We start from the raw sequence: 244,724 nt of genomic DNA, 5'->3' as shown, positions 1-244,724 counted from the left end.
CCTTCATTAGCCACTAACAGGTCTTCATTCGTTTTATGGGAAACGGCTTGAATGCAACTCTTTTATGTGGTGTAGAAAGCATTAAGCCTCCACCTTAGTCTCTGAGGTTTATATCCCCTTTAATGTTAACTGTCAACACTGATGTTTTGATTATTATTATTATTATTAGGAATAAAGTGAAGTATTTATTGATGCTGTGGGCAAAGAAAGGAGAGTTAGTTTTTTGGCATGAATGCATTTTTTTTAAACCCATTTGGCCTTGGTATTGCTACTTTTGGCATGTTTTAGTTTGTGTTTTAGTCTGTACTTGACTGAAAGTTACTTGTTTCTGTGTAGCCTTCTAAACAATGCAGAAAGCCCATTTTTTAGTGCCACTATAAACAACTTTGATACAGCATTGTTTCAGACCCGTGGCTGCAAAGTGTTTACAAAACGATACTGCTACGGGCAGGTGAGGTAAGCTACAGTTAAACAGTACTGATCTTTCTCTGACCTTGTTCAGTATTTCTGTAGTCATTTTGTCTTTTTGGATGTAAGATTTAGAGTAACTTTTCAAGAGAGACTATTGTTATGAGTGCAATCAGAATAGTTAAGGAACAGTACTTTTTTCTATTATTTTAGGTGCATGTTAAGGGGTTAATATTGTAAACCCAGAGCATTTGTCTGAGTTACTTTAATAAAAGAAAAAAAGAATCTCACACATATAACATAATCACATGTGTTTTGATGCACATCTAGATCCAAACACTTATGTTATTAATAACAAATTTACTTCTCAGGATGTACTAATGTCCCACATTTAAGTTCCACCTACCTTGTCTTAACTTGCCCTGTGTGCACTCAGCTATTTCATATAAGCACCTGTAGTGAATGTTCACTGTTAAAGGCTGTAAGGTTACTGTATGTGAAATTACTGCATAAAAGCAGTTTTATCTCTGTTCATGTGTAGGCTGGGCCAATGTAGGTGTTCAGCAGTCCTTTAAGGTTGAAAGGATGAAAAAAGGTGGTGGTGACTGACTGCTCTGTCCACTCACAGGTCTTTTGGGGGGAAAGTCGGAGAAAGCCCAGAGGAGACATAATGGGGGTCTGTGGGGGACACGCAGCCGACAGATAGTTCAGCGGGTCCTCGGAGCAGTTAAGTAGTCCCCATGCAGACCAGACAGAGGGTTCACAGCTATTGACCTGCAAGAACAGCGCTTCCACTGAGCCTCCCCACCTTGAATGGCCTTGTTGAAAAGCAGAGCCATAAATTGGTGGATAAGCAGCAGGGGAGGCAGAATCTCTCTCCCCCGCCTCCTGCCTCCATCTCTCTCTCTTTCTCCACTCACTCTCCCACATACTATCTTTTTCTTTCCTTTACCAAGTAGTGGTTTCCATCTCACCAAACCCCTTTCCCCTGAATGTTTAAAAAGATGAAAGGATAAGGAAAAGAATGGAGACAAAAGAAGGGAGGGTTGTGTTACAACCCTGCCCCTGAGAGACTGCTCATGAAAGAGTTTGGGGATGGGAGAGATAGGGTCCGAAGAGGAGACACAGAAAGAGAATGGAGATCATGAAAAGAGGTTTTTCAAACTTTAAGCCGCTAAAACGGGTCACTTCTGTATAGAGAGGCAGACTAAAATGCAGCCTTCACTCAGAGACAGAGACATTTAACGCTGTCAATGCTCTTGGACAGCAGGAAGCGTTGATATGCTTGCATTCATCGACTGATTGCGCAAACGCACACATATACACACTCTGTCTTTCTCAATTCTTTGTTTTTCTCAACCAACCTACCGTGCAGTACCGGCACTAAAATTGGATTTCAGAAAATCTACCACCAGATCATTTTTACCATTAACTTGCCCAACACATAAACACACACACTCCCTGGTGTCTCCCTTGCGGCATTCCTCCCTCTTGGCATTTACTGTCAGTCACTGGAAATCCTTGCAACCCTCCCACCATTCTCTCTATCTCCTTCGTTGTCTGAACTTGCCCTGCATACACTTTGCTATTTCCGCCTTAGGGCGCATCAGTGAGAGTTGGAGAGAGAGAGAGGGAAGGAGAGCAAGAGAAAGTTGTTAGCTAAGTGTGGATAGGAGTGATGGTCAAACATGGATGACGACTGAAAAGATGTGGACGTGGGAAATGTCCTTTTCTTAGCCTCTTTCCCTCCCTTAAATTGTCTCCCTCTCAGTCAGACACACATTCAGGCATGCAGAAGAAACCTCAAAATTTCATAAATAAGGAGATATAGAGGTTTATTTAAAACAGGCATTTACAGACCAAGTTTTCCTTCATGTGGTCACATGAACGTGTCACATTAAAAGATTTCCTAAATCCCCCAAACAGCAAAAGTTAAGTCAAAATATATGGCAGGCAAATAGCACAGTTCTCTACAGCGGCTTTCTGTTTTTCCTTTGGGGATTTGTGTTTTTGACAAAACAGATTTCCATAACTATAAAAACAACACTGATCCTTTTTATGGTTCAGTCCTGTCTTGTACATGGGGAACTCGCAAAGCCTTCGGCAACATCACACACTGTGCTGTGATATCAGTTTCACTCGAATAATTTTACTCTGTTTATGGTCCACCTTTTTGGATCCTGACATCTTCAATCGCTTCTCATTTTACAACAGAAAACACACAGCAGAGTTGTGACCTTTCCAGATGTCACTTTTCCTTTGACTCCTCTGTTGAAATCCTTCTCCACGCAGCGCCATCAGACAATTAACTTATTGCTTTCACGTTGGATATCCTCCTTTATTTGAAACACGGATCTGAGTGTAATTGGAAGGTAGCTATTATGGCAATTATTGCAAATAGCTGAGCTGAGATGTCAGGGCGAGCCTAACAGTCTGTCTGTCCATAACCAAGACATCAAGTCAGACATCAGACCACAATTACACATCCAAGACCTCCCCCAAGGTAGCTGGTGTCAGTCCTTTAGCATCTCCTCTTCAATTCCCTTTGTCTCCTTGTTTTCTTATTACCGGACTTGTGCATTTTCATTCTTTCATCCTGTCATTCACCTCACCTACTAAAGTCCACTTCCTCCTTCTTGCCCTTGTTTTTAAATCTCTCTCCAATGAGAGCAGCAGAACCAACACCACCACACACACACACACACACACACACACTGAGGTATAGTTGCATATGTTTCCAATTTCAGGCATAATGCGTCTCTCTCCGCAATCTGACCCAATTATCCGGAGCCTTCTGGAAATGCCCCAGTCGGCCGCCATGGTGGCAGAGAGGTAAAGGGTCAAAGGTGAGGTCATTTACAGGGGGGTCAGACTCTGATGAATGCATCACCTCCTGTCTGTGTGTCTCACAGTCTGTCTTAAACGTCCCTGGCTGCAGCACTTTAGCTGCTGTCCAACTTCCCCATGGACATGTTTGACACAGGTGTAGGATTGTGCAGAAAAAGCCACCCAAGCCTGAAATGAAATTTCACAGCTTACTAAAGGTCAAAGAGGATGAGTGACAGGGTCTGGAGCCAGACCCCACGCAAATACACAAGCAACACACATGCATATTAAGCAAAGTATGCGCACACGCACACACACACACACACAAACCCATGCACACATGCCTGTAACGACACATTGCCACTCTGACAAACAAACAACACATGCGCCCACAAGTCTTTCCTGCATGAAACTGAAATTAGTGTATGGAATGTTCACCTTCAGGAAGACGGTTTGGGAGGGAGAGGGAATACGAGAGCATCAGAGCTGCAAATTCCTCATTAGGGGAATGGAACTAAGTTTGGTAATTCTCTTTAATGCTTAATGAGAAACAGGTTGGAATGGGTGCAAACTGCAGACTGGCGCTGAGTTGCACTACCTGGCAGTCTGCCCTGCTCCAAGTCTGTCTGTTTAGATTCTGTGTTATGTGCAATGTTCGTGTAGAAGCTGGGTCATTGTCAGTTTATGAAAAGGCTTCAGACGCCGCCATACAGCTGTCGCCGCATGCACACACTCTGCTCGTCTTGTTTACATCGTCTGCACCGCCGATCCCTCTCCTCTTACAGCACCTCTCTCACTCACTCTCTCTCTCTTTCTCTCTCTCTCTCTCTCTCTCTCTATCTCGCTCTTGCTCTCTCCCCCCAGATAACCTCTCAATCACTCCTCCTCATCTCCTTATCTGTCCCTGCCTAGTGTCTCCTTACAGAGCTCAATCCACCTACAGCGGGTACACTTTCATAAACTTGCCACAGATTCACTGCAGTCTGGTTGCCCCCCGCACCCCCTCCAGATTGGACATGCAGCCTAAATAGTGAGCGATCTATTTACAGTTGCGTCTTCCTTCTCACCAACCCAGTCCAAACCGTCTGCCGTGTTCCTCTGCATTTTTGCTCTTGTCCACTCCAGCATCCCCTCTCCGCTGCCCCAGATCCCCTCGCCTCCTCTTCTATAAGCCATGGTTTGGCCCCTTTTCTTTGCCAGGGGAAAAATGTTACACATTGTAAACTTTACTCACTGTACAACACCCCACAGGATTGGATTTCAGAGGCAGACTTTGTGTTTGAACTGCTATGGCAATTAGCAGAGGATAGACTTACACTGCACCTACTGCACAATGGAGGCACCAGCCCAGTTGTACAAGCCCCTGTTCTTGTCCTGCCCCTCTCCATCTGTCGCTCCTTTGGGACTGTGTGTGTGCATGTAAATTTGTTAATTTGTCACTACTGCATAAGAAACTGAACTGAGTAAATGGTAGAACTTTAAACCCCAATTTTTAGCATTTATAATCACTGTATATAAACATTTAAAATTGTTTCAATACACTATCATGCAGTTATAAAAGTATAAGAATGTGTAAGAGTTTAAACTATAACTCACAAGTGAAGGCTGCAGTGTAAACAGACAATATAGTAAAACATTAATAGAAAAGTAGTAATAGAAAATATGTTTTCACAGGAAATGTTATAATTGGAGAAAAACACTTTACATTAGTGATTTGTTTTGACCTATAACTACATGTGTGTGATCATACTTATTGTTTATAAATGTTTAAAAGTGGGACTTTTCTGATTGACCTGAGTATTTGAGAACACGAGAGCATCAGAGCTGCAAATTCCTCATTAGGGAATGCATTGTCTCCATCCTATGTAACTTTTCAGATGTCTATAATGATTTTACAACAAATTTTAGGATGTGTCGCCCAGTGCTATTTTGCATGTGTATCACTGCCATGCAGGTAAGGCAAAAGCTGTGCAGATTTTATACCACAGCAAGGAATGTTTGCCTATTCATGTCTGCAAAGTCCCATCGTTAATCAACATTGTATTTGATAGCTGAGAAGCTCCAGTCATAAATCAGTCCACCACCCCCTTCCCCCCATAAAACTCATAAAGTCATAGCCCAACATTCTTCATGACACAGAGTAGTGTCCCTGGTATGACAAGCCTGAAACTCCTCGGCTTCTTTATCGCTTTATTTCTAAATCTGTGTATTGATAAAGTGTCATGGTGCATGGAAAAAGCTAGGTCCTTGTATGTGCAGCATGTGGCAGCTCCACCCATGGGCCTCCGTGCATTTTCAGAACTCACTAACTGACACTGATATCTGTTAAAGGATCCCTCAGTGGGAAGCTACTGTGCAGATTTCTCTGCTCAGTGCAGGGTCATAGCGCCCTCCTGTGGAAGGGAGGGTAATCACGATGCCCCCTCTATATCCACTATCCCTCCCCTTTCTGAGATGACACTTTTCTCATAGAGCTTCTACATTTCTTCAGTAATTCGAAAATGACTGTCTGTTTCTCTGTGATGTAACAGTTTCAATGAGGTAATAGAAAGAGACCTGTGATGGAGAAGGAAGTGAGTGAATGAGGCAGGAAGAAGGGAGGGTGGGGAGGAGGGTGAGATGGGGCGGATGAAGGGGAGGGGGGCTTTTCAGAGCACCAGGCTGTTGTATTAATCTGTAAATTTTCTCAGATGACGCAAGGATTGTGACTTTGCCTTCCGTCCCCTCTGCCTCTTCATCACTGCATCCCTCCTCTGTCCGTGTCTCTCCCCCGATGCCTCGCTCTTGTTGGACCGGAGACAGTGACACAAAGCAGGTAAGTCCAGTCGCCTCATTGCTGTCTTGTTTTTTCCTATTCATTGACTGCAGGCACACCCGACTGGTTTGCACCATTTGTCACTTTTCAGAGGCTTATTCTGATATATTTGGCTTTTGTTTGATTGTCTGGGACTCATTCGTGTTCATTGGCTTGCTGTGTATTTATTTGTCAATAGGGGAAAAGATAAAGTGGTGTATTAGTCCTTCAGAGAACTTTTGCCTGTTTCAATTTTGTTTGCGATGATTTCGAATAAGCAATAGGTTAATGATGCCTGTCTTTTCAAAGCTAGCTGTAACATCTGTAATATCTTAGCAGTTATGAGCATTGTTATAATACACTGTCTTCTGTCAGAGAGAAAAGGATCAGAGAGATTTAAGGCTGGAATAAGGAGTTTCCAAGACGTCTGTTGACCAAATGAGAAGATGGATTTACTGCACGGAGAGGATGAGTTGTGTAAAATTCGGTCCTGCTGGGGTGGGGAGCGATAGAGAAATTGCGATGACAGATCAAAAAGGGAAAAAGGGAAGAATGAAAGGCAGCAAGAGGAGAAAGAGAAAGTTTATAAATAGCAGAGCTTTACAAGGGTGAAGAGAGCAGATGTGAGAGACAGTCTGTGCTTAAGGAGTTCAAACAACAGATTAATACACGCAGATTATCATCTGAGTGAGAGAGACGCAGAGGGAAGGGGAGGGGGTGTGTGCACAGTAAATCACAAAGACACACGTGAAACTCATCACAGTGTTTTCTCTCTAACACCATCTACCAAATCTAAAATTCTGACTATCTCTCACACACAGAAAAAAATGATATTCATGAAAGTTTATAACTGTAACTTTTTGTTGTTTGTTTTCTTTTTGTCAAAGCATCAATTAGTTGAGGTTTTGATAAATTATTCATTATTTCAAGTCATTTGTCAACCAGTATTACCAAACACTTAAGGTTTCCAGTATCTCACATGGGAGGATTTGCTGTTTTTCTCAAAAACATTATAAGTTGGCTCTCACATTAGGGTCTGGGACATCGTTGGCATTCTTTTTTTTTTTTTTTTTGACTTTAACAGTATATGATTAAAACTATTTCAGACCTTACTCACTGTGCATGTCCACTAAATATCAAATGCTGACACACACATACACATGCATATATAAATCCTTTCCCTCAAAAGTTTGTGGCTCCTCTCTTGCTTATTTTGTTTCCAAATACACATTTTATGCTGAATATTTAGTTTTTTAATTGATTAGCTGAAAGGTATGAATTATTTTGATAATTTATGAATGGTTTCAATCACTTATCAAGTAAATAATTAAATTAAATGTATCCATAAAGACAGGCAACTAGTGTAGTGACACTGGGAGCAGAGTTATATGAGCTCTTTTTCCTTGGTTTTATTCAATAGTCAGGCAGCGAATATCTCATAAGGCATTAAATCAAGTCAAGTGAGGAATCAGTTTTGACCCATGTGCAGTCACGTCCAACCAGTGTCGGTCAGTGCGGCATTCAGATCTGATTGACAGTGACCTTTGCTGAGAGGGTTAATACGCGCCGTTTAACCCTGCTGCTCTAGCAATCTGTCAGAGCCATTCACCAGACACGTGTTTGATGGCAGTTGTGCATTGGTTGAAGGAATTTGGTGCCGCTCTGCCTTGAACAGCACGGATCTTCTTGTGTGTGTGAAACAGGGGGGCTACATTTTCCTCTGCAATTATGGATATCTAGAATATTTTTGTCTGCAGGGCAAGATGTTTTTTAGAGTGTAAAGGTAATTTGAAAGAATTGAACTCTTAACATTCCTCTAAAGACTTTATACTTACAGATATCAGTGAAAAGTTTGGTCACATCTTAAAAATTTTATATTTTTTCTTTGTAATTTCATCTAAACTAAGAAATGCAGTCATGTGCAAAGGTTTAAGATCCCCCCATGAAAACCCAGAATTTAGATCCTTGCTTTTTTGAAATATTTTCATCTGTTTTGAATGTATCGCATGAATAGATTTACTATAACATGCATACCACTATGACATTAAAAATGTATAACCATTGGTGATATAATTTGCTTATATTCGTGGGTGGTCTTAAACTTTTGCAGAAAACTGTAAAAAATTAAATGTCATAAGCAAAAGATAAAAAAATTTTAAAAATTATAAAAAAAAGGCCAATCCTATCTAAATTTTAGATTTCCTTTGCTTTGGACACGTGTACTGTCAACCATCTTCATGTCACCTGGATGTTTTTCTTGAAGAAGTTCCCACATATGCTGAGCATGTGGCTGCCATTCCTTCACTCTGTGCTCCAACTCTTCCCAAACCATCTCAGTTGAGTTTAGGTCAGGTTATCGTGGAGACCAGGGGCACACCTCGATTTCCTTTATTTGATAGTTTCTCATTCCTCGTTGTCCACCGTCTTTAAAACTGTCCCAAAGCTCTTATTTCTGCACTCAGGAGCAAGGAGGCTGCCTGCAGGAGATCAGAGCGAGGACCATCCTTTGTGGATGTTTTTGTCTGCCACACCTCTTCATCAGAAATCAGTTGAGGACTGGACATATAAGATGAAGGCTTATAGGCATCTTTTTAAACATGTTTCCTCAATTCCTTTCTCCTTGCATTTTTTTTTCCTTGCATATTTCCCTTTCATCTTACATGGGTGGGACTAAGACAAAGAAAAGATGTAATGAGGGAAATGAGGATCCAGTTAAGTGGAATGGGATTTACCCAAGGTCTGAGCTCCAAATTCTCTACTTCCTATTGGTCTCCCCAAGTTGTAAAAATGTCTAACATATGAAACATGTTTTGCTTTGTTTACACCTTTTTGCTTCCTACATAATAACTTCGGTGTCTTCATTATTAATTTAAATTGGAAAGTAATTGGAAACCAATTACATGGACTAAGACCACTCAGGTTTTGCCAAAGAGAGATTGCATTTTTGCCATCTAATTTCTACATAAGTGCTTGTTGAATTAAAAAAAGAAACTCAAAACTGTGATGTTTAGTCAGTTAGTTGGTTTCAGGGTTTATGGTTTTGGATTGTTTATTGTATAAAACAGAACATTTGATTTCTTTTTTCACTGAAGAATATATTTTGAAAATAATCATAATTGATTGTTAAAATTGTTGAAGCTCCTTATTATTTCTTTTTTTGGTAAATTGGAACAATAGATATTGACACAACAACAGCTGGATGTGTTACATCTTTACATCTATATCACAGTAGATGGTAAAAAAAATGAAAGTAATCATCGATTCGTAGTTAAGTTATTTAACTAATTCTAACTTGGACTGAACTGATTGGTAGACTGAAGAATAAATTAATTGGTGTCTATTTTGATAGTGGACTTAAGTAATTTTTCACAGTAAAATAGTAAAAATTCTCTGGTTCCACCTTCTTAAATGAAATTATTTCCTCTTTTCACCTTTAGTTTTTGAAGTGGACAAGAAATTTGTTTGTTTACACTATTCACTGACGTTTTATAGACATTTATATAGGATATTTATTTATAGAAATTATTAATTAAGAAATTTGCCTGTGCAAATAATTGTTTTCTCAAACCGTAATTTTAACAATGATTTCCTTTTGTAGTACATTTATCTGGAAGCAATATACCTAATATATTTCTACTCCCATGTTTATGGTGTAATGGCTTCAGTGGAAGTGTGAAAAACCAAACTAAGGTAAACATGAAAAATTCAGTTATATTCACGATCCAAAAATATCCCAAAAAAAGTTTTGGCAAGCAATAAAAAAAAGTCCTGGTAGTAAGTGCGAGTGATGAACAGTGCTGAGATTATATGTTTCTTTCTGTTCTTCAGCTCTCAAATTGAAATCTCAGGCTGCAGTATAGTTGCCATAAAGTTGCACCGTACACTGCATGAGTTTCATGATACTGCACGGTGACACTGACTTGTGGGTAAAATAAATTTCCATATTTATTAATTCCTGGCCAGATGTGTCTTTGATACCGGTGTATTACGTTGTGTGTTGTAGTGCGGCCGTGGCCATTCTGAGCTCCCTCTGCTCAATAGGGAGAGGATGGAGCGGCGGGGTGAGGATTACATCTCGATCCCCTTGCAAAGCTCACACCAAACAATCAACCACTGGAAGTAATCCTCTGACACACACAGACATCCACACTGCTGTAAGCACACACACACACGAATGCCTGTGTCTTAATATATTACAATACCCATTTGTACAAGCCGCTCACATGTAGATTCACAGAAAATGTACTCATAAAGGAAATTGTTTTATCTCTTCGGTGAGAAGTTTACAAATGATCTGTAAATACAAATAACCAGGTGAATATTTTGTACGTAATTATCTGGATCATGATTTACCTCACAGCATATACTCTGTACAGAAAACCGCAAAGTGGGATTTAATAGGGTCTAGGTCCATTTTATTGGTTCTTGAGTGAAAGCATTTGGATGTAAATTAAAAGTTCCCCTGATTACATATTATTATGATTGCTTGATTGCTTGGCTGGAGACTTGTTTGCATCATTAATGTGGAGGACTTTAACTGCCTGTGAGGAAAGGGGGGGGGGGTTAACATTACCATCTGGACTTGAAATCATAGTTTGACATAGTTTTTCATGTCCTGCTCTGATGGTATGTGCACCTTTATCTAGGGCAGCTTGAGCTCATTTACATTAATCAAAGACTGCTCTTCTGGGAGATTCACTCGTCCTCTCATTGAGGTCCGTCTTTCTGGAAGCCACGAAAGAAGATGTGTTGTTTGTACATAACTGCATGTGGAGACTGATTTTGATGGTTATCACACGCTTCGCAGGCCATCATCACATATCTGATGGACTACCACAGTATTTACATTAAGAACCCTCATGTTTATCCAGTCGCCATTCATTTCAAAGTCAACCTATCCTGTGGCCATTTTCAGACCTCATGAGGGCGTGTAAACAGTAACGCCATCACTACCATACCAGCAGGGGTTGCTTGCCTGTTTCTTTACTCTGAGCCTTTGCTGAACTCACTTTGAACTCCCTCTACCATCCTGTGCTTCAGCTCTCATCATTAACATATGTTTCTAAAGCTCTCACAAAGACTAGTCTTCCCTTCAAAGGGGAATGCCTCCTGGTCTGTAACCTACCTGGCAGAGTAGTAATACCTGTGTCCTGTTGCTGTGAAATCCAGGATTTACTCTAAGCTGCCTGACCAAACAATCTGAACTTGCTGACTTGAATCGCTGCATTTTATTAGGGATACTAAGCTGTAATATGATGTAACAGCTGTGTCTGCACAGATAGTCATTCCTCTCCTGGCTGAGCTGTGATACTCACCATCTGTTTCTTGTGTTTCTATAAACTACTTTTCTTAACTTCACAGGAAAGACATTAGAAACTTCACGTTCCACCCCACAAGGTTGTAAATGGTTTCTGTTTTCCTCAGTAGACCAGAACCACCGGGACAGCACAGTGAGAGCTGGTTCCTAGAGGCCAGCTAGGTTTCATCTCGAGGCAGCTCTGACATTTCCTGGAGCAGGAACATAATCTGTTAGAGAATGAAGACAGATTTGCAGCACCGCTTCAGGTCTTTGAGTAGGTCCTTGCAGCTTATGTTCCTGAGTGCCGCCGCTCAGGACACATGCTGTTGCTTCATTATTTCAGGGCCTTCATCTGACCTGCTTACGGAGCAAATGTTTAGTATCCAGCTTGATGACAGACACCTCCATCACCACTGTATTATTCTATAACACATGCAACAGAAGTTAAAATGACTTTCCATTTTATGCATTTTGGAAAGTTCTTGACCTTTTCTTGAAGAACATACCACCACAGAATTACCTGCATCTCCAAAATGTCAGTTTTGTCACAAGCTAAGTTGATCCTCTTTAATCACCCCTCAATTTTAAATTTATCCACCAGGTTTTATTGGATCTTATGTGACTCTCATTATTAAGGTCAGATCTTTCTAACACTTTATCCATGTTTGAATTTCAAGAAAAAAATATTGTGGGAATGTCTTTCTCCCACTCTCCTCAGTCAACCTGTGTAAAACCAAACAGCACCGACGTCACCGAACAATGTTCATGCTAAGGATGACATAAGGATTGAGAAGAGGATTTGCGAAGACTATAACAGTGGAACCCCCTCCCCCTCCCCTCCTCGCTACTCACTGAGGATTATATCTCTGCAATTGAAACTTGGCAGGACATTCTCCGCCCCCAAAATATACCATTTCGGATCACACAGGAAAACTGACTTTGTGCCTGGACTGGCAACTGTTGCAGAGACTAGAACGGGGGAAACGATACTGTATGGCTGGAGGGCACAGGAGATGAGGGGGTGCAGGTGAAAGTGTGACAGCAGTTGAAATAGTAGGTAACATTTTTCTTGCTCACACATGTCTACTGTACTATTGGTGAATATGCGGCTGTATCGACTGCTGCAGGAAATGCCATTCATTCAACTGATGAATTGTAATCATGTCTGATTGCAGTTGAGTCAGACTGTTTGTAAATGTGACATTCACACGTCTGACAAGGATTTGGCATTGCTGCACTGCTCTCCAGATGTGTATATATACGATTAATGTTTAGAGATGGAGGTGATGGGGGTCTCTGTTGACTGGATATGTTTTGTGTTATTGGACAGTGGACACATTCTTACCCACTGACTCTTCCACTAAGTTGAAGGTGATAATTTTGAATTAGATTTTATAACAATCATGTTGATTCACAGGAGCTCAAATAGACTTTGAGTGATAACTGCTAACAGTTCACAGATGTTTATTGGATAGCTTTCTCACACAAGTGATATCAATTCAAGGTGGGTTTCATGCTAGTTTCAATTCCCGTCAACATTTCAGTTCCTTCAATACTTTGGTTACTACAGAACTATCTACATTGATCCCAGCTTTTCTTTGCTTTTCTTTCTAATGCTAACTAGCAAACTTTAATATTGGTTGCAAGTATAAAGTGTGTGAGCTGGTGTGGTGCCATATTAACAAATTTGTAAATTAAACATTATTTTCTTATGTTTTTACTGTAATCAACTGCAGTTACGTTAATATCAGCCAATCGAAATCCTATTTTTTCTGTTGCTGGTTAGAAATACAAAATTTAAATAGTCTGTATTTCTTGAATATAAAATCAATCCCATCAAGTCTCAAAAAGCTGCAGGACTTTGTGGAGAACTTTGTTATTGAAGTTTGAATGAGAATGAGCTGTTTAAATTCACAGCCAAAAGCAAATGTGTCTCTACCTGTTCTACATACAAATATTAATTGGAAGCAAATTTCCCTGCAGCTTCAGTCTTGTTCAGTCTCGTATGCTTCCAATATGGATTTAGTCATTAAGTAACTTCCACTCAAGCCCATGTTTAGGTCCTTTAGACTTGTCAATCACAGATGGACAGCCATGGGCCACATCTCTCGGTTCCTAGCTGACTTATTGTTTGCATCAGCTATAGCTGCTCTTTTATCAGCAACTCCGCATTGTGTTGTACTTAGGTAGTTTCTGCCTTTCCCATTTAGAGGCTGATGCACAGATTGCATCTTTTCAGGTGTGTGTCTGTTTAGCCATTTTCTGCTGTGTTTGGACTGCCTGCAGTCATGCTTCTTCACTTCCCCCAGGGACCTATACCAAATCCTTCGAAGGACTTTCCTGTTCTGTGAGTGAGTGGTAGATTAAGAGCAGTCATCACAGTCGCAGAGAAAACAATGTGAGTCGCCACCAGCCACGTGAGAAGAATGCCTTGTTAAGAGACTCTGTAAACAGTTCAGGCTCCTCACATTTGACAAATCAGTTAAAGAGCATTAACCAGTGCTGCATGCTGTGCAGGCCAGCACATGCTGAAGTATGTTGACACATGAAATCTCCAAGCAGTAAACCCATCTCTGCCACTCTCTTCACAGGCAAGATGACAAACCAGCCAACAGCCAACCAGTCCAATACAAAAACAGAGAAGGCAAAAGAAGAAAATCTGAGAGATGACAACACAGATGTTGTGTATAAAGATGCTGGCTACTGCAGCCGCAATACCCACAACCTGCTGCTGGGACTCACTGTTATGGGTATGCATGCTCAGGCTATGTCCTGATGTGGTTGCATTTACTACAGTACAGTACTGTACAACAGCTTATGTACTTTAAAATTAAATGCACTTGGAATAAACAAAGTATTGAGTAACTTCAAGCCTTACATTGTGCTAATGGTTAACATAATTCAACATCATAGATTAGCACTTTATGATTGTACACAAGGGGATAGTTTTACTAATAATAATACAATAATATTAACAAGAAGAATACTAAACCTGCAGACTCCATGACCATGTTCCCATGAGTCACATTATGTTTAATTGCAGCTGTGGGAAAAAAATCCCTGCAAAGTGTGTTATTTTAGTTTGTCACTTGTCACCTGCCTTTAAACCTCAAGTTATTTCCATTCACATTACAGTAGATGATTCTCATTAGTCAGAGAACCTCTTATATATTAGATGTAAAAGTGTACCAATAAATACCATATAAATTGTCAACATAAAGTTTCTGAAAGCTAATACCAGTAGAGGGATTTACGTATGTGTGTGAGATTTGTATTTACAAATTTTCATTACCTTGACACCTAAAATTTATGTTTTCCATGATTTTTGACTTTTTAAGAATCTAAACCAATATTTATTCCGTCATGGGACTTGACTTCAATCGTTTGGGAAACTAACATGGACCTAATTTGAAAAAGTGTTTCTCCTCAAAAACAAACTGTGCATCTATCTATCCCTACACTAAAAAAAATCAAATCCCAAAACATTCACAGATGATTTTACACTTTACTTTCCTTAGGTGTTGTCATGGGAGCTGTGTTTGGGATGCTGCTGCGGTACATGAAGGTGACGGACAGTGCCGCCCTCACTATGGTTTCCTTCCCAGGAGAAATCCTCATGAGGATGCTGAAGATGCTCATCCTGCCTCTAATCATCTCCAGCCTTATCACAGGTGTGCTATTCCACATAACATAAGAACATAATAACAAATGTAGTGCATACATATATTAAACACAGGCAAATGTGGGTGTTGTTTTGGATGAAGCTGACATATAACTGATATTTTGATTAAACCAGTATTAATGTCAATTGGTCGGTAAGAGCGATATTTAGTGTATATTAACTCCCAAAATAAACTTTTGGCTTTTTCATTAGACATCACAAGTCAAATTTCCATCTTTACATCTCTTTTGTTTCGGATTCTGTTCCTACTTCAAGAGTCATGCAAACAATGTTCACTAATTGCTGACATCCCGTAAGTTTATTAATGTAAGATGCTAAACATTAGTATGTTACGATGCTGAGCATACATAACAGTTAGTATTGATCCAAATGCTAAATATTACAAGCTAATGGCATGACAGCATGTTAACATGCTAACTGGGTCTTCACATTCGCATATTGGTATTTTGATAGTAATTTGACTAGGATATATTTACTTTTCTGCACCGTTCAGGATGACATGTCAAATTAAAGTTGCGCAATCATCCCGTTTAACTGTCATGTCACCTGAATTTCCCTTCAGGGATGAATGATCTCATTTCTAAAGTTAGTGTTAAACAAATCCCTAATATTACAGTATTTCTTTGTGAGTATTGCTAATATTGTATGCTAAACACACTAAGTAATTTTACACTAATAAGCTGAACATTAATTAACTGTATAGCAAATTATACATAATATAATTATTATATATATAATTTAAATACTAATGGTTAACTACAAGCTAAATAACATGTTACCATGCTTACTGTAATGTTTATTAGTATGTTCACTGTGGCTAACCAGCCAGTTGTACATCCACATTATTTCTGTAAATCCTCTTGTAAACTTCCACCCAACAACATACTTCAAAAATGAGAGACCAAATTTCTGTCAGCCTTAGCTGTTCTTTCATCGTAAAGCTAAATGCTAAATGCTAATATACAGTATGAGGGACCTTTAAGGAAATAAATCAGCAGTTGTGCACATATATGCCAGTAAAACACTCACACACACCTGTGAAATATTCTTAGAGTTAAATATAAAACATACTTGCAAACATGAAATATGTATATGAGAATTTGAAATATTCTTACATACAGTATGTCTGTAAAACATCCTGGACTTGCACATGTAGTTGTGACGCAGTCCAGGATACATACAGTCATACTCTTGTGTATATCTGTGAAACATTCTCACAGTTGTATGTGAAACACTCACATAGTTTGATCTAGGTTCCCACAGTCATAATCTTGAGGCACTTGAAGTGATCGGTATGACTACTGCACATTTGTGACGCTAAAATATTTTCCATGGTGTGTGCATCAATGGAAAGGTATTGAGTGTAAGCATTTCAGTTATGTGTAATGAGTCTCAGTATATCCTGAAGGCATTTATCTCTTAGCAGGAGAACTAGACCAGTTATGCTGAAACACCTTTCTTGTGGTTGTGTAAATCAGGGTCGAGTTTTTCACATATGACTTTAAGAACGTGTCATAGGTATGTACGAGTACATCATATCTGTGTAGGAGCATTTGAGAACTTTTCTTATGTAACTTTAAGAATATTTTGCAGATTCATGTGTGGGTACATGTAAACATCCTTTTAATATATTATCTCTTAATCTAATGTCCATATTCCTGTCAGCCCCACCTGTAGCATTAGACCAACGTTAGCGTGTCACATTAATGGTGGTAAATGTTAAATACTAAATGTCTGCGTATTAATATTCTTACTTTGACATGTAAAAAACTATTTTGACCTCAGGTGTTTGTGTTCAGTTGTTAAAGGGGGCAGCGTGTGAATCAGAGCCAGGATCTTACCAGGGCTTTTTCTTCTATGGGAAAAAATGCATTTCTCTGAACCTGGCAACATGCCTGATTTGTACGCTTATACTTCATGAAACCTTTTGTGGATATGTGTTAAATAAACAGATTACAGTACTGCCAGTGTCAGTGTTTCACTTTCATTTGCCCTGCGGACATTTACAAGTATTGTTTAGACTCTCTGTTAATGCAAACACTGACGTTGTCTTTCTTTTTCAGGACTGGCTGGTCTAGACGCCCGCTCCAGTGGTAGGATGGGTAGTCGAGCCATGGTGTACTACATGTCCACCACTGTAATCGCTGCCATTCTTGGGGTTATCCTGGTACTGGGGATCCACCCGGGGAACCCTAAACTGAGGGGAGGCACAAGCGGCACAGCAGCAGCAAAGAACCAGGAGGTCAGCAGTTTGGACGCCTTCCTCGACCTCATCCGAAACCTGTTTCCTGAGAACCTGGTGCAGGCCTGCTTTCAACAGGTACCGATCACTGTTTGTACCATATCTGTAGTACCTGTGATATCACTTCTGCATCAAAATACATATGAACCATGTACTGTACAAAACAAGAGGCTTAGAAAGGACAAGAAGTTAGGTATAAACACGGTTAAAATCTGATGATTGAATTTGTGGTGTTTTATCACAGTGTTTCATCTCTGCACACATCTCAAATTATATGTGACACCTTTTGATGAATGCAAGCAGATGTTGCTTTGTGTTAATGGTTGACGAGCCAGAAAGATTGAGAACCACCTATCTAAAGCTCTTTAATACATATAAGTAGACCTTGAGGTGAGACTGTTTTCCCAACAACAGCAAAATCCAAATGATATATGAATATTTTAAAGTAGCATAAGATATTGGAATTGCCTGTTTATGTTCACTGGAAAAGACCAAAGTTGAGCAGTCTGACAGAATGAAAGAATTACAGGATGGTTAACAACTGGTTATTCTCTTGAAAGTACAGTTGTCCTTGAAAGCTCATAGACAATGTTTTCTACATGTGTTAACCGGGTGGGTGAAAACATGATTTGACTTTTGCTACTAAAGACCAAGGCTACCTTGTGTGCATCGATGGTCCCGGAGGTGTAACCTAGGATGTATAAAAATCCAGTTTTGTGAATCCTAATTTTGTGACTGAGGGACATTGGCACAAACATACTACTGGCAAAGGCACAATATATTGAAAATAATCTATATGAACAAAACCTTGTCTTTGAAAAACAGCTAAAAAAAAAATTTGAATGTTTGGAAAATTTGAATGTGAATGTCTTTCTGAATAGTCACTTATGGTAAGGGTCAGCTGGCTAATGGTGGTCACAGCAGGAGGACTTGGGGGACGGCTACTGTTTATCCAAGCTGAACATTTTCAAACAATAATCCAAGTCATTATGTGACAGTTGCCTTATTCTGTTCAAAACCATTTTTTCCCCCTCTTCTTTTTGCCATGTGTGTCTGTATGATTAGAAGAGGCTGACTGTGTTTGAGGGCCCTTCTGCTACTGCTATTCTTTTAAAATCTGTAATGGACCAGTATATCCCTTTTTCCCCAGTAAGGCATCTCCTGGTGAACAGGAAGCCCTGCTGAGCACGAGCTGATAGACTCCTGCTCTCTCTTGTCTTCTCCCAGTGGTACTCTTTTTTTTTGTTGTTGATTTTCTTCAGGCCATTTTAAACATCTCCTTCTTTTACTGTCAGAATCTCTGTTTTACTGCTTCTTTTGTTTGTACTCATCAGGGATTCACTTAAGTCATAAAAGGCATAATTGCTTTTGCAGGAAGGAATCCTTCCCTTTTCAATCTTTCAAACTTGTGTTTCTTTGCTTCCCCTTTGTTGTCTTTATGTGAGAATCTCTTGTTCTCTGTTTAGCCTTCTCTGTAAACACACATCTTAACTTATTGTGCTGCTGCCAAGCATTTGTTTGCTCACAGACGAGTTACAAAATGAATGATTGTGAATGAATGAAGTGGATTGGCATCGTTCAATTCGGTTACAGTCTGAATGTTTGATTGATGTGAATGTTGTTGTCTTCACTTTAGGTTCAGACGGTGCTGAAGAAGGTGCCAGTCATAGCACCAAACCAAACTGAGCCCATTTTAGTGAACAGGAAGAAGTTGGAATACAAATGGGGCATGAATGTTCTCGGTGAGTTGATGACAATGCATATACTTAATTTCAGTTTTCCTGGTGTGGTGCTGCTTTGAGTTGAGAGCTATTTTTACTTTAGTACATGTTTCTATAATCACGCTGATTTATGTCTTTGTCAAGGTTTGATTGGCTTCTTCATTACATTTGGGATCTGCATGGGCAGGATGGGCGAACGAGGGAAGGTCATGTGCGACTTCTTCAACATCCTCAATGAGATTATCATGACGATGGTGTCCATGATCATGTGGTCAGTGTCTTGTTTTCCCTGTGTGTTCTGCTCTTATCTGTGTGCCTGCAAGCACAGACAACATGTGTCTCTGTCTTTGCAAATGTGGGCCAACTGCTGCATTGCTTTGACATTCTGGAGATACCGCACACATGGGTCAGTGACAGTGATGGATAAGCAAAGATTGTGTATATGAGACAAATTGTGGGAGCAAGCAACAGGGTTGTACAAAGACTGAAAAGGAGATAAAGGAAGAGAAAGCAAGCATGTAAGTGAAGGACACAGACAGATGGATGGGGAGAGAGAGAGAGGGCTTCCCTGGGACATGCTGGAGTCTGTGGTATGCTGGGGAGTAGCAGGAACCGGGGCCCGGAACAATGTTGTGGGCTCCCAAGGGAGCCGGAGTGGAACATCTCCAAGATGTAATGGATCCACAGACGGCAGAGGAGCCACTTGGCAGCAGAGCAGAAAGCAGATGTGGGCGGGAGGGACAGCGGGACATGGAAAGATACGTGTGAGAGCATGCCTTCAGAGAAAAGTGCACGACTTGAGGCTTCACAGGACCCCAGCTAGCTGCACACTGAGCGAGACTGTAGTGGCACTCAGAGCAGAGATGGGAAGGAAAGGGAAAGAGGGAGCAGGGTAGGCGGTTGGAAGAAAAACACCAGGATGCTTGTCTTGGAGCTTTCCTAGGCCATCTACATGTGCAGCTGGACACTAAAGGAATTGTGTCCTTGTTCGTATCACTCACACAGTATAAACAGATTACTCATGGGCGTATGGAGATAGCCAAACACAGAGTCCAGTGTATACAAATACACGCATCATACAAGGAGCACATCCATGAAATCATATACGCAGCATGCTCCACCTAACAACTGTTATGAATGCCTGCTTTAGGGTTCAGCACACAGCTGACCTGAGAGTGTAGGCCGCTGTCACAAGGGGACCTGCTTTGATTCGGACTAGCAAGGGCTTAAAGGGGAAGACCACTTTAATTCATATATCCCACAGCGGTTTGTAATCATGAACAACTGCACTCTAAAGCTGGAAACCATAGATCCAAGAATGTGCCCTGTCTTTGCACAGAGAAGTATTCTTTTGACAGTACATAAAGACTCATTAGCTGACATTACTGGTAACACTGAAATAAAAAATACTTTTTTGATGCTTTAGCTTTAAGGTTTTAGTTAATAAATGCACTGATGTACTAGCTCTAAAAAACAAGTACAGCGTCTAAAATGAAAGTGATGTGAATTCTGCAGAAAGAAGCAGCAAGGATGCAAAGGTAACATCTTTGGCAGAGCAAACAACAGTATGCAGAGGAAAGGCACTGACACGTTTAAAGCACTATCTAGGACTTTCTTCAGACAGAGATATGATTGTCCGATTACATAGGATTAGTTGTGAAACACATTATACCTACAATGCTAGTGAGTTCTTTGATTCATTGATCAACAAGTTTTGATAATAAAAGTTGCTGCTTTTTTGTCTTATAGTAAATTGAATATCTTTCTTTTTGAAGACATTTGGCAGCATCATATTGGGCTCTGTGAAACGGGGATGAATGATGTTTTATAGACTGAACAATCAATAAAAAAAGAAAATAAACCAGAGATCAATCACGTTTTTTTCCCTTAAGAGTCATCCAAGTCACGCACTTTATATAAAGCAAAAACTGCATCACATCAGCAGGTTCAAAGTGCTTTACATAAACAAAGGGGTTTAAAAAGATTTTAAACTAAACTAAAACTACAATGTAAAATACAATACAATACAAAAAGACACCAAAATGTACTTAGGAATTAACCACTGTCAATCCCACCTCAGTAATTCAGCTCCTATTTTTTGTCACTCTGCTCAGGTACTCTCCTGTTGGTATTGCCTCTCTGATTGCTGGGAAGATTGCAGCAATCGGAGACCTGGAGGTGGTGGCCAGGCAGCTGGGCATGTACATGGTGACTGTCATCGTGGGCCTGGTAATCCACGGTGGCTTGATCCTACCTGCTATATTCTTCGCAATCACCAGAAAAAGCCCCTTTGCTTTCTACTCTGGAATCTTCCAGGCTTGGATCACTGCTTTGGGTACTGCTAGCAGGTATGACAGCCTACACGAACTGTGTGTGTGGAAGTTCACTGTTTGGGCATGTGTTAACATATGTGCGTCACATGTTTCTTTTACAACATCTATTCCTCAAACAGCTGCTGTAGTGATTGATCGGCATAGCCTGCTACTCGCTCACAGCTATTTGGGTTACATTTAAAAGGACTAACAGCAAAGTGCAGCATTTAGGCAAGTGAACCGAAAAATCAGGACAGCAGAGCCAAACACGTGTGTGAGCGCAGGCTATCATATACAAGTCCATGTCAGACAGATCCTCTGTTGTAAATGTCTAAGCCGCCGGATTAGTCGTCACCCGCCAAACTGGCCCTGCTGTAGCCTGCCTGGCTTGGCTTGGCTCAGCCAGCCTGGCGTTCTGCATTGCTGCTAAAACCAACTGTCATTTTGGCACATTACTGAGGCTTTTGTGAATAGGAGTAATCCTATTAACATACTCTCTAATTATATTATGACCTGTACTTAGCAAAGCTGGGAATCAAATTCCTTTAATTCACTTGATGGAGAATTGCAGCAGCGGCCTACACCAGCTGTTAGAGGAGTATGTCAGCCCACTCAAATTTCTATTGCTTTTTTTTTCTCTCTAACCCTTCATCTTCCTCCTCATCTCTGCACTTTTGTCTCTCACCACCTAACTCTTTACATCCTTCAGCACACGTTGCTCCTGCTCTTTGTACATCTGCACCTATTTATTCTAAATTCCCATCTTGTGGGCCTTAATTTTCTCAGTGCGGGGACATTACCTGTCACCTTCCGCTGCCTGGAGGAAAATCTGAAGGTTGATAAGCGTGTGACTCGCTTCGTGCTGCCCATAGGAGCCACCATTAACATGGATGGCACTGCCCTGTATGAGGCCGTGGCAGCCATCTTTATTGCCCAAATGAATGACATCACTCTCGACGGTGGGCAGATTGTCACTGTCAGGTAAAGTGCATCGTGATATTTTCATGTTTCATGCCTCAATGATGCTTCTGCTGGGCAAGTTCCCAGTTTTCATAGCAGTGCAGTGTCTTCCACAAGAACAGAACAGAAAAACGTGCCCAGTTATCCATATATTTGATTGATTATTACATTTCCCCTTTCTGCATGATACCTGCCTGCACCGCACTTTTTAATATACTGCAGCTATAAACACAGTTGCTGTCCAATGTGGTTATCGTACTAGCTAAACAGCCTTTCTAAAATTATCTAATTGTTACACTTTGAAAAGCAGAAATCTCACTTAATTCTGACCATGTAAGTCCACTGCTCAGTTACCCTTTGTTATGATCTGAAACAACTTACATGTGACACATAATAAAATTAACATATCATTTAAAACATCTTATGTGTTTACTTGTTACTAAACAATTATACACATTAACACAATGAAGCTGATCATGGGGACTTCTTTTAGTGGATCCGCGCCACAAGCTATCTGGTGTTCGTTTTTTGTTGTTTACACCATCAGCTGATCATAGTAGGTAAGATGATGTACAAGTAATACACAACTGGAAGTCACATGACATTAAAATAAACATTTTGAGTGGTTGTTGCATCAGTGTGGCTGCGACCGTGCATATAGTTTTAAGTTGAAATGATGTTGATTCCTGGGGCCACACATGCATAGAAACATTGTACACTGTCCACACTGTAAATACATAGCCAAAGTAAGAAGTAAGACAATATAATGAGATTTTTGTTTCCCATTTCTGAGGTTTAAGAAAAACATTTAAATCTGATTAGAACCAGCCAGCTTGGATCAGACTCTTCGTGTGGCCGCGGGTAACAAATGACGCTCAGCACTTTGAAGATGTTTATTGTATATCTTTCATCGACGGCTGTTTACCATCAAATTGCAAAATCTAATTTGCAAAGGTTCTTTATGACTGTTATATCATGTGTGGTGAAATTGTTCTGAAATAATATCCACATGTAGTGTGTAAATCTCTTCGATGCCTCACTGAGTCTTCTAGTCCCGACGGGGTGATAATTAGCGCTACAGTTTGTCAGGAATGATTGAGATGTAAAGCAGAGACTCAGATCAGATGAGTAACATCATGCAGTAAATATTGCGGCTGAGAACAGTGTCCAAACTGGCCTGCAGTCGCATCTGGGGCCAACATGAACTGATAATTCCTCTAATTGCAGTCATGTCACGACAAGCAACATTCTTTTGAGCATTAAGATTTAAGTTAAGGAACACAAAGATTTTTTGTAATAGTCTGAAGCACTGAACTGACATTTCTCCTTGTTCCTTTCACATGTACAAGGTGGAAAAATTAACACATGTAAATACCAGCTCGTTGTCAGGTTGTTGTTACTGTCAAATGCAATACCCCACTTCATCTTCTCCTTTGAGACAGAGATAGGTGTAGTGTCTACAATAATGTTAAAGTAATCCTGTGATGACCCTCGAGAAATAATCAAGTTATCAAACAAACTCACGCTCACCCCGTCAGCATTTACACACCAAGTTTATTGGGCCTTATGGCGGCTGACTAAGCAACAGTGAAGGCACTCACTATTATGTGGTTTCAGCTCTGCCTTTTCTGGAAGCGCCGTGGAAGTTGTGCTGACAGTTTCCTTTAACCAAAACCTAAATTTTGTCAAGGTCACATCTTTTATCACTGTCACCTCTTTCACATTGAATAAATTTGTTTATTTTTACATCTGAACAGCCTTTGCTGCTTTGTTTCTCAGTGGGCAAGCAGTTGTTCTACGAGATGAGTCTGTTTGTTTGGATTACACATGTGAAACCACTTTTATTTGTTGAAAAGTCTGGATTCAAGAGAGCAAATGCTTTCACAATTGTTAAACACAAGTGCAAAGAAAACTCAAAACCTTCAGTTTGAATTTATACTTTTTATCAAGCAGATTCTCAATTGTATTCCAGGTGTAAAAAAAAGCCATTTCTCCAGCACACAGAACTTGTTCACACTCTGGCAGCTGTAGTGTTTGTTAGAGTGCAAGTACAGAAGGTAATATGGGGTCATGTGCACTGTCTTTATTTATTATCTTTTGCTCCCTGAGGTTGCCCTGGTGTGTGAGCTTTTAACCATCACAACCATTTCAAGTACTTGTCTTTTCTCTCCTCCCCAGTATGACTGCCACCCTGGCTAGTGTTGGTGCTGCCAGTATTCCCAGTGCTGGACTGGTAACCATGCTGCTGATCCTCACAGCTGTCGGCTTGCCCACCCAGGACATCAGTCTTCTCATCGCTGTCGACTGGCTGCTGTGAGTCAGGTGTCTAATCGGGAGAGGGCATATTAGTGAGGAGTAGCAGAGGAAAAAGGAATCATGGCTCTTTTTTTTCTGTTTTAAGAGTAACAATTGTGAAATGTGTTGTAAAAATATTGGTGTTATTCATTTCTTGGTGGGTCACTGCCCTCGCTGACAATGATACTGTCTGTCCATTCAGTGACAGAATGCGTACCTCCATCAATGTGGTGGGTGACTCATTTGGTGCAGGCATTGTGGACCACTTGTCCAGAATGGAGCTCGCAGAACTTGACGCAGCTGAAATGCAAATGATCCCACCAGAGGAGGAGCTCGATTTCATCCCACCGCCCCCGATTCTCACAGATATGGACCTGGTGGACCCCCTCAAACCGCCCGAGCTGCCACCTCGCTCCCCTCGGCCACCCAAGCAAAACCACCATGGGCACGTTCTCACCCAGTCCCACTCCATCACTTATTCACCATCCCGTTCTATCCGTTCTATCCGTTCTCCATCACCTCGCTCTATCCGTTCTCCCTCTCCACGTTCCGTCCGCTCTCATTCTCCCCGACCTTTCCGTACTCATTCACCGCGCCTCCTTCACAGAACGGAGCCGGGCTACTGTGCCCTGCCCAGCCATGATAACCAGGTAGCTACACAGCTGTGACTTTTATTTTTTAAAGCTAAATGTTTCTCTATGGTAGAATGTCACTCTAATTTTACTTGGAAAAGATACACCAGTTTTTTATCTGTAATAAAAACATACAATGGAGACCTAAAACTGTAAATGCTGGTAATCCATTAAGAAATGCTCAGAGTTTTATCAACCATTTAGTTAAAATGTTAAAGGGATTCTGGGACCCCATTTCCAAAAACCCACAGGTCCAGTGAGTCAGGGATTTTATATTACCTTGCAACCCAAAAGTTGTTCTTATTTATGACTTTTAACTGATCTAGTTATGAGATGTATGAAGGATTTCTTAGCATTGATAAAGTCATTGTTTGAATTAATTATGAGTAAAATGTGTTAAAATAGAAGAAAACAAAGATATAATACTAGCAGTGGCCTACCTGGTCTGATTCTGCTCACTTTGCTCCTCAGATGCCCACACTGTCTCGCTCCTACAGAGAGAGAGACAGGGAACGGGAGCGCCTGAGGCGAGAAAGTGAAACGGAAGAGGAGGAGGAGAGAGAGAGGGTGTTGGGTGAAGTAAGCGATGGCGAGGAGAGTGATGACACTGCTTATGACAGGAGGCACGCTATCCCACCAAGCGACCTGCCATGATGATTGGATTTTTATTTTACCACCACAAAGTTTCTTCAGTGATTTGTTTTTTTTTTTTTGTTTGTTTTTTCTTTTTTTGTGCAACAGCTTTTCCCACTTTAGTGCACCGTTCTGCTTTTTAGCATGATTCCAGTGGAGGTCCACAGTGGACTGGTTACACTGCTATTGCTTACATATATTTTGACTTCACTGATCTTGAGTACTGAGCAGTAAGTTTACTTTCAGCGTAAAAGTCATAGATATTAAAATGCACTGTAAAATTCCTGGCACAAGCCCTTAAAGAACCAGCCCTGCTTAAATGAAGAGTGTAGTCCGATCATGTAATTTCCTTTTAAGTCCATGATTTATCATTTATCATGACCAAATTCAAAATCCTGAACTTCCTTAAATATGCCTGATACCAGAGAACTTTGAGTCTGCTCTTGATGAGAAATGTGTTTTTAGCAGCCTTATAATGCTCAGCCATCAGTTATTAGTTTCTCCTTCACCTTCCTTAATTCCTTTTCTTCTGCTTTTACTCTACTGGCACTATTATATAATATATATTATGTAATTATTTGAGTCACAGGATTATTTGCTCTGTTGCAGTTAGATGATGACACCGATACCACCCTCATGTCCTTACCCAGCATATGAACCTGGAGTCAGCAGCTTGTTAGCTTAAGTTAGCTCAAAGACTGACCAGTTACCCTGGTTTGGTCCGAAGTTAACAAAATCCGCTTACCAGCAACTCTAAAGCTCACTAATTAACACGCTTGTTTGTTTAATCCCAATGCAAGTCATCAGTTCGCTCATTTATGGGTCCCAGCCAAGAAATAATCAAACCTGAATGTCCAAAAAAAACACAGCTTTTCTTTTTTACACTGATTTTTGTGCAAATGTTTATTTAGTGAGCTTCAGAGGGGGACTTTTTACTGGACTAACCAACAAATTTACTGTAGCTTCTCATTTACTGTACAGATATGAGCATTTCATTCTTATCTAATTCTTGGTTAGAAAGTGAACATGTGACCAATTTCCTGAAATTTGAACTACTCCTTTAAATGATATCAACATAACCAGTAGGATCATGTAAATGAAAGAAATATACAAACAGCAGACATTATTTTTCTATAATTCTCATACCTTTTCATCCTCTGTGCTCTTCTTGAACATCACCTCATTTTCCCCTGAGTCAGCATTGATGTTAATATTGTCTATATTGTTTGTATTTTCTTGTTGTGGTCTGGTGTCTGAAATGACAAATATACTGTTTTAATTTTGTTGTATGTCTAATTTGACTTCTTAACTTTTGTATATAACCAGTCTCCTGTGTCCCACTGGATGGCCTTTGTTTGAAATATTAGTTCATCAGCTGTCACCCTGCATCCTTAACTCAGAATCACAGGTCCAGGTTGTGTGTAAATTGTATGTAATAAAATGTTAGAGATTTATTTAAAATAACGTCAGTTATCCTGTGTTTTCTCTGCTGCTTAAGTCACTTTTACAATCTGCACAGGGATTTGCAGGCAAAAGGGGGCATGCGTCAGTGTTTGGTGACTAAAGTCACTGGGAAAATCCTGCAGACATAGATATTACTGGATGGAAAAGTTGCAACAGACACACAAACAAAAGTGCACAAGTTACACATTGATGAGACAAAGACACACAGAGATACACACTTAATCCTCTCAAAGAGTTACAGAGTTAGAGATGGTCGCGGCAGGAGAGAGTGAGGGATGGGAGAGGAATTGGAGGGTGGCAGATGGCCAGAAAGACGTCAGTCCTTTTCATTCTTCCCAGACAGCATAAGGGCATTGTGGGTAATTGCAAACAGAACTGACGTTAGCCCTGGGTCCCCGCACGTCAGAGAAGATAGCCGAATGAGATGGAGGGAAAAGGTCAGATGCAGCAGGTCAGCGCTCAAAAGGAATTTTAAAACCTGAAAATGTGTGGAGGTTTGTCAGCAAATATGTGAAATTCAAATTCGTGATGATTGACTGGACGTCAAGATTGTGTCGGTTGAATGAAGCACTAATCCATGAGGTTTGGGACTTAATTTAAGGGTTTTGTTGCAAGCAGGCAGGAGGTGTGTATTTACAGTCTGGTCAAAAGATTAAAAACTGTAGGCTATCTATGAGGTTTTCCTCATAAATACACAGTGTTAATTACAGATGTTTTACAAACCAACAGAAGTATCAATTTACATTTATTCTTCTTTCTTCATTCAGGTTCCTAAAGATTAAGCGAGCACATCAATTCAAAAGTAATCGAAAAGATTTTGGTAAGTCAGTTTCTAGGATGATGTGAATTTTATTCACACAGAGGGCCAACTGTAAAATATAGGAAAATGATATGCATCTTTCTTCCCACAAGATCTTCAGCAGTCAGTCTGACTTGAATAAAACTTTTTCTTTTCTTTTTTGAGCAAAGGTACAAAAAAACAAAAACAAAACCAAATAACATTCATCCAGCTAAATTCTCTCCAGAAAGGAGCGCTTGTTCTCTGCAGTTGTCTAAATATCCTCCCATTTCTTTTAAGTAAACCTCTGTTTCCTATTTTGTTTTAACATTTTATGTATTTTCTTTATTAAATTGCTGAAAGCTCCAGTAAAGTAAGGTCCTCTTCATTTGCAATTTTATTCTCTACTAGCACATTACTTTGCTCCAATTTCTAATTTGTATTTTAAAAAGGTCTTGATTCTGTACAAACCGTGTCAAAATTGTAGCTGCCTTAGTCTCTTGTTCAGTGTACTAAATAATGCAGTGTATCCAAAGTCACAGAGATTTTAGTAGTATATGTTTTAACATATGTATTCCCTGAGACTCAAAACATCTGCTGCCATCTGCGTGGTGTAATAAGTCTATAATAATTCTGGTTACTCATTGGATTTATGGTAATCTGTTCAGAAATCTGTATCAATTTTTTTTTTCCTGCCCCAAAAAATCAAGACATGTCTTCATTCAGAGACCCCTGGAATGAAAATAGCATAACTTAGTTCATCTGGATCATATGGAATAAATGAGTGAAGGGTTTGTGCAGCGCTGCTGTTTTAAAACACAGTCTGACATCTAGAGGAAGGATTGCTCATCACACGAAGCAGAGTGGAACAGACACCTCACACTGAAATGTACTCACTCAAGTCACTCGCCCATTTTAACGCTTTTCTGCAACTTAATGAACCCTCTGTAAATACACTGTACGTGCCTTGTGATGCTTTTTTAAAAAGTTGTTTAGGTTTGAGCAAACATCCTCACATTCTCCTAGAGTCACTGCACCGGGAGTCATGTGGAAGGAATTCAGAAATCCATGAGACGAGAGATAAAATATGATCTTTATTAAATAAAGTCAATGAGATATATATACATGTAGCCTACATAACGTAGATACGTCCGTCGTCGGAGTATACAGGACACAGGTCACACTGCATCCACACATTCAAAATGACTTGGAAAAGGATCATATAAAGTATCTCATATTCTGCTACTTTTTTAAAAGTTAAACACCATAGATCTTTTAAATAAACATGCACCTTAAACATGCAGCTACAGTGGATTCCAGGTGCGACAGGTATTCACAAAAAAATCTCTCAAACCACTTTTCTTAATCTGTTTATTTAGTTTAATTTCTGTAGTTTTTTCTGTTAATTGGTTGCTTTAAAACAATTAGTGAGTTTAATTACTAGGTTTTATTAGAGACATATGCTAATAACCTAAACCTTTGAGAGAGTCTAGAACGAACTCAGCTGAACTGTGACTTTATTAAATCTATGCTCCATTATTACAGTGGCCATTACAACAATGATGCAAGGACAAATCTGTGCTCTGCGAAAAATCTGTGATACTTAAACTACAGCTACTGTAGTTGTAGTTTACAGTAGTAATTGGTGTCTCTCTGGGAGTGACGAGGATGGATAGGATCAGGAATGAGAACATCAGAGGGACAGCTCATGTTGGATGTTTTGGAGAAAAAGCCAGGGGAGCCAGACTGAGATGGTTTGGACATGTTCAGAGGAGGGACAGTGAATACATTGGTAAAAGGATGCTGAGGTCAGAGCTGCCAGGAAGGAGGCCTAGAGGAAGACCAAAGAGGAGGTTCTTGGATGTAGTGAAGGAGGACATGAGGATAGTTGGTGTGGGTGAGGAGGATACAGAGGATAGGGTTAAACGGAGGCAGATGATTCGCTGTGGCGACCCCTGAAGGGAGCAGCCGAAAGGAAAAGAAGAAGAAGAAGATTGGTGTCTCAGACCATAAGAGTAAGTGTTGCATTAGCCAGCAATCACTGTAGGCCCTGTAGCTACACTGACCTGAGAACAGTTTTCTCCATACAGCTGCCAGGCTGCATCCATTACACTGTGTAATGAACAGACCAGGTTCTGGACCAACTATGTGAAGTCAGTCTGCACCACCTCCACCCAATAAGCGAGTTCTTTGCCGACTTTATCAGCATGTTGCCATACCTCTGACAAACCTACTGGGCATCAGCACCCACATCACTCACTGTGTGATTACTGACATGAAACAGCAAACAGTCTTCAGAGGGATTATGCCAATGTTGGATTTCTCTGGAATATCTGTCTGTATATGTAGGATCAGCAGTTCTGTTTGCAGTATATATTGAGTTTTGGTGTCAGTGTGGACTCTCATGTCATCATCCTTTTCAGATTTAAGACATGATTTTTCAAGTGAAAGAGCTCAAATTTGTTTTTGTTATAGATGCCAACTTTCAAAGTTGTAACTCAGTTATTTAGATGGTGGCTGAAAGTCACTGCCATGTAGCACATCAATAAATTTCAAAATTGGTAAAGCTTTATTTTAAGGATAATTCTGAATAATTTCTTAATAAATTTCTGGGACATTTTTAGGAAGGACTGTGTGTCATGATGTGGATTCTTCAGTTCCGGTTTTGGACTTTTATTTTGGTTAGTTTCCTGTTTTCTCCTGTGTGATCTTGGGTAGCTTTGTGTTCATTAGTTTGATCAGTTTCCCCTGTGTTAAATTAGTTCTGTCCCAAAGATATTTGTATCTCCTGTTTTCCTTTGTTCAGCGTTGGAGCATTAACATTTGTGTCTCTTATTGTCGAGGAGAGTTTTTTGCCTGGTCTTAGTTTTGTTTTCCACCGAGTGGCGGAGATATTTAGTGTGTTTGTCTGAGCCTGGTCGATGCAGGTTTAATAAAGTTCGTGTCCTGCACTTGGGTCCTCTCCTCTCCTCCTTCACCACCTGGGTATGTTTTGTCCCGCTTGGCGTATTGAGAAAAGCTGATTCTTACTGTGTTGTGTATCCATGAGTCAAATACAAACATGCAAAACCTCAAATATAAAAACCATGGTCACACAGGGAGCACAATTTGTGGACTTGTGTCAGCACAAATCTTTTTGTACATATTGTTTTTGTATGTTTTCTCCTGTGTCACTGCAACACTTTAACATTTTAATCATACCTGTCCATGCTGGCTAAACCCTTTTAGTTATGTAAGGCAACTTTTTGAGTGTAAATCTGAAAAGACACAGTTTGCACTTTGTCTCCTCAGACCTGAGTGATCAGAGGTTCTTTGAGGTAGAAGTTTATTCCTCTCTGATCACCAACCATCTGCCCTGCACAAAGCCCTGTCAGAAGAGTCCCATTGAGAGGAGGGCAGATACCCCTGTTGTTCTGCCCATACAGGGGTGTGTAATCTCCCATGTATTCAGCCCGCTCGTCCATTCCATCCTGATCTTCCTCTTCTTCATCGTCCTCTCTGTCCTTTTCCCAGAGCGACGTGGGGACGTGATGGTACTCTGTAGTGTCCTCACACTCCATATCTCGATGGTAGAAGTAACTGAAGTTGGACACGATAACAGGCACAGGAAGAGAGATGGTGAGCACGCCGGCGATGGCACACATGGAGCCCACTAGCTTTCCTCCGACCGTCTCCGGGTACATGTCCCCATAGCCAACCGTCGTCATGGTCACCACAGCCCACCAGAAAGCCTCAGGGATGCTGGTGAATGCTGTGTTAGCGCTGTCCACCTCTGCAAAGTAGACAGCGCTAGAGAAGAGTATGACACCAATGAAGAGGAAGAAGATGAGCAGGGCAAGCTCTCTGAGACTGGCCTTCAGTGTCTGGCCCAGGATCTGGAGGCCCTTGGAGTGACGAGAGAGCTTAAAGATCCTGAAGACCCTCACCAGCCTGATTACCCTGATGAGGGCCAGAGACACGGAGGGCTGGGCACCTTTGTCCTTGGCCAGCTCCGTGCCAAGTGTGACGAAATAGGGAATGATGGCAAAAAAATCGATGGTGTTCATGACGTCTTTGAAAAAGTACATCTTGCTCGGGGCACAGGTGAAGCGCACGATGAGTTCAAAGGAGAACCAGCAGATGCAGATTGTCTCTACGATGAAGAAAGGGTCCTGGAAAGGAGTGAAGCCAGGTGGGATCAAGATGGTTTCATTCTCAATAGTGGGATGAGGTATGGTGGTGTATTGCTGTAAATCAGAGGAAAAGTGATTACGGTTAAAAAAAAAAAAATCTAAACATATGATCTGCTCTGCCCTACAGATACCATTTATATTCTATCATCTGTTGTTTATCAAACATGAGTTAGAGAAATATGAGAATAAAGGGGAAAGGTAGAGCAATCATAAACAGCTCCATGGAGGCCAGAGTAAACAGACAGAAAACAAGGATGAAGTAAATGGCAAGTACAGATGATAAGTGAGAAGAAGCAATTATTCTGAACGTTGGTCTTCAGCACATTTGGAGCATGACATCTGTTATCAGGATCTGACTGAGCCTGTGAGATCTGTGATACTGTGCTAACTTTTGTCCCCTCTCGGTTTTCATTCCCCTGGCTTTATTTTTCCTAGCAGACTTTTATATAAATCAGTTTCTCTATATTTAAACACACAAAAAACATTACGTTCATGTGACTCTGGGTTGCATTACCCTCTAGACTACAGCACGACCAAAGCATTGGATACTTTGTTTAACAGAACTGATTTTTTTTCTGGGAAGTAAGTCCAGCTTTGACATGACTGGGCATTAGTGTCCTTAAACACGTTAGGCAGGGCTACTCTAAGCGTTTGCTGGCCCTGGGGCACATAGTGTCCCTGACACTGTTTATATGTTTTTTTATCTTTCTGTCTGACCATCTGACTCATTTCTGTTTTTATATACAACGCGAACTGCTCTCAAACCTTACAAAATGTTTTTTAAGATATAGCTCAGATTAGGGTGTCCTTGTATCTTAAGAGGTTGGCTCACTCATATCACAGATGAGTTTGCATTGTTGTCAAGCACACAACTTTAGGTTTTTTTATGGGAGGTTTTTCAACTCAGAGATTTCTGCTGGTTGTCTAGAGGCTAAAGGATAATTTCAGATTTTAAGTATGTGTTAAAACAGCTCTGTCCTGCACTTTGCATGTGTTGGAACAGTTTTTGGACACTGATGACTAGGATTGTGCATACTAACTCTGAAGAGATAGTAAATGGGTTTAAATGACTCATATAATATACATTTTTATACAGACTGAGTACTGTGGAGTTTATCACCATCTCTTACATTGCATTTGAATTAGGAGGGAATCTTTGGACAAGAGGAACTCTAAGAGGGGCAACATTTTTACTACAGCCCATGTGTACATGGGAGTGTTGATTTAAGACACACAAAAAAATGTGCATCTGTCTAATGTGCCAAACATGAACCACAGCATACTTGAGTCTGGGCAGGAACCTTGTTTTGTCTGGTTTTCTTAACTTATTGTCCACTCCTAAAACAGAAAAATGCTCAAAACAAAATTGTTACACTGAAAACTGTTGCCAGTAGAGAAAGGGTCCTAAAAGGGAGTGAAATCTTGAAAACCTATCTGGAATTATCTGTATATCTTTGCAGATTTGTACATTTTTAAAATCATTTTGTGGCCAGAAACAACATTCAGTTCATCTCTACTGTGTTGGGGTGCAGAAGTTTAGAAACTGAGCTATTTTGCAGTTTGTTTGAACTTGCTCATTGAACATAATGCAAAAAACTACGAGTTGTATAAATCAATTTGTTTAACACTTCACTTTAACACCTCTATTTAATATTTATAACCATTACATAAATGTTTATAAATTGTTGTAGCACAATATAATGCTGCTGTAAGAAGATATCATGATATTTCTGAAATGTGCAGCACTTTTCAACACTTAACACGGACCTTATGAAAGCAAATTAGTATTTAATTACACTGTCATTCGGTATACACCACCTGTGCACAGAGAGAGTTATAGTAAAGATATAGTGAAAAAATGTAAACATACATGCATATATATTTTTACAACTACGTTACGAGTGAGACACTGCTGCAAAATGAAATTAGCTTTGCGTGGGTAGGGGGGTAGGGGGACTTGAAATGTTTTTTGTTTTTTTTCATACAGAAGCAATAACATGCATACATCAGGACCTAAGAGAACAATTTTGTCTGTTCCCCACCATGTGCAGAGTGAGTGATTGCCTATGGAAGGTTGGGGTTATGTTTGCGTAGCGCCTAAAAGCATCAAAAGCTGAGATCATGTGAACCTATCTATCTATGTATGGGAGTAACGGGGCAGTGCTGGGGAATGTAAATGCAGCGATTGCTGTGTGTCACTTAACCTGGCTGAACCTTCAGAATCAGCTTCATCTCCAGGTTACCAGAGAGCGTGCAAAGCTAATTTCATTTCGCAGCCGTCAACAGAAAAGTTGATCTGCAAGCGTCTTTTCCATGCCGTTACCAGTGTGTCACCATGAGTCACAGTGTTTATTAATACAGACCTTCATTTATGTGTTGATGTGCCCCTAGGGTTGTCCTCTATATTTAGTCTCTTAGATCTCCAAGGGGTAACGTGAGACATGCTCACCTCATTCCGCTGCCTTCACTCTTCTCTCTGTACCTCTAAACTCCTATCACTGTCCCTCTCTCTTCTCAGCACTTCTCCATCTAAAAGCATTTGTTGGCTCGGGCAGTCATCTCTGAGTGGCTGACAAGACATAGCATCGTGACAATGTATCCCTACTCTAACAGTAAACCTCCATCCAACCTGCTCTGTCTCCATCTCCTCTTTCTTTACTTCTTTCCACCAACAATTCAACTGCTCTCCTCATCTTTTGATGCCTCTTCCCCTCAACCTGAGCGGATCAGGTTTTATGACGAGTCCAAAATAATGTCAGGAAAACCTCTGGCTTGCCTTCTCTTCCCTGTCTGCTATTTTTTGTAGTCGCCTTTGTCAGCACGTTATCCCTGTGTGGTTAACCTCTGGTTTCTTTGCTCCCTGTCTGCTACCTGCACTTCCTTCCACTTGTCTGGTTGTTTCTTTCCTTAACATGAATTTCCACTAATTTAAACTACACCTGAAGCCTTGTGAGTCTTCTCTGCTCCTCCCTATCACTCATCCATGGCTCTTGTATGTGTCCACACCATGTAACCCATCCTCACCTCCCTGTGTTCCTTCTCACTCCTGAACTCAGGCAGAGTCTCCAGGCAGAAGATGAGAATGGAGATCACAATGACCATGACGCTGATGATGGCGATGATCCGAGCACCACTGGACGACTCTGGATACTCAAACAGCATCCAGAGGCGGCGCTGCAACTTGTTGGTGGGTAAGGGTCTCACCTCCTCCTTGGGGAAACCTTCGTCTTCCTTGAAGCGATCGATGATCTCTTCTCCAAGTTCATAGAACCTCAGCTCCTCCAGGAAAATGTCCAAGGGGATGTTGGCAGGCCTTCGCAGCCTCCCTCCTGACTGGTAGAAGTAGAGGATGGCATCAAAGCAGATGCGGCTCCTGTCAAGGAAGAGTTCATTCCTGATGGGGTCAAAGTAGCGAAGTCGACGTTCGGGGTCGCCCAGCAGAGAGTTGGGGAACTGAGCGAGAGTGCGGAGCTGGGTCTCGTAACGCATCCCTGACACATTGATGACCAGGCGTTCACTCAGAGCCCAGCCGCTCCTCCACTGACAGCGACGGTTCTCCCTTCTGGCTTCTCTGCCTGGCCCTTTCTCACTTTTGTGCTTTTCCAGCTTGTTGTGTTTGTCTTTGGTCCCCTTGTCTTCATCACCCACTTCCTCAGCTTTCTGTTTTTCTGGCTTCCCTCCTCCTCCCTTGTCTTGATTATCCATCTGTCAGGCTTTGTTTCTTTCTTCGTTCTCTTACTTTTCTTGCCTCTTTGCTCTGAAAAAAAAATTACACAACAAATGGAGCTGAAATAATAATAATAACACATCATTTTTATTCTAGCATATTTATGTGCTATACACGTCTTATATGTTAAATATCCACACAGTTGCTAGTTTTATTGAGTAGACCCAACTAAAGCTAATACCACCCAATACAACAGTCCTCCAATTAATTCTCCCTTAGTGAATATATTTTTTGACACTGTTTTTAAGAGATGTTGATTCAACTGTAGAGTGTTTCCATTATTTTGAGCAGCCCATTTGTATACAGTTCAGCGGCAGCACAGATTCCATCCTGCATAACGATTGTTGTGTTGGATCAACACCTCTGCAAATCAGTTGTAGCAAAAACTGAACACTTTATAGGACTGTGTTAGTTTTAGCCAGATGTCCAGAATAAACAGCCAACTAAAGTATAAAAAGATCAAGATCTCACCTCAAGTTTTTATTCAGCTGATCATCTGGGCACTAGAAAGATATTTCATTTACATTACTGAGGATAAGGCTATATAGACATATGTTAGATTGAACATGATTAAAATGCTGAACATTGTCAAGACATGCAGAATGTATATACAAATTTCTGTTTTAGCAGGTTTTTCACAAAACTTTTAACTTCTACCACCATTTTCGTCTGTATTTTACATTGTATTATAAAGACCCTCCATGCAAAAATCTCCATGCATGCAATCAGTGTCATGCTCATCACTAGTTTATCACCATGTCCAGTTCACCCTGTGGAAACCAAACTCAGACTGACCGTTCTCCAGCCTCCCTCCCAGAACTGCTAATTCCACCTAATAACACCTCCATGACTCTCCCACTGTGCCGCCACCTCAGGGTGCGTTTTGGGTTCACCCTTCCCTCTTTCTGAGACCGTTTGTGCATCAGTTCCCTCGTTAAGATGTCTAGACAACCCCTCCTCCTGCTTCATAGCCCCCAGCTTCATGTGTCACGTTTGGGAGGGGAGAGGGGCAAAGCACAGGGAGCAGCATGGCTCCTTCAGGAGCTGCTGTGGTGTTAATCTGAAGCCTCGGTGAAGTTAAGACAGTTAAGCTTGTTTGTAGGTCACACGGTGTCGCTATTTGCTCCCTTGTCAAGCTCAGTCTGCTCACAGGGAATGCTGTTGGGCTGAAATTCAATCTGTAACGTCCTCATCCAACAGCACCACTGCCGCTTCTCTCCCTTTTTCTGCTCCCAACAGACCTCACTCATTTAATCATTCTGTACATCTTTGCATGCATGCAAAACTAAACTATGATGTAAAAAAAGAAACATCTAAGAAAGTCAAGGTTTTTGTATTGTGATCAGTGACTTGCACTCTGTGATGAGACAGACAATATGTGGTCTAACTCCTTTAATGGCTTTGATGTTATCATCTGTTTTCAAATGAACATACATTTAACGTTGGCTTGGTTTTTGCAGATTTCTATGCAAATTTAAACCCTATCAAATAAAACAGCAAGACAACTTGACATGCCAGACCGGACTTTGTTATATATTCAGAATAAATCTGGATAGACACATCTTGAAGTCTGTAGTCAAGCATCTCTATGTGGTACTGTGTTTGTGAGCTGTAAAACCACAATACCCATAACAGGCACACTGACACTTTGCACAAAGTTGCTTTCAAATACTGCAACTAAGCTTTCTCTCTCTCTATGTGTGTGTGTGTGTGTGTGTGTGTGTGTGTGTGTGTTTGTGTCCAGGGGGACACAGCTGCAGTCCTGTTACAGATGTATTTTTCAGCAGCCATAAAAGTTTGGACGTGACTTAACTAGGCTTTCTTAATAGTGTGTTAATTTCCTGTAAAATTTTTAAAAAGAACTTGTGATTCCCAATTTTCCCCGCCTGCACTTGAAGGCAGCAGTGCAAACCTCGGATATTTTTGGCGGAACTTTGAACTTTACACTCAAAATCTCGCTGATATTTGCGATAATTTGACAAAGTGTAAGAGACAGTGAACAGGAAGAGACTTAGGTCTGCGGTGAAACTTTAAAACGCAGGCAGTAAAAACAAAGAATCCGACCTTGTGTGCAGCAAACAGAAAGACTGTGCGTCGTTTTACGAGCTGGTTCATAGTTTCAGCGGAAATGTTACGCTACCACAACAAAGTGGTCGTAGTCACTGGAGGATCGAAAGGGATTGGCAGAGGGATTGTCAAAGTGTTTGGTATGGTGGTTTATTTCATTTTGCTGGACATGTGGCTGTAATGAAAGCAGGACACTAAACATCTTGGCATCTCTTTTTAGTGGAGAATGGTGCCACTGTGGTGTTTTGTGCAAGAGGAGGTTAGTATTATTATTTTTCATTCTGCTTGACTGTACCATTTAAACTTTAAATGTGACTACAATCTGGGTATATGTCACTATAATCACTATAGATATATTATATTATGTATACTATTACAGGTGATGCAGGTCAGGCTCTGGAGGCGGAGCTAAACAACACAGGGCCAGGCTCATGCAAATTTATCACATGTGACATCTCCAAAGAAGAGGACATCAAGGTAAAGTCCAACTTCAGTGCTGCTGCTCAGGACCTGCTGTGCATAGACTTACAGCTCCCTGATGAAGTGGACAGTCACAAGACCTGAGGTGTTTATCACCTGACTGCACCTCAAGGCCAGGCATGATTTTCAGCTGTGAGAGCAATGCTCTCAATGATTTAAACATAATGCTGGTAAAATGCTGAACAGTTACAGGGAAATTAAAGTAAATCAGTAATAATGCAGATCTTTTTGGTGTCTTGTTTTTCTGGCCTGCTGCTTCTTCTAACACAGCTTGTCTTATTGTGCAGAGATTGATTGCAGTCACCGTGGAGCGTCATGGACACATCGACTGCCTGGTCAACAACGCAGGGTGGCGTGAGTCTCGCTCTTGTTTTTGTTCCCCTTGTAACAGAAGTGATGATGGGGTCATTAGGATGCTTCTGCTGCCTGATTCTTTTTGAACTGTTTCCCCCCAGACCCGCCTCAGAAACTTACTGATGTCACCACAGCAGAGGAGTTCAGAGAGCTGCTGAATCTGAATCTCATAAGCTACTTCTTGGCTTCTAAAGTAATGTTTCCACTTTGTGTTTGCACTTGACCCAAACTTTCTATAGAGGCACAGAACTTTGACGTTTAACACTGAACATTTTGACTTGCAATCACTGATCACACACATGTAGACACACGAGTGCACACACAGGATCTTTGAACTGATTACAGGCCTCACACTCTCTGCAGTATGCGTTGCCATATTTGCGACAGCGTCAAGGGAACATCATTAATGTTTCCAGTCTTGTGGGCACCATCGGGCAGAAGGATGCTGCACCGTACGTCGCAACCAAGGTGCATTAATTATCAATGCAGCATGCTCACATTCAATCAGTCAAGTCTTAGCTGAAGAGAAAATACATTCCTGTAATGTGGTATTTTCTCCACAAGGGGGCGATCATTTCCATGACAAAGGCGATGGCTGTGGATGAAAGTCGTTATAATGTGAGAGTCAACTGGTGAGCCCCAACTGGTTTCTTTGTACAAGCTGCTTTATTCAGATTTCTGTCTTCCAGTTTTATTTTGCCATTTCATTCAATACAAACCACCCCAAGGATACAATACATAAAAGATACTTAAATTAATTTAAGTATATATAAAACAAACAAAAAAAAAAAAACATTAACTGTTACAATAATAACATTAAATGTACTACTATATTTTACATGGCCTACTCACTGGGTCAAAATTAAAAGTATTTATTCTGTAGTAAAATCTCCTCTGTGGCTGATATATTATTATTCCTGACAGTATTAGAGTGTGAATCCTGTTGCATTAATGTTTCAACAGCATTTTACTGTAACAGCTGCTCGAGGTGGAGCTAGTTTTACCTGCTTTATATCCAATTAGCTAGTTTAGTCCGGTGGTTTTCCTTCCCAGAGACCAACCCCCCTCCCTGCTAAAGGCTCAACAAAGAAGTGATGAAACATCTCACCATAGATCACACGACAGAAAAATAAACAAAGAACAAAGTTCTGCTTGAAAATATATATTAAAAAAATGTTCTGCCATCTTTGCTTTATGTGAAATATTGGATAGTTGTTCAGTTTTCCTGAAGAATCAATTTAAATTAAATCATCTGAGCGGTTTGTTGGAGAAAAGAGGCCTCATGTATATTTAAGAGATCCCAAGCCATGTAGATAGATAGATAGATAGATAGATAGATAGATAGATAGATAGATAGATAGATTGGTTAAATAAATGTACTTATAGATGCTGTCCACTGATGCCTAATGAGACCCAAAATGAGAGACCCAGATCTATGTCCTACAGTGTGTGTACTGTGTGTGACACATTGTACCAAACATGACATAAAGCAGAACACTAAGTCAAAGTAAAGAACCTGTAGCCTATAGGTGTTTGGCATTTTTGTAAAACTTTCTGACTTATAAACATTGATTATTGGAATTGTCACTGATGAATTTGACATATTTATTGTTAAATAACAAAATAACACAAAATTATATAAACACATAAGAGTTGAGTTACTGCAAAAAGTACAGAGGCCTGGTTCTAGTTTTGAATAAATCCTTTTGAGATTGCCTTTCCGTATACATTTACATGAATGATATAAAGTATTATTCACTTGTTAAGTCTGCAGGTCTAATAGTACGGTTTGTTGCTTGATAACACTGTGCACGTTGTGTTTGCAGCATTTCTCCAGGTAATGTGCTGACACCTTTGTGGGAAGAATTGGCAGGACAGACGCCAGATGCTGCAGCAGCCATTAAAATGGGAGAAAATGCTCAGGCAAGTTCTTAAACAGAAAAATGGGAGTGTCAAAGAGATAGGTCGGTGTGTTTAACAGTACACCTACTGTTATGCAGCAAAGGCTTTCAGTAATAATGACATTTATGCAATAATCTTGTAAAATACAAGGTGTGGCATCAGGTTAGATGTTAGTGGTTTTGTTTCTTTGCAACATTTATCAGATAAATTCTGAGTGAAGAAGCAAAATTACTTGGGTTTCTTAGTTTCTACTCAGTGTTTGCAGCAGACAAACTGGGACGCCACTGCAGCTCCTGCAATGCTGTTGTGTCAATGATTCAGACTGCAGTGTTGTAAATGTTAACACCTTCATTCTTGGACCTAGACAGGAGAGTTTCTACAACACTGGTTTGTTTTGCCACGTAAATTAGAGCTTTTCTTTCCCCCCAGTCAGAAAAACAGACAGTGATACAATGAGGAGGAGAAACGAGACTGTGGTGCCAAAGAGCCTGAGCTTGTTTTTTTTTGTTTTTTTAATTGGCAAATAATTCAGAGCCAAACTGCATTCTAGAGTTTAATAGCAGTGTAACAGCATTTGTGTGAACAGCTGCAGAAGTATAGAAACACACTTAAACACAAGTAAGTTGCACAGCACAAACATAAAGCTGTGGCGCTGAGAAACGAAGCAGCATGGGAAATGACATGTGTCTTGTCTAACAGCTGATGGGTCGCATGGGGACTGAGGTGGAGTGTGGGCTCGCCGCCCTGTATCTGGCTGCCGATGCCACTTTCTGCACCGGAATAGACCTGCTGCTCAGCGGAGGGGCTGAACTCAACTACGGCTTCAAGAGCCAGATCCCATCCTGAACCTCTTGACCTCCACAGTCCTGTCTTCAAGGTTGTGGGTCGGCCGGTTAAAGAGATTGTTGATTCATTCTTGTTTCAATGTGCTGGTTACATTACTACGATCGATGCCTAACACTTCTAACACAAGAGGATTTCCACTCACTGAAATAAAGTTCCAGTTTTTTCACCTTGTTCTACAAATTTCCTACTTGAGGTTCACTGGGCATCCTGACCTCCGGTGTAACATGACCTGGTCCACTCCCCACTGATCCACCAATCAGCACCATCCTCTGTGACCTCTAATAACCTCCACTCTGAGCGTGCTGGCGACGACCAATGAGGTGTTACGCTCCTGTCACGCCTCCATTGACATTTTGAATAAGGTTTCATCGGTTAGGAAAAAGTCACTATAACAAGACAACTGTTTTATTTCATTGATTCTGTCGGTCTGTTATCTAATATTATTTATATAGAGCAGTCAGTGTAACTTTAGATTTTTAACACAATAAAAGTAGTCACAAGTTGTCATAAACATAGACCAGCTGGGTTGCGTGTTTAGGTTAAAAGATTTAGATCCCGAAGTTCGTAATTTGTCTGTGAGTTTTTTGTCTTGAGTTGCACAGTGTCTCGGGGGTTTCAAAGCGGAACTTTGACTCTGAGTGTTTGTTTCCACACGAACAAGTAATTCGTTTATCGTCGTTACGTAGCGGGGATGGCAGCCCTCCGGACGGTGAGTTCACTGACCAGTGTCTGTGTATTATTTGTTTACAAAGGGCTGTTGGGGTAAATGATTCACCCAAATATGTGATGTGTAATCCTGTAATGACCGAGTGCGATAACAGCGGCGGCTTTACACGGACAGATGTGTCTGTCCCGCCGCCCGGAGCGGCCAAACATTGCATCATAACAGGAATTTACAATGAACCAAACCTCATTCAGAAATATGGGAACTAAAAACTCTTCATTGTCAGCAACTGTTCGTCTTGCAAATCAAGTATTTTGTAAATCTTTAAGAAGTGATAACAATTTCGGCTGACGTCCAGTCCAACAAATTATATATAGTTTTATATATATATGTCTTACTTTTTCTTCGACCCAACTTTACACAGCTTACCTTTTCCGATTTTGGTGGATAGTGATAGTTCAGTTAGGTCATTATGATTTAATACGGACATTTGGTAGATTATTTGTATACCGAATTGGAAAACATAACCTACTGGTTATGAAGTAGCTATGAGATCATTTCTGTTATGGGAGTATGCTACGCGATTAGAAGATATTCCTAAAAACCCCGAAACTTTACATTGAGTTTGGCGTGCGTCCGTGTCTTAAGATACATGGATCAAGTGAACAAAAACAGGATAGTTTCATGCAGGCATTTAATGCATTATCGCAACGTCACAGCAAATATATGTACTTCAATATACATGTGATTGCAATCCAAGCAAAACTGGCATTATTCATTCAAAATGCACACACTCCTGTAGCAGAGTAGCTGTGCAGCTTTTTGTAGGAACTAAGGCACCAATTATACAGCTCTCTATACCACTGCTTGAGAATGGCTGTGGCTGCATCTGTGTTGACAAAAATATGACTGACACATAACATAGCATGGCATACAGGATAACATCAGTAGGGTTAGGGTTACTCATTCACTGTTTATTATGTTTACTCGCGTTTACTATTTATTATCAAGAGCCCTACCGGTTTTACAGGTGTTAAATTGCCTGGATAAAGTGTCCATATGCAGATTAAACAGCAATTAAAAGAACATCCCATCCTGACAAACCCCACATTAAACTGAATAGATAAGAATTTATCTATGACCATGTTAACTTAACCTTGACGGGACATGACGGGAAATACTAACATCATAAATTCAGGGGGTATGCACAGTCCAGAAAGCCAGTGAAACCAGTTACACTTGCTCAGGCTGTTTTCTTTGCTGCTGTGGTTTCGGAAGAGATACAGTTTTTCATTCAGCTTGTTCCTGCTATGTTTTTAACATTTTATAAGCCACATATGATGTTTTAAAAAGTAGATTGCTGCGTGCGTACACTATGTGTCTTGTTGTATTTGGGGCACAGCACTTATCACTGGCTGTCTCCTATAAGTATGTGTGACTACCTACATACTGTGATCTGCAGACAAAACAGCTGACACAGGCCTGGTGTTTGTGTGTATTCTCCAGGCTGGATACAATGTAATCACCTGAAAAGCAGACAGGGCATGTGTAGTGTTGTGTTAACATGCTGCCTGGTAAACCACTAGTACTGTACACTCAGTTATAACAGACGTTTCTACGACTTACCCTAGCTTCACTGATAAAAAAAATGTGGTGGACAAAATAGAAACAGAATATTGCAATCCAGTTTAACAGTAACATTTTTTAAACAATCAGTTTCCACCAAATCTGAATATTATCACCTTCATGAAGAGAGGATTTGTTATGTGTATAAACTTTCCACAGTGAATGTGGTGTTTTGTAAAGAGCGTGGTGATGTTTCTCATGCAGGTACTTCATGGACGACTGGTCCAGGCCCTCTCCTTTTCCTGTGGGTCACTGCGGTTTGCCAGCTCCTTTAAGGTAATAGGGAAAATGTTAATATTTTCTGGTGGTTTTGCCTCCATGGACAAGGTGTTTATAGCTGAGTATGAAAAGAAAGAAATTACATTTTATTAAAAGAGGGATTTGTTTGTTCAAAGTCAACTTGAGCAAGTTGCCCAGAATTTAAAATTTAATTTGCCCTTGTCTTTCCCTCACTGTCTGCCTGCTGTAATTATTAAATCAGTTTAACTGAAATGAATTAATTGTGCATAATTGACCAGATATGTCAGCACTTCGACTGACTCTGTATAACACTTCACTAAATGTCCCCTTAAAGCATGCTCTGTTAATAACCATGATTTAAAATCAATCGCTGTATTCGTCGCTTGCTCTGCTTTTTTTCTGTCCACTTCCGTGTGTCCACCCGTCTCTGGCTTGCTTGTCTGTCTCCGTCTCAGGCAGCAGACCTCACTATCGAACACAACAAAGCATGCAACCCGAAGCCCGACCCCTCCACCCTGGTGTTCGGCAAACACTTCTCTGACCACATGCTGATCATCAACTGGTCGCAGGAAAACGGTTGGGAGACTCCTCAGATCAAACCTTTCCAGAACCTGTCACTGCACCCTGCCAGCTCCGCCCTGCACTACTCCATAGAGGTCAGAAAACAATGCACCATTGCACTTTTTAAATGAACAACTGAATTTAGTTAAACATTAAGTCACATGATTACATAAAATACCATCCCTTCAAGGAGCAGCCTCCATAATAGAAACAGCAAATAGGGATGGTCTAATATGTAGCATTCAGTGAAGTACAATTACTGGTTCCATATATTAGTGTAGTTGTGAATTTGCGTGTTCTTGTCCATCCTGTCTCCAGCTGTTCGAAGGCATGAAGGCATTTCGTGGAGTCGACAGCCACATCCGTCTGTTCAGACCCATGCTGAACATGGAGAGGATGCACCGGAGTGCTGCCAGAAGCTGCCTTCCTGTGAGTCTGTAACCCCACCCACTGTAATTAGATTGTCTTTCTACTCTTATCTCCTGATCATAGGGATGAAGGATGAAAATAGTGACTTTGGTAAATCCTAACTCATAATACCATAATCCTCAGTGCAGTGTTTTGGCCACTTATAAGCTAAAATCATTGAACTGTTACTCACACTGTCCTTTCTGGATCATATTTCTTTACAGTTTAAATGAACTGAGCAGTAGTTGAACAGCAGATACATATAAGTGTAGCTTTGTGCAAATTTACACGTGTTGTTACAAACTTCTCACGGATCTACAATCCAGGCTCAAAACCACTGTGAGTGGTGAGTGAGTAAGTCTTCAAACTAGACTTTTTTGATTCATGTGTCGCATCCAAACCCACACAGCCCCTCACTATTGTAACTATTGTCCCACTGGAAATGTGTCTTAAAGTTTCAGGGTGAGGCAAATTGACGCCCTGAGGCTTTTTAGCTGCTGTGATCTTACGTAACTTCTTGGCAACAAGCAGTTTTCTGGCTGTGTATAGAAACATTAGCCAGGCACAAGAGTTAATCATTTATTTTGGCAATGACAGTGGCATAATGGAAATTACCAAAACAAATGGTGAACCTCAGTCAGATGTTCAGAATCCATTCATTGCAATGAAGGAAAGCATTTTTAAATACAGAGAAATTTCTGTATATGTATGTGTATAAAATATAATAATAAAGTGACTGAATTGTCAGTTTTGTCTTTAGTCCAACTATCTCAGAGTCAGAATAGGTGCTAAAGAGGGCAAAGGAAGCAGAGCAGTGAAGAAGTGTGACCTTGTGTTTGTTCTTTGTAGTTGTTTGACAAAGGTGAGCTGCTGGAGTGCATCAGGAAGCTGGTGGAGGTGGACAGGGAGTGGGTTCCCTACTCCCAGGACGCCAGCCTCTACATCAGACCCACCTTTATAGGAACTGAGGTGAGCTTTATCATCAAAGACCAAAATCAGTTTTAACAAATAATGTTCATTGACATCCCTTGCAAGTGCTGCTTTTTGTAATTAATAGTAATGTTTTAGTATCAAAATAGTACCAAGCTGTCATATCTAAATAATTTTAAAGTTAAATAGACCTGGGAGGTATTTACAAAACTCTTGATTTTGGTGAACACCGTGGAAACCCCGTAATTCGATCAAGCTGTGAGTTACATGTGGTTGTAAAACACTCCTGTTTTCTCTGGTTACTGTCACACAAATTGACTTGCTGCTCCTGTTTGCTTGTCTTCTCCCCCCGTGTCCTGCAGCCGTCCCTTGGTGTGTCTCGGGCAGGAAAAGCTATGCTCTTCGTCATCATCGGCCCTGTGGGGCCATATTTTGCCACAGGGTCCTTCAACCCAGTGTCTCTGCTTGCAGACCCTTCATTTGTCAGAGCTTGGAAAGGAGGTGTTGGGGCCTATAAGATGGGAGGGTGAGTTTGATACTTTTCCTTTTGAACTCCAATAAAACTGCACTATAAAGAAACCAGAAACTGTAATAAGTAATGTGATCTTTGAGATTAAAAGCACTCCACCCATAGACCTGGCAGACCATGTGGTAAACTCACTGGCCCTCCTCCAAGACGATCTTTCTTTCTTATGCTAAACCTCTGAGCAAACTCTGGAAACTGCACAAACCTGTTTATTCCAGCCTGCTCATGAGGAGGTGCATTTCTGTGACATTTGATCTTTAGCCTAAGCTACTATGCTGATTTTTGTTTGTTTTTTTTTGCCTGCAAATCAGTTTGAGACTTTATCATACACATCATGGGTTTCATGGGATATTTTAAAATAATAACAAATGCAGAGCAATTTAACAAAATATTTTATCACATTTAAAGCCTCCATAATTCCTCCAATAAAATTCTAAAGTAATGGCTTTGTCAGGCTGGATGACACGTCTGTGAAGGGCTTCACACCACAGCTGTGTTTTCATTCAGCAGTGGATCTGGACAAAGTACAGTCTGGGGTTTCTGCTGTTAAAGCCTGGTGGGGCAGCCTCGGTGCTGGCTAGTGTCAGGGTCAGATCAGTGCCAAAAAAAGACAGCAAGTGGAACAAGGGAGCTTTTTCAGAACAGACATTCTGTCTCAGCAGGAGACTGAGAGGTTATTAAATGTTTCAGGCGCCTGAAAGAACTGCTGCATGATTGATTGTGAGGCTTATGGTGTTGTTCTCCTTGTGCTAGAGATATGGCAACATAAGTCAAAATGTCGAGGATAATGGAACAGAGCTAGCAAAGTTACTACACCTGTGCAGACGTCAAACTGTCTCCTGTCAAACACGTTTGGAGGACATGAGGTTAAACAAGTGCAAAAAAACACTGAAAATGTATCAGGAGCCATGAAATTATTTCACAACAGGCGACACTTTTTCTTCATACATAAAATATTCCTGCTATAACAGAGAAGGTTATCAAAGTGTGGATCCCTCCAGTTTTGGCATTACAGATGTTGTCAGTGTAATCTCCTCATTCCACTCAGCCTGTAATCACAGGCCTGCCTCCACATGACCCTGCTATCCTAAAGCAGCACCTGCTCAGCTCCACTGTGATTACATAACGTCACTGACTCCCCCCCCCCCCCGACTCACTAAGCCAACAAATTCTGCTCTCTTCCCAACAAACAGCGCGGATATGCTGGAACTCTAAAGCCTGATTTAGCACCAGGAGTCACGGGACTCCGCAGTTGTAATTCACACCAGTTCTCAGATTCTCAGATCACTACACTGGCTTCCCGTTAGTCAAAGGATAGATTTTAAAATCGTATTGCTAGTTTATAAAGCACTAAATGGTTGTGGACCAAAATATATTCAAGATGTATTAGTTCCCTATGAGGTTTCCAGACCCCTCAGGTCATCTGGGACAGGTCTACTGTGTGTTCCCAGAACCAGAACCAAACAAAGTGAAGCAGCATTCAGTCACTATGCTCCTCACTTGTGGAACAAACTTCCTGAACACCTGAGGTCTGCTCAAGCTGTCAGCTCATTCAGATCAGGACTGAAAACACTGTTGTTTACTGCTGCCTTCAAATAATTGTTCATCCTTGTTTTCTTAATGTGCTTTTACATCTTATTTTAATTTACTTGATTTGATTTAAATTTATTTCATGTTAAATGTCTTTGTTTTTAGATGCTCTTTTCAATGCTTTTAATGTAATTATATGCCTTGCAAAGCACTTTGAATTGTGTAGTGCATGAATGGTGCTATACAAATAAATTTGCCTTGCCTTGCCTCTCTCCAGTAACTACGGGCCTACGATAGCGGTGCAGAACGAGGCGTTGGAACGAGGCTGCCAGCAGGTCCTGTGGCTGTATGGGGACGACGAGCAGATCACTGAGGTCGGCACCATGAACCTCTTCATCTACTGGACCAATGAGAAAGGAGGTTAGACTCTTCTCTGTCTTCTTTCTCATGTTCCTGTGTTGTCTCTACTGCTGATCTGTCAGAATATACAAACACTCTGTTACTGGATAAGGTGAAAATATGTATGTGATGTGTGTGTTTATGCAGAGAGAGAGTTGGTGACTCCTCCTCTGGATGGTATCATTCTCCCAGGAGTCACCAGACAATCGCTGCTGGACCTGGCCAGAGCCTGGGTAAGACAGCCAGAGACCAGGATATATTATATTTAAAGCAGCTATAACTGCCTCCACCAGCTTCCTTATTTCAAATGACAGGGTGAACAAAATATGATGGTGTAAAAAGAGTCGCTTGCAGCAGTGGACCGACAGAGAATTATCGCCTGAATGTGCAGCTCCTGCAGAGATTCATAGCAGGTTTCAGCTCATTGTTTAGTTGTTCTGACCACAGTTTTTTTTCACTGAGCTCTCAGGCCTGGTAGAGATCAAAAACCGAGCTAAAAGACACTGAATGTTGGACCTAACATTCATCAGATCAGCACAAACACTACTCCATCTAAGAATAATGTTTCCGCTGCCCCCAAGTGGCCAAAACACCAAGAATGATCTGCCTCTCTGCCATTTAGTTAATAAGAAAAATGTCCAAAAGAAATGAAAAAATAGAAATGAGCACTTTTTACTTCGTTCTTGTATTCAAGTTCTTTACTGTGCTGCACCTTTAGTGCAATAACACACACTTACATTGTGTAGCAATGTCAAAAATCCTGTAGTTACATTGATCAACCTGATTTTCTCAAAGGCAGATCATGAAATACGTGTCTCATCTGGACGCTCATTGCTTTCTGTTTCAGGGTGAGTTTAAGGTGACGGAGCGTACGATGGGCATGAAGGAGCTGCTCGGGGCTCTGGACGCTGGAAGGATCCTGGAAGTGTTTGGAGCAGGGACAGCCTGTGTGGTCTGTCCTGTCGGCAGCCTCCTATACAAAGGAAAGGTGGGATATCGCCGTTCGTTCATGTTTCTTAATAATTGGTTTGAATGATTAGATTATTAGATTTTTTGTTTTCATGTCGTCCTTGAAGAGCTGATGATACTCCTCTGTACACTGATTGCAGCAGCCATAGGTCTTTTACATGGCATTCAAATGATCAGCCTACTGGAAAAAAGCCACTGTAATCCCGTTATTTCAGCACATGTAGATGGAAATCAGTCTGGTTTACAGCACAGTCAGAAGTCATTGTTTGCATTTTTTTTTTTTTTTTTTTTTGTTCTCTCAGACATACCAGATCCCCACCATGAAGAACGGCCCAGACCTGGCCAAGAGGTTCTTCAAAGATCTTACTGATATTCAGGTAAGTGCACCTCAGCGTTGCTTTACACTTAGATGAAACTGATACATTATACAAACTATTGGTTCAACTATATTGTCCACTGCATATATATCTAGGGAAAGTAACAGAAGCGCCTCTGTATAATGCAGTACAGTTCAACAACTGCTTCAGCCTCCCTCTGTGAACATTCTCATCTTCATGGAGGAGAGCTGTGAATTAGAGAGTGTAATATAACTTTCTTTAAAGGATAAGCTGGTAATTCTATAATATACTGTGGCCAACACTGGTACTGTATTTTAAAACACACCCACCTGCATTTTTTTTTTTTTTTTTTACACTCCCAAAGCAACAAAATAATTTTCTCCATTTACATGTAATTTTCCTTTCCTTTCTTTCCTTTTTTGCTGTTTGGCTTCACCCAGTACGGACGCACGCCAAGTGAATGGGCACCACTGGTCATTTAAAAGGCCATTTTGCACAAGCCAATCGTATCAACAGTTAATCTCATAATTTCATTCTGGACGACCAGCAGCCCCCTCTTTCCTTTCCTCTCTCAACCCACTAATGCACTCCAGCTTACCCTCCCAACCTGAGGAGACGGGTGCTTCTCTCCACCCTTTACGGACGCTCCTTCCTGTGCTGACTCTCATGAGAAAACGGTTGGTGGGTCGAGCGTGACCACCTGCTTTCAAAAGCAATATCAACAATATGCAATGTTTTAAATTGACGTGACCCTCGAGCTTGAGGTGTGTAACCACTAAAACTGTCGTCAGAAGAGAGGTTGAAAAAAAAAAACAAAAAAAAACAAATGCACAACAATCAGATTATAAAAGTTGCTTAAAATATAAAGAGGAGACATACTCAGCTGTGATATCTGTCACACTAACACATTCAGATCTTTCCAACACAAAGTGTCTCCATTCTAGTTTAAATGACAGTGCTTATTAGTAATAGGACAAATATTTATTTTCATGAGATTGAACTCATATTTTAAGTGTAGGTGAAATATCTGCAGTACTAAAGCAGCAATGTATTTGATGTGTAGAACTTAACACAGGACAGCATTATGTACTGTAAATACAGTTCCAACTGATGTTTTAAACAATAGCAAAACACGTATCTATATCCTGCCCTACTTGCAGCAACGACCTGTGGCGTTTTCTCCAAAACCTCTAGAGGTTACATGTGACTAGTTGAAATTGGAAACTGTGTATGTGTCGGTGTGTTACAGAATGTGTTTTGTTACTGCCGTGCGCGTCATGACTGTAAAGTGTATTGCCGTAGATGTCACGGGGCCATGTCACTTTGACACCAGAGTTTGCACTTGTCCTTGGTTAACGTCAGGTCATGTGACTGAGCGCGACTCAGCTTTTCAGAGAGGAAACGCAAGCGGTTTTTACGTTTGTCGGTTTGGTGTGCGATGAACGCGACTGCACAAAAAAAAAAAAAAAACTAAACGTTGAGATTAAAAAGCCGAGGTCTGAGTGAACTCCAGCACGCACAAAAAGGTGGGACGACAGAAAGGAACTGTTAGATGCTGGCAGTCACTCCTGCACAAGTTACTGTGTATTCACGAAAACAATGTGTGGCGACAAATCGATGATGTTATTACTTTAGAGGTTTTTAAATGATATTTTACCTTACTCTGTGAAATTAGGTTGACTGTCTTCCAAAGTGTCACCAGTGTTTCACTGTATTCTGTGCTTCATGTCCTTCCCTTCCTGGTTCTCCTCTCTGTTGAATGTATTTTCATTTCCCACCTGTCGGTCTCTCCTGTCTAAGTGCCTGACCTCAGTCTGGTAGCTCGTTCTTCTCTGGATCTTCAGCTGCTGTTTTCTTTTATCACTTTGTGCACTAGGGGATATCGCTGTGTTTTTTTTTAAAATGTGCTGTTACTTTTATTTGCCTGTTACATTTTTACAATAAACCTCATCTAAGCGGAATAAGTCTCTTTCTTTTTGTGTCATCGTGCTGCCATCTGTGATAGATTACTGAACACGCTGTGCCAACTGTAGCTTTATATTCAAACACACCAGTGGGCAAATCAACGGTAACGCCCCAGCATATTTACCGAAATGTCACACTGCTCCTGATTTCCTTCACGGAGCTTAAACAAAAACAAGCTTCTGTCTTTTCACATCTGAGTTTAATTGCACTGAGCCAAACTGGACAAATATTTTACAGCAACCCATTTAGAATTGAATCAAACTGGAAACCATTTGTCAGGAGTGTCCATACTCAAAGTATACATTTCTAATTGGTTAAGAAGGTCATTAGATCATAAATACACTAAAACATATTTGTCAATACCATGAATTTATATTTTTAAATTGTTAGACAACACCCACCTGTAAGCTTTATAATTCTTAGAATTACTGTCACAAAGATCCAGAGAACCTGTTTTTGTCATTGTCATCCCTGTATAGGAAGGTTATATCTCTGTGCCATATTATACAGACTTCCATCATTAAACATGAGAACCAAATATAAGTGTAAAACCTAGCAGCCGTGTGTTAACCTACAGCTTTACTCCGAGGGGACGCTCTCAAACAGTGCAGAGGTCTGCTGCCCCAACGGGTTGTAGAGGAAAGCTTCGATTTCTCCTCCACCGTTGCAGCTTTTCTGGAAGAATATTTCCAGTGTGTCCTGCATGGTGTCTTGTTCCATGACAGGAGGGATTCCTGTCAGCAGCACGGTCCGCGGACACACAGAAATCTTGGTCTGGGAGGGCATCACCACAGACAAACGGCAGGACAAAACGAGGAAATGTGACTATAAATGTGACTTATAAAGTTAAAAAAAACAAAACAGTCAACCTTCAGTAACACTGCAGTAAAACATCTAGGGGAATCTGACAGACTGCGTCTTGACACATGCTTTGTGTACCCTGGCCTTCTAACAAAGGCTCACCTGTAGGTTTATAATCTTTCCATTCAGAAAAGGGGTCACCCTCACTTTGCACGTCTTTTCATGGAGCTTCACATCATGGTGTTCTGTTTGCGTCAGATGTTTGGCAACTGAGAAAAGCAGAAAGTTAATCAGCCTGGGATTCAGACCAAAACACAGCCCAGACAATACATGTTGCAGTGGAAAATTACACTGATGACTGCAGTTCGGTTTTCAGTTCAGTGATCTACAACTTACGTGCAGCGAAATCCTTTAATACTTTAGCTAGCTGCAGGAATAATTAGCTGCAGTCTGCCCAATAATTACTTCCCAACAATTGTCTCAATCAATTTCCACTGAAAAACTTTCAACTGTAACTATATTCCATCAAAACGTTATTAAGTATTCAGATTGGAGTTTGCTCACTGTTTTTCTCCACAAACGTGATGACCACAGTCCCAGAGTCAGGCAGCATTTCACACTCTTCCACCTCCCCGCCTCCATGTTTTCTCTTGGAGAAGTGGATCTCCAGCTTGTTCAGCATCTTCTCAGTGTCCATCTTGGGCAGATTGGAGACTAATATGCGCTGAGGACAAATCTCAGAGTTGATCTGCAGGACAGAGGCACAGGTCATTGAAAGGAAGGTAAGAGTGTACATGAACCGGTACACAGATTCAGGTTTGGTTTATTCAGCGTCTACTGCACCTCCACTAGCTTGGGCATCATCAGCGCAACCGGTTTGGCCTCGACCGTGATGCTGCACTCTCCACCCAGGTCCACCTGATGCTGCTTCAACTCCAGGATTTTGCTGGCCACTGAGGACAGAGAGAATACAGAGTCACTCAGCATTTCCCAAAGATTGTCATAAACTCTGACATGTAGACAAGTTAGGAGTGTTAATGTGTGTTTGGAAATGACCAGGAGAGACATGGTTCTGTTAAAGCAGCTCCAAGAGGCCCCAGTTATTTGATTTGTCATTATTCATATAAACAACAAAAACAATGAGAGCTTTAGGGTGTACTTGGCATAATTACATAAATCTGGGCCCTGTTTTGCTGTTTGTTCAGTTTGAATAGTGAAAAAGGTACTAAATCCATCTTTAAATCTGGCAACCTGTTAAAATTTCCAATTTAAGACACAAGCAAAATCTTGCTTTTTCTATAGGTGTTATTTTAAAAAATATATTTTATGTGTGCCTAAAAAAAATATAATTACTTGCAACTTTTAACAAAAGTAGAAGAAACTGGTGTCAACATGTTTGTGACTGACTAAGAACTCACCGTCCTTATCCTCAAACGTAACCAGCGCCGTTCCCCCGAGCATCGGGTAAACTATACGTGCCTTCATTTCAAACCTCTGCGACTTGGCTGGGTCTTCTGTCACGCCCTTAAACACAACACTCTTCTCTGGCACAGCTGTGAACACCTGAGATCAACAGGTACAAGGTTTACTGGACAGTGTCAGACAGATCAGGCTGCAGGTGGTGGTGGGCTGTGTTTCTGTGTTTCTGTGTGTGAGTGTGTGTGAGTGAGAGAGAGAGAGACACTGCCATACGTCTGTCTGCTCTTTCAGTTGGTTGCTGTTGGCCTTTTCCTCCTTCAGGGCCGCCTCGACTTTCCGGATCTCCTCCAGGAGTTTTTTCTCCTCCTGCTCTAGCAAATCCCGCTTTGCCTGGAAGAAAAAAATTCACTGATTAAAAAAGGACAATCTATCTTTGCATTAGTGGTACACAAAGACCCTTTATAGTATAGTACTTTAAATAAAAATAAAGAAATAAAAGAAAACCCCAGGAATGCTAAGAAGGACCTTCCTAACTCAGTGTCCAGTGAATGTGATGTGCTATTGATTTTAAGCAATTTATATATGTTTTGGCAACTTTTTAATCCTAGGGTTATTACTACTTTTTGACAGATTTGTTTGTTTTTTTCTTTTAATCTTATTTTGGATTCTGGGGAACTCAGTGTTGTCTTGAAAGCCTCAATAGACCCTGATCAGTGATGTCACAGCAGGTGACTTTCCAATGAACTACTGAAGGTGAAACATCTTAACCTGAGCACAGAGAAACAGCAGCAGATGATGCAGCAAAAGTGAAGTGTCACTGAGGAAAGAAAAACGTTTTATTTTAAAGAGGCTCAGACCTTTTCATTTTCAATCTGTTCCATGTGGGAGAGCTGTTCCCCTCCCAGAGTCTGGCTCATCTTGGCAGCGCGGTCCTTGAACTTCTGACTCAGCCCTCGTATTTCGTCTGTGGCGGCGGACAGCTCCTTCTGCTCCTTTAACAGCTGATCATATTTTTTCTGTGGATACAGACGTAAATCTGTCAGTTAAGGCTGCAACTGTTTCCATTGTGCATCTGAGAGTAGATTTTGTTTCTCTACTAGTTTAAATACAATTTTGTGACTACATGTTTTAACACAGTTTGTGGTAGTATTGTACTAGACTGTATTATATTCAGAGGTATTTCCCGTATTCTCCACCTTCATGTATGTAAAAAAAAAACTGTATTGTTCAACTAAAGGTATAGCTCAGTAATAAACATATAATTAAATATGGACATTTCCAACATTGTCACCAAAAACATTATAAAGTGCCTGTAGGTGTCATTTATGGCAGAAATGTTCCTAGTAAAGTGGCCCCTGAGTGTACACTGCAAGGCACACTACAGGGCCCCTTGAATAAAAAAAGAAATAAAAGTGTTGGTGCACCTTTTCATTGTTGATTAAAGCCTTGATCCCCTCCAAGGTGTCCTCAGAGGGGTTTGTGTTCACCAGAGAGAAATCCTAAAACACAAGGACACATGGTTTTCTATCAGACAAAGAGTGGAAAAAAAATAAAAACACTTCAACTCTAATCCTCAATATAGAAGAGTGAGCTAAAATATTCTTAGGAGAAAAAGTCAACACAAGTGGAAGTGATATGAGTATATGAAGTACTTTAACAGGAATATCACAGTCAAGTTTGGTAACATTTTTTATAAAAGTAGAAAGATGACGTCTCACCTTATCTGAAGAAGACATAGTGAAAGTAACCTGGAATATTTCACAAACAAATTACAGCTTTCAGATGTCAAGTACAGTCAGTGTTACACAGCTGTATAAATATGTTGAATATAGCATTAACATTAAAGACTGTGTGTGTCAGCAACCAACACAGTGTTGAAGCTAAACCTATAGAAATGTACTGTAGACTGTTTTGATAAACAACCGGACTTCTCAGCAAATCTGTCGGTCTGTTGCCTGTCAGGTAGAATTTTAAATAATTTCCACCCTCCTGTGAAGACACTTTGAAACTGTAGTTACACCCACACGTTTACATAGCTGTGTTTAACTCAACTTTGTAAATATGTTTTATGAAAAGCAGCTGGGTGTGCACTCACCTTCTATCGACGATCAGTTGTGCTCATAGTCATTCTTTCAGTTTCTTTTTCTCTGCTACAGCACGCAGGGGACAAGGCTCTTTCTCTCCACAAGGGGGCGCTGAAAACATTTAGTCTGGCCCACATGTGATGCTCCCTTCACGTGCTGTCGGAAAAATTGGCTCTTTGAATTACAACATGCGCGATGCAACGGTGGAAATAACTATAATCAAGAAACTTATAATGTCGGATTAGGTTTTATCTGAACGTTTTGTTGCAGATGTACGCACAAACTTGCTCCCAGACTGATTTATATTTGACGCACGTTAGTATTTAAACTGCAGTGGAAAAAGCATTCAGATCAATAAAATGTTCACATTGTAAAACTACAATGTGATGCATTCAAAGTCTGAAGTGTGGACCTTAAAAGCATCAAAACTAAAAAGTACTCATACAATTCATGCAATAGTGTTACTTATGATTTATTATAGCTTGTATAACTATGAAGTGCACATGTACTGGAGTCGTATTTGTTATGTCCAACATACACGGGCCCAAAAGCCATTTCTGATTACTTTGTGACTTATGCCTTAATGTGTGCTCTAAGTAAAATTTGCTGTTGTAGTTTGTCAAGGTGAAGCAAATTTTAACTTTTAATTGTATAATCTATACAATATTTTTGACAATGTTTTCTATGCAAAATAATTTAAATATAAAAATATCAAATGTGGCATTAAAGGCATATTTTTGTGACAACATATTAAAGTAAAACCATGAAGTAGCATTAAATTTGAACAATGCAAAATACATTAGCACCTCAACACTGCACTTACGTACCTCACACTGAAAGACACCAATCATGTTTTTGGTCCGTAAGTATGTCACCGTTTTACTGTACCACCACATTTTTAAATGCAAGATTTTGATGTTCTTTTGTCCCACTGCAAAAACACTATTGGCACCAGGTTTGTTAAGACAACAGTTTAGCAGGAGTGACTTGTTAAGTTTGACTAACATCAATGTACCCTACAACCAAAACTATTGTAATTTCCTAGTCATCTCCTTTTGAAATTTAGTACAGAGTTCAGTTAAAGTTTAGATTTCGACAGTGATTCAGCAAAACGCAGGAGCCTGTTGGTCACAGCCTCATTTGAATAAAACTTCAGAACAAGTATTGTTGGTGGTCGTCTCTAGAACAAATCTGGCAGTTTTCACTGAAGATATTTTCGTCAGACAATTCAAAAAATGTCATGAAGGAGTCAACAGTCCAAATCTTTCATTTTTAAATGTTTATTTGTGAAACCAAGTGAATTTAGAATCTGAGCTTCTGGAAGAACCACTTGTTCTTGCCTGTCTTGTACCTGAAAACAAAAGAAAAAAAAAAAAATGAAGCACATTTTCTCAGAAAACACTAAACTAGCAGCACTTGCACTCCTCACAGCAGCAACTGTCATTACTAATACACCACTAACATTTACCATATAAAACCAACACCATCAAACACCAGGTTCAAACATACGACTCAGAGAAACATCCTGAGAAAAAATATTGTACATAATGTCATCTGAAGTCTTTGACTGTCCCAGTGTGTTTAATGCACCATGACCTTGGTCATTCTTTTAAAAATCTGAACATAAAGACCAAACTAATCTTAAAGAAAGAAGGAATCCTGCAAATCTTCATCGACTCACCTCTCCTCAAACTTGATCTTGGCCTCCCGCCTGGCTTTGCGCTTGAGGGCAGGATCCCTGAAGACGTCCTTGTTGACAACTGTTTTGTCCAGAGGAATATCCACAGAGTATCTGAAGAAAAAGGAACGCAACCACCTTCTGTTATCATGCGAGTGGCTGTTTATCGCAACTGCTGCCTTTATACCTCATCTCAGTTTGAACACATTAACACTCAGAGCTGGAAGCTTGTTGAAGCAGCTAAAAGTGGCTTGAACAAGAAGAGATGGATGCTACCTAACAATAACAAGCTTTATTTCATTATTGCTCAGACTGTCTTCAGGTGTCCCACATGACAAACTGGACATCAGATCATAAATCTACTCAAACTGTCAGTCCACTTGCAGACAGTGTGGTATTCTGCACAATAGATGAGAAGCATCCTTTTATACATCACAAGCATCATAACAGGCAACACATACAGGTCAACAGCCATTTTAACTCCACCAAACACATTAATATGAACTGTATTTCTGGACTATAAGCCACACCAGAATATTACTCGCTTTAAGCAAAAATAGCTTTGTTGAAAAAACATAAGTCGCTTCAGTGTATAAGTTGCAGTTCCAACTAAATTAGTCTAAATTAGCCTATGTAGGCTAGACATAAGCTGAAGTCCATTACAAAATTCATTCATCTGAGACAAGAGTGCCATCTAAAGCTAGTGACTACGTGACAAAATGACTAAATGAACCATACAAGTCTCTTCACTATGTAAGTCGCACTACAAGCCAGAAGAGTAATAAAACGCGACTTATAGTCTGGAATATATGGTAATTGCGAAGCTCCTGCAAAAGTCTCTACAAGACACATATTTTAAGAAGCTCGCAGCTGACAGATGCTGTGCTCCAGACTAGTTTTGAGTATTTGGTGTGTTCTCAAAAGCAAAGTGACAAAGTAAGCTCAACGCAGGTCACATACTATAATTTCACTTTTGAGCAGCTGTCAATGGAGGCTAAAAAAAAACAATAACATTGTTAAATATAAGTTTAACTTCTGAAAGATATTCAAAGATATTTTGTTCTCTTTTAATGAAGCTTAAACACCATTTTCCAGTGCACAGTTCAATACAACACCACGTACTGTAATATTGGATTTCTGTGAAATTATTTTTTTCTCTATACTGAGAATGCATATTCACACTAGGTAGGTAGTGCACACACTGTATAAAATTAGTACACAGTGTGGATTTGGACCAGTGACAGCATTTTTTAAAGCACGTTTCATTTTATGCTGCCCACAGAAGAGCAGACACACTAAGAACAGACTTCATGTATTTCAAAAGAGGATGGCTCTGAGTCTCACGTCTTTCATCATTTTTCGCACTGACCTGGTGGGCATCAGGTGGTTGTAGTTGAACACCTTGACGAAGGCCTTAATCTTTGACCTCTTGGCGATCTTCTTCTTGCCCATGGTTGTGGTCACCTTACGTGGGTAGCGGTCGATGCCGGCGACCAAAGCGTGGCTGTATGGACGATCGGTGGTGCCATCATCAATGTTCTGAAAAAACACACCAACAAGGGGCTGTGACACCAGGCGGACACTGAACCATCTAAACCAGGGGTGTCCACTCCTGGTCCTTGAGGGCCACTGTCCTGCTTGTTTTCCAACTATCCCTGCACTACCCACTGCTGATTACCTGGATCAGGTGTCCAGTCCATTAGAATCTGGAACATACCATCACAGATAAGGGTGGAAGTGATGGAAGATAAAGTGAAATGATATCCCCCAGCTTCTGAATGGCTGAACACACCTGATCCAGGTAATCAGCAGTGAGTACAGCAGGGATAACAAGCAGGACAGTGGCCCTTGAGGACCAGGATTGGCCACCCCTGATCTAAAACACAAAGATGCAGGTTTTACCTTGACGATGACAGCTTTACGCCCGGCGTAGCGTCCAGCCAGCACCATCACCACCTTCCCAGGTTTCATGAACTTGCCCATTTCTGCCACAAAAACAAACTCGGTTAAAGCTTTTGTCGCTGGGACACATTCAGCAGCGTTAGAAACGAGAACCAGTCGAGACTCGACCATAAAACTCTGCGTGTTTTCTTCTAGTTTGGCCGGACAGTGCTAAGTTAGCATTAGCCTCCTGATATAAGCCTCCTCTCCACAGCCAGTTATTTCTTTCCAGCTCTCACACAACAGGGAGGAGGCTGCCTATGATGTTACACTTCAAAATGGGATAAAACAGCACACGACACAAACTGAACATATAAAAACAGGCCCCTTTAACAGACGGGGCAGAGCTGCCATGTTGAAATAAGCGCTACGGAGACGAAGCGCTGAAATAATTCCTTTTTCTTTCTTTATCCGAAAGCAATTTACGGAAATAACAGGCGGGTGTTGTCAAAGCACATATGTGACACAGGTGCGGTGTGATAAAAACTAACAATTAACCCAGATTTTGTGCGATGGTTGAAGATTATTTGAAGGGAAAGTTGACTCACTGATGCTGCTCTACGGCCACCGCTAACAGGAAAGGAAGTCCACAAGGGTTTGATGAACTTTGACACCCTGATAATCATACGTCACGTCCGGGTATTATGTTCTGTTTGCTAAAAGTCACGATATATTTTTTATTATTATTTTACTATTTTACACAAGACATATTGACTGGGTGCAGAGCTGTTCAAGTAATTTAAGTATTTATTCAAAACTAAAAATTAAAAAAAACAACGCAGGAACAGCTATAGCGCAGTTATGAATGTTTTAGCGGAGGAATGTGCAACATTTGCAAATGTGCAACATGAGAACAGAGACGAGCATGTATCTGTATTGTATCTGATTACTCTAACACAGTGACTGTAGCACTTTAATCCTCTAATGCACCCAAGCACATGTTTGTATCGAAGGGACATTAACGTCACCGTCAACTTTTTTGAAGGTGCATCAACGGGTTTTAAATGAAGAGAGAAGTAAAACTTACAGTAGTACAGGGTTGGATTACATTAAATCAGGAAAATATACACAAACAATTTACTCCACAAGAAAAATGTAGATGAGACTGATATGTCATGACAGAAGTAAAGATTTCAGAAATTAAAGTGATAGTATCAAAATTATTTGTGCTTATTGTATTAACAGAACATAAAAACACAAGTGTTATAGTATTTTTAATTTGATAAATACATCGTCATTTTTCGTTTTAATCTCTTCCACTTTTTCAATGTATTATTCACTATGTAAATTACATTGGGTCTATTAAATTTACTAATTAGATAATAAATATTGAATAATTGTTATTCAACTGGGAGAAGGCTTGCTCATAAAAAAAACTGAGATGCACTTAGAAATCCTAATATATATTGGAAATAATTAAGACTCAGAACAACAGTTCATTTAAGTTTTATTTGTTTACAGGTGTAGGTATGCATTAAACATGATTAAAAAAAATAAACAATTCTTATTTCTTAATATATTATTTCCGATTAAAGTGATTAACATAAACTTCACAATTTAACTGATTCAGTGTATCTGACTACAGCAGCTACTGTAGTGCTCTGATATGTCCTACGTACTTTACTAGTGAGCTTAAACATGCCAACCAATAAATAAATAAAGCCTCTTTACACAAATAATAACAGGACTGTCAAACAAAATACAACAAAATGGCAAAGTAAGCAAAATCCAGTATTACACTGTAAGTACTAAGCATAACCCAAACAAACAATTACCATTAACATAAAATAAACAAGATAAAATAAACCTCCAGCTGCACTCATGACACAAAGTGCACTAACATCAGATTTTCATCTCATGAAATGCAAATGTAGTGATATTTTATCAACAGGCCTACTCATAGAGGTTTAGTAAATAAATGAGGGAACACTAAAGGTTCAATCCCATAAACAGCAAGAGAAAACAAAAACAGCTAATAAAAACTAACCTCGGTTTAATAGCATCTATGGTTTGTACATTCAGCATTTAAGGATACAAAACACGCAACTCAGCTGTCTCAGGAATATAAAAAAAAAAACATGGGACATAAAACTAAACTTTTTATAACCTACAATCGTGTTCAATACAGGATGCAGGCCATCATGTTAAGAAATCAATTCTCTTTGCTGTCAGCTGATTTTAAAATGTAACTCCACCTGGAACAGGAGAGAAGCAGCAGTTCATACAGGGTTGAAATGTCTGAGACACGACGCGCAGCAACTGATAACAGCTTCAGAGGTTTAAAATGGAGTGGAGAGCCTTGTAAGTAAGTCGATAGCTTCGTATTTGTAGGCAATGTTACTTAACACTTTACTTCAGTCCACAGAAACAGATTTTTTTTTTTTCATTTCAAGTTGACCTGAGTGCTTTTGTTTAGCTTTATGATCAACCAGTTTGCTACATGTGAATCAAAGCCTAAGTCAGTCATTCCGTAACAGAGGAATGGAGCAGTACAAGCACTAATACAAGGACCGATACACCACAAGCTCTTGGTTACTGTGTAGAAGCCACAGTATTGAAAAGTGTTTCTGCTCATTCATTTTTTTCCTGGATTGTTTAGCTGACAACCACGTTACAGTACTGATTACTACTGTTTGCTGCATAGGTCAGGACACTGTCATGTACACAGGGGGATGACACTGTATAAGGAGCACAGGTCGCAAAGGTCAGAAAAGCTTTACTAAAGATGAGGTAATCTCAATCCCCACTCTAAGGCATGTTTACAGTACAGGTGGCATTGTCTTTTTGACATATTCAACATTATGATTACTTATCGCTGAAGCTCACACGAGATAATCATCCATGCATGTACTAATATCACATACTTGCACTTTACTTTAGAAGGGTGGCTGCTAAATAACCTTTAAACGGTTACATATAACACAGTCATGCTTTTGGTCCTGAATACCAGGTAAGACCACTGTAGATTAACTGATAAAATCATGAAATGTGTGCCTCCTCAGAAAGCATCCTTAATGTTCTTCAGCTGCCGAACAGCCAGGTCCACCGGGAGGTTAAATTTGAGGTGGCTGATGCGGCCCAGGATCCGCAGGGCTCCTTCGAAGCCGGTCTGGGCCATGTAGCTCCAGGACTGGTAGTGCGGGTGTATCAGAGTGCCTGACTTACACAGCAGGTTGAGCCATGACACCAGCCGCTGCTCGTTCAGAGCCATGCACACCAGCGCTTTGAGCTCCGTGTCCGGCCCTCGCTTATAGCGTCCGTGTTCCTTCAGCACTGTGTGAATGGCCCAGAGCAGAGACTGTTTGGGTGTGACGGTCCCTGGGCCACTCTCCACGGGAAGGCTGAAGGAGAGTGAAAGCTGGCGAGCTGGTGACTCCACAAAGGCCTTGCCATTTTTGGAGTGGTAGTATTTAACAAAGAGTTCCCATGGGTGCATGGTCTGGATAGTTGGTCTGTAAGGCAGCAGGCAGGAGATCGGTGCCAGCACCAGACTCATGGTCTGGGAGGGCAAGAAGAGACCGTGAGCCAACAAGTCTTTCAGAGCAATTGCTAGCTCCTTCCTCACAGATGTCGTCAGCTCATCTCGTGGCCCAAGTGCAGAGTTGCTGGTGTAGTTGACAACATGTTCAAGGGAGGGCTGTCTACATGAGCCCAACACTCTCACCTTCTCTACAGCTGCCTCCAGACGCTGCAGCAAGGGCCCGTAGTCCTGCCCAGCGGACTCTTGAGGCCACATGCTTTGGGGGACACGGCCTGCCCCACAGCCGAACTGGCTTGCAGCAAAGATCTGCAGCAGGGCGAGAGCCTTCTGGATCAGCTGCAGGCCGGTCTCTCGCATCTTCTGGGCCTGCTCGGGGTCCACTGCAGGGACAAAAGGACAATCATCAGAATACACTGCCATTTGGGAGCAAAAGGCATCTAGTCAAGCATCTACTGGTTTTATTACTATTATCATCACAAGCTACTTGTAATAAAGAGCCTTATTTGCACTGACTGACCTTTCTTCTTCACTCCTGGATTTCTGGCATTGGTCCCTGCCTGTTGTGGCTGTGGGCTGCCATCAGACAAGAGAGGGTTCCCCACCTCATCTTTAAAAGAAACGTCTAAATTTAGACCTCGAACAACTAAAAATAGACAACTCAGAACTGCCAAAAAATGAGCTCATACTGATACAGTATATAAGCTTGTGTACCCTGGATGAAGTTGATGAACATCTCCAGGTCTCTGATCTGGGTTTTGAGCTGCTCCACCAGTTGCTCTTTGACCCTGGCTGGGTTCACTATTTGCGCTATGGCAGCGTCCACTCTCTGCCTTAGCTCCTCGGGCGACAAGTTCCCAATGTCCTCGTTCAGGTTCACATCCAGCTTTTTGATCAACTCATCAATGATCACCTGAAGAATTTAAAACATGCTGAAAACCTATTACTTTTTTTAAGCTCTGACAAAAAGTTATGCTATGAAGAACAGATGAACAGTTAAATTCACTATTAAGATCTGTGAGATGGGTGATAATTCACTGTAGGTCTAACACCACAAACCACTGTCATATTGTTTTCACACTCCAGCCACTCTAAATTTCTTCATCTAAAAGAAAGTTGGAATGTACAAACCATCACTAACTAACACCGTAAAGCCTGAAGCATTTTGAGAACAGATGTTTGACTTGTTGCACCTGATCTGAAAGAGGTACAGACCGTGCTTTGTGTTCACCAAAACAAACAGGAAACTGGGAACACTGGAAAATTTTACACAACTGTAGTTTACATTTTCTGACCCTCATGTAAGATGTTGCAATCATCACTGCCTCAGAAAACAAATGATTACTAAATAAAGTGATGCATGACAAAACTATAACCTGTAATATGAAGTGACAGGAGTGACACCAGTTGCAACGGCGACTATCATATTTTTGTTTCCCACCTTCTGCCTCTCCATGACGACAGACTGCGGCAGCGAGTCGTAGCTGCCCTCCTGATAGGCAAAACGCTCCAGATCATCCAGCTGTGTCTTCAGCTGGAATATGAGATCCTTCTGTTTTTCCCTCTGAGCTTCCAGGCGCTCCCTCTTCTCCCTCTCAGTCTGACGGGAGAAAAGCAAATGCTGTTTTTAACTTTTACAGACCAATGTGACCAATGACAGCAACACCAGTATTTTTGGATTACAAATATTTTTTTTTTTCAGCACAGTTCACAACAGCTTTTTGGTCATGATGGAGTAAAGTTTGATCTGCAGTAGGAAACATGGATGGGATTAGGTGTCTGCCACAGTTTATCTTATGGTCAGCCCCACCTTTTATCACCTACATCACAACAAAATACACAAACTCTCAGACACATCAGGCATCATACTCACCAGATCCCCCTGAAAGTAAAGCATGTGACAAGGGAGCAATAAATAAAAAAAAAAAGACCTTTAGATACAGTATACATACGGAGCATAATGAAATATAATGTGCTAACAATGATTACACGATTACTTCAGTTAAGACTAAATGTACAGCGGCAGCGAGTAAACAATGGCAGGTACAACGTTGGTTGCGTCAAAATGACTGTGTACACAAAAGCCTTTATTAAACAGATAGTGATCTGCCGGAGGCATTTTCATTGAACCGGCGACAACGTTGAGTCACACGCTTGTGGCAGAAAGCAACATTTTCCACCGAGATAACAGATCTCTGGGAACAAAACAGAGGTGGGTGCAGCAGCCTCAGGTGTGACGCAACCAGCATACTTTAATCAGCTTTTAATCACAAACCTCAGCCCCCACAGAGACCCACAGTACATGTGTTACAGTATATTTAGAGCTGTGCATTCAAGCGACTATAGAGTGTCCATCTGTGTGTCCAGGTGCATGTATGTGCATGTCTTATATCCCTGTTGACCCACACTGACACACACTTTTCAGTTACACACCTGCAGCCACTGACAGAACCACTACAGTTCTACATGTGTACTATGTTAATGTTAAGTGGACTAGGGATTTTCTACCTCAAGAGGTTTTGACACCGGTCACCAGGTCCTGGTGTTTGGACCATGGTGCTTTACTTGTGGTAACCTCACCGAGTTTTCCAGCTGCTTGGCATCCTGAGCTCTGCAGCCCACAACATGCGGGCAGCCCCTGAAAGCGAACTCCTCCAGCTCGGCCAGCATCCTCTCCTTCTCCTCGCTCTGGGCGTGAACTATCTGCTTCAGTCGGAACTGGACCTGAGCAAAGTGGGAGGTGAGTGCGAGCAGAGAGGAGTTCAGCAAGTCCTGCTCCTCTTCCAGCTTCCTCAGCCTGGCGGCCATTTCCTCCTCGGTGGCCGAGGACGAGCCTCTCTGCCTCGGATGGCCAGCGCTCCCGCTCCCGATCTCATCCTCGGGACTTGCCACAGCTCCAACCGGAGCCCACCGCTCCCCTGCGCCTGCAAAGACAGCCTCGCTGTCCGAGGCAGACAGCTCCTCTGTGGACATATTGGACGACGGAGGTGACTCCAGCTGTTGAGACGCTGCGCCAGTTTATTAACACCCCGCTCCAGACGACTGAGTTTCTGTTTTAGCGCAGACGCCAACAGTGATTACCCCCGGAGAAACAGGTGCATCGCCATCTTGGGAAGGATAATTCCTACGTCAAACTGAGACGGACACACGTGAAGTTTAGCGGAGACGACACCGGAAGAGCAGCACGACTGTCTTCAAAATAAAAGCGGTTGTCAGCGTTTTCATTTAAGTAAAGTAGAAATGATTTTATTGTTAATCTTTATAATATATATATATTTTTAAATTCAGCATGTTTCTTATGTAGGCACTACTTACGTCATAGTGTGGCTGCTGCCAGACGTTATTCTCATGCTTTAAATCCCCTGGGCCACCTATTTTTTCTGTCAAGTTACCTATTCCCCCCCATCACTTGACAGAAATATTTTTCACATTAACATATCACCTTAGTCTGCTATTCTACCCCCATGACCCCTAGGGGGCGCTATAGGCAGCTCTGTTTGATTAAAAATGTACCAGGCGCCTGATGGGTGTATTTTTTATTGAGCATGTTTTTTTGTAACACTGCAGAGGGCTACATTATACTGAGATAATTTTTTAATGTTGTGTTGACTTTGTTTATAGGCGTTGGGGACATATCAAACATTTATTGTACTGTTGTTCAGGTTTTTTTTTTGGTTTTTTTTACATGTTCTGCCATTACACTTATGCTGCTGGACAGTAACAGTATATTGTTATATTATTCCAGTGTGCAGATATCAGCTCCTTCCTCATACTGTCTAGAACTGTAGTGTGGATTTAAAGTACAAAGATGAAACAATGCAGCTGCAAGGAACACGTCTCCACTCACACTGTAATTGTAAAACACAAATACTGCTTATGCTCAGCTGCTGCAACAGTATGTTGAGTAATCGTGTTACTTCTGTCGGTGTTTTGAAAGATTAAAAAAACTGTCTCTTCTGACCAAAATAAGAGTAAGACATTTAGTGTATGTAAGAGTAAACAGTAATAATATAATTATTTGTTTATATAATTATTGATGCTCACCTCCACATGGTGAAGCCATATAATTTCCCCCATCGGGATGAATAAAGTATCTATCTGTCACTCTATCTATCTATCTATATGGTATTGACATCAAATTAGAGGCATTCCTCAAAATGTCCTTAACTGTCCTTAAATGCCTCCTTTTCTCCCATGTTAGAGCTCAGCATTTATTATACGTCCACAAGGAACCTGTAAAGAATATTCAAACAAATAATGCAGTGCATTTTAGCAAATCATTACTTGTTATTTCAGCAGTAAGGAATTGTTGAAGTAAAATATTGTTAGAATTAATGTGATTTTATGGGAAGAAACAAATTATTTCTAAATTGTATGTAATAAAGACAGTTGATATCTTAGATCAAGAATGATCTGACAAGTTGTAATGTCATCACTTGTTTATTGGTTTTATAGAGGAAAGGTAGCTGTCTGATTTCTTAACCCAGCCCCATGCATAACCCATGGTCATGTGTTCAATCCCAAATTAACAAAAGGTGAAAAAATTAAAACCCTGCCGATTTCAAATTATCATTCCAGGAAGATGGCACATGAAATTCTCAATTCAAACCAAACTACTCAGACAAAGCGCTGCACATTTATGAATGTATGAAAATGTCAGACTGAACAGAAAACACAAACTTAAACTTAAACCTTCATGGTGAGGTGGGATTACACAACAGTTTGCCTACATTATTCCCCAGATAGAGATTATTACAATTGTGATTATTGACAGAGGGAGTGCAACATGGAGTGGACAGGAGTGCAACATGGCAGTGAATAAAATCATATTGACTATGGAGTGTTTAACTTCATGGGGCTTCATAAACTGAACATTATATGTTAGATATGAATTAGATACATGTAGATAGAAACTTAAATCCAAAGATCACAGATCTTTGTAACCTCCAAAGTGCAATTCAGTTCCACAGTCTCCTTTTAATTACTTACCAACATCCTCTACTGTAAGAACAAAGCATTTAAAATTATTATGAAATCCCTTTACATTATCCCCAACTAGTGCAACAGTAGTACAGCAGTACTTAATGGCAGTGCAGTGATGATGTTTTCATAGAAGTAGAGCTTCCTTTTTGTTGGAGAACATTTGCCAGTTGTACCAGTGCAGTCTGGTGTCCTTGATGCACGTTCCACCCTCGGTACAGCTGTAGCCAGAGGGACAGCAGTATTTCATATCGCTGCAGCACACCGCCTTTGGAGAAAACAGTATTATATTATTGTATATGTTTCAATGGTGGATTATTATTATTTTTGCATTATCATGTAAGCTGCATTTCAAAGCTGTGTAGTGTTGGTTGGTCTGATTTAGAGCAATGTGCCACATCGTTATAAACCAATGTTTTATATTCAATACCTTTAAAGAGTAAAATAAATGTAGTCGTGTAAATAGTATAACATGTTTTCCTCTAAATCAAAATGGTTTATTAGTATATTGCAGCAAAAAAGGAAATGCTGCTGAGTAGAAATACCTAAAATCTGTACATAAGTAAATGTGGCTTCACTGCTGCTGTCAAAATAGAGACAAATATATGGCATCTATTTTCTGTCTCCTCTTCCTGCTGCAACTCTGACCAATATGCAAATTGGGCAATAATGACAAAAGTAATACCACATTACTTTTGTTTCAGTACCTCAATGTGTAAGTCTATGCAAGTAGAGATTTAATGCTGCAGTAGGTGAAGCGTATTTAACCTACTATGCTTTTGGATGCAAAGTAACATACAAAGCAAAAAGTCAATATTTCTACTTTCTATTAGAGCTTTGTGATGCAAACGATTCGTTAAAGATCTATCACATGACCAAATTTGCTTTCTTGTGCTTTTTTATACAATTCTTGGCAAAAAGAAGTACTTCTCAAAGTGCTAAATTCTTCTTTTAAAGGTTGAAGATACTACCATAAATCATACATTAGGAAGTGGACAGCAGCCCCATGTAGTGGCGGACATCCTGCAGCAGGTTGTTCCATCTTCGCAGCTGGTGTGTTCGTCACATGGGATATCCTTTAAAGGACTGGGCTGGCGTTGATGCTCAGGCAGGTAGACCGGCGTGAGTGGGACAGTTTCCAGCGGCAGGATGATGAGCTTCTGACAAGACTGGGAGGCAACATTACAGGTGTAGCCTTGGGGGCAGCAGTGCTCCTTATCAGGACAGCAGACAGCCTGCAGACACAGCATGCAGAAGGTGTAAATGATGTTCCATATTTTACTAAGCAAATTTGACGATTATGATGACTACTGATAGTGCATTTTATATTTTCATATCATAGCAGCTGCTCTCTCTCACACACACACGCACACACAATGCTCACATTTTGTAGTGGACAGCAGCCCCACTCTCCCGTGAAGAGCCTGCAGCAGCTGGTGTGTTCAGGACACTGATTCAGACCGTCACACTGCACAGAGCTGGGTTGAGGCTGGACGCTGGTGGTGGCTGGGAGCTTAGTGTACCATGGGATCACCACTTCTTCTTTGACACACGAGGTCCTGAGCTCATCACACTTGTAGGAGGTGGGACAGCAGTGGTTGCCATCAGCGCAGCACACCGCCTGGGAAGAAGTGAAAGTGAAGTGCTAGTTTCATATCATCAAACATATTTTTCAGTTCCTCATTCATCGTTAGTGAACAGGATAAACCTAGAATAATGAAAAACATGTGGGCTGTAAAAATATTCTCAAGGAAACGATACGTTTTGGACAGACACTGTCTAAAATCTTGTTTGTGTCATTTGACTATCATGTCAGGTGAGTTGAGTCTTTACAAAGAAGCTGCAGTAGAAATTCACGTAGCAAATAAAATTCTGATTCATCTTCATGCTTAAACAAAACAGACATGATTTCAAAACCCTCTTACAATTACTTAATTATTTAAAAGTCACAATACTTTGCTACAAACTCAGTGTAGCAAATTTACGTTCATGGATTCGAGACCATAATGGGTAATAATTCTTTTTTGGGGGACAACAAGTTTCCTTAAGTGACGAATGAGTTAAACCTTTCCAGCATTTACATCAACAATGGTTGCCAGACTGCATTCCTTAATGATGCTACCATAAAAATGCTTTTCAGTGTCCAACATATTAGATACTTTCCTAAAGGTACTTAACTGATGTCACATATCTCATGATGTGTTGTCACATGTACAACTCATTACAAAGGTTGATGGTCTATGATATGTTCTGTTCTAAAATATATTGGACTGTTGTCAGGAAAACCAAACCTACACCTTACAGTCATACATTTCAATCAGAAATTTCAGAATAAAAGTAACCAGAGGTCGATGAAAATTTGAAGGTGCTCACATGTGGAAGGGGGCAACAGCCCCACTTCTGAGCCGAGGACATGTAGCAGCAGGTGGTGTGCTGAGGGCAGCTGGTGTGGTCGTCGCATTGAATCCTCCCCTCCACTTCTTTATTCTCCTTCTCGTCAGGCTCCCCCTCCACTGTTTGCATTATGCTTGTGACTTGACCTTCAGTTGTAGTGGCCACCGTCGTGGGTGCTGCTGTGGCAAATGCTGGTACCTTCAATTTCATGGGTGTTGTGCCTGAGGAGTTCATACACTTGAGGCTGGACAGATCACAGATGGTGCCAGAAGGGCAGCAGTGTTCATGGTCATCACAACAGACCGCCTTTCATAAAAAGAAATTCTTTCAGTCCCAATCATAAGAATATAGAAGTTGTAGCTTCAAATTTACAGTAAGTTTACAAAATAATTCTAATCATTTTTCATATGAATGAGTCATTGAAAACACCTTTCACATTAAAAGTTTTCAATATTTAAAGAGTGGTTAAAGGAAATTGACAGACAGAATGTTTACCTCTGGTAGAGGACAGCAGGCCCATTGGCCGTCTTTGGTTTTACAACATGTAGTGCCATCTGGACAACTGGCAGTGGAGTCACATTGAACATCCCCTGCCCGAACACCCAGCCTGGGAATTGTGGGTACCTTCTCCAGCCAGGGCTCAGAGCTTGTGCCGTCTTCACAGGTCTGGGCAGTCAAGTTACATTTTTTACCCTTTGGACAGCAGTGTATGAAGTCTTCACAACAAACAGCCTGGGAATTGCATGATCAGACAGATAGGAAATCAGTCATTGAAAACACCTTTCACATTAAAAGTTTTCAATATTTAAAGAGTGGTTAAAGGAATTTGACAGACAGAATGTTTACCTCTGGTAGAGGACAGCAGGCCCATTGGCCGTCTTTGGTTTTACAACATGTAGTGCCATCTGGACAACTGGCAGTGGAGTCACATTGAACATCCCCTGCCCGAACACCCTGCCTGGGAATTGTGGGTACCTTCTCCAGCCAGGGCTCAGAGCTTGTGCCGTCTTCACAGGTCTGGGCAGTCAAGTTACATTTTTTACCCTTTGGACAGCAGTGTATGAAGTCTTCACAACAAACAGCCTGGGAATCGCATGATCAGACAGATAGGAAATCAGTCATGGAAAACACCTTTCACATTAAAAGTTTTCAATATTTAAAGAGTGGTTAAAGGAAATTGACAGACAGAATGTTTACCTCTGGTAGAGGACAGCAGGCCCATTGGCCGTCTTTGGTTTTACAACATGTGGTGCCATCTGGACAACTGGCAGTGGAGTCACATTGAACATCCCCTGCCCGAACACCCTGCCTGGGAATTGTGGGTACCTTCTCCAACCAGGGCACAGAGCTTGTGCCGTCCTCACAGGTCTGGGCAGTCAAGTTACATTTTTTGCCCTTTGGACAGCAGTGTATGAAGTCTTCACAACAAACAGCCTGGGAATCGCATGATCAGACAGATAGGAAATCAGTCATTGAAAACACCTTTCACATTAAAAGTTTTCAATATTTAAAGAGTGGTTAAAGGAATTTGACAGACAGAATGTTTACCTCTGGTAGAGGACAGCAGGCCCATTGGCCGTCTTTGGTTTTACAACATGTGGTGCCATCTGGACAACTGGCAGTGGAGTCACATTGAACATCCCCTGCCCGAACACCCTGCCTGGGAATTGTGGGTACCTTCTCCAGCCAGGGCACAGAACTTGTGCCGTCTTCACAGGTCTGGGCAGTCAAGTTACATTTTTTACCCTTTGGACAGCAGTGTATGAAGTCTTCACAACAAACAGCCTGGGAATCGCATGATCAGACAGATAGGAAATCAGTCATTGAAAACACCTTTCACATTAAAAGTTTTCAATATTTAAAGAGTGGTTAAAGGAATTTGACAGACAGAATGTTTACCTCTGGTAGAGGACAGCAGGCCCATTGGCCGTCTTTGGTTTTACAACATGTGGTGCCATCTGGACAACTGGCAGTGGAGTCACATTGAACATCCCCTGCCCGAACACCCTGCCTGGGAATTGTGGGTACCTTCTCTAGCCAGGGCACAGAGCTTGTGCCGTCCTCACAGGTCTGGGCAGTCAAGTTACATTTTTTACCCTTTGGACAGCAGTGTATGAAGTCTTCACAACAAACAGCCTGGGAATCGCATGATCAGACAGATAGGAAATCAGTCATTGAAAACACCTTTCACATTAAAAGTTTTCAATATTTAAAGAGTGGTTAAAGGAATTTGACAGACAGAATGTTTACCTCTGGTAGGGGACAGCAGGCCCATTGGCCGTCTTTGGTTTTACAACATGTGGTGCCATCTGGACAACTGGCAGTGGAGTCACATTGAACATCCCCTGCCCGAACACCCAGCCTGGGAATTGTGGGTACCTTCTCCAGCCAGGGCACAGAGCTTGTGCTGTCTTCACAGGTCTGGGCAGTCAAGTTACATTTTTTACCCTTTGGACAGCAGTGTATGAAGTCTTCACAACAAACAGCCTGGGAATCGCATGATCAGACAGATAGGAAATCAGTCATGGAAAACACCTTTCACATTAAAAGTTTTCAATATTTAAAGAGTGGTTAAAGGAATTTGACAGACAGAATGTTTACCTCTGGTAGAGGACAGCAGGCCCATTGGCCGTCTTTGGTTTTACAACATGTGGTGCCATCTGGACAACTGGCAGTGGAGTCACATTGAACATCCCCTGCCCGAACACCCAGCCTGGGAATTGTGGGTACCTTCTCCAGCCAGGGCACAGAGCTTGTGCTGTCTTCACAGGTCTGGGCAGTCAAGTTACATTTTTTACCCTTTGGACAGCAGTGTATGAAGTCTTCACAACAAACAGCCTGGGAATCGCATGATCAGACAGATAGGAAATCAGTCATGGAAAACACCTTTCACATTAAAAGTTTTCAATATTTAAAGAGTGGTTAAAGGAATTTGACAGACAGAATGTTTACCTCTGGTAGAGGACAGCAGGCCCATTGGCCGTCTTTGGTTTTACAACATGTGGTGCCATCTGGACAACTGGCAGTGGAGTCACATTGAACATCCCCTGCCCGAACACCCTGCCTGGGAATTGTGGGTACCTTCTCCAACCAGGGCACAGAGCTTGTGCTGTCTTCACAGGTCTGGGCAGTCAAGTTACATTTTTTACCCTTTGGACAGCAGTGTATGAAGTCTTCACAACAAACAGCCTGGGAATCGCATGATCAGACAGATAGGAAATCAGTCATGGAAAACACCTTTCACATTAAAAGTTTTCAATATTTAAAGAGTGGTTAAAGGAATTTGACAGACAGAATGTTTACCTCTGGTAGAGGACAGCAGGCCCATTGGCCGTCTTTGGTTTTACAACATGTGGTGCCATCTGGACAACTGGCAGTGGAGTCACATTGAACATCCCCTGCCCGAACACCCAGCCTGGGAATTGTGGGTACCTTCTCCAGCCAGGGCACAGAGCTTGTGCCGTCCTCACAGGTCTGGGCAGTCAAGTTACATTTTTTACCCTTTGGACAGCAGTGTATGAAGTCTTCACAACAAACAGCCTGGGAATCGCATGATCAGACAGATAGGAAATCAGTCATTGAAAACACCTTTCACATTAAAAGTTTTCAATATTTAAAGAGTGGTTAAAGGAATTTGACAGACAGAATGTTTACCTCTGGTAGGGGACAGCAGGCCCATTGGCCGTCTTTGGTTTTACAACATGTGGTGCCATCTGGACAACTGGCAGTGGAGTCACATTGAACATCCCCTGCCCGAACACCCAGCCTGGGAATTGTGGGTACCTTCTCCAGCCAGGGCACAGAGCTTGTGCCGTCTTCACAGGTCTGGGCAGTCAAGTTACATGTTTTACCCTTTGGACAGCAGTGTATGAAGTCTTCACAACAAACAGCCTGGGAATCGCATGGTCAGACAGATAGGAAATCAGTCATTGAAAACACCTTTCACATTAAAAGTTTTCAATATTTAAAGAGTGGTTAAAGGAAATTGACAGACAGAATGTTTACCTCTGGTAGAGGACAGCAGGCCCATTGGCCATCTTTGGTTTTACAACATGTGGTGCCATCTGGACAGCCTACTGTTTCATTGCATGGAACATCATTGCCTTGAAAAATTATCAATAGTTAATTTTGTGCAGACACGCCACACCTGCTGGAATTTGCCCTTATTAAGTGAAAAAGTATAACTGAATTGAATACGAAAAACTACAAACAGTATTGCTGTCAACATTAATGTAGCAAAAAACAGAGTAAAATTAAAATTGAGGTAGCCAGTATTGTAACATATTCATACAAGCAGAAGCACACAGGTCATACCGTTGCGTTTGATAAATCCTATAAACTTCTTTTATCTGATTACCAAAATATGATACATTGCTGGTGGTATTAGCTGACAGTCACTGGTAACTTTACTCAACAAGCTTTTACCACAGCATATGTTTTTTCTTGTCATAACAGGAAATTCTGTAACAACCAAATTATCTGCCTAAAGAAAATTTTGTTAGTGAGTTCGGACCATAAACTACAAGATTTTTAACCTGACTGGTGGATCAAAAGCATCTACTATGCATTTGGTGCACAACTTTGGACTTGTGACACATTTGTGATACTTTTCTACTTTATTTTTTGGTGTACTGTTTGTACATAGCTTTTTTGTGCTACATATCTTCATACATGATTAAGATCTTACCACCAGCTGCCTTAGTGACAGATAACTCAGATACTTCCTTCTCTGAAAAAGGAAGTTTATTCACTGTGGTGGCTTTGTAGGTTTTTCCTGATCCACCATTATCAATTGCCTGCGCAGTCACTTGTTCATCTGTGGAAGATCAGGTACAGTCTTAGAAAATGATAAACCAGAATCAGGAAGCATCTTGTTGTTGTTTCCAGAGAGATGAAAATTTTCTTACTTTTCTGGTTCTCCCAGTCTGCCCTTAGTCTGGCAGGGAGTTTGGCCCACATTGGCAGCTCTTTTCTGGTTGATAATGAAATACATTTGGTATGTTCAACATCACACATGCTCCCTTCAGGACAGCAATGCAACTTATCCTCGCAGCACACAGCCTGTCAAGACAATAAAGTCACACTGAGTATCATTTTAGAACCAGACATAAATGATAATTAAGTCATAACATGTTGAGGCAGGACATGCAAATACATTATTTGACTTTTTACTCATTCATAATCTCACTCATGCTATGGAGAAATGTTAGCATTAAACTGTTATCACACTGTGTATGTCTGTAATGGAAGGAGTAACCATTTTGTACCTTTGGCATGGGGCAGCATCCCCACTTGCCTTCTGGGGTTTCAGAGCATGTGGTTTCATCTGGACACTCAGACACTCCATCACTGCATAGAACTGTAGTCACAAGCTCTGCAACATAACAGGAATATCACATTAAAAATGTCTCTATCCTAAGTTAAGGTGGTTTTCAATAAATTAAGCAAAGTTTACAGCAAGCTTATTATTATATAACTTTTCAATAGCAAAACTAAACTTGAGACAAATCTATAGGAAATGCAAGGGAATACAAGAGGTCTGAATAGTTCATCCCAATATTACAAAATCACTTATTTTAAGAAACACAAAGCCAGCACAGATATTTGGGAACTTGACTGATGTGTTTCACTTTCTGGTCTTTCTAGTTTCAATTAGGAGTCTGCCTTGTTCTCCTTTGTTTTAGCTGTATAACTATTTCCATTTATCTTATAAACTACCTAACCTGTTAAAACAAGAGTAGAGCAGTTGAGCCAACATTTTCTAAATCCTGTTTTCACATAAGCCATTTCATTGATGATTTTATTTAAATGATACTAGGATGATTTTGTAACTGTTACAGTATGAAATTTTGAAATTTAAGTCTTAGTCTATAACTACATCAATATTTCTGTCTTGGTTTGTGGCTGACGCTGAGCCTGACATTTAATTTAAAAAAAAAAAAACAAAACAATTACTTCTCTTTTAGATTTGTTTCACAGTAGGGAAGTTTACATCCAAGACACTCATTTGTAACTGTACTTCAGTACTTGTATGGGACCCTAGTCACCTGGTGCTTAAAACATTTTGTTGTTCAGATAACACAGAGGCAAACAGAAGAGGTCCAGGAATGGAGCCTTGGGGTACACCACATCATTTCTGTACAATCAGCCTGTCCTATAAATAGGATTCACAATTTTTCAGTACGTCTAATAATATTATTAAATAATAAATAAAAAAGTTTCACCCTTTTTAAAGCAAGAGCGGCTGTCTGTACTGCACTGGTGGCCCTCAGGACAGCAGTGTTTACCATCAGAGCAGGGGACTCCCTGTCAAGAAGTTAGGCAATCAAGAACGATTCACTTAACAAATACTATACAAACTCAACTGAATGCCTTTTGGGTTTCCTCCTGAAATCATTTTTATTCCTTCATTCATAAATTAAAAGTTTTATAAAGTAGTTTCAGTTTTTATTTTCTTTTTTAGGTTTTTTATTGCACTTTTATATTACTTCAGTCACTTTTATGGCCTTTAAGCAAATAACTCTAACCCAAAAATGTCAAATTTATTGTATCACAACAATTTAAAAATTATATTTTTATCAATGAAAATGCATTTGATATTTGTGTTGGATAAGTTATTACCTGAGCCAGAGGACAGCAGCCAAACCTTGTCAAGGCCCTGAGACAGGAAAACTCAGGTGGGCATTGTGACTGATCAGGACAGATGTTATCGTTTTCCTCCCCCATATACGCCTTAATCATCCTGAAGGACTGCGTAGACAGGGTGGGGAAGAGGGGCAATCTTACCATAAGCACTCATCTTAAATTCTTACTCAGGAGGATCCAATCTACATTTATAAAATCATATTAACAACTGATGCTTGTCATTCTTACTTTGGAGTGTCTGGGTTGATCAGTGGAAGCTCGTTCCACCCAGGGGATGGACACAGTGGAGTTCACACAACTGGCTTTGGCCGTATCACAGATTGTGCCCGTAGGACAGCAATGCATATGATCCCCGCAACACTCAGCCTATGAGGACAACAATAGGAGCACTTTGACTACCAAAGCTTTAAAACTGCTATCACACTAGATAAATGTACCATGAGCTTTTATTTGACTCATAAAATAGTAACACGCGACAGAGGAGGAATAATAGGCCTACCACTATACTGCCTTAACTATTTTTATTTCAGAGTACTAGAGAATGCTATCTTATATGTACATCTAACTACATGATAGTAAGTTCTTCCTTTGACCATTTTTATAATTATCTTGAAATAAATATTTCAGTGAATTCCACTAGATTCAAAAGTTGAGACAGAATTTAACTACTGTTACTAAGCCAGGCTAATTTCTGGTAGTACTAGTTTAGCTGCTTTAATTCTGTATTACAACTGTATATATTACAATAACAATAAATGGTTTAAAAGCAAAATACATATCAACAGGTTGGATTCAGCTCTTCACTAATTCTGACTCAATATAGGTACTACAGTTTGGTTTTGCAGGGCAGTGTGCAGAAATCAACTTAAATAAAATTTAAAATTTGCTCTAGGAATCACTTCAGAGACACCCGCAGGTCTCTCTCCACAAATGGACGTTGTGTCTCTGAGCAATATTCGTAAACTCTTTCAATCTCAAAATGAACATCCAGATGTTTCCTATTATACAAAAGATGTATTAATTCAAGGAAGACTGTGCATACAGCTATCTACAAAGCATCTATACACATGACTACAAACATGGCATCTCCACTTGTGAATGTTACTGCTAAAAGAACAAATGATAATATAAATATTTTATATCATATCAGAATCAGTAATGTGTAGCTTGGCTTCAGGTAGTTACTTTGAAAATATCATGGGGAAATTGAGGCGGAATCAGGAGTTAAAATTGATTTATGGATTTATGTTTCAGTCTAATTTTATAAAATTACTCTACAAAAGAAGAGCTATTGTGATTACTTTCCTCTAACTCAGTACTTGGTGTTTGCTCAGCATGCACAACATGCTGGTGGTGCAACCATACCCACCTGCTCAAATGGGCAGCAGTCATAGCCATCGGCCGGGTTGTTGCAGCAGGTTTGACGTTTATCACATCTCCCACCATCTGGACACTCATCAGCAGCAACCAGGGCCAGGAGGGTCCAACAGATCACAACCCAACTCTGCATCTGCACAAAGGGGGAAACGCACAAACACAAAAGATATCAAAAAAAAAAAAAAGAAGAAGAAAAAATGAAACTGAAACTTGCAACTGAGAACACCCAGCCACCCATTCAAATCAGAAATGATTCTCTTGCACTAAATGCCATGAACACTGATGTCACCGAGAATATAATAAGCATGCTCAGAAATGTTTTAACATGCTATGAATTACTTTTCAGTTAACGTGGCTACAAAAATATTCGCAGGGATTATCCTCAACCAACGCAAAAACAGAGATACTGGTGGAGAGTTTGACTAATCTAATAGTCGATGTCACTGCACTTCCTATAGAGAGTTGTTCCTTCTTTTTGCTTTTCCACAGTGAATAAAGTCAAACAAAAAATGACATTAGATTAAATAAATCACCTCACTTTCAGTTTCGTTTAGCTTGCACATACAAAAGAAATAATTTCTTCGATACCATTTTGTCTATAAATCTCGGCTACTGATAGTTTTTTACAAAACGGTGTTTCCAGTCGGTGAAGATAATTGTTTTAATCTAAAAGCAATTATAAAGAGGTTGTTCATCGAAACTACTTAACCAATCGAGCAAGGATTGCGTGATTTTCTTAAGATTTAAAAGAAGTTTATTGTGCTCCTACCTTGGTGGAAGAGCGAAGCGCTGTTGTGAGCAGTCAGGTGTTTCACAAGTGGCTCGCCACAGTTTAAAGCAGCGACAGACAAGTGTCGTGAACACGCCCCCGGAGACAGAAAGAGTGGAGAGGAGAGGTGATTTCCTCTCAACACCATGGTACCGCCTCTCCTGGGTTTTTAATGGATCGTTTTATTGGATGGATATACGACTATGGGTGTAACAACAGAGCACATTCTGATTGTATGTTTCATTTCACAGAGACACCAGGCGGCGCCAGATCTACGGCAGCCGCAGAGGCGGGGGGCCTGATAACGCTGAAGTTGCTGTTTATTTGGCTTGTGTTACCACTATTTAACTTATCGTAATCATACATCCACCCATCCGTTATTTATACCCGTTTACTCCTTAACCAGGGTCACAGGGATCTGCTGGAGCCTATCCCAGCTCTCTTTGGGTGGAAGGCAGGGGTCCACCCTGGACAGGTCACCAGTCCATCACAGGGCCACATAGAGACAAACAACCTCACACACTCACACTCACTCCTATGGGCAATTTAGAGTCACCAATCAACCTGACATACATGTTTTTGGACTGTGGGAGGAAACCAGAGTACCTGGAGAAAACCCACACAGGCACAGGGATAACATGCAAACTCCACACAGAAAGGCCCCTGATGGGTTTCAAACCAGGAACCTTCTTGCTGTGAGGCAACAGTGCTAACCACTAATCCAGCATTCTGCCCTATCGTAATCATTATCGGTTTATTTTAATTTAATTGAACAGAGCAATGAAATTATCTCTTTTTTGCATTTAGTTTCATAAACCCGAAGCACAGTTTTAAACAGTCTCTCCAGAAACATGTCCAGATGTGAGCCTGTTTGGGTTTTGACGCTGGTCGGACGTGTGCGGGGCGTGAAAAAAAGTGGTGCAATTTCCACTTTTTCTGATTTCACAAACACAATAGATGGTCACAAATCTGCACGTGTATTTTCAACAGTTACCCTTCGTCACTCATGTGTTGTGAAGAGCATGTTTAAGATAGACCTAACCTATTGCGACATTTCTTTATTCATGGATCCTTTACCTGGGACGTGTAAAGCCAATGTAAAACAGTCGGTCAGTACGCTATCTGTGTTTCTTTTCCTGTGTACTTTAACCCTCCGGTGAATCGGAAACTCATTTAAGCGTCGTCGATTCCTGACACTTGAACGCAGATCTCCAAAACATCTGCACCGGCCTCCCTCAGGTCTGGGAGGTGCGGCCATCTTTGAGGGGAATGTATTCAGATCTACGCCGTTCCGGGGCGTGCGTGCACGTTTTTGTGACTCGTGCGTATAAACGACCTCGAAAGAAGCTCCGTCCATAACATGTTTAGCTGCGGGTTATCTCCCGATGGAGACCCCGAGCGAGCCGCGGCACAGTCGAGAGACTTAGCGTTAGGTCTTAGGCAGTATTAGGCAGCGTCAGCAGCCTCGGTGAAATGGCCGAAGGAGCCTGTTTTTCACCCAGTGACCGTAGAAGACCCTGCACACTGTCAATGGTTTCACCACGACGCTGGCAGCTGTAGAGGTGAGCCTAGCTTGTTGTCCTAAAAACGTTAGCTAGCTAGCTAACAGTTGCCTCGCTGCACTGAAATATTGACACCTAGAAGATAAAGCATTTCCCGCATGTTTGGCTCGATACATTCAGTCTGTTGACTTACTGACTTTCAAATCAAGTCTTCTCCTTTCTCTGGTTGGGTTTAAAATGCATTTATTTGGGTGTAGGAAGTGAGCCAGCAAATGATGGAGGAAAGAACACGATGTTCACCTCACTTCACACAGGGTCCCCTGGCTCTTGTAAAGCCTTATTGAGTTAGTTTTTTACATGTGCGTGCAGAAGCTCTGTGTGAAGTGTCTTCGAATTGCTGAATGCGGTTAAACATTAAGCTCATTTAATTTTACAGTCGTTAATGTGTGTCTCTGATATTAACATTAATTTGAGTCCTGCCAAGCATTAATGGCATGTTGTTTCAAAATCACCCAGCTTTATTTTGGACTCGGTTTGAGTTTGACTCAGGGACAGCAGTTTTCAGTGTGCTGTGTAAGTCAGCAAGAAATGTAAATACACATATTCTGCAGAGGAAGCTTCCAGGTAAGTGTTGTTACTTTTATTTAGTCTTATTTAGTGTTTACAAATGTACAGTGTTGTTGTATTTGCAGATGTACAGTTGTTGCACTGGGTGTTTGTTGTTTGATGTAGGGAAGGGAGGCTCTTCCTGAAGTCCACTATCATCTCCATTGTTTTGATTGTGTTCAGCTCCAGATCGTTGTAATTACACCACAGGTTGTAGAGCGAGCAGCAGCAGCAGTAGCAGCAGCAGCTGCTGGTGGGGGGAGGGAGGGACTGAAACCTGTTTTTTTTTTTTTTCCCAGCTTTTCACTTCAGCTCCTCTTAGCTACCCTGATTTCCTCGTTCAGTGTGTTTGGCCTGGTTGTACAGGATCGTGTTCCTATTCTGTAGGCCTCCTCCCTAGCATGATGAGTTTTACTGTGAACCAAGACCTGTTGTTGTTTGAGTATACACCTCTTCACAAATGTGGATCTATGTTGTTCAATGTGTAGAACAGGACTACACAATGAACCTGCTTGCAGTGTTGTGAAATTTAGACAAAGGTGGTAGAAAGACTCCAAACATCTTATTTAGGACACACCTTTTAGCTCCGTTTGTTTGTTTTTTCGGCACTGATGCAGTGAGTTCGAAGGTGTCTTGCAGATTTTTGGACAGATGTACTCTATCTTGAGCCAGGTGGCTATAACTGTCAAACGAAATAGTAATTTTCTTGGGTTCTCTTTATTCCATTTCACATTTGGCTCATTTAAAGGTTGTTTATCTGCAGCTACCCAGTGGGTCAGGAGGCGAGGCTCTCACTGTATGGTGAGGTTGGAGACATGTGCATCATAGATAAGCTATCGCAGAGTCTCAAGGAGCCCATTATAACAACTCCACCTAGATTGACCCGTCTTATGTACATCAAGGAAGTTTGGGCTTAATTTTAGGGCTGCAATTAACAAATATTTTCATTACTGATTAATCTGCAGCCTGTATTCTCTATTAATTATTTAGCTGTTTTATGTCAGAAATTAACCAAGATCACTTTTTTTTTTTTTTTTTTTTTTTTTTTTAAACCTAATTTGTGTTGCCATGATAGCAATAGTAGGTGCCACACACTCAGTGCTTTGACATCACAGGACAATGAGCCAGCCTCAAACTGGGTGTTAGGTTCTTGATCCCATGGGACACCAACACTCCTCTTTAGCTGTTTTTAAACAGCAAGGAAACAGACACCTGGCTATAGCAAACAAGGCTTAGCTGCAGTGTTTGACAGGGTCAGAAAACACCACTGTGAAGTTTAGTTCCAGTATTGTGTCCTCTGTGTGACATGGTGTGGTCATTGGTCTGACAGGTGAGCAGGATGGAGGAGCGGGCTGTCAACCGTCCTGTGGCTCCAATTTCTCCAGTTCAGCAGATGCTGGCCTCTGGCTCTGGAGCCCTCCTCACATCTGTTTTTGGTAAGGTTATAAACATGAAACTTTTTTCCAGTGGGGTTTCCAGTGTTGTCTTATCACATTTATTTTTATTTTAAATTAGTCTGCAGTTTATTTTCTTTTTGTTTAATGTTTTAGTCTACATAATGGCCACAAATGGTAAAAACTGTCCAACCCAGTATCTGGTTCCAATATGACGTTGTCTCCTGTATTTTTGTCTAGATAAAACAAACAAAGCAGGAAATCGTCATCTTTTTTTGCCTGGTTTGCATTAAAAGTTCTGATTTTGAAACAGTTGCAGATTTTGTTTGGGGATAAGGGGTCAATGGAGTGATCGTTGCAGTTATCATTCACCTACTTGGTTTAATTTTTTTTTTTTTTTTTTTTTATCAAAGCCTATTGTAATTAGCCAATGAATTTGCTTACAGTCACACCGCTGGACGTTGTGAAAATCCGGCTGCAGGCTCAGCAAACACCCTTCCACCAAGGTAGGTAGGACCAGAAGCATGTCTTCCTCTTTAGTTTTAGATCATGCATTAAGTTAGAAAATAAAACACTAACTTGCTTTTAGTGGTTGCTTATTGATGTGTTGGCTGTTTTTCTAACTTTACTGTTTTGTGCTTTTTGCATTGTCTTTATCTCGGGTTTTTATGCTTTGTCTTTTTTATATGTTCTCCCTTTTGGTTTGTTTGACAGCTTTAGCCTCTGGATCTCCTCCGTGGGGTGGTGTCATCCACCCTTCCAAATGTGAGTATCTGACCCACCCAGTGAATGCTACGACATGGCTATGATTTAAAAACATGAGGGTTCACCAAGCTTGCTGTGTATGTCTATGCGCTGTGATTAACTAACATCTTTTGCTGATAATAAAATAAAAGATTTTACAATGTGCGTGTTTTTGTCTCACCACTTGGCCATCAGTCTTACTCATTACTTGATTTCTGATAGATGCCAGGCCTAAAAGCACAATTTAATACTGTCTGGGACAGTCTCCTATCTGGTTACTCCAGCTAACAAAAAGCAACATTGTTATGATTTCCTAGAGGTACCCAACTCCCCAAAATTCAGCCTTTCATCCTGAAAGATTTCCTGTAATCCCGCTCACTTGCAAATTTTTTTTGCTGCCCGTGATGTTGCCACAGGTAAAATTAGCAGTGGTCAGTCCAAAACCAGGCTTAAATAAATGAGTAAGCAGTGACAAGGGCAGCCTTGACTTTATCTTTGGAGCAGCTGTGGGGTCATTGTCATTGCATTTATTATTAATCACCTTTTATCTGTTAGAAAACTGCTTCATTCAAATTATACCTTTCTATACTTGATCACAATGTTGTTCTGTATTTTTAATAAATTGCCTGTAATTTCTGCTAAGGTCATAGTTATTTTATTCATTGCTGACATTTTTTAACTCTGCCACCTGCTGGTTGTTCTGTCTGTTACAGGGAAGTGTTTCCTGTATTGTAATGGACTCATGGATCACATCTTTGTTTGTCAGAATAGAACCAGTTGCACCAACTGGTACAAAACATCAATGCATTTCAGTGGGACTCTTGTGAGTACTAGTGGAGTGGCTGTAGACAGTTGCAGCTTACTTTAATCACAGTTCATTTGTAATAGAAGATGAATTAAAATGTTTTTTTTTTTTTTTTTTTTCTTGTGCGACAGGATGCTTTTGTTAAAATCACTCGCTATGAAGGACTCAGGTCTTTGTGGAGTGGCCTACCACCAACGCTGTGAGTATCAAAACTCATCTAGAAAATGTTTTAGCATTTTACAGTTGGTTTATTTTGAGTGCTGTAACTTTAAGAATAAAATGTTTTCTTTGTAATATTTACTCTGAGTTAGCAGTAATTTTAAAGCACGTTTTACAGGTTTTAAACATCTGCTGGTGGGAGGAAACCTTTATAATAGCAGCAAACAACTGACTATCAAGTGTTCAATTATCTAGTACAAGACCAAACTGACATGTCTGTGATGAATTTACGTTGACATTTCAATTTTTTGATAGGCAAAGTTGTCATTGATATGACATACAGTGTATATTTCAAACCTGTGTGTGTTTGAATGTAGGGTTATGGCAGTACCGGCCACTGTCATCTACTTCACCTGCTATGACCAACTGCGTGACTTTTTGAGATATGGCTTGGGTTTTCAGGGCAGCCATATCCCGCTTGTTGCTGGTGGTCTGGCCAGATGTAAGTCTATTAAAAGTACAAACACACACACAGATATCTCTCTGTAATATGTTAATGGTATTTTGACATCCAACAGTGGGGGCTGTGACAGTGATCAGCCCTTTGGAGCTGTTCAGGACTAAGATGCAGTCCCGTCGGCTGTCGTACAGAGAACTGCAAGTGTGTATCCGCGGCGCTGTGGCCCAGGATGGCCTGCTGTCACTGTGGAGGGGCTGGGGACCAACCGTTCTCAGAGATGTACCCTTCTCTGGTGAGGGTAACACCACAGAACATATTGAGTAAACACCTGTAAAGGGAAGTTCAATCTAAGATCTCTGCAGTGTTTAGTAACACATCCTGTGTTTGTGGCTGAAATAAAAATGTCATGGTAGTTAGATTTACAGTGTCTGAGAAGAAAATAACAGCGTTTCACAATCCTTATCTGTGAATGGCTAAGATGACTGTCATGTGACAAGCAAAAAAAACAAAACACATCTTTGTTTGTGTGTACATGCAGCTCTGTACTGGTTTAACTATGAACTGGTGAAGACCCGGTTGTGTGAACAGTCCCAGATGCCTCAGGCTAATTTCTCCATCAGCTTTACTGCAGGAGCCCTCTCTGGTGCTGTGAGTATTCGCCATCAGTGGGAACACATCAGTGCTCAGCAAAATAAGTATGTTTTTAATTATTCTTTGCACCACTTTGTGGAGCATTTATCAGTAAAATAAGTAGATCAGGAATCCTGATAAGATCTTATAAATGCCTGCATATAGTCTGGCATATTTTCTGCTTGAACTCAAAAGAAAATACTTTATCTAAAGAAGCAGTGATGTTTATGCTGTTAACTCTACAGAATATATTGTTGGAGATACATGTAGAGAATTAGGCCAGTGTTTCACCCACATTTGCGGTCATGCTTCATGAGCAGTAATAAAATGGTCTCCTGATATGGATGCCCGTCCTTCATCTACAGATAACATCTAAGGGGTTGTTGTGTAACCACTAGCTGCACTGGTCTGTGTAATGTTTTGGATATTGAATATCACTGTTCATATGTATTATGGTGTTTAGATTGCTGCAATCCTGACGCTGCCTTTTGATGTGGTGAAGACACGCAGACAGATCCAACTGGGAGAAATGGACAGTCTGGGAGGTCGGTTTCTGCTTATGTATGGAGAAGTAGGCAGCACTTCACAAGAGAAAGCAACTCAGTCCAGAGACTGTTTGATTTTCAAAAGCCCTACAGCTGAGCAGTGTTTGGGATATTAATGGCTTCTCTACATCCTTTACTATAATATTATAATATCATCAGTTTTCATAATATTAGAAGACCCTTCCAAGTTACCTATTGATGCACCTTCAAAAAAAGTTTTTGTTCCTTTGACACAAAAATGTGCTTGGGTGCATCAGAGGGTTGTTACTTTTTGCACACATTGTACTGATGCCCCTTTTTATTTTTTATTTTTAATCGAATCACATTATGACAAGAAGAATTAGAATTAAATCCAGTTGTGAGATAAAGATGCTTGCCCGTATTAATTCTGAAGTGTGAAATGTGGTTGTTTATTTTAAATACAGCCTAGATAATTCTTAATATTAGCTTGTTCTCATTCCTAGTTTCCTTGAAGAAAACCGCCTCCACCTGGCATATAATGAAGGAAATATGGGCCGAGTTGGGCTACAGGGGCCTTTTTGCAGGTACACACTGCTTTATGTTCAGAAAAAAATATATAAATATTATGTTTTGCTCAAACTCAATACTGATTTAAAAACGATGCAATGTGTGTTGTCTTCAGGTTTTATGCCCAGGGTGATTAAAGTGGCCCCAGCCTGTGCTGTTATGATTAGCACATATGAGTTTGGAAAGGCCTTTTTCCAAAAGATAAACCTCGATCGAGAGCGACTGGGATCCTGAAGGCTTTTGGTGTGGCACTGGGTGTTTCTCAGGGGAGAAGCACATGCAGATATTATGAGGGCAGCTGGGACAATATGTCCTCAAACAGAAGCTTGAGGAATTCAGCGGACCAAGATTTGATTTTGTATGAACACAAAAAATTCACACACAATTCAGGATGCCACTCCCTGCAAGTGTTTTCTTGAAATGTAGTGCAACTCAAGACACACCTAAGAAGATTATGAACACAATCAGCCTAAACAAAATGCTTGGACACTGGGACACTCTAGGATCTCTTGAGTCACAGACTTTGTGTGCTCACTCTCCTGGCAATGTGGGCATTGGTGAATACCTGTTAAAACTATAAGCGTGGACCTATGCAGAACTGTGGGATAAATTTCAATGCTTGATGGGGAAAATGTTAACCTTCTTAAAAACTGCAATTGCATCAGACTGTAGGAGTCAAAGGAAATGTTCTCATTCCTGTGTTTAAGCATTGCCTAAGACAAACTGCATGGTGTGTATAGCCACTTTCAATACAGAAGCTAGTTAATAAGCTGGTCTGACCTGCATTAGCATAATTGCATTACCCTGCATTCCTATAGCAATAAAGCTTGACATTTATCTACTGAGCAGATGACCAACAAATCTGTTTGGTATGCTGGTTAGATTTGGCCATTTGTAGCACTTTACATTTGCAATACAAGAGCTGTGAAATGAAATCCTACAGGTTTTTGTTTGTTGAATGTATACTGCTTTCTGTTCTCATAATTTGAGGTATATAATACATAAGGCCTCATGGTAAAATTGAAGTGAGTCAGAAAATTAGTTTTTATGGTATAAACAGGAATGAACTTTTCTGTAAAAATCATTACAGCCAGAATTTTTTTTTTTTTTTTTCCGAGAAAGGGATTTGCCTCCAGCAGACAGATCAACACTGGATCATAAAGTTAAATATTACTTTCTTTGGCTGAACGGTGTAAGATTGTGTACTTTGTTTTTATGAATGAAATGGTAATAAATATCAAAATTGCTTGACTTTTTTTCATGGTGTGATTTATTTCTTCTGGTGTTTGTAAATGACCACTGCTATTTGAAACAACTGTATAAATACACTAAATGAGAAGTGCTATATCATCAATAAAATATAAGAAAATACATTACATTTGTGTGCACATTAGAAAATGTTAAAGACAACGCTCCACATTGTAGACAATAGTTATACTCTGTAAATTAAGCAAACTTGCTTGGCACAACAGGGTAATTAGAACGTGTAATGTTTTATTTCCAGTCAAATACAACTACACATGCAGGAAAAACATAGGATGTGTAAATGTACCTGAAATATATTACCAACAATACCAAAATATTTTTAAAAATATAGAAATACATTTGTCTGAAGATACATTTTTAACAATTTATTCTAAGACAGTTATAAATACAAAAACTGTTTTAATACTTTAGCTTTGCGATTTAATCACATTTAGTATGTTTACGTAAAGAGCGACATCTAGTAGTTGAATAACTACATCGACTGTGTGACGCACCGGGGGGCGGGGTTTCACCAGTGATAGTAACGCTGACTCCCGCGATATTTGGTTTCCCATATATATAGCGGGTTTTCCCTCGTTCGGGTCTCTTCGAAATCGGATTGGAGACAAAATGGTGAGTGTGCTCTGAACATAGCGGACACTGCTGTTCGTAATCCACCTGTTATCTGAAGCATCCGCAACATCTGATTTATTTCACTAACTGACATAGCATTCATAGATATTTTCTGTAAAAGTGGAGTTTAAATTTGAGTAGTACTTTATTCCAATCCTTGTGTTCCGGAGTGCATGCACAACCATGCCGGTGACTCGCGGTCCAAAATGGCTGCTTGACCGGAGGCCGCGCTGTAAACTTGGGTTATATTCACGTGTGGTCTGGCTACTAAAATCTGAAAACCCTGGTGAAATCTCCGTGAAGCGCTGTAGCTTAGTTATAACAGTCTACAGCGCGGATATTGGAGGTGGCTAGCTATGCTAACAACGTGGCTAAACTATGTACAGCCAGTAGATGTGAATTCATTCTGCGTGATATTTAGCCTTATGATGTTTTGTGCCCATTATATATCAACTGCGGATCAGCTCTCCAGCATCCGGTGGTTTTAGCAGCTCCTGAGCTTAGTGATTTTCTTCGGGTTTGGCCCTGCTAACAGTTTATTCCTCTCCACAGTCTCACCGTAAGTTTTCGGCTCCGCGCCACGGATCCCTGGGCTTCCTGCCCCGCAAAAGGAGCCGTCGTCACCGCGGTAAGGCCAAGAGCTTCCCCAAGGATGACCCCAGCAAACCCGTCCATCTTACCGCCTTCCTGGGCTACAAGGCCGGCATGACGCACATTGTCCGTGAGGTCGACAGACCCGGTTCAAGTGAGTGGAAACCTGGACTTGCATGTTTTAAACTTGTAGGTTATTGGATTATAATATTGTGTATATTTATATTGACCAATAAAACAAAAGATCCCTTTTCAATAGATGTTTTTGCTCAGCAAAGTATGAAAAAAATGTATAACATTAAAAATAATTGTATTACATTTAGGGAATTTTCTTATGAATAAAATTCTGATGTGGAAAAGGTTGTTGTAAGCTGTGGTGTTCTGCCTGTGATGAGACTCTCGACGGGCGGACAGAATGGGTTCAAACCCCTTGCTGAATGTCGAGTACTGAGCGCAGTCCTTACCGTGAGAAAGTGCTGTTGAATAACTGAAAAATCCAGCGTATTACCTATGCAAGGCCTGACTGATCTTCTCTTGTGCAGAGGTGAACAAGAAGGAGGTGGTTGAGGCTGTGACCATTGTGGAGACGCCTCCCATGATCGTGGTCGGAGTTGTGGGTTATGTCAGCACCCCTCGCGGCCTGCGATCCTTCAAGACCATCTTCGCTGAGCACATCAGTGATGAGTGCAAGCGTCGATTCTACAAGAACTGGTGAGATGCTACCTAAACTGGTGGTCTAAGCTTGAATGTAATGTGCTTGAAGCAGATGTTAGTTCCCCAGTTTGAGTCTAACATCACGGTGGCCCCTGTGGCAGCTCCGCTCAGGCGCCACGTGCCCTGATGAGCTCCGGGCTCCTCTGGCCAGTGGAAAGTGCTTCTTAGAAACTGTGCCATGAGCCGAAATCTTGACAGCTGATGTGGCCCTCCTTGCCCATGTTGAGGATGGGCAAGCAGCTATGCACTGTGTTCTTCCGCTGACCCTCTGGGGTTATGAAGGACCTGTGCCAACCTATGTGTCCTCTCTCCTCTTGCTCTGCTGCATGCTCTCAGGTACAAGTCCAAGAAGAAGGCTTTTACCAAGTACTGCAAGAAATGGCAGGATGAGGAGGGCAAGAAGCAGCTGGAGAAGGACTTTGCTGCCATGAAGAAGTACTGCCAGGTCATCCGTGTCATTGTCCACACACAGGTTAGTTTTATATGTTGTTTAGTGTCCCGCTTGTCTGTCAGTGATGAGACCACGGAACTTGCGTCAGGCATGGCGCCCGAGACTTATGAGGATATCATCCATGCTGCCTTCCTTCTGAGACTGCACAGCTGATCCTTAAACATGAAGTTTTGGATGTATTCGCCATTGTGACCTTTTTTGTGTGTGTGTGTGTAGATGCGTCTGCTGCCCCTGAGGCAGAAGAAGTCTCACCTCATGGAGATACAGCTCAATGGAGGGACCATCTCTGATAAGGTGGACTGGGCCCGTGAGAAGCTGGAGCAGGCCGTGCCTGTCAACACCGTCTTCACCCAGGACGAGATGATCGATGTGATTGGTGTCACCAAGGGTCATGGCTACAAGGGTAAGTTGCAGTTCATGTGTCCCAGATTTTGACTGGAGTAAGTTTTGTTTTAGGATTTTCCTCAGACCATCACAATACCCTCTGGTTAAATCTGAATTTTCATTTTCACTCTTAATGAATATCTCTCAACTTATAGGTGTCACCAGCCGCTGGCACACAAAGAAACTTCCTCGCAAAACCCATCGTGGTCTGCGCAAGGTGGCCTGTATCGGTGCCTGGCATCCTGCCCGTGTGGCTTTCTCTGTGGCCCGTGCCGGTCAGAAGGGTTACCACCACCGGACAGAGATCAACAAGAAGATTTACAAGATTGGCCAGGGCTACCACACCAAGGACGGAAAGCTGGTGAAGAACAATGCATCCACTGAGTACGATCTGTCCAACAAGAGCATCAACCCTCTGGTAAGTAACGTTCATGCAGCCTGTGCATTAGCTCCTGTCATCCCACGTAGAAGTAAAACATGACTCTTCCTTTTCTCAAAAGGGTGGATTTGTCCACTATGGAGAAGTGACAAATGACTTTGTCATGGTGAAGGGATGTGTGGTGGGAACCAAGAAGAGGGTGCTGACTCTGCGTAAGGTGAGGACCAAGTGCAAAGACATTTACTGCTGTTTCCTTTAAGCAGTTTTTAAGTTGTGCTCTTTCCAATGTATGGAGGCATTTTAAGTCTGCACTTTACTATATGGGTGTAATATGAATATATCTGACTTATTGAAGCACTGTGTAATGCAGTTGTACATATCTGCATCTGGTCCTAATTGGTCTCCTTTTGCCTTTTTCCAGTCCCTGTTGGTGCAGACCAGTCGTCGTGCTTTGGAGAAGATCGACCTCAAGTTTATCGACACCACCTCCAAGTTTGGTCACGGCCGTTTCCAGACTGTGCAGGAAAAGAAAGCATTCATGGTAAGACTTTGTACTTGAAGCTATAGGGTTTCTATTATTATTATTATTATTATTATTTTTTTTTTGTGTGTGAGAGAGATTTTGTTGGCTCATAATTCAGGATAAGTTAGTCAAGAAGTTAACTAATTTTAAAGTCAAGACCTGCATACTATCAGATGTTCTACCTGCTTTTTGACCCTGCACTGTTCGTAACCTGGTTCAGTCCTCAGTGTGAACTCTGGGTTCCATTCCAGTGCCACAGTGAGCTCCAGTGAGGCAGGGGAGCAGTGCCTGTTTGTGCTCGCTCCCTGTTCACTCTCTGGGAACACAGGCTGCTCTGAACCAGCAGCAGACTAGAGTATTGGCAACCAGCTGATTTGTTTTTGTTTTGTTTTTTTTCCTCTCTAAAGGGACCACTCAAGAAGGATCGCATTACCAAGGAAGAGACTGCTTAAAGTCCCTGTCTGCAGGCATCTGTGCTGCTTTGACTGTCACCATCACTCTGTTATGCAGTTTAATAAAAAAAAAAACAACAAACCAAAAAACAGATGTTATGTTGTTACTCGTACAGTAGTTGTTTAGGGTAAACTCTTCTGTAAAATTATGGAAGGTTCTGGGTTTTAGGTAGATATAGTGCATGTTGTTTTAAATCACAGCTCATTGATTGAGCATGTCTGCCCATGAGCAGTATGTCATTCTTCGAGCAAGAAATGCTCACATACTATTGCACAACATCCATTAGAAATGTGATGAGCATACACATTCCAAGTTAAATGAAGCTGAACATGAAGTTCAGTTTAAGATACAGAAACAAAACATTTTGAAACAAGGTAGGTGATGTTTAAACGTTGGTCTTCTGTAGGTCTATTAAATCATTCAAACTTGGGGTAATTTCTAATGTGTAAAATTTAAATTACAGTGATGGTAAATGTAGTGTAAGAAGTACAGTCCTTCCCTGTGAAATGTGAAGAAATGGAAATACTCAATGGCAGGATAAAGTACTTCAGATTTGTATCTGAGTGTACTTTGGTTACAGTCCACTGCTGGTTTTATCTGCCCACTGAGCTTGTTAAATGGGATCAGCCTGTAAGCACAGTCTCCTGTGCTGCAGTTGAAAGGTTGGTGTCAGCTATGATGAGAGCAGCCACCTATGCAGAACTGATGGACAGCAAGACCCATGGTTTAGCTAACATTGCATGTTTCAACTGGCTATATGTGTCCTTGAGCTGTAAGCCTTGTATTTGGCTGACATCAGATCTCCAGCAGTCACAGTACAGTAATTAAGCCCCAACATCATCCATTCTGACTCATCACTGCCAAAACTAAAACCTCCACTTCAGCAGGTAATGAGGAAGACCCTGAGAGGCCTCCACGGGCCATTTAGATGTCCCACAAAACTCCTCTCTGAAACATCTCTGCATAATATTCAGCCCTCTTTGCAGAAATGTGGATTTTCTCAAAGGATCTTCAAGGTCCCAGCTATTTCCCATTAACCTGCAGTCGAGGGGGTTGAAGGACAATTGTTTTCTGCTGAGCAACGTTTCAGGAATTTGCCTTTTTTCTCTACCAAGGCAGTTTTACAGTGCAGAGAAAATATTCTCTAAAGGACACTTGAGATAAACTGAACCCTAAAAAGAAGAACATGTACACGCAGAAGGAGCTGGAGGAGGAAGCAGGGTGAGGCCCTGTCACTGTGGCTAGAGGACAGTCATGGAGACGATCCTGCTGTTACATAACAATATCCAGAGGCTCTGACCCCTGCCCTGCTGCAGCACAAGCAGAGCCGCAGTCCAAAGTGCCCACAGAGCGCTGCTTTACATAATGCCCTTCTCCCTGATAGGTGTGACAGTTAACGGTCCAGAATGATGCCAATAATTGCTCCCGTCATCCTGTTTAGGTGAGGTGAGGCAGGCCGGCAGGTGCTGTCTTATGACCCCCGTTTTTGTCATTTTGTAGTTGTTGTGCATCTATCTTTGGTTATTTTACAGTTGTTTGGTGTCAGTTTTGTTGTTGCTTTAAAACATTTAGAGGCTGTTTTGTGCCTGTGGTTACTTTTCTGGACTTTCTAGTCATGTTTGCTTTTCAAGCAACTCTGCTTATTTTGCTTGAGCTTATGTATATTTGATAGACTTTCCAATACAGGGTGTCCGCGGATCCTTAAAAAGTCTTAAATTCCATATTATAAAACTAAGGCCTTAATTAGCATTAGGTCTTAAAATGAAATCTAACCGACCCCATAAAGAAGATTTTATTTTCATCTTGAAATCAATTTGAAATCCTTTCGCGTATTTGTTACGCAGAATGAAATAGGCTTTCACTTTTAGCAGATTTGTTTACAGAACACGAGTTATCATTCATCCATCCATCATCTACACCGCTATTCCTGTAGAGGATCGCGGGAGGGCTGGAGCCAATCCCAGCATGCACTGGGTGAGAGGCAGGTCCCCCCTGGATAGATCAGAGGTCTGTCACATTCACACCTATGGGCAATTTAGAGTCACCAACCAACCTAACATGCATGTGTTTGAAATGTGGGAGGAAAAAAACCCATGTAAACCCATATAGATTCAACAGGAAGTTCCAGGTTTGAACCCAGAACCTTCTTGATGTGACGCGACAGTGCTAACCACTTTCCACTGTGCCAGACAGTTACCCTCTCTTCAAAAGAAATAACAATCAGACACTAAAAGTAGTGACATGTTGACTTGAGGTTTTGACATCATTGGAAGTGACGTCCTCACCTCTGAAAATAGAGTTAGTCTGTTTGCCTGTCCATCAGTCTGTCCATCAGTCTGTCCTGTCTGTCTGTTCATGTCTCTCGCTTGTCTGTTCTTGTTTATGTTTTTGTCTGTCCATAAGTCTGTCCTGTCTGTCTGTTCATGTCTCTCGCTTGTCTGTTCTTCTGTTTATGTTTTTGTCCGTCCATCAGTCTGTCCTGTCTGTCTGTTCATGTCTCTCGCTTGTCTGTTCTTGTGTTTATGTTTTTGTCTGTCCATAAGCCTGTCCTGTCTGTCTGTTCATGTCTCTCGCTTGTCTGTTCTTGTTTATGTTTTTGTCCGTCCATCAGTCTGTCCTGTCTGTCTGTTCATGTCTCTCGCTTGTCTGTTCTTCTGTTTATGTTTTTGTCCGTCCATCAGTCTGTCCTGTCTGTCTGTTCATGTCTCTCGCTTGTCCGTTCTTCTGTTTATAAGTGTTTTTGTCTGTCTGTCTGTCCATACATCCATCTGTGTCCTTCTATCTGTCCATCTCTTTGTCTGTCTGTCTTTGTCTGTCCATCTCCCTGTATGTGTCTTTGTCCATTTGTCCATCCGTTTGTCTATCTGTGTCTCTATCTTTGTCTGTCTTTCTTTGTGTCTCTCTGTATGTTCATTTGTCTGTCCATCTGTCTTTGTTGTGAGTCTCTCTCTTTTGATTTGTCTGTCGGTCTGTCTTTCTGCCTGTGTCTCTGTCTGTCAGTCTGCCTGTCTGTCCGTCTGTCTGCCATGCTACAATTCCCAGTAATAAGGTGCACCACTTCTGGGTCCCCATACGTAAAGTACGTCATTTGTAAAAAAACAAAAACAATCCCATGGCAGGCTTCCCAGGCTGGCTACAGCCTCCAGCCCGCTCTGTCTCTGAACACCCTCCCTCATACGGACTACCAGCCCCATGGCAGGCTTCCCAGGCTGGCTACAGCCTCCAGCCCGCTCTGTCTCTGAACACCCTCCCTCATACGGACTACCAGCCCCATGGCAGGCTTCCCAGGCTGGCTACAGCCTCCAGCCCGCTCTGTCTCTGAACACCCTCCCTCATACGGACTATCAGCCCCATGGCAGGCTTCCCAGGCTGGCTACAGCCTCCAGCCCGCTCTGTCTCTGAACACCCTCCCTCATACGGACTACCAGCCCCATGGCAGGCTTCCCAGGCTGGCTACAGCCTCCAGCCCGCTCTGTTTCTGAACACCCTCCCTCATACGGACTATCAGCCCCATGGCAGGCTTCCCAGGCTGGCTACAGCCTCCAGCCCGCTCTGTCTCTGAACACCCTCCCTCATACGGACTACCAGCCCCATGGCAGGCTTCCCAGTCTGGCTACAGCCTCCAGCCCGCTCTGTCTCTGAACACCCTCCCTCATACGGACTACCAGCCCCATGGCAGGCTTCCCAGGCTGGCTACAGCCTCCAACCCGCTCTATCTCTCATCACCCTCCCTCATACGGACTATCAGCCCCATGGCAGGCTTCCCAGGCTGGCTACAGCCTCCAGCCCGCTCTGTCTCTCATCACCCTCCCTCATACGGACTATCAGTCCCATGGCAGGCTTCCCAGGCTGGCTACAGCCTCCAGCCCGCTCTGTCTCTCATCACCCTCCCTCATACGGACTACCAGCCCCATGGCAGGCTTCCCAGGCTGGCTACAGCCTCCAGCCCGCTCTGTCTCTCATCACCCTCCCTCATACGGACTATCAGCCCCATGGCAGGCTTCCCAGTCTGGCTACAGCCTCCTGCCCGCTCTGTCTCTGAACACTCTCCCTCATACAGACTGTGTAAATTTCACAGACTTAAAGTGATAAGAGCCAGAAGACATAGTTACCATCTCTGGCAAAGGAATACCACTGAAATTAACCATGAAAGTAGCTTTTGCCAGAAAAGAAGTGGCGTACCCTGTACCCTGAAGTGATGGGCCTCAAGTCTGGGTAAGAGACCTGGAAACATGAGGTCTGCAGCTGGATCCTTCTCTTAACTTGTGTGACTCTGTCAACACACGTGATGGTCGGGTGGAACAGTGACTCATGTGCGACCTCCCTGGCCCTCAGGGTGCTAACGACTCCAAGAGGCTAAACGCCTGGGAGTCAGCACCGGTCGGTCAGAACTGAAGAAGCCTCTCGGATGAGAGGTGAAACGCCTCAGAGTAGTCCAGGTGCCAACAAATAGCACTTCTGGGAAGACCATGACCTGGATGACTGAGAATCTCCACTTTGTGAAGTGAAGTTTATCACTTTAATTGGACCTTTATGGAATTAAAAGTCTTATCAATGACAGAAAAATGTTTTCCTTGGTGTTTCTGTCATATAGGGAGTGAAGATTAATTACACTGTTTGACAGCTTCAAAAATGTACCTTCAGCTGACATTAGCATTCATTTATTTTGGTTTGCTGAAGGGTAAACAGTTTAACTTCAACAAAATATATTGTCATTTAATCTAATACCAGATGTTAAAACCTGTAGGTCCAACCATGTTTCTATGATAAAGAAAATAGAAAGATTGAAGGGGATCTACATGTCAGACTTCAGCCCGCTCATTGTCCTCTAATGAACATTCAGTGTCTTCTGCCCCCCCAAAACTATGATCTTAAATTATAGTTCCATTCTTAGTGGCCAGACATGAGACTGGACCTAATAGGAGGAGTCTTCATATATTTTTCTGACAGCCAGTAGATTTGACACTGAGGTATTTGCTCTGTGGTGCTATGCTCTGACACACATTTGGATCGAGCTCTAAAACCTGAACTTCATCCACACTTTAATGGTGTTGAACTGCATGTTGGATTCAGGCCTGGACTGGGAAAAATAGTGAACCGACTGAAATGTGAGTGACATGCAGATTCTCCAACAGGGCTAGGACTTGTTCCAGACGTCCTAGTGAGTAATACTGTCTTTACATCTATTTTTAAGACTTCACACTTCTGTGGAGATTTTCAGTCATCCAGGTCATGGTCAACGTTACTCTATTTACTTTAAATCTATCTTCTGAAGCAAACATCTAGGATGTTAGAAACTTTCTGGTGGTTGCTTTTTTTGTTTTTTTTTTTACTTATTTGATTTGCTTCTCTCATTTTAATTTTATTCTTTTTTACTTTTTTTTTAAACTTTTTTTTTAAATTAGGCAATTGTCACACAATTGCCTGATCGATTAATATTCTGGCACATACTGCACATACTGTATTTTTGGGGGGGTTGCAACATACCTTCCTTTGACTCTTTTCCAGTCTCTTTTTGCTTCTTAGCACTTTGTGATCTTCAATCCTTTCCATTAAGATGTTCCAGTCGATGTTTATTTTCTCTATTTTCTCCCTCACCTTCTTCATTTTATTATGATGCTTCCTCAGTTCGCTGTAGTTGTAGTGAGGGGGCCCAAGTTCAACTGAAAGTAAAAGAAGGGGTCATTCTGTAGTGCACTTGTACACCAGCGACAGAGTCAACAGACACCATTTGTATTATTAAGTAACATGAAAACATGTTGTCCTGTCACTTCCTCTCAGCATTAAAGTACACAGAAACCACATACTGAGGATAGCATAATACAGAGCATAATTAAGGTGAATTCATTTTCTATATTAATAGCAGGGACCAAATAATCTAAGATCTCAGACTTTGTAATATGTAGTTCAAAGTGTGTGAGTAGGAGACAATGCATATGTCTATGAAACTGTATGTGAGAAATTGTAAGTTGATTTTCTTACATAAGGTGATGTAGCTCCTCATTTTACGATGGTACTCCAGGTCCTTTTCAAGCCTGTTTCTTTTAAAACTGAGCCACAAGGCATAAATATGTATCCACAGAGTGACATTAGTGTTTGTTCTCTCTATTCTCTCTAGGACTGCTTTTTTTCTTCTGTCCATGTCCTCCCTATACTGCTCCGGTCCTTGTTTCTCCTTTTTCTCCCTCTTCTGCATTGCTTTGTCCTCCTCCTTTTGTTGTTCTTTCACCTCCTCTGGCGTTTTCATCTCTCTCCTCTCCTCCTTTTGTTGTTCTTTCACCTCCTCTGGCGTTTTCATCTCTCTCCTTCTTTCACCTTTTCTGTCCTATGGCTGGTCACAAGTGGAAAGGGTGACCCCTTCCCAGGGGGTGGGAGCGGCGAGGTCTTTGTATAGTCGAAGGTCTCTCACTCCTTACTTCCGACTTTTTGCATGTGAAAAACTCAGGTACAGGTCGTGTGTTGTAAAATCCAGTAATATGTTTATTGATGCGCTCGTGTAAAACTCTAGTAGAATGACACCCAAATCTATGACACACGCTACCACACTTGGAAAAGGTGAAATTAACTTCAATTGAGGAGAAAACTTTAAACTTTCCTCCAACTTCATTGGTCTTCAGGGGTCTTCTGAGTGATGTCAACACATGTCACTGAACTAAACCCATGAGATTATAGCTCAAAATGGCCTCTTATCTTTGTTTTGCCAAATGACATTTAAGGAAATAGATCTTTGCTGAACAATGTTCGGTAGATACTAAAAATGTTTTTAAAAGGTCAATCATGCAAAAACTTTTACAGGCTTATCTTTAGTCTTTAAAAAATATGCCAAAGAGAAAACTGAATGATTTTTTTAATAATGTTTTATCATTTTACCAGCAGTTGTCTTCATTAACTTTGAGGACTGTTTTACTTAAGGAACTGAATCTAAAATGCTAAAACTTAGAAGTATTATCATTTTGTTTGTAAGATGAAGGACATTATAAAATTGTTAGAAAATGTTAGAAAGTGAATGAAAGGTTGACATTTTTGTATCTTTTGTGTTGTTCAGAATTATATTCATTCAATATCAGATTTATGTACATTTATGTTATCAATAGATTTATGTAGTGTATGTTGCAATTGCACTGTGTCATTTGGTAAAACAAAATGTGTCATACAGTAAAACATTGAAATTTCTGGGAAATGTATCAAATATTGCATTAATTGACATAAATAATGAAAATAAAGAAGGACGCAACACATTATGAAGCTTTATATGATTTCAGAGCATTTTTACCTCTAGTGGAAACATTTTGGAACGAATGTTGACAAATGACATTGATTAACCTTAAAAGCCAAAAAAATCCAGTATTTCTAGTTAAAGTGTGGAAATTCTGCAAGTGGCTATGAATTACTTGTAAATCAACACTTGCATTTTGCATTATTTAAAATTGAATAATTGACATTACATTTAATATCATATGAAAAATAGTTCTGTATACAACACAGGTAAAGACACCTTTTCTAATTCAAACTGTGGTACAAGACAAAATGTGTGTTTGTTTCTCCTGTTTACAGAAAAAGATGCCCATCTAACATAACATGTAAAGTTATCTGGAATTCAACAGGTGAAAAAAGTATTTTCCTTGAGAGAACAACAGAGAAATTAAATTTCCTTCTTCCCCAACACAGTCCAGTAATTTTCTTTACATAGAGAACAATAAATAAAAAGCAGTTTTTATCCCAGCTGCACAGGAGTCTTACCTCTCCAAACGTTGATGGGGGAATGACTGTGGAGTTCTATCCTGCTCCTTAGACACAAATGTTCCAAGGACAGAACATCATTCTAGTGTTCTAGTTCTGCTGTTCCGATCTCTTTAAAAAAAAACAACAGTTGATCCTGACAGATCAGGATTTCAACTGTAATCTGCTGCTCACAAGCACATGTCACTGCCCTTTGGGCCTCATTACTGCTGTTCATTCTGCAGCAGCACATACTGGAGCTCTGTCCAAAGGAAACATAACCATCATTGGAACTAATCACCAAGACTACACTCAGAGATATCATTCACAGTGTGGGTTTGGACTCATTGGTTCAACTAGTCAGTGTAAAGATCATGGTAAAAATGATGGTGCCACCTGTCCTCATTTGTTCCTTTGATTTGTTGTTAACTCAGAATATTTTAGAATAATACTGTGTTTTGAGCTAAGTGGAGCCTTAACAAAGCAACAAAACTGTCACCAGATCAGATTTTCTTTAAATGTAAAAACTGAAATGTTAGAAGAGAAACTGATGAGAGTGTCACAGTATAAGGCATTTTATCTCCTGTTGTTTGAAGGATGTTTTGCATTTGAAGCAGCCATTAGACTGAACTTTAACCCTGTGTCACTCTGAGCCACAGCTTTGTCTTGTTGTCAGTGTTTTTCTGGGCCGACTGCAGTGGAGTTTACTCAGAAGTTCAACTCTAGTCAGCAATTTGTTGGCTGTTGCATGTTTTAGATCCATTTTCTTACAAATTTCCTGACTTCTCATTGAACAAACATCAAAAAGAGAAAAACTTTATTTTCATGTAGAAATAAGCAGCTTTTATGTTATTTTAAATAATGTTGAAATAAATTGGAGTTTAATTTATTCCCATGTCATAATTTAGGAACTGCTAAGACATTCATGTACAAATATCTCAAAGCTGTACCTAAGTAAAATACTTCACTTAGTAAATTCCCTGCAGGGTAATACTACCAGGGTGTCCGCGGATCCTTAAAAGGTCTTAAATTCCATATTATAAAATTAAGGCCTTAATTAGCATTAAAATGTCTTAAATTTGCGTTTCAAAGGTCTTAAAATGAAATCTATCCCTTTTGCCATGGGTAAATGTAAATTTAATGACAATTGGTTACAAAACCCTAATTTTGCGCCGTGGTTAAGTCCAGTTAGTGGCAACGTGTTCGAGGTCCGGTGCAGGCTGTGCAAAAAAAAAAAAGTAAAACTCGGAACAATGGGTATGAAAGCTTTGGAGACCCACATACGGTGTGAAAAACACAAAGAGGCTGCAGAAACCTGTCGGACAACACCTGGCATTTTATTTTTGTTTTACTCAATAAACCAAACGGTGTGTAAACAGTTTATAACAATAAACAGTGTGTTATGGGAATTGGTTGTATTGTGTGATGTTTTATTTTATTTCTACAAAATTGGTCTTAAATTTCATTCTGCGTGGTATTAAAAAGGTCTTAAAAAGTCTTAAATCTAGCTCTTAGAAACCTGCAGATACCCTGCAATAGGAAATGCTAACTGCACCCAGTGATCCATCCATGTTATCAAGCCAACTCTCCTTCTGTCTGTGACAGGCTGTGCCACCTCTTCTCATCAGTTCAGTCCTCCATTCTTCTCAAACAAACTCTGATCAAAGCCAGGGGTGTGTAAAACCAGTATTCTTTTGTGTGTGGTTTTACATTCTGTGGCTGTGTGTGTGTGTGTGCGTGCGTGCGTGCTATCATACATCCTGAGTTAGCAGCTGTTGCTCGCAGGACGGCAGCCAGGTAACCAGGGTGCATGCTGGGACAGCGGAGAGAAGGGCCAAGCATTTGATTTATGTGAGTGTGTGAGAATGTGTGCAGATGCTTGTATATGTAAGTCGCTGTGTGCATCTTTGTGTTGGTGTGTGCTTCCTGGCATCGCTTGTCGGCCGGCTGGCACAGAGTCAGCGGTGGGCTGTCCTGCAGAGTGAGGGAAGTGGCTGGGCTGCGCTGTGGCGTGGTGTCTGACAGGAGGACAGACTGTTGGAGGGGACGACCACACACTTAGGACCATTATTACACAGGACGGAGGCCACAGGCTGCTACTGATCCAACAGTGACTATCTGACTGCTTAACTGCTGTTAGGGCCTGTTATTCTGCCTACACTGGGTTGAATTCAGAGCTGAAGTGACCACAGTCTGTTAACTGATTCATGATTTAAAACATATAGTCTCAATCATCTCCACAGCAAGCAAACAGCTCGTATGACACAGTTTCCTGCCAAAAGCTTAGAGAAAATAAATTAATGGGTTAATCGAAAATAGGATCTGCAGATTGATAATGAAATGAGCAACTAATAGCCGTGATGGAAGTTTTTTTTAATTTTTAGAAGATGAAGTCAAACGCACCAGAGGCTGCTGCAGGGTGGAGGAGCTGGTGGGGAAGGCTTCAGTTATACTGACTGTTGCTTGGATGTATAGTTTTCCTGTGCTTCTGGAGGATGTGTTTTTATGGACCTCCCTTGGCTAGACTCCCAACAAGAGGGTGTGAAATTTTAATTATATTTCACACTTTTTCTAACAAGAACTGGGCAGGAGTCAAGATGTAAACAGGTGGAAATCACCAGCAAAGTCATTTTTTACTGTTTCTGTCAGGGTTCAAATGATGTAGATGTTGTTTGAGGGGGGGCTTTGTGTTTGAGTGTGAAAAATATCTATATTCTTGTCAGAGACAACGCTGACTTAAAGCTTTGTACAGATGAAGCCCTCTTAGGTCCGACTTTGCGTAGAGGACATTGAATATGAGTGTTTCTCTTGGGTCTGCCAGACTGCAGCTCCTGCACCCCTGCACTGTGGCATCAGTATTCCAGGCCCGTTCGTGGACATGGCGTTCCCAGAGCTGATGGAGGCAGCAGTCCTGCACCCTTTATCCCATCACACCACCAGAGGGCAGAGTGCAGCGCTCCATTTCCTTCACACATCCCAGAGCACTTTGTGTGCTACTTTAGTTCCTCCTCTTTATCTCTGTTTAAAAAAATCTGCCCTCTATTCAGAGCTGGGTTTAAAAGCTTCAGATGTAAAACAGCAGTGACACAGCTCTGACTCCTCTTTGGTCCATATATTTAGGAAATGACAGCGGGGGTGATGTGAATATATCATTTCAAACAATGTTTGCTCCAATAATTTTTTTTTTTTTCATTTTCAGTTGGTTGACTGTGTTTATAGCTTTCTGTTCTCAACACAACTCTCATAACCCAAAAATAACCTGTGGTGAGCTCATTTCTCTCTCTTTAACACCCACACACACACACACACACACACACACACACACACACACACGCACGCACACAGGCTTGCACATGCAAATTCAGTGTTTGCATGCAGGAAAAATATAAACATTCCTCTGTGCGGAAATCCACACACATTTCAGGTTTTGGTTTCTTGAGCTGTAAACCGTGGGGAATGAGTGTCGACCGCCGCAGCCTCTTTTCAGTGACTTTAAAGTTTTGCTTTGGAGGCTTCGAATGACCGCACGACTCCCATGGGAGCTTTCTCCTCTGTCCCAGAACGCTGTCCAGTAAAGTCAGAGAAAGGTCATTAGTTGGTTTGATGTGGGGTTATGTAACTTTGCAGCCTGGCAGAGACACAAAGCCCAGCTCAGGCACAGAGAGAGTCAGTGTGTTTGCTCTTAATATTCACAGCCAGGAGGGCACAGTGTGTTCCTCAGGCCTCATCACCTCAACCTGCCATCCACCCAGATGCCTCCCCTACAGTGACCACACCCCAGCACATACCACCACCAGGCTGCCTTCCACCTCCCTACCGACCACCTCTTCTGTGATCACGCAGCACTGACACTTTGATTGCTGTAGCAGGAATGAGAGAGACGGAGGGAGGGAGTAGGGAGAGAAAGAGTGAATCGATTAAAGGGTGAGGAGGTAGTACAAAGTGTCAAATGATGGAGAGAAGAGACCAAAATGCTGAACTGGAGATCACGCTTAAGAAATTTTTAAGAGACTTTAAGTGCATTGTTTGTGGAGATTTAAACACACAAAGCTGACATTTTGGGCAAAAGTCAATTTGGATTGATGGTAAAATCATTTTGAAACTGCTGCTGGTTTCAGCCTTAATCCTCCTCAGATGCTCTGAACCCAGGATGGACAGTTGGTCCAGAGAGTTGCGATACTTTATGGTCATTGCTTTTGAAGCTACTTCAAAATCAGAAATTAAATTTAAAGGATAAATTTGGTTTTATAAAAAGAAACACTTGACCCCTTTAGTTCCCATCAGCTCTTGGAGCTTTTTGCCTCCTTTCAGTTCACAGTTTTGATTTTCCACTGTTTATCAGCAGCAGAGCTATAACAGAGTTATACTATGGCAGATATACAGCCATCATGTGGCAAAAAAACAAAACAAAACACAACTCCATATTAACACTATACATCATGTATGTGTTAATATGTTAATATGTTTGCTATATTATCAGTATTAACACTTTAATTCTAATATGTTACTACTGTTTCCTCTGTCCTCTCTCTATTTCTCTTGTCCCTTTTCCAGTAAATGACATTTTGTGCCCTCCAGCAAGCAGAGTGTGGAAATCTGTCCTCTGAGCATTATGGGGCCCCACTCTGGCTGCACGCTGCTGCAGCTGTGGGCGGAGCTATCATCGGTATTAGCGCTGGAGCCGGAGCTCTGACCCTCCCTGACATCACTGTGCAGTGTCCAGATCCGTTATCCTGCCAAAACCACACAGCGCTGACTCTTCAAGGGTACGTCTTCCTTCCTGCTCCCCCGCGGTGTGAAGCCAGAGGAAAAGGAGTTGGAGGAAGAGGAGGGTAAGGTTCTTCATCTCACAACTGCACAGTAAAACAACCTGTCAGGAGCTCTGAGGAACATTACACAGATTAATGTCACTTTCAAAAACACCTTTTACTCTTGTGATTGTTTTGCTTTTTTTAGTTGCACTTTTTTGTTTTTCACAATTTCACAGTTGTCAAGCAGAACATCCACTGCACAGGCTCTGAGATGTTATCATATCTTTGTTCAGAGTCATGTTAGTTACTTCTTAAATATGCTTCTCTTCTAAAAGTAAAGCAATTTGAAAATACAAGCTTAAAAGCACAAAAACAGTAGGTGTTTTGTTCATTTACTGTGTGCCTATTTCATTATAATTGGGCACAACACGGATAATACTGCAGTAGACAACGTCACAGCTACATTACTTTTCTCCAGTAGTTTATAAAAAATTTCAAAAATGATTTCACAGCTATAGATACAGAGCATCACTGGCAAAAATAATAATTCTGTATTATTGTGTTATTACTTTAAAAATCCACATTTCCTAATGAATATATCACATAGCAAGCCCTCTGTAATTACAGCACAGGAACATTACAATAGTGTTTTATTAACAGCCTCTCCTCAAATTAGAAATGAGGGCTGAGTGAGGAATGTCATTGTAATTGATTATTGATTAATTGCCGTGAGTGTCAGAAAGCAGAGAGCATCGCTGTAGCTCTGGGGAAAATGTTTGAGATGAGCAGTCCTCTAATTAAAGATGATTCGAACATAATCAATTGTAAAGTGATGAACTATTTAAGTGACGCCTCCCTGCTTTGAGTATAGATCACATTTTACTGGTGGTGTTAAATGTTAAAAGATCTGCGCCTTCCCAGGACGTCTGTCCCAGCTGAACCGGTGTTTCCAGCAGCTGGACTTTGTCTCATCATTGTTTGACAGCAATGGAAAAAGTCAATATTTTGCTTTCTTTAACTTAGAATTAAAGTAGCTTGGTTTTTTAAATTCAGCACATCGGGGATTAAAAATGGTACTATTATGGAAAAATGACCAGTATATTTAAAAAATAAATGAACATTTAACCGATTACTGATTTTTCAACTGTTGATGAAGAAATTTGCTTAACATTTCTGTGCCCTGACAACAGAGTTGATGTATGTACATTTATGTGCCTCCGATTGCAGGTGCATCTCACATTGAAATACATGATGAGGCGTTTTGGTGACAAAGCTATGTGAGAAGACGAAGAGGCATGATGGGAAGGGTATGTCTAAGAGAAGAGGAGAGGAAAAGACAGATTTATTCATTTTGAAAATGATTCATTCCTAAAAAATATTAAAAATGTGAAATTCAGACTGCTGCAAGGGGGCCAGGTGCCGCTTTATGAGAAAAACAGTATCTCTCAGCCTCCTCCTCAACACGCACACACACGCACACACACACACGCACACGCACACACACACACACACACACACACACTTGTAAAGTGATTCCTGCTCATGAATTAACAAAAATGGCTATACATAAAAAAAGCCCTATTCATTTTAAACTGCTACATTGACATATTTTCCCTCATATTTATGGAGAGCAGCTTCTGTCAGTGAACTCAGATAATGGCAAATCATGATTTCAGCACTTTTTAATGGAAACTTTTCTCTCCCCTCCCTTACCTGATGAGTCTGCTGTCCTGTAAACTTGTCCAACACTTGTGAAACACTTAGGAAGATACATACTGTACATACAATCACGTGGGACTCTATTTACACTGTGAATCCCTTGATTTTATTTATTTAGGCTTTTTCTTCGACAATCTCTCTCTTTGCACTCAGCTCAGCGATGCATGCATAAAACACACACACTCAAGAATGAATGACCTTGTTGTCTCACAAACAGAGCTGCTTTGTATGTCTGCTTCAGCAGCATATGTGAGTACTTCTTCACTCTCACTGCAGTATGTTCGGCCCTGAAAGCAATGCCGTTTGATCGCTAGGGTAGAAAGGTGTTGTGTGTTATCTTTACAGGGAAACAGCCAGTAGAATAGACCTGGTGATGTTATTGAAAATTTCTTTCTCAGGAGTGCCCCATCTCGGAAACATGCTGCAACTGTGTCTCGCATGCTGCTTTTTCCAAGATAGAGAGACAGAGATGTTGACTGCTGTAAAAAAAACACAGCTCTATTTGTACAGCACAACTCAGTAAACGGTGTAGTGCATTTTGGTGTTTACAGTGTTATAAGCTGCTTTCTTTGACAAAGCAATGTAGATATTCTTGTTCTTTGCATGCATTAAATTTGGTCTCATATCTATATAGCTGGGAAGTTTGTGTGTATTTTCTGACTTCATTAATCCACTTAGAGTCTCACAGTCATGTCGACATTGGGGTTCGTCTGATACAAGCATTTGAAGGCCTGTACTGATATTTTTAGATTGCAGCTCCCACTGGTTGATTACAGTGTGTTATCACCATTTTACAACGGCATTCTGAGGCTGGGGTTTTAGCAGAGCAACACAGGGTTTTATGTCTGACAACTCAGCTTTTATTTTTATGGGCATATGAAAGCTGATGCCAATATTTTTTGGAGTGAAGTTGCCAATAGTCGCCATTATTTTGCATAAATATTCATTGTCTGAACAGCTTTTCAAGCCTAAAACAATTCCTAAAAGCATTTCTTTATGCCATGTCCTTGTCAGGATTATAATCAAATGGGTTCTCAAAAAGATGGAAGAGCACACACACACAGACACACATTCATGCAGCTATCCACATACCCGTAACCTTAAAGGTCTGGAGATGCTTCAGATTAAGTGATACATTGATCTTGGGGGTGGACGGAGGTGTGACATCAATTGACAGTCTGCCAACTTCCTGTGGCGACTGGCCAGGTAAGCAAAGATTAGAAAGCCGTCAGGATTTAAAATGGTGTCTCACGTCTGAGGAGCCACATTTGTACATCTTTGTATGAGACGAAGACCCTTGTTACAACCTAGTTTCATTGAGGCCCTGAAGGCCAGTCTCTAAAAAGTTTGTCAGCTGCGTCGTCTGACCTCTTTGAAAAACAAAACTGTTAATATCTGTTCAGATGCTACAATCAAAACTGGAGTGAAAAGCTGAGCCAGGGTGAGATGTAGTGAACAATTTAAAATTGGTGCACCCTTTGCCAATTAGAAAAGAGAACTTATTTTAATACCTCTTTAAGCTTGTCAGTGTGTGTGAATGTTGACTCATGGAGTTTGGGGGAGGACTTTGTTTGTATTTTGTTGGAGTAAACCTGTGTCTTAAACTTCATAACCGCTGTACATGTCTATTCCCAGCACTTACCTTAACAATAACCCTACCTGAGCCTGATTCTGTTGTTGTTCCTGATGCTTAATAATAAAAATCTTAACTTTAAACAGCCACTTGAAGAAGTCACATCCAGGTACATCCTCATTTTGCAAAAATGTCCTCCCACAAAAAGTGGTTCTAAACTAAACTTTTAACTTTGTCTCCAGATGGGAGGTGAGAAAACCAGTAACTCTCAGCCTCTTCCCCAACACACACACACTCTCACACCGTGCCATATGTGCTTTATTCCAAGACTCAAGGTTGGGGTCAAGATAAAGCTGAGTGGGTCACTGGATGATTAAAGAGATATGAATAAAACATTTTTTTTTTTCTGTCACATAAAATAAGGTTTTGGAAAAGTAGTTAATCTTAAACTGAAGGTCAGCTCACTTTTTCAGGAGCTATACTAACTGTATCTTCTTCCCTTTAGCAGCAAACAGTTATTTGGTTTGAACAAAACAAGTGAAAATGTTGACTAGCAAACAAAACAACTGAAGAAGTAAAAAAAAAAAACATGAAAGCTTTGAAAATACCGAGTGCACACTGGGTTCAGATTATTTGTCTAACTTATCTTTATTGCTGGTTTTCTGAGATTTGCTGTTTTGGGTTTGTTCATCCCATTTGAGCCCCTTAAGATGATTCAAATGGAACAATCTGAGAGTATAGAAATCTGCTTCATTTTAAGTTTCCAGAAACCAAAAAAGTTGGGAGCTACCAAACTGCTTTTCAGTTTGCTGTGTACTATGTGACAGACAGACAAGTGTTAGTACTGAAAACAAAAAGGTGCTATAAGTTGAAGTGTGTGTTAGAGACACGCAGTGAAACATGGTGATTTGTTCCCCCTAGGGTTTGTATTTTATTCATCAGGACTTGATGCATCCAAGTATAGGATCATACGGTTTTGGCACCTTTAAAGATTTCATTTTCAATTTGAACAACACATTAAAAATAAAAAGAAACAAAGAAATGACTAAGGCTGTGTGAGTTTAAAAATAAATTACATACATATATTTATATATTTATAAAGAAATCAACCAAACCATTTAAAAAAGCGGTTTTGTTCAATGTAGACAGTTTGGTTTGTGTCACAAACGCATTAGGATAAAATAAAGTAAATAAATAAATAAAAAATGAAAATATAAGAAAAATACACATGAAAACATTAATACTTTAAAATTTAGCATCTTTTGCTTTTTCCCTTGTAATTATTAACCTTTAAAACTTAAGTTTCTGAAGAGCAGATTTGCTGCAATTTAATAGCATGCATTAATTTCTGAAATTGTGAGTCACTTAGCTTCTCTTGTACTATTTCGTATTTAACTTGTTTTTATCTTTGTGTTTGGCGTCCTCTTCTTTTCCTTCCCCCTCTGCTCCTTCCTTTTTATTTCGTAGAAGTCGTGTTTGGAGACTTTTGAAGTGTGACCCCTTTTGTTGGCTGTTTCTGTTGAGGGGTTCAGCTCTCCCGCTACGACCCCTCCCCCCCTAAAAAGAAAGTGAACAGGGACTGAGAAAAAGACGAGAAGGTTCAATTAAAAGAACAGATATTATTCTACTCTTAACTGTCTGCTTCTGGTGACGTCGGTCACCCTGTACTGCTGCTGTCTAATAGACCTTCTCTTGAGTCAACCTCAAAATGAACAGATACTAAAAGAGCATTTTCTCATGTTTCCAACAGCACTTGTTTTAGTAACTTGTGTTTTTTTTTCTTTTTTGCTTCAGTAAAGTCTGTAACTCATGATTATTTAACGTAATAATTTATTTATAAAAGTAATACATATATATAGTACCTTTGTTAGAGATTACAGATTGGGCTAATTCTTACTGAATCCCAAGCTGTAACAATTCACAGTTTTAATGCAAAAAAATGAACCAATGAGTCAGTAAATAAAAGGGGTGTGTATCTGAGCGTTGGGCTGGCTGAGGGGGAGCTCGACCTGTTGCTCCAACAAAGCTGTGGGGCAAAACTGTCAAACCGAAGGGCTATGAAATTATGAAACCACTTCTTTAACTCATAAATGCCCACCCCTTCCACTCTCCCTTTCCCTGCCCCAGACCTCCTGAACAAACCCTGCGTAAAAACGACAGATCTCACTCTCTCGGACAGCCTGACCCATTCTCACTTTTCTGCCATTCAATCCTGGAACACAGCAGAGTTGCTGAAACTCTTTCAACAATGGCGATGGAAAAGTCATGCAGCTGAACAAAAAAAAACAAATGTCTATAAACATGGAAATCCATCTTCTCCAGGGGTGTACTGCACCCACAGCGGTCCCCCTGTCTCCTGGTCTTGGCTCTCTGCAGGATTGGCCTGGCCTCTGTTGACTCCCTCATACCGGCGTAGTGCGGCGGTTTGCTGTGTTGGTGTGGCTCGAGTCTTTCAGGTCCTTCTGGATGCAGTTGTGGACTTGCAGGAAGTTGTGGTCCCTCTCAGAGTTGTAGGTGGCGGTGGGCGTGCCAGAGGACTTGAGGGTGTCCCGGGGCAGCGTGTACATGGAGATCTCTGTGGATGGCAGCGCACTGAAGCCCTTGAGGCCTACTGGTGAGGCGTCGCGGGAATGTGATGGGTCTGTGGAGCGGGAGGAGGAGCGTGAGCGGCGTCTGTAGCGGTAGCGGTAGCTGGGGATCCGTGTTATGGCTGAGCCTTGGAGGTAGTCGGCTGCTCGCGCCCCTATTCTGAGCTGTCGATGGCGGTCGATGAACATGTGCACGGCCAAGACCCCGACCATCTCAGCCATGATGAAGGAGAGGGCACCGAAGTAGAAGGACCAGCCGTAAGAGTAGCTGTTCTTCTTTGAGTCGCTTTTTGAAGGATCCCCTGCGTTGGCTGATATGTACACAATGATCCCGATGATGTTGCTCAGGCCTGAAGAGATGTGGGATGGATGCCATACAGGAAGCGAGGGTTAGGGTTACAGGCAAAGAGTTCATGGAGGAATGAGTTGGAGGAGAAATGACAAAAAAGCCAAGTTAATGCAATATGCAGAATATCAAACTAAATATGTGTATGTGTACATGTATACATTGTACTGATCCTCAAACCAGACTAATACTCTTTACCCTTGGAGTCAGAAACAGCACAAATTAGATCTTGATGCAGATAATATGGGATGAGGTATAAAATAATCTATATGGGAGCTATGTTCTGTGTTACAGCCCATTAAACATCCACATATGTGCTTTGACTTGTTAGTTTAGTCACACAGAGAAATATTGGACATGGAGTGTCTGGAAAGATGGATCGGACAGAAAGTGTGTCAGGGACACCATATTTTTAGAGATGAATCCCAATGGGTGGCCTATAGCCTAGCAACAGGATGAAGAGACAAGAAAGCAAGACCACAGAAGAAGTGACTTGTAGCTGCAGTACAAGTTTTAGTCTGGAAACAGCCTTAGGACAGTGGCAAGTGTTTTCAAGTGATGTTTTAAACGAAATTGAGGCATAAAGCAGGGCCAGTTCGTACTGTAAGCCTGAAAAGTGTTCATCTAAAATTAGGGTTCAAAATATATTTTGATGATGATTTTTGTCAGCTGGATCACTAAAAGGCTTTTATTGTGAAACATCTTCGCAGGATATCTATGGTGTTTATTGGCTGTTGTAAGTCTGTGGTTCAATAAAAACTGATCAACTTCAAGATACATATTTTGTGAATATATGTGTTATTTTGTGGGTGTTTGACTCACCTGCAGACACGAAGAAGATCCCTGCACTAAGGATAATGTTGTGGCGTGACTTGTAGAACTCACTGGCCGCTATACACAGGCCTCCCATGAAGAGCAGGATGACACTGAGGATGGGGAAGATGCTGGAGGCTCGCACCGCACCTGGAAATCAGTGGAGAGTAGCAGTGAAAAGAAAAGGGGGAAGCGGGGAGGAGGCGAGGAGAGAATGGGATGTGATTTGGTGTTCACACAGTGAAGAAAACAACCGAAGGGGCAACAAAGGAAGAAGGGGGGAAATGGCAGGGATGAAAGCAGGGATGAGTGTAAAGCAAAGAGCAAGAAACAAAGAGAGTAAAGCACATTAGAATCCATTTCAGCATCTGCTCCTTGTGTGTGAGCACATCCTAATCAACACCCCATCAGGCCTGTGAAAGACTCCATCAACACTGTCTAGTGAGTGTGTAGCCCCACAGTGAGCCTGTTATCCAACCTTATGTAATCACACCGCTTGACTCTCTCTCTTTCTCTCTGCACTCTTCTGCACAGACCACAGAGCTAACTGGCTGCTTTATGTAGCGCCATGTGAATGGCAGTCAACAAAAGTGCTACAGGGCTCTGGCATGTATATCAGCCAGGCCGCAGTGCAGAGGGAAGTAGCCCGCGTCCTTGAAACCAAACAGCGTCCTTGCAGCTAATTATCAAGAAGCAAAATTGGAAGAGGGATATGATGTTGCTTTTGAGGTCAAGCCAGGGTCAAAGAAAGAGTTGTGCTGCACCCTGGGGTGTCAGGAAAAATTAGAGAGTTTGAGAAGCAGAGGGTCTTTTGAGTCATGCTGGGGAGGTAATAAGGAAGTCTCTCAAATCTGTCCAGTATTATTTTCAGTCACCTCCTGCCACCCTTTAGCCTGTCTGACTTTATCCCTTCGTCCCTCCCCCTCTCTCCTGTTTAACATTCTCATTTAAACTTTAATCAGGCTGGTTAAATTTTCACCATTCACCTCAGCTCCCGGCGTTGTTGCCACCTCAGCACTTTTCCCAGCTTCTCCCCAAAGTGCTGACACCGGGTTGGGTGGCTCTGTGCTGAACTCGGCCTCTTGCACTTCCACAGGGACCTGCCAGGGTTCCTGGCGGTCCATCTGCCTGCCTACCACCTGCCATTCATCGCTTCCATCCCCCCTACACACCATATCCTGTCAGGGATTCATTTATTCCTTAGGCCCCAGCACCCAAAGGTGTCATGGCAGCTGGTTGTCTCTGGGAAAGCCCCGTGAGCCCACAGGCGAGCTGAAGTCAACAGCTGCAGTGGCGGAGAGCGCCAAATGCTGGTCATTGATGCTCATCGCTCACTGTCTGATGGGCTCTGTACATCTGATGAGCCACTGTGTGCACTTTATGTGCTGTTAATCTTATTATTTACACATAAAGCACCAAAAATCAGGTTTCCTAAGTGCCACTCTTACTTCTAACAAAGCAAGATGTTAAGGCTTTATTTAAAAAAAAGGACAGTGGTTTTATTTATGATCCACTACACCAGTGGGTGTCAAACTTTTGTCTCTGGAACCCCAAGATGGAAATCACTGGACAGAGGGTCATATGGTAAAACTACTTCACTTATGTAGCATAAATGTCCAATTATATTCAAAACTGGAACAGAGAACAAAAAGTCATAGATTACTCTACTGCTTTAAGGTTAAAAATCCTACAATAACCAGAATGCACTGCGTTCAGTGCCTGCCAGGCCTCTCCTACAATACCTTAAGATATATAAATGAATTGTGCAACTGTTTTTGAGAATCTCTGGCAGCCATTATGTGTGTATTATACATAATATGAATATCAAAGTAACAAAAAATACAAAATGAAGATACAGTAAACGATGGAAACCACAAAACTAAATTCACTAAAGACAAAGAGACAGCAGGACCAAGACATGGAAACAAGACATGGAGGCTATAGAGACTCACTGCACTGACACAGGCACAGGAGGAGGCAGAATATGTTCTCAGGTTTTATATACAGTTTATTCAGCATTTGTGTGAAAGGTTTATGTGTGTGAAAACTGCATTCACTTGGATTACAGGCTCTTTAATTTGGGGCATGATGTGAAATAGTCAGTGACATAAATCTATTATGCAACATGGGACACTGACCCTCTTAAACCTTCTGGTTGTGCCACTTCTTACTTCTACACAGTAAAAAACACTGAACTTAATGGTCAGACAGGAAAACTTCTGAACGCATTGATGATCCACACAGGATTAATCTGCTCTGTTTTAGACACTGCTTTTATGTTTCTTTAATGACATAACTGCTTTTTTTTTAAACATTACTATTTAAATTACACCTGTAATGTGGGTAAAGGAGAGCAGTTAACAAAGATTGTAAGTATTCATCTATAATTACCTAATATATTTTCACATTATGCTGTGAATAATGCTTTTAAAAAGCCAAACAAATCTGAAAACTGAAGCTGTCTGTTTTATAATGATATGATGGAAATGACTGAAGCTGTTAAGTTGCAGCTCAGGATCACCGTGCGTCACTACCACCTGTATAAATGGATTTTTGACCCGACACTGTAATGTCTCTTCTCCCTGTCCCACCTGTATTCATCTTGTCATCATTCACCATCATGATGTGCTTATGGTTTTCTTTAACCTTGCCTGAATCAGCCCCGCCACTGAGCACCATTCTGTATGATAAAGACGACTTTAATGCCGTCCATTTTTCTTCCATCTGTCTGTCTCTGTCTACTGCACACGGTCATCTCACTGTCTTTGTGACCCAGCAAACTTTCCCTGTCTCATCTTCTCCCTGCTGCTTTTCCATTTCTCTCTCTCTCTCTCTCTTATTTCGCTCTGATTCACAGCAGAAGACAATGTGAAAGATAAAGTGTTGTCTCACCTTCCCCCTACTTTTCTCCTTTTTCTCCCCCCTCTCCCACTTGTCTCCTTGCATGGCCGGAGGGGATTGTGGGGTTTAGGGTTACCGGTGAGTTGGGTTGATTAAATATTAAGTTGTCCTAATAGCTGACCCTGCTCCTGTGTCCCGCTCTAAATGCATCACTTTTCCTAAATTCTCCTCCCATCCCATCTCTGCCTTCGTCCCTCCATCCTGTTAACCAAGGAGCTATTGACACGGCCGTTCACAGCACATTACCTGGGAGAGAGCACTGCAGCTCTTTTTCATCCATCAGCTTCATTTGCAGAGACAAAAGAAGGATAGAGGGCCAGCCGAGTTTACTGATTGTTGACAGTGGGGTTGTTTAACAGTGGGGGTTCTGAAGGTGACATGAAAGTTGAAGATACCTGAGAGGGGCTCGGTTGAGGACTAGTGTAGAGGGATAAGGGTTCAGTTTTTGAACATGTGCGCTTATCTAGTGGTCAATATAAACGTCTATTTTCAGCTATATGGCTTCAAACCTAATTACAATGAGGAGATTTAGCCGTTTTATTTCACTAAGCAGCTTTCATTCATGGGCAGTTTTTAATTCACAAAGCCAGATCTCATTGTGGTCATCACTGGGACAAGAAATATAAGTATGAACATGTTTCATTTTGATCGTTTTGGTCCAAACTAACAGCCGTTCGATTTAGTACCTAAAGCTGTTCTTAAGCCTTTACAGTTCTGGACAGGCTCATGTGCAAATGCTGATTTTGTGTATAACATTTGTGGCTCTGATCAACACTGCCCAATACAGACTGTGCTACAAATGTTTGACTCATAGGAAACTGTATAAGATTAGATGTTTAATGGCCATTATTTTCTGACCAGATCAAACAATAAGCTGAGCTTCTTTCCTGTTGAGCTATGCTTTATAAGAAAATAAATCCAAAGATAGCAAAATGAGCCTTTCAGCTCTAGTAACCAAAAATATTTACTCAAGTACTGTAGCCAAATACAAATTAGAGCAACTTGTACTGTACTTAAATATTTTTTATGCAACTTTGCACTTTTACTGCATTTTATTTCAGTCTCACAACTACTGTCAAAACAAGGGGACCATAATACAGAAACCCTGAACCCTGATAATTAAGAACTGAAAGATTTCCCTTCATGGGGTACTTCAACTTAACAAAGTATATAATGTATCACACTACCTTAAATGACACTGCTTTAAAACCTTTCCCAAATGTCTGTGGAAAACCTGAGTATTTTATATTATAATATAATCCGTTGAATTGAAACCATCATTGTCAGCAGTATCTGCTTTAAAAACACATAATATTGCGACCATTCTTCAAATAACATTATATCTCAGGATTTAGGAAATGCATTCTTTGTATTGTCTGGAAGCCCAGTGACCTTCACAGTGACCTCCCAGCATGCACTGTGCCTCCCCCAGGATCAGGCTGTAGTTTGCTGAGCCACTGTGCCCCTGCTGACCAGGCTTTACCTTGGAAAAAAATTCAAAAGTCCTTCCAGATCTTTCATGCCAAGATGCACTCTGTACTCCTGTGTGCTACTGAGTGTGTCAGTGCTCACATCCATATAAAGCTCAGTTAGCCGTGCATCCCAGCAGCTTGTTGCGGACTGAAGATGGGGATTGCTGGAGGAAGACGGGACAATAACTATGCCCCAAGGCAACGAGTTTGCTTCTATCTGAGAGGCCATTCATTTAAAAATCAGTCTTTTCCCACCACTTTCTGGAGGTTTCACATCTTTAGTTTCCATCTTTTAAGGACCGGCTGAGACCTTGTCAGAGTTTTGGATCCTGCCTGGAGGGATGTTTAACCACAGCAGTGCCCCAGGGGGAGGCAGGCAGAGAGACTGACAGACTGACAGATAGACAAAGACTAGTCTTTGCTGTGGACTGGTTAGTGCAGCAACAAGGACAGCTCCATGAATTAAACTATGTTTAATAGTTTGACAAAGTATGAGACAAATATATTGTGATTATCTCAGTATGACATGAACAAAACTACAAACAATATAGAATATTATGGTTTTATGTATAAGTTACATTCTAAATCCTGCTTAAATAGAAAGTATTGGCATCAAAATAACCTTAATGACTGAGTGGTATTTTATTAGATATGACAATATTAGATTGTTAACACTGATACATCTATGCCGAAGTCATATATGCTGTTGGTGAAAGTGGAGCTCATTCGAACTAGATTAATAAATGATGGCTGATGCCAGCTTTGGGCTAAAAACTACAATGCATACAAAAACCTTATTTCTGATAAAACTTCAGCCCCGCTGTGTGTGATTATTTGTGCTCATTAAGCTGAAGACTGAATTACCATTGTCATCACATCATCACAGTCACTAAAGAACTGTGATACTCATTAACTGTACATCTGTTACAGCTTCACAGTGCATCATGAAGCGCCAGGTGACATTATTCTGACGGAGGGTCGCTGGGATGGTTGCAGTCCTGGGAGAGAGAGTATGTGGTGACTCTCTCAGTGTGGTAAAACGCTGTCTGTTTCTATAGTAGCTGCTGGAAAACAACAACGCTGTCCAGGTGAAAGCTTTGACCTCTGTGCTAAGCAGCGCCCTTCGCAGAGATTCTTGTGCTTCTAAAGCTTTTGCCTCAACCAACATGAAAGGAGTCCCGTGATTAGCACTGAGGTAACTGATTTGATCTGGGTTAAGGTCACAATCACTTAGACCAGTGCATCTTCTATTTCTTACCACATGACACCCACATTCATGTGACACCCAGTTAAGGACTGCTTCCTGCAGTGGGTCTTCTTACTGCTCCCTGGCTCTGTCATCGTTGCACGCTGCATGTGCACTAGGAGAGGATGGAAACTTGCAGCGGCAATAACTAAGGGCAGGGTTTAGCAATGGGTCAGCTTAACTTGACTCAACAGTCTTTTCCTTACATAATAGAGTTTATACAAGTTTCATCATGATTACAATCCAAATAAAGTTAATTTATGGTATAAACTGTGGATGTTTACCAAAATGACTGAAGTGACACAAAATCAAAAATGATTGCCTTTTTAAAAGATTTCTGTGTATACTGCTCGGCAGCGATTTTTCTCATGATGATTGCCACTTTTCTATTTACCCCGGCTATTATAAAATGAACTGCCACACAAGTTTACTGTCCCCAGATGGTGTAAATCTCCTTTCTTTTAAACGCTGAATATTGATGGTATTTCTGATCCTTCTGATACACAAAAGAAATGTGGCTGAGTTTCCCTGATTTTGGAAAGTAGTAGCAGGTGGGAAAATGGAAAAGTAAATCTCAGAAAACAAACCAGTGATGAAATCACTTTTGAAATTAGTAATGAATTATATTTTAAATGAATAATTGTGGGAAATATGCTTTGGTCGGAGTTAGATGTGAAGTTTGGTGCTCTCTTTATGCACAGTAAATATTAAGCTAAGCTAAGCTATGTTGAATGAGAGGGTTGTTAAAATATTGACTAAAATATTAAAACCTATTTCCCAAGAACTGAGTAAAGATTTGTACAGTTAGAGGGCATGCACCCATAGGTGGTGTCTCGCTCTGCCCGACCTGTTGGTGGCTGTGATAGTTGATGGAGGCTGATTAGCCCCGCCCGGCCCGTTCTGCCAGCATGCGTGCCAACCTGCTCACAGAAACACAGGGTGAGAGCGGATACTGTGTGTACTGTATTGATTGGCACGGCTGCAGCTCAGGCTGGAGTCCGAGCGCTGGCACTCTTCAGCGCTGCCTGACAAACAACTTAATGAGACTCAACACCCAAACAGGCTGCTGGGTTTCTACAGCACTTAGCTTTCCTCAATGGCACAGTGGCTTCACTCACGCAACCTGAGCCCCCAAGGCAAATAATTATAAAAAGAATATTTAGGGGCATCTGGGCAGCTTTGTATCAAGTAAGAATCTGTAGCAGATCAGTTTCATACACTGAACAAATTTCCCAGAGCATCAGAAAACTAACACATGAACGTGCCAACCCACTAAAGCTCAAGCTGCTGCATTATTTTATGTATGCAATAAAGCAAAAACACAGACACAGCTTACAGGTCCAGGTGACTGTTCTTAACAAATAAGGCCTATGATTTTTGTTTGATGGATAAAAAAGCATGCAAATAATAAAAAAACTTCTGCCTTTAAATTGCTTAGTTTCTTCTTTGCATTTAATGATTTGTGCTCTCAATTTAACATCATATTCTATATGCTGTTAAATATTACACATTTACCTGCTTCCTTCTTATAATTTGAAGGAAATGCTTTTGGTGCAGCATATTCAGTCAGCTGAAAGTGTGGAGTGAGAGAGAGAACATGATCTTGCTTTAGCTGCCCAGACCTGAAAATTATCCATCTCAGCTCAAAATAAGATGATAGAATTAAGGCAATGAGTTATACCAAAATGAGAGTACAAAATAAAAAAACATATACTTTGCTACTTTCCATCACTGCTGTAAAAGTTAAAAAAAACATTTGGATCAGATTTTCTGCCCATTGACAGGTACTGTACCTGTGTACATGTGACTGAACACCTTCTATCCTTTCCCACTTTCTCCCTCTCTTTCATTGACAGGGCTGAGAGGACATTAGCATGGGCTCTTAATCATCCTTCTCCATCCGTAAATGTGCTGATGTGCAGGACAGGGTCATGCTAATCAGGTGCCTCAGCAGGCACATTGATTTTATACTACAAACACTTATTAATCCCCTCTACACTTTCTTCTCTTTTTCCTCGGTACCGAGTCTTTCCATCATCTTTGTCCTGACCAAGAGGGTCGCTGCCTATTAACTCTGGCATCAAACAACCAAAAAACATCTCTGAAAAATAGTGAAACAGTGGTAAATCAATGTGTATAAACAAATGAAATTAGCCTTGGTTGCTAAATGCAAAATTTGCAAGAATGCTTATGCAGCATTTAGCTCGTATCCAAATGCTGATGTGTCTTGACAGCGCACCTTGCAGGCAGAATGCAGTTTGACTTGAACTGATTAGAAACAAATCCAGGTCTCACTCACTGGCATTTGTAAACAAGAGTCCAGATTTGATGTGTAGAATCACCTCTGGGAATTCATTACTGAGTTATTTTCTATTCATTTATTTGTATTTAATTATATTGGCATAGAAATTAGTTATTGGCAATTCCTATGTATTATTTTTTCATTTTTCATTGTGACAATATTGGGATTCATCTGTTTCAGTAGTCTTTTAACCATGTTAGTCATTTTTTAAACAAATGTGCCAAAATCAACAACTGTTTCAAAATGTTTTAGTCTCATGATAATGACAATGATTTATATCCAAGTATGATTGGGTTTTATCGATCAAACCATCCTATGTTCAGAGTTTCCTTGAAACAATCAAAATGCTTCCACTAAAAATGTTGCCTTTTTCATATAATGCATATTCGGCAGTAAAATAATGTGTATTGTATTTGCTTTAGCAGCAGACGTCTCAGTAGCCAGTTAGAACAGGAAAAATGATTACACCAAACAAAAGTAAACAACATTTTCAAATATATTTTTTATATTTTCTATTATTAAAATGGATAAAAGGGTCTTTGTGGAAATATGTGAAATGCTCCTTTTTGACCAGCTGGCGGGTTGTGGGGTGTGGGGGCGTGGGTGTATTGAACTACAGGGAGCAAGAGACAAAGTAAACAAACTTTGCTCTGTAGCTTGATGTCAAGTTCAGACAGTGTGTTGTTCTTGGATTGAAGGAGCAAGAACCGCAGCAACATGTAACTGGAGCGAAGTGACGTGCAGCTGACTTTACGTGTTTGCAGTGTCTGACTGGTTGTATCGAAATAAGGTCTGTATGCAAATGATTTCAGATTCAAAAATAATTAAAAAACTAGAGAACAGAAATTCTTGCCTTACAGTTTCAGATTTTTTCCTAAGTGACTTACAGAGTGGATATGTTCGCAGAAGCAAACAAACAAAATACTTTATTTCTACTTGTTGCACTTCAAAAAATAGAACAGGATTTAGTTTGATAAAGGTTTAGGTTACATCATGATGTTTAGTGCACAGCAAAAATAAGGCGAAGCCGCTGTGATGGTTGTGGGTGTACAGAGAAATGAATAACAACACACAGAAAAAAGGGAAAAATGATTCACACTTTCTCAGCACACATTTTAATCTCTCAGGTTAAGCTTCGGTATTTGAAAAAGTGATAACAGCATAAAGCTGCAGTTATCGGTCGATTGGCTGATGATATAACAGAAAAATCCTGTGCTACATTTTCTTAATCATCTTTAAATGACTTCACTGACTTTTCAAGCCAAAAAGGAAAACATTCCATAGTCTTCAGCTTCTCAAAGATTTGGGGCTTGTGGTTTTGTTCATGTACAATAGAAAGCTGAGTTCTGGTGAAACAAAACAAGAAATTAGTAATATAACATTGGTGCCCAAAGTTGTAACTTACCGAGTTTGATGACCTTTTAATATTTTATTGAGCAAATAATCACTTAATTGAAACAATAGTTATTAGATTAATTAATAATGTAAAAAATTGCAAATAAATAAATGCAGCCCGAATGACAACCATATCTGAAGTGCTGAACTCACTTCCTGTGATCCACTTTCAAACACTAGCCTGTAAATGTAAATCAATGAAACACCGCTACTATTAAAGCCCAGTAATTATTCCACTGAGTACTGCTCCGTCATATTAATGCTGCAGCACCACTAGAGATTAGGGCCCCAAGAAACAATAAAAATCTGGCCCCTCTAGGGGCAAGTATGTTATGTATATGTTTCATGGACCCTTTTTTTGTCCTGGGCCCTTGGAAGTGCCCCAGCTTTCTCCCCTTTATGGCACCCATGTTTTATATAACATCACACAGAGGGGTCAGTGGAGCTCTGTAAAAGTCACTTCACATGACCGTCCTGCTCAGACGATCATTTCATTTCAGTTACTGTAATTACCCTCCACTCCACTGATGTCACCGCAGATTGTACTCGAACAACTGTGTGTACGAAATATTTATTAAGTTATTTTTTGCATGAGCTTTGCATGTCTTCTTTCCATATGTCATACTGGACTCAATAATAATAGTAACACACAATAGGATATGGACAAAATTTATGTAGAACTTGACATTCTTTAATGTCTATTGAATAAAAAATATATGGCAAAATGTTTGTTGTATTTGTCCTGTTTTTGCAACTAAAATACGACAACAGGAGGCGTTATTTTACAGTCTGTGACCTAGAAATATGCTCACAAAGCACATTTCCACAGTGGATCTCATATAGACTTCATTTCTTGAGCCACATGCTGTGTACAGGGGTTGTTTGTTTAGGTTGTAGCAGCTAAGGTCATTTTGCTTTTATTACATGTGGTTCAGCTTTCCCAATAAAGGTTTTTCTGTTAGGTTAGACCCACAAGCTGTCAAAGCTGACTCTCCACTGCTTTATGATTGGAGAGGAAAGGACATAAGTATATAATATTCTGTTTTCTCTGGCAGTGGTGGGAATTTTAGGCCGTTGCCGCCCCGATGATGAATTAATGTGTGCAAAACTGATCTGAGAGGGTGCAGTCGTTTTTTAATCATTCCTTATTTGTTGCAATGGCTACTCATAGAAGTACAGGACGCTCAATGTCACTGCAGTTTGACTGGAAGGCCTGCCTCAGAAAACAGTGGTGCACAAGGTGGATGTTAACTTCACCAAGTATTAGCGTATTACCTACATTTCTAACAGCCTCAGCTCATGTGATCATGAGCCAGGCCACACACACACACACACACACACACACACACACACACACACACACACACACGCACGCACGCACGCACGCATGCACACACACACACACACACACACACACACACACACACACACACACACACACACACACACACACACACAAAAAACTGGTACTAGAGACTCTGTATTTCGACAAGCTAGCGTTGCTGCTGCCCCCTGCTCTGCCCACAAGCCCCTATGTGTACTGCTCCAGACCCATTGATTTTATCGGGCAACACCAAAGCCAGTTCAGGCCAGAGTCCAGTCTACCGTGAGGCCCCAGGGTGACACAGGCTGACAGGCCTGCCCTTTTGTCATCAATATCAGCGAGTACTCTCAGATCATCACATTCAAACACAAAAGGCAGGGGCAAAAAAACAGGAGAGGTCATAAAAAACATAATTGAAGGGGTGAAAATTAGAGGTATTTCATTTTTGAATTATTTGTCATTGTCATTTTCACATGCTCAAACTGAAGCATACAAGCATGACTTGTGGGAGGCTGATGTACTGTGTCCTAATTCCACATTATATGTTTAGTCTGTGTTAGAATACGTAGTGCAAAGGAAAATGAAATGTACTTGAATAAGGCAAAACAATGTGTGCCAGAGCAACTCATGACAAAATATGGGACCTGAGAGCAAATTTATACACCCATATACAACATGGATTATCATTCACTGAGACTTATATTAGTAGCCACCAATATTTACCCTTATTTTTACCCTTGTTTTTGGTCTCTACCAGCTCCTGAGGGACATATCTGGCTCTTTAGCTGTCAAATGCTCCACTATGTTCATCAGCTAATCTCTGACTGTGTCTTTCTACTGTTTGGTGCTGGGCAGAAGGTGGACAGTGGCTTTTTAGAGCTTTTTCTCTGAAAGCAGCTGCCTGCTGTGTTGGGAGGGTGATGAGAGTGAACCAAACAGTAAAGTTGGAGGCCAGACGGAGTAAGAACCATACATATAGTTTAGCCTGTAGTATGTAAGATTGATGAGATTTTTAGAAATTAAGAACATAACAGGATGCTTAATTGATAAATGACATAATTGTTAGCTGCAGCTAGTCTGATCAATCAAACAACTGTCTAATCATTCAGCTCTATAATGCATAACTGACAGATAAAAAAGCACAGTATTCCTCAAAGTGCTTCATTTCTCACACCACTGCACATCCACGTGATTCAACACTTCTCCCCTCCTGTCAGTGATCTTCTCTTTTTATTGTAGTGAATTTATTCCGTTCACTTTCATATTAGTAGCTTGCATAACTAGGCGTTTTCTTCCTCTCTTACGTCTCTCTCAGCTGCTTAGTGCCCAGTAGAGCAGTGGATGATGGGAGCTCCAACACGGCATGATCTAAAAACCCACTGGCGCTTTATTGTGCCTCAGCTGGCTTATATAACCCCGTGTGGATGTGCAAACTGCCTTGCTATTGGGAGGGCTGAGGACTTAGGGAACAGACACACACTCACACACAGTAGCTACTGATATGTGGTGCATTTGGATGTATTTGTGTGAGTGTGCATGTCGGCATAAGGACAGCAGATCATTGTGTGAGTGTGAGCGTGATGAAGCGGGGGTGCATGTTTAGCAGAGTATAGTCAGATCTGTCTCTTTTCTGCTCAGCAACCACAGCATCAAATATCTCCCTCCTCTGCTCTGCGCTCTCTGATGACATCACTGGTGTATCCCCTCAATTTTGGCGAGCTCCCCGGTGATGTCACTTCCGGTGAGCATTCACCTGAAGTGACATCATGTTTATTGCATAAGTAACGCCCCCTCCCTTGCCTGCATATGTGAGCGGAGGCAGCTCTCCTTCATCTTCGGCCACCCAGAGGTGCTGTGAAACTCCTTGTTACAGAAATACCAGGTGTATTACAAAAATAACAACAATTCATCACTGAGGTTTAATGCACACGTACCCACCAAGATGCAGTGGTGGAAAGAAACTAAGTACATTTCCTCAAGTACTGTACTTAAGTAAAAGTTTGAGGTATCTGTTGTTTTCCATGTTCTGCTACTTTCATACTTTCATTTTACTAGATTGAAGTGGAAAATATACTTTTACTACATTATATTTATTTTATAACTTTATTTACAAATTACTTTTTTGGAATCACATGTATAAAAAAATACAGATTAATCATAAAACTCCTCTGTAGTAAATTCACAAGCAACCGATGCAAAGTAACTCAAATCACAAGCATATACATTAGTTACCATTAGCTCCACCTTTACCAGCTGCAACGTTAAATTGTTGAACATTGTTCAACATTGTTGAATTGTTTATTACTACACTGTGGTATTGATAGTTTTACTGAAATAAAGTATCTTAGTCACTGCTGCCAGGATGTTGTGTTCCCTCTAAGTTCCCCATACACACAGAAAAATTGTTTTCACATGCTTGAATGCTCTGAATCATTATGGCTTTCTGTAGTAGTCAGAGACATGACTATAGGTACTGTACAACTACTACTGTGAAGTATTATGCGGCGTGAGGGTGACGAGAGGCAGAGCCATAGTGAGAGAGACAGCGATTGAAAGAGACCTGACCTATATAAGAAGGAGGCTGAAATATTTATGGATGTGAGTGTCCTAATTGGCAAGCCACTGGGAGCACTGTGGGCTTCTCCTCCAATCACAGCCTGGGAAGAGGTTAACATCCACGCGCACAGGCGACTGCCAGTAGTCCAATGGCCAGAGTGTGGCCTCTACCCCACAACCCTGTCATCTTCAGCTTGAGAGATGCCTTGTTATGAGACTGATCTGCCTTCGACGAGGCCTCGGCATTGTTAGAATCATTACCAGAGCTGTTATCATAACTGTTCTCTGTGCTACGTATGGACGGGAACAACCGCTCAGAGCACTAAGTCAAACACAGCCTAATTGGCTGGGCTTAATCTCTAGCACTGGCACGCAATGCTCGGCTGTTTGAGAAGCCTCAATTACAGTTCCCCCTGACGGAGACGAGGAGACAGACACTTTCTGACTTCTGGTTTCAAAGCACTGCAGGCTGCAGTGGGACGGAGGAGGGTGTACCACATCATGGGTCAACAGGGACTCAGGACATTGGTGTGTCTATGTGATTTGATAATGTTAATTAATGCTGTAGTTATCAATTAATATAGCATATTATTAAATAAACCAAAGAAAGCACATTTTAAAATTAGTGCTAGGCAAGTTACCTGAAAATTTTATGCATTGCCCATAATACATATCATTTATTGATCTTAAAAATTGAGGCTTTCAGGGGTTGGAGCTTATTCTACTGATCACTCAACAGAAGTTACATTTACTTTACATCAGTTGCATTATTCAGCCCATAAAGGATAGACACCCTTGAGTGTTTAACTAAATGAGGAATATCTGAATGTACACTACACTTACCAGCAGCTAATGCTAACAAGCCATTTAAGAACACACAACATGTAATTAAGACAAATTCTTTTTCGTTTACACCTCGTCCTGGACCAGTCTCTCAAGTGAATGCAGACCAACATGATATCAATTCTCCATCTACCGCCTGGTGAGACTAATATCCTGACCCATAAAGTGTCTAACAGAACTTTGCTGTGATTGGTAAGTGTTGTAGTGACACACGAGGCTACTCATCAATAAAAAATGAATCCAAGTACTGTAATGTGTTACTGCTAAAATTACAAAGAAATGTAGTGTCATAGTGAAATGTACTGTATAGTCAAACTCAAATAGTGCAAATATTACTGTGTCTGTGTGATCCACCAAACAAAGCAGTGATGCACTCCGGTAGTTTCTTTGTCAAAGCCGTATTAACTGATTGCCTTACATGTCACAATGTCTAAAACAAAAAAGCAAATCCCACTGATTGGGCCAGAACAGCACAACTAAATGCTTTATTCTCATGTACAGTATCAGTCAAAAGTTTGGACACACTTTCTCATTCAATCCAATGGTAAAGTGTGTCCAGACTTATGACTGGTGGTCTACATACATACATTAGAGCAGTAGTCATCTGATTCACTTTCCAAGTGGAAATGTTAACAGTCAGTTGAAACAGAGACTCTGGTCCATGGCCCATCTGACCTCTACAATACACCTCTGATGTTATGTCTATTCAAAATGTGCAAGTACTGAAAAAAGTTATTTTAAGTCATTTTAATTAGGCTCTCCCATTTCCTGAAGACCATTATTTATATTGCTGGGTTACTGTTTATTGCACAGCTCACATCTGTTGCTATGCTGTGACAGTGACCATAGAAACGACTATCTGGAGCTTCAGTTGGTTACACTGTAGGAGAATGGTATCCATAGCAACATTTGAAGATTACCACATCACAATCAGCATTTTTTTGGCAAAGAACTTCATGACTGTGGCATGAAAAGAAACAGGAATCTGCAATGCACAAACATCAGGTCAAACACAATAATTGGCCAATCAGAGGAGAGTACGGAGCTAACCACTCTAACAGTAGATCATGCGCTGGGTCATCGTTGTGTTTTTTAGGATTAGCAGGCAAATGAGCTCGACAAGCATCTCTGTCTTGCTTGCACAAAAGAAAAGTGAGCAGAAATCAATGGGCTGTGTTTACAGGGTACACAACCGACTGTAACACTGCACGTTTAGTTACACACGGCCAAGGAGTAAAAACAGACGAGCTGCTTGGCAGGGCTCAGCCCGGATGGCCTCGTGCTAAAGGCAGGCAGACAGCAGTGACACACGGGCCAAGAGCAGTTACTGGCACCAGAAATGTCAAAAATATCTCAAGAGAACGTGGGGAGGAAAGCATGATAGGATATTTCCTCGTGGTCACGTCTAAGACAAATATTTGAGCAGCAGAAAACCATAACAATCTCAGGCACAAAGTATATCACTGTGTGGAAAATAAAGACTAAATATACTCACGTAAGAAGTACTCAGATGGGTCTGCTTCGTAATCTGTTTCCTCAGGAAAGTGGTCTATCTGTTTACACATCCCTTTGAAGTTTCCTATTGGGAAAAAAAGAAAGTAAAGTCTGTAGAGTTTATACAAGAAGATACCAACTAAACAAACAGCTGATCTTTTCAGAGCTAAAATCCATCAATTAGTTGACCAACAGAGCATTATTTAATAATGATTATTTTGTTATTGATTAATTTGCTGATTCCTTGTTAGATGTCAGTTTGGGTCGTAGGATCTTGGGATGGGCATTTTTTGCTATTTGCAAATACATTCTATTTCATATTCGATATTCTATTGACCAATCGATTAATCAATGATGTATCATTAGTTGCAGCTCAATACCTTTTATTTACTCACAAAACACCTGGCACAGGTTTCTTTAGCTTTTAGCATTGAGAGCATCAAAACTGTCCATATCAGGAGACCCTTTTCACCGGTGCCTGCTCGTGGATCTCACACAGACCTGAAGTTGCTTTTCAGGAGACAGACCTGAGCACCAGCCTCTGTGGCAGCAGGTGGCAGCTTGTAAACAAGAGCAGCACAGCTGGTGCGACCTGGAGCTGCTCCAACTGCAGTGCATGGGGAGCCTCATCTCTTAAGGCTTGTTCATTTGGCTGACACCTCACCTTCCAGCTACTCTGTCCATCCAGGAAGAATGTTGACTTCCCTGTTGCCTCTCTCCCTCACTTCCTCCTGTCTGCTGTCCTCTATCTTGCGCCCCCTCAGCGGAGTTTTGGCTTTGATGAGGTTAGTGGCAGGGGAGGCACCCATAAGGTGGCCATTACAGCAGCCTCCTGCTGCAGCAAGGAGGCAGATGTCTAGCCCTTTGATTGGACCAGATTACAGTTGCATTAATTTCTTCATCTCCTCTCCCTCAGGTGATTCTCTAATTAGGAGAACAGGTGTTGGTTACTGTGGTGCCAGGTGTTGCTGAGGAGGCAGCGAGGCATGATGGGGACAGTGGGGTGTGGTTATTACTTTTTGATTGGTCTACATGCAGCAGAGTAAGAGGGAGCTCTTGGTGATGACCACATAGACCTTAGAGAGAGTGACCTGCTCTCCCCCCTCAGCACAGTGCTTTTGTCGGGGCTACCTGCTGGCTGGCAACCCCACCACCATCTGTCAGACTCAGGATGGCTGGATCTAGATGGGGAAATGTTTGTTTCCAGCTGTGTTTGTTGTCTGGTTCATTGAGATAAACAGCTGCCTGTGCTAACGCTGGAGCTATTAAATCATTGTGAAAAGAAGAGGATGACGTAATTAAAAACAACATCAGCCAAACCTCAAATGATAAACGTTCATGTGGAAGTCATGATGAAAAAATGTGAGATTTCTGTTGGTTAAATATATCAACTTGAGTATGATCACAGTCTCCACACAGACCTGAGGATTTGTTGTTTCAGTGGGAGCTTTCCATTATCACAGCTTGTTTTCATCAATACATCAACTTACACCTCAGCCAAAAATTACTTTTACTTTTACTTTTACGACTCTTTTCTTTCAGATTTCTTCATACACAACTTGAAAATCTGAACAGGAACAGGTGCATGGAAACATACTTTGTAAATTTTGATGCAAGAAAGATGATTTTTTTTTTCTAGTGGTGCATCTGTTTGTGTCTGGAAACCTTTGCATGAAAAAAACCACAAATCCTGCATGGACACAATCCAGTGTACCACCACTGTTTCTCTTTGCCTCAGCTCTGTCCCAACATCAGAAAACAACGTATTGATTTTCATCGTCAGGGTTTGTGGCAATTAGGGGACGTGAGAAAGAGATAAAAACAGAGAAAAGTGAGGAGAAAGACAATAATGGGCAGGGCAAGGAGAGATAAATATAGGAAGGGCAGGTAACCGAGAGGTTTTGAAGGACAGAGAGGGAAGACGGAGTGGGAGGTGGAATACATCTTTTTGAGTTTCACAGTTCAGGCCTCAGTAATTGCTGAGCCATGAAACAGCCCTCCAGAGTTTAAAGGACCTGCACAGTTTCAAACTTAATCCTTTGATATATGGCATAAAGTTCCTCTTTTGGCAGCAGACTGATTAGATTTGGGTTTATTCCAATCATCTGGAAGGTGGTGTCTGTTAACTAGCACGAAAGCATAAAGCCCAAAGTAATCCTTAGAAGCTCTGGTGGAGATGTTTCAGCAGCTAACAGCAGCACACCAGCTCTCAGATGTCTGCTGGTACATACTGTAGGTTTAACCCCACTACCTCTTGTAACTACTTTACTAGGAAGCTGCTGAAAATGACATTATGTTCCTCTTTAACATCCATCCATCCATCCATCATCTATACCCACTTATTCCTAACCAGGGTCACAGGGACCTGCTGGAGCCTATCCCAGCTCTCTTTGGGTGAAAGGCAGGGGTACACCCTGGACAGGTCACCAGTCCATCACAGGGCCACATAGAGACAAACAACCTCACACACTCACACTCACTCCTATGGGCAATTTAGAGCCACCAATCAACCTGACATACATGTTTTTGGACTGTGGGAGGAAACCAGAGTACCTGGAGAAAACCCACACAAGCACAGGGAGAACATGCAAACTCCACACAGAAAGGCCTCTGCTGGGTTTCAAACCAGGAACCTTCTTGCTGTGAGGAAACAGTGCTAACCACCAACCACCTGTGCTGACCCCTCATTAACAAATCCACTTAAATAAACCTAAAAAAGTTGCACTTCTAGAAAAGGAGAAAAGCAGGCGAATGGAGAAACTCCTTCCAGAGCATATTTCACTGAAAGATGACTTGTGTTTGCATACGACTATGTTGCACTCTCCCAGTGGAGCTGTCTGAACAAACTAGCAACAGCAGCAACCCACAGAGCACCATGCGTGTGTCTTAACAACATTATCAAGTGGGTGGAAGATTTGGTTTGCAGCTGGCCGTCCCATCGCAGTTGTGCGATTTGTAATAGCAGCTGTGGAGAGTGGCCTATTGGGGGAACCACTTCAATTAGTGTGTTGAAAGATTTATGTGACACTTAACCGCTCCAAATGTTCCTTTTCTTGTAAGACATGTAAACTCAGCAGGCTGGTAAATGTTTTATAATGACATTTTCATCTCAGAGACCATGAGCGTGAGTGCAGGGCCAGGGCGTGGATAGAGCCGTTTGGTTATTAAGAGCTTTGGCAGGGGGGACCACTGTTGAATGGAGAGGTGTAACTGGTGTAGTGGGTCAAGTGCTTATCAATCAAAGAGAAACACCTGTACTCTCTGAGCAACACCTGCACATTTGAATGTGCAGTCATGTTAGTCACAGTTTATTAAAGAATGTCTTAATACGTAAAGTGTTTGCTAAGTCACAATTAATGACTTCTACACAGGAGTGAAAGGTGTAATTTGAACAGTTTGATAATGATGGTTGTTTTACTACAGAGCTTGACATGTGAGTGTTAAAAATATCATGTTGGCTCAAAATAATGCTATATCTCTTAAATGTCTGAATTTAATTACCTTTAACATTTGAATTTACTGGCACTTAGAGTGCCCCAGATTATATGTACAGTATCTGAGGTTTCATGAAAGTTCAGCACCGACTCATAATAATCACTTTGATTAGGTGTGCATTCTGTAGGAAAGGTTAATTAAAATGTAGTATAGATTTAGGACAAGTCTTATGAGTCTGTAGCTGCGGTGCATTATCTTAAGGATCTCCAAAGTCAATAGGACTTTTTCTGGACACCATGAATGTTTTGGCAAAATTTTTCATTTAATAGTCCATCCAGTAGTTGTGAGGATATTAAGGATTTCAGTCTGGACCAAAGTGGTGGAACAACATTATCTGTTTTTCATGTATGCCTTTTGATACATTTGAAAAGCCTCAGGCCCTGAGATGGACTGGTGACCTGTCCAGGGTGTACCCCTGTCTTTCACCCAAAGAGAGCTGGGATAGGCTCCAGCAGGTCCCTGTGACCCTGGTTAAGGAATAAGTGGGTATAGATGATGGATGGATGGAGAAGCCTCAATGGTGAATTACTTGAACAAGAAGTAAAATCCAGAACGAACCAAATATCACAGAGGTTTGATAATGAAATACACAATAGCAAAGGTTTTATACATTGCTGACATTTAATTCTCAGAAGGTAAAGAATTAAATAACAACATGCAAAAATATCTTTCTTGACTTTAAGGGAAGTGAGTCAACCATATCTATGTAGACTTTAATCTGTTAAATACTCAAAGGGCTTTCAGAAAATTTAACATAACAAATGAAAAATGAAACCCTCCGAACTTTAAACCCTCATTGATAACAGAGTTTAGTACTGTGTTGAAATCCAGATGGTAATTATATCTCATTCAGCCTGACAGAATAATATAAATAGGTGGTAATAATTTGTGAAGCAGGCGTCATTAACTCAGGGAGCGGGTTATCTGATGTCCCACAGCTGGGATTAAACCATCACAAACCCACTCGTTTCTCTCTGCCTGGGTCAAGTCATGTGTTTGAGGGTAGTTCAGAGTAGGGGTTTGTTCAGACTTACTTTTTCGGCCCAGTCAGTGCTCGCCACTGCCCCCCCCCATGTAGTGGGAATGAGCTATGGGCTAACCCCATGCCCTCTGTGTCCCCTTCTGTCCTTTGATGCCATAAAGCACTTCATTATAACATTGCCTGGAGAGACAGAGCACTCAAGAGTGGAGAGCAGAGGGGAGGCAGGGGCTGTTGTGAGACCAGGAGGTGGGTGGATATAGATTTATAGTTGCCCATGCAGCGAGGCTCTAGGTCTAGTCCTGAGGGAGCAGGGTTTATCCGGTCAGCGTCAAGCCCATTTTCAGGCCCCCATTGGCAGAATCACATAACCACTAGGAGAAGCGATTCTTGGGCTGGTGTGTGTTTAAAAAAAAACTTTCCTTGGCTGAAGTTCACCCATAGGTGCAGGTTTTTGGACCACCTCCAGCTGAAACTGACTTCTCCTTAATGTGCAAGTGTTCCAAGGTTTAAGTGTTGCCTGGTTAAAAGAGGTCTACAGTGTTAGCTGAGAAGGTTTTTCTAGTGCTATTCATACCACAAGCACGGTTCCTGACTCCTGGTTATTAGACAGGAGCAAGAAAAGAAAATCCTCATTTCCTCTTCTACCATCACTCTGTGAGTAGAAAGACAATTTTCTGGCCTGTAGCTGAAGACTTTCTCCAGGTTTTAAGGCAACTACAGCCCATTGACTTGACTCTCACTTAATCTTCATTTTGCTGCTCCACCCCCATACTGCTGTCTCAGTTCCCATATGATCGAAGTGGCTGCGTAACAAAGCCAAGAACTGAAAGTAACTTATAACAGAGAGACCGATGCAGATAATATTTTTGCTGAATTTCCTAATTGTATCAATTCTTGACAGTGTCATGACTTGTCTCAAAGGGCTGTTGACTTTAAACCAAGCTGGTATCATTAGTGGCAATCAGGCATCTTAAACTTATCCTTATGTCTCTTTTCAGTCCTGATAAATTGGCTTAATATCTGACCTTTTACAAAGTTATAAAAAAGGCACACAGCTATTTGCATTTGCACTAAACTTTGACCTTGCATACAAATGCATAAAGACTATCCAGGTGTTTGTGGGGAATGGATTTATGTTGTGAAAACTTTTTTTATACATTGCATTCATGTACAAGCAGAGACTTCTCATTAATTATCAGTGAATATTTATCACTTGTGAGGTCACATAGAGCTCCTCATGATGCCCAGATATTCAGAACATACCAAGGGTGTGTGAATAACACTGTAACACTAATGCTGTATTCATATTGGCTATCATCAGATTGAAAATAATTGCAGATAGGAAAAGAGTAGAACTGGACAAGTCCTTCCTAGATGCCCAAGGAGAAAGACATCCGGGTTGGGCCTGCCCACACAGAAAACCCTTCAACAGTGATCAAACACATCACACAGCTGCCACAGCACTGCAGACAAAGAGACAAAGGTTTGATGAGACATAAACACGGAGGAGGTGCATGATGGGATGGGGAGGGTGGGGTCAGAAGGACTCTTGACTGAGTAGGAGGTGCTGTTTAAAAGAGAGAGTTACAGAGAGAGAGAGAGCGATTCAAGCCCACTTCTGATTTGTCAGTGGGCGGCATTCTCAAAAACTTTCCAGGCAGCCACCAAGTACGTCAGCATCCAGACCCCCACCCCATCTCCATCCTCTGTCCCTATGGCAGCCGTTGCCATGAGGACATTAGAACCGTTCGCTTCGGTTGCCATGGTTATAGCTATCCGGACCCCTACAAGGGAAGAATCACATGGACAGAGCCGGTGAGGTGTCTTTAACCTCTGGACACACATCTGTTTCAGTGACACAGCATGCAGCATTAGTCAGCTGCTGTTATGGTACCAGCACAACTCCCTGAAACCCTGCACTAGTTCCAAACAGCTAATACAGTCAGGTATGCTTGTGTCCTTGGGTCAAACACATAAGCAGAAGATAAATATTGCATGCATGGGTCATTTAACTGCACAAATGGTCCTCTGTGTTGCAACATTCTCAAGTGCATGCATGTATAGGTATGTACGTATACATCCCTTGCGGATGAAAAGGTAATAGGTTCATGCATGTTACATGCTGACATCTCCCTTCTAATGAACAGCCACCCTAGCAGCAGTGACAAGAGCCCTAATCGCCTTATTCATCTTCATAATCACACCTTATTCATCCTTATAATCACTATATTCATCTTGGTAATGACCCTGCTAAGGCAGGGAGGCCCATACGCACCGTTTCTCCCTCTCCTATCACACACACACACACACACACACACATACACAAAACACAGATGTTGCGGGGCATCTCACACTGTGAAAACAGGCTTTTTTCATGTCAGCACTGGAGCGGAGCTGTGGTGAGAAGACAGTGAAATGACAGAACATCTTTAATGTGATGCATTTCAAAGTGATATAAAATATGCAGACAGAGTATAATTTCAGGAGACATCTGATCAAATGGAGGTTACAGGTAATTCAGGTGACCTAATCCACCAGAAGCATTCAGTCTTAGAAATGCAAATAGGATTTTTGCCAGCTGACATCCAAGCACAGACCTCCAGTTCACAATACTGCAAATTATTAAGATCAAAAAGTTGCTGTCATGACATCATGTCTGAGCTAGTTTTCTATTTTCTGTAATCAGTCTCTCAACATTTCTTTCATTGGTCTTTTTTTTCAATAATAGTGACTTTGAAGTCTGTGACACTGGTGACCTGTCCAGGGTGTACCCCTGCCTTCCATCCAAAGAGAGCTGGGATAGGCTCCAGCAGATCCCTGTGACCCTGAATAGGAATAAGTGGGTAGAGATAATGAATGGATGGATGGTTTTGAGGTTTGCTTTACATATTCTAAGACAAATTGACATTTACCGCACTTGGTAGTAGAAAATCCAACCATTGTGATTTTAAGTTTAATGAAAATGTAAATGTAAATGTGAAAATAGGAGTTACTGTCAATGGTCAAAATGCTTCTTTAAATTGAGATATTGGAGATGTACCATGGGAAGAGGACAGTTAAGACAGAGCATGAGTTAAAGTTTTTTGGAGAAGACAATGTCTCCTTGTAGGATCCTATTGCTCATACTATGAAGCTGATGGAATAAAGGGCCTTTTAATAATTATTTCCCTGTACCTGTAATGGAAATGCACTCTGAAAAAGAAAAAAAAAACACTGGGGAGCAAGAAAAATACAATATTAGCAGCTTTGAAAATAAAGATGCATCTTGTCTGCAGAGAAGTTGGCAGGTATGTAATAACAGCTGTAGCCGTAGGTGATGTGGGAGGCAGGCTAATGGAGGCAGTGAGGTGCCGTCAGGTTTCAGCTTGTTGGAAGAAGACTGACAGATGTTAGACAGTCATTTGACCTCCCATGGCTCGAATAGGAGTGTTTTCCTAACAAAGTAGCGCTTCTCTGCTCCTAATGTGGTAGTATGTCTGCCATGTCTGATGTAAAATGCTGCTGCATGCCACATCTCTGTCTGTCTGTGAACTGAGAGCTGCTGCAGCGGCCTGTGACAGCACTGTGTGGGTCTGTGTACTCCTGAGATGATGTGTTGGCAGGAAAAGAGGAGGCGGTCACCTGTGATACACTACTAAAGGAGTGGTGAGCCTGTGGGAGACCCGAGTTTCCGTCATATTTGTCTCCCCCCACTGCTTGACCATCCTCTTTATTTATAGTCTCACATTAGCCCTTGTCTACTAAAGGAACTCAACATATATCCATAATCACAGATTTTGCTTTTGCTTCCACAGCTTTGTGGACTAGTTCCTGAAACTAAATTTCAGCTGGACTCGGAGGTGGTACTTTCAGGGGAAAGAAATACAGTTTTTTTCATAGTGACTATAGGTGTATCTCAATTCAGAGAGCAGCTGTCCCATTTCAAAGGCTCCTTCAAATCTTAGAGAGATACGACCGCATTTCCCCAGGAACCTAAAGGCTCTGACTGTTATATCCTTCTCAGCCCAACCTATCCCAGTATTCTTTGACTGGTAGGGGCGCAAACAGCTGGTGAACCAAATAGGGGATGCTCCATCACTAGGCTGTGTCATTTCAGTTCAGCACATAGCTTGGCCTACTCTTTCTGCAACACCTACAAAGTTCATCCATTTCTATACCTCGTCCTTTGAAGGATGTGGCCCCTGAACTGAAACACTCCTTATAATTACCCCAAAACCATAACTATGTGTTTTTCTATTGTGACAATGACATAAAGTGGCATAAAGCTCCTTTATCTTTGGGCCAGTCCTAAACACTAGGTGAAGACAACAGACTGGACAATCCACACATACAGATTCCAACAGCAGATGTTGTTGTCTTTGACAGTCAGGAAGTAGCATTAACCTAAAAACTGAATAAAAACACTAGACAACACACACTGTAATACTGTAACAGGTGGAGTTCTGGTGTTTGATGACCTTGCAAATCCCAGAAGAACTCCTGTTGTCCTGTGTTCTTGTACCCAAGTACAGACAACAACTGGCAGCTCGCATTGTTTATATCCAGTGCAATTTGCAGTGACAGACCAACAAAGGAGTAAAAAACCCCAAAGTTTGTGCAGATGGAGCAGTGTGTGTGACTGCGTTGTAACAACTATGCCAACATTTCAGCTCACATTTATTCTCTTGCCACATTTTCAGTCACTTTTTCCTCTATTTCCGTTGCCACAACATAACCCTTTTTGCTCTCCATCCTTCTTTTATTTATTTATTTATTTACCTGAATCACAGCACCAACTGATCCAGATCGAAAAAGTAAAAATCAGCTCATGTGCAATCGTTAACAGTTGTGGTGTGTGCTCCCACCTTTAGCAAAGTAGTCTTTTTTATGATCCATTTTATGATTCCCTGTCACTAAGTACTTTTTACCACACCCTAACCCTAACCTCAGCAGTCTTTGAAGGCACACCAGTCCTGCATACAGAGGGGAGGGCAGAAAACTATTCTAATTCATTATTAACTAGTTATCATTCTGAAGGGTGTGGACAAATTGTAGTTTTATTTGGAGAAGTATGTGTGTAACTGTACAGTGTACACAGTTTTTCAGTAAGTTAGTGTAGGATATCTCTCTCTGCACCATTTGGTCGACCTCATCCTGAAGATGCGTTTCTCTATTAATGGGAAGATTATTGGAAGCTCCAGGTTGAGATAACAGTAAGGCCTTGTACTGGAAAGGAGATATAAATGATATAAATGCTGTTTGTCAGCCACTGCTCTTTCATGCTTATTGCCCTCAGTTTCTCCAATAGGCTTCCTCTCTCTCTGCTTTTCTCTGCAGGGGTCAATGTATCGTACAGCAAACACAGATGAGCAACATCATCCTCAGTTTAGGTGATGTTAGAAGAGTGGGAGGGATTTCTCCTGCCTGTGCTCCATCTGTGTGTCTCAGCTAAGACGTGTGGCCACATTGCGACGTGCGGTCACAGAACAGGACAAAAACCGCAGTGAAGGGTAGGATGAGATTTCACAGATCCAGGAACAGAAGAACCAGTGAGTCACCAGTGTCAGAGCAGAGTGCGTCACTGCCTTCTGGCCAGACGGGGCGAAAGCTGTCCAGTTCTTAGAGTTCCTCAGCAGCAGCAGCAGCACCGCCCACAGGGAGAGGCAATCCCGGAACGCAGGCCAAGTAAACACCTCATGCTATTAACAGCAATCGCAAAAGCAGCAGCTCATTTACGCCAATCACAATCATGTACTCAGCTCCACAGGGGGAGACTGGTTAGTAACCATTTGTGATATACCTCTTAAAAAATTTTTAAATGTACTCAGCACCAAAAACAGTTTTTCTTTGTTTATTTCCATCGCTGATGTTTGGCTTTCATCCTAACTGTTTTATCCTATGTCCAGATCATAGGAGAAGCCATATTTTCAATGCTGTAACATTTTCGATGCTGCAGGCGTACTACATGTTGCTCATTTACAATATGCACAATGCATACAGTCCATATTGTTTATGTGCCTGCAGTTTTGCTGCAGGCAAATGAGTTGAAGAGGAATTCACTCCAGTTTAAGTCTTGATCAAGAAAGCTGCCGGACTCAGTCAAGAGACAGCACAGACCAATAACATTCAGTGATGCTGCCAATCCACCAAGCCTGGTGTAAAATTATGAGAATTCAGTGTCAGAATGAAAATTAGGATTTCAAGGCAGAGTCTGAACTTGTCTACACTGAGTCATTCACAGAATGAAGTCAACCGACAGCCTTCATTATACCAGGACCACAGTAAGATGTTACTTATCTTAGTGTCTTGGGTTGTTGTTTTGTGGTTTGTTGTACTTTCAAAGCTGCTGCAGGTCACCACATCTCCAATCTTGCTTCAGAATCAGGCAGAGTGGTATGTACCATGATATTATCTAAGCACATGAAATGGATCTGCTTTCTTTCTTAGTCTTAGCTATGCAGTGTAAGTATATAAATAGTATATAAGAGCAGAGGCACATAACTAATAAACAAAACAAAAAGTGTCTTGGACGAAAAGAAAAAGAGAAGGGAGAAAGTTTTTTCCATATTTAAAATGTAGTGTTGGTAGTGTATTTCATGTCGTACTGTGGTTTGTTTTTAGTCATAGGTTGTAGCAGCGGTCGAATTGTGACACAAGCTGTCTTAGGTCCCCAAAGCTTCAGTTCAGCCGTTGATGGATATATCTGTCAGACTGTGATCTAGTGCCATCATTTTGGATTTTTCTCACAACTGTCAAATTTCATCTCAGACAGCCCAAAATCACAGTGTAAAGAGGCTTTTAGGTGCCAGAGTAGTCAGTTGCAACTTGGGGTCTGTCTGAAAACTGTTGGGCAATGTGAGGAAAAAGAGCGCCGGCTGAGGAACTGGTTTGTAAAGTATTTACTTGACTGGGCAGGAGGCAGAACTGAAAGACAGAGCTAAGCTAACTACAGGCAGGCCATACCTGTTTTATATCAGTGTTGAGTGAATACCTGTGGCTTTTGTGGTTGGTTGTGGCTCATGGTTGTCATGCACCCTAGACAATAATCTGTGTTTACCGTCTAATGTCAGATCTAAAGGAGTGCTGTTTCACATTTACACATTTAAACTTTCACTTTGGAGCTAAATTAATATGCCTTTGAGAACTGAGTAGACCACTTTCTGAAATACAGTTCAAAACCAAGTGTCTGACATCTTTGTATCCTGTAGTCTGAGCTGTGTGTTCTGGTGTTCAGACTCCAAGCTCAGCCCCAACACGTCGGGAGATTCAAGTCTGAGCTTTGTTTGCTGTGAGGTGAAACAGTGTAAGCACATAAGGACACAGGAGACGTTATGAATAAATAAATGTTTACATGCATCCTTGGTTCGGGATGTAGCGTGTAAGGAAAAACTCTAAGAAGGTTTTTGTACATGTATTTCAAGTTCAGGCCCATCGTCTCTCTGAATAAAGAAAAACCAAAATCAGTATCTTTCCCCATCCCTTTCTAATTTCAGCTCTCCCCCTTTTATCGCTTACGTCGAAGCTGAAGCTGATAGCTTTCAACTTGTTGTCAAAGTTAGTGTTGCATGGAAACAAGGGTAATGTAATGCTGTGTGTGTGTGTTAAGCTCTCGCTCTGTGTTAGCAGTGAAGCTCCCAGCTGTGGTTTTTCATCTGAGCGCGAGAACTAAGCGTCCTTTAAATTTTCTCACCTCAGGTTTATATCCACAGCATGGAAAACATCACACTCAATTCAGTTCACATTAATAAAGTGGCAGGTATCTGCACGGCGGACTGTTCACCCCTCTGCGCTGGAGATGATGAAGCTGTGGTTGATGCTCGTTCACTGCGATAAAATCCTAAATGATTTGACCTTGCTGCTGGCCTTTTTGCTGTGATTTACATCACACGCTCTGGAAGTATCAGTGTAAAAATCTGCACGGTGAACGCAGCAGGACAGTGGCTGGGCATCATAAATTCCCTCTTAAAACAGCTGCCCATTGAACCTGTGAATGTGCTGCACTCTTATTTAAATCAAGTGGATTCCTAACTCTCATTAATAACTGGGAGTCTTGAGGACAGATCTAAAAGGGGGGATTACTTTAACTGGTGACTATAAAAGATCACAAATCAAAGCCAGTTGATGCTGCTGTTTCACTAGATTATAGCGATCAGTGTATGAGCTGCGGAGGGAGAGCAGGATTGATGGAGCTGCAAGAACTGAGGAAGATTACATTTCTAATATCGCTATTTAACTTATTGACTTTCCATGTTGTAAGTCCTTGCTCTTGCAATTGTTTTACAACTTTCCTACAAATGAAACACATCAGACTGTGCTCGGCAGAGGAATTATAAAACAATGGTGGGAAATGTGACATCAAGGTGATAGCTTCAAATTGCTTCAGCGCCCAAAGATACTGAATTCATTATCACGGAAGACAAAGAAAATCAGCACACATGCCAAAACTGTGGTTTCACCTTTTCCCTACACCAAATAAAAACTGGCCATGGCTGCTGGGAGGTAAAGATTCATGACTGGAAATCTAAAAAGCATGACTTTTTTTAAAAAAAGAAGATTGGTTGAACACTGTAAAATATAATTTATAGTATAGTTACATTTGCAGGTTTAAGATGTCAGTATCACTTGAATTAAACCAAACTGTGTTCCCCTGTGGCCTAATGATTAACAGGGGCCTGTGTCTTTAAGGTCACGCACCCTGTCGAAGTGTCCTTGAGCAATCTACTGAACCAATGACTTGTTCACCCGGAGTACATCACTTTGAATAAGGTGTCCATTAAAATGTAAATGTAAAGAAAAAAAAAACAAGTAACTGAGAGTCAAAGACAGCGAAAGACTCATAGAGGTAACAAAGTATAAAGCAGTATGTTCTCATCACTACTTGAAACTCACACACAACACCAGTGGCCTGTAGGACACACTGATGTAAATACTAATAAACACAGTAATAAACAGTGAGTAATAAAATAATGTCTATAAGTGGTGATAAACCTGTTGCATTATCAGCTGTTAGGTTAATAACCCCTTCAGTCTAATAGTGTAATATGTACATCAAAGCACATTTCTAATAAACATCTAATTGAATAATTTACTTTTGCATGGCGGTGGATTGAACTACATGCTGCATCAGTATGCACCTGCTGATACTAACATACTCTTATTTAGTAGGTATCATGTTTACTGTGTTTACCATATTATTTCAGTGTGTTAACATGCTAACATTAGCTGAGGCTGCTGCTAGTAATATAAGTCAGGGGGTCATCAAAGTTAGGTTTGCCGAATGTCATTTCGGCAGTTGAGATATTTCAGTCTCAACCAAAGTGGAGGTTTAACACATCAACACATTAACACTGGCACCACTGTGGTAAAGGAACGTGCTCAACCCTTCAATGAGGTGGACCTGAGCTCATTTTTCAGTGATTGATGAACTGAACAATCGGTTTGCAGCTAAAGAACGTGAAGAACAAACGCTTCATTCACTTGATTTTTAATATTGCTCATATTCTCTGAGGTGAAGACAGAAGTTACCCATGTCCTGAGTCAAACGAGAGAATCCATAAAACATAATGTCATTAGCATTTGAAATATATTGTAATGTGACACTATCAGGTTTATTACATGAATGGGGTCACATTTATATGTAGTGCTGCCTGTTATGATGCAGGCTTGTCTAATCTCTTGACTGTGCATTCTGTGTTGAAATAATCAGGACCAAGCCCTGTAGTGCGGGCTGACTCACTTGTGTTTGCAGGGTGTCGAGGGTCCTGATTGGCCTTGCAGCACTTCAACAACATGCACACACATGCAGACACACACACTACCAAAAACTCTGTACAACCAGCCGCCCGCCTACTCTTCTCTTCACCATCGCACATCACACTGGCATGAAAACCACCATATGCACACAAGATTTCTCTTTAGCTGTAAACTATTTATAAAGATAATCTTTCTTTTGTTCTGTGTCAGAGCTTTTTGTTTCTGCTCGATCAACACTCACAGTAATATTATAAAAGTACTGCAGCCCTTAACATGATGAAATAATACTTCATTTCCAACTTTATGAAATGCAATACAGCTTCAGCAAAATGGGTCAATGCGATATTGACCATGCATGTGAATATAATAAAATTGGTTATTGTGCTTTCTGTAATGTAACATATGCAGAATATTAATGTTGTTAATCCATTTATTCTTTTTGAGCAGCATATAATGTACAGTTTAATGGGTATATGTCTAATCAATTACTCAATTGTAGAAACTATTTTAACAATTGATTCATTGTTTTAGCCATTTGTCAATAAGGACATAATGACAAAATTGATACTTCTTACTCCTAACTGTGTTTCAGTGCCTCGGATTTGGGGATTTGCTCATTTTGTTGATAGTATTATAGTAAACACAACATATTTGGGGTTTTGGACAGTCCATCAAACATCCATCAATCCATCATCTCTACTATTCCTATTTAGGGTCCCAGGGATCTGCTGGAGCCTATCCCAGCTCTCTTTGGGTGAAAGGCAGGGGTACACCCTGGACAGGTCACCAGTCCATCACAGGGCCACATAGAGACAAACAACCTCACACACTCACACTCACTCCTATGGGCAATTTAGAGTCACCAATCAACCTGACATACATGTTTTTGGACTGTGGGAGGAAACCAGAGTACCTGGAGAAAACCCACACAAGCACAGGGAGAACATGCAAACTCCACACAGAAAGGCCCCTGATGGGTTTCTAACCAGGAGGTTGCTGTGAGGTAACAGTGCTAACCACCAATCCACCGTGCTGCCCTTAGTCAAACAAAGTAAGACATTTAAAAACATCACTTTATATTCCTTTTTAAATTATTTTCTTCAGATTTTATGATGATAAAAATAACTGTCAGCCTTAATACGGCCCCAAGAGGTGAAACCCAGGGCTAAATAAATGCTCATTGCACCTTTAGTTGCTGCTTTAAACTTGTTGCTTTGAGTATACAGTGATCACTGAGGTCAACTCAGTCAATCACTTGAATATTTCTGTCAAATCTTCATCTCTGTTATGTGAATTATAGTGACTGCCCAGTAAAAAGACAATGTTCGAATTGACTTCAGAGAAAACAAACTTGAAACTACACAACAGCTCTCTGCCCCAGGTGGAAATTACTCTCTTGGATTCTGGATGTGAATTTCAGCTACATGCTTGAGCTGTAAACACAAACAGCAGTAAATAGTACAGTAATATAGTGTAATAGTACACTCCCTCCCATAATGCTCAGCCAGGCCTCTGCCAGCGGTGACACCAACACTATATCAGGTTATAACTTCAGTGCATGTAGAGCCAAGTCACTCCACCTAATGGGAGTGTTACCTCTCCATGTTAAGACTATCTGTGGTTGCTGCTGATATTGTCCCCTTGACAACATCACAGCTGGAAAATACAGTTCCCAAATTATTCAACTGAATAAAAAAAAAAAAACAGAGCAGCAAGAAAAGTTTTGGAAGATTATAATTTTGTTTGGAGGAGGAGACACAGGCTGGGAATGGAAATATTCTGAGCATCGGTCCATCCATCCTGAATGTTTTGAGCCATGACCACGTTCTCTGAGAGGGAGAGAGAAAGATACTTTTTACAGTTGGCTACATTCAGAGCGATTATGACTCACTCTATGTTCATATGTCACTCTTTCTTTGCAGTGAAAACAGGATGTTTTGTTTTCCATCTCTTGCTAATAACACATGGAACAATAAGTCATCATCATCCAGAAAACATTCAGTTGCAACATGTTTTCAAAAAGAGACCCAGCTGCTGACTGCCGACTTCTCAAGAGATGGTGATATTAATTGTAAACAGTGTGAACAGAGGGTGCAAAATTAAAAGAGCACCACTCAAACCTCAAATGGTTTAAAAAAAAACAAAACGTGGCAAACAATGAAAATGTGACATTTGTGCAAATATGGTGATCAAACATCAGTTTACATCTTGCACAGACGCAGACTCTCCCTCCTTTACAAATGTTGATCATTTTGATTGTTCAGTCTGCATCAGACCAGTTTAATGTCACCTGTTATGCCCACATATTTGTTTTTCCACTGCAATGTACAACGAAGTGGAGACAAAAAGCAAACTGTGCTGTGTTTACACCGTATACCACCAGGTCCATAGCCTGTTGACAATAGACACCCTGGACTGAAGCTCGCGTGGATGTTTTATATAAGCAGAAGTCTATTATTAAATGTTATTAAATACTAAAATTTAATAGATACGGTAGTAAAAAAATCATTACTCAACATTATTACTCTGCTCAAATTACACTCTGTTTAGCAGCCATTAACAGTGTTGGCAAACAGTTTCTTGCTTGGTAGTATGATGTTCTTGGTAGAGCTAATGTGGAGTCTTTCTGCCTTGTGCTGTTACTGTTTATTGAATAAGACAGCTGGAATCTCCAGTAATGACAGAGAAGCATTAGCACAACAACAGAACTAGCTGCCATTTTGAGTTTTCCAACGATATAAACAAATCTTAAACCCGTCCCGTCTTTTTATTTCCATCCACGTGATGGGAGCGTAACACAATGCTTATATTACGTGAATATGACTGGATGTAACTGGCCACGTTTGTGAGTCTATGACTGTGAAGCTTGCTGAAAATACCTGACGTTAGTGTGACTTCAGTGGACTAATGCTGTGAAAACCAGAGGTGAAAGGTCACAAAGTGAAAAATATCCCCCACAGCAAAAACGAACATTGAATATAACTCTTCCCACAACTACTCATATTCCAAAAGTTTTCTTTCCTTCAGGAGGTGAGATAAGAACAATGCTTGTATAACGCACCAAGTAATTCTTCTTCTCAGTCTGATTTCATTTTTGTAGCTTGAGTTCATAGGAAAGCCTGTAAGCCTGTTTTCCTTGTGTCTCTGCTCTCTCTGCTTCAGCCTGGTCCCTGATATCCCTCTGCTCCCAGCATATGATATTAATCTTAACACCCTCGCTCTCTTTTCTTTTGTATAATGCCCTCATCTCTTGCAAAGTTTTTTTTTTCTCTTCTCAAAGGCGTCTGGTAAAAGATCGCTCCCACCGCTGTGCCTGTGTGTGTGTGTGTGTGTGTGTGTGTGTGTATGTGTGTGTGTGTGTGTCTGAGAGGCCTTTCCTCAGGCAAACAAAGTACTTGTCGTTTTGAGTGGAGTGAGAACTGGCAGATGGGGAATATGCTCCCTCATTTTAAGTCTACTTCTGGAAGATTTCAGCACACTTTCTGTACACCTAAATCTTTCGAGATATTTCTTTTATTGTTTTTTATTTATTTCTTTAAAGCTGTTGTCAAGTGATTCTATTCTCAGACAATACCAAACATTAACTCAGTTAACCTCAGAATATCAAACACTAAAGCAGTGGTTCCTAAGGTTTTTTTCTTTTAATCACATGCACGCCCACAGCCCTCACTCACTCAATCACTTTCTAAATCAGCCGCTTAATCATTTTAAACCTTTTTTTTTAAAGTGAATGTTGTTACAATTCGTTGATTGAACTGTACAGTTTGAACACTTCTAGCTACTGTATTAATCATTTATTACTATTTCCATTTTTATCGCTATAGCACCTCTTTATCTATTACTTAAATAGATAAAGATCTATTAATCTGTTCATCTATTTCTTTGTTTTCATTCAACAGATCCTGAACTTTGACCGTTTCAACTGTAAATGCATGTATTTGAACGAACTATATCAGCTGTTCAGCCCCGACTTTAAGCTGTTTATCACGTGCTGTTTTTCTGTGGCTTTTGTTTCAGTTTCTCTGCTCACTAGTTTGAAATCATACTCCACAATCTTTCAACAAACTCTTGTTTGGGAATTCCTCAACCTCAAACATCCTTAAAATGACTAATAAGGATCAACAAATCAGAAGAAATCAAACAAATGACCCTAAATAGAAGCTTTCGTCTAATTCTGAGAGCAAACAGTGATTGCAGCAGTCTTGTATGTGAGACATGTCACTGCTCGTGTCTGTTGCATTTAGCTCCTCCTAAAGCACTTTAGTTTTCTATCAAAAAATCATTATAATTGAGGTTTTCCTCAGTTTAAATGGTTCCTTCAGCGCCCTCTTGGTCCTGAAAACTGCAGACCTCAGCAACACTTGAACAGTTTAGCAGATAAGGTTATTGAGAGATAACAAAGTCCTTGTAGAAAGACAAATGCACCAAGAGGCATAAAAGCCAAACTCAGAGCAGCAATTTCCAATAAAGGTGAAGTGAGGTGATGAATATGATGGCAGGGGCTCGGGCAGCTGGGGGGAAATAAGCCTGGGAGAGTGACTAATGCTGGTTTACAGTAAACACAATATCTTATATCCACATTACAAATCTTGTGCCATCTTGGATACTATTGGGTGTCTTTCAAGTGGAAACATTACTCAGTTTGCAAATTCACATGATTCCTTAGGCTTTGAACAGGGTGATCAATAGTTGCGATGGTGAAGCTTCCTCTCTCTCTGAGCCAGTCTGAAGTCATCAAAACGTGCAGCCTGGAGCTGCTCCATCGACACACTGACTTTGTGGACTCATCTGAAGGATACTTGAGCTTTTCCACCAAAGCTGAGCTCCATTTTAAAAGTGGAGATAAGGGTGAGGAATCAGAAAATGCATGCTCACACTGTCAAAGTCACCTTTCCCATCTCTGTCAATTACAGTAAGTTCTCTGAGGTGCAATACGGTTGCTCAGCCCGACATCGCACATCAGCAGCAGAGACAAATTCCAGCACTGTGAGACGGCTGCTTTGTGCCCAGGATTACAAATTCAATTGTCTGAGGCAGTCTAATATATCTGAACAGTAAATTCACTTTTAATTTTATGATGTCTCAACCCTCATTGTAAAATATATCGAATGCCATGTCTGGAAATGGAAGTGCTTTGGACAAATGAAAATGAATAGAGACAGGCTGACCTCTTTAGTCCCAAAATGATCTCAATGTCTTTCATCTGTGTAGCAGAGAGCAAGCAGGACATGTCCTCTATAATGAGCCATTTCATCTCACCAACATGACCACACAGGTTTGCAGCAACATGTATCAAAGAAATATGTTTGGCACATTTATCATCTTATCATCCATGTTCCCATAACTTTGTTTTCAACCAGCCGGACTACTTTTGCTGTAAAAATTGTTTCCCTAAACCTGTCATGATCAACTTTATTAAGTATATGAAATGAATAAACTAATGCTATTCACATGAAATTGTTAGATTTTTTCATAATTTTAGACTTTTATATATAGAGAAGTTGCATATAATGTTAACATAATCTTTTAATTGTATCCCGTTATATTTCCTTTTTTGTTATGTTAACTCTTATAGTAATTAATATTCGTTTCACACTCTTTTTTTATATTCTTAAGTGACTGTGTATATGACAAAAACTTTGAAATCCTTGAATGTTTGAATCATTGCAATCGAGCATCACAGCCACGATCTGACTGACATTTGGCACTGTAAAGTATGTATGTATGTATTTATGCAGATGGAGTTGTTTGATATGTCTGTTGTTTAGACAAATAACTTCCTTAAGAGTTGATGATCAGCAGCTAGATTTAGTAATAATTAATATTAATTAATAATCCTTCCACATCCACCCTAAAAACATCCACACTACATGTTATTAGGTGAGTCCAGCCTGTCCAGCCCCCCGGTGTCGACTCCTCCGCAGCTGGCTTTCCTTGGTCCTAGTTCTCTCTCTTTTTTTTTTTTTTTGTTTAAGCTTCACCACACCCGTTGCAGCGTTTCGATACTTTCTTCCTAGTCGGATGTGTGTTTGTGTGGTCCCCAAATCCCCAAATTCTTAACATCTCGGGAAATCGCCCTTAATACCTTTCTGTAGCTCAGTAAACGCCCTGCTCGCTGGTGCCCCTGCACCCCGGCTCCCCCCATATCCTCCCTTAGACTGCCCAAGGCAGAATGATTAATTTGTGGCTATTGATTTCTCTTGAGCTAAAAGAATGGGAGGGAGGGCGAGAGAAAGAGACGGAGTGAGGGGGTGAGGTAGCATGAGAGAGGGTCAGAGAAGCAAAAGGGTGAGGGGGGAGTGACTTGGAGAGAGGAGAAGGAGAGGCTGATGGTGATGGTGGGGGTACATCCAGTATTCAGTGTAGTGCTTCTCTGCAGTTCTTTTTTTTCTATTCTTTAATGTAGTAGAAAAAAAGCCAATGGTTGCAGTCTGGATGCGTCAAACCACCCTCCCCTCAGTCTCTCTCTCTCTCTCGCTCTCTGTCTCTCTCTGTCTCTCTCTCTCTCTCTCTCTCAGTGGCGATTGGCAATTCACTGAGTGTCCACATGTCATCTCTTGCCCTGATGCAGTGGCAAGCAGCTCGGCATGCTGGGAGGAGGAAGGGATAAAAAAAGGGGGGAGTTTAGGGGCTGGCAGTAATGGAGGGCAGGCAAGATGGCTAGATGGATGTTCATGTTCATCCATTTCCTTGTTCCATTACATTTATGTAAATCCTGCTAAGTATGAATGGGTCTATATGTGCATGTGTGTCTGTGTCTGTGTGAGCTCAGAACCAACCTCATTTTTCACCTCCACCCCTCCATACACTCTCTCCCTCCCTAACCTCCTCTCATGGCCTGATATAAGACAAATGTTGATTCCTCACTGCCTCTTTTGATTCCTCTCCACATCCTTTCCTGTGTTGTTCTCTTAAATCCCCACACAGCTGCTAAGGACATGTAATATTATGGTGTATGAAAAAAAAGAGGTGAAAGGAGTTGGGTTAGAGGAGATCACTTAATTCTAATAGATAATCATTTTAATTAAACCTCTGTGCAGTTAGCGTTTGCATTGACGAGCCTGTCTCGGAATACTACAAGCATATTTTTGACAGATGATGGAGACGATTATGACCCACACTTGCTGTTGGAAAGTCAACACACACACACACATGCACACACACACACACACACGCATAGACGCACACACACATACACACACACACACACACACACACACACACACACACACACACACACGCATAGACGCACACACACATACACACACACACAGAGGGCTGGTCTGCCTCCATATAGTTAATGAGGGGAAATGAAATATGCACAACGATCAGCAGACGTCCATTATATCAAGTGACCTTTCAAGGACACGGATGCAGCCGCAGTGACAGTCGCTGGAATTAAAACACATGCAACCAGTGAATCAAAGGGGCGTAACATAGAAAAAATAGAGTAGAGATGTCTTGCAGATGAAGAGTGTCGATAAACAGCCACCATCGCTGTTTACATTTGCTTCAGTTTCCAACCCTCAATAGTCACTCACAGTCTCACCAATTATGTTACAGCCCTAAGTACAAGATAATGACCAATTATTCTTTTACTATGGACAATTTGTGCTCAAAAATCTATTGAAAGGCTCCATAAAACATGGCTGCCTGACAGCTGAAGTGTTTTATCATACTTGCACTGTATGATAAAAGCTGGAAAATCCATAAAACACACTGAGAGTTGGCCTTCTTTAAATATGTGGTCGTACGCTCTATACAGAAACACTGAAAAATTACTCTGGCAAGATGTACAGATTATGTAGAGATTATGTAGAGATTAGTTGTTAATAAATATTTACACACACTAACGGTAAAGTGTAATTGTTATGCAGCTCCCTGAAACGAGTGTCAGTTAACTGCCGGCATGGTTTACGTGGCACAAAGCTAACGTGTTACCATTTAAATCTGCGCTGTAACAACGGAGAATATGAAAAACATTGTTTAGGAATTTATGCATGTTTTTGTTCATTTTGTCTACCTTGACCCTGCACCATGAAACATTTTTGATGTCAATCTGAAAGTCTTACTGCACTGCCAGCCCATGAAACTGTAGTGTGTGTAGCTGCTTCAACTTCATGTTTTAATTTTTGAGCTCACACATAGTCTGCATAGTTGAGTCTCAGAGCTCTCATTAACTCAGAAAATGGGCTTAGGCAAGCCAACACAGCGTTTATGCAAAGGTGACAGAATGGGAAAACCAACTGTTATTTGGACTTGGGAGTGTTCACACAATTTTAAATTAGCTGAATTGACTGGATGAATTTATATTAAGTCTATTTTAGATGTAACTCCTTGTGATAGACACTTTGGAGCACTCTGACAATTTGAAGTTCTCTTCAGTATGTGGGAAGAGAATAGTTTTCAGACAGTTATCTATCTATCTATCTATCTATCTATCTATCTATCTATCTATCTATCTATCTATCTATCTATCTATCTATCTATCTATCTATATATATATATATAGATTGTATATATATAAAACTGTGATAATTGTCCCCAAATACTTCATCTGTCTTTCATTCTTACCTATTCTCGGAAAGAAGTGTTTTATTAGAAGTCATACTGACACTCATTTTTAAAGTCATCAAATGACACCCAGCATCGTTTTTAACACACATTTCATTCACTGCCAATGTCCACATGCTCACAATATGCAACCTGCGTTTTCACAGTCTACTAATTTCACAAAATTTAATGAGACTGCTGCAAATTCTCACTATCCTGTTGTCTTATTTAAATTAAATTAACACGGTGCTACCAAGGGCAAATATGATTAGATGTTGTTCAGTGATCAATGCAGACATGGTTTGGGAAGGGAAGCCTGAAGGCTGTTCTGTTCAGTTTATTTCCAAGACATGTGGCCTTCGATACTACTCCACTGTGCTCTGACTTCTCAGCCGAGCTGGCCCGGAGCGAGTGGTATGAAGAACACTGTGGGTAAATAAAAGATTCATTTTCACAACTTGCTCATGCTGTCATCCTAAAGACCGGCACAGCGTAGGCCCTCACCGTGGTGATGTAACGGCATGACACATTAAAGACACACACAATACGAGGCTGACAACAGACACACAAAAAACTGTAAGGCTGGAGAAAATGTCACACACTGCTGAAAAGAAAGGAAAAACCATGCATTACATTATATATGCATTACATTTGCACTTGTTTCCAGGTGAAAATGTGCTTGTGTGTGTGTGTGTGTGTGTGTGTGTGCGTGCGTGCGCGCACGCGCGTGTGTGTGTGTGTGAGAGAGAGACTTTTTTTCACCCAGAGAGCTGTCTGTGTGCATGCTGCTATGATCATGAGAGACTCCCTGTCCTGGAAAGCGATCTGACAGAGCAAAGGGAAGCCATGCTGCTCCTCATTAAAAATTCATCCTGTTCCTTACTGCTCACAGAGATACATGAAGGTGAGTGCTCACATATATGCCTACACACACACACCAACACACACACACACACACGCACACGCACACACACACACACACACACACAGGACAGAAGAGAGGGGGAGGAGACAAGCAGCATGCTCAACTGGAAATTACATCATTCTCCTCAGTGGACTTAGCAACACCTCATCTTCACTAAGATCAAGTTTAGCTTTGATAACAGCAGTGACTTCATTTTGACAAATTCCCTGATTCGCTCTGATCTGCAGATTTGTGTGGCATAGTCTTTTTATCCCAGGAAAAATCTGCAGTTTTGTCAGCAGTTCAGCTGATGCTTTGTTGGAGTCACTGTATGTACCTCGACAGACATGAATAATCAAGTGTCTTTCCCAGACACCAGGTTTGCATCATTTCCTGTAGGAAGCCTATTAAATCATCATCCTTCAGGTTAAGCACCCAACTCACTCTATCAAGCTGCTCTGTCAAGATGTGAGCGATAGAGCAAACAGTGGCTAAATCAATTAAAGTTAGGTCATATTCAGCATTTGCTTAAATGAAAATGATTTTTTTAGGGGCAGAGCTTTGAACATCTACCCAACATACACCAAAATAAACCGAACTGAAATGTCAGACTGCTCTTACATTAATCTTGTCTATGAACTCATCACTGTGCAGCAACCTTTTGCCTCTTTGTCCTTTTTTACCCTTGTGTTTTGGATTGAAGCAGTTTTCAGCAGTCTCATCTGACAGATACAGTCTCATTACAACTGTTTGTTTTCCAACAGCACCATTTGCTGTGACAGTGGGGTCTGCCAGCCCTGTCGACTGCAGTAAATACTCACTCTGGAGTGCAGTAAACACGGCCATCTGAGCAGCGTCACACTGTCAGGCAGCTATGACGTCTTCAGACACAGACAGGCAAGCACAAAGGCCAGTTTGGTGCCTCCGGGGCCACCAAAGGGTACTCCATATCTATGAAGGCACCAAACCCACTGTTTGAGTGGCTCGTTATTGCACATGCTTTCGTTTGACAAAAAACAGAATGAACGTGAATAAAACTATCCATCTATTATCGCCGCTTATCCTGGAGAGATTCACAGGGGTGGGGGCTGGAGCCAATCCCAGCTGACACTGGGAAACCATGGAAAACCATTTGACCATGGACAGCTATGAAATTTTGTACAGGTAGTCATGATCCTAAAGATTTCTGCACCCTCAAGTATGTAAATGGAGCTATGGGAGTGCTGCATTGCACTGGATTGCATTTAATTGTACATGTGTATAAACAGTGTATAAACAGTGATGATTTTTCACATTATATTTTTATTATTAAGGGCTGCAACAATTAATTGATTCATAGAAAAATTAGATTAATCTGCATTTAATTTGATGGATTAGTTTTTTAGTCATTTCTCCAGTTATTTCAGCTACATGTTCTCAAATGTGGGACTTCACTGTTTTTCTTGGCCTTGCAGACAAAAATCAATCCCAGTAAATCAAATATCTGCCTGAAATATGATGTCTGGATTCTTTGCATTGTTGCACAGAAAACAAATCAATGATATTAGAAGTTAAATACCAAAGACATCTAAGATTTTAACACAAAAAAAGGTTTTCACATGCACTTTAACTTCACCTACACACCCATACTCTCTGAGCCATCTGTACCAAATCGCCTTCATCCTCTCAGCCCGGCTGTGTAACATTCCTGTAGAAGTGCACCATGCTATCTCTTTCCTTCTTCCTTGCCCTCTACATTTGCCCTGTGCTCCATCCTCCATCTGTCAGACACAGGCTCTGCCCTGCTGCCGTTACCTCCAGGCATCCTCCTCTGTCCTCCACTGGGCCCAGGGCATTGGCTTAGTCCTGGCCAGAGATATGTAGACCTTTGGCTTCAGGAACTCTCCCACTGAGTGCAAAGGGGCTTTGTGGAGGTAGGTACATCTCTGTCAGCCCCCTACTTCTCTGTTTGTTTGTTTGGTGTTTATTTGGATCATAATTAACTGTAGCACCACGGCATCACAGCAGCTATTCTTTCTGAGGTATGCATGCTGTGACAGCAGGAGTGGACGATAACTGATGATAAGTTATTGAGACATAATATTATACAAACGCACAGCTAAAATAATCATATGCCATATGCCATTTAGTCCATGTCAGAAGTTACCTAATGAACTTCTCCACTAGTTAATATATAGATTATATTCTCAATAATTCAGTTAATTGTTTTGTCTGTGGGACATCACAGTGGATTAGTGGTTAGCACTGTTGCCTCACAGCAAGAAGGTTCCTGGTTTGAAACCCATCAGGGGCCTTCCTGTGTGGAGTTTGCATGTTCTCCCTGTGCTTGTGTGGGTTTTCTCCAGGTACTCTGGTTCAAAAACATGTATGTCAGGTTGATTGGTGACTCTAAATTGTCCATAGGAGTGAGTGTGAGTGTGTGAGGTTGTGTGTCTCTATGTGGCCCTGTGATGGACTGGTGACCTGTACAGGGTGGACCCCTGCCTTTCACCCAAAGAGAGCTGGGATAGGCTCCAGCAGATCCCTGTGACCCTGGTTTGGAATAAGTGATGGATGGATGTTTTGTCTGTACAGTATGTAAAGAAACCTCCCCATATAATATAGTCCAGTACAACAGCATCACTTCTGTAATTCTAAAGTCAACAATAAACATAGAGAATAATTGAATTTCATGTAATGTTGATTACTGTATTGCATTAGGTTTGAACATGTGTACAGGACCTATTGCTGTGGCCATTGTGAAGTCCACCTCAGAATTGCACTAATAAATCCACATTGTGGTGATTTGGGTGAACTGACCCTTTAAACAAGTCAAGCACTGAGAGAATAAATGAGGGTTAAAGGAGAAATCCCTACAGCCCGCATGCTGTAGATCCACTACGCAATCATTATTGTTGTTATTAATATGATTATTAGCATTAGTCTCATTATCAGCAGCAATACTTCCAGCTGGGGTAAAGCCACAAACAGGCGCTAACCGTGCCCCGTCCCTTCCCCTAACCCTGAGATGATGCAGTGTGTTTGGGCTGCTTTCTGACACAAAGCAAATACGGTGTAATAGATTGCAAATGAACTGCGCCATGGACACCACCAATTAATCAAAAGGCAGATTGCCGTACTTTCTCTGTGCTATTGCAGGAGAAAAGAGCGAATCACATCTCCTTAAAATGAATGGATTGTAACTGCAGTTAATTATCATTTACTGCTGGGTCTCTTTGGGTTGCTTCCACACTTTAAGGATACGGCAGGTGAAGTGGAACGGAGAGGAGCTCAGCTGCCATGGGATCTGGGATTGGCGTGGTTGTAATTACACTCATTGTCACAGAAAGAGGATCAATTCTATGTAATCAGAGCACAATCTGACTGAAAATTGAGTGTTTATTCAAGACACTTTGACATGGAAACTTTTCAATAACATTTGCTTGATCAGTAGTTGAGGTTGAACACAAGACAGTGGTTGCTGAGTCCAGTTGGGTTAAATATCGACACACATTTTCACTACTTTTGCTCTTGACCTCTGAACTTTGACCTCTGCAAAGTAAAACACAGTCAATTTGTATCTTGTGTGTCTTTGGTTGGAAGGAAATTAAAAACGAGCAGTTCCTTATACCTATTATCTAGATGGCTGCATTTAATTATCTTCAAACCGGTCAGTTACTCTCCTGATTGATAAAGGATTTTTCCATAAAATTTTCAAAAATAGTGAAAAATATCTGTTACAATTTCACATCTTTCCAACATGAAATCATTGGATGTCACTTTTCAGGCATCAGCTATAAAACATTTTATTATCAATTGTTCTGCTAATTATTTTCTTGTTTAAGCATTTAGTCAGAAAATAATAAAAAAATAATATCTGCCCTCTTAATGTCCTGCTTCTTAAATTTCAACTTATAATATTAAACAAAACCAAACAAGAAATTGCACATTAGAGAAACTGAAAACATCACATTTTTTTGGCATTTCAGTTAGAAAAATGACAATTATCAAAATGTTTGCCAATTATTTTTCTGTCAGTCTACTGACAAGTGATGACTAATTGCTGCAGCTAATCATCTTTTGTCTATTTTGTACTTGTACTACACTAAGACCCTTACATTTTTTTGCTTGTTACTTTTATTATTAGTTATGTAGTTATATAGTAAGTGTAAGTATAAGTATTTTATTTAAGTAGTTACTAATTAATTTTTGAATTGTTTCAGCTCCACGGACCTACATTTCACTTTTTATGTTTTTTGTGTTTGTGGTTAGATACACTGCCTTTGTTTTAATTCATTAATACCAGCTACGTTGTTCACTGTTTTACATTTTTGGTAAATTATTCCTCCGGGTTTCTCTATGTATCTGAACTGCATTTTGCCCCATGTCAAAATCCTGTTTCAAAATGGAAACATGTTGAGTTACAGGAGTGAGTCGACACGAAAGTGCTCGTGCCAGCAGGCAGGCAGCAGTCCTTGCCTGCAGTATCATGCTGTGGTGAGCTGTAGTGCCACACAGTGTGCTTACACAAACTAGCCCAGGGTATGTTTGGTATTGATTTGTTCTCTGGTCATGTAGGATAAACATAGACCCCACCCAACAGGACCAACCGCAGCTAAAAATAACACATGTAAATGAAGGCTAGAACCACAAACACACACACACACACACACACACACATACATACATGCAGGCCTGCTGGTTTTTTGATGACGCGTCAGGGGTCACGGGGGATAATTATTATGTAGTAAGTGAAATGCTGCTCCTCTTTGACGCATGTCCCATCTGTAATTTGGTTCTGTTGGGGTGGGTGGGGCTTGTGCAGCGGGTGATAGCATTTACGGGAAAGTGTCATCAAAGTTTACTGCCCCTGTGTCACAGATCAAGCCATCTGAGCCATTAATCATACACTAAACCAATTACTGAGCCATCACACCTCTCTGCTGTCCATCTCATCTCACAGACCCTGTCATGATAGACGAATGCTGCTCCTAAGACATGTTGGTGTCTCTGCTACCTCTCACAGTGTGCACTTTAAACCTTTGTTGTCCTCTAGTTTTATATAATTTATCATACAAGGTTTTTCTTTTTTTATCTAAAGGGATCTGAGCCCACTGAGTGGGGTATAAATTGTTCCACAGTGCTAATTGTGAAGATTCATGTGTTTGAGTGTTTCTTTGGTTAATAATAACCAATGGCTTAACATTTATTAAACGACACAATGCTGTTTTAAAAGTTGAGTAATGTGATAACCATAGCATATATACTGTCTTCTCAGATCCCATCACCAATTTTCAGAACAGAACAGCCATGTACCCTGAAAGATGGGACTTGGAGCATTTTTAAGATCTGAATCCAGTTCCAAATCTAAATCCCTTTAAATCCCTTATTAAATCTTTCTAAGTAGTTTGTTTGGTGAAGAATGAGACATTTTCTTAAAAAAAAAAAAACTGCTTTTATTTCTGAGGGTAGTTACAAGTGAAGCGATATATTCAGTGGTGTTCCTAATATTCTGAACCCCTCATGTATGTAAACAGGGAAGACGGAGAACAGAGACACCAGGGAATCACTTCATTTCACACAGCGTTTTGACTTTGACACAGAGCGTCATCTGTGTGAATAGATTTTGTGGCTTACAGTCAGTGTGCAGGCGTTGCTGGTTTACACACTATGCACAGTTTATCATAGTGTGGTGCAAACTTAAAATGGCTGCCTTTAAGGTCTGTTGGAGAATAACTTGAAAACTGAAACATAACATTTTGAAACAATTTCAACTGTAAATGCAGTTTGAAGAAAAATAACATACTATATTTGTCTAATGTGGTTTAACAGTGGCTGATATATGAAGGAGACTGGAGGCTGCTCCCAAACAGAAAAATTGAAGTCTACACTGATTTTCTAGTAGCAGAATCTGTTCACAAGGATTGTAAGAAATGACAACCTCAACAGTAACACGGCCTAAGTAAGGCCACAGTCCTGCACCATCCTGCCTCAGCCTAATCCAGTAGTCTCTGGCCTGTAATTTGGCCTTAGTGGGCAATAGAGAGGGCAAGGTGGAGACCAATAAAACAGTCACGTTTGGAAGTGACTGTCTGCAGTCTCAGCGGAGAGCCAATGAAAGGCAGCCGAGGGCAAAATGAATCCCATCCATCGCCGGCTGCAGGGCAGAGTGACAGTGCAGTGCAATAGAGCTCAGTCACTATACGCAGGCTGTTATCAGATGAAAGGAGAGGCAGCGCAGAGCAGTGATACAGTCAAGGCTCAGTTTCTGCTTCAACAAGTGGCCCTGAATATGCTTTACATCCACATTGCTCTCAACTTGTGTATAACATTAATCCTGACCCATGCAGCTGGATGTACAGTGGATAGGTGTCATAATACAGTGTAATGCCACTTTAGGGCCGGGACATTAGCCTGGGTGGGCATACTCCAGCTGGGTAATCCTTATCTGATTGGACTATGAGACTAATCCTGCTCCTCTCTGCTGCTCAGCTCTACTATCTGCTTTTATCTTGCCCTGCCTCTCTGCTATAGGCAGAAACACACGCACACACTACATTGATACTTGCATGTGCTTATACACAAAATGCATGAACTGTAGTCTGTGCTGATTGATGGGTGGTCTGGGAGGCCATACTGAAGCTGTAACCATATTAGTTCAATTTGTTGAGTAGCATCACATGGGTTGACAATGTTGCATTCCCTGAGTTTTGTCTTAGGCTGCATATGGGATGTGGATAGTATATCACTGTAGGTGTTCTTTGGGGCTCACATGGCCTGATCTCACTCCGTACATTTAAAATTGATATGTCTATAACTCGCTGTGATGGACTGGTGACCTGTCCAGGGTGGACCCCTGCCTTTCACCCAAAGAGAGCTGGGATAGGCTCCAGCAGATCCCTGTGAGCCTGGTTAAGGAATAAGCAGGTATAGATGATGGATGAATAGATGGATAGATGGATGTCTATAACTTCTATTTTGATGCTCATAAATAGAAGTGAACACAGTAAGGACAGTAATCTTCATTTAAGACTATTATTATGAAACAATGTCTGAGCAAAGCACAGGTTTAATCCTAAAACTAGTATAGTGGTTAATGCTATTGAACCAACTACTCATGATCAACTAAGTCCTCTGCCCCCCCGACCTTTCCTCTACATAACCAGCGTCTACAGGAAGAAACCTGCGCAACATGTGGTGCAAACATCCCTGATTCCCAAATGTTTTACCTTAAAAACATTGGTGACCAATTAAAAACAGATTTAACTGGCCAATCATCAAAGCTCTGACAATAACTAGCAACTGAACAGTAATGTGCTGGACAGTTACAGGACTGTTCTTGTTAAAATGGTCTCCAGTAAAAATCATTCAGGACAAATAATCCCTCCCTGAAGTTAAACTAAATGTCTTTGGGTTTTGGGCCATTGGTTGGACAAAACAAGACATTTGAATATGTCAGCTTAGGTGTTGGGAAAGTGCAGTGGGCATTTTTAAAACAAATTTTGACATTTTCTTCACCAAAGATTTATAAATGAATGAACTTATTCTTCAGACTGAAAATGAAAATAATCACTTGAATCAGCCAATCAGTAAACTGTAAATACACAATTCGTTCCTTTCTCCAGCAGTGACATTGTTGCATTTCTCTGGCAAACAGTGATTGAAGCAGAGGTCGATATCTTGAAGCACCCAGTGTGGGTATTCCCATTTTGCTTTTTCACAGGTTCTCCTCTCTGGTAGCTGATTATACAAACACAAACCATCGCCCACCTGTGTCCACTCTGCGAGCCGGATGTGTGGGCCTTTGCTGCCAAACACACAGTCTGTGTTCTCAGCTGTGCTTAGGACCGAATGACTACTTCAACCATTTGTGGCTTGTTTGCAGCCTGATCACCAGTAAGATTTCATTTAAGCAGGGCTGGGGAAAAGATGAACACTAGTCATCTTGGCACTTTGAATTAATTGAGCTGAGATGCAAACTGAAGAATAATTAACATCTGAAAGGCCAGACTTGATACGACTCATCTCTATGCTGAAGCAAAGCTGAGTTTGCAGCAAGCAGACTGTTTATCTCTGTCTCTCCCCAGCTGCATCCGCTCTGTACTTTTCTATTTTTTTTGTTATTTCTCCCAGATTTTAGGTCTAAAATGTGAAAACTACCTATAATTAAATGTACTCACTTTCTAAGACCCAATTTCCTGAGCAGGAAGCTATTTGAATTAGAATTTAAATGAATGTGACCCTGTTAAGTAAATGCAGTGCCCTCTTTTTTTTTTTTCCCCCACTCCCTCGCCTCTTCTGGGCCAGGGATCGTTCATTCACAAATAATAAATCTGAGTTTATTTCCTGCCATTTTGATCCTGGATTCAAAGAAAGAGGCTCATTGTGCTGACACAAAGGCAACAACACACATCAAGCCCAGAGTGTGATGTTTTGATCTCATCTTGACTCTGTGCTGTTTTGTTTGCTAATTAAATAATGTCCTAACAGTGATAAAGGCCAGTCGCTGTCACATTCACACTGTAGCTCCGATGTGCATTAATGCAACCACTATATCTGCACTTTGTGGCATGTCTTTTATGTAACAAGGGAAGGTTGGCTGAGCTCTTTTCAAACACATCTGGAGTAACCACAGTTTGTTCTGTCTGTTGTTGACACCTGAGCAGCTTCTCTGGAACAGCTGAGGTGTAAGAGCTATCTGCTGAAAAACAGTGCTGATGGGAGATTTGAGTTTCACTGTTAATATAGAAATGAAAACTTCTCTCTCTCTCTCTGACCTGCACTTATCTAATGCTCTGATCCAATGCACATTAGAGTTAGCCTTTCAATTCATCCATTGAATTAACTGTACATATCCATGTAACAATGTTGGAAAGTTTCTGCTTCCATCCTTCACTTCCAACATAAATTATCCTTCATCTCTTTCTTTCAGCACAGTCTGAATCAACCATGATAACAGACTATTTTACGCTAAAATGATCACGTAAAGCACTTAAAACATATCACCCTCTAAAATTCTCATATGGTTAAAATATTGAAACTAAACTAGTTAATTATATATCAAGCAGTTCAAACTAGCAACTGCAGCAGTAGAATGGTGTTTACATAGTGATGTAAAAATCATATATAATTATTATAATAGGACAATACTTCTGCACATTAGCTCAGTTTGAATACATGGCTCCATGTTATAGAACAACATTATTTTTGTTCTCTAGTTCTGTCTGTGTCCATGTGATTAATTTAGGTCTAATATTCATTTTATTTTACCTCTGGTTTTGGTCTCTACCAAGCCCTAAGGGAAATGTCTGTTTCTTTAGTTGGTAAACTGTATGTTACAAACGCTGCACCATGTTCACCCATTAATCTCTAACTGTGTCTGGCTGATCTTTGAAGTTCAGCAGGTTCTGTACAGTTTTTGGGGCTTGGTCTCTGAAAACAGTGGCCTGGTGTGGCCCAGAGCTGCACTACGTGAGCGGTGGGAGTGGACCAAAAAAGCAACGTTGTGGCCTGGACAGCTGTCTGATGTTTTTCACTATGAGACAAACATTGATTAGAGCTGCTTTAAATTGTACTTGCCACTTCATGCCAGTTATTAAAGCTCTGAGCTGAAAGTACACAGTCTGCCTGAATATTACAGGAGCCATGAAGCATAGAGTCAGGCACAGCAGCCTTTCAGGGTTTCACAGCTAAGAAGATGAGCAGATTTGTAACGCTCTGCACCCTCACAAGGTTACAGTGCCTCACTCTCAGGTCAGCACCCAATGCCTCCACAGGGACATGACAGGAAACACACCGCCTGCGCCTGACAGGGTGCATTCTGGAGGTCGTCTTGAAACCTACATGCACTCAGGATGTGAGGCTGTTTGACATCTCAGAGAGTATTGAGCACAGACAGGTGAAAGGTTATATGAGAAGCAGATCAGACAGAAACAGCTACACCTCTGCTGCTCTGGCCTCAATTTTGGGTCTTCATTAGAAAAATAAACCTCCTGTCCAAAAGTGCTGGCCCAGTGTCACAGGGATCCCCTGCAGCTTCCCTTAATTAGGGTTAGACAAGTGTATTGGTTTTCCAGTAAATCAAGCTGATATATGATGAAGGTCCTTCCCTAACTACAGCTTGTGAATATGTTATTATTTAATTATTTAAACTCCAGTGAAAGAAACAGTTTCACAGCAGTGTGGGAGGTTTTTACACAAGGCTGCAACCAGAAACCTACATCACCCTGCCTACAGGAGCAGAACACCCAAAAAGACCTGTCTCAGTTTCAATTTAAATTGCATTTTAGACTGGATCTACACCAGTTTTTTTATATTTGTAGCTTGAGATTTTGTAAAATGTAGCAACGTGTCTTTGCAGCAACGTCTGCTCTCGTGGTGCAGCTAACAAAAAGATAAACTAAGCAACATTTATTAGAAAAGAGTGAAGAAAAGTTGGAAAATAAACATACTTTGTGGAATTAATCTGAATTAAGATTTGTCTGCCTTTCCCTATCATATTCTTCTGAGGCCTCAAGTTTCTCTTGCATCTTGCAACAGAATCCTGCTGCAGCAGCTGTGGGATATTTACTCTCTATGGTCCTTATTTAACATTTGCTGACCTTGTGACACCTTAAAATGTCTCATCTCAAATCAAACAGTGATTTTGCATCCTCAGATTGTTTCTTCTGGTCTATTTTCCCAAGCATGTTGACTTAAACCTAACCAATGTTTCACAACAGAAGAGCCGAAGCATACACTGTGGTAGCAGAATTGGGATTTTTCTTAATACACATAGATTTAATTACATATCATCTAACTCCTCAGATTTGTGCAATCCTTCCAGGGGCAACAGGGGCCCTACATTCAGCTCCTTTGCCATGTGAGCCCTTAAAATTCATCTTTGCTGTAACCATGTCACAAGTTGCATGTGCCATTTTAGCTAAAAAGTGAATTTTCTTTGTTGTACTCTTTTATCATAGATGTGAAATCTTAATATTTTGCAAGAAAACAGTAAAGTTAAAAATAATCATGAATTTCTGTTTGTTTAATAGACCGTTTTTAAAGCAACAGCACAGGACTGGCCCAAAACAGAAGCCATGTATTTCTGAAAATGATGTAAATGCAGTCAGGGATGATGAGCTCCTGTCTGTACTGACAGCTATTCTGGCTTTTAAACACCAGCTTCACTCCACTGCTGCTGTGCATATCAACAGAGGCACTAAGGAGCATCCCTAGACCTGTAGTGGCTTTGAAGGCAAAGGTGCAGAAGGGCGTTCAAACTGTGTTGCAGTAGTAACAAGACCTGTCTGGAAGAAATCACACAAATGAAACCAGGTTGGAAAAGTTTCTGGAGCCTCCCTGTGTCCTCACCTTCCAAGCAGCACGTCCTCCACAGGCCCGAATGGGTCATCACCTCCTCGTTCTTCTTGCTGGTCTCGTTCTCGCTCATGGACTTGGTCTTGCAGACCCCGCGGGAGTACAGCCAGTAGTCCGTGCCGACCGCGATGGTCATGAGGCTGAAGGCCGCGAAGGCTCCCACCGTGGTCAGCAGCATCTGGACTCCGCGGTCGAACAGACCCATGTTTCCGCATTCCATGAAAGGGGGACCCCCTTTCCTCTTGATGTATAGGAAGTAAATATTTGAAAATTTGCGGGACCAAACCAAACCGAAAAAACGGGATATACTGGAGCGGAAGGAGAGGGAAGAAGGAGGAGGAGGATGCGGTAGGAACCTTATGGTTGCGTTTGGGTGAGGACCAAAAGAAGAAGAAGAAGAAGAAGAAGAAGAAAAAAAACCCACACTGTGGATGGCAGGGAGGGTTTTAGGGGGGCAAGGAGATAACGAGGCAGTGATGTCTCTCCTCTCTGTTTGTTCTTACTTTGGAAACGAGATGAAAAATCAAGTATGACAGCACCTCAGCGGGCCTGTAGCTGCAGATGTAGCCCACACTACAGCCACTTGCAGCAAAAAAAAAAAAAAAAAAAAAAGCTGGAATAACAGCACAGCGCTGCAAAGGATTAATAATATCCTAAAACCTTAAAAACAGCGGTTTATTCTCTACAAGCCTGCAAAACAAACAAACAAACAAACAAAAAAAAAAAACAAAACAACCTGTATCTTAACTTGTAAAGGATGTAACTACAGCTGAATTAACATGAGCTCAAATGGAGCAAAGCGATGGGATGGTGGGTGGAGGGGGTGGAGGTTATTAGAGTAATGGCAAGCTTACAGTACAGCAGTTCAATATGTCTGTTACAATGAGCTGAAGTTACTTTATACCATTACTAGAAAGAAGGGAGGATTAGAGCTAGATCCCAAGCTAAACTATAAAGACTAGTCTTTAATATTATTATTCTAGTTGGCTTCTGTTAGTGGGGAAGGAGGAAAAAGCGGGGACGTAATAATAAAGTGGAGAGGGAAGAGAAGGACAGCAGGGAAATCTATCATATTAGTGGAAAACAGGAGATTAAACAAATAGACGGATTCAAGTCCTGTCGAGGTGAAATAAAAAGAAATTCCCGGGGTTTTTTCTAACGTGTTGTGAGGTGAAAAGTAAATAAAACGCTGGCTTCTTACAAATCAACCCAGTGGAATGAGAAAACCAAGGCTAAAGGAATAAATTAATTAATTAGCAGGGTTTTTTTTAAAAAAAAAGGAAAGAGAAAAAACAGAATCTTATTAAAAAACTAAAAAGGAGAAATTAACCGTTTAGATTTTGCTTTTTCCTAAAATTTTGATCCCCAGTTTCCATATGTAGCCCTATAGCTCTGGGAAGGTTTCCGCCGAAAATGGGGGTCTGCGGTCAGAGGAGGTTCGGTCGTCGACGATCCGGAGAGAGCGGGGAGCATCCAGCAAGGCAAGCCGACCATCACTCGACATGTAGCCGGCAAGAGGAGGATGAGGAGTCGGTGTGGGCGCCGCCGCAGCCGTGGATGGAGGAGGATGATACTGTTGCTTGAATATCCAAATTCACCGTGGCGGTATCACACCCAGGACGGTCCCGCTTGTTTAGCCCTTGCGCCATGTAATAGGAAGAAAAATTAATTTTGATGTATGTTGCAATCCCCCCTGTTTTCCTCTCCTCCTCCTCTTCTTCTGATGCTTTCTCTCCTTGCGCTCTTGGACGCAGGTTTGGCCGCTTTGCAGGAGGAGGAAAAAAAAAAAAATTACACAATCAGAGCGCGACGGATCCACAGACACACGGAGCTGGTGTTGTCACGATGTCAGTATCAGCGGCGCTATACATTCAGTATATTCAGGTTAGCCTCTGTCCTCCCTGCTTTCCTGTAACGTCAGTCCGAAGAAGCTGCTCTTAAATATGCAGGCTGTGTTTTCTTCTCTTCTGGAGGACGTTTTAAGAGGCCCAGGGTGCATGTGTGTGTGTGTGTCTGTATGTGTGTGTGTGTGTGTGTGTGTGTCTATGCGTGTGTGTGTGTGTGTGTGTGTGTATATGTGTGTGCGCTCCGCGCTGCAGCAATGGAGGATCGTTGCTGGAAAGATATTAAAGATTTTTTAATTCCGTTTCTGTGAGCGAAGGGGACGGAAGGAGGGGGAGTTGCGATGGTGGACTCTCTCCCTCTGTGTGTGTGCGTGTCTCCCTCATGGAGGATTACTGAATTGCATTTGTGCACGCAGCCTTAGATGCATGCATTTTGGGGTTTGTTACATTCCGATCCAATTGTTGCAGCATCATCTCATGCACGTCCCCTCCACTCTCCCCCCGAAGTAAATGTCCGACCCTCGGCTTCGCTTCTCAGCTGCAGCTCCCAGCTTTAAAACACATATACCCTCATCCTGTGATTAGATGATTTTCTGTCAATGATCATTAATGGGAATGAGGCCGCACAGACAAGCACCAGTCTAATGTGGGTCATGTTGATGGTCTGAATGTCTGGACTCAACATTGAAAGGATCATATTTTTATAAAAATAACTATGTAATTAGACATAAAGTCTGTAATGTGTATTGGCCCTGGTGTGATGCGTGTGAGGCTGTGGTGCTGAAAGGACAGCTCCCTCCAGCTCTGCGCTGTGGAGTTTGTCTCCCCCTGCTGTTCAAATGTCTTTATTACAAGTAAAAAATATGAAACTCCAAAGACACCCTTATAAAAGACAGTATTAATACCAATTGTATTATAAGTGAAACTCCTAAAAATGCTAACTTAAAAATGTTACTTAAGAAAAAGTCTATAAAAATATACATAAAGGTGAAACTTACTAAAAGAAGAAGAATGGGCCCTGCGACATACTATATTTACGTTACTCTTGAATTCATATATAAGCAGCATTTTACCATATTTTAATTTAGACTGACTTTTCTACTTCTCCACATTTCAGAGGGAAATGTTCTACTTATTACTTCACTTACATCTATTTATTTCACAGCTTCACTTTGCATAATTCAGATTACCTGGTAAGTGATGGCATAGGCCCTACTTGTAGTACATTAAATGCATTTTGATGTTAATATTTTTGTTAATATTAAGTTTTGCATTTAACGTTTTTACTTGTGACAGAGAACGTCTGTGCTGTGGTATTCTTTCATGTAAGCAGAAGTTCTGAGTGCTTCTTATGCTCTTCTAAAAAAATTCAGACTTTCTGCTCTTTTACAAAAAAATTAAAAAAAACCCCATCATTTTGACGTCAGACATTTACAGCTGTGTCAGTGCATCATGAGTAGGCTAAGCTTTGTTTTCTGGGTTGACACTCTTATTTCATCTGTGATGATGGGGATGAAAAATGTCATTTGGCTGCTCATGTAACCAGCAGCGTCAGGCAGAGTGCCTGTGCAGGTTGGACGTCTCCTTGTGAAAAAAGTCATCATCATGTTTCTCTTGGGCCTCAGGGCCAAATGTCAGCTACTCAGATGAGCTCCGGTCAGAGACATGTTTGCACAGGCTTATTTCTGCTGCTCTCAGTTCAGCATCTGTCATCTCTGAGCTGCAGAGTATCTGCACATTAAAGCATATACAAAACCTAAATGTTTTATGTGTGGGGTATCATTTTGTATGTTTTAATAATGCAGTAACGTGTATGTAGCTTAAAACTGAGATCATTTTTAATTTTTTGGCATTTATTTATACTACTTTTGGTTTGGCAGTGAAATAAATATGACATTATTTCCTTCTGAAATGTTGTGATGTCAAAAAAAAAGTAACATAAACTGTGTCTACTTAGATAAAGTTGTAGCTAAAGACTGTATAAATGTACATATTCAAGTACGAGCCGAATTCTAAAAAAGTTGGGGTGCTGTGTAAAATCTGCATAAAAACAGAATGATTTGTAAATCTCCTAAAGCCATATTTTATTCACAATAGAACATAGAAAACATCAAATGTTTAAACTGAGAAAAAAAATGTGTCATTTTAAGGAAAAAATAAGATTATTCTGAAATTGATGGCAGCAACAACAAAAGTTGGGACAGAGGCAACAAAGGCTGGAAAACTAAGTGATACTAACACAGAACAGCTGGAAGAACATCTTGCACCTATTTAAGTTGGCACTGGCAACTGACCTGGCAACAGGTCAGTAAAATGATTGGGTATAAAAAGAGCATCTTAGAGAGGCCCTCAGACAGCACTGCATTAAAAACAGGCATGACTGTGATGGACATGACTGCTTTGGCTCAGGAATACTTCCAAAAATCACTCTCTGTGAACACAAACACATTTAAGTATAAGTAGCATTTTTAATGTTAGAGCTGGGATTAGGTCTATAGACTTTCTCCTCTGACTAATCCCCAGACAGATGAGGAGGGTGCACTCATCAGGTGCCAGGCCTGCACCCACACTGACCCAATGTGGACTCTTTATGCCAATGTGACATCAAATCAGAAGGCTACAAATCCAGCTCTAATTGTGGCCGTGTTGGAGCACCCATCGAGCATCAGCTCAGAGAGTGGTTGCAGTAAATTATGCTCACACTTAGAACAAGGGCAGAGCAGAGTGATGAGATGAGATGTGGGAACAAGATACTATGCTTCAGTGTTCATTTAGTACCTGATTTGGGTTTTGGCCTGCTTTTAATAAAAACCCATGTAGTCATTTAATATTTTAGCAAGTAAAATTAAAGATATTTTAGACTAGTTTTTATTAATGATATTTTAGACTCATTTTTTCTTGCATATTCAATATATAATCACTTTGAGGCTGCAGTTGTTGCTGACTTTGCTGTGGACAGTTACCATGGTTACAGGTGTTGTAACACAGCATCCCTCTGCTCTGTCCTAGTCAGAGATTAAATTGTTAGAACATAATAATATGCAAATTGGCATAAGTATTTACCCAGACTAAATTTGTATATGCTCTGACTATTCTTTGAGTTATTCATAGTTGAGATCATTTCACTTGAAGCCATTACTAGTTATTTATTAATGTTTATGGCATGGTAACATTAACCACAATATTTTTGGTTATTATATAAAAGTAGCAAAACCTGTGGACAAAAGAAATGTAGCACATAAAGTACAATAGTTGCATTTGTATCAAGGTGAAGTAGTAGTGATATTAAAGGTAGGTTTACCTGAGTAGATGTACTTTGCTACTTCCCGCGGCTCCTGTCACGTTGCTGTGTTTCTGCCGATGTTTTGTTGTCTGATAAAGTGTGAGGACACTGCCATGTCAGCAGCGTTTCCACCCTGATCCCCGGGTGTCTTCACTGAGCTGAGAGCAGCTGAGTGCGCGTTTTGACGCAAATGTCCCTGCGCTGCAATCCCCCTCACACACACACACACACACACACACACACACAAACACAGTGGCTGGTAGTCTTCGTTCAGAGTCCCCGGGTGCTTGTCCGAGAGTCTTAGTGTAAAATTCATGGGACCCCCACCCCCCCTACACCTCCCACATCACTGGCCTGAGGTCTGTGCTGCACCTGTACACTGACATTCTTTCAATTTTATTATTAATATATAAAAAATATTATTTAATGCTGCAGAGATGTCAAAGTCTGTTAGGCCCAGTATGAACAAAGCTGTGAGACACCGATGACAGAAATCTAACTTCATAATACATATAAGAGGTTAAAAGGTTATTTCAACTTTTGAGAAGCTTTTGTTTTTTTGCACAAATGATCCAACAGCTGCTAATGGATCCTGAGTTCCTAAGACAAATCCTCACAGAGCTTTTCATTAGTTTTGTTCTCCACATAACAGAACAGTCACAACAATGTCAAATATTTGTCAGCTACTTGAAACTATGACTGGCAGGTAGGCTACTTGAAGTTATAGCACAATTTAAAAAGCATTGTTATAGTTTTGAATAGACCGTGTTAAATGTGATTTGATTAGTTATGTCTTTAAACATCCAGAAGAGGGAGCTGTCGCCACAAGATAATTTACAGTTAGACTTCAACTGAAAAAAAATAAAATAAAATATATATATATATACTGTATATATATATATATATACATATATATATGTGTGTTCATATTTTCATTCTTTATCCCACAGAGTGACCACTGTGTGCAACGTCTTTACTGACTCTCCCACGCACCTATACTCCACCTGAGTATTTCCTGTTTTATACTTCTGCTCCATTGTAAAACTGAATTCAAATGTTCAGTAACAAAACTCCACCATTCTCACTAGTCTCGCCCAAAATGTTTAACTCTTAGTTTAAGGAGTTCTCACTTGCTTCAGTGATAATTCAGTAAACGTGTATATTTCTGACAGCAACATACAGCACTTGAAGGCAGCACAAGGAAATCAGCATTGAACAGGAGAAGGGGTGCGGCCTGCTTGAAGTTCAGGCCTTCTGTCATTACATAAACACAAATTCGCACGGTGATCCTTCTACATAAAGGTTAATTGTAGTTATGGGTGGGGTTTAACTTGTACAGGAGGAAGAAAACGAAACCAAACTCAGGACTGCCACAATGGGAAGTTTATAAGTGGCAGGTTCATGCTTTCACCACACTCAGATGACAGATCAACTGGTGATCAACGGCTATCAGAGGTCTATTCCTATTTTCTTCATACACACAAGGACCTGAAGTCAGCACACCGAGAGGAGAAAATGTCTGTAGCAAGGTAAAGTTTGAATCTGAGCTGTTTTTGCACAGAGCAGACAAAAGTCTCAAACAAGTTGTTCTGAGAGGAGACTGATCTTTAAATGCTCCAACCCCATGTCACAAAGAAATATCTAAGGAGCAGCTTCATAATTGCTGAATATGTTAAGATGTTTTTATTTGTATATTTAACCTCCTGAGTTTTATTCTTTTAAAAGTACTCAACAGGCCCAGATGTAGAAACTTACTGTCGTAGCTGTGTAACAGCAGTGAGACTGACAAATGTAAAATTGGTTTGAAGTTGGAAATTCAACTTTCATTCGGCTCTAACCCCGGGTAACCTTCAGACGCCTGGCCGGCGTCTGGTGGTTGCTGCTGGGATTTGTGTACAATGATACCAGGTCAGTGCTTCACTGAAACCATGTGTACTTTGGCGACATCTGCTGGTCAAATTGTGTAAATGCATAGAAAGACATAAGACGCTGGGAAAAAGCTGAACAGGCCGTTTCCACATCACACATGTTGATTTAGAAGTGAGGCCTGAAGTGGTTAAATGATCCATTATTTTACAATTAATAAAACACATGTTAGTGACACATCTAATTTTTTCTAAATATTTATCTTCAGCTTTTATGTGCTGTTCATTCTCTCACAACCACACAGTTTTATTTTAGTTTTATATGCTCCAACTAAATGATATAATATGTGACATTATGTTTATCATAAAATGGTCATTTTGTAGACACTTAAACTTTTACTTTGGAATCTGTTACCAGATCCCCACAGTGATGAGTAGAGCAACTAAGGCTGGGCTGAGACCCTGTCAGTGTGTTAGTGGATTGTTGAACTGTCATAAATATTGCTTTGGTTTTGTCTTGTAGAAATGAACTACAGGAGGCCTTGTGGCGCTACGTCACAGATACTCTCATCTGCATCGACACCGTGAGAGACTTCTGTGACAGGAGCTCCAAATGGATACTTAGGAGGGAGACTGAATTAAACATGATGATGGACATCAAAGACAGGGCTGAGAAAATCGACCTAGACATCGACCATGTTACGCAGTCACAGAGCAAATTTAAAGCCTTCTTGCAGTATATGAAGAGCAAGGTGACCCCCCAGGTGACAGTGGACAGCAGACGTGCAGAGCTGGAGAAGGAGTTGGCTGATGTGTTGGAGGACACTCTGAAAGGCCTGGAGAAGCTCGACCGGTTCCTGGATGCAGTGGAGAAGCTGGCGGTCACCTCTCTGTTCGTGTTTGTGGAGAACCAGCTGATACATCTGCCTGAAGAGATCAGTCTTGACCACATTCAGGTTGTCACCATTGCTGCACAACATGTCTGCCCCCTGCTGCTGGAGTTTAAAAGAGATGCACAAGTCTTCTTCTTTCCCAGACTGCAGAATGTGGAAGTGTTGTCATATCAGCTGGACAAATACATTCAGACCACCAAGGAAATCTGTGACAAGTTAGAGAAAAGGTAAACTGACATTTCATGAGCAGAGTAATATGCACATTTTGCAAAAGAAATAACATCTAGAAAATAAATGCAACTATGTCTTTCACAGCTCCTTCAGTGAGTCTTGCCTGAACATGAACAAGAATACTGTGGTAGACCTCGATGAGGATTTGTCTGAAGATGACATACAAAGGATGCTCTGTCACATTAATCAGCTTGATGAAATCAGGTCAGTATCCCACATGTGGTTTTGGTCATGTTCCTTTTTATTTTTAACACAGTTGTAGAAGATGTTAAAGTAATTGAACCCCAATAGACTGTTCAACACACATAAATATATGTAAAATATGTCTGAGCTTTAATTTTGTCTTTGTTCTTCATCAGGATGGACCCACATTTCCGGATGGTGTTCTTGTTCCAGGAAGTGCCCTGTTCTGGCTTCATCAGTGAGTTCAGTACACGACAGTCCAGGATGCTGCAGTTTCTAACAGACCTGGAGCAGAGCGCTGTTCAGCTGGACAGGATGAATAAAGGGGCAAAGATCTCCAGTGTGGCAGGCAGCTCAGTGGGGGCTGTTGGGGGTGTGCTTTCTATTGTTGGTCTGGCATTAATTCCTGTAACTGCTGGCATTTCTTTAGCTCTGACAATGACTGGAGTCGGGCTGGGAATCACCAGTGGAGTCAACAGCCTTGTCACCACAGCCACAGAGATTGGAGTTAATCGTACAAATCAAAAGAAAGCCAGTGAAGTCTTCCAGAGCTTCATGGAGGATGTGCAGAGTCTCCAGGATCGTCTGGAGGAAGCATCCAGTCAAAGCTTCACCAAGATGGAAGCTAGTAAGATAGATGTAGCAATGGGAGTAGTCAAGGTGTGTGGTAAAGTTGCTACTGTTGGAAAAGGCATTGATTCCCTGGTTGATGCTGCTTCTGCTTTTAAGGTGTTAAAAAGTGAAGAGCTTGTTGCAAGTGCCGGTAAGGTGGCAGTCCAGGAAGCTAAAGCAGTACGTAACGTTCCCAGGGTGGCTGCAGATATCCCAGATATTGGCCAGGCAGTAGCCAAAGGGCCTCTTGCTCTCACCAAGTCAGCCAGGGCAGGTTTCATTGCACTAAATGCTCTTTTCCTTGGTATGGATATCTTCTTCATCTGTAAAGACAGCATCAGTCTGGCCAAAGGCAGCGAGACTGAAGTCTCACAGTTCATCAGAGCCAGAGCTGCACTGTGGAGCTCAGAGATGGAGTCATGGCAGAGGATCCACGACTCTCTGAGTCAGGGCCTGCAGACATCAGAGAAAAACAAAGCTCTCATGAAGACGCCATTTTATCCAGAGATGAAGCAGTAACAGAGAAGAAACAGTTAATCAAACAATTAATCTGATGAAATGGATGAAAAACTGAAAGAAAAACAGTGATCCAGGAGTGCTCAGTGATCAGACAGTATGTGTTTGTGGATAGTTTTTTACTGTTTTTGCCAACTCTAACATTGTGCCCAAATGTCAGATACATCTGAAGGAAACAGACCATGTATAAAAATTCAACTCATTCATATCAGTATGTTAAACATCAGTAAAGTCTATGTTTTAACTGTGAGCTGATTTGCTGTAATCCTGCTGTTGAACATCTTATCAATCCTCTTTCAAATCATACAGTTTTGTTTTAATACATACAATAATACAGGACATGTAACTGAAACCTAAAGTTACTATTATACTATCCTTTACATTTTAGGGTTGTAATTGCAACACTTGCAAAACACATTCCTCATAATCTGTATGATGTGTAAGCTTTATTAAATAAAATGAACTAAATAAAAAAACAAAGATTGCTTCTCTGTGAATTGGAACAGTGCAGACTGTATGAGTTTGGGTAAATGTATTAAGGTTATAAAAATAGTACAGAGCCTCTTTTAGCATGTTTTATCAACGTTTTATAGACAAGCTAGGTCATCCTTGTGAGAGGAAATGTGCTCGAGACTGCAAATGATAATTAATCAAACATTACAGATTAGATTGAGCAAGACTAATGTTTGTGGTTGGTGCACTCATAAATGTCACTGACTACTTACTACTTTACAAGGCTACTTGAATTTCTCTTCAAGGTGGATCTGCCTGCAAAGTGGATCTTATCTCATCTCCCACCCACAGCAAACATGTCCCAGCAGCAGAACTGAAAGTCGTCACACCTCAGAGATAAAAATGCAACAGTGCAGCAGTGATGACTTGGGTCTGTCACAATCTACCATCAGCAGAGTGATCACACAATTTCAGCTCTCTCAGAGCCTCCTAGCAGCCACCATTTTGTTTCCACTGGACCTTTATACCTTTCAGGGTCACAAAAAGGCAAATCTGGACTTCCCTGGTTTTGTCGGAGTGATTGATGGATCGCACATTTGAATTATTGAAGAAAATGAAGAGGTTAATGTAAATAGAAATTCCAAAGTATCAATGTTCAAGTTATTTTCATTGCAGATTATAAAAAGCAGGGTCATTTTCTCCAGTTACTTTTAAACAGCTTAAACGTGTGTGATTAATGTGAAATATACAAAATAGACCTGTTTTTTCAAAGTAAAGGTTTACAATGTGTCATATATTTGTATATGTGGAGGTGTGGGTGTGTGTGTGTGTGTAATTGACAACCAACCAAATAAAAAATAATGCGTCATACTTAGCAATGGGTTCAGCCCCACCTCCTGACTGTGATAAGAGTTTTTGTCTTTTCTTTTCTCAGAGTCTCTGTGAGTTCGGTCCTCAGTTAAGACTCTTGGCTAAATGTTTTTAATCTATGTTAGGAGCTCTCTGAGTGGAAGCCTATGAGTACAGGCCCTGGTGTCTTTCTGTCCATAATCAAACCAGTCATAAGTGTGATATTAAATTATTCATATAGGTGTGATGGAAAACAGAGTTTCTGTCATAAAAGGAGCAAACATCTGCTTTGTGTTCTCTACCTCTTCATGTACAAAATAACACTGATAACAATAAATAAGTACTTGTAGTAGTACTGACTGCCTATGGGTGGGCACAGAACATCCTTACTTTCGTTTTCATTTTTCACTTTCATCAGGCTGATTTTGAAAGACTGATGACAAATGACAATATATTTTGTCCTGTTGTGCTTTCATTTTCTTCTGAGTGCAGGTCATCTGTTGGTTTCCAGTACACAGGAGAGAAAGACGGCTGTCTGCGGTGCACGCTCTCACAGTGAGCTCAGGTTTACAGGTTCAGTCTCTTTGGTTTATAGGCATGAAGGGATGGTTTAGGGAACAGTTCGTGCTTACGTATGTTGTACTATGAGTTTTTGGATCACTGTGGACTTAACGAGATTCAGTAGTGAACTGATCATTGTCATGTACCAGGACTATCCATCAATCTGTCCATCCATTATCTACCACTTACCCTGGAACATCCAGGGTCTGTCATGCTCACACTTACCAGTCAACCCAACCTAAATATCTCTTTGTGCTTAAACAGGACATGGGTGGAATTAAACCTTTAGTAGCAAAAGGAGAGGAGTAGTAAATCTGAACCTCTGATATGACTCATGACTCTTTTAGTCTTTTCACTTTGGCAAAGCTGTAACTAGTACCTATAGGTCCTCTTGCAGTGTACTACAACGTTTACTACCATGTTGGGGGGTTGTGCTAGTGAGATTTCCCAGCATGCCTCAAGGATAGAAACTGATTTTAATCTCTATTATTGTTTGGCTGACTTTCTGAGTGTTTTGAGCTTTTATGTGTTTGACAAAATAAAAGAAGTTGAAGTTGTGAAGTTGTCACAATTTCCTTTCAAGGCAAGTTCTTGCTACAATGTGGTTATATTGCAAAACACATATTAGAAGTACATTAGTAGTGTGCTCAAAGTTTATTACACCAAAAGAATTATAATTATGCTTGAATAAATATAAAGGGATGTGACTGTTATGTGGGTAGCAAACGAACAATATTTATCAAAGTTTGAAATATACTTCTTCAACTATACTTATGTAAACTAAAAAGTAGGCTTGAAATATATAATTTATACCTGTAAATTTAATACACAGTACAGTTGCAGTACAAATAACTAAGATATGAACTATAAGTAAAAATTATACTGTTATAAAATAATAGTGAGCCAATTTATTCCCCAAAAGGCTTAAAATAGGACACTTAGTTGTGTACCACAAGTACTTTGACATTAGTTTACTCATGACATAGAGTATACTTAGGAAATCTACTTGAAATTTACTAATGTTTACTTAATAAATTTACTTTATAATTATTTATTTAATTTATTTATTGTGAAAGGGTGTGCCAGTTCCCGATTCAGGAAAAAGATTTTGCAGCTGATTATTTGAGTCCAAGATAATTTGAACATGAAATGGTGAAATTATGCTAAAAGGTCGTCCTGTAATAAACCTTCATGAGTATGACAATGTACAGTGGCTTAGGATCTAAGAATTTTGTGTTATATGTTTCAAAAAATGAAAATCTTATCTTATCTTATTTTCTTTTATCCACACAGCTAATAGCTTACGTCAATGTGCCAAGGAACTGTAGGGAGCAAAGGTTTAAGCCACAAAACACATTTTGATCCTCCTGAATAAAAGTTAATTGTAGTTATGGGTGCAGTTTAACTTGTTGAGAACAGAAACTAAACTAAGTGATAAGTGGCGGGTTCATGCTTTCACCACACTCAGATGACAGATCAACTGGTGATCAACGGCTGTCAGAGGTCTATTCCTATTTTCTTCTTACACACAAGGACCTGAAGTCAGCACACCGAGAGGAGAAAATGTCTGTAGCAAGGTAAAGTTTGAAGCTGAGCTGTTTTTGCACAGAGCAGACAAAAGTCTCAAACAAGTTGTTCTGAGAGGAGACTGATCTTTAAATGCTCCAACCCCATGTCACAAAGAAATATCTAAGGAGCAGCTTCATAATTGCTGAATATGTTAAGATGTTTTTATTTGTATATTTAACCTCCTGAGTTTTATTCTTTTAAAAGTACTCAGCAGGCCCAGATGTAGAAACTTACTGTCGTAGCTGTGTAACAGCAGTGAGACTGACAAATGTAAAATTGGTTTGAAGTTGGAAATTCAACTTTCATTCGGCTCTAACCCCGGGTAACCTTCAGACGCCTGGCCGGCGTCTGGTGGTTGCTGCTGGGATTTGTGTACAATGATACCAGGTCAGTGCTTCACTGAAACCATGTGTACTTTGGCGACATCTGCTGGTCAAATTGTGTAAATGCATAGAAAGACATAAGACGCTGGGAAAAAGCTGAACAGGCCGTTTCCACATCACACATGTTGATTTAGAAGTGAGGCCTGAAGTGGTTAAATGATCCATTATTTTACAATTAATAAAACACATGTTAGTGACACATCTAATTTTTTCTAAATATTTATCTTCAGCTTTTATGTGCTGTTCATTCTCTCACAACCACACAGTTCTATTTTAATTTTATATGCTCCAACTAAATTATATAGTATGTGACATTATGTTTATCATAAAATGGTCATTTTGTAGACACTTAAACTTTTACTTTGGAATCTGTTACCAGATCCCCACAGTGATGAGTAGAGCAACTAAGGCTGGGCTGAGACCCTGTCAGTGTGTTAGTGGATTGTTGAACTGTCATAAATATTGCTTTGGTTTTGTCTTGTAGAAATGAACTACAGGAGGCCTTGTGGCGCTACGTCACAGATACTCTCATCTGCATCGACACAGTGAGAGACTTCTGTGACAGGAGCTCCAAATGGATACTTAGGAGGGAGACTGAATTAAACATGATGATGGACATCAAAGACAGGGCTGAGAAAATCAGCCATGTTACTAAATCAAAGAACAAAGGTAAGGCCTTTTTGCAGTATATGAAGAGCAAGGTGACTCCCCAGGTGACAGTGGACAGCAGACGTGCAGAGCTGGAGAAGGAGCTGGCTGATGTGTTGGAGGACACTCTGAAAGGCCTGGAGTTGTAAACAGTTGTAAAAATTTCACCTAATCAAGTTTCTGGTGACATATTTAAAATGTTAACTGTGCAGTTTGCTTTTTCCTCTAAAGATTTTACACCTTTTAGTACAAAGCATACATTTCGAATGTGGCCACAAACCACCTGTTTTGATCAGCAGCCATCTTATGTCCCTCTGGGCTGCCTCTGTATTGGTCTTCCTTATTCTGCCTTTGTAAGCCCAAGTAACGCCAGAAAAGCTGTACACTTTGCACTGACACTGACCTGCAGAGCCCATACATTGCCCATACACCCTTTCTTTTTTTGTTTTTACCAAACTAATGTATCCTGGAGTTACAGTTTTATCCATAAAGGGAGATTGAACAACACAGAGAAACGTTCTGATACAAAACAAAAGTAAACCACAAAACTGGTGTGTGAGCAGACAGAACTGAATTTGTGGCAACACTAGACATGTACCTTTTTTCCAATATTCTTCATATATGTGTGAAAATGTAATCCTGCATACAGCAGAACATCTTTTATCTCTCAGGTGTATGTGTAGTAATCCTTAATTAGCTGTGATTCTTTGTATGATATTTAGTATGTAAGCTGTCAAAGCTGGAAGTCCTGACCTGGGCTAGTATTGATCTGGACTTCACCTCAACAATTGGTAGATAACCTCTCAAAACATTATGGAAAGTCTTCTCACTGTCTAAAACAGATTACAACGTTGACTGTAAGCTTTAGGTTAACTGAGGGCCTTCACTCTTCACATTTGTTGCCATTTACTGTAGTTGATTTACTAAAAGCCAACATTTACTCAGAGTTCAGCATTTAGATTAGACTGTCGTTTTCACTTTACTGTGCTTCAGTCAACAGAAACTGAACTCAGATCACAGCAGCATTTGGTTTGGATGATTGTTTCATGCTTTACACAATGTAAGAAACTGGATCAATTATTACAGAATTACTATTTCTGTTTCTGTAGCATATGCCAAGTTTTCAGGTGCAATATAAACCATTCCACATTTCTAATGACAGATGCCACTTACATCTGATGTGGCTCTGTCACCATCTATGCTGTATGCTGCTTTGTCCGATTCATAGAGGCTGCGGCCAATCCAAGCTGACACTGGGCAACAGGTGTTAAAATTCCAAATGTATTAATTTCACTGTAATGTACAACAAAGCTCCACATCTTCATATTGTAGAAGCTGGAAAAGCCAGATGTTTAGGCTTTGTGACAAGTTGGTTGATTATATAAGAATATTTATATACAATATATTGACATTTTCAGATGTAATTATGAGATACAAAGTTAAAATCATAGAGGTTGGCTCAAATTTGTGATATAACATAGGCTATCTTAACTGTCTTTTTATCATTCTTGCTGCCAGGAATGGTCTTTTATAATTTATTTGTCTAAGCTAAAAACATGAGGTATCATTAAACAATTAAATTTGGCTTGGAGTCTAGTGTGTACTGGATCAGGCTAAACTGGTTGGTGTTTGTTTCTCAGCTCATTTATGTGATGCGTAACCCAAAGGACAACATCGTGTCCTTTTACCACTTCAGCAGTGTCTGCGCTGACGTGGAGACTCCCAAGAGCTTTGAGCACTTTTTGGAGCAGTATTTGACCGGCAACAGTAAGAAACCTCAGCTCCATATTTTTTTCTTTCCTTTCCCATCATCTCACAGCCTGTCACATTTTCACATTCTTATCTTTTAAATATCTTTTTTGACCAGACTCTACATGTTACAAATTTTTATAGAAATAAATTTTATCATGGTATTAAATTTGTATTGATTAAGGATCATGTTGTGAGTGCAGTGGCAGCAGTATTGCTAAATGAATGATGATTATTCTTTTTTTACTTATATGAAAATTTGGGACTTTGTATAGGGTACAATTATAAAACACTTATGATACTTTTCATGCTTTACACAATGTAAGAAACTGGATCAATTATTACAGAGTTACTATTTCTGTTTCTGTAGCATATGCCAAGTTTCCAGGTGCAATATAAACCATTCCACATTTCTAATGACAGATGCCACTTACATCTGATGTGGCTCTGTCACGCCAGTACATGTCACTGATGCCATTTTTTTTACTGATTTAATGTTTTTTATTGACAGTGTACATTACAATTAAAGTTTACTGCTGGTGGCAGTGTGCACCCCACAGTCAGTGTTTCATACCTTTATATGCAGAGACAAACACTTTACAACCTGCACAAAGTCCAGAGTCCAGAATTGTCCTCTTATTCCTGACAGTCCCATTTTTCAGTGTGAATCAGAACAAACATGGAGCAGATCACTGAACATCTCTGCCGATATAAAAACTACAACTTTGCTACTGGTCTGACAACAGCCGAGCACATTGATTCACTGCAGAGCTTTGAAATACGAGACAGTGACATATTCCTCGTCACTTATCCAAAGTCAGGTCAGTGAAACAGCTCTTTGCTATCAATCTGTGTTCCTGGTTTTCTGTCCTGGCTGGGACCAGATTCACTGATGATGTGTGATTTTTCAAAACTGTTCCCCCTCACAGGCACTATATGGACTCAGCAGATCATCATCTCTATCTGTGAGTTGGCCGGGGGTCTGAATGAATATCCAAATAACCTCAAACAGATGCCGTGGCTGGAGTACAGAGAAGATCATGGAGATTATTCTCTGCGACCCTCTCCAAGGTTCTTTGCCTCCCACCTGACCCCAACCCTCATGCCTCCAGGACTGAAGGACAAGAAGGCAAAGGTCTGTATTTTATACAAGCACAGTACTACTAGGAAAATTAAAAAAAAGTTATATAATGATACATTCCCTGTCATTTGTACCACAAAATGATGAGATTACCAGGAATTTCAACCCTAAAATAACTCTTCTATTGACTTAGTTTTCTGTCTGAAATTAATTACTGTAATTAAATTTTCATTTCCCGTCAATCAATAAATAATTACTTGAAACTTTTCACAAATCTTCCATGTTGAACGCATAAAGAATCTGTCAGAATAGACACTTTTAGAATAGAAGAATAAATCTTGTTCAGTTTAAGTTCACGTAAGTATTATCAGGTTAATAGAAAATCTTTGTCTCAGTTTAATAGAAAAAGGAACGTATGTTTTGGTATAACTGAAGGTTTTACAAACACACAGCACATGGTTCAGTCGCTATTATGTTTATGACTGAAAGTTTGTCTGTAGACTATAATCAGCGGGTTAATTGTTTAGTTTATAAAATGTAAGAAAACAGTTAATGCCAACAACTCAACCACTGGTTGAAAATCCATTCTCCATCTATGCTGTATGCTGCTTTGTCCGATTCATAGAGGCTGCGGCCAATCCAAGCTGACACTGGGCAACAGGTGTTAATGTTCCAAATGTATAATTTCACTGTAATGTACAACAAAGCTCCACATCTTCATATTGTAGAAGCTGGAAAAGCCAGATGTTTAGGCTTTGTGACAAGTTGGTTGATTATATAAGAATATTTATATACAATAAATTGACATTTTCAGATGTAATTATGAGATACAAAGTTAAAATCATAGAAGTTGGTTCAAATTTGTGATATAACATAGGCTATCTTAACTGTCTTTTTATCATTCTTGCTGCCAGCAATGGTCTTTTATAATTTATTTGTCTAAGCTAAAAACATGAGGTATCATTAAACAATTAAATTTGGCTTGGAGTCTAGTGTGTACTGGATCAGGCTAAACTGGTTGGTGTTTGTTTCTCAGCTCATTTATGTGATGCGTAACCCAAAGGACAACATCGTGTCCTTTTACCACTTCAGCAGTGTCTGCGCTGACGTGGAGACTCCCAAGAGCTTTGAGCACTTTTTGGAGCAGTATTTGACCGGCAACAGTAAGAAACCTCAGCTCCTCAGATAAAATCCATATTTTTTTCTTTCCTTTCCCATCATCTCACAGCCTGTCACATTTTCACATTCTTATCTTTTAAATATCTTTTTTGACCAGGCTTAGACTCTACATGTTACGAATTTTTATAGAAATAAATTTTATCATGGTATTAAATTTGTATTGATTAAGGATCATGTTGTGAGTGCAGTGGCAGCAGTATTGCTAAATGAATGATGATTATTCTTTTTTTACTTATATGATAATTTGGGACTTTGTATAGGGTACAATTATAAAACACTTATGATACTTTTCATGCCATCGTAAAATCCCGTGTTTGAGTATAGTTAAATAGTAGGCTATTTGCCCATCAGTGTTTTATTATTACATAATACTTGATTGGCAATAAATGATCCAATCAAATCTTTGCTGAGTTATCACGAGACTTTCGTTACTTCCTGGTCACTGAGTGGTGCAAAAAAATCTTGGGGGGAACTCGTGGTTGTGAGCAAACTAGTAGATTAGCTGGAATCTCATACAACTACAGCAGGTTAGTAAGCCTCTGTAACCTTGTTAGCAGTTCTGTTTGCTTTGAGCTAAATGCCAACAAAACATGGTGTTATATGTAGCTGATAGAGTTAACATTTACTATGTTAACTAGCGTGGTAACACTGGTTAATTACAACTAATCCCAAAGTGCAGCTACTGTAAGGCCGACGGAGTATTGTAGAAATTGATTTTTAAGCTGATTATTGACCCAGATGAAACCTATCCAGTTCATCTAATAGTTCTTAAAACATTTCACTCAAAATCACAAACACCAATCACAAAGTCCGTGGGATTCATCCTCTGGAAACTTTGAATCATTGTAAAAATATTTTTCAGCCGTTTAATGAATTGAAAATCCAAGGAGACCATGAAAAAATATTGAATTAATCCTCTGGTCAGCATGGATTTCCAGTTTCATTCAGTCTCCCTACTGGCTGTTGGACTGACAGACCCTGTTTCACAGCACTGGCATTGCTAAACATTTGTATGTAAGAAAACTTTGAAAGAGTTAAATCAAATGTTATATTAATAGATATTTCATACAATTGTGCAGTTGCAGGAGGATCCTGGTTTGACCACATCAGGGAGTGGCACACAAAGAAAGAGCAGTACAACATCCTCTTCCTCACCTATGAGGAGATGATTTTGGTAAAGATGTTCTTTCTTCTGGTTCATTTGAAAACAATCCAATAATGTTTTCAGCAGTTTTACTTATTTTCTGTTGGTCTTCTGCTTCTCCTACAGGACCTGAAGGCAGCAGTGACTAAAATCTGCACTTTCTTAGGGAAAAACCTCAGTGAAGGAGACATTGAGCAAGTTGTAGAAAAATCTACATTTAAGAACATGAAGAAAGACCCAAAAGCAAACTATGAGTTTATACCTCAAGACAAGATCAGTGGGAACTTCATGCGCAAAGGTAACATAAGAAAACTGCAGCTCCTGTGCAGAATCATATGAGCAGAAATAAAGGGCAGAGTTTCAATTTTGTCATTGCAGGTCAGGTTGGTGACTGGAAGAACATTTTTACTGCTGCTCAGAGTCAGAGAGTGGATCACCTGCTTCAGGAGAAACTCGGTGACCTGTCTCTGAAGTTCATCTGGGAATAAGCAGATCATTAACAAATAAGGCCTGTCATTTTCTGTATTGCTTCAAAATCCTCATATACAGAATTAAACCAACAGAGACCTGGCTCTACTCACAGTTAATGTGTGTTGTGTGAGTCAAAAACATGAGACATGTTTTTTTAACCTGAGGTGTCATGGAGTCAACATTTTACCCAGAAATAGAGATATAAATTTTAATCCGATTAAGTGGATGCAAAAACAAAAGAAAACCAGTTTGTGCTACACGACTGAATTTGTGGCAACAATAGCAGTGTGCCTCCCTCCTAAAATTAAAACTGTTCATGCGTGTGTGAAAACGTAGTTCTGCACACAGCAGAGTATCTTTTATCATTCTGTTGAGTCTTTAGAAATTTTTAGCTGTGATTTCTCTTTTGTAAATTGTTGTCTGAAATGTAATATGTTTGCACATGACATTTAGTAATAAATACTTTAACTCATACTCATTGTGTGTGCAAAATATAAATTACAATGATGGCTGTAAGCTTTAACCTAACTGAGGGCTTTCATTCAGTAACATACAGTGGGTACGGAAAGTATTCAGACCCCTTTAAATTTTTCACTCTTTGTGTCATTGCAGCCATTTGCCAAAATCAAAAAAGTTCATTTTATTTCTCATTAATGTACACTCAGCACCCCATCTTGACAGAAAAAAACAGAAATGTAGAAATTTTTACAAATTTATTAAAAAAGAAAAACTGAAATATCACATGGTCATAAGTATTCAGACCCTGTGCTCAGTATTGAGTAGAAGCACCCTTTTGAGCTAGTACAGCCATGAGTCTTCTTGGGAATGATGCCACAAGTTTTTCACACCTGGATTTGGGAATCCTCTGCCATTCTTCCTTGCAGATCCTCTCCAGTTCTGTCAGGTTGGATGGTGAACGTTGGTGGACAGCCATTTTCAGGTCTCTCCAGAGATGCTCAATTGGGTTTAGGTCAGGGCTTTGGCTGGGCCAGTCAAGAACGGTCACAGAGTTGTTCCGAAGCCACTCCTTTGTTATTTTAGCTGTGTGCTTAGGGTCATTGTCCTGTTGAAAGGTAAACCTTCGGCCCAGTCTGAGGTCCTGAGCACTCTGGAAGAGGTTTTCTTCCAGGATATCTCTGTACTTGGCCGCATTCATCTTTCCTTCAATTGCAACCAGTCGTCCTGTCCCTGCAGCTGAAAAACACCCCCACAACATGATGCTCCCACCACCATGTTTCACTGTAGGGATTGTATTGGGCAGGTGATGAGCAGTGCCTGGTTTTCTCCACACATACCGCTTAGAATTAACGCCAAAAAGTTCAATCTTGGTCTCATCAGACCAGAGAATCTTATTTCTCATAGTCTGGGAGTCCTTCATGTGTTTTTTGGCAAACTCTATGCAGGCTTTCATGTGTCTTGCACTGAGGAGAGGCTTCCGTCGGGCCACTCTGCCATAAAGCCCCGACTGGTGGAGGGCTGCAGTGATAGTTGACTTTGTGGAACTTTCTCCCATCTCCCTACTGCATCTCTGGAGCTCAGCCACAGTGATCTTTGGGTTCTTCTTTACCTCTCTCACCAAGGCTCTTCTCCCACGATTGCTCAGTTTGGCTGGACGGCCAGGTCTAGGAAGAGTTCTGGTCGTCCCAAACTTTTTCCATTTGAGGATTATGGATGCCACTGAGCTCTTAGGAACCTTGAGTGCTGCAGAAATTCTTTTGTAACCTTGGCCAGATCTGTGCCTTGCCACAATTCTGTCTCTGAGCTCCTTGGGCCGTTCCTTCGACCTCATGATTCTCATTTGCTCTGACATGCACTGTGAGCTGTAAGGTCTTATATAGACAGGTGTGTGCCTTTCCTAATCAAGTCCAACCAGTTTAATTAAACACAGCTGGACTCCAATGAAGGAGCAGAACCATCTCAAGGAGGATCAGAAGAAATGGACAGCATGTGAGTTAAATATGAGTGTCACTGCAAAGGGTCTGAATACTTATGACCATGTGATATTTCAGTTTTTCTTTTTTAATAAATTTGCAAAAATTTCTACATTTCTGGTTTTTTCTGTCAAGATGGGGTGCTGAGTGTACATTAATGAGAAATAAAATGAACTTTTTTGATTTTGGCAAATGGCTGCAATGACACAAAGAGTGAAAAATTTAAAGGGGTCTGAATACTTTCCGTACCCACTGTATGCCAAGTTTCCAGGTGCATAAACACTAAACCTTCTAATGACAGATGCCATTTAAAACTGCTGTGGCTCATTACCTGACAGACTCTCACACCAGCAAACATTGTGTAAATGTGTGGTTTGTTATACTACTAAAAGTCTTTTTAATTTTTTATCTGAATTGACGATGTACTTTTACAAATTCCTTTGTATTACAGCTCCACATCAGCACCTTCAAACTGTCTCATCTTGTCTCTATATCAAATATAAATAAAGTTATGTGGCCCCAGATAAAATAGACTCCAGGAGGTTTTTAAACACAACAAAATCCATCTATTATCTATACCTGCTTATTCCTAACCAGGGTCACAGGGATCTGCTGGAGCCTATCCCAGCTCTCTTTGGGTTGTTATGACCCTAGGTCAGTATATGTGTGTGTGTGTGTTGTTGGTCCCCCCCCCCCATTTCGTGTGTGTGTGTGTGTGGGGGGGGGTGACGGAGGATGGAGTGGGCGTGGACGTAGGAAGCCCGTGGATTGGACTTCCGGGATTGGTGCAACACTTCCAGGAAGGACAATAAGAAGCCACGGACTGCTGCTCAGAAGAGCTTTTCTCCCACCTTTGCCACTTCCAAAGATTTTGATAAAGACTTCGTTTTCGCAATTAGTTAGTTAGAGATTCGATTTTTGTTTCGATTTTGTAGGTTTAGTATTGATAGGATTTTCGTTATTTAGATTAGAAATACTTAGACATTTAGGCTACATTTGTGTTTTGTTTTCTCCTGTTTGTTTTAGGAGTTCCCAGGCTAGCGACCTGTGATTTTGTGTTGTTTCTCTTAGATTAGATATCGTAGGGCTATTATAGCGTTTCTGCTATTGATTTTCGTTTGTTTGATACCGTAGGGCTAAATCTAGTGTTTTTGTTTGAGTAGGGCTATCTTTAGCGTTTGTGTTTGTTTTCCATTATTCGTAATATCGTAGGGCTCACGGAGCGTTTTGTTTGTTTGAACCTTCTGTATTGTATTCTGTGTTTCAACAGATTAAAATTTCTTGTTAATTGTAGTTCGTATCGTTCGTGGTTGTTGAAAGTGGAAGAGGTTAGGAGGAAAACTCAATCGTGTTACGCTCCGGCAACCCCTAGGCTGGGGCGTAACAGGGTGAAAGGCAGGGGTCCACCCTGCACAGGTCCCCAGTCCATCACAGGGCCACATAGAGACAAACAACCTCACACACTCACACTCACTCCTATGGGCAATTTAGAGTCACCAATCAACCTGACATACATGTTTTTGGACTGTGGGAGGAAACCAGAGTACCTGGAGAAAACCCACACAAGCACAGGGAGAACATGCAAACTCCACACAGAAAGGCCCCTGATGGGTTTCAAACCAGGAACCTTCTTACTGTGAGGCAGCAGTGCTAACTGGGAGGGAAATTTATACGTTGACAGACAAATGTCTACTACCTCCCTTTTGTGTCCTATGTTAATTCAACAAAGGCTTTTAACACTGCTTTGTAGTCACAAGGAAGCAGACGGAAAGTCAGGGAGACGCTAATTATATTATGTATGCCATCCTGCCGGCATGATTTACATGTGAGTGACTGATGTGTAAATTAATGCTGTTCAACTGATACAAAACCTGATCATTTTCTGTGCTCGTGGTCAATCGGCATTGACCCGTCCTGCAAGGCCGTATGTTCTGTTGTGATTCTGTTGCTTTGCCCGTTGCCTTGCCTATTAAATTTGCCATCCTTTGACCTGAGATTTGCCTCTAAGTATTTTTTCCACGACAGATAGGTGTCAGAGTGGGATGGACGGAGAGTAACAGTGCGCACTAAATAGCGATTTCTCACTGTGGGTCGAGAAGCTTTCATCCTAAGGAGCCCGGGCCGCCGATCCAACCCGAGAAACAAAGGTACGGACCAGCAGCAGAGACACAGACGGACAGGTTGAGTAGTTGACGAGACATCGTTTTAGTAGAACCGTTGTGTTATCAAATACTGTTGTATGTTGTACAAGTAAAGGACTGGGTCCCGTGGTTGTCTTAATAGAGACCATTTTGTAATTAATTACTGTAGTAGGCAACACAGTAAGGGACTGGGTCCCACGAGGAAAGATAACAAGGGAGAACGGCTACTAGAGTAATGGGTTTAGTACTGGGTACTAAGAAAGAAGCTAATGCCTGGCCAGGGTCTAGTCTACAAACTTATTTGTCACTGTTAAATGAAGAAATAAAAAAAAAAAGTACAACACAAGTTGTAAGCAACTGGTAGGAGCTGGGGTTTCCTGTGGAGTTTAGTCTGAGTAGTCGACAGTTAACCTTGTTAAAAGATAAACTTAAAAAGAAAAAAGAAGAAAAGGAAAGAGAGAGTGCAGAGCAACACAAGTCTTTGTCCAAGAAAGAGAGAAAGAAAAACAAGGTCAAGTGAGGGAAAGTAAGATGAAGAGAAGGCAGTATGAAGATAGAGACAAAAGGTCTAAACAGAAACAAACAGAACCAGAACACATAGTATATAGACCAAAAGATTGTTCTGACACTAAATCTCTATATCCTGTTCTGTCTGAGTAACACAAGGTGGATCCAGGCCTGGACTCTGCTCCCCCACCTCCTCCTTATCACAAACAAAGACAATACACAGGAAGAGAGACTCCAGCCAGCGTACCAGAAAACGACACATCTGAAACACCTCCACCAGAACTTTACTATATACCAACTCTAACATTGTGACCAAATGTCAGATTAATTTTAAGGAAACAGACCATGTATAAAAATTCAACTCATTCATGTCAGTTTGCCAAACATCAGTAAAACCGGTTTTAACTATGAGCTGATTTGCTGTAATCCTGCTGTTTTTTTACTCATGACTTGGTCAATATGGAACAGACTGACCCCAGATGACAGCTTGTTTTGTGCTGTTACACTTTAACTTTCAGTTTCAGTTTCCTGAAAATCATCCTGAAACTCCATTATGTAGATCTGTTCTGTGTGGTGTTTCTGTTTCATTCTGATATAAAGAGGCCATTGTTTTTCTACTGACTCTGCTGTGAGCTGCATCGACAAGACAATTCAATATGCAATAGCAGACTATTTTTCAAGACTGATAAAAGATGACCAGAAGGATCCTAAGTTTTTATTTTGCTTGATAAAATATTTAGTTAACATAGAATGTCATAGGGCTTAAAATGTGAACTCAAATGTGAAATGGGAACATAAACTCTTAGATATGAGGAGTTTGCAGATCATTTTAAAAATAAAACAGAAATGATCAGCTCTAACATAATTCAGAAGCAGTACATAAAAATAATATTTCTCATGTGCAACAGGAATAAACAGAAGTATTCAATGTAGTATATAGAGAAATGCTTGGAAAGCAATTTCCAAATTAAATACAACAACCTATCTTCTGGACCCTATTCCTACTCACATATTTAAACTTATCACTTTGAGGTCCCCCAGGGCTCAATTTTAGACCCAATGCTGTTTAATATGTACATGGTACCACTTGGTAACATCCTCAAGTGTCATCATCATATACATTTTCATAGCTAAACTGATGAGTTATTGCTGTTTCTCCACAAAACATGAATGTGAATGAAAAATCTTCAGCTTAATCAAGATAGAACTGAGTTTTTGGTCATGGCTCAAAACCTCAGAGACATTTATTGATTTCACAGTATATGTATGAAAAGTGCTATACAAATAGTTTTGATTGGTTGATTGGTTGATTAAGGTTTCACATTAAAGACAAACCAATCAAACACTGAACTCTGCCCACATTTTCGTATGTTTTATCAATATTTTATAGAAAAGCAGGTCCATCCTTAATATTATGAATTATGTCTTAGGACCCTGTAATCTCCTCAACCCTGAAATCACAGGGGCATATGTGTAAAATCAGGTGTCTTTCTGCCCATAATCAAACCAGATATAAGTGGAATGTTAGATTATTCAGAGGTGTGCTTGAAAATAGACTTCCTGACATGATAGGATCAAACATCTGCTATAATCATAGAGAAAATAATAGGTTTCATGCATACATTATTAGTACTGACTGCCTATGGGTGGGCTCAAGACATCCTTACTGTCGTTTTCATTGTCACTTTCTGATTTTGGAAAAATCTGGCCCCAGATGACAGCTTGCTTTTTGCTGTTATACTTTCAGTTTCAGTTTCAGTGCTTATATAAGTGTGAGGAGTCCACTGGTTTTCTTTGCACAGGAGAAGGAAGAAGGCGCTGTGGAGTCTGCAGCACTTGCTGTCACGGTAAACTCTGATTATATTCATGATTTATTTGATTAAAGGGGATTATAAAGGATGGTTTAAAAATAATGAAGCTTTCAGTTTTTTAGGAAACGGGTTGTGCTCAATGAAAATGAACTGAGATTTTAGAGGTCACATTTCATTAAATAACTTATGGGGGTCAGGTATCAGGAGACAGGGACGAACTGTTACAGTTTTCTTTTTATTTCCTCCTATGAAGAAAGAAATCAAACATTCAGGTTCTGGTCTACATGTACAATAAAGCATCTGCACAAGCAAAACAGTACAGCATTATATTACATTCCGCTGCGTCATGACTCGCCAGCTGACGTGCCAGTATCTGTTACTGCAGTGCAGACTTTTGGCATTTGATATTCGACAGATCCATCCTCTCCATAAGAAGCAGAGATCTGAGCTTGAGAACGGGCGGCTTATTTCTCACTGAGTCGGAAGCCGTTTTTGGGACCGTCGCTGAATAATTGCAGCAGGGCCAGGCTGAATTGGTGGCAGTGGCAGCGAGTAGTGGCATCAGGTGCCACTGCATTTCAAGAGGTGCCATGTCATTTCAAGAGGTGCCACTGCAGATGCCACGGCATTTCAATAGGTGCCATGTCATTTTAAGAGGTGCCACTGTAGACGCCATGTCATTTTAAGAGGTGCCACTGCAGATGCCACGGCATTTCAATAGGTGCCATGTCATTTTAAGAGGTGCCAATGCCGGTGCCATGTCATTTTAAGAGGTGCCAATGCCGGTGCCATGTGTAGCCTAGGCTTAAAATGCATAAATTGTTCTGAGATAAATAAATGGTTCATTGTGTGATTTCATGGTTACACATGCACGTTAAGAAAGGCTTAATGTTTTGGCTCCGTTGTCAGACATTGAGCTGGCCAATCAGCAAGCTAGCTGGCATAGTTGCCACCTATCAGTTCCGTATTCCAGTGTCCATGCTTTCCGGTTTTCACTGCGCTTATATCGCATGTGTGCCGCTCAGAAAATCGCAAGGACCGTCTGTTTCCATCCGACTGGAAAGAAATGGTGCACAGAGCCAGTGAAGTGTCTGATCAACTGATGTGAAAACTGTGAAAACTACTCAACGGTGAGCTGTGTTGTTGTTATGTTGAGAGCCGTGGGTAACACGAATGAGGAGTTGCATTATATGTTGTATTATCGAGTCATGGTAATCTGAGGGTTCATTTTTTGTGCATTCTCTTGCTGTTACCGGTGCAGCGAGGGATAAATAAGCACGTGACCCTAAATGCCCTAGGTTGTTTTCTGTGATTCAGTTAGGTCAAGTTAAAGGTGCAATGTGTGATTTTGTTTTCCAATTAGATTAGATTAGATTAGATTAGATTCAACTTTATTGTCATTTAGCAGAGTACAGGTACAGAGCAAATGAAATGCAGTAGATATCCAACCAGAAGTGCAAAGAAGCATTAAGTACTAAGTGCAGGTAGAGTATGGTTGTGTAGACAGTAGAGATGAATAATGTACAGTGTATAGATAAATAAATACAGGTTTACCATATAACTAATATAACTAATATATATGTACAATATATTGCCCGGGTATATGGGCAGGCTATGGAATATTAAAAAAAAAAAAAAAAAAAAAAAAAAAAAAATATATATATATATATATATATATAATGTATAGTATGGGGTGTTAGCAGTGCAAGTCCTGGGTGAAACAGTGTAGGAGTAATGTAAACTGATAAACAGTGCAATACAGTCAATGTAAACATGTAACAGTGCAAATAGTAAAATGTAAACAGGTTACTAGAAATAGCTTAAAGTGCAAATGCTAGACAGGAGGTGAAGTTTTGTTCAGCAGTGCTACAGCCTCTGGAAAGAAGCTGTACCTGAGCCTGCTGGTGCGGGAACGCAGGCTCCTGTATCGCCTGCCAGATGGGAGTAGGCTGAAAAGACCATGATTTGGGTGGGTGGCGTCCTTGACAATGGACTTGGCTTTGTTTGTACAGCGTTTATGATATGTGTCGTGGATGGAGGGGAGTTGGGAGCCAATAATCCTTTGAGCAGATTTCACTACTCTTTGCAGTGCCTTGCGATCAGCAGCGTTGCAGTTGCCGTGCCAAACAGAGATGCAGTTAGTGAGTATGCTCTCAGTGGTACAATGGTAGAAGTCTGTTAGAAGTCTGTTAGAATCCTATGCCAATATAATAATGCCAATATACTTGTTGATTGAATGTATTTATGTAAAGGGAAGAAAATTCCCTGAATGTATTAACTTTTTGATTGCGTTTACAGTTTATTAGGTAAATACAATTGCATGAACTAAAGATTTAAATTGTTGTACAACTAAACTTTTGATATTTGATCTTGATTAATTGATATATCGCAAGGGGATAAGTTAATTAATTATGCTTATGACTGGAGAATTACTGGACATGGTTTATTTTGACAGTGTAAAATTAACTGGGATTATTTGGGTTAATCTGACCTGTTTGTAGGTCAGGGTTTTTTTTGGGATGTAAAAAACCCCAGAGGGATTTGAACTCATCCGTGCCGATGAGTTACATCTGAAGGACATCCACCTTCGGAGATCGCTTCTTCGAGGGAGTGTATCCCAACATCCTCGACTTGAAGAGTTCCTAGTGGATACTAGGTGGCGTGCTAGGTTTGGATTATAGAGAGGAGACTTCTGCATAAAGGACTTCCTGAATTCCTTCAATCACAGATTGTGTGGTAGGATCACTGTCGCTGACACAGATTAAAGGGCCCCAAAGGTTGACTATTGACTCTGGGAGAGTTTTATTTTTATTTTATTTTTCAAGTGCACATTTTATTATTCAATTTATTTTCTATATTCTGTTTAAAGACTGTTTGTGTTTGTTTACAAATTGTCATTAATACAATCGGTTCAATACAATTTAATTATTGTGTCATTCCTTATTGACATTCAAACACTGGCTCTTGGGAATCTGGCCTCTTCTGGTGCGGGTCCAAATTTGATGCTATTGAGATTCCTAACTGTGCTCATATTATCAGGTCTTAAGTGAGGTTACACATGTCATTTTAAGAAGTGCCACGGCAGATGCCGGAAGTGCCACTACATCTGCCACGGCATTTTAAGAAGTGCCACTACATATACCACGGCATTTTAAGAGGTGCCACTGCAGATGCCACGGCATTTTAACAGGTGCCACGGCATTTCAAGAGGTGCCACGGCATTTCAAGAGGTTCCACTGCATTTCAAGAGGTTCCACTGCATTTCAAGAGGTTCCACAGCATTTCAAGAGGTGCCACTGCATTTCAAGAGGTGCCACTGCATTTCAAGAGGTGCCACTGCAGATGCCACGGCATTTCAAGAGGTGCCACTGCAGATGCCACGGCATTTCAAGAAGTGCCACGGTATTTCAAGAGGTGCCACTGTATTTTAGTATGGCTTTAGTATTTAGTTTACGGCTGTTGTAAAAATGTATAGCAATGCAAATGTATAGAGTTTGATGCTTAAATTAAGACAAGGATCAAACAGTCCAATTTTATATACATTGTAGACTAGGCTACGCTTTTCTTGTCTTATCAGCAGTCTACACATGAATTAAATGCAATAAGTTATGTTTTTCCTCTGTTTTCCATATGAAAGTATAATTGTCATTTATTATGATCTTTGAATTTTTCGTCTACTACCTCGTTTCTGTATTTTCTGTTGTGTGCTGTTAATTACAGCGGTAGCTATTTTAGATACAGACAAATGGAGTGGCTTCAGAGCTAACGTACAGACATATGGGCATTTCAAGAGCACTGGGTGCCGTTAACTATTTGCAAAATGCCAAAATGCCGTGCAGATGTAGTGGCAGCTCTTGAAATGTCACTACTAGCTGCCACTGCCACAAATTGAGCCTGCTGTTAAATTTAAAATTTAAAAATGGGAAAGATACACTGGGTACGGAAAGTATTCAGACCCCTTTAAATTTTTCACTCTTTTGTGTCGGTATGTGTGGAGAAAACCAGGCCCTGCTCGTCACCTGTCCAATACAGTCCCTACAGTGAAACATGGTGGTGGGAGCATCGTGTTGTGGGGGTGTTTTTCAGCTGCAGGGACAGGACGACTGGTTGCAATTGAAGGAAAGATGAATGTGGCCAAGTACAGAGATATCTTGGAAGAAAACCCTCTTCCAGAGTGCTCAGGACCTCAGACTGGGCCGAAGGTTCACCTTTCAACAGGACAATGACCCTAAGCACACAGCTAAAATAACAAAGGAGTGGCTTCGGAACAACTCTGTGACCGTTCTTGACTGGCCCAGCCAGAGCCCTGACCTAAACCCAATTGAGCATCTCTGGAGAGACCTGAAAATGGCTGTCCACCAACGTTCACCATCCAACCTGACAGAACTGGAGAGGATCTGTAAGGAAGAATGGCAGAGGATCCCCAAATCCAGGTGTGAAAAACTTGTTGCATCATTCCCAAGAAGACTCATGGCTGTACTAGCTCAAAAGGGTGCTTCTACTCAATACTGAGCACAGGGTCTGAATACTTATGACCATGTGATATTTCAGTTTTTCTTTTTTAATAAATTTGCAAAAATTTCTACATTTCTGGTTTTTTCTGTCAAGATGGGGTGCTGAGTGTACATTAATGAGAAATAAAATGAACTTTTTTGATTTTGGCAAATGGCTGCAATGACACAAAGAGTGAAAAATTTAAAGGGGTCTGAATACTTTCCGTACCCACTGTATGTTACTGAATGAAAGCCCTCAGTTAGGTTAAAGCTTACAGCCATCATTGTAATTTATATTTTGCACACACAATGAGTATGAGTTAAAGTATTTATTACTAAATGTCATGTGCAAACATATTACATTTCAGACATGAACTTTTTTGATTTTGGCAAATGGCTGCAATGACACAAAGAGTGAAAAATTTAAAGGGGTCTGAATACTTTCCGTACCCACTGTATATATTAAAAAAAACTAAACTAAATAAGCATTTTCTCCATTCATATTTTAATGTTCTAAGAAAAATTATAAGACACATAGTCGTTGAAATTATGAATAAGAATTATTAAAAATGTATTAAGTGAAATTTGAATTTTATTTAGTAGCTTCCAAGTCATGGAAAATTTTGACTCAAAAATTCTTACAATTTGTGGGACTACTGCAGGATCATGAGCCACACATCTTATAATTAAATTGTATCTCAATATTAATTTTAAATGAATTTTTATATTTAATATTGAAGATTTTCTCTCAATAGCTTCCAGGTCACGTGACCTGACGACTCAAAATTACACAGCCTAATTTAATCTAATTTTCTTTTACCCACACAGCTGATAGTTTACATCAACTTCCCAAGGAACCGCAGGCCAAGTGGAGACGCACAGATGTCAGGGAAAAGGTAAAGCTTGAATACCAATGTTTCAGTCATTGAGATGCCTTCCCATTGTAAAATATTCAGTTTTACTCAAAACATTTGAATTTATAATAACTTGAATGTATGAGCACTACAAGGAGTACACACAAATTCTAAACGAATACTGTGAAGTACATTAAGTAATGATTGAGCCATATAGGGCAGCATATGAGAAGCAATAACATGAGTTACAAACTGCATGTTCTCAACTTTTATTTTATTTATTTTTATTTATTTTATTTTATATTTTATATTTATTTTATTTATTTTATAGACTTTAGCTCAGAATTCAGAAGCACTTTTAGTATTTTAGGTCTTTTTAACTGGTTTGTGTATCATTATTTATGGTGGTAGGAACTATTCAATTCAATTCAATTCAATTTTATTTGTATAGCGCCAAATCACAATACAAATCATCTCAAGGCACTTTACAAAAACTAAAACTAAAAACCCAACAATTCCCTTATGAGCAAGCACTTGGCGACAGTGGAGAGGAAAAACTCCCTTTAACGGAAGAAAAAACCTCCAGCAGAACCGGGCTCAGTTTGGGCGGCCATCTGCCTCGACCGGTTGGGGTGAGTGGATAGAGCAGAGAGAAAAGAACAGCAACAATAAACAACAAATAGACACTGCAGGTTGGTGGGACCAGTAACTGCACATCAGCGATATACAGCTCCAGGACCAGGGACACCTGCAGAAGGTACAGAGAGAACAGAGAGAGAGGGAGAGAGCACAAACTAGGGGAGAGAGAGAGCACAAGGTTAGTAACATTCAATGGTGGACTATACATGAGGTGGGAGGAGAGAAGAGGGGGGGGGGGGGTTAGGGTAGGGGAGCTCAGTGCACCGATGGTCCTCGAGCAGTCTAGGCCTATTGCAGCATAACTAAGGGATGGTTCAGGGTTGCCTGAAGCCAGCCCTAACTATATGCTTTGTCAAAGAGGAAGGTTTTAAGTCTAGCCTTAAAAGTATAGAGAGTGTCTGCCTCCTGAACCCAGGCTGGGAGCTGGTTCCATAGGAGAGGAGCTTGATAACTAAAGGCTCTGCCTCCCATTCTGCTTTTGGAAACTCTGGGAACCCCAAGTAGACCTGCACTCTTGAGAGCGAAGTGGTCTATTGGGATAATATGGTACTATGAGGTCTTTGAGGTATGAAGGAGCTTGATTATGAAGGGATTTGTATGTGAGAAGAAGGATTTTAAATTCTATTCTATATTTTACAGGGAGCCAATGAAGAGAAGCCAATATAGGAGAAATATGATCTCTCTTGCTAGTTCCTGTCAGGACTCTGGCTGTGGCATTCTGGATTAATTGGAGGCTTTTTATGGAGATATTGGGACATCCAGATAGTAATGAGTTACAGTAATCTAGCCTTGAGGTAACAAATGCATGGACTAGTTTTTCTGCATCATTTTGAGACAGGATGTTCCTAATTTTGGAAATGTTGCGCAGGTGAAAGAATGCAGTTCTAGAGATTTGTTTTATGTGTGAGTTAAAGGACATATCCTGGTCAAAAATAACTCCAAGGTTTTTTACAGTAGTGCTAGAGGCCAGGGTTATGCCATCTAGAGTAGCTATAATTTGAGAAAAGTTATTTCTGAGATTTTTTGGCCCAAATATAATGACTTCTGTTTTCTCTGAGTTTAAAAGTAAAAAGTTACTGGTCATCCAGGCCTTTATGTCAGTTAGACAGGCTTGAAGTCTGGTTAACTGGTTTGTGTTAACAGGTTTAATAGATAGATATAACTGAGTGTCATCTGCATAGCAGTGGTAATTAATAGAGTGCTTCCTAATGACATATCCTAAAGGAAGCATGTACAGGGTGAACAGAATCGGTCCTAGCACGGAGCCTTGTGGAACTCCATAACTAACTTTTGTTCGTGTGGAAGGTTCATCATGGACATGAACAAACTGGAATCTGTCCCATAAATAGGATTGGAAAACAACTTTAACGCTGTTCCTCTGATACCAATCACATGCTCCAGTCTCTGTAATAAGATGTTATGGTCAATGGTGTCGAATGCTGCACTAAGGTCTAGGAGGACAAGTATTGAAACAAGTCCATTATCTGAGGCTAAGAGAAGATCGTTGGTAACTTTCAACAGTGCTGTTTCTGTACTATGATGTGCTCTAAATCCTGATTGAAAATCTTCAAATAGTTCATTCATGTGTAAGTGGTCTGATAGCTGCTTAGCAACAGCTTTTTCTAGGATTTTAGAAATAAATGGCAGGTTGGATATTGGTCTATAATTAGCCAAGACTCCTGGATCAAGACTAGGCTTTTTGAGTAAAGGTTTGATTACTGCAGTCTTAAAGGCCTGTGGTACGTAGCCTGATACTAGAGATAAATTTACCAAGTCCAATAAAGATGAGTTCATTAATGGCAGGGTGCCTTTAAGCAGTCTAGTCGGGATGGGGTCTAAGAGACACGTTGATGATTTCGATGAAGCAACTACTGATGTAAATTCAGAGAGAACTATGGGAGAGAAGCAGTCTAAACATAACTGAGGTCCTACAGATGATTCAAGAGCTACTGTAGTAGAAGATTCATTTATTGCAGGTATAGGAAGCATCTGCTGAATTTTATCTCTAATAGTTGTGATTTTATTTGTAAAGAAACTCATAAATTCATCACTGCTGAGAGCTAAGGGAACACTGGGCTCAACAGAGCTGTGACTTTTTGTCAGCCTGGCTACAGTGCTGAAAAGAAACCTGGGATTGTTCTTATTTATTGTTCTATACAGATTATTGAGGTAGGTAAGTAAGCTAAATCTGCAAATTTTTTTATTGACTCATTATAATTTCCTTGACCCCGGCATGAACAAAACAAAAACATTAAAGGCACCTTGTGTTTTAATAATATCCATTCTTTACATGCCAGTAAAGTTGTTGTCCTTTGAGCAAAATGACAATTGAATTTAGTCCAACCTCACACTGAGGTTTTGTGTTACAGAGACAACATGCAGGCGGCCTTGTGCCAGTACATTACAGATACTCTCAGCCACATTGACAAAGTGAGAAGCTTTTGTGAGAAGGTTCCTGAATGGATAGAAGCAAGGAGGAGAGAAGTGAAGAAGATCAATGACAACATCAGTGCCAGTGGTTTGGCTGATGTGTTGGAGGACACTCTGAAAGGCCTGGAGAAGCTCAACTGGTTCCTGGATGCAGTGGAGAAGCTGGCGGTCACCTCTCTGTTCGTGTTTGTGGAGAACCAGCTGGTACATCTGCCTGAAGAGATCAGTCTTAACCACATTCAGGTTGTCATCATTGCTGCACAACTAGTCTGCCCCCGGCTGCTGGAGTTTAAAAGAGATGCAAAAGTCTTCTTCTTTCCCAGACTGCAGAATGTGGAAGTGTTGTCATATCAGCTGGACAAATACATTCAGACCACCAAGGAAATCTGTGACAAGTTAGAGAAAATGTAAACTGACATTTCATGAGCAGAGTAATATGCACATTTTGCCAAAGAAATAACATCTAGAAAATAAATGTAAATAAATAACTGTCTTTCGCAGCTCCATCAAGTCTTCCCTGAAGATGAACAACAATACTATGGTAGACCTCGACGAAGATTTGTCTGAAGATGACATACAAAGGATGCTTTGTCACATTAATCAGCTTGATGTAATCAGGTCAGTATCCCACGTGTGGTTTGACAGATCACAGATTTTGTCCAGAGTTGTACAAAGTGTTACTAGTTACTAATCCTAACACAAATTCTATTTGTTTTCTTGAACTGGTAGCTTTAAAAACAGATGTGCCCTGAGCTGCATGTTGATGTGGTTTGGGTGCTGTGAAAGACTACATTCACTAGAGTCATTAAGATTCATGCTCTCAGCACAATTAGTGTCTGTAATAAACATCATAGCAAGCCACTGTAGGTAACAACTAAATATCACAAAAGTTATCAGCATGAAATATTGGTCACTATGGGATGATTTTATCAGTCTGATAAAATGATAAACCACAGATTTGTAATAGCAATTATTCAAGTTACAAAACCAATAGAAAATCAGGAAAACTATAAGCATTTGAATTTAGTTATTACATGACAACCAGTCACTGTGCAGATACAAACATGATGGTAACAAGGAGTTCTTGGTTAACTTCATTGTTCAAAAACCACATCAATCACCAGCAATTAAAACATAATTTATGGCCAAACATCAACTGTACAGTCAATTTTGTTTAAGCAACATGAACACATAAGTTATAAATTAATACAATACACAGGTGTGTGTGGGTTAGGTAAGCTAGATGGAAAACTAACATCAACAAGATGGCCACTTCTAAAGGTGTCACATAATTGCAGGAAAACAAAGGAGTAAAAAAAAATGGTGCTGCCAAGATGGTGGTCATAAGGGGCATGACAGATGTTTTCAGATAAGAAGGGAAACAATAGTGAAAACACAGTGTGTGAGAGACCAAAAGTGACAGAGTTAAATCAATTAGGGCTTTACATTCCCTGCAGTCACATGGCTAGCAGTGCTGGCTGAAAGGGAATTTGGAAAATCAGGTGATGTTTAGAGTTTGTTGGTTAAATTGACTTTAGGTTCCACTCTTTCTGATTTTCATTTCTCCCTCTCAGTCCTGGGGTCCAGGCACACAATGTGCAATTTATGAAGTATGTTAGAGGAGAGAGCATATGACTGAGAAAGAAACAGGACGCATGTAGCCTGCTGTACAATAAGTAAGAGCAGGATGTAGAGAAGTAAGTTTAACAGGTAACTAAATATCTTGGTCTTCTGGCTTACAAACGTGTGTGTGTATATAGCAGAAGGTGAGTCAACTGAAAGATTAACATGGGTGCTGGATGCCAAATCAGTCTTGTTTCTTTTCATTTGGACCAAATGTTTACTTCATCTTGTCATTGTTCAGGATGGACCCACATTTCCGGATGGTGTTCTTATTCCAGGAAGTGCCCTGTTCTGGCTTCATCAGTGAGTTCAGTACACGACAGTCCAGGATGCTGCAGTTTCTAACAGACCTGGAGCAGAGCGCTGTTCAGCTGGACAGGATGAATAAAGGGGCAAAGATCTCCAGTGTGGCAGGCAGCTCAGTGGGGGCTGTTGGGGGTGTGCTTTCTATTGTTGGTTTAATATTAGCTCCTTTCACAGCTGGTGTTTCTTTACCTCTGACAATGACTGGAGTCGGGCTTGGACTCACCAGTGGAGTCAACAACCTAGTCACCACAGCCACAGAAATTGGAGTTAATAATACAAATCAAAACAAAGCAAACAAAGCCTTACAGAGCTTTATGGAGGATGTGCAGTGTGTTCAGGATCGTCTGAAGGAGGTGATAAATCAGCCAGTCTCTAAAATAAAAGCAAAGCTGGACAAAATAATTGGGACAATAGACAAGATAAATGTAGAATTTTCTGTTAAATCAGAAAACAGGAAACTTTGGAAAAGCATCTGGGCTTATAGGGTAGTGAACGGTGAACTGATCATTTCAGGTGCTGTCAATGTGGCAGGCTTGGCATGGACGGTGGCTGAAGCTATAGATATTGGTAAGTCAACAGGCACCGTGGCAGTCAAGAATGTCAATGCAGTGTATAATGTACCTTTGGTTGCTGAAGCTATAGATATTGGTAAGTCAACAGCCACCATGGTAGTCGAGGATGTCAATGCAGTACATAATGTACCCAGGGTGGCTGCAAGTATCCCAAAGATTGGTGACTCAGCAGTCCAAGGAGTTCAAGCAGTACGTAATGTTTCCAGGGTCGCTGCAGATATCCCAGAGATTGGCCAGGCAGTAGCCAAAGGGCCTTTTGCTCTCACCAAGTCAGCCAGGGTAGGTTTGTCTTATGGTCTTAATGCTCTTTTCCTCGGTCTAGATATCTTCTTCATCTGTAAAGACAGCATCAGCCTGGCCAAAGGCAGTGAGACTGAAGTCTCACGGTTCATCAGAGCCAGAGCTGCACTGTGGAGCTCAGAGATGGAGTCATGGCAGAGGATCCATGACTCTCTGAGTCAGGGCCTGCAGACATCAGAGAAAAACAAAGCTCTCATTGAGAAGCCATTTTATTCATAGAGGGAGATCTAACACTAGATATAAAGAAGCAGTGGTAAAAATTTAATCAAGTTTCTGGTGACATATTTAAAATGTTAACTGTGCAGTATGATTTTCCTCTAAAGGTTTTACACCTTTTATTCAAGGCAAGGCAAAGGCAAATTTATTTGTATAGCACCATTCATACACTATGCAATTCAAAGTGCTTTACAAGGCATATAATTACATTAAAAGCATTGAAAAGAGCATCTAAAAACAAAGACATTTAACATGAAATAAATTTAAATCAAATCAAGTAAATTGAAATAAGATGTAAAAGCACATTAAGAAAACAAGGATGAACAATTATTTGAAGGCAGCAGTAAACAACAGTGTTTTCAGTCCTGATCTGAATGAGCTGACAGCTTGAGCAGACCTCAGGTGTTCAGGAAGTTTGTTCCACAAGTAAAGAGCATAGTGACTGAATGCTGCTTCACTTTGTTTGGTTCTGGCTCTGGGAACACACAGTAGACCTGTCCCAGATGACCTGAGGGGTCTGGAAACCTCATAGGGAACTAATACATCTTGAATATATTTTGGTCCACAACCATTTAGTGCTTTATAAACTAGTAATAAGATTTAGTGTGTAGTAGATAAGCCGCCCAAACTGAGCCCGGTTCTGCTGGGGGTTTTTTTTCTTCCGTTAAAGGGAGTTTTTTCCTCTCCACTGTCGCCAAGTGCTTGCTCATAAGGGAATTGTTGGGTTTTTAGTTTTAGTTTTTGTAAAGTGCCTTGAGATGATTTGTATTGTGATTTGGCGCTATACAAATAAAATTGAATTGAATTGAATAGATAAGCCAGTGTAGTGATCTAGGAACTGGTGTGATATGGTCCAGTTACCTGGTGTTAGTAAGGACTCTGTACGAAGCATACATTTCGAATTTACAGGCACTGTAGCATTTGGCCACAAACCACCTGTTTTGATCAGCAGCTACTTGTTGTCCTCTGGGCTGCCTCTGTATTGGTCTTCCTTATTCTGCCTTTGTAAGCCCAAGTAACGCCAGAAAAGCTGTACACTTTGCACTGACACTGACCTGCAGAGCCCATACATTGCACTTATATGGGCACAACCTGTACACACCACTTGCTTTCTCCCATGGTACTGTGAGTTCAAGCTTGATCTCCTCCTTGTCCATGTACCTTAGTGCTGCATTCTGACTTGCAGGAAACCAAAGAGGAAAAATGGCCAGAACAGGTACAAGGCAACATCTGGCAATATGTGGCATTAGCACTGTAGACTTCTCAAGAGAATAAGAATTTATTAGCTTACTGTCATCCAATAAGGTGCCAGTCTCATTACTTTGCTTCAGCAGTTGTTCTTGACCCTAGGTCTGTTTCTCTACTCTGTCCAGTAGTGAACTGTGCAGAGCTGCTGACACATGAACTGGACTGTTGAGCACAGAGGCATTGAAACGTATTGTAGGTTATACATGAAAATCAGTAAAGTAAAATGTGAATATATGAAAATATATGTACACTCACTCATACACCTATTCACTTTGCACAACATTGTGTATTGTATGATGTTTCTCGCACAACGCACATCATATTTAGAAACAGCAGTAGCACTTTAATTCATTATCCTTATAAAAAATAAAATGTTTGTGGCAACACTACGCATCTGCCGTTTTCTCCTATTCTTTTATGTATGTGTGAAAACACTCATTCGAGTGTTGTGTTTAGAAATCCTTAATTGGCCATGATTCCTATGATGGAAATCATTGTATGATATTTAGTATGTAAGCTGTCAAAGCTGGAAGTCCTGACCTGGGCTAGTATTGATCTGGACTTCACCTCAACACTTGGTAGATAACCTCTCAAAACACTATGTAAAAGTCTTCTCACTGTCTAAAACAGATTACAACATTGACTGTAAGCTTTAGGTTAACTGAGGGCCTTCACTCTTCACATTTGTTGCCATTTACTGTAGTTGATTTACTAAAAGCCAACATTTACTCAGAGTTCAGCATTTAGATTAGACTGTTGTTTTCACTTTACTGTGCTTCAGTCAACAGAAACTGAACTCAGATCACAGCAGCATTTGGTTTGGATGATTGTTTCATGCTTTACACAATGTAAGAAACTGGATCAATTATTACAGAATTACTATTTCTGTTTCTGTAGCATATGCCAAGTTTCCAGGTGCTATATTCCACATTTCTGACGACTGTTGAAACATAAAACTGCTGTGGCTCGACATTACCTTACAGAGTGTCACACCAGTATATGCCATTGATGCCAATTTTTTTTTATTGATTTTATTGTTTTATGTTTATTTTATTGTTTATGTTTTATGTTAAGAATTCCATTGTGTTAAAGCTCCACATCAGCACTTCCAGGGTATTTCTCAGCTTGTCTCTACGTGTAATATAAATAAAGTTATGTGGCTCTTAATAAAACAGACTCCAGAAGTTTTTTAAACACTGCAACACAAACCATCATCATCTATACCTGCTTATTCCTTAACCAGGGTCACAGGGATCTGTCATGATCTGAAACTTGACTTCCTGCTTTGCGCTTTTATTGTGTAGAATACTGCAGGATCTGTTTTTTTCTGTTCTGCTTCACCTTGACTAATTATATGATTTGTTTCATCTGTGTTCTGTTTTTTACGGTTGCCGACAATGGCAAACGCGCTGTAACGGCCAAAACACCTGCAAAAGAGAAAAACACCTGCAAGAGAAAAACGCTGCAACGACGAAAACACCTGCAAGAGAGAAAAACACCTGCAAAAGAGAAAAACACCTGCAAGAGAAAAACGCTGCAACGACGAAAACACCTGCAAGAGAGAAAAACACCTGCAAAAGAGAAAAACACCTGCAAGAGAAAAACGCTGCAATGACGAAAACACCTGCAAGAGAGAAAAACACCTGCAAGAGAGAAACGCTGCAACGACGAAAACACCTGCAAGCTATTTTATAGTTTCCATGTAGATCTGGTGAGTGGTCCCTTGTTTCCTCATTTTCCTCCCAAACGTGACAGGATATGCTGGAGCCTATTCCAGGCAGGGGTACACCCTGGACAGGTCACCAGTCTACAACACAAACCCTGTGTTATAATTAAAGTTTACTGCTGGTGTCAGTGTGCACCCCACAGTCAATGTTTCAGACCTTTATATGCAGAGACAAACACTTTATAACCTGCACTAATCAGAGTCCCGAGTCCAGCTGTTTTCCCTGACAGTCCTATTTTTCAGATTAAACATGGAGCAGATCACTAAATATATCTGCCGATATAAAAACTACAACTTTTCTACTGGTCTGACACCTGCCGAGCACATTGATTCACTGCAGAGCTTTGAAATACGAGACAGTGACATATTCCTCGTCACTTATCTAAAGTCAGGTCAGTGAAACAGCTCTTTGCTATCAATCTGTGTTCCTGGTTTTCTGTCCTGGCTGGGACCAGATTCACTGATGATGTGTGATTTTTCAAAACTGTTCCCCCTCACAGGCACTATATGGACTCAGCAGATCATCATCTCTATCTGTGAGTTGGCCGGGGGTCTGAATGAATATCCAAATAACCTCAAACAGATGCCGTGGCTGGAGTACAGAGAAGATCATGGAGATTATTCTCTGCGACCCTTTCCATGGCTATTTATCACCCACCTGACCCCAGCCCTCATGCCTCTAGGACTGAAGGACAAGAAGGCAAAGGTCTGTATTTTATACAAGCACAGTACTACTAGGATATATATATATATATATATATATAAATATAAATAACAGTTAAAGTTATATAATGATACATTCCCTGTCGTTTGTACCACAAAATGATGAAACTGCCAGGAATTTCAACCCTAAAAATAATTCTTCTATTTGGTTTTCTGTTTAAAATTAATTACTGTAATTCAATTTTCATTTCTCCTGTCAATCAATAAATAATTTCTTGCAAATTAAAATCTTTGTTTTTCACAAATGTCCATGTTGAATGCATAAATAATCTGTCAGAATCAATACTTTTAGAATAGAAGAATAAATCATGTTCAGTTAAAGTATTATCATGTTAATATAACATCTTTGACTCAGTTTAATAGAAAAAGGAGCATATGTTGTCAAACACACAGCACATGGTTCAGTCACTATTATGTTTATGACTGAAAGTTTGTCTGTAGACTATAATCAGCGGGTTAATTGTTTAGTTTATAAAATGTAAGAAAACAGTTAATGCCAACAACTCAACCACTGGTTGAAAATCCATTCTCCATCTATGCTGTATGCTGCTTTGTCCGATTCATAGAGGCTGCGGCCAATCCAAGCTGACACTGGGCAACAGGTGTTAATGTTCCAAATGTATTAATTTCACTGTAATGTACAACAAAGCTCCACATCTTCATATTGTAGAAGCTGGAAAAGCCAGATGTTTAGGCTTTGTGACAAGTTGGTTGATTATATAAGAATATTTATATACAATAAATTGACATTTTCAGATGTAATTATGAGATACAAAGTTAAAATCATAGAGGTTGGCTCAAATTTGTGATATAACATAGGCTATCTTAACTGTCTTTTTATCATTCTTGCTGCCAGCAATGGTCTTTTATAATTTATTTGTCTAAGCTAAAAACATGAGGTATCATTAAACAATTAAATTTGGCTTGGAGTCTAGTGTGTACTGGATCAGGCTAAACTGGTTGGTGTTTGTTTCTCAGCTCATTTATGTGATGCGTAACCCAAAGGACAACATCGTGTCCTTTTACCACTTCAGCAGTGTCTGCGCTGACGTGGAGACTCCCAAGAGCTTTGAGCACTTTTTGGAGCAGTATTTGACCGGCAACAGTAAGAAACCTCAGCTCCATATTTTTTTCTTTCCTTTCCCATCATCTCACAGCCTGTCACATTTTCACATTCTTATCTTTTAAATATCTTTTTTGACCAGACTCTACATGTTACAAATTTTTATAGAAATAAATTTTATCATGGTATTAAATTTGTATTGATTAAGGATCATGTTGTGAGTGCAGTGGCAGCAGTATTGCTAAATGAATGATGATTATTCTTTTTTTACTTATATGATAATTTGGGACTTTGTATAGGGTACAATTATAAAACACTTATGATACTTTTCATGCCATCGTAAAATCCCGTGTTTGAGTATAGTTAAATAGTAGGCTATTTGCCCATCAGTGTTTTATTATTACATAATACTTGATTGGCAATAAATGATCCAATAAAATCTCTTCTGAGTTATCACGAGACTTTCGTTACTTCCTGGTCACTGAGTGGTGCAAAAAAATCTGGGGGGAACTCGTGGTTGTGAGCAAACTAGTAGATTAGCTGGAATCTCATACAACTACAGCAGGTTAGTAAGCCTCTGTAACCTTGTTAGCAGTTCTGTTTGCTTTGAGCTAAATGCCAACAAAACATGGTGTTATATGTAGCTGATAGAGTTAACATTTACTATGTTAACCAGTGTGGTAACACTGGTTAATTACAACTAATCCCAAAGTGCAGCTACTGTAAGGCCGACGGAGTATTGTAGAAATTGATTTTTAAGCTGATTATTGACCCAGATGAAACCTATCCAGTTCATCTAATAGTTCTTAAAACATTTCACTCAAAATCACAAACACCAATCACAAAGTCCGTAGGATTCATCCTCTGGAAACTTTGAATCATTGTAAAAATATTTTTCAGCCGTTTAATGAATTGAAAATCCAAGGAGACCATGAAAAAATATTGAATTAATCCTCTGGTCAGCATGGATTTCCAGTTTCATTCAGTCTCCCTACTGGCTGTTGGACTGACAGACCCTGTTTCACAGCACTGGCATTGCTAAACATTTGTATGTAAGAAAACTTTGAAAGAGTTAAATCAAATGTTATATTAATAGATATTTCATACAATTGTGCAGTTGCAAACAAAAGAAAACCAGTTTGAACTACATGTGGCTCATTACCTGACAGACTGTCACACCAGTCTTTGCTGCCAACATTGTGTAAATGTGTGGTTTGTTATACTACTAAAAGTCTTTTTAACTTTTTATCTGAATTGACGATGTACTTTTACAAATTCCTTTGTATTACAGCTCCACATCAGCACCTTCAAACTGTCTCATCTTGTCTCTATATCAAATATAAATAAAGTTATGTGGCCCCAGATAAAATAGACTCCAGGAGGTTTTTAAACACAAGAAAATCCATCTATCATCTATACCTGCTTATTCCTAACCAGGGTCACGGGGACCTGCTGGAGCCTATCCCAGCTCTCTTTGGGTGAAAGGCAGGGGTCCACCCTGGACAGGTCACCAGTCCATCACAGGGCCACATAGAGACAAACAACCTCACACACTCACACTCACTCCTATGGGCAATTTAGAGTCACCAATCAACCTGACATACATGTTTTTGGACTGTGGGAGGAAACCAGAGTACCTGGAGAAAACCCACACAAGCACAGGGAGAACATGCAAACTCCACACAGAAAGGCCCCTGTTACGGCCCCTGAGGTGCCGTTTGACAATCTTCTGGTAAACCCTTGAAAGTTGGCTAGTGATGTACGACGTACGTCAGTTGAGACGCGCCATTCAATCACTGCACCCGGTATATAAGGACCGGAAAAGCTTTACTCAGGCGGTGAACTGGGATTTTATGTGAACAGTTCTCCCACTTCGAAACTCTCTGACTGCGTGTGTAGCTTTACGCTTAGTTTTGTACTTACGTGTGTGTGCAAACGCCATTTGCACGTTTTGAGTACTTGTGTTAATAATCGCTGTTTATTGTAAATAATGTCTTTTGTGTTTTGTTCTGTACTTCACTTATGGTAACGTGTTTTGAGGTGATACTTTCATTGTTTGTTTGCGAAATGGTGTTGTCAGTGTTTTCTCACTATTATTGATAGAATAAATGTCACAACAGAAAATTCATTACGTGAGCTGTACCATCTACCTTCATTCTTCCACCTTCCCTTATCCTTTAACCTTATGTGAAGTCTCATTCGGGCTGGGACGTAACTGATGGGTTTCAAACCAGGAACCATCTTGCTGTGAGGCAACAGTGCTAACCACTAATTCATCATGCTGCCCTACAACAAAAACCCTGTTATAATGAAAGTTTATTGCTGGTGGCAGTGTGCATCCCACAGTCAGTGTCAGACATTTACATGAACAACAAACACATTACCACCTGCACAAATCAAAGTCCAGAGTTTTCTCCTTGTCCCTGACAGTCCAATATACAAAATATTTCTCTCATTTTTCAGTGTGAATCAAAACAAACATGGAGCAGATCACTGAACATCTCTGCCGATATAAAAACTATATCTTTCTCCTTGGTCTGACAACAGCCGAGCACATTGATTCACTGCAGAGCTTTGAAATACGAGACAGTGACATATTCCTCGTCACTTATCTAAAGTCAGGTCAGTGAAACAGCTCTTTACTATCAATCTGTGTTCCTGGTTTTCTGTCCTGGCTGGGACCAGATTCACTGATGTGTGATTTTTCAAAACTGTTCCCCCTCACAGGCACTATATGGACTCAGCAGATCATCATCTCTATCTGTGAGTTGGCCGGGGGTCTGAATGAATATGAAAACAATTGTCACCAAATGCCGTGGCTGGAGTACAGTGAAGATCATGAAAATTATTCTCTGCGACCCTCTCCACGGCTGTTTTCCTCTCACCTGACCCCAGCCCTCATGCCTCCAGGACTGAAGGACAAGAAGGCAAAGGTCTGAAGCCTATTTTATACAAGCACAGTACTACTAGGAAAATAAAATATAAAAAATTGGAATTTACTTATTATTATAGTGATAAAATATTCTAGAAAATGCATAATAGAATTTATTATATATAAAACATCACATTAGATACTATTTACAAAAATGGTTTAGAGTGTAGGTTTGGATGGTATCGATTTTTTGTACCTCAACAACATTTCACTGGGACAAATGTAGCCTATTTGTAATAAATGCTGTAAGCTATCGTTCTCTATTGACTTACTTTGCTATTTGAGATAATTCATTAATCTTTCATTTTTCCTGTTCAGTTAATTAATGAACACTTGAATGAATATTTTTCAGTCATCCATGCTGAACACATGAAATATATTTAAGATGACAGAATAGACACTTTTATTGGGAAGACTAAATCATGTTCAGTTAAAGGTATTCTATACTGAAAATCCAATTATATATATATATATATTGAACATATACAGTATGTGTGTATACATATATATATATATATATATATATATATATATATATAATACATATATATTAATCAATTATATAAAAAATGTTACATATCAATATTGTCATTGAACTAATTGATACATTAAACTATTTCAGCTTTAATTACTAGATACAAAGTCAGAATCATAGAAATCTTTTCAAATTGTTGATTTAGCACAGGTAAAAATAAGTAAGCTAAAAACATGAGGTGTCATTAAACAGAGACCAGTGTGTATTGGATCAGGCTAAACTGGTTGAATGTTTGTTTCTCAGATCATTTATGTGATGCGTAACCCAAAGGACAACATCGTGTCCTATTACCACTTCAGCAGTGTCTGTGCTCACATGGAGACTCCCAAGAGGTTTGAGCACTTTTTGGAGCAGTATTTGACAGGATACGGTGAGATACCAACTCCTCATTCTGGTTGTTGATGATGATGTTAAAGACAAAGATAGAATACAGTGCTAATGAACTGAAATTATCAGGATAAAATGACTAAAAGATTAGAAAATGATTATTTACTCCACAATTACACCAATAGACAATTTTGAGGTACCTGTCTCCCAGTACTATAATGAGAATAAACCCTGTTGAATCTTGAAAAAGAAGAAAAGAAAACTTTGAAAGAGTTAAATCAAATGTTATATTAATAGATATTTCATTCAATTGTGTAGTTTTAGGAGGATCCTGGTTTGACCACATCAGGGAGTGGCACACAAAGAAAGAGCAGTACAACATCCTCTTCCTCACCTATGAGGAGATGATTTTGGTAAAGATGTTCTTTCTTCTGGTTCATTTGAAAACAATCCAATAATGTTTTCATCAGTTCTAGTTATTTTCTGTTGGTCTTCTGCTTCTCCTACAGGACCTGAAGGCAGCAGTGACTAAAATCTGCACTTTCTTAGGGAAAAACCTCAGTGTAGGAGACATTGAGCAAGTTGTAGAAAAATCTACATTTAGGAACATGAAGAAAGACCCAAAAGCAAACTATGAGTTTATACCTCAAGACAAGATCAGTGGGAACTTCATGCGCAAAGGTAACGTAAGAAAACTGCAGCTCCTGTGCAGAATCATATGAGCAGAAATAAAGGGCAAAGTTTCAATTTTGTCATTGCAGGTCAGGTCGGTGACTGGAAGAACATTTTTACTGCTGCTCAGAGTCAGAGAGTGGATCACCTGCTTCAGGAGAAACTCGGTGACCTGTCTCTGAAGTTCATCTGGGAATAAGCAGATCATTAACAAATAAGGCCTGTCATTTTCTGTATTGCTTCAAAATCCTCATATACAGAATTAAACCAACAGAGACCTGGCTCTACTCACAGTTAATGTGTGTTGTGTGAGTCAAAAACACGAGACATGTTTTTTTAACCTGAGGTGTCATGGAGGCAACATTTTATCCAGAAATAGAGATGCAAATTTTAATCTGATTAAGTGGATGCAAAAACAAAAGAAAACCAGTTTGTGCTACATGTGGCTCATTACCTGTCAGACTGTCACACCAGTCTTTGCTGCAAACATTGTGTAAATGTGTGGTTTGTTATACTACTAAAAGTCTTTTTAACTTTTTATCTGAATTGACGATGTACTTTTACAAATTCCTTTGTATTACAGCTCCACATCAGCACCTTCAAACTGTCTCATCTTGTCTCTATATTAAATATAAATAAAGTTATGTGGCCCCAGATAAAATAGACTCCAGGAGGTTTTTAAACACAAGAAAATCCATCTATCATCTATACCTGCTTATTCCTAACCAGGGTCACAGGGATCTGCTGGAGCCTATCCCAGCTCTCTTTGGGTGAAAGGCAGGGGTCCACCCTGGACAGGTCACCAGTCCATCACAGGGCCACATAGAGACAAACAACCTCACACACTCACACTCACTCCTATGGGCAATTTAGAGTCACCAATCAACCTGACATACATGTTTTTGGACTGTGGGAGGAAACCAGAGTACCTGGAGAAAACCCACACAAGCACAGGGAGAACATGCAAACTCCACACAGAAAGGCCCCTGATGGGTTTCAAACCAGGAACCTTCTTGCTGTGAGGCAACAGTGCTAACCACTAATCCATCATGCTGCCCTACAACAAAAACCCTGTTATAATGAAAGTTTACTGCTGGTGGCAGTGTGCATCCCATAGTCAGTGTTTCAGACATTTACATGAACAACAAACACATTACCACCTGCACAAATCAAAGTCCAGAGTCCAGAGTTTTCTCCTTGTCCCTGACAGTCCAATATACAAAATATTTCTCTCATTTTTCAGTGTGAATCAGAACAAACATGGAGCAGATCACTAAATATCTCTGCCGATATAAAAACTTCAACTTTGCTGCTGGTCTGACAACAGCCGAGCACATTGATTCACTGCAGAGCTTTGAAATACGAGACAGTGACATATTCCTCGTCACTTATCCAAAGTCAGGTCAGTGAAACAGCTCTTTACTATCAATCTGTGTTCCTGGTTTTCTGTCCTGGCTGGGACCAGATTCACTGATGATGTGTGATTTTTCAAAACTGTTCCCCCTCACAGGCACTATATGGACTCAGCAGATCATCATCTCTATCTGTGAGTTGGCCGGGGGTCTGAATGAATATGAAAACAATTGTCACCAAATGCCGTGGCTGGAGTACAGTGAAGATCATGAAGATTATTCTCTGCGACCCTCTCCACGGCTGTTTTCCTCTCACCTGACCCCAGCCCTCATGCCTCCAGGACTGAAGGACAAGAACGCAAAGGTCTGAAGCCTATTTTATACAAGCACAGCATTACTAGGAAAATAAAATATAAAAAATTGGAATTTACTTATTATTATAGTGATAAAATATTCTAGAAAATGCATAATAGAATTTATTATATATAAAACATCACATTAGATACTATTTACAAAAATGGTTTAGAGTGTAGGTTTGGATGGTATCGATTTTTTGTACCTCAACAACATTTCACTGGGACAAATGTAGCCTATTTGTAATAAATGCTGTAAGCTATCGTTCTCTATTGACTTACTTTGCTATTTGAGATAATTCATTAATCTTTCATTTTTCCTGTTCAGTTAATTAATGAACACTTGAATGAATATTTTTCAGTCATCCATGCTGAACACATGAAATATATTTAAGATGACAGAATAGACACTTTTATTGGGAAGACTAAATCATGTTCAGTTAAAGGTATTCTATACTGAAAATCCAATTATATATATATATATATTGAACATATACAGTATGTGTGTATACATATATATATATATATATATTAATCAATTATATAAAAAATGTTACATATCAATATTGTCATTGAACTAATTGATACATTAAACTATTTCAGCTTTAATTATTAGATACAAAGTCAGAATCATAGAAATCTTTTCAAATTGTTGATTTAGCACAGGTAAAAGTAAGTAAGCTAAAAACATGAGGTGTCATTAAACAGAGACCAGTGTGTATTGGATCAGGCTAAACTGGTTGGATGTTTGTTTCTCAGATCATTTATGTGATGCGTAACCCAAAGGACAACATCGTGTCCTATTACCACTTCAGCAGTGTCTGTGCTCACATGGAGACTCCCAAGAGCTTTGAGCACTTTTTGGAGCAGTATTTGACAGGATACGGTGAGATACCAACTCCTCATTCTGGTTGTTGATGATGATGTTAAAGACAAAGATAGAATACAGTGCTAATGAACTGAAATTATCAGGATAAAATGACTAAAAGATTAGAAAATGATTATTTACTCCACAATTACACCAATAGACAATTTTGAGGTACCTGTCTCCCAGTACTATAATGAGAATAAACCCTGTTGAATCTTGAAAAAGAAGAAAAGAAAACTTTGAAAGAGTTAAATCAAATGTTATATTAATAGATATTTCATTCAATTGTGTAGTTTTAGGAGGATCCTGGTTTGACCACATCAGGGAGTGGCACACAAAGAAAGAGCAGTACAACATCCTCTTCCTCACCTATGAGGAGATGATTTTGGTAAAGATGTTCTTTCTTCTGGTTCATTTGAAAACAATCCAATAATGTTTTCATCAGTTTTACTTATTTTCTGTTGGTCTTCTGCTTCTCCTACAGGACCTGAAGGCAGCAGTGACTAAAATCTGCACTTTCTTAGGGAAAAACCTCAGTGAAGGAGACATTGAGCAAGTTGTAGAAAAATCTACATTTAAAAACATGAAGAAAGACCCAAAAGCAAACTATGAGTTTATACCTCAAGACAAGATCAGTGGGAACTTCATGCGCAAAGGTAACGTAAGAAAACTGCAGCTCCTGTGCAGAATCATATGAGCAGAAATAAAGGGCAGAGTTTCAATTTTGTCATTGCAGGTCAGGTTGGTGACTGGAAGAACATTTTTACTGCTGCTCAGAGTCAGAGAGTGGATCACCTGCTTCAGGAGAAACTTGGTGACCTGTCTCTGAAGTTCATCTGGGAATAAGCAGATCATTAACAAATAAGGCCTGTCATTTTCTGTATTGCTTCAAAATCCTCATATACAGAATTAAACCAACAGGGACCTGGCTCTACTCACAGTTAATGTGTGTTAGTCTGCAGACAGGATCAGTATATTCGCCTGTGCCATAGATCTGTCAGTCAAAAATGATTAACCCTTAGAAGTCTAGGCCTAGTGAAATGTCATGTCACACTAACAATGTGCCTCCCTCTTAAATTTGAAGTGTTCATTTTCACAGAGTTTTTCTCAGCTTGTGTCTCCATGAAATATAAATACAGTTATATGGCTTTGAATAAAACTGACTGCAGAAGGTTTAAACACTTGATCATAAACCCTGTTGTCTCCTTCTTAAAGTAATGGCCTGAGTCATTTTTTGACAAAAATGATTTGTTTGCCTAAGTCAGCTCTGTCAGCCATGTCTGATAAAATCACCTACATGCTCACTTGAACAGGTCATGTGATTCTGGCCCTGTAGTATAATGACCTATGTCAACAAAGTGACTCAGGCCTTTTTATTTTAACTGACTCAGGCAATTTTATAAGCTTTTCAAGATGGCAGCACTTCAAAAAGAATGAAATCCACCTGGCTACTGAAGGTATTGCAATAATACAGGACCCATTGCCTGTTGGTGATGAAAATAAGTGCACTGTTTAGCTGATGTCACACACTCCAGTTCAAAATTGCGTAAGTCAGAAAGGCAGGTTCAAAAATTGGCCTAAGTCATCTAATCATAATCATCATAATAATCCTCTTATGTTACATAATTGCCTGACAGCATTATTTGTATGTCAGTAGTCATCTGTTGTCAACCATTTTGTGTGAATTCATAAATATCATAAAGTCTATATTTGGTTCATTTTTTTCTGTTTTTTGAAAAACTTGAAAATATGAGTAAGGCCATTATTTAAGAGGGTGACACTGTTATAATTAAAGTTTACTGCTGGTGTCAGTGTGCACCCCACAGTCAGTGTTTCATACCTTTATATGCAGAGACAAACACTTTACAACCTGCACAAAGTCCAGAGTCCAGCTGTTTTCCTCTTATTCCTGACAGTCCCATTTTTCAGTATGAATCAGAACAAACATGGAGCAGATCACTGAACATCTCTGCTGATATAAAAACTATATCTTTCTCCTTGGTCTGACAACAGCCGAGCACATTGATTCACTGCAGAGCTTTGAAATACGAGACAGTGACATATTCCTCGTCACTTATCCAAAGTCAGGTCAGTGAAACAGCTCTTTACTATCAATCTGTGTTCCTGGTTTTCTGTCCTGGCTGGGACCAGATTCACTGATGATGTGTGATTTTTCAAAACTGTTCCCCCTCACAGGCACTATATGGACTCAGCAGATCATCATCTCTATCTGTGAGTTGGCCGGGGGTCTGAAGGAATATGAAAACAATTTTCAACAGATGCCGTGGCTGGAGGACAGACTGGATCATGAAGATTATTCTCTGCGACCCTCTCCAAGACTATTTACCTCCCACCTGACCCCAGCCCTCATGCCTCCAGAACTAAAGGACAAGAAGGGAAAGGTCTATATTATATACAAGAATATAAAGAATATAAAAGAATGTATCTTATCTATATAAAGAATGTAATTGACTTATTACTATAATAATAAAAGATTGTACAACATACTTAATTTATTATATAAGAAATATCAGATGATATTTTTTACAGTTTAGGTTTGGATGGTATCAATTTTTCATTCCTCACCAACATTTCACTGGGACATGCAGTGTGTTTGTACAAAATGCTGTAAGTTTATATATTTTTTGATGTATTTTGAAAGACGTCAGTGTTGTACATATGACATTATGATAACACAGTGTCTAATCCCACATACTTGTCAATTTCTTACTGACTTGTATTGACTGGTACTGTATATTAAGAATACATTTCCCTGTTTTAGTGCAAAATGACCAGACTGACAATTCTATCTGAAAATAGTTCTTGTGACCTACTTTGCTATTTCAAATGAAGATTTGAGTTTTCCCGTTAAGTTATTTAACGAACATTTGAAACATAAGTTTCACTCAGCTTTGATAAAGAATATTTTTCAGAAATCACAAATATAAATAAGATGACAGAACAGACATATTCATCGGGAAGCCTAAATCATGTTCAGTCAAAGTAGTCTAAGTTTAAAATCCAAGTATATAAATTCAATGTAATGTACAACAGCCTGGGAAAAGCAGCATGTAACTCATATTAAAGAAGTTAGATTAATCATTATTTATTTGTTTAAAAATGTATTTACATGATGAATCAATTATTAAAAAAATAGCTACACATCAATATTCTGTCATTAACTATTTGATAAACTCAGCTTTAATTATTAGATACAAAGTCAGAATCATATTAGTCTTTTCAAATTGTTGATTTAGCACAGGTAAAAATAAGTAAACTAAAAACATAAGGTGTCATTAAATAGAGACCAGTGTGTACTGGATCAGGCTAAACTGGTTGGTGTTTGTTAGAGAAAATGGTTTATCCTCAAGTAATCTGAGTAATCAAATCCTTACTTTACCTATTGGGACACTGCTGAACAGGGCCTATTGTCTAATGTACAGACATAACGTTTCTTTTTGAGCAGCTTGTTCTGATTTTGACTTACTGATAAAAGACTTTCAGTATCATACTTCTATATATCTTTTAGGTGAGAGTGACTACTCTTTCTGTTCACATGACCTATGACATTATAGTATATATATTTGAAGTGGGGAGTGTCTCCGCTCTTTGTTTTCACTTGATCTCATCCTGTGCCTGACCATTAAAAAGATGTGCCTGGCTGTGCCTAGTCAGTGATCTCTCACTCTGCGCTCTGTGTGCTTAGTGACAGTTTCCTCCTTGTTCAAGTAAAATTGACTAAAACCTTTAAGTTTGTTCTCTGAGTCTATTTGTTAAAATAATTTATCTAACATTGCTTGTTTCTCAGATCATTTATGTGATGCGTAACCCAAAGGACAACATCGTGTCCTATTACCACTTCAGCAATGCCTGGGCTGATATGGAGACTCCCAAGAGCTTTGAGCACTTTTTGGAGCAGTATTTGACAGGATACGGTGAGATACCAACCACAAACTGCAGCCTCTTCATGTGAATATTTAAATCCATTTATCAGTACATATCTGTACTTTTTAAAATTTGCACTTTCTTATTCTTGCTTAATTTTTTGATTCTATTTTTTTATTGTTTTGTTTCATTGTACTTATTTGCTCTTTTGCTTAGTGTTATATTCTAGTGTTTTTATTTCATTACTGCTGTTACTGGGACTTTAGTACTTCTTTAATAACATGTGAGTCATATTTTGAAATGACAATAAACCCTGGTGAATCTTGAAAAAGAAATATATTGTGCTAAGAGTCAGTTCCTGTCTAGTCAACATGGATTTCCATACAGACATTCAGGCAGTCTACCTACTGGCTGTCAACATATTTCAGTCTGTAACAAAGCAGTGGACTGACAGACCCTGTTTCACAGCACTGGCATTGCTAAACATTTGTATGTAAGAAAACTTTGAAAGAGTTAAATCAAATGTTATATTAATAGATATTTCATTCAATTGTGCAGTTTTAGGAGGATCCTGGTTTGACCACATCAGGGAGTGGCACACAAAGAAAGAGCAGTACAACATCCTCTTCCTCACCTATGAGGAGATGATTTTGGTAAAGATGTTCTTTCTTCTGGTTCATTTGAAAACAATCCAATAATGTTTTCATCAGTTTTAATTATTTTCTGTTGGTCTTCTGCTTCTCCTACAGGACCTGAAGGCAGCAGTGACTAAAATCTGCACTTTCTTAGGGAAAAACCTCAGTGAAGGAGACATTGAGCAAGTTGTAGAAAAATCTACATTTAAAAACATGAAGAAAGACCCAAAAGCAAACTATGAGTTTATACCTCAAGACAAGATCAGTGGGAACTTCATGCGCAAAGGTAATGTAAGAAAACTGCAGCTCCTGTGCAGAATCATATGAGCAGAAATAAAGGGCAGAGTTTCAGTTTTGTCATTGCAGGTCAGGTCGGTGACTGGAAGAACATTTTTACTGCTGCTCAGAGTCAGAGAGTGGATCACCTGCTTCAGGAGAAACTTGGTGACCTGTCTCTGAAGTTCATCTGGGAATAAGCAGATCATTAACAAATAAGGCCTGTCATTTTCTGTATTGCTTCAAAATCCTCATATACAGAATTAAACCAACAGAGACCTGGCTCTACTCACAGTTAATGTGTGTTGTGTGAGTCAAAAACACGAGACATGTCTTTTTAACCTGAGGTGTCATGGAGTCAACATTTTATCCAGAAATAGAGATGCAAATTTTAATCTGATTAAGTGGATGCAAAAACAAAAGAAAACCAGTTTGTGCTACATGTGGCTCATTACCTGTCAGACTGTCACACCAGTCTTTGCTGCCAACATTGTGTAAATGTGTGGTTTGTTATACTACTAAAAGTCTTTTTAACTTTTTATCTGAATTGACGATGTACTTTTACAAATTCCTTTGTATTACAGCTCCACATCAGCACCTTCAAACTGTCTCATCTTGTCTCTATATCAAATATAAATAAAGTTATGTGGCCCCAGATAAAATAGACTCCAGGAGGTTTTTAAACACAAGAAAATCAATCTATCATCTATACCTGCTTATTCCTAACCAGGGTCACAGGGATCTGCTGGAGCCTATCCCAGCTCTCTTTGGGTGAAATGCAGGGGTCCACCCTGGACAGGTCACCAGTCCATCACAGGGCCACATAGAGACAAACAACCTCACACACTCACTCCTATGGGCAATTTAGAGTCACCAATCAACCTGACATACATGTTTTTGGACTGTGGGAGGAAACCAGAGTACCTGGAGAAAACCCACACAAGCACAGGGAGAACATGCAAACTCCACACAGAAAGGCCCCTGATGGGTTTCAAACCAGGAACCATCTTGCTGTGAGGCAACAGTGCTAACCACTAATCCATCATGCTGCCCTACAACAAAAACCCTGTTATAATGAAAGTTTACTGCTGGTGGCAGTGTGCATCCCACAGTCAGTGTTTCAGACATTTACATGAACAACAAACACATTACCACCTGCACAAATCAAAGTCCAGAGTCCAGAGTTTTCTCCTTGTCCCTGACAGTCCAATATACAAAACATTTCTCTCATTTTTCAGTGTGAATCAGAACAAACATGGAGCAGATCACTAAATATCTCTACCGATATAAAAACTACAACTTTGCTGCTGGTCTGACAACAGCCGAGTACATTGATTCACTGCAGAGCTTTGAAATACGAGACAGTGACATATTCCTCGTCACTTATCCAAAGTCAGGTCAGTGAAACAGCTCTTTGCTATCAATCTGTGTTTTTGGTTTTCTGTCCTGGCTGGGACAAGATTCACTGATGATGTGTGATTTTTCAAAACTGTTCCCCCTCACAGGCACTATATGGACTCAGCAGATCATCATCTCTATCTGTGAGTTGGCCGGGGGTCTGAATGAATATCCAAATAACCCGGAACAGATGCCGTGGCTGGAGTACAGAAAGAAAAATGAAAATTATTCTCTGCGACCCTCTCCACGGCTGTTTTCCTCTCACCTGACCCCAGCCCTCATGCCTCCAGGACTGAAGGACAAGAAGGCAAAGGTCTGAAGCCTATTTTATACAAGCACAGTACTACTAGGAAAATAAAATATAAAAAATTGGAATTTACTTATTATTATAGTGATAAAATATTCTAGAAAATGCGTAATAGAATTTATTATATATAAAACATCACATTAGATACTATTTACAAAAATGGTTTAGAGTGTAGGTTTGGATGGTATCGATTTTTTGTACCTCACCAACATTTCACTGGGACAAATGTAGCCTATTTGTAATAAATGCTGTAAACTATCGTTCTCTATTGACTTACTTTGCTATTTGAGATACAGTGGGTACGGAAAGTATTCAGACCCCTTTAAATTTTTCACTCTTTGTGTCATTGCAGCCATTTGCCAAAATCAAAAAGTTCATTTTATTTCTCATTACTGTACACTCACCACCCCATCTTGACAGAAAAAAACAGAAATGTAGAAATTTTTGCAAATTTTTTAGAAAAGAAAAATTGAAATATCACATGGTCATAAGTATTCTTCTACCGCTTATCGGGGGCCGGGTCGCGGGGGCAGTAGCCGAATCAGGGATACCCAGACTTCCTTCTCCCTGGACACTTCCTCCAGCTCTTCCGGGGGAACACCGAGGTGTTCCCAGGCCAGCCGGGAGACATAGTCCCTCCAGCGTGTCCTGGATCTTCCCCGGGGCCTCCTCCCGGTGGGACATGCCCGGAACACCTCCCCAGGAAGGCGCCCAGAAGGCATCCGAAACAGATGCCCGAGCCACCTCAACTGACTCCTCTCGATGTGGAGGAGCAGCGGCTCTACTCCGAGCTCCTCCCGGGTGACCGAGCTCCTCACCCTATCTCTACGGGAGCGCCCGGCCACCCTGCGGAGGAAGCTCGTTTCAGCCGCTTGTATCCGCGATCTTGTTCTTTCGGTCATGACCCAGAGCTCATGACCATAGGTGAGAGTAGGAACGTAGATTGACCGGTAAATCGAGAGCTTCGCCTTCCGGCTCAGCTCCTTCTTCACCACAACGGACCGGTACACCGACCGCATTACTGCTGCCGATGCCCCGATCTGTCGTTCAATCTCACGTTCCGTCCTTCCCTCACTCGTGAACAAGACCCTGAGATACTTAAACTCCTCCACTTCAGGCAGGATCTCTCCCCTGGCCTGGAGATGGCAAACCACCTTTTTCGGGTTGAGTACCATGGCCTCGGACTTGGAGGTGCTGATTCTCATCCCAGCCGCTTCACACTCGGTTGCAAACCGCCCCAGCGAACGCTGGAGATCCTGGCTCGATGGAGCCAACAGGACAACATCATCTGCAAAAAGCAGAGATGAAATTCTGTGGTCCCCGAACTGGACTCCCTCCGGCCCCTGGCTGTGCCTAGAAATTCTGTCCATAAAAGTAATGAACAGAACCGGTGACAAAGGGCAGCCCTGCCGAAGTCCAATGTGCACTGGGAACAGGTCTGACTTACTACCGGCAAGCTCCTGCTCCGTTTGTACAGAGACCGGATAGCCCCCAGCAAAGAGCCCCGGACCGGACCCCATACTCCTGGAGCACCTCCCACAGGATGTCACGAGGGACCCGGTTGAATGCCTTCTCCAAGTCCACAAAACACATGTGGACTGGTTGGGCAAACTCCCATGAACCCTCGAGCACCCTCGAGAGTGTGTAGAGCTGGTCCAGTGTTCCACGCCCAGGACGGAAACCGCATTGTTCCTCCTGGATCCGAGGTTCGACCACCGGCCAGATCCTCCTCTCCAGCACCCTGGCATAGACCTTCCCCGGGAGGCTGAGGAGTGGGATCCCTGTGTAGTTGGAACACACCCTCCGGTCCCCCTTCTTAAAAAGAGGAACCACCACCCCGGTCTGCCAATCCAGGGGTACTGTCCCCGAACGCCACGCGATGTTGCACAGGCGTGTCAGCCATGACAGCCCAACAACATCCAGAGACTTGAGGTACTCGGGACGGATCTCATCCACCCCCGGTGCTTTGCCACCGAGGAGCTGCCGAACTACCTCAGTGACTTCGGCTTGGGTGATGGATGGATCAGCCTCCGAATCCCCAGCCACTGCTTCCTTTATGGAAGACGTGTTGATGGGATTGAGGAGATCCTCGACGTATTCCTTCCACTGTCCGACAATATCCCCAGTCGAGGTCAGCAGCTCACCACTTCCCCTCTAAACAGCGTTGGTAGAGCACTGCTTCACCCTCCTGAGGCGCCGGACGGTTTGCCAGAATTTCTTCGGGGCCGACAGGTAGTCCTTCTCCATGGCCTCACCGAACTCCTCCCATACCCAAGTTTTTGCCTCAATCACCGCCTGGGCTGCAGCACGCTTGGCCCTGCGGTACCTGTCAGCTGCTTCGGAAGTCCCACAAGCCAACCAAGCTCGGTAGGACTCCTTCTTCAGCTTGACGGCATCCCTTACCTCCGGTGTCCACCACCGGGTTCGGGGATTGCCGCCACGACAGGCACCCGAAACCTTACGGTCACAGCTCCTAGCTGCCGCGTCGACAATGGAGGTGGAAAACATGGTCCATTCGGACTCAATATCCCCAGCCTCCCCCGGGATCTGGTAGAAGCTCTCTCGGAGGTGTGAGTTAAAGACCCCTCTGACAGTGGGTTCGGCCAAACATTCCCAACAGACCCTCACAGTACGTTTGGGCCTGCCAAGTCTGTCCCGCTTCCTCCTCCGCCAGCGGATCCAACTCACCACCAGGAGGTGATGAGCTGACAGCTCTGCCCCTCTCTTCACCCGAGTGTCCAAGACATACGGCCGAAGGTCAGATCACATGACTACAAAGTCGATCATTGACCTCCGGCCTAGGGTGTCCTGGTGCCATGTGCACTGATGGACACCCTTATGCTTGAACATGGTGTTCGTTATGGACAAACTGTGACTAGCACAGAAGTCCAACAACAGAATACCACTCGGGTTCGTATCACGGAGGCCGTTCCTCCCAATCACGCCCCTCCAGGTTTCACTGTCACTGCCCATGTGAGCGTTGAAGTCCCCCAACAGAATTATGGAGTCCCCAGTAGGAGCACCTTTCAGCACCCCCCCCGAGAGACTCCAAAAAGGCCGGGTACTCAGCACTGTTGTTTGGCCCATAAGCCGAAACAACAGTGAGAGACCCATCCCCGACCCCAAGGCGCAGGGAAACGACCCTTTCACTCTGGGGGGAAAACTCCAACACATTGCGGCTGAGCTGGGGAGCTATGAGCAAGCCCACACCAGCTCGCCGCCGCTCACCGCGAGCAACTCCAGAGTAGAAGAGAGTCCAGCCCCTCTCAAGGAGCTGGGTTCCAGAGCCCAGGCTGTGCGTGGAGGTGAGCCCGACTATCTCTAGTCGGTACTGCTCAACCTCCCGCACAAGCTCAGGCTCCTTCCACCCAGTGAGGTGACATTCCATGTCCCTAGAGCCAGTTTCAGCATCCAGGGATCGGGTCGCCGAGGTCCCCGTCGTCGACCACTGCCCGATCCACTATGCACCGGCCCCTTATGGATCCTCCTGCGGGTGGTGGGTCCACAGAAGGACGGCCCCATGTCACTCTTTCGGGCTTTGCCCGGCTGGGTCCCATGGGGGGAGACCCAGCCACCAGGCGCTCGCCTACGAGCCCAAACCCCAGGCCTGGCTCCAGGGTGGGGCCCCGGCTTCGCTATGCCGAGCGACGTCACGGTCCTCAATTGTCACTCCATAAGGGGTCACTGAACCGCTCTTAGTCTGGTCCGTCACCTAGGACCTGTTTGCCTTGGGAGACCCTGCCAGAGGCATATAGCCCCGGACAACATAGCTCCTAGGATCATACGGGCACTCAAACCCCTCCACCACGATAAGGTGGCGGTTCAAGGAATCCAATTATACATATATATATATTGAACATATACAGTATGTGTGTATACATATATATATATATATATATATATATATATATATATATATATATATATTAATCAATTATATAAAAAAATGTTACATATCAATATTGTCATTGAACTAATTGATACATTAAACTATTTCAGCTTTAATTACTAGATACAAAGTCAGAATCATAGAAATCTTTTCAAATTGTTGATTTAGCACAGGTAAAAATAAGTAAGCTAAAAACATGAGGTGTCATTAAACAGAGACCAGTGTGTACTGGATCAGGCTAAACTGGTTGGATGTTTGCTTCTCAGATCATTTATGTGATGCGTAACCCAAAGGACAACATCGTGTCCTATTACCACTTCAGCAATGTCTGGGTTGATGTGGAGACTCCCAAGAGCTTTGAGCACTTTTTGGAGCAGTATTTGACAGGATACGGTGAGATACCAACTCCTCATTCTGGTTGTTGATGATGATGTTAAAGACAAAGACAGAATACAGTGCTAATGAACTAAAATAATCAGGATAAAATGACTAAAAGATTAGAAAATGATTATTTACTCCACAATTACACCAATAGACAATTTTGAGGTACTTGTCTCCCAGTACTATAATGAGAATAAACCCTGTTGAATCTTGAAAAAGAAGAAAAGAAAACTTTGAAAGAGTTAAATCAAATGTTATATTAATAGATATTTCATTCAATTGTGCAGTTGCAGGTGGATCCTGGTTTGACCACATCAGGGAGTGGCACACAAAGAAAGAGCAGTACAACATCCTCTTCCTCACCTATGAGGAGATGATTTTGGTAAAGATGTTCTTTCTTCTGGTTCATTTGAAAAAAATCCAATAATGTTTTCATCAGTTTTACTTATTTTCTGTTGGTCTTCTGCTTCTCCTACAGGACCTGAAGGCAGCAGTGACTAAAATCTGCACTTTCTTAGGGAAAAACCTCAGTGAAGGAGACATTGAGCAAGTTGTAGAAAAATCTACATTTAAAAACATGAAGAAAGACCCAAAAGCAAACTATGAGTTTGTACCTAAAGACAAGATCAGTGGGAACTTCATGCGCAAAGGTAACGTAAGAAAACTGCAGCTCCTGTGCAGAATCATATGAGCAGAAATAAAGGGCAGAGTTTCAATTTTGTCATTGCAGGTCAGGTCGGTGACTGGAAGAACATTTTTACTGCTGCTCAGAGTCAGAGAGTGGATCACCTGCTTCAGGAGAAACTTGGTGACCTGTCTCTGAAGTTCATCTGGGAATAAGCAGATCATTAACAAATAAGGCCTGTCATTTTCTGTATTGCTTCAAAATCCTCATATAGAGAATTAAACCAACAGAGACCTGGCTCTACTCACAGTTAATGTGTGTTAGTCTGCAGACAGGATCAGTATATTCGCCTGTGCCATAGATCTGTCAGTCAAAAATGATTAACCCTTAGAAGTCTAGGCCTAGTGGAATGTCATGTCACACTAACAATGTGCCTCCCTCTTAAATTTGAAGTGTTCATTTTCACAGAGTTTTTCTCAGCTTGTGACTCCATGAAATATAAATACAGTTATATGGCTTTGAATAAAACTGACTGCAGAAGGTTTAAACACTTGATCATAAACCCTGTTGTCTCCTTCTTAAAGTAATGGCCTGAGTCATTTTTTGACAAAAATGATTTGTTTGCCTAAGTCAGCTCTGTCAGCCATGTCTGATAAAATCACCTACATGCTCACTTGAACAGGTCATGTGATTCTGGCCCTGTAGTATAATGACCTATGTCAACAAAGTGACTGAGGCCTTTTTATTTTAACTGACTCAGGCAATTTTATAAGCTTTTCAAGATGGCAGCACTTCAAAAAGAAAGAAATCCACCTGGCTACTGAAGGTATTGCAATAACACAGGACCCATTGCCTGTTGGTGATGAAAATAAGTGCACTGTTTAGCTGAAGTCACACACTCCAGTTCAAAATTGCGTAAGTCAGAAAGGCAGGTTCAAAAATTGGCCTAAGTCATCTAATCATAATCATCATAATAATCCTCTTATGTTACACAATTGACTGACAGCATTATTTGTATGTCAGTAGTCATCTGTTGTCAACCATTTTGTGTGAATTCATAAATATCATAAAGTCTATATTTGGTTCATTTTTTTCTGTTTTTTGAAAAACTTGAAAATATGAGTAAGGCCATTATTTAAGAGGGTGACACTGTTATAATTAAAGTTTACTGCTGGTGTCAGTGTGCACCCCACAGTCAGTGTTTCATACCTTTATATGCAGAGACAAACACTTTACAACCTGCACAAAGTCCAGGGTCCAGCTGTTTTCCTCTTATTCCTGACAGTCCCATTTTTCAGTGTAAATCAGAGCAAACATGGAGCAGATCACTGAACATCTCTGCCGATATAAAAACTATAACTTTCTCCTTGGTCTGACAACAGCCGAGCACATTGATTCACTGCAGAGCTTTGAAATACGAGACAGTGACATATTCCTCGTCACTTATCTAAAGTCAGGTCAGTGAAACAGCTCTTTACTATCAATCTGTGTTCCTGGTTTTCTGTCCTGGCTGGGACCAGATTCACTGATGATGTGTGATTTTTCAAAACTGTTCCCCCTCACAGGCACTATATGGACTCAGCAGATCATCATCTCTATCTGTGAGTTGGCCGGGGGTCTGAAGGAATATGAAAACAATTTTCAACAGATGCCGTGGCTGGAGTACAGAGAAGATAATGAAGATTATTCTCTGCGACCCTCTCCAAGACTATTTACCTCCCACCTGACCCCAGCCCTCATGCCTCCAGAACTAAAGGACAAGAAGGGAAAGGTCTATATTATATACAAGAATATAAAGAATATAAAAGAATGTATCTTATCTATATAAAGAATGTAATTGACTTATTACTATAATAATAAAAGATTATGCAACATAATTTATTATATAAGAAACATCAGATGATATTTTTTACAGTTTAGGTTTGGATGGTATCAATTTTTCATTCCTCACCAACATTTCACTGGGACATGCAGTGTGTTTGTACAAAATGCTGTAAGTTTATCTATTTTTTGAGCCAAGCCTGAGGCTTTTCAGCCTTAAAGAACTGAAAGTCCAATTGCCATGACTCAACCTCTAGATAACCTCCCCTGGACGACTGAGAATCTTCACAGACATTTTTTGATGTATTTTGAAAGACGTCAGTGTTGTACATATGACATTATGATAACACAGTGTCTAATCCCACATACTTGTCAATTTCTTACTGACCTGTATTGACTGGTACTGTATATTAAGAATACATTTCCCTGTTTTAGTGCAAAATGACCAGACTGACAATTCTATCTGAAAATAGTTCTTGTGACCTACTTTGCTATTTGAAATGAATTTATTAAGATTTGAGTTTTCCTTTTAAGTTATTTAACAAACATGAGTAATCAAATCCTTACTTTACCTATTGGGACACTGCTGAACAGGGCCTATTGTCTAATGTACAGACATAACGTTTCTTTTTGAGCAGCTTGTTCTGATTTTGACTTACTGATAAAAGACTTTCAGTATCATACTGCTATATATCTTTTAGGTGAGAGTGACTACTCTTTCTGTTCACATGACCTATGACATTATAGTATATATATTTGAAGTGGGGAGTGTCTCCGCTCTTTGTTTTCACTTGATCTCATCCTGTGCCTGACCATTAAAAAGATGTGCCTGGCTGTGCCTAGTCAGTGATCTCTCACTCTGCGCTCTGTGTGCTTAGTGACAGTTTACTCCTTGTTCAAGTAAAATTGACTAAAACCTTTAAGTTTGTTCTCTGAGTCTATTTGTTAAAATAATTTATCTAACATTGTTTGTTTCTCAGATCATTTATGTGATGCGTAACCCAAAGGACAACATCGTGTCCTATTACCACTTCAGCAATGCCTGGGCTGATATGGAGACTCCCAAGAGCTTTGAGCACTTTTTGGAGCAGTATTTGACAGGATACGGTGAGATACCAACCACAAACTGCAGCCTCTTCATGTGAATATTTAAATCCATTTATCAGTATACATCTGTACTTTTTAAAATTTGCACTTTCTTATTCTTGCTTAATTTTGTGATTCTATTTTTTTATTAATTGTTTTGTTTCATTGTACTTATTTGCTCTTTTGCTTAGTGTTATATTCTAGTGTTTTTATTTCATTACTGCTGTTACTGGGACTTTAGTACTTCTTTAATAACATGTGAGTCATATTTTGAAATGACAATAAACCCTGGTGAATCTTGAAAAAGAAATATATTGTGCTAAGAGTCAGTTCCTGTCTAGTCAACATGGATTTCCATACAGACATTCAGGCAGTCTACCTACTGGCTGTCAACATATTTCAGTCTGTAACAAAGCAGTGGACTGACAGACCCTGTTTCACAGCACTGGCATTGCTAAACATTTGTATGTAAGAAAACTTTGAAAGAGTTAAATCAAATGTTATATTAATAGATATTTCATACAATTGTGCAGTTTCAGGAGGATCCTGGTTTGACCACATCAGGGAGTGGCACACAAAGAAAGAGCAGTACAACATCCTCTTCCTCACCTATGAGGAGATGATTTTGGTAAAGATGTTCTTTCTTCTGGTTCATTTGAAAACAATCCAATAATGTTTTCATCAGTTCTAGTTATTTTCTGTTGGTCTTCTGCTTCTCCTACAGGACCTGAAGGCAGCAGTGACTAAAATCTGCACTTTCTTAGGGAAAAACCTCAGTGAAGGAGACATTGAGCAAGTTGTAGAAAAATCTACATTTAAAAACATGAAGAAAGACCCAAAAGCAAACTATGAGTTTGTACCTCAAGACAAGATCAGTGGGAACTTCATGCGCAAAGGTAACGTAAGAAAACTGCAGCTCCTGTGCAGAATCATATGAGCAGAAATAAAGGGCAGAGTTTCAATTTTGTCATTGCAGGTCAGGTCGGTGACTGGAAGAACATTTTTACTGCTGCTCAGAGTCAGAGAGTGGATCACCTGCTTCAGGAGAAACTTGGTGACCTGTCTCTGAAGTTCATCTGGGAATAAGCAGATCATTAACAAATAAGGCCTGTCATTTTCTGTATTGCTTCAAAATCCTCATATACAGAATTAAACCAACAGGGACCTGGCTCTACTCACAGTTAATGTGTGTTAGTCTGCAGACAGGATCAGTATATTCGCCTGTGCCATAGATCTGTCAGTCAAAAATGATTAACCCTTAGAAGTCTAGGCCTAGTGGAATGTCATGTCACACTAACAATGTGCCTCCCTCTTAAATTTGAAGTGTTCATTTTCACAGAGTTTTTCTCAGCTTGTGACTCCATGAAATATAAATACAGTTATATGGCTTTGAATAAAACTGACTGCAGAAGGTTTAAACACTTGATCATAAACCCTGTTGTCTCCTTCTTAAAGTAATGGCCTGAGTCATTTTTTGACAAAAATGATTTGTTTGCCTAAGTCAGCTCTGTCAGCCATGTCTGATAAAATCACCTACATGCTCACTTGAACAGGTCATGTGATTCTGGCCCTGTAGTATAATGACCTATGTCAACAAAGTGACTGAGGCCTTTTTATTTTAACTGACTCAGGCAATTTTATAAGCTTTTCAAGATGGCAGCACTTCAAAAAGAAAGAAATCCACCTGGCTACTGAAGGTATTGCAATAACACAGGACCCATTGCCTGTTGGTGATGAAAATAAGTGCACTGTTTAGCTGATGTCACACACTCCAGTTCAAAATTGCGTAAGTCAGAAAGGCAGGTTCAAAAATTGGCCTAAGTCATCTAATCATAATCATCATAATAATCCTCTTATGTTACACAATTGACTGACAGCATTATTTGTATGTCAGTAGTCATCTGTTGTCAACCATTTTGTGTGAATTCATAAATATCATAAAGTCTATATTTGGTTCATTTTTTTCTGTTTTTTGAAAAACTTGAAAATATGAGTAAGGCCATTATTTAAGAGGGTGACACTGTTATAATTAAAGTTTACTGCTGGTGTCAGTGTGCACCTGTAGCCGAATTATTTTATTTATCTTTATTTTGGTGAACATTCTCAAAACCTCACTGTGTCATTTTATTTTGGAAATATTTGCTTTGTGTGTTGCTATTGCTATTATGTGTTGCTTATTTTGACGTAAGTGTAAACCTCTTGGGTGCAATAGTTCCTTTTTACTTGTTGTAGCGGGGACTTTAATTAATGAAACACACAACGGACGCACATATGTAGCGTCATAGCGGGTTTCTGGCAAAAGCTGGATAATGATGGTGCCGGTAAGATGTGTTTCGGTGCGCTTTTCATTTCAACCAAGCTAGCGAGCTTAATAGTTATGTATTTTGGGTTCCAACTACATGGAAACATAATGTTATGTTGCTATTCATACGTTATTAGATCTTATCATTGACGTTTATTTTGACAGAGATTTTGCCTCATTAGCATATTGTTTGACCTGCTATAGGAGACCGGGAGAGAGCCTGCTTGTGTGTGTATTGTATTGAGTCTCTTGCTACTGTGTTTATAGAATAAAGTTGCAGATCCTGGATTTTGGTGTGCCTGGTGTTGACCATACTACAGCTGCTACACACCCCACAGTCAGTGTTTCATACCTTTATATGCAGAGACAAACACTTTACAACCTGCACAAAGTCCAGAGTCCAGCTGTTTTCCTCTTATTCCTGACAGTCCCATTTTTCAGTGTGAATCAGAACAAACATGGAGCAGATCACTGAACATCTCTGCCGATATAAAAACCACAACTTTGCTGCTGGTCTGACAACAGCCGAGCACATTGATTCACTGCAGAGCTTTGAAATACGAGACAGTGACATATTCCTCGTCACTTATCTAAAGTCAGGTCAGTGAAACAGCTCTTTACTATCAATCTGTGTTCCTGGTTTTCTGTCCTGGCTGGGACCAGATTCACTGATGATGTGTGATTTTTCAAAACTGTTCCCCCTCACAGGCACTATATGGACTCAGCAGATCATCATCTCTATCTGTGAGTTGGCCGGGGGTCTGAAGGAATATGAAAACAATTTTCAACAGATGCCGTGGCTGGAGTACAGAGAAGATAATGAAGATTATTCTCTGCGACCCTCTCCAAGACTATTTACCTCCCACATGATCCCAGCCCTCATGCCTCCAGGACTGAAGGACAAGAAGGCAAAGGTCTGTATTTTATACAAGAATATAAAGAATATATATTATCTATATAAAGAGTGTAATGTACTTATTACTATAATAATAAAAGATTATGCAACATAATTTATTATATAAATGAAACATTTTTTACAGTTTAGGTTTGGATGGTATCAATTTTTCATTCCTCACCAACATTTCACTGGGACATGCAGTGTGTTTGTACAAAATGCTGTACGTTTATATATTTTGTAAGTTTATATGACAATGTCATCTGCAAACATCATGGTTCACGGAGATTCCTGTCTAACCTCATCTGTCAGCCTTTCCATCACCACAGCAAACAAGCAGGGGCTCAAAGCCGATCCTTGGTGCAGTCCCACCTCCACCTTGAACTCCTATGTCACCCCTACAGCACACCTCACCACTGTCTTACAGCTCTCATAAATGTCCTGCACCACTCAAACATACTTCTCTGTCACTCCAGACTTCCTCACACAAAACCACAGCTCCTCTCTCAGCACCCTGTCATAGGCTTTTTCCACATCTACAAAGACACAATGCAGTTCCTTCTGGCCTTCTCTGTACTTCTCCATCAGCATTCTCAAAGCAAATATTGCATCTGTGGTTCTCTTTCTTGGCATGAAACCATACTGCTGCTCACAAATGCTCACTTCTGACCTCAGCCTAGCCTCCACTACTCTTTCCCATAACTTCATTGTGTGACTGTCACACCGCGCTCCCCATATGAAAGAGGAAACTCGGCATGACCAAAAAGGGATGGTTTGAAGAAACAGCTCAGCAGTCCGGAGTATGTACAAAAAGTGATATTTATTAACAAAACTAACAAAAGCAAACCAAATCCCAGGTTACAAAACGTTAGGAAAAAAGTGCCTTAAAATTGCAGCGTCACAGCAAGCTGTCCTTTCTCTCCCTCACCTATCCAGACTACCTGGCCTTAATACCTCACCTCCACTAGACCCTACCAACTATACCGGTGTCCCTAGGGTGAGCTCGGTTACCTTTTACCTTCCCATTACCTTCAATACTAGCCAATATATCTCTCCCACCTATTACTCCATACAGCTACCACAAACAAACAGTGTGATGCCTACAACTCTCTTAGATTTATACATTCTAGATTTCCCTACAACTAAGCCCCCTACCTTAACTCAAAATGGTATCTCCCAGCTACGATTGCCTATCAGTGCACACCTGCTTCTAATTGGGCTAATTGCACCCCCTACCTTAACTCAACAACCATCCCACCTGACACTGCCCCAAAGGAAATTCCACTCTTCTCTACCAGGCCCTGCTGCTAAAACTATAAAACACATAACTCATTACACAATCACAAATAAATCCATTAAACATAATTAACATTTAGGAACTCCCGGCCTAATGAAAAGGAGGTAACCTTTTCACAGTGACTCATCAGCTTTATTCCTCTGTAGTTTCCACAACTCTGCACGTCTCCCTTGTTCTTAAAGATGGGCACCAGTACACTTCTCCTCCATTCCTCAGGCATCCTCTCACTCTCCAAGACCTTAAGTAGCCCAGTCAAAAACTCTACTGCCACCTCTCCTAAACACTTCTATACCTCCACAGGTATGTCGTCAGGACCAACTGCCTTTCCACTCTTCATCCTCTTCAATGCCTTCCTCACTTCATCACATTAAAGAAGCTGGGATCATCATCATTTAGTTTTTGAAAAATGTATTTACACGATGAATGAATTATAAAAAAAATAGCTACACATCAATATTCTGTCATTAACTATTTGATAAAATATTTTAGCTTTAATTACTAGATACAAAGTCAGAATCATATTAGTCTTTTCAAATTGTTGATTTAGCACAGGTAAAAATAAGTAAACTAAAAACATGAGGTGTCATTAAATAGAGACCAGTGTGTACTGGATCAGGCTAAACTGGTTGGCGTTTGTTTCTCAGATCATTTATGTGATGCGTAACCCAAAGGACAACATCGTGTCCTATTACCACTTCAGCAGTGTCTGTGCTGACATGGAGACTCCCAAGAGCTTTGAGCACTTTTTGGAGCAGTATTTGACAGGAAACGGTGAGATACCAACCACAAACTGCAGCCTCTTCATGTGAAATATACAGTGGGTACGGAAAGTATTCAGACCCCTTTAAATGTTTCACTCTTTGTGTCATTGCAGCCATTTGCCAAAATCAAATAAGTTCATTTTATTTCTCATTAATGTACACTCAGCACCCCATCTTGACAGAAAAAAACAGAAATGTAGAAATTTTTGCAAATTTATTAAAAACAAAAACTGAAATATCACATGGTCATAAGTATTCAGACCCTTTGCAGTGACACTCATATTTAACTCACATGCTGTCCATTTCTTCTGATCCTCCTTGAGATGGTTCTGCTCCTTCATTGGAGTCCAGCTGTGTTTAATTAAACTGATTGGACTTGATTAGGAAAGGCACACACCTGTCTATATAAGACCTTACAGCTCACAGTGCATGTCAGAGCAAATGAGAATCATGAGGTCGAAGGAACTGCCCAAGGAGCTCAGAGACAGAATTTGGCAAGGCACAGATCTGGCCAAGGTTACAAAAGAATTTCTGCAGCACTCAAGGTTCCTAAGAGCACAGTGGCCTCCATAATCCTCAAATGGAAAAAGTTTGGGGCGACCAGAACTCTTCCTAGACCTGGCCGTCCAGCCAAACTGAGCAATCGTGGGAGAAGAGCCTTGGTGAGAGAGGTAAAGAAGAACCCAAAGATCACTGTGGCTGAGCTCCAGAGATGGAGTAGGGAGATGGGAGAAAGTTCCACAGAGTCAACTATCACTGCAGCCCTCCACCAGTCGGGGCTTTATGGCAGAGTGGGCCGACGGAAGCCTCTCCTCAGTGCAAGACACATGAAAGCCTGCATAGAGTTTGCCAAAAAACACATGAATGACTCCCAGACTATGAGAAATAAGATTCTCAGGTCTGATGAGACCAAGATTGAACTTTTTGGCGTTAATTCTAAGCGGCATATGTGGAGAAAACCAGGCACTGCTCATCACCTGCCCAATACAATCCCTACAGTGAAACATGGTGGTGGGAGCATCATGTTGTGGGGGTGTTTTTCAGCTGCAGGGACAGGACGACTGGTTGCAATTGAAGGAAAGATGAATGCGGCCAAGTACAGAGATATCCTGGAAGAAAACCTCTTCCAGAGTGCTCAGGACCTCAGACTGGGCCGAAGGTTCACCTTTCAACAGGACAATGACCCTAAGCACACAGCTAAAATAACAAAGGAGTGGCTTTCGGAACAACTCTGTGACCGTTCTTGACTGGCCCAGCCAGAGCCCTGACCTAAACCCAATTGAGCATCTCTGGAGAGACCTGAAAATGGCTGTCCACCAACGTTCACCATCCAACCTGACAGAACTGGAGAGGATCTGCAAGGAAGAATGGCAGAGGATCCCCAAATCCAGGTATGAAAAACTTGTTGCATCATTCCCAAGAAGACTCATGGCTGTACTAGCTCAAAAGGGTGCTTCTACTCAATACTGAGCACAGGGTCTGAATACTTATGACCATGTGATATTTTTCTTTTTTAATAAATTTGCAAAAATTTCTACATTTGTTTTTTCTGTCAAGATGGGGTGCTGAGTGTACATTAATGAGAAATAAAATGAACTTTTTTGATTTTGGCAAATGGCTGCAATGACGCAGAGTGAAACATTTAAAGGGGTCTGAATACTTTCCGTACCCACTGTATTGTGCTAAGAGTCAGTTCCTGTCTAGTCAACATGGATTTCCATACAGACATTCAGGCAGTCTACCTACTGGCTGTCTACCTTCAGTCTGTAACAAAGCAGTGGACTGACAGACCCTGTTTCACAGCACTGGCATTGCTAAACATTTGTATGTAAGAAAACTTTGAAAGAGTTAAATCAAATGTTATATTAATAGATATTTCATACAATTGTGCAGTTTCAGGAGGATCCTGGTTTGACCACATCAGGGAGTGGCACACAAAGAAAGAGCAGTACAACATCCTCTTCCTCACCTATGAGGAGATGATTTTGGTAAAGATGTTCTTTCTTCTGGTTCATTTGAAAAAAATCCAATAATGTTTTCATCAGTTTTAGTTATTTTCTGTTGGTCTTCTGCTTCTCCTACAGGACCTGAAGGCAGCAGTGACTAAAATCTGCACTTTCTTAGGGAAAAACCTCAGTGAAGGAGACATTGAGCAAGTTGTAGAAAAATCTACATTTAAAAACATGAAGAAAGACCCAAAAGCAAACTATGAGTTTGTACTTCAAGACAGGATCAGTGGGAACTTCATGCGCAAAGGTAACATAAGAAAACTGCAGCTCCTGTGCAGAATCATATGAGCAGAAATAAAGGGCAGAGTTTCAATTTTGTCATTGCAGGTCAGGTTGGTGACTGGAAGAACATTTTTACTGCTGCTCAGAGTCAGAGAGTGGATCACCTGCTTCAGGAGAAACTTGGTGACCTGTCTCTGAAGTTCATCTGGGAATAAGCAGATCAGCCACAGTACGGTCCGGTGCCTTGCTCAGTCATGAGGTGGACAGGGCGCTGGCTATTCACTCTGCCCACCGACGATTCCTGCGAGCCCTGAGACTTGAACAGAGAACTGGCCCTACTCACAGTTAATGTGTGTTAGTCTGCAAACAGGATCAGTATATTCATCTGTGCCATAGATCTCTATCAGTCAGAAAGAATTTAAAAAACATCGGCAAAACGCCACTGCAGTGGGAGATTTATTACTTTTTAAATTACAAAACATATGAGTAAAACATATTTAAAAATGTTGCCCCAGTGCCTGAAATTATTACTGCATAAGTAAGCAAGAGTCAACTTCACAGGTGTGGGATCTCTACTTTTTTTTTTTTTTTTTAAACAATCTGCTGTAAAACTGTACGGTTGTTTAGTTAATAATATTCAGATCACATGCTTCATAATGAGGAAACATGTCTCAGTGTGTGTCACTGAGTAGAGGTAATTTATTGTTGGTTTCTTGGGTAGACTGTTGCAAATACTATTAATTTGTAACGTTACAGGCCTTATCCAGTCTGTTCTTTAACCAAGAAACTAACTCAAACATCATTCACTGTCTTGCACTTACAGCAGCTGTATGCTGTTACTATCATTCACAAAAACACACACCTGTTAAAATACTTTCTGACTTATTCCTTCTGTCCAAGGAATAAATGAACACACAGAAACAAAGAACACCAATGAAAGAAGCTGGCCAATCTGCTGTCTTTATTAAAGTGAAAAGGAATTGCATTGTGTTTCTATGTGTATGGTGAAGGCTGGTTTGTCACTGGAGCCGACTCCACACTTCAGTTCTCTTCGTCTGGGAGGAGAGAAGATAGAAATTGGTTTTCTAAGATTAATATGGAGACTGTACTAAGACGCATGTTCTCTAGGTTACAATCATAACTTAGGAAACCTGCTTTTTGGACCAGGCTGGATTTTTCAGTTGTAGTTACCTATGTGGTGAGCTCTGTTCACCACGTTGCTGCTAAAGCTCATACCGTCAATGTACATAAATTATAACATCTGACATGAAATGAAAAAAGCAGCAGCCAATTCTCACCTTCTTCCTCCTCATCCTCTTCATCTTCTTCTTCCTCCTCCTCTTCATCAGAGCTGAAGGTCCCATCAGGCAAGCTGTACACCCGAATCACTTGCTGCAGACAAAAGAGTATCAACCCATAAACTCTCTTAACAATTCACAGTTTTCTTCACTTCTGTAATCTTGGTGTGTGAAAGTTGAAGCTGACATCTCACCTTGTTAGGGTCTTTCAGGATGAGGTACTTTCCCTCGTCCAGCTTGCGGCAAATATCGATGACACAGCGGAGGATTCCCCAGGCGTTCTCCATGCTCAGGTTGATCTGGCTGGCGAACTCATTGGGTTTGAACTGCTGGGTGCCCAGGATGACGTGGCGAGCAGAGTCCTTTACATGGTACCGTGACACATACCTGAAGAACATATAGGGAGCCAATGAGTCAACATTTGTCATGTCAGTGTTAACCCTCTGGGGTCGACGCACGCGCAGGCGCGTTTTGACGCATCTTTTTCTGATAAGGCCGAAACAAACTTAAATCACTCCGTCAATTCTGATCGTACAGATAAAAGAAGTATATCATTCAAATCTGTAAAGGGTCTAGTTTTAGTGGTATACCATCATAATAACAACAAAACATTGTGCTTTTTTTAAATAAAGAAAGCCGACAGGGTGCGCTCTCGGACTTTTCTGTCTCTGCCATTTCTCTTCACAGACGCGTAAATAAAACAACCAGAATCTCAGCGAATACTTGGCTCATAAAAATAAGAATTATATGGCTAGAAAGCTTGAAATGTTTTCTTTTGAGTGAAACAATTCAAGTCGAAAACAAATCATCACTTTTTATTTAATCCGTATGAACGTAAGGAGAAGTCAGTTTTTTCCTGTCTCACCTCATTACAGGTAATGCGGTCCCGCCTTGTACACTGTCCACTGTTCACATGTAAATAATCTCAGGTGAACCAGGTAAATATGTGCACACCCCCGAGAAATGACACAAAATATCAAACTTCATCATAGAATTTACTCACTTTTTCTGCTCGTTTGGATGATGGCGCGTTACGCACGTGAAGCGGCGCTCCTTACATTCCACACAGAGACAAATAGTTTAGCTTGTCCTCAGAGTAAAAACACTGATTTTAACTCAAATGAGGATCGTTTGGCTCCTCATTGTGTTGTATTGTGCTGCACTAATCCGTCCCATCTACATTGACTGAAAGGCTCATTATGCGCGCCTTTGTCTGGTCGTTCAGTGCGTCTTTTGTGTTCTCAGGTAAATCACATGACTATTCATCCTCAGACACACCCTCTTGCATATGGCCTTTCTGGACAAAAAGTGTCTTAGAAAATTTAAATCAGTGTATTGTTTACTGTGAATGTGTGAACAAGATGACATTCACAGCACTCTGAAGTAAACACTTTAGCCCACAACATGCTGGTCTCCAAAGTCTTGTGAACCAATGTTCTGTTTGTGTTTTATGGTCTTATTTCAGTGAGTAAAAAATTGTAGTTTTTCACTAGCCATGCATAAACACTTTTTTCTCAAAAACACAGTAATGTATAAACTTGCTGCTCACATATTATTGTAGCCAATTTTGTGCTGATTACAGTGTTATCAGACTTTAGACATTAATGTGTTTAAAAAACACTGAAAAAAGCACAAATGTCAGGACATGTCAAAACAAAAAAAAACCCACTTAATTTCCATCCTGCTCCTCTGTCTCCTATATCTCTCAATAAGGACAGTATAATAAGTCACGTGTGTTCTTTACCCCAGTTTGAGGTACTCTGATCCAGCCAGCATGGCACAGCAGGTCCAGCGGGCCAGTTTATAGCTGTTATTCTTCAGCTCAGTGGCCAGGACAGCTCCTCTCTGAGAGTCCAGCTTCTGACGCCAGTCCACTCCATTACAATACTGATGAGAACAAAAACAAAAAGCTCAATGCAGTTGCAACTGTTCAACTGGCATTAACAGTAAATTTTAACATTTGAACTACCAAACTTTAAAAATAATTACAATAATATAAACAAATATAATTTGTAAACTATAAACTATGTTTCAGTTTTGGTATCCCTTTTTCTATGGCTGGGTATGGTCTAGTTGTGTTAAATACCGTTTTAAATCTGCCAGTCTAATAACTGAAATTCAGCTTCAGGCTTTGAGAAAAAATGCTCAGTTGGCTGAGCATGTTTAGGGTCTAAAATCCTAGTTTACTTAGTTACTAGTTTTCTGATTGCTAAGGTCATGAACAAAACATGCAACTGCATATTGACCTTTAAAACAGACACTTCTGATTGAAAATGAAATTTGTCAAGTACAAAAAACCTAATACTGACCGAAAGAAATAACGACATGCAAATTCTATGTAAATAGTGTGAAAAGTCATTCATGATTTTGCATGACATGACAAACTGAGGACGAACATCACCCACAGCTGAAACCACTAAACCTTTTTCCTGCGCTGCCTTTCCTTACCCTGGAGTCCCACTCGTTGAGGGTCTTGACGTTAATGAAGGACACCTCTCCATTGGCACCGGTCATGACTCCATCATGCTCACAACGGACGATCAGATCGATGTCATCCCCAAGCTTCCAGTGGCGGTACCTGAGACACAAAGACAACACATCAGCCTGAGAATAAACAGCTGTCAATAACATCACTGGGTGCTAGTCCAGCAGCACAGTGGCCCAAGGGTCTTTAAGGCTCTTCAGTGAAGTCATAAATGTGAATTTGTGTGATCTCGTGTTGTTGTTATGGACGACCATGATCCTGGAGGAACAGTCTATTTTCTGTATGCACTGTAGTAACTGTTGAAATAATTAAAACGCTATTTGATGGGGCTTAAAGCTGACCTAAGGTTTGACCATTTGACACAAAAGAATGACATTAATTTAGTGCCTACCTGTAGGCTACAGATGCCACCTCACTCTTATCCATATCCTCCTCCACAAATGGATTGGAGGTAGGAAACTTGTACCGCTCTCCACCCTGTACAAAAGAAGAAACGACATATCCTGATGAAAAAACAAGCAATTTTCAAAACAACCAGTTTGAGGAACACATTAAAATCTCAAAGCCCTAAATGAACATTAACTGCATGGCTGAAGCCACTGGTTAAAGCAAACAATCTGAAATTAAGAAACACTTATTTTGTTTATTGAAGGGTTAGAAAATTGAGCCCACTCATCCCTCTGCTCAACATAAGTACAGTTAACTTTATTTAGCTTTATTATTAGCTTAGCGCTAAGACTGGACACAGACAGAGAAGCAGCTAGTTTGACTCTGGTCAAATGTAACAAAACCATTTACCTGCACCCTTAAAACTCAAGAGTAGATTTTTAAAATATGTTGCTTGATGAATAAGCTGGAGAGAATAAGCTGGAAAGTTTTAAATTATATTTGTGCTCACCATGCGCAAACACTGCTGGCTGAAGTTGTGGTTGATATACGTGGCTTCCATCGCCAGGTTTCGAGGAGAGTTGAAGGAGTTGCCCTCATCTTGTGGTGGCTCGTTGGCCGTCTCGCTCACAGTTAGCAAATCTGAGGAGAACGTTGCAGGTGTTACAGTATTAAAGCAGGTCATTTCACATGTCTCAGCCTGCCTTTATTTGATCCTATAGCCACAACCCCACCTATTGCATTACAAAAATTTGAGAATGTATGGTGAGAGCGATGTTGATGCTTGTAATGAGTGCACACAAATGCCACAAAGCCTCACCAAAGTCAGAGTTGTCTCTCTTGTCGAAAAACAGCTTGTTGCCCACTCTCTGCACAATGATATCCCAGGAGTTGACTGAGCGTGTGCAGCACATCAGGGTGGCTAATATGGCATCAGTGGCAAACACGTTACCCTGGGTCTTAGCCAGCTATAAAAACAAAAAAGGACACTGCTTGTTATTGTGGAGAACGTTATGTATGACGTGTTTACAGAGGGAGCTCATTACGTTTAAAGAGAAAAGGAGAGGGGAAAAAAAAAAAACAAAAACTTTGAACCTTGCGGATGACAGGATCATCGGTGGTAGTGACAGTGTGGAAGATTCTCTTGATGCTTTTCAGCTGCTTTTCGTTGCGAGTGGTGATCCGATCAAAAGCCTTATCGTAGTACTCCAAAGCACCGCAGCACTCGCTGGAGGAGACAGGAAACAAGTTCATCAACCTCTTTACTTCTCCCTGAAACAAGCTCACTGATTGACGGCTAAGAGCAGTTAGGTTTCACTTACATGTCAACAGGGTCAGCCACCTCCATGTATCTCATCTTCATCAGTCTGGGAAAGTCCATCTCCTCCTTCACCTCCCAGTCACTCCTCACCTCCACAGAGGAATCTCTGGGCTTCAGCTGGGCCTTGGTGAACATGAGTAAAATCATAAGACTAGAAACAACTTTCAATAAATTGTGCCTAAGGATTTATGTTTGTGGTATGTATGCAATTTGGGACAAACAGTCCAAAGCCCAAAGATTTTAATTTCTGTATCATATATCACAATGAAAAGCTGTTAACGTTTACACGGGACAGGCTGCAACCAATAAATTGATGGTGTTTCGCTTGAAAACGGACAAATTAGATGCAAATTAATTCTCTGTCAACCAAGTGACAAAGAAGTCACATTTCCAGTACAGTCACAAAATGAATACGGATCAATACCTGGGATTTCTGGTCCCACTTCTGACGGACACCAAACTGCTTTTGGAACTTCTTCTGCAAGCGCATACGATCCCTGAAAAGACAAAAACGTGCTAACCCTTTCACAACATGACCAGCTCTTGGCACAAAACAAAGTGATGAATGCAATCCCGTGGTGATATTCCTCTTATGCGGAGTCTAAAAGAACAAAATCTTTAGTAGAAACTCACCTCTCTTTTTGCTTCGCACTCTTTGGAAGTGTCTGCATATTGAACTGGGTCAGGTTCCTGCGGTCCTTATCCCTACGCAGATTCCTCTGTTGAAACAAACAACATCCTTTTATGCATCCCTATATAGACCTTTTATAACATACAAGACATAAGCATGACAGGGTTTCTGAAGGCTATTTATTTAAGTCACCACATGAAATTTAAGACCGTGCCAAATAAATACAAATCAATACCATTTCCATAGTCAAATCAGTCACAGATCAATATGTGTATATGTTGTTTTCAAAATATATTATAAAATGTGCCTTTCACTGGATAGGCTCCAGCAGATCCCTGTGACCCTAAATAGGAATATGTGGGTATAGATAATGAATGAATGAATGAATATATTATAAAGTCTTTTATTGACATTAATATCACTCACTACTTGCAGCAGGTGCAAGTATGCGTCAGAAAGTGGATTAACCAAGTTCATTTTGAATTTAAATTAAAGTTTTTAGAACTGACATTTGCCCATTAGCTGATGAGCTTTCTAGCTATGATGGCTAACGGCAGAATTAATAATTAGACACTAAAACTCCATAAAAACTGATTATCCTTCTGCTTAGACAGTCCAGCCTAATATGTAGTTTATAGACAGTGTAGTTTTGTAGTTTATACAATGTCAATTGGGAGGCCACACCTACAAATTTCTATAATGCCATGACAGTTATTTGCTCATGCTCATACTGAGGAAATGGCTTATCCAAGCTTCACACACACACACACACACAACACAAAACCCCACCCACACAACGATCCGCCCTATCCATCACACAGCGAGGCCTGCAGATCCAACCTCCCTGACCAGCTGACCAAGAGGAACCACTGTTAAAACTTTTAAGCCACATTCAATGACCTTTTCCACCACCTGCAGGCACACATATGTTCAGTGTTTCTGTGGTCTTAGTCTGTTGTACCTGAGCAAACCTCATGCGGTTCCTCTGGTAGGCCGTCTTTTGCGTCTTGGCAGTGTCCACCAACTGGAAGCTCGTCTCATCCTCCTCATGAAAGTAAGCATACTGACTGCCGCCTCCGAACTGAGAGGAATACTTATCTGAAGACAAAATAAATATAAGCACAAGAAGTCTACTTGAAACAGTGTAGTAATTAGTGTATTTTATTTACCCAGCTATATATATATATATATTTTTTATAAAATAAATGGTGAAAAGCAGCTATGGTTTGATTTGCTGTGAAGTTTCTTTGCGAATCGGGATCAACTTCATAATCAGCTGCCCTAAATTTGTGCATTTCCAAGCTCCCAGTTAGTTTATTTGTTTATTTGAACCTTGAATCAATTTTAATATTCAACTTTACTCCAATAAAGGCATTTGAAGCAAAGAATATAAGAGTATAACCTGCTGATATTAGATTTTTGAGGCATTTAAAAATACATATGTTAGCTTATATTAAAAGACATTCAGACTATTTGGCCTCTTTATTGTCCAGACAAAGTCTAATGATTCAACCATCACTTTATTGGTTTCAGTCACATCTTGTACACTTTTTGAAACACATTAAAGATCGCTATCACTCACTTGTGTATCTCTTGTCTTGATAAGTTGCTCCAGTCCAGTCAGCAACCTGACAGATGGAATGAACACTGTTAGCAAAACTATGGAAAACAAACTCATGACAATCTGTTTTTTTTCCAGTGCTGAACTTTACAAATATGTAATTTGACAAAAAAAAAAACCTTTCCCAGACGGTCTCCTTTGCTGAAAGGCTGGTAGGGCATATCTTTAAACTTCTCTGGGACTGCACATGGACCCCATCCGGACGGGTTGTCCTGGATCACAGGGGCGTGGAATTTCGCCATGACCTGAGGTCAGAGACAACACTTCAGTGACCAAGCAGAAAATCAAAAGTAAGTGAAGGACTCAAGCAAATGATGTCTCAAAGAAGCACAGGGTCTCAGGCAATGATCAGCACTGATTTCTTCAGCAATGCACTAAATCAAATAGGCACTGATCAGCTTGCGCAGTGGGCTAGTCATCACTGACCCCTGAACATCGAACAACAAGCTGGTACAACTCCATATAAATCTTCTGAACTGGGGCTTTGGCTGCAAATAACATTTTTCATTCATGAATAAACACATATTCATTATTTTATACTCATTGCTTAAAATCCTTGTAAAGACTGGGGCTTCTATTGCTAAAGATGCTATTATCCACATTGACTATTAGCACAAATATAAACAGAAGAAGCAGCAACTATTAAAACAGGACTTTAATCCATATAACTGCATGACTTTAATGGACAGAGTTTTATAATTTACTGGGGTGATAACACAAACACTATACTTTAAATCCACATTGTTCAATAATCCAGAAAAGACAAAGACTGATTACAACAGTTTCAGAAATGTGAAGCCTTAATACTGTTATCAGTGTTTTTGTTTCCTCATCCAGACCTCGGTGGTCTATTCCAGTAACAGCTGGCACTACTGGCCAACATCATCGATAATATGAGCACATCCGAAAAGAAATGTATAATAGCCACAGAAATTCGGCAGTTACAGGAAGCTGAGTTACAGGGATCAACCAGAGATGTTACCCAGCAGAAGCACAGCTCATCTGTCTGTTGAATGTTGGGTTATGTAGCGGATTTATTTGCAGATCCACCTTAACTAGCAGCTAACGGTGGCCACTGCTAACGCTAGTCATGTGGCCACGCCAGCAAGGCTAAGCTAACCAGATAGCAGGCTACTAACACGTACACATATGTGTCTTCTGCTGAGCTTACACCACTAATGAAAACAGACAACCTTCATGCGTCTATACGTACTTTGGTGTAATCTTACCGTGAATGAAACGACACCCTATGATAACTTTATATTCGAGATGTCTTCAATCGACGTAAACCACCGACACAACGCCGGGAAGAAAGGAAGTGGTAAACTGCCGTAAAGCTGAAAGTTGCTCCTGCCGTATTTCAACTTCAGCTGACGTAATGACAAACCAGAGTTCGTTTTATGTTAATGTTTTATGTTTATGAGTCGATCATGTTAAGAAAGCAAAAGGGTTTTATAAAGTAATACTTAAGATGACTCGTGAATATTGACATGCTTTGTATATTTGCGGCTACACAGTCAACACAACACAGGACAGTCCCGTTTTGACTTTTACGTCGAAAAGATTCACCGGAAGCATAATAATGCAACTATATTTTTTTTCAGTTATTATTATTTTCTTAAAAACGGTATCTTTAGTTGTTATTTTTCTTCTAAGATTATTCTTTGTTTTTTTTTAAATAAGCGAGTTATCTTTTAACTCTGTTTTCAGACTACATTTAAAATGTTAAAGGAACCCACATTATGATAATCAGTGGTAGAAGAAATCTCTTGTTAGATTTATATCATGAGAACATTTAATCACGGTTACACCTTTAATCACGGACCCCTTCTACAGTCATTGCCTGCTACGCGTTTTATTTTTGCAGCTGAAAGCACAATGTAGCCTCCAGGGGGCAGGGACACACTCATCTTGCTAAAAGTAAGAGGAGGCATCAGATATCAGACTGATACACTATTACCACTTTTTGTAAAGAATTTTACTTATGTGCAAGGAGTCATTACAGACTCACAAACTAAACTTATAGGAAAATAATGGCTGCAAAATGTGACCAGTGTTGGTATCAGGGCTGCACTGTTCTGCTGGACTGTGCACCCTCTAGAGAGGTAAATCTTTCATAGTGTATTTTAAATGCATTTGGTGTCTGCAGACTCTCCTCTCTTTTTTTCTAATTGCTATGTGCAACAGATTTGAGGTCAGGGGGTTAAAAACATTTTAATTTGCCTTTTTGTTATACAGGTAATTAGGCAGCATGTATACTTTACATGCACAAACTCAGGGAACTGTCATAAGAGCTTTATAAATGTAAATTAGACACACATTACCTGTGTGTGTGTGTGTGTGTGAGTCTGTTCTTTTCCACAAAGATAACATCTCAATCTGAGCTCGACCAACACACTGATGTTTTCTGCTGTCATTGGGGAGGCCTTGAGTGTGTTTTCCAAACTAATCCATGGATCCAATTAAGATATTATTCATGCACCAAAAAGGTCAAGAAATCTGATTAATATAATAAAGAGGATTGTCTGTGTGATGGATGTCAGTTTAATACAGAGGGATTATTTCTCATAGGATTCACCTACAATTGCAGTGATTGTATACACTGTTCAGGGATCAGTCAGGCGATGAATGATGCTGCCATGTTTGATATCTGGTCTTTTCAACATCTACATTTATCTACACATCATTTAATTGTCCTTTGAGCTTTAACAAACCTTTAATCCTAACTCTTCACTGTATTCATCCATCTATCCATTTTCTATACCTTATTCCTAACCAGGGTCACAGGGATCTGCGGGAGCCTATCCCAGCTCTCTCTGGGTGAAAGGCAGGGGTCCACCCTGGACAAGTTACCAGTCCATCACAGGGCCACATAGAGACAAACAACCTCACACACTCACACTCACTCCTATGGGCAATTTAGAGTCACCAATCAACCTGACATACATGTTTTTGGACTGTGGGAGGAAACCAGAGTACCTGGAGAAAACCCACACAAGCACAGGGAGAACATGCAAACTCCACACAGGAAGGCCCCTGATGGGTTTCAAACCAGGAACCTTCTTCCTGTGAGGCAACCAAGCCACTGTGTTGCCCTTAGCTTTGATAAAGACTGCAAACAGAAAGAACAGCCAAACTGGCTAAAGTTAATAATAAAATCAAACCTAGCAGTCTCACCAAAGCTCAAGTAGTTATGTCTGTTTGTCTAGTTTGAAAAGAAACAAAATGCAAACTTGACACAAAAAAGTTTTACTGAATTATCTTTTTTATTTCTGCTGTCATACCTTAATATATTCAACGACAGATTTGTAATTATGACACAAAACACAAACAAAACACGGCAGGACTATTAGAAAAAACAAAACACGACAGCAGAAAAACAACCCAGTGCATATAATGTGCAAAATCTACACCAATCTGCATCCAGAAGATTTATGTTGCACATATCCCCCAATAGTTACATTTATTCCAAACAATTTCATAAAATGAGATGTAAAACCTGACAGTTTTACATCTCTGCAATCTCTGCTGCAGACACTTTGATGAGAGTTTATGTACCATCAGGAAGCTGTTTCTGCACTTAAATCAACACATACATTGCAGTAAAATACACAAAGTAATAACTCCCACTCAGCACACATTACCAGCGGGATCAAGTTAGGGCTCTTCATGCATCCTGATTACACTGTAGATATAAATGACCAAGCAATGAGCAAACATGCATAGATGATTTAAATGTGCTAAATGTGCAACAGAATAAACCTATTTGATTGAGATTTTTGATTTGACCCAAAAGCGAAACATTAATATTTATGAGGATAATCAGTGGACCTTGTGTGTTGTGTTCATCGTCTTGAGCTGATGACAGTGTTTGCTCTGGGTTTCCACTGCTGCTCCTGCCAAAAAAAAAAAAAAAAAAAAAGAATAATAGGCTATTAGAGTTAACTTG

The 244,724-nt window shown here is 40.6% G+C and overlaps 21 protein-coding genes and 3 non-coding genes across 39 annotated transcripts; 16 read left to right on the top strand and 8 right to left on the bottom strand.

The window, feature by feature from the left end:
- Positions 1–5,982: 5,982 nt before the first annotated feature.
- slc1a9 (solute carrier family 1 member 9) lies at positions 5,983–25,839 on the top strand. Of its 2 annotated transcripts, XM_026324919.1 has the most exons (11): positions 5,983–6,049; positions 13,919–14,077; positions 14,846–14,998; positions 17,073–17,329; positions 18,888–18,993; positions 19,117–19,243; positions 21,087–21,320; positions 22,071–22,265; positions 24,423–24,557; positions 24,742–25,189; positions 25,643–25,825. In XM_026324919.1, exons 2-11 carry the CDS (start codon positions 13,924–13,926, stop codon positions 25,823–25,825), a joined length of 1,992 nt encoding a protein of 663 aa, XP_026180704.1. In that variant the 5' UTR covers positions 5,983–6,049; positions 13,919–13,923. The 2 variants fall into 2 exon arrangements, with proteins under 2 accessions (XP_026180704.1, XP_026180705.1); XM_026324920.1 differs by lacking the exon at positions 5,983–6,049 and having other exon boundaries at positions 13,924–14,077; positions 25,643–25,839.
- Positions 25,840–30,911: 5,072 nt separating this feature from the next.
- kcna7 (potassium voltage-gated channel, shaker-related subfamily, member 7) lies at positions 30,912–36,986 on the bottom strand. 2 transcript variants are annotated; one of them, XM_026324921.1, is made up of 4 exons: positions 36,741–36,986; positions 36,417–36,448; positions 35,243–35,975; positions 30,912–32,272 (listed from the first exon to the last, which is right to left on the bottom strand). In XM_026324921.1, exons 3-4 carry the CDS (start codon positions 35,921–35,923, stop codon positions 31,334–31,336), a joined length of 1,620 nt encoding a protein of 539 aa, XP_026180706.1. In that variant the 5' UTR covers positions 35,924–35,975; positions 36,417–36,448; positions 36,741–36,986; the 3' UTR covers positions 30,912–31,333. The 2 variants fall into 2 exon arrangements, with proteins under 2 accessions (XP_026180706.1, XP_026180707.1); XM_026324922.1 differs by lacking the exon at positions 36,417–36,448.
- An 864-nt stretch (positions 36,987–37,850) lies between these two features.
- hsd17b14 (hydroxysteroid (17-beta) dehydrogenase 14) lies at positions 37,851–41,760 on the top strand. Of its 3 annotated transcripts, none has more exons than XM_026324744.1 (9): positions 37,851–38,152; positions 38,233–38,271; positions 38,392–38,489; positions 38,780–38,846; positions 38,948–39,039; positions 39,210–39,314; positions 39,411–39,478; positions 40,673–40,769; positions 41,448–41,760. In XM_026324744.1, the coding sequence occupies exons 1-9, from the start codon at positions 38,074–38,076 to the stop codon at positions 41,592–41,594; spliced, it is 792 nt and encodes a 263-aa protein (XP_026180529.1). In that variant the 5' UTR covers positions 37,851–38,073; the 3' UTR covers positions 41,595–41,760. The 3 variants fall into 3 exon arrangements, with proteins under 3 accessions (XP_026180529.1, XP_026180528.1, XP_026180530.1); XM_026324743.1 differs by having other exon boundaries at positions 39,192–39,314; XM_026324745.1 differs by lacking the exons at positions 37,851–38,152; positions 38,233–38,271; positions 38,392–38,489 and adding an exon at positions 38,535–38,662 and having other exon boundaries at positions 39,192–39,314.
- A 175-nt stretch (positions 41,761–41,935) lies between these two features.
- bcat2 (branched chain amino-acid transaminase 2, mitochondrial) lies at positions 41,936–51,281 on the top strand. Its single transcript, XM_026324740.2, has 11 exons — positions 41,936–42,303; positions 44,089–44,160; positions 44,580–44,780; positions 45,004–45,114; positions 45,943–46,062; positions 46,386–46,549; positions 48,357–48,499; positions 48,626–48,711; positions 49,326–49,466; positions 49,750–49,824; positions 50,226–51,281. The coding sequence occupies exons 1-11, from the start codon at positions 42,286–42,288 to the stop codon at positions 50,265–50,267; spliced, it is 1,173 nt and encodes a 390-aa protein (XP_026180525.1). The 5' UTR covers positions 41,936–42,285; the 3' UTR covers positions 50,268–51,281.
- A 649-nt stretch (positions 51,282–51,930) lies between these two features.
- Positions 51,931–56,124, bottom strand: ifi35 (interferon-induced protein 35). 2 transcript variants are annotated; one of them, XM_026324741.1, is made up of 10 exons: positions 56,066–56,124; positions 55,689–55,718; positions 55,395–55,469; positions 54,828–54,986; positions 54,244–54,360; positions 53,970–54,114; positions 53,395–53,504; positions 53,116–53,299; positions 52,714–52,820; positions 51,931–52,524 (listed from the first exon to the last, which is right to left on the bottom strand). In XM_026324741.1, the coding sequence occupies exons 2-10, from the start codon at positions 55,704–55,706 to the stop codon at positions 52,330–52,332; spliced, it is 1,110 nt and encodes a 369-aa protein (XP_026180526.1). In that variant the 5' UTR covers positions 55,707–55,718; positions 56,066–56,124; the 3' UTR covers positions 51,931–52,329. The 2 variants fall into 2 exon arrangements, with proteins under 2 accessions (XP_026180526.1, XP_026180527.1); XM_026324742.1 differs by lacking the exon at positions 56,066–56,124 and having other exon boundaries at positions 55,689–56,055.
- A 1,194-nt stretch (positions 56,125–57,318) lies between these two features.
- Positions 57,319–60,283, bottom strand: rpl27 (ribosomal protein L27). Its single transcript, XM_026325312.1, has 5 exons — positions 60,222–60,283; positions 59,635–59,717; positions 59,102–59,271; positions 57,736–57,846; positions 57,319–57,405 (listed from the first exon to the last, which is right to left on the bottom strand). The coding sequence occupies exons 2-5, from the start codon at positions 59,713–59,715 to the stop codon at positions 57,357–57,359; spliced, it is 411 nt and encodes a 136-aa protein (XP_026181097.1). The 5' UTR covers positions 59,716–59,717; positions 60,222–60,283; the 3' UTR covers positions 57,319–57,356.
- A 542-nt stretch (positions 60,284–60,825) lies between these two features.
- rundc1 (RUN domain containing 1) lies at positions 60,826–66,267 on the bottom strand. Its single transcript, XM_026325311.2, has 5 exons — positions 65,732–66,267; positions 64,593–64,751; positions 63,866–64,064; positions 63,672–63,761; positions 60,826–63,534 (listed from the first exon to the last, which is right to left on the bottom strand). Exons 1-5 carry the CDS (start codon positions 66,122–66,124, stop codon positions 62,672–62,674), a joined length of 1,704 nt encoding a protein of 567 aa, XP_026181096.1. The 5' UTR covers positions 66,125–66,267; the 3' UTR covers positions 60,826–62,671.
- Positions 66,268–67,572: 1,305 nt separating this feature from the next.
- grna (granulin a) lies at positions 67,573–79,437 on the bottom strand. Its single transcript, XM_026325022.1, has 23 exons — positions 79,317–79,437; positions 78,540–78,680; positions 77,399–77,536; positions 77,147–77,275; positions 76,750–76,831; positions 75,793–75,899; positions 75,433–75,586; positions 75,213–75,341; positions 74,531–74,628; positions 74,180–74,416; positions 73,829–74,065; positions 73,478–73,714; positions 73,127–73,363; positions 72,776–73,012; positions 72,425–72,661; positions 72,074–72,310; positions 71,723–71,959; positions 71,372–71,608; positions 71,021–71,257; positions 70,505–70,831; positions 69,516–69,752; positions 69,115–69,366; positions 67,573–68,399 (listed from the first exon to the last, which is right to left on the bottom strand). Exons 2-23 carry the CDS (start codon positions 78,678–78,680, stop codon positions 68,259–68,261), a joined length of 4,305 nt encoding a protein of 1,434 aa, XP_026180807.1. The 5' UTR covers positions 79,317–79,437; the 3' UTR covers positions 67,573–68,258.
- A 1,174-nt stretch (positions 79,438–80,611) lies between these two features.
- Positions 80,612–87,941, top strand: slc25a39 (solute carrier family 25 member 39). 3 transcript variants are annotated; one of them, XM_026325718.2, is made up of 12 exons: positions 80,618–80,878; positions 82,755–82,860; positions 83,265–83,324; positions 83,533–83,583; positions 84,276–84,385; positions 84,499–84,566; positions 84,904–85,028; positions 85,105–85,278; positions 85,525–85,634; positions 86,080–86,161; positions 86,626–86,706; positions 86,805–87,941. In XM_026325718.2, exons 2-12 carry the CDS (start codon positions 82,764–82,766, stop codon positions 86,921–86,923), a joined length of 1,077 nt encoding a protein of 358 aa, XP_026181503.1. In that variant the 5' UTR covers positions 80,618–80,878; positions 82,755–82,763; the 3' UTR covers positions 86,924–87,941. The 3 variants fall into 3 exon arrangements, with proteins under 3 accessions (XP_026181505.1, XP_026181503.1, XP_026181504.1); XM_026325719.1 differs by lacking the exon at positions 80,618–80,878 and adding an exon at positions 81,353–81,442; XM_026325720.2 differs by lacking the exon at positions 83,533–83,583 and having other exon boundaries at positions 80,612–80,878.
- Positions 87,942–88,522: 581 nt separating this feature from the next.
- On the top strand, positions 88,523–92,136 carry rpl3 (ribosomal protein L3). The gene is made up of 9 exons (XM_026325872.1): positions 88,523–88,567; positions 89,120–89,312; positions 89,701–89,869; positions 90,209–90,344; positions 90,540–90,726; positions 90,863–91,125; positions 91,208–91,303; positions 91,508–91,627; positions 92,017–92,136. Exons 1-9 carry the CDS (start codon positions 88,565–88,567, stop codon positions 92,059–92,061), a joined length of 1,212 nt encoding a protein of 403 aa, XP_026181657.1. The 5' UTR covers positions 88,523–88,564; the 3' UTR covers positions 92,062–92,136.
- Positions 90,377–90,470, top strand: LOC113141726 (small nucleolar RNA U83B). The gene has a single exon (XR_003296802.1). It is a non-coding gene; the product is annotated as a small nucleolar RNA U83B (small nucleolar RNA).
- LOC113141724 (small nucleolar RNA SNORA54) lies at positions 91,805–91,937 on the top strand. Its single transcript, XR_003296800.1, has one exon. It is a non-coding gene; the product is annotated as a small nucleolar RNA SNORA54 (small nucleolar RNA).
- An 18,090-nt stretch (positions 92,137–110,226) lies between the features above and the next one.
- Positions 110,227–162,327, bottom strand: cacng2a (calcium channel, voltage-dependent, gamma subunit 2a). The gene is made up of 4 exons (XM_026325394.1): positions 162,102–162,327; positions 127,106–127,189; positions 111,581–111,721; positions 110,227–110,762 (listed from the first exon to the last, which is right to left on the bottom strand). The coding sequence occupies exons 1-4, from the start codon at positions 162,325–162,327 to the stop codon at positions 110,227–110,229; spliced, it is 987 nt and encodes a 328-aa protein (XP_026181179.1).
- Positions 162,328–168,600: 6,273 nt separating this feature from the next.
- Positions 168,601–172,021, top strand: apol (apolipoprotein L). The gene is made up of 4 exons (XM_026324048.1): positions 168,601–168,763; positions 169,623–170,219; positions 170,308–170,427; positions 170,583–172,021. The coding sequence occupies exons 1-4, from the start codon at positions 168,636–168,638 to the stop codon at positions 171,535–171,537; spliced, it is 1,800 nt and encodes a 599-aa protein (XP_026179833.1). The 5' UTR covers positions 168,601–168,635; the 3' UTR covers positions 171,538–172,021.
- Positions 172,022–177,651: 5,630 nt separating this feature from the next.
- Positions 177,652–182,095, top strand: LOC113140994 (amine sulfotransferase-like). Of its 2 annotated transcripts, none has more exons than XM_026325157.1 (7): positions 177,652–177,764; positions 178,409–178,567; positions 178,676–178,881; positions 179,864–179,990; positions 181,086–181,180; positions 181,277–181,448; positions 181,529–182,095. In XM_026325157.1, exons 2-7 carry the CDS (start codon positions 178,426–178,428, stop codon positions 181,636–181,638), a joined length of 852 nt encoding a protein of 283 aa, XP_026180942.1. In that variant the 5' UTR covers positions 177,652–177,764; positions 178,409–178,425; the 3' UTR covers positions 181,639–182,095. The 2 variants fall into 2 exon arrangements, with proteins under 2 accessions (XP_026180942.1, XP_026180943.1); XM_026325158.1 differs by having other exon boundaries at positions 177,656–177,764; positions 178,396–178,567.
- A 5,858-nt stretch (positions 182,096–187,953) lies between these two features.
- LOC113140988 (uncharacterized) lies at positions 187,954–199,652 on the top strand. The gene is made up of 5 exons (XM_026325147.1): positions 187,954–188,047; positions 193,333–193,400; positions 196,367–196,834; positions 196,929–197,045; positions 198,292–199,652. Exons 2-5 carry the CDS (start codon positions 193,387–193,389, stop codon positions 199,445–199,447), a joined length of 1,755 nt encoding a protein of 584 aa, XP_026180932.1. The 5' UTR covers positions 187,954–188,047; positions 193,333–193,386; the 3' UTR covers positions 199,448–199,652.
- Positions 199,653–202,271: 2,619 nt separating this feature from the next.
- On the top strand, positions 202,272–210,238 carry LOC113140995 (amine sulfotransferase-like). 4 transcript variants are annotated; one of them, XM_026325160.1, is made up of 9 exons: positions 202,272–202,403; positions 202,662–202,810; positions 206,932–207,137; positions 207,915–208,041; positions 208,317–208,411; positions 208,508–208,679; positions 208,760–208,889; positions 209,998–210,072; positions 210,181–210,238. In XM_026325160.1, exons 2-7 carry the CDS (start codon positions 202,669–202,671, stop codon positions 208,867–208,869), a joined length of 852 nt encoding a protein of 283 aa, XP_026180945.1. In that variant the 5' UTR covers positions 202,272–202,403; positions 202,662–202,668; the 3' UTR covers positions 208,870–208,889; positions 209,998–210,072; positions 210,181–210,238. The 4 variants fall into 4 exon arrangements, with proteins under 4 accessions (XP_026180945.1, XP_026180947.1, XP_026180946.1 ...); XM_026325162.1 differs by lacking the exon at positions 206,932–207,137 and adding an exon at positions 202,919–203,124; XM_026325159.1 differs by lacking the exons at positions 202,272–202,403; positions 202,662–202,810 and adding exons at positions 204,121–204,246; positions 206,668–206,826.
- Positions 204,134–233,864, top strand: LOC113140992 (amine sulfotransferase-like). Of its 5 annotated transcripts, none has more exons than XM_026325152.2 (8): positions 226,581–226,652; positions 228,116–228,185; positions 228,277–228,448; positions 228,557–228,762; positions 230,685–230,811; positions 232,695–232,789; positions 232,886–233,057; positions 233,138–233,864. In XM_026325152.2, exons 3-8 carry the CDS (start codon positions 228,307–228,309, stop codon positions 233,245–233,247), a joined length of 852 nt encoding a protein of 283 aa, XP_026180937.1. In that variant the 5' UTR covers positions 226,581–226,652; positions 228,116–228,185; positions 228,277–228,306; the 3' UTR covers positions 233,248–233,864. The 5 variants fall into 5 exon arrangements, with proteins under 5 accessions (XP_026180940.1, XP_026180937.1, XP_026180938.1 ...); XM_026325153.2 differs by having other exon boundaries at positions 226,582–226,652; positions 228,290–228,448; XM_026325151.2 differs by lacking the exon at positions 226,581–226,652 and adding an exon at positions 227,126–227,867 and having other exon boundaries at positions 228,290–228,448.
- On the top strand, positions 210,144–214,411 carry LOC113140996 (amine sulfotransferase-like). Its single transcript, XM_026325164.1, has 6 exons — positions 210,144–210,386; positions 211,135–211,261; positions 211,537–211,631; positions 211,728–211,899; positions 211,980–213,331; positions 213,440–214,411. Exons 1-5 carry the CDS (start codon positions 210,144–210,146, stop codon positions 212,087–212,089), a joined length of 747 nt encoding a protein of 248 aa, XP_026180949.1. The 3' UTR covers positions 212,090–213,331; positions 213,440–214,411.
- LOC113140997 (amine sulfotransferase-like) lies at positions 213,403–216,428 on the top strand. Its single transcript, XM_026325165.1, has 5 exons — positions 213,403–213,645; positions 215,052–215,178; positions 215,687–215,781; positions 215,878–216,049; positions 216,130–216,428. The coding sequence occupies exons 1-5, from the start codon at positions 213,403–213,405 to the stop codon at positions 216,237–216,239; spliced, it is 747 nt and encodes a 248-aa protein (XP_026180950.1). The 3' UTR covers positions 216,240–216,428.
- Positions 216,972–223,194, top strand: LOC113140990 (amine sulfotransferase-like). The gene is made up of 6 exons (XM_026325149.1): positions 216,972–217,436; positions 217,545–217,750; positions 221,900–222,026; positions 222,302–222,396; positions 222,493–222,664; positions 222,745–223,194. Exons 1-6 carry the CDS (start codon positions 217,295–217,297, stop codon positions 222,852–222,854), a joined length of 852 nt encoding a protein of 283 aa, XP_026180934.1. The 5' UTR covers positions 216,972–217,294; the 3' UTR covers positions 222,855–223,194.
- LOC113140993 (amine sulfotransferase-like) lies at positions 223,348–226,779 on the top strand. Its single transcript, XM_026325156.2, has 6 exons — positions 223,348–224,096; positions 224,205–224,410; positions 225,441–225,567; positions 226,080–226,174; positions 226,271–226,442; positions 226,523–226,779. The coding sequence occupies exons 1-6, from the start codon at positions 223,955–223,957 to the stop codon at positions 226,630–226,632; spliced, it is 852 nt and encodes a 283-aa protein (XP_026180941.1). The 5' UTR covers positions 223,348–223,954; the 3' UTR covers positions 226,633–226,779.
- Positions 233,865–233,962: 98 nt separating the features above from the next.
- eif3d (eukaryotic translation initiation factor 3, subunit D) lies at positions 233,963–242,139 on the bottom strand. Its single transcript, XM_026325148.1, has 16 exons — positions 242,005–242,139; positions 240,895–241,020; positions 240,737–240,782; positions 240,116–240,252; positions 239,157–239,242; positions 238,948–239,020; positions 238,525–238,646; positions 238,298–238,430; positions 238,023–238,170; positions 237,714–237,844; positions 237,207–237,292; positions 236,779–236,908; positions 236,075–236,217; positions 234,525–234,717; positions 234,331–234,424; positions 233,963–234,087 (listed from the first exon to the last, which is right to left on the bottom strand). Exons 2-16 carry the CDS (start codon positions 241,015–241,017, stop codon positions 234,074–234,076), a joined length of 1,659 nt encoding a protein of 552 aa, XP_026180933.1. The 5' UTR covers positions 241,018–241,020; positions 242,005–242,139; the 3' UTR covers positions 233,963–234,073.
- LOC113141722 (small Cajal body-specific RNA 18) lies at positions 241,108–241,203 on the bottom strand. The gene has a single exon (XR_003296798.1).
- Positions 242,140–244,724: the final 2,585 nt, after the last annotated feature.

Source organism: Mastacembelus armatus, chromosome 8 (assembly GCF_900324485.2).
Source record: "Mastacembelus armatus chromosome 8, fMasArm1.2, whole genome shotgun sequence".
Classification (NCBI taxonomy): domain Eukaryota; kingdom Metazoa; phylum Chordata; class Actinopteri; order Synbranchiformes; family Mastacembelidae; genus Mastacembelus; species Mastacembelus armatus.
Note: the sequence above shows the minus strand (reverse complement) of the source record. Positions and strands in the feature narration are given on the sequence as shown.

Bases quoted from the DNA above. Each gene is read 5' to 3' on its own strand.
- slc1a9 (XM_026324920.1), top strand. From the start codon at position 13,924: ATGACAAACCAGCCAACAGCCAACCAGTCCAATACAAAAACAGAGAAG. The intron at 19,244-21,086 runs GTCAGTGTCTTG...CACTCTGCTCAG, and splicing joins ATGGTGTCCATGATCATGTG to GTACTCTCCTGTTGGTATTG. The intron at 22,266-24,422 runs GTAAAGTGCATC...TCTCCTCCCCAG, and splicing joins GGGCAGATTGTCACTGTCAG to TATGACTGCCACCCTGGCTA.
- kcna7 (XM_026324921.1), bottom strand. From the start codon at position 35,923: ATGGATAATCAAGACAAGGGAGGAGGAGGGAAGCCAGAAAAACAGAAA. The intron at 32,273-35,242 runs GTGAGGATGGGT...TCTGATTTACAG, and splicing joins GTGAGAAGGAACACAGGGAG to CAATACACCACCATACCTCA.
- hsd17b14 (XM_026324743.1), top strand. From the start codon at position 38,074: ATGTTACGCTACCACAACAAAGTGGTCGTAGTCACTGGAGGATCGAAA. The intron at 38,847-38,947 runs GTGAGTCTCGCT...GTTTCCCCCCAG, and splicing joins GGTCAACAACGCAGGGTGGC to ACCCGCCTCAGAAACTTACT. The intron at 40,770-41,447 runs GCAAGTTCTTAA...CTTGTCTAACAG, and splicing joins AAATGGGAGAAAATGCTCAG to CTGATGGGTCGCATGGGGAC.
- bcat2 (XM_026324740.2), top strand. The intron at 48,500-48,625 runs GTTAGACTCTTC...GTGTTTATGCAG, and splicing joins CTGGACCAATGAGAAAGGAG to AGAGAGAGTTGGTGACTCCT. The intron at 49,825-50,225 runs GTAAGTGCACCT...GGCTTCACCCAG, and splicing joins AAGATCTTACTGATATTCAG to TACGGACGCACGCCAAGTGA.
- ifi35 (XM_026324741.1), bottom strand. The intron at 54,987-55,394 runs GTGCACCAACAC...CTGTATCCACAG, and splicing joins CTTTAATCAACAATGAAAAG to AAAAAATATGATCAGCTGTT. The intron at 54,361-54,827 runs GTCTGAGCCTCT...TTTTTCTTCCAG, and splicing joins AACAGATTGAAAATGAAAAG to GCAAAGCGGGATTTGCTAGA.
- rpl27 (XM_026325312.1), bottom strand. From the start codon at position 59,715: ATGGGCAAGTTCATGAAACCTGGGAAGGTGGTGATGGTGCTGGCTGGA. The intron at 59,272-59,634 runs GTAAAACCTGCA...GTGTTTTTTCAG, and splicing joins GTAAAGCTGTCATCGTCAAG to AACATTGATGATGGCACCAC. The intron at 57,406-57,735 runs GTGAGTCGATGA...TTTTGTTTTCAG, and splicing joins AAGATCAAGTTTGAGGAGAG to GTACAAGACAGGCAAGAACA.
- rundc1 (XM_026325311.2), bottom strand. From the start codon at position 66,124: ATGTCCACAGAGGAGCTGTCTGCCTCGGACAGCGAGGCTGTCTTTGCA. The intron at 64,752-65,731 runs GTGAGGTTACCA...TTCTCCCGTCAG, and splicing joins CCAAGCAGCTGGAAAACTCG to ACTGAGAGGGAGAAGAGGGA. The intron at 63,535-63,671 runs GTCAGTCAGTGC...TTGTCCCTGCAG, and splicing joins TCCAGGAGTGAAGAAGAAAG to TGGACCCCGAGCAGGCCCAG.
- grna (XM_026325022.1), bottom strand. From the start codon at position 78,680: ATGCAGAGTTGGGTTGTGATCTGTTGGACCCTCCTGGCCCTGGTTGCT. The intron at 74,066-74,179 runs GTAAACATTCTG...TGCGATTCCCAG, and splicing joins CCTGCTGTCCCCTACCAGAG to GCTGTTTGTTGTGAAGACTT. The intron at 71,960-72,073 runs GTAAACATTCTG...TGCGATTCCCAG, and splicing joins CCTGCTGTCCTCTACCAGAG to GCTGTTTGTTGTGAAGACTT.
- slc25a39 (XM_026325718.2), top strand. From the start codon at position 82,764: ATGGAGGAGCGGGCTGTCAACCGTCCTGTGGCTCCAATTTCTCCAGTT. The intron at 84,567-84,903 runs GTGAGTATCAAA...GTTTGAATGTAG, and splicing joins AGTGGCCTACCACCAACGCT to GGTTATGGCAGTACCGGCCA. The intron at 86,162-86,625 runs GTCGGTTTCTGC...TCTCATTCCTAG, and splicing joins AGAAATGGACAGTCTGGGAG to TTTCCTTGAAGAAAACCGCC.
- rpl3 (XM_026325872.1), top strand. The intron at 91,126-91,207 runs GTAAGTAACGTT...TTTTCTCAAAAG, and splicing joins ACAAGAGCATCAACCCTCTG to GGTGGATTTGTCCACTATGG. The intron at 91,304-91,507 runs GTGAGGACCAAG...GCCTTTTTCCAG, and splicing joins GGGTGCTGACTCTGCGTAAG to TCCCTGTTGGTGCAGACCAG.
- cacng2a (XM_026325394.1), bottom strand. From the start codon at position 162,327: ATGGAATGCGGAAACATGGGTCTGTTCGACCGCGGAGTCCAGATGCTG. The intron at 127,190-162,101 runs GTGAGGACACAG...TTTTCCCAATAG, and splicing joins GAGGACGTGCTGCTTGGAAG to GAAACTTCAAAGGGATGTGT. The intron at 110,763-111,580 runs GTGAGTCAAACA...ACATCTCTTCAG, and splicing joins GATCTTCTTCGTGTCTGCAG to GCCTGAGCAACATCATCGGG.
- apol (XM_026324048.1), top strand. From the start codon at position 168,636: ATGCTTTCACCACACTCAGATGACAGATCAACTGGTGATCAACGGCTA. The intron at 168,764-169,622 runs GTAAAGTTTGAA...TTTGTCTTGTAG, and splicing joins GAGAAAATGTCTGTAGCAAG to AAATGAACTACAGGAGGCCT. The intron at 170,428-170,582 runs GTCAGTATCCCA...GTTCTTCATCAG, and splicing joins AATCAGCTTGATGAAATCAG to GATGGACCCACATTTCCGGA.
- LOC113140994 (XM_026325157.1), top strand. From the start codon at position 178,426: ATGGAGCAGATCACTGAACATCTCTGCCGATATAAAAACTACAACTTT. The intron at 181,181-181,276 runs GTAAAGATGTTC...CTTCTCCTACAG, and splicing joins CCTATGAGGAGATGATTTTG to GACCTGAAGGCAGCAGTGAC. The intron at 181,449-181,528 runs GTAACATAAGAA...TTGTCATTGCAG, and splicing joins TGGGAACTTCATGCGCAAAG to GTCAGGTTGGTGACTGGAAG.
- LOC113140988 (XM_026325147.1), top strand. The intron at 196,835-196,928 runs GTAAACTGACAT...TGTCTTTCGCAG, and splicing joins TGTGACAAGTTAGAGAAAAT to CTCCATCAAGTCTTCCCTGA. The intron at 197,046-198,291 runs GTCAGTATCCCA...GTCATTGTTCAG, and splicing joins AATCAGCTTGATGTAATCAG to GATGGACCCACATTTCCGGA.
- LOC113140995 (XM_026325160.1), top strand. From the start codon at position 202,669: ATGGAGCAGATCACTAAATATATCTGCCGATATAAAAACTACAACTTT. The intron at 208,042-208,316 runs GTGAGATACCAA...TCAATTGTGTAG, and splicing joins GCAGTATTTGACAGGATACG to TTTTAGGAGGATCCTGGTTT. The intron at 208,680-208,759 runs GTAACGTAAGAA...TTGTCATTGCAG, and splicing joins TGGGAACTTCATGCGCAAAG to GTCAGGTCGGTGACTGGAAG.
- LOC113140996 (XM_026325164.1), top strand. From the start codon at position 210,144: ATGATGTGTGATTTTTCAAAACTGTTCCCCCTCACAGGCACTATATGG. The intron at 210,387-211,134 runs GTCTGAAGCCTA...TTTGTTTCTCAG, and splicing joins TGAAGGACAAGAACGCAAAG to ATCATTTATGTGATGCGTAA. The intron at 211,900-211,979 runs GTAACGTAAGAA...TTGTCATTGCAG, and splicing joins TGGGAACTTCATGCGCAAAG to GTCAGGTTGGTGACTGGAAG.
- LOC113140997 (XM_026325165.1), top strand. From the start codon at position 213,403: ATGATGTGTGATTTTTCAAAACTGTTCCCCCTCACAGGCACTATATGG. The intron at 213,646-215,051 runs GTCTATATTATA...CTTGTTTCTCAG, and splicing joins TAAAGGACAAGAAGGGAAAG to ATCATTTATGTGATGCGTAA. The intron at 215,179-215,686 runs GTGAGATACCAA...TCAATTGTGCAG, and splicing joins GCAGTATTTGACAGGATACG to TTTTAGGAGGATCCTGGTTT.
- LOC113140990 (XM_026325149.1), top strand. From the start codon at position 217,295: ATGGAGCAGATCACTAAATATCTCTACCGATATAAAAACTACAACTTT. The intron at 222,397-222,492 runs GTAAAGATGTTC...CTTCTCCTACAG, and splicing joins CCTATGAGGAGATGATTTTG to GACCTGAAGGCAGCAGTGAC. The intron at 222,665-222,744 runs GTAACGTAAGAA...TTGTCATTGCAG, and splicing joins TGGGAACTTCATGCGCAAAG to GTCAGGTCGGTGACTGGAAG.
- LOC113140993 (XM_026325156.2), top strand. From the start codon at position 223,955: ATGGAGCAGATCACTGAACATCTCTGCCGATATAAAAACTATAACTTT. The intron at 224,411-225,440 runs GTCTATATTATA...TTTGTTTCTCAG, and splicing joins TAAAGGACAAGAAGGGAAAG to ATCATTTATGTGATGCGTAA. The intron at 226,443-226,522 runs GTAACGTAAGAA...TTGTCATTGCAG, and splicing joins TGGGAACTTCATGCGCAAAG to GTCAGGTCGGTGACTGGAAG.
- LOC113140992 (XM_026325155.2), top strand. From the start codon at position 228,307: ATGGAGCAGATCACTGAACATCTCTGCCGATATAAAAACCACAACTTT. The intron at 232,790-232,885 runs GTAAAGATGTTC...CTTCTCCTACAG, and splicing joins CCTATGAGGAGATGATTTTG to GACCTGAAGGCAGCAGTGAC. The intron at 233,058-233,137 runs GTAACATAAGAA...TTGTCATTGCAG, and splicing joins TGGGAACTTCATGCGCAAAG to GTCAGGTTGGTGACTGGAAG.
- eif3d (XM_026325148.1), bottom strand. From the start codon at position 241,017: ATGGCGAAATTCCACGCCCCTGTGATCCAGGACAACCCGTCCGGATGG. The intron at 240,253-240,736 runs GTGAGTGATAGC...TTTTGTCTTCAG, and splicing joins TCAAGACAAGAGATACACAA to ATAAGTATTCCTCTCAGTTC. The intron at 234,425-234,524 runs GTGAGATGTCAG...TTTTGTCTGCAG, and splicing joins TCCTGAAAGACCCTAACAAG to CAAGTGATTCGGGTGTACAG.